The sequence below is a fragment of the Cervus canadensis genome, chromosome 10, assembly GCF_019320065.1.
Source record: "Cervus canadensis isolate Bull #8, Minnesota chromosome 10, ASM1932006v1, whole genome shotgun sequence".
Classification (NCBI taxonomy): Eukaryota; Metazoa; Chordata; class Mammalia; order Artiodactyla; family Cervidae; genus Cervus; species Cervus canadensis.
In genome coordinates this window covers 62,415,641-62,628,295 of record NC_057395.1, presented here as the reverse complement: position 1 = coordinate 62,628,295, position 212,655 = coordinate 62,415,641, and the positions used below count along the sequence as shown (strand labels likewise).

At 42.7% G+C, this 212,655-nt stretch overlaps 3 protein-coding genes and 1 non-coding gene across 12 annotated transcripts; 1 reads left to right on the top strand and 3 right to left on the bottom strand.

The window, feature by feature from the left end:
• Nucleotides 1–55,881: 55,881 nt before the first annotated feature.
• Nucleotides 55,882–77,764, top strand: AHCY (adenosylhomocysteinase). Of its 2 annotated transcripts, none has more exons than XM_043479931.1 (10): nucleotides 55,882–55,898; nucleotides 67,416–67,606; nucleotides 68,724–68,799; nucleotides 70,462–70,611; nucleotides 71,421–71,533; nucleotides 71,987–72,194; nucleotides 72,284–72,371; nucleotides 72,478–72,595; nucleotides 73,643–73,837; nucleotides 76,885–77,764. In XM_043479931.1, exons 2-10 carry the CDS (start codon nucleotides 67,472–67,474, stop codon nucleotides 77,014–77,016), a joined length of 1,215 nt encoding a protein of 404 aa, XP_043335866.1. In that variant the 5' UTR covers nucleotides 55,882–55,898; nucleotides 67,416–67,471; the 3' UTR covers nucleotides 77,017–77,764. The 2 variants fall into 2 exon arrangements, with proteins under 2 accessions (XP_043335866.1, XP_043335865.1); XM_043479930.1 differs by lacking the exon at nucleotides 55,882–55,898 and adding an exon at nucleotides 61,922–62,075.
• Nucleotides 77,765–90,485: 12,721 nt separating this feature from the next.
• On the bottom strand, nucleotides 90,486–198,952 carry LOC122448486 (agouti signaling protein). Of its 8 annotated transcripts, XM_043479817.1 has the most exons (7): nucleotides 198,919–198,952; nucleotides 183,420–183,493; nucleotides 181,769–181,848; nucleotides 180,394–180,481; nucleotides 94,785–94,954; nucleotides 93,387–93,451; nucleotides 90,486–90,864 (listed from the first exon to the last, which is right to left on the bottom strand). In XM_043479817.1, the coding sequence occupies exons 5-7, from the start codon at nucleotides 94,942–94,944 to the stop codon at nucleotides 90,688–90,690; spliced, it is 402 nt and encodes a 133-aa protein (XP_043335752.1). In that variant the 5' UTR covers nucleotides 94,945–94,954; nucleotides 180,394–180,481; nucleotides 181,769–181,848; nucleotides 183,420–183,493; nucleotides 198,919–198,952; the 3' UTR covers nucleotides 90,486–90,687. The 8 variants fall into 8 exon arrangements, with proteins under 8 accessions (XP_043335752.1, XP_043335753.1, XP_043335749.1 ...); XM_043479818.1 differs by lacking the exons at nucleotides 183,420–183,493; nucleotides 198,919–198,952 and adding an exon at nucleotides 145,577–145,660 and having other exon boundaries at nucleotides 181,769–181,917; XM_043479814.1 differs by lacking the exons at nucleotides 183,420–183,493; nucleotides 198,919–198,952 and adding an exon at nucleotides 109,524–109,579 and having other exon boundaries at nucleotides 181,769–181,917.
• LOC122449030 lies at nucleotides 102,279–102,478 on the bottom strand. The gene has a single exon (XR_006271848.1). It is a non-coding gene; the product is annotated as a small nucleolar RNA SNORA73 family (small nucleolar RNA).
• LOC122448487 (ubiquitin) lies at nucleotides 113,683–114,159 on the bottom strand. The gene has a single exon (XM_043479823.1). It carries the CDS (start codon nucleotides 114,067–114,069, stop codon nucleotides 113,836–113,838), a length of 234 nt encoding a protein of 77 aa, XP_043335758.1. The 5' UTR covers nucleotides 114,070–114,159; the 3' UTR covers nucleotides 113,683–113,835.
• Nucleotides 198,953–212,655: the final 13,703 nt, after the last annotated feature.

Below are 212,655 nucleotides of genomic sequence, written 5' to 3'. Positions count from 1 at the left end.
GGCAAATTTATTGAGATAGAGGGTTTTAATGAGGGATTTCCTGGGACAGAAGACAGAAATGAGAATTCGCCCATGTAAATGACCATGAGGGGTCTCAGTAAAGTGATGAAATTCCCTAAAAATTGTTTCTGATAAGGACTGAAAAACTCAATAAATTTACTGCAAATCATTGAACTGCATCTTTAAGATGGGTAGATTTTATGGTATGCCAATTACACCTTTTATGAAGTTGTTTTAAAAAACACATACGCCAGTTGTTCCAGCAGTTCCATTCCTAAGAGTTATCCTTTCAATAGATAGGCAGTAAGCAAAATAGCAGGTGAACATGTGATTGATTCATCATAACATTGTTTGTAATAGGAAAAGATTGGAAATAAGAACAAAGTCCATCAGTAGGGGATAAGATAAATTATGGTACTAGAAAACTATGCCAGTCTTAACAAAAAAAGCATATGTACTGATATGAAACCTTCTCAAATTTATTTTATTTAGGGAATAAGGTCTAAATATTCAGTAGAAAATAACAGCAGATTACATATTCATTTGCTTGTATATGCATAGAACATCTTTGGACTATAGAAAGGAAGAGAGTGAGATTGGATGTCTTTTAAAGGAATTGAGTGGCTGGGGGACAAAGGTAGAAGGAAAACATTTTCATATTTTTTTGAATAATGTATCAGATACCTATATTAGCTATTTGAAATTTAAAAAAAATTTTAAAGAAGTTAACTAAAATTGTTACTAAGAAGTAGGTTGATTTATTTAGAGAAAAATATGAGTAAGTCTCATCATAAAGCATACATAGACAAGGACAAACCACTAAGGTAGGATGTGGACAAGTGTGGCTTGGAGCCAGCCCAGGGCCATCTATCACAGGGGCCAGCCAGGGCCTGTCTACGTCATGGCTCCACATCTCCCTCAATCTCACCTGGGACCGGAGAGGGACAGAGGCTGAGCCCTGATCCCTGAGCCATCCAGACACTGTGCAGCACAATAGTCACAAAAGTTGTCTAGCATTTGTGACTGCTTCCTGAGAGGGTCAGAGTGGGCTCCTGTCACAAGCACAGATTCCCAGACAGCAGGCTGCATCACAGTCCTGCTGCCATTGGGGATGGTGAGGCCACCTGGGTCTCTTGGACACCCAAGGCCATCCTTTAGTCCCAGAGACAGAAACAGGAAGAGCGTTTCTCCCATTCCTTTGCAGTTGAGGTGTACAGCTCAATGGAGCTGTATGTGGAGTCAATCTCGGTTTTCCCGTTTATTTGCTTTGTGACCTCAGGCACGCCACTTACCTTCTCTGAGCCTCTGTTTCCTCAGTTGTAAACATGGAAATGATACTTTAAGGAAAACATATTGATGAAATAAAGCAATACATAGATAAGGGAACAACTCCAATGTTATCAGTAGGAGAATGAATAAAATAAATCATGCCATGTTTATACAATGGCATACATATAGCAATAAAAAGAACAAATCATTACTACAGGCAAAAGCATAGATGAATTGTACAAACATAATGAGTGAGGGCTTCCCTGGTGGCTCAGAGGTAAAGAATCTGCCTGCCAATGCAGGAGACTGAGGTTCAATCCCTGGGTCGGGAAGATCCCCTAGAGAAGGAATTGGCAATCCACTCCAGTATTCTTGCCTGGAGAATCCCATGGACAGAGGAGCCAGGTGGGCTACAGTCCATGGGTCTCAAAAGAGTCAGACACAGCTTAGTGACTAAACGACAATGAGCGAAAGAAGTCAGACAAAAAGAATACATATCATAAAAAATGTATTTCTTAATGTTTAATAACTGGTAAAACAAACATAAGGTGACAGAGGTAAGAATACTGGCTACTCTGGAGCAGCAAGAATCAGCTGGGAGGGGAGCCTCCCTCATGCCCCATGTGGGGCAACTAAGAGCTCACACGCAACTTGAGATGTCATGTGCCAGAACAAAGACAGAAGATCCCACGTCCTGCAGCAAAGACCCAGTGCAGCCAAATAAAGAAAGAAAAATATTTGTAAAAATATAGACAGAGGGAATGAAGAACACAGTATTCAAGAGGATGGTTACCCTGGTCAGGAAAAGAGTTGGGTGGGGGGGGAGGGTATAGGGTTAGATGCAGATTATTGTCTAGGCTCTGCAGTTTGTTATGGGATGGTAGATTCACAAGTGCCTAAATCATTACTTTAAAAAATAAATTAGGGCTTCCGTGGTGGCTCAGTAGTAAAGAATCTGCCTGCCATTGCAGGAGACGAGGGCTTGATCCCTGATCTGGGAAGATCCTATATGCCTTGGGGCACCTAAGCCCCTGCACCACAACTATTGAGCCTGTGCTCTAGAGCCGGGGAGCCACAACTACCGAGCCCACGTGCTGCAGCTACTGAAGCCTGTGCACCCTAGTGCCCGTGCTGCGCAATAAACGAAGCCACTGCAATGAGAAACCCGTGGACCACAGCTAGAGAAAAGCCCTCAAAGCAACGAAGACCCAGCATAGCCAATAAATAAATAAATAAAAGAAATAAAATTTCAAAAAATTAAAAACTAGTTAAACAACGCAAAGATAATTTTAAAATAATACAAGGGGCACAGACATCTGATAGGGTTGCTGAAGGGTGTATCAGTCAAGATCCTTAGTCGCAAAAAAAAACAAAGATACAGTGTATTAACGCATACATACGGAATTTAGAAAGATGGTAAGGACGACCCTATATGCAAGACAGCGAAAAGAAAACACAGATGTAAAGAACAGACTTTTGGACTCTGTGGGAGAAGGCGAGGGTGGGATAATTTGAGAGAATAGCATTGAAGCATGTATATTACCATATGTAAAATATATCTATTTTACATATCCAAGTTCGATGCATGAAGCAGGGCACTCAAAGCCAGTGCTCTGGGACAACCCAGAGGGATGGAGCAGGGAGGGAGGGGGGAGGGGGGTTCAGGACAGTGGGGGGGGGACACATGTGCACCCCTGGCTGATTCATGTCGATGTATGGCAAAAACCACCACAATATTGTAAAGTAATTAGCCTCCAATTAAAATTAAAATTAATTAAAAAAAAAAAAACTCAAAACTCTCCTCCGTTTGAGCAGAAAAGAAATTTATTAAAGGATGTCGGGTGGCTCAGAGACTCTCCATGAGAGCCTGAGCACCAGGCACTGGGGACCGTGTACTGTTCGGAACAACTCTAATTCCCCCAAGGAGAGATGCCAGGGTTGGAGCTGCAGGACACTACAGCTTTCTCCACCAACCCTGAGCTCTGGATGCTACCAACAGCTACTACCCAGCACCTCTCTGTGTGAAGTAGCAGCAATATTTTTACGTGTCAGGTGGTGCTAGCGGTCAAGAATCCACCTGCCAATGCAGGAGGCCCAAGAGACGCGGGTTCGACCCCTGGGTCAGGAAGATCCCCTGGAGAAGAGGATGGCATGGCAATCCACTCCAGTATTCTTGCCTGGAGAATCCCATGGACAGAGGAGACTGGCAGGCTACAGTCTATAGGGTTGCAAAGAGTCAGACACGATTGAGCAACTGATCACAGCACACACACACACACACACACGTGCTTAAATATATATACGCTTGTTCATTTGTTTGTTTAGGGGTGTGTGGACATGTGTATGAAATCGTGCGTGTTAAGGGCTAGTCCAGGTGCTAGGAACACTGTAAGTGCCTACTCAATTAGGGTTAGCAATGGTAAGGTTACATTGCAACTGGCAGGACTAGTTCTGGAATGCAGATAAGACACCCCTAGAGATTCTGAGGACTTCTTAGAGGAGACTTGACAGGGAATACTAACTTGCCTTGGCAGATGGAGGCCAGGAAACATGGAATTATTTTGGAAAAGTTATTTTAATAAGACTGTGTCATATTGGTACAAAGTCTGTCATGTCCATTATCTTAATTTAATTTTCATGATTTGCAAAGGGCAAGGACTGTAAGACACAGAAATACTCAGTATTGACTCCAGCTCTGCAACATCCCAGCTGTGTGGTCTGGACAAGTGATGTAATCCCTCTGAGTGTCAGTGCTCTCATCTGTAAAATGGGGGCAATAATGGGATGTCATGAGGACCACGTGAGAGGATATATGCCAAACTTGGCATAGAGTGGACACTTGATCAGGTAATAGGGACAGGTGCTGTTATTTTTCATCATCACTAGCATTTCTCCTACAGTTCATGTCAGAAGAAGGCGTAGCTATGGGACAGACTATTATACCGTGAACAACAGGATTCAGGCCCACAGACTCAGCTACCAGGGGAGAAAAAGTTCTGGAGACAGCCAGCTAAAGGTGAGGAGAAGTCCACGACAGTGGGCAGAATGCAGGATTCAGAGATGATGGGAGCAGCTGGCTAGGGTAATCCATTTGGTTGTTGGCATGAGGTGGCCTGTTAGAGGCCAGGCCTATAAGAAAAGAGACAAAAGCAACTCAGGGACCCAGCCCAGAAGCTGAACTCCCTGATTCAACAACTGAATAATGTTTGTTTGCTTGTTTGTTTTGGCTGGGCTAGGTCTTCATTGCTGCACGCAGGGCTTTTCTCTAGTGGTGGCAAGCAGAGGCTACTTTCTAGCTGTGATGGTGGGCTTCTCCTTGTAGTAGCTCCTCTTGTTTCAGAGCTCGGGCTCCAAGGCACGCGGGCTTCAGTAGTTGTGGCATAGGAGGTTAGCTGCCCCCAGGCATGTGGGATCTTCCCCAACCAGAGATCGAACCATGTCCCCTACTTTGGCAGGTGGATTCTTAAGCATTGAACCACCAGGGAAGTCCTAGAATAATGGTTTGATCCAGGCTCTGAGGTTGGGTAGATCTGGTTTCATATCCAAGCCTTAATGCCAAGACCACTGTATGACCCTAAGAATGTTCCTCATCATCTCTGACTTCTGTTTACTTCCCTGTGGAAAGACTGTCTTCTCACTTCTCCTGTTGTCCTTCTAGAGTCATTAGTCCAACAACAGAGTCTTCCTCGATCACCTCACTTTCAGAGGCCTTGGTCTCCCAGGGTCATATCTCTATACTGAAGCTAAGCCTCAGTTTTCCTTTACCACCTCCTCCCTTCCATCCTTGACCTCTCTGAGACCACAAATCCATTGGCCCTGACACACCGTCTACCCATCCCTTCTGCATCCATGTGTCTCCTGGACCCCCTGGATTCCCTGCTCAAACATCGTGATAACCTCCTTGCCCCACCCCACCCAGGGTAATTCCCAACTCATCCCCATCATCTATTGCAGTCTCTGGCAGCCATGTTGAATACAACTGGAGAAAAACAGTCATCTTAGCTTTGTTTTATTTTATGATTATTATTTTGGCCTTGAGGCTTCTGGGCTCTTAATTCCCTAACCAGGGATTGAACCTGGGCTCACAGCAGTGAAAGCGCCAATTCTTAACCACTGGACCACTAGGAAATTTCCAAGGTTTGTTTTACTTGAGATTCAAGTTTATAAAACCCCAGTGAGGTTTCAACCTTACTGACTCACTGTCAGACAACTCTTTCGTACATTCTTTCCTTTAAACTTCTCTCACACTCTTCTCTCATCTTTCAGTTGGCAATGTTGTCTCAACCTTTTTTTTTTTTTTTAAATATTTATTCTTGTTTATTTATTTGGCTATGCTGGGTCTCAGTTGTGGCATGTGGGATCTAGTTCCCAGACCAAAGGTTGAACCTGGGCCCCTTGAATTGGGAGCATGGAGTCTTAGCCACTCAACCATCAGGAAAGTCCCTGTCTCAAGATTTTTGAGGAAATGGAAGTCAAGAGAACTCCATACTTTCCCCATACTGAGGGATACCTGTACTGTACAAATATCTCTTACCGTATCTAAAACCTTTCCCTCAATAGGAACTCTGGGTCTCAGGGTCCCATCCCTTTCACCTACTTAATTCTTTCCTCTCTCCTGTATCACTAGTTTCTCCTTCCCTATTGAATTTTTCTATCAGCAAATGAACATGTTTTGGAACTTACCATGTTGAAATAAGCAAGCAGCTCTCCTTTGACCCTACATCTTTCCCATCTGTGTTTCCATCCTCTGTTCCCCTCTGTGCAGCCAATCTTCTTCAAGGAACTGACTCAGTTTGATGTCTCTACTTTCTCACCCCAAATTCACATTTTGGGGAGGGAGCGCTGCATCTCTCAGCTTTTGGGATCTTCCCCAACCAGGAATTGAACCTGGGCCACTGCAGTGAAAGCTCAGAATCCTAACCATTAGGCCACCAGAAAAGTCCCCCAAGTTCACTCTTTATCATACTTCAATCTAGCGTCTGTGTCCACCTTTCCACTAAAACTGCTCTTTTCGAGACCACCAACACAACTGAAGCAACCAAGCATGCACTCATGCACACATGGAGGCTTCAACACATAAGGTTGCTGCTGCTGCTGCTAAGTCGCTGCAGTCGTGTCTGACTCTGTGCGACCCTATAGACGGCAACCCACCAGGCTCCGCCGTCCCCGGGATTCTCCAGGCAAGAACACTGGAGTGGGTTGCCACTTCCCTCTCCAATGCATGAAAGTGAAAAGTGAAAGTGAAGTTGTTCAGTCGTGTCCAACTCTTTGAGACCCCATGTACTGCAGCCTACCAGGCTCCTCTATCCATGGGATTTTCCAGGCAAGAGTACTGGAGGGGGTTGCCATTGCCTTCTCCGAGTTAAGGGTGATCAATCATTAACTGTACCTCCAACTCCTCCTCCGTTCCTGAGGATACACAGTGGGGCTGAAAGTTCCAAGCTTCTAATCCTGGTTTGATCTTTCTGGTGACCACCCCTCCTCCTGAAGCTATCCAGGAATCCACCAAAAGTGGACTCATTAGGACAAAAATGCTCTGACCACTTGGTGAATTCCAAGGAATTTAGGAACTCTAGGTCAGGAACCATGGTCAAAGACCAAATATTAGATAAAAAAAAGATGTTCCTAGTGCTCTAATCAGTTAGGAAATTGTGTTTTAGGACCTCTGTGCCAGGAACTGGGGACTGAAACCAATATACATATTTTCTATTATTTTATGTTGGCATACAGAAAAATATCTGATACATTTCTTGTGTGTTGTCATTAGTATTACCTGTCTGTATCATGTCTGAGCTCTCAAGGGATGTCAATACAGTGTGGATCCTCCACTGATAATGAAAAACTTTCGTCTCTGAGTCCCTGTGATATCTCAAAGTTTCCTGCCAACTGTTCTGTGCTGTGCTAAGTCACTTCGGTCATGTCTGACTCTTTGCGACCCCATGGACTGTAGCCCACCAGGTTCCTCTGTCCATGGGATTCTCCAGGCAAGAATACTGGAGTGAGTTGCCATGCCCTCCTCAATGGGATCTTCCCAACCCAGGGGTTGAACCTGTGTCTCTTACATCTCCTGCACTGGTAGGCAGGTTCTTTATCATTAGCTCCTCCTGGGAAGCCCTGCCAACTGTTCTATCGACATCTAAATGCTTCTGTCCTCAGGCACCTGTTCTCTTCTCCTTTTAAGTGATATAATTCATTCCTATACTTTAAAATGTGAAAGGAGCAATAATGCATGCTTGCTCAGTTGTGTCCTACTCTTTGCGACCTCATGGACTGTGGCCCACCAGGCTCCTCTGTCCATGGGATTCTCCAGGCAAGAATACTGGAATGGGTTGCCATTTCCTTCTCCAGGGGATCTTCCCCACCCAGGAATCGAACCCAGGTCTCCTGCATTGCAGGCAGATTGTTTACCACTTGAAACCTTGGGGTAGCCCAAGAACAATAGAGTCACCTTTGAATACTGGAAGTCTACATTCTTAAGACCCTGATGCTGGGAAAGATTGAAAGCAAAGGGAGAAGGGGGCCGTAGAGGATGAGATGGTTAGATAGCATCATATACTCAATGGACATGACTTTGAGCAACTCTGAGAGATACTGAAGGACAGAGGAGCCTGGTGTGCTGCAGTCCATGCGGCCGCAAAGAGTCAGACATGACTTAGAAACTGAACAACAGCATACTTAAGGAAATATATTCTTTTTTATTTTTTACTTAGATTTAAATTCTTAAAAATGTATTTGGCTGTGCCAGGTCTTAGTTACAGCATGGGGGATCCTTATTGCAGCATGCAGGATCTAGTTCCCTAACCAAGGATCGAATCTGGACCTCCAGCACTGGGAGTTTAGTTCAGTGAGTGCAGAGTCTTAACTACTGAACCACCAGAAAAGTCCAAAAGGGATATATTTTGAGGACCAAAATGTCATCTAGTATTTTTATCCTTACTGTTCTTTGTTCACATCTATAGGATCTGAAGGGTGCCTTCTTTTTCATTCTTTTTTTTAATTGAAGTATAGTTGATTTACAATGTTAATTTCTGCTGTACAGAAAAGTGATTCAGTGATTCAATTATATATATATATATATATATTCTTTTTCATATTATTTTCCATTATGGTTTTTCACAGGATATTGAATATAAATGGTTCCCTGTGCTATACAGTGTGACCTTGTTGTTTATTTATATTATTAATATTTATATTCTTACAGTAATTGTGGAACTATTGCTTATATCATGTAGGATAAAGAAAATAAGTAAATATGTTACTATTAAGAATCAAGATCTTTCATGAAAAAAAAAAAAGATCTTTCATGTAAGAAAAAAGTGATCTGAACGTAAAGTCAAAGAAGTTCACAAAAAACACTTATGAGTTGGAAATAAAAATGTATCCTCTTGATTACATATATATTCATTCCTAGATTTACTCAGTGAAAGGGAGGGCCTGGAAGTATTAAATAATAAGTCAGTAATGATGAGCATAACCTGAGCCCAAATCTTATTCTTAAAAATTGACCATGTCTCTTTGAAGAAACGACTAATTCTTGAGCTTGCACAGGGAAAATATAAGCAGTGCCTGAAACACCTTGTTATGCCAAAAAATATGAATGCACTCAAGATTAATAGGAAACAAAAAACAACTCCAAGAGTCTCCCACTAACTAAATTTTGGACAATTTGAGTATTAACAAAAAATGAATGTAATTTATTATAAACATTGAAAAAATAAAAATCTATGGGTTTATAAAATAACAGAAAGGGAGATAGAGAACTCATTTGCCACTGTAGAGGATGGCTATTATATTGACTATTTAATTATTAGTTACTAAAAGGAAAGAGTTAAGCATTTAGCCTGTCTTTTTAGTAGAAACAGTAATTCATTCTCAGGAGAAAAGAAAATTCTTCCTTATAGAAGAGTGATGCTAATAAATGCAGAAAGAATGATAGGATAAAAAATTAATTACTATTTTACAACCCTCGTTGAAATGACTGATAAAAGATAATCAATGGCTGCTTAAACTGAAACTGAGTCCCCTTCAACTGAGTTCCCTTAACTGAGTTTGTGATCAACCTCTCTATCCTTTATTACATTTCCTGTTCCTATTCCCCTCAGGATTGAGGAGTATCAAAGAAAAGTGGGGATTAAAACCAAGCAGGGGACTTCCCTGGGAGTCCAGTGGTTAGGACTCCACACTCTCAAAGCGAGGGGTGTGGACTTGATCCCTGGTTGGGGAACTAGCTGGTGATGGACAGGAAAGCCTGGCGTGCCGCAGTCCACAGGGTGGCAAAGAGTCAGACACGACTGAGCAACTAAACTGAACTGAACCGGGGAACTAGGATCCCACGTGCTGCACAGTGTGAACCAAATAAACAAATAAAAAACAAAAACAAACCCAAGCAGGACCCTGAGGGGTCTTCCTGGGTACAAAATTCCCTTTGTGTCCCCCATTTCTTACTTATAGAGAAAAGGCTTTTGTCTCCTTGGCCTCCCCAAGTTCTAGAGTAGACCCAAGCAGTTACTAATTAAATAAGTGAGGGAATGCAGAAATAAAGTAAAAGCAGTTAAGCAGGAAAAGTAATGACAAGAATGCAGCAATAAAACAGAGTTCTAGACACCCCCTCAAGGAATATTGTAACAATCTGACACATATCTTTGAGCTGTTCTGCAGAAACTAAGACCCCACCCCCCCACCCAGGTGGAGGATGGTGACTATGTGCTGACCACAAGCACTAGACGCCAGACTGGTTGAAATAAAAAAAGCTGATGATTAAGATTCCTGAAACACCATCCTGTTGCCTCACCACCAACCAATCAGAGTCCACAAGCTACAACCCTTACTCTAAGTGTTGTCTTTAAAAACCCTTCTCTGGAAGCCATCAGGGAGTTCAGGTCATCTGAGCTTGAGCTGCTGGTTCTTCTTGCGTGGTGCCCACAGTAAACACTGTACTTTCCTTCACTGCAACCCACTGTCAGTAGATTGGCTTTGGTGCCTGGCAGGTGAGTGGACACAGTTTGGTTCTGTAACAAGACCATCAGGTAAAAGGCTCTTGTACAACAGGATGTTTCCACCATCCCAAGGTATGACCCCACGGATTATTTGCCAACTGCAAAGGGGAAATAGATCTTTTTTCCAATAGAGAGATCGAGCAATCCGTCACCACTTTAACCAATTGGTCAACATTAGCATCACTTCAGGGTTTCCCAGGTGGTGTGGTAGTAAAATAATCTGCCTGCCAATGCAGATGACTTGGGTTTGATTCCTGGGTCTGGAAGATCCCCTGGAGGAGGAAATGGCACCCTACTCCTGTATTTTTGCCTGGGAAATCCCACGGACAGAGGAGCCTGGAGGGCTATAGTCCATGGGTCGCGAACAGTAGGACATAACTTGGTGACTGAACAACTACAAAGATCAGCTCTGGGTCAGTTTCAATTCTTTTTTTTTTTTTTTTCCTTGCTTAATATGAAATAACGTGCATTCTTCTATTGATTGCCAGATTTTGTGAATGTTAACTATTGACTGCTGGATATTTTTATAATTAAGTATTCTTGAACTTTGTTCTGGGATACAGTTAAATTATTTAAAGTTTGATCCTTTGGGGTCTTGCTTTTAAGATTAAGTGACTAGATCCCACATGCTGCAACCAAGACCTGGAACAGCCAAATAAATTAATTAAATAAATAAAAAGAAAAAAAAAGATTAAGCAGGACCAAATTAGTCTAGAGCTAATTTCTCTCCCATACTGTGTACTCCACCCAATGCTAGATGAATCATGAGGCTTTCCAGTCTGGCTCATGGGAAGAGGCACTGTTTATTCCTGCTGTTCATGAGCACCGAATGCTGGTCCTTCTAATCCTTTCGGGTGGTTTTGTCCCTGTCCTTAGGCTTCCCAGGTGGCTCAGTGGTAAAGAATCTGCCTGCCAGTGTAGGACACACAAGAGACACGGGTTCAATCCTTGGATCAGAAAGATCCCTTGGAGGAGGAAATGGCAACCCATTCCAGTATTCTTGCCTGGGAAATCCCATGGATAGAGGGGTCACAAAGAGTCAGACACGAGTGAGCAACTGAACTCACAGCTGTAGGGAGAAGCTTATGGGACAGAGCCTGGAGCTGGGCAGCACCTGACAGACAGGGGCGGGGGGTGGGGGGTTGTTACAGTTTATTTTCCGTTTAACAAAGCATCATACCTCAGAGTTGCCTGGCTTCATTTCTCCCCACAACCAACCCTAAGGCGAAATTCACTGTCTCTGGAAGATAAGGAAATGGGGCTCAAGAGGTTGAGTGGCTGGACAAAAGGCAAATCAGTAGCAGAGTTAAAATTTAAACTCAGTTCCCAAAGATTAACTAAGAAGCAAAACAGTCCTTAGCTGGGGAGCTGTGGGGTGGGGGTAAGGGGTAGGGGAGTGGTAAGGGACCATCCCTGGAAAGTGCTGAGATGACACAAAGTCTGTTGATAGAACTTCCTGGCAGATAAACAAGAAATGAGCACCAATGGACTTGCCTGGTAGTCCGATGGTTAAGAATCCACCTGCCAATGCAGAGGACACAGGTTCCATCCCTGGTCAGGGAAGATTCGACATGCTGAGGGGCTGCTAAGCTTATGAGCTACAACTACTGAGCCCTCACGCTGCAACTACTGAAGCCTCCACATGTTAGAGCCGGTGCTCTGCAACAAGAGAAGCCCCCACAATGAGAACCAGCATACCACAACTAGAAAATAGCCCCCACTCACTGTAACTAGTGAAAGCCCACACACAGCAATGAAGACCCAGTGCGGCCAAAAATAAATAAAATTTTTAAAAGTGTTTAAAAAGAAGGAAATAAGCTCCAGAGGTTGTGGCAGGGTGGGGAGTGGGGGGTGGGGGGGTGGTGGCATTTCAGGGTGGCAAGGGAGTAGGTAGAGACTGAGATCTTCAAGGGAAATGCTCCAGGAGCAATAAATAGTCCCCGAACTGACTACTAAGGAGAGAGGATCGAGATTTCCCTGAGGGACTTCTGTCTTGGGAGAGGGTATATAAGTGTAGAATCAGAGCTGAATTGCCTGGAAAATAAGGAAGAAACTGGCTGCTTCTATGTCTCTCTCCTATCTCTGCTGGCCCTTCCTCACGTGGTACTTAGCCTCTGCTTTCAAATAATGAAGACCATAAAATAGCACAGCAATATTGGCTCCCATCTGCTAGTGTTTGCTATGAGTCAGATCCTTCTCACACATCATTCCATTGAATCCTCCCTATGAGTCTATGAAGCAGGTATGATCCCCATCTCCATTTTAAAGATGAGAAAAAGGAGGTGAAAAAAAAAGTCTCTATTCATTACCTCTTGTTGTATAACAAATTACCCCCAAACTTAACCATTTACAACTACAATAAACATGTATTATCTCACACTTTTCTGTGGGTCAGGAATGTTAGAGCAGGAATTTTAAAGCTGGGTGATTCCAGCCTGGAACACCTCTTGAGGTTCCCGCCAAGATCAACCAGGCTGTGATCATCTTAAAGCTTGACTTGAGCTGGAGGATCTAGCTCCAAGGTGGCCCATGCACATGGCTGGCCAGTTAATCCATAGTTGCCAAGGTATTTCAGTTACTTGGATCTCTCCATCGGGTTGCTTGAGTGTCCTTACAATATGGCAGCTGACTCCCTCAGAGCAACTGACTCAAGAGAGCAAAGTGGAAGCTGGAACATTTCTTCTGACTTAACCTTGGAAGTCACAGTCATTTCTGCAATATCAGAGCAGTTACACAGGTCAGCCCTAATCACTGTGGGAAGAAACTGGCTATACAGGGGTATGAATACCTGGAGGTAAAAATCATGGAAAGTCATGTTGGAGACTGGTTACCACAGTGAGAAAGTAATTCACCCAAGATCATGCACATGGGAAGTGATAGAGGTGGGCTTTGAACTAAGGCAGTTACTAAGTCACAGTAAATATTGGTTTGAAGGAGTGGAGCCAGGCAGGTACTCAACAGATCTCCCCTGTCCTGAAGGTATTCATACCTCAAATCCTATTCATCTCAGTGATGGGGTAGGTCAGATGCTTAATCTGATGTGTCAGACAGATATACTTTGTCAAAGCAACATGACCTGGGCATGTTTATAGAAGATTGCATAAATCATCACTTGATAGTGGAACTGATGAATCAAAGGGAGCCTGGATTCTGGCACTGACTTACTGTGTGATCTCAGGGCAATTTCTAGCCCCTCTGAGGCCTTTTCCCCCTTATCTATATAATGGGGGCGATTCAGCATAGGCCCTGAGGTCCTCTGGCTGAGACTTTCTGGGGTTTCATGCAGAGAGCTGTTGCCAGGAATGCTGCGGGAATTCCCTCTCCACTCTCTCTTGATCTCTCAGAACTTTGCCCAAGCGGAATGGACCTCTCAGGTGCAAGGGTCACTTTTCTGGACCCAGGCCAAGTCAGGCCAGCCTGCTCAGCCCAGCTTCACCCGCAGCTGGCTGGCACCATTGTTCCCCCATAAAGCCGGGCCCCTTTCCAGCTGCTGCTGCCCCCAGGGCAGCGGAGAGGCTCAAAGGACTCAGTTGTGTGACTTTTCCCCCTCCCCCAGGAGAGGCCGGGGTCACCCAACAGGCTGACTCAGTCCATGCAGGGGAACAAAGGAGATGAGATACGGTCTAGGGAAAGAATTTGACATTTACTATTTCCCCCTAAAACACTTCAAAGTAATCGTTACTGGGAAAACCCTCTGACACTTACTTTGTAGTTTAGTGGGACATTTTAAAAATTGGGTGATGGCATTATAATCATTCAGTGCTTTAGGGACCCCTATTTTAATGATTTTACATTGCATACTTGTTTGCCTTTTAATATCCTTAAATATCTAGAACAGTTGATAAGTCATATACTAATTGCAGCATTTAAAAAATTAGGTAGTGATACATAAAATAATGGCACATACTATAATGATGGATCTTAAATTTGGCGAAATATAATTAGGCCCTGTTCTTAGAGTCTGGGTCCTACTGCTACCCCTCCCCTTCCCCCATCCTCACTCCTACCCCTGCCTCCACTTTTGAGGCTTACTCCTTTCCACCACCCACAAGTTTGTCCTTACCCTGGACTCTTTGCCTTAACCCATTTCCAATCAATCCTTCAAACTTTTTAAAGCTTTTTCTCTGCTTGAGACCCTGAGGGAATTGTGAGTGGGAGGCTGTCCCCAACTTCTGACCAAGACAGAGAGGTTATTTAGCGCAATGAAAGGGCGCAGAAGAGTGAAAAGAAATTTAATTCCATGAGTAATGGCTAACATATCTTACACCGTGTAAGAGCCACTATTCTTAGCGTTTCTCTGCTTCTAACTCTGCATGTCTGTAACTAAGTTTGCTTTTCTACCCCCTAACTCTGCAGGAGCTACACTTTGCACTTATTTTTCTTTGAAAGAAAGTAAAAGTGTTAGTTGCTCGGGTTGTGTCCACTCTTTGGGACCCCATGGACTGTAGCCCACCAGGTTCCTCTGTCCAAGGAATTCTCCAGGCAAGACTACTGGAGTGGGTTGCCATGCCCTTCTCCAGGGGATCTTCCTGGGTTGGGGATTGAACCCAGGTCTCCTGCATTAAAGGCAGATTCTTCACCATGTGAGCCACTGGGGAAGATCATTTTCCTTTGACTCTATGCTAAATACAAACAGTATCTGGTGTTTTCTCCTACAACATTCTTCCCATTATAACTTCTTGTTTTTTTTCTTTTTTTTTTTTTAATATATCAGAGGGAAGGCCACAGAACTACTGAACTGCCAGACTCAATTACTGGCTTACTGACTCCTGCCTAGGGTTTCCCAAGTGGTGCTAGTGGTAAGGAACTCACCTGCCAATGCAGGAGACATAAGAGACACGGGTTCCATCCCTGGGTCAGGAAGATCCCCTGGAGGAGGGCATGGCAACCCACTCCAGTATTCTTGCCTGGAGAAACCCATAGACAGAGGAGCCTAGCAGGCTACAGTCCATAGGGTTGCACAAAGTTGGACACAACTGAAGCGACTTAGCGTGACGCAAGCCTATGACTGTCTTTGAAACAATGCAAGAGAAAGAAATCAAGATCCTAACACTGTTCTTCATTACCGACTCCTGACTGCAAGCCCTCTTCTTCTATAAGCGCCTACACTCCTCATGGACGGGGGCACAGCTCTCAAGGCATGAGTCTACTGTGTTCCCCTCTCTGCTGACTGAGAATTAAAGCCACCTTTCTATTTCCTTCAAACTCTGTCTGTATTTTTTTATTTGGCTTCAGTGGACAGAGGAAGCCAAGATTTTGGCTGGCAACAAACCCATGGATAAAAAAGCAAAAATTTTCCTTTGTCCCAGAAGTAACACTGTCAGAAATACAGTGCATATCCTGCCAGATCTTGTTTCTATGTATACTTGTGGCATAAACATACAGAAATGTATCATTTTGTGTGCCTGGGAGGTTATGTTGTTCTGTAATTAACTTTTCCTGCTTCACATTATGATTTAGAGATTTCCTTTGTATACAAATATATATAGATTTATTAGTTCTTTTTAACTGCTGCCCAGTATTTCAGGGAGTAAAATAGTGAAAAAACACTCAAATACCTACAAGATACCAGGCCCGATTCTCCATGCTTCACAAGTGTATCTCATTTCAGCCCTACAGACTGTAATCACTCACATTCTTTCCGTTTTAAAGATGAAGAAACAACCAGGTCCTACTATACAGCACATGTGTGCGGGCTAAGTCGCTTTAGTCATGTCCGACTCTTTGCAACCCTGGACTGTAGCCCACCAGGCTCTTCTGTCCATGGGACTCTCCAGACAAGAATACTGGAGTGGGTTGCCCTGCCCTGCTCCAGGGGATCTTCCGACACAGGGATCAAACCCACGTCTCTTAAGTATCCTGAACTGGCAGGTTCTTTACTGCTAGTGCCACCTGGGAAGCCCTACTATATAGCACAGGGAACTATATTCAATATACCATTATAAACCATAATGGAAAAGAATATTTTTTAAAATGTATATATAGGAATAGCTAAATCAGTTTGCTCTAAAGCAGAAATTAATACAACATTGTAAATCAACTATACTTCAGTTAAAAAATATTGAGAAAAAGATGAAGAAAGTGGTGCCTGGAGAGGATAAATATTTTTTTTTTTGGATAAATATCTTAAGTGAGAGAAGGAAGAAGACTGATTTGGACTGAGTCCACATTTTAAACATTTAAACACCTGATTTCTCAGCGCCATCCAAAACAGAACAGTTTAATTCATTGCACTATTGGTGGATATTTGGGATGCTTCCAATTTTTCCCTATTCCATACAATATAATGTGAAATGAACACCCTTGCTCATGCCTGTTTATGTCCACATGGATATGTTTCCTAGGGTGGGTTGTCACGGTGACCATCTGAGTGAAAGACCATCATATTTTTAATAGTAACACTGCCTAATCCCCTTCAAAAAGAACTTTCCAGGACTTCCCTGGTAGTCCAGTGACTAAGACTCTGAGCTCCCAATGCAGTGGGCCCAGGTTCTATCCCTGATCAGGGAACTAGATCCCACACGTCATAACTAAAGATCTCACATGCTACAATGAAGATTGAAGGGTCCATGTACCACCACTAAGACCCAGTGCAGCCAAATAAATAAATATTTCCAAGTAACACTCCCAACAATTGGACAGAGCTTCCCTGGTGGCTCAGATGCTAAAGAGTCTGCCTGCAATGTGGGAGGCCCGGCTTCAATCCCTGGGTTGGGAAGATCCCCTGGAGAAGGACATGGCAACCCATTCCAGTAATCTTGCCTGGAGAATTCCAAGGACAGAGGAGCCTGGTGGGCTATGGTCCATGGGATCACAAAGAGTTGGACATGACTGAGTGACTCTCACACACACACACACAAACACACACACACACACAAACACACACACACACACACACACACACACACACACACACACGACATCCTATTTCCTCCATGAAGCACAGGATTTGGAGTCACTGAACCTGGCTTTGGAATCTTGCCTTTGCAACACAACTTTGGGCCAAGTCTTGTGTGTATTTGTAGTTTCTTTCTCTCTTCTTTCTCCTTCTCTCTTTTTATGTAATGTTCCATTGTATGAATATTTCACAGTTCATCTCTTCTGCTGCTGATGGTTATTTGGCACGTTTTCAGTGGAGGAGGCTGCTATGAACATGCATGAACATGTCTTTTGGTAGACATCTGTATTCATTCTTCTTGGGTATAAAAATCTAGGAGTGCTGCTGAATCATAAAGGAGGTATATGCTTAACTTTAGCATGTATTGTTAAATAGTTTTCCAAAGGGATTGTAACCATTTATTCTATCAACAGTGTATGAGAGTTCTAGTTGCTCGACATCACTGTCAACACTTGATACTGTTAGTCTTTTAAATTTTAGCTATTCTGGTAGCACTATGCTCTTTGAATCTTTATATCACCTCTGAGGGGGGTTCCCTGGAGGCTCAGCTGGTAAAGAACCTGCCTGCCAATGCAAGAGACACAAGAGATGCAGGTTCAATCCCTGGGTGGGGAAGATCCCCTGGAGAAGGAAATGGCAACCCACTCCAGTATTTTTGCCTGGAAAATTCCATGGACAGAGGAACCTGGCAGGCTACAGTCCATGAGCTGGACACAGCTGAGTGAGCACACACACACACGTCACCCCTGAGGGTAGATGTGTGTGTAGACACTGTTGCTTAGTGACTAAATTCATCAACATCTTCCTCTCTAGGAACCTTTCACCTAAGGGGTGGGAGGCCTCTAAACAACACAGGAATGAGGCGTTCACACTCTGTGCAGTCAAAAATCCCCATATAACTTTATAGTTGACCCTCTTTAGAACTATGGTCCTACATCCACGGATTCAATCAACAAACAGATCACATAGTACTGTAGCACATATGTTTTGAAAAAAATCTGCATGTAAGTGGGCCTGTACAATTAAAACTCATGTTTTTCAAGAATTAACTGTCATTCTGGCCAATGAGACAGAAGAGAATGTTTTCTGGGTAAGACTTTCTTGAGAAAAGAAAGTCTGGCTTTCTTGAGAAAAGAATCAAGTTCATCCTTCATTCCTTTATTTTCTTTCTTCTTCTGCCAGGACAATGGACATGATGTCATCCATGGAACAGCATCTTCCATGAGGTCACAACATGAGAAACAGACCAAGAGATTCACAGAAACACTGGCAATGACATTATCAAACCAGTGAAACAACACAAGCAGATCCCTGTTTGGAGACTTCCAATAAGACAAATCCCCTAACCTACTATTGGTCAGGTTTTCTACTACTTGTAACTAAGAGCATGCTCTGGCAATACTTTGACTATCTTTACTTTACAATTGAGGAAACAGGCTCAGATAGTTCAATAGACTTGGCCAGAGGTATGGTACAAGTCCAGATCTTTCCGATTCCAAATCATACGTTTTTTTCCCCGGCTTTCCAGAACCAAAGGAAAGGAAATTTGGCTTAGAAAGGTGTGGCAGTAAATTTTTAGCCAGGCATCTCATTTTGTGAAATAAAATGCTATTTTTTCAGAATTCTTTACAACTGGCTCTGGCCATTTGACTAAGTCTAGCCAGTGAGATGTAAGCTGAGAGATGTGGTGATTTCTGGGATACTGTGGGGTGGAGCATCATACCTTTCTTCTACCTTTTTTTCCCTTCTGCCTAGAAAGAGAGAAAATCCATTTTCTGGCTGGAATTCAGGTAGTCCTCTTGACTATGAGATGACCTTAATAATAAATGATGAAAGCCATACTGAGAATGGTGGAGTAGGAAGATAAGTTTCTGGGTTTCTTTCTTTTTCTTTTCTTTTTTTTTGGTTTACCACATGGCTTGTAGGATCTCAGTTCCCTGACCAAGAATTGAACCTGCGCCACAGCGGTGAAAGCCTGAAATCCTAACCACCAGGCCACCAGGGAACTCCCCTAAGTTTTTGCGTTTCTGATGACACTGAGAATCATCAACCCTGGACAGTCTAACAATCCTGGACAGTTTACCACCAAGTCTTATTTAGCTACCTTTATTTTTTCCTTTCTGTTCCATGCAGCTAAATCTAATTCTTGCTGACAAACCAGCATTTAGTTTAGGCATGAGTAGGTGATGCAATTCAGGTCCCTGGGGACATTCATTGCCAAGTATGGGGATGGGAGGGAGAGAGCATACCTAGGAAAGTTTTCCTTTGATCTTCAAAAGCAACAGGAAGAAGAGAAGATCCCTTTCTTCTGCCTCTGAACATTATCTTAGATGTGATATATAGGTCTACAGGCAGGCATAGTCTCTGGTGAGGGTGTGAGGAGCTGGTTTGATGAGAGAGCCAAGACCAGAGGACAGCAGAATGGAGGGAGAGGAAGAACCTGGGTCCCTGATGGAAGCACAGGGCTGCCAACTTTGTTAATGTACCCTGGAGCCACCTTGTCTCCAGATTTTTGTTCCATAAATAATAGCAATCCTTTTTGTTGCATGCGTGCGTGCTCAATCACTCAGCCGTGTCCAACACTTTATGACCCATATGGACTGTAGCCTGCCAGCCTCCTCTGTCCATGGGATTTTCCTGGCAAGTATACTGGAGTGGGTTGCCATTTCCTTCTCCAGGGGATCTTCCCCACCCAGGGATCCAACTCACATCTCCTGCATTGCAGGCAGATTCTTTAACCACTGAGACACGTGGGAAGCCCACCCCCTTTTTGTTAACCCATTTTATTTGGGCTTTGGGTTATTTGCAGCCAAAATTCTGGCTAATAGGTGTAGGATAATGTCCAGGGTGTGGCCATTAGAATAGGTGGTTGCTACGAAATGGAGGTGGATACTAAAGAGATGACAGGGCGTGGGGAAAAGAGGAAGGATATGGGGCAGGGGCCAAAGTCCTTGGTGAGTGGAAAGGAGGTTGGTAGATAGCAGTAAAGTTGTAGAGATAGAGGGTAGAGGGGAATGTAACTGAATTAGCATGAATTCCCTAAGATCTGGAGCTTTGACATGAAGAGGAAGAGTATCAGTCTGGATAATTCAGACTGTAAGAAACAAAAATGAATTCTAGCTAATTTGGCAGAAAACTTGTTTATGAAAAGATCATGGAAAACTTGAGGCAGGACATAGAGGGGCTTCAGGCCAGACATTGACAACAGCCTTCTGTTCATATTTCTTGAGGCAATGGATAAATGGGCTCCAGGTTAGACATTTACGGCCAGCCTCCTGTTTATACTTCAAGATATAAATAACAACAGGAACAGGGAAAATAACTGGGCTTTGTCTCCTATGGACACTTTAAGATAACAGTAATGGCAGTCAGAGAAGGGCTAAGCACTGTTTGAGTAAAAGATCAAGAGGTCACATATTTCTCACCCTTGTGATCAGGGAGGTCTTGATTGAACATGTGCAGAAGGGCTCTTTGGGGAGTCAAAAGGGGGAGGGGACATCAGACCGTAATAAGTTGTGTTAACTCCCCCAAAGTCTATTGCACTGAAATCCATCTTCACTAAAGGATGCGCACACACATTTGGAAGGGCCCTGAAACAAATCAGCAATGGGGTAAAAGCAAATCAAGACAATCGGCCAGAGGAAAGCAAAGATCTGGAAGACTGCCCCTTATAAATGATTTAAACTTCCCAAAGGTGTGACTTTTTCCTCTGAGCTCACTCATGTGTCTCTAGGCATGGACTCTGCTTTTCTAATAAACATGTTTCTTTCCTCTCTACCTTCTGTCTCCTTGTCAAATTTTTTTTCAAAGCAGACAAGAACTGTGGCCCAGACTTTCGCTGCTGGCCCTCATAGTGTAGTTGTTAAGATTTGGCACTCTAACTGCCACGGTCAGGGTTTGATCCCGATCTCACTTCCAGTTGCTGCTCACTGCTATCTCTCTGAAATCAAACCTACAGAATCTTCTGCAGGTAGAGAGAACCAGGCTTGGAGACTACATTTCTAAGGTCAGTGCCCAATGACAGGGGGCAGAATTGGCCCCATGAAGACAATACTGTTGCCAACAGTAAGCAACCCAGACATGGCTGCCCCCATAAAGGGTCTCTGTGGACCTGTGAGTATCTGATGGGTGGGGCCTAGGTCACATGACTACGCTCTGGCATTTCTAGTTCCTAGTGTAGCAGCAGAGCTCTGTTTCAGAGGCAGGGGATTTTCCCCAAACAGAGGAAAGGAGTTCAGATGATGGGTAGCTAAAAAGCATGATCAGTACCCATCATTAGAAGCAACAATGGGGAGGGAGCCCTGGGGAATGAAGAAGGTTCTGAGATGCATGTGGTTGTCAGGATATTAGGGGTCTGTGCTTGAGAGAGCCTGAGGGAAGCAGTATCCTCTCTGCAGAGGGGAGACTGTAAAGCTCTTTGTGAAGATTAGAATATCTCCCCTATATATGCTTCCACCAAGTGTAGTCAACTTTGAGTCAGGGCCCCCTACGTACCCTTGTACAAAGTCCCTGAAGAGAGGGGACATTCTGGAAAAATCAAGAGGTGTGTTTTGTATGAAAAATAGAGGTTCAGAGGCTATAGAGGACAGATTTAGATGGAGGCTGATGTGAGAGGTGACAGGGGTAGGGAGGCCTGGAGCAGCAAGTGGTGATGGTGTGGTTGAAGGTGGGAGTGCTGGAGGTGGGACAGGAGTATGCCATGGTGGGAACTGAATTCAGCTCCTGATAGGATGAGAATCTTAGTGCAAGGGCCTGGAGCTGGTGTCTTCACTCTACCCTAGCCCCCTCCGGTGGCAGAGCCTACAGAGGGCTCCTGAGCAATCCTGGCATGCTTTCAGAGAGGTGGTGAAGGTGTCATGAAATTTGTGATGGGGCAACCCAGCCGTGAGCTTGTCATTGGATGTCCCTGTGGGCAGAGCGTCACTATATCCAAGGCATGGTTGCGCTTACCTCCCCGTGTTTGTGTTTATTGCCCCCAAGGAAGTTCCCCAAGCAGGGATTTTAACTAATTTCCTTTTCTATCCCTAGGGATGAGTATGAAGTTGGGAGCTGGAAAATCTAAGGCCTAATCTGACTTGTCTGTTAATTTGCTATGTGACTTTAGACAAATCAATCAACCTCTCTGAGCCTCAATTTCATCATGTCTAAAATATAACTTGGACTTAACTTCTGAGGTCCTCCTAGACTTATTGTCTATGATTCTCTTACTTCTTCTTTCTAACCCCCCTGGTATATATAATTACATTCCATGAGTATATTATATTTTATTATCCCATTGATGGACATCAGGTTGCTTCTACTGCTTTGCATTTACAAACAATGCAATTTATGGCACTATACACATCTTCTTCTGCACAAGTGTGAATTTCTGCCAGTAATAGTTTTGGGAATGGAACTGGTGAGTGAAAGGCATGCACACATTTAATTTTGCAATTTATTGCCAAATGGCTGTCCAAACTGGTTACACCAATTTACTCTTCCCCTATCAGCAAAGCCTGAGAAGTCTCAGTGCTCCTCATCCTTGTCAACACCTGGTACTGACAGACTTGCTAGTGTTGTGATTAAGACAGACCATGTAGTTAAGTGGGCTTCTCAGGTGGTACTAGTGTATGAAGAACCCACCTTACTTGACTGAGTAAAGTATCCACTTACTTTACTTGGTCAAGTAAGGTATCCACTTACTTTGTGCATACTTGACCAAAACATCTCTAATAAAGTCTATGTATAATGCTGACTGTGGAGCCTTACACCAAAGTCACAGATATGGAGCCCTGAGCCAAGGTCACAGGACAATCACTGGAATTGACCAAGCCTCATAGCAACTCTTCCCGTGAGCCTTCGGATCTAAACCAACCAGTTCCCTGACCCCATATTAGGTAAAAATACTCACCCTATAGCATCTTACCCAATCACCTAATGCCAGCATTCTGTCTTGAGGCCATAAGAATTAGCTATTAGCCTGAGAAAAGTTCGCCTCTCCCTTAAACCAGCCCACTGTTCTAACAGCATCTCCCACTGTAATATAACTTTATTCTTCTCTCATCTGCCTCATGTCTGGAAATTCTTTTCCAGACCATGCACAGACCGTGACATTAACCTGTCAACATGATAGATAATTGTTTGTTTCAGAAATGTATAAAACTATATCTCTAGCTCCTAGCAGATTGAACAGATTCTGAGAGTTTGTCTCCTGGATTATAATCCTCAATTTGGCTTGAATATTCTCATTTATTCTTCTTAGCTTGATTGTTAATTGATTTTTCATTAACACAACTTTAAATGAGCACCTGTTCATTTTTTGACAACCTTATAGGTGTAAAGTTATTTCTTCTTGTAATTTTCCTTTGTGCTTCCCAGATTAAGTGTGTCTTCATCAGTTTGGGCTTCCAGATCTAAGTACCATAGACAAGGTGGTTTGTAAAAAGCAGAAATTTATTTCTCACAATTCTGATACTGAGCAGGGCCCTGTGGAGCTCCTGGGCACAAAAGCTTTTCTGTATCTCCCATTTCTTTCTTTCTTTAAAAAAGATATGTTTATTTATTTATTTGGTCTTAGTTGTGACATGCAGGATCTTTCAGTTACGCGGCATGAGAATGCTTAGCTGAGGCATGTGGGATCCAGTTCCCTGACCAGGGATCCAACCTGGGTCCCCTGGCATTGAGAGCAGTGAGTCTTAGCCACTGGACTACCAGGGAAGTTCTGTCCCCCGTTTCTTTGATCACAGAAAATAGCCTTCACTCAGCCTCCATGACCTTCCCTGAGTTCCAATGGGCAGATTCAAGCAATTTTTAATTAGGGAAGAGAGGGGATATGAGACTCGGGAGAAACATCAAGAGAAATAATAGTGCACCCTTGGGGCAAGGCCCTGGTTCCCCATCAATGGATGCACACAACAATATCTTTGAGCTGTTTTGCAGATAGGAAACCCTCTCCTAGTGGGAGAAGTTAGTGATTAACCATGATATGCTGCCCACAAGCATGCAGACCCCAGACCAGTTGAAACCTGAAGACTGATGATGCTGACTCCTGATGATGCTTATCTCACCACCAACCCATCAGAAGAATGTCCATGGGCTGATCACGCCCTCTTTGAACTGTGGAACCCTATACCAAGGTCACAGGACAAAAATCTCCGGAATTAACCAAGCCCCATAGCAACAGTTGCCATGAGCCTCCTGATCTAAACTGGCCAGTCCCCTCACCCCATATTAAGTAAAGTACCCACCCTCTAGCATCCTAACCAATCACCTAATGCCACCCTTCCAGCAGGAATTTTCTCTGTCTTGAGGCTATAAAAACTGGCTACTAGCCCTCGAATTGGGTTTGCTCCACTTTGAGCCAGTCCGCTGTTGTAACAGTCTCCTGCTCTGTCCTGTGCTTAGTCGCTCAGTCCTGTCCAACTCTTTGCGACCCCATGGACTGTATAGCCCACCAGGCCCTCTGTCCATGGGGATTCTCCAGGTAAGAATACTGGAGTGGGTTGCCATGCCCTCCTCCAGGGTATCTTCCCAACCCAGGGATGGAACCCACGTCACCTGCATTGCAGGCGGATTCTTTATTGTCTGAGCCACCAGGGAACCACAAGACTACTGGAGTGAGTAGCCTATCCCTTCTTCAGGGGAACTTGCCAATTCAGAAATTGAACCAGGGTCTCTTGCATTGCAGGCGGATTCATTACTAGCTGAACTACCCAGGAAGCCCCCTCTCCTGCTCTAATAAACTCTAGTCTCCTCTCATTCTGCCCCTTGTCTGAAAATTATTTTCCAACTTAGCTCTTTGGCCTCTTGTTGTAAGGGTACTAATTCCATTCATGAGGACTCCATCCTCATGACCTAATTACCTCCCAAAGACCCCCACCTCTAAGTATAATCACACTGGGAGTTAGAGTTCAACATATGAATTTGGAGGAGACACAAACGTTCAGTCCATGGCATTCTGCCCCTGCCCCCCACCCAGCACAATTCATATCCTTCTCATGTGCAAAATATTCATTCATCTCAACAGCCTGTCCACTGGGAAAAAAAAGGCACAACCTACAAGTTGAGAATTACGCTTTTTTCAGAGGACTTGCACCCAGGATACAACCTCTCAGATAGCTCTGAGGGACTCTTCCAAAGAGGTGGGGAGCCAGGATATATAGGCATTTTTGCTGAGAAAAAGAAGACATATAGCAGAACATTAAAAGATTATTGCTAATCACAATGGCCTCCCAGCTCAGACATCTCAGGTTAATCATTTTAGTGCTTTTTTATGTATGGGAAGATGCAAGAGTCTGGGCTTATTGAAATTATTCCTTTGATCTACATCTTAACTATATAGGGCCAGTGTCTTATTTTTCTCCATCTTGAATTTCCCTTAGGATACACTTTTGGGGGTGGCTGAGTGACTTGTGGCATTGGGCAACCTGTTTTTCTTCATCCTGAATTCCCCTCAGGGTACACCATTGGGGTCTGTTGGAGTGGTTACTGGCTTTCTGGCTGCAACCTACTTTGCTTACAGAAATGGTGAGGCAGCATTCTTTGTCCATAGCCCCAAGAGTCTAGTCCCAACATCCACTCCAAAGTCTAAAATCCAAAGTCTCATCTAAATACCATCTAAAATCAGATATGGGTGAGACCCTGTTTCAGTGAAAGGAAAAAAAAAAAAGAGGAATGAGTTTTTTTCTTTCTCTTTCTTGAGAACAAAGAAGATAAAGAGAACCATGAGCAGGCCTGAACATTCCTAGTTTTTTCACTTTAACTGCTCCTAACTTTACGTATCTCTGACTAAATTTGCTTTTCTGCACCCTAACTCTGCAGGAGATACACTTCGCACCTATTTTCCTTAGACTCTATGCTAAGTACATCTATATGTGGTGTTTACCTTTACAACACACTTACCCTTGTAGTTACATGTCAGAAAGAAGGCCGCAGAGCCACTGAACTGCAAGACTCAATTACTGGGTACTGACACCAGCCCATGACTGTCTTGGAAACAACACAAGAGGAAGAAATCAAGATCCTATCACCTTTGTTCCTCATTGTGACTCCTGACTGTGAGTCCTCATCTTATGTAAGCCCCTAGACTCTTCATGGAGTGGGGCATAGCTCTTTAGGCATGATCCTACTATGTTCTCCTCTGTGCCGGTTGAGAATTAAAGCCACCTTTCTATTTCCTCCAAACTCTGTCTCCGTATTTTTTATTCAGCTTTTGTGGGCAGAGAAAGCCAAGATTTTGGTAAGCAACAACTCCAGGTATGACTCAACCTGAAGAGGCAAATTGCTCTAAAGATGTGAATCTGTAAAACCAAAAAGGTATGTGCTTGTAAAATACATTGGTGGGGACTTCCCTGGTGGTCCAGTGACTAAGACTCTGAGTTCCCAACACAGGGTGTCTGGATTCGATCCCTGACCAGCCAACTAGATCACCACACGCCACAACTTAAGAATTCGCATCCGCAACTAAGACCTGAAGCGACCAAATAAATATTTAAAAACATGTATCATTAAAAATAATAATAATAAAATACACTGGTGGGACAGGCACAGGATAGACATTCCTCCCTTCCAAACGGGAGGAATAGGGAATAAGGAAGAGCTGAACAGTGTCAACTGATTCCAAAATCTAGCAAGATAGTCTCCTTGAGACCCTAAATTTCAAAAATTATCCTCTTTGGCTCTGTACTCTGCCCTCCAGCCCACTGGGGTAACTAGCCATTCTACCTATCAGTTCTGCTGGGCCAGTGGGATCCTGCCCCCAAGGTTTGAACAAAGGTTGAGCCCCCACAGTTTTAGACAGAGGTCATCTGGTCTATGGAAAATGAGGCAGTGCCCCCTCTTCCTCCTTTGGAAATTGAAGAGGCAGCTCCGGTGGACTCTGAATCACCTGTAGGATCATGGATTCTTTAAAGAGTAGAGCATATTGGCAGCTGAATAGCTTTATGGTCTCTTCCGGTAAAATCGAGAAGTCCAACCACCTTCCTTCATTCCTTTCCATCTCCTTCTTTGGCTCACACTGGCAGTTTTCCAACTGGGGTAGCTGATTAAGTCCATGGTTCACACATTGTACTTCACCTTCAGAGGCTTGCTGGAACTTGAGTCTAGTTATAGGTCTAGAAGCAAAGAAGGATGGTGGGATGGGTTCTGAAGAGAATCAGCATAGTCTTGCATGGCAACTGCCTCAGGGGAGGCCATTAGAAAGCAATCTGTGCAGTTAATCCCCTCAGATGGATTTGCAAAGACAGATACCACTGGGGTGAAGTCATCTCTTCTATTGGGAAGGAAGACCCATTAGAATTCAGCAGTTCAGGGTTTCCCTGGTGGCTCAGTGGTAAAGAATTTGCCTGCCAGGGCAGGAGACAAGGACACAGGTTTGGTCCCTGATTCGGGAAGATCCCATATGCTGTAGAACAACTAAGCCCTTGTGCCACAGCTATTAAGCTTGTGCTCTAGAGCCTGGAAGCCACAACTCCTAAGCCCATGTGCCACAGCTATTGAAGCCTGTGCATCTAGAGCCTGTGCCCCACAGCAAGAAGCCACCTCAATGAGAAGCCCTCACCCTGCAAATAGAGTAGCACCCACTTCCCCAAACTAGAGAAAGCTCGTGCACGGTAACGAAGTCCCAGAGCAGCCTAAATAAATAAATAAATAAATAAAATTATATATAAAAAAAGAATTTAGCAGTTCAATGTCTCCAGCTTCATCAGGGTCTTTCACACATATCCATACTAACTTACAGGATCCAGTTTTTTTTTTTCCTCATTCAATGCCCTAATTTTAACAGTAGACCCTCTTTGAGTCTGGGAGTTCAATTTACATTGTAATTCAGCCAGTTTCAGGAGGAGGTTCTGCCTGTTGATTTTTCAACAATTTCAGCCTCTTGGCAACAGAAGGCAAGGGATTCATTCCATCAGGCCACACAGAGAAACTTTTAGGTCATTTATGCAATCTAAGGACTGGAAGCTGGGAATCTGAACCCCTGAACTCTTTCTTTTCTGGCCCCAGTGAGTCCAGTGACATCCAGAGTAACCAGGAATGGTCATTGTAATAATAAACTTTTCCAAAACTGTTCCCAACCTTCATACACATAATCACTCAGCTCCTTGCTTCTCAGTGGTTGATTAGGAGTATCAAGTGCAGGTAATTTTTCTGTATTGCCAAATTACACCAGACACGATCTGCTCTCTTTACTACTGAAAATACAGTAGTAAGAGATTAGAGAGCCAATTCCAGGAATCCTAGAACCAGTTCAGAAAATTCATCCTTAATGGTCTGTTCCTCTACAACCACTGTCAGTATCAAAATCTGTATTGGGGTTCTCCATAGATATAGAAGCAACAGGCTATGAGAGACTGAGCAGGGCCTTCCTGGGTCAAAAGTCCCTCTATGTCCCCATTTCTTTTCTTTTTAAAGTTAATTAATTTATTTTTGGCTGTGCTGGGTCTTCATTGCTTCGAGCAGGCTCTCTCTAGTTGTGGTGAGTGGGGGTTACTCTTTGCTGTGGTACACAGATTTCTTATTGTGGTGGCTTCTCTTGTTGCAGAGTATGGGCTTTAGAGCATGGGCTCAGTAGTTGTGGCACATAGGCTTAATTGCCCTGTGGTATGTTGGATCTTCCTGGACCAGGGATTGAACCTGTGTCATCTGCACTAACAGGCAAATTCTTAACCACTGGACTACCAGGGAAGCCCTTTAAAAAAAAATTATTTGGCTGTACCAGGTCTTAAGTTGCAGCATGAAGGATCTTCAGATGTGGCAGGCAAAGTCTTAGTTGCAGCACCTAGTTCCCTGACCAGGGACTGAACCTGCAGGACTCCCCCTGCATTGGGAGTGCAGTCTTACACTGGACCACCAGGAAAGTTCCCGTATTTCTTGTTTGTAAAAAAAGGCTTTTGTCTCCTAGGGCTTCCCTGAATTCCAAAGGCACAGGCAGCTACTAATTATGGAAGGGGGTTAATGCAGAAACAAAGGAAAAAGAGAAAAACAATAAAAGTAACGACAGTTGTTCGGAGATAAAAGAGAGTTCTAGTTCCTCCTCAGTAATAGTCGGAAGGCTATCTTTGAGTTGTTCTTTAGGAGGATTGTGACTATGTACTGTGGAACACAAGCGCTAGATCCCAAACTAGCTGGAACCAGAAGGCTGATGATTGAGATCCTGAAACACCACCCTGTTACCTCACCACAAACCAATCACAGGAAAGTCATGAATCCTGTAGCCCTCACCCATATGTTTTTTTGTTCAGTTGCTAAGTTGTGTCCAACTCTGAGACCCCATGGACTGCAGCACGCCAGGCTTCCCTGTCCTTCACTATCTCCTGGACTTTGCTCAAACTCATGCCCATTGAGTCGGTGACGCCATCCAACCATCTCATCCTCTGTCGTCCACTTCTCCTCCTGCCTTCAATCTTTCCCAGTATCAGGGTGTTTTCCAGTGAGTTGGCGCTTCACATCAGGTGGCCAAAGTATTGGAGCTTCAGCTTCAGCATCAGTCCTTCCAGTGAATATTCAGGGTTGATTTCCTTTAGGATTGACTGGTTTGATTTCTTTGTAGTCCAGTGGATTCTCAAGTGTCTTCTCCAGCACCACAATTTGAAAGCATCAATTTTTTGTCACTCAGCCTTTTTTTGCTCCAACTATCACATCCATGTCCATCCTAAAGGAGATCAGTCCTGGGTGTTCATTGGAAGGACTGATGCTGAAGCTGAAACTCCAATACTTTGGCCACCTCATGCGAACAGTTGACTTATTGGAAAAGACCCTGATGCTGGGAAGGATTGGGGGCAGGAGGAGAAGGGTACGACAGATGATGAGATGGCTGGATGGCATCGCCGACTCGATGGACATGAATTTGAGTAAACTCCAGGAGTTGGTGATGGACAGGGAGGCCTGGCGTGCTGCGATTCTTGGGGTTGCAAAGAGTCGGACACGATTGAGTGACTGAACTGAACTGAACTGATCATATCCATACATGACTACTGGAAAAACCATAGCTTTGACTATATGGACTTTTGTCAGCAAAGTCTCTGTTTTTAATATGCTTTCTAGGTTTATCACAGCTTTCCTACCAAGGAGCAAGTGTCTTTTAATTTCATGGCTGCAGCCACCATCTGCAGTGATTTTGGAGCCCAGGAAAATAAAATCTGTCACTGGTTCTACTTTTTCCCCTTCTATTTGCCATGAAGTGATGAGACTGGATCCCATGATCTTAGTTTTTTGAATTTTGAGTTTTAAGCCAGCTTTTCACTGTCCTCTTTTACCTTCATCAAGAAGTTCTTTAGTTTCTCTTCACTTTCTGCCATTAGAGTGGTATCATCTGCATATCTGCATATCACCTGTATATAATCTGCATATCACCTGCATATCATCCTGATATATTGCCTTTCAAAACACTTCCCTGGGGGACTTTCCTGGTGGTTCAGTGGCTAAGACTGTGAGCTCCCAAAGCAGGAGACCCAGGATGATCCCTGGTCAGGGAACTAGATCCCACAAGTCTCAACTAAAGATCACATGTGCCACAACTAAGACCTGGAACAGACAAATAAATAAATAAATGTGTTTTTAAAATAAAAAAATAAAAACAATTCCCTGGAAGCCATTAGAGAGTCTTCTGAGCTGGAGCCCCCTATACTCCTTGCTGGATCCGGCAACAAATGATAGTTTCCTTCGCTACAACCCAGTGTCAGTAAATTGAGAGATAAGGAATTGGCTGCTGCCCTTATGGAGGCTAAGAAGTCCTGTGATCTCTTCTCGGCAAGCTGAAGACCCAAGAAATCTGGTGGTGTAATATAATCCAATGGCAGGAGAACATCAATGTCCAGCTCAAGCAGGCAGTCAGGAAGGGAATGAATCTTCTTTTCCTCCACTTTCCATTCTGTTCACGTCCTCAGTGGATTGGGTGATGCTCACCTACTTTGGGAGGGAAATCTATTTTACTGAATCCACTGATTCAAATGTAACCTCATCTAGAAACACTTATAGACACATCCAGAAATAATGTTTAAGTTGGGTACCCATCACCCAAAGTGACACATAAAACTAGCCATCACAAAGGGTGAAGATGATGGTGGGTACACTTTGCCAACCAGAGAAGTCTCAGAGGGAGTATCCAATGCTGGGCCTATCCCTTCCTTTTTGGTTGCCATCATGTTTAGCATGGCTTCCCTGATAGTTCAGTTGGTAAAGAATCTGCCTGCAATGCAGGAGACCCCGGTTCGATTCTTGAATTGGAAAGATCTGTTGAAAAAGGAAAAGGCTACCCACTCCAGTATTCTTGGGCTTCCCTTGTGGCTCAGCTGGTAAAAGAATCTGCCTACACTGCGGGAGACCTGGGTTTGATCTCTGGGTTGGGAATATCCCCTGGAGAAGGGAAAGGCTACCCACTCCAGTATTCTGGCCTGGAGAATTCCATGGACTATATAGTCCATGGAGTTGCAAAGAGTAGGACATGACTGAGACTTTCGCTTTCTTTCTGTTGTTATAGCCACGCTTTCCGGGAAACAAACTCACTCAGAAGGACAATGCAGATAGTGTAGTGCAGTTTATTACACCTGCGGGCCCAAGGCAGAGTCTCCTCTTAGCCAAGGACCCCGACCAGCATCTTTTATACCCCATGTGTTCAAACCCACTACCCCAATTCCCTTGAGACTTACATAAACAAAGGAAGGGTAAATACAACTACAATAACCCCATCATTCACGTGTTATGTGTTCAAACAGTCAATAATCAATAAGCCCACAGTTACATTCCAAATAGTTAATAACTGATAAGCCTGTGCTTACATTCTGATAGATAGTGTCCGGAGGCAGGGGTGATTAGTGTCTGTTTTCTCTTCTTCAAGATTCCCCTGCCCAGAGGGGGGTCTTATCCTTCCATTGTCATTCCCACAGGCACTAAGCACAGAGTTCAGAGTCCACTGGAGACGTGGCCGCGCACGATCAGCACAGACAGGCCTGAGATGGAGTCCAGGCCCTATGAATTCCTTCTTCACTGTACTCAAAAGGATCAAGAAATTTGATTAATTTCATGGAAATATGTCCCAAATAACAATTCAAAATTGAGCACCTACCATATGCAAGAACTGGAGAAAGCACTTGACATTCATGATTTCCTCTCTCCCTCTTGACAACCCTAGAAATCTATGCTCTTGTCCTCTTTTACAAAGGCAGAAATTGAAGGAAGTTCCCCAGCAGTCCAGTGGTTAGGACTCCATGCTTTCATTGCCGAGGGCCTGAGTTCAATCCGTTTGGGGAACTAAAATCCTGCAAGTGGTGAGCCATGGCCAAGCAGAAACTGAAACGAGGAGGAGCCCTTGTGACCCTGAATTTAGAGCTCAAGAAAATGAAGTATTGTGGGTTGACCGGAGGTCCCCAGAAGATGTATCCACATCTTAATCCTAGAACCAGTAATTGTGACCTTATTTGGAAAAAGGTCTTTGTAGATACAATTAAGTTAAGGAGGTGAGTTTATCTGGGTGGGTCCTAAATCCTAAATCCAGTATCAAGTACTGAAGAGACAAAAAGAGGAAAGAGACGGAGGGAGAAGAGAGTACAATGTGAAGACAGAGGCAGAGACTAATTCTATATAGCCACAAACCCTTGAACTCTGGAAGAGGCAAGAAAGAATTCCTCCTAAGTCTTCAGAGAGAGTAGCCCTGCTGACACCTTGATTTTGGACTTCTGTGATTTGGATTTCATAACTGTGAGAGAATAAATTTCTGTTGTTTACACCCCAAGTCCATGGTAATGTGTCATAGCAGCCCCAGGAAGCTACCACATGAGGACAGTGGAGAAGGAGAGTTGTCTGCTCTTGCAAAAGCTCATGGTCCTCCCTCTCCCAGCAGCTTTATGACCCAATTTCCTTCCTTCTGCCCCCAGTTCACTGCACTGCAGCCTCAGTAGCTGCCTTGTCACTCCCGGAGCATGCCCGCGCATCCTCACCTAAAGGTGTTTGTGCTTGCTGTTCCCTCTGCCGTCTCCCAGACACTCTCAGCTCTCTGCCCCTCAGAGAGGCTCTGACACTCTCTAGAGTATCTCCCACCTCCTGAGTCATCGCTTTATTTTTCTTCATGGCAGTCACCCCCACTTGATGTTATACTTGTGCATGATATATGTGTTTACATGTAAAACGTCCTCCCAGTAGTACATAGCCCCTCTTGAACAGGGGCTTTTTTCACTGCTCTATCCCCAGCATCGAGTACAAGTGCCTGGCCCACAGAAGATACTCAATAAATATCTGTTGTGGGACTTGCCCAGTGGTCCAGTGGTTAAGACTCCGCCTCCTTCCCTTGTGGCGGGTGCGGGTTCAACCCACGGTTAGGGAACTAAGATCTCACGTGCCATGGGGTGTGGCAAAAAAAAAAGAGAAAAAAGTTCCTTTGGGACTTTCCTGGTAGTCCAGTGGCTAGGACTCTGTGCTCTCAAAGCAGAAGGCCCGGGTCTGCATCCCATGGTCGGGGAACTGGATCCCACATGCCACAACTAAAGAATTCTCATGCTACAACTGAAAGAAACTGCATGTTGCAACTAAGGCCCGGTGTAGCCAATAAGTAAGTAAACAAACAAGTAAACAAATGTCTGTTGACTGAGTGAACAAATTATCTACTAGTAGCAATGGCGATAAGGAAGAGGCAGGCCCAGATAGTTAACTGTCCACCAAGCTGAAGAGCCAACTGTATGCAGGAAGCAGCCTTAACAGCATCTCTGGCTCCCAGCCCAGCTGTGGTTAGGAACCTCAGAAAAGCCTTTCTCCACCCGCCTCCACCCAGCTCAACTCATCTTTCCAGCTGGTATAGTCCCCAGGGGTTCATTTGATTCAAACATCCCTGGAAAATTCTGAAAGCTTTCTTTATTTATACATTTTCTCATTTTTTGCAGGTATCAATGGACAGACATCTTCTGGAATGCACTCTCATGCACACATATCCACAAGATCTAACACATATGCTTGGCCAGATCTCACAGGGCCCTATCTTACACACCTTCATGACTCAATGAACCCACCCCCAGGACTAATTACACACACCTGCAAATACACACAAATACACACACACAAGACCAATGGCCTTGGTCGTTCTCATTTCCCTGTCCCACGCACTCCTGCAGTCATGGTCCTGCACAGGCAGACCTCCGCCCAGGTTCCATCTATAAATGTACTTAAACTGACACACACACTCATTAATTCAGTGCCTGTGGGCTTTGCACATGAACCCACTCCCACAAACATCTTTTTCTTGTTATTAATTTATTTTTAACACCACAAACATTTTGTATGGGGTATAGACTGCAAAGAGGTCAAACCAGTCAATCCTACAGGAAATCAATCCTGAATATTTATTGAAAGGACTGTTGCTGAAGATGAAGCTCCAATACTTTGGCCACCTGATGTGAAGAGCTGACTCATTGGAAAAACACCATGATGCTGGGAAGGATTGAGGGCAGGAGAAGGGGGAGACAGATGATAAGATGGTTGGATGGCATCACTGACTCAATGGACATGAGTCTGAGCAAACTCCAGGAGATGATGAAGAACAGGGAAGCCTGGCGTGTTGCAGTCCACGGGGTCGAAAAGAGTTGGACGCAGCTAAACAACAAATAGCCAGTTAACAATGCCACACATCTTTGAACACAGTTTCAGGCTTCTTCACATACATGCAAACAATGGCCTAGGGGTATAAACTACCTTGGTCAGAGTTTAGACAGAGGAGCTGTCCCGGCAGCAGTGATATTCACTGAGCCTTGGCCACACACCAGGTACCCTACTCTTTGGGTGCTTATCTCATTCAGTCCTCACAACAGTCTCTTGAAATAGGTGCTATTATTAGCTCATTTATAGATCAGAAAACCGAGACTCAAAACCATAAATAATAGGATTTCTAATCCAGGCATCTGACTCCAGGTATCTGATGGTATTTCCCATCCCTCCTGCTGTTTTAGAATGTTGTCATTCTCCAGTCGAGAAGGAGAGTCTGTGGCCCCTACCCTTGATCTTGGGTGGGTCTTTGTGACTACCGCAACTAACAGTGTGGTGGAAATAATGTCATGTGAATTCCAAAGTTAGATCATAAAAGGTGCTACGTACAACATCCAAAGCAAGGAAACAACCTAAGGGTCCATTGATGAATGAATGAATAAAAAATGTAATTTAAATATATAAATGTATTATATATGTTATATATTATACCTGTGTGCGTGTATGCTAAGGCGATTCAATCATGTCCAACTCTTTGCGACCCCATGGACTGTAGCCCACCAGGGTCCTCTGTCCATGGGATTCTCCAGGCAAGAATACTGGAGTGGGTTGCCATTCCCTTCTCCAGGATATCTTCCCAACCCAGGGATCAAACATGTGTCTCCTCCATTGGCAGGCAGGTTCTTTACCACTAGCACCACCTGGGAAGCCCATATATTATATATGAGTATACATGTATATATTTAGCCATAAAAAAGAAGGCAATACTGCCATTAGGGACAACATGGATGAATCTTAAGGGCATTACGCTAAGTGAAATAAGTTAGAAAGAGAAAGACAAACACTATATGGTCTCACTTATATGTGAATCTAAAAATGTCAAATTCATAGAAATAGGGTAGAATGGTGGTTGCCTTTCTGGACAGCTGGGGGTGGGGAGAATGGGGAGATGTTGGTCAAAAGTATAAACTTCCTGTTATAAGATGAAAATAAGTTCTGGGGTTCTAGTCTTGTATACTTGAAAGTTGCTAACAGAATAGATCTTAAATGTTCCCACCACCACCATCACCACAACCTCCCAAACTATCACTAATTATGTGAGGTGAATGATGCATTAACAAACCTTATTGTGGTAATTATTCCCCAACATATCCTGTATCAAATCATCATATTTTATGCCCTAAACTTAGACAATGTTATATGTCAATTATATCTCAGTAAAGCTGGATAAAAAAATTTTTTTAAGAATGGTTTTTTGGGAGTCCTTCCCTGGTGGTCCAGTGGTTAAGCATCCAGTTCTTGATGCAGGGGATTTGGGTTCGATCCCTGGTAGGGAAATGAAGATCCCACGTGCCATGGGACAACTAAGATCATGCACCACAGCTAGAGAGCCCATGTGCTGCAACTAGAGAAGACTGCTGCCACAACAAAGACCCAGCAGAGCCAAAAGGAGAAGGAAAAAAGAACAGCTTTAAGGGGTGAGAGATAAATTGGGAGATTGGGATTGACATATACACACTACTATATATAAAATTAATAAGGACCTATTGTTCAGCACAGGGAACTCTACTCAATACTCCGTAATGACCTATATGGAAAAAGAATCTAAGAGAGTGGATATATGTTTATGTGTAATAGATTCACATTGCTGTACACTGAAAATTACACAATATTGTAAATCAACTATAGTCCGATAAAATTAATTAACAAAATTAAAACTCAAAATAAAAAATAAAAATACAAAAGAGTGCAATAAAAATAAGAATAGGTTTTTTTTTTGTTTTTTTTTTTTTAAGTGATACAACTTTTGCCTGACTCTCTCTTGGAATGCTCAATCTTGTAACCCAGCTCCCAGACTATAAGGAAACCCAAGCCACGTGGAGAGACCACATACAAGTTTCCTGCTGGCAGCCCACCCAGATCCCAGTTGACAGTCTGCATCAACCGGCAATCATGTGAATGAGGAGGACTTCAAGAGACACCAACCAAACCATGGTCCGACTGCAACCACATAAGAGACCCTGAAAAAGAACTACCAGTAAAGCAATTATCCTCCAATTATATATATATATATTTCTACTTCCCCCACCAAAAAAAAGAGAGAAAATGAACTGCCTAGCTGAGCCAAATCAAATCCCTAATCTAAAAAATAATGTAAAAAATGATTGTTGTTATTTTATGCCACTGAACATGATTGGTGTGTTATACAACATTAGACAGCCAGACGCCAGGGCAGAAAATTACCCACAATTAGCCTCAGACCACCATGGGTGAGATGCCAAGCTATTTGTCCTCCTTCTGGATCCTCCTCTTCCACCCCCAAGATCAAGGATCTCAGAGTACAGCCCTCATCATCTGATCCTCACATCACAAGACCACTAGCTCATCAGCCTCTTTATCTGGGTGTGAGTCCTTCAGTTCCAGGCTTGTCTCATCCACTGCAGTTTCTGTGATGGTTTAGGCAAGTGCAATCCCTGAGTTTCCTCTTCTGTAATATGTGTAGGATCTCAGCTCTACTGACCTGACAGGGAGGCTCTGAGGATCCATCCCAGAAGCTTGAGTTTAGGGGGTTACTACTAATGCTTGAATTTTAGGATCCAGGTTGGCAGCCAGAAGACAGGTAAATTATAACCAATACATGAATTCAGCAAGTCGTGTGGGGGGACACCTGGCATAGGGACAAACCACTCAGTGGATGCTCTGAAAATAAGAATGATATCCAATGATCATTAGGCTGATCCTGGACCATTGAGAAAACTTCAAGTCAGAGATCAGACTGGCAGGACAACTGAAGTGGGCCAGAGGTGGAGATATATATATATATATATTGGCCTGGAGAGCTTATATACCATCTAAAGAGAACAACAAACATATAGCTCACCCACGAACTGCTAATATATGACAATGTAGTCTCAGTTGCCAGATCTGATAATTTTTATATATTTACTTATTTTAAAAATATTTATTTAGCTGTGCTGGGTCTTAGTTATGGCACGAAGGATCTTCAGTTGTGGCACTCAATCTCTTCGCTTCACTGTGTAAGATCTAGTCCCCTGACCAGGTTTCAAACCCAGACTGCCTGCTTTGGGAGCTTGGAGTCTTAGCCACTGGATAACTAGGGAAGTCCCAGATCTGATCATTTTTAAAAGAGAAGGTAGAAACATAGATTGACATGTGTGTTAGTCACTCAGTTGTGTCCAGCTCTTTGCAACCAGAGCTGGACTGCAGTCCACCAGGCTCCTCTGTCTATGGAATTCTCCAGGCAAGAATACTGGAGTGGGTAGCCTTTCCTTTCTCCAGGGGATCTTCCTGACCCAGGGATCGAAACCATATTTCCCAAATTATAGGCAGCTTCTTTATTGTCTGAGCCACCAAGGATGTCATGTGAATTCCCTCAATTGAAAAAAAAAAAAAAAAACTTGGTAAATAACTAATTCAAGACATTAGAAAACAACAGTTTAGGAGGCAAACTTCCTGAAGACTACCACGTTCTAACCTCCGCTCACATTTTTGTATCATCCATTCCAGTCCACAAACTTTAACCAGGTAGCTGCCCTGGGCTAGATCTGGAGCTGGACTCTGGGATACACAGATGCCCAAGATTGGGTGGCTGCCTTGGAGGCGTTCACAGCCTTCTGAGCTTTCCATTGTTTGTGGGAAACTGGGAACTACATATAATACATTTTGGACTTCCCTGGTGGCTCAGTGGTAAAGAATCCACCTGCCAAGCAGGTTTGACTCCTGGGTCAGAAAGATCCCCTGGCGTAGGAAATGGCAACCCACTCCAGTATTTCTTGCCTAGGAAATTCCATGGACAGAGAAGTACGGCTGGCCACAGTCCATGGGGTTGCAAAAGAGTTGGACATGACTTAGCAGCTAAACACACACACACACACCACAGTTTACAAAGCTGTGGGCCCAAAGCAAAACTGTGCAGTCCCTAAGGGGACACTGGAAGTTCTTCTTGGGCAGAGCAGCTCACTGGGGAGAAAAAACACCAAGGTACTGAGTTGAGTGTTGAAGGGAGTAGGGAGGGTGACACTATGCTATGCACCTGTGAGTGTCCCCTGCAGGACCAGAGGGACGTTGTACATGTGTGGAAAGTGGAAGTGATCACAGCCAGGTCATCAGAGCTGTGGGGCCAAGAATCCACACCCGGAGCAAGGCCAAGCTGCTTCAGACCCTTACTTTGAAGCTCACACCAACTGTGTTTTCCCACCCTCAGTTTCCTTATCTATAAAATACAGTTAAGGAAATCCCCTGACTGTACGGTGGTTAGGACTCTGCCTTTTCACTGCTGAGGGTGTAGGTTCAGTCCCTGATTGGGGCACTGGAATCCCCGCAAGCTGTGTGTTATGGCCAAAAAAAACCCCCATACAGCTGACAATGATTTTTACCTCATAGGGTTGTTGAGGGGGTCAAACAAGGTTATCTGCAATGAGGGTTTGAAACAGTTCATGATGTAATCCGCTATCCACCCCCCGCACCCCGCCCCCTTTTCACTCTGCCACAACTATACAAACGTTCCCACACCTGGACAGGTTTCTTCCTGCTTTCCCTATCTGGCTTTTTCTGAAGACCTTGGTAGCCACCTCTTCCTCTGAGAAACGCCCACACCCCAAGGCTAATGAGTTATCTTCTCAGTCCACTCCGGACGCTCTGCTCAGACCTGCCTTGGCGTGGATGATGTGTGTGGAAGTGGCTGGTGAGTCTTACTGCCCAACAGGAAGGAAGTTCCTTGAAGGCAGAGGCCAGGTCTGAGTCACCTGTGTTCCCCAGCAGCCTGCCCTTGAGACTATGGAATGAATGCAAGAGAAGAGGAAGGGAGGAACTTCATAAACAGCTCACAGATCACTGGCTCAACCCACAGGTCAAGGGCTCATCCTTGTTTAACACCCAATAGAATGTAGGCAAGTGTCTGGATATGTGAGTGAGTATGTGAGAGTGTGAATGTGTATGAGTGAATGCATGTGTGTGTATTTGTGCGTGATGGGGGGAAAGAATACAGGTGAGAATGGACATGTGTGTGAGGGTTTGTACTGTGTTCATGCATAAACACATACATGTTCACTAAGATGGCACTTCCAGGGGAGCAGGGTCTTCCCTTGTTCCTTCTATTGTCCTAGCACTCTCAAAGGGTGGTAGGGTGTAGGAGTGAGCACGCTGGGACAGCAGAGTAGCTCAGGGCTTATCAGCAGAGGTTCTTGATCACACATCATTGGTGTTCCTAACTCTGGGGAGGTCAACCACCATAAGCCTCAGTTAAAAAAATGTGTATCCGCCAGTCAGGATGGCTGCTATCCAAAAGTCTACAAGCAGTAAATGCTGGAGAGGGTGTGGAGAAAAGGGAACCCTCTTACACTGTTGGTGGGAATGCAAACTAGTACAGCCACTATGGAAAACAGTGTAGAGATTTCTTAAAAAACTGGAAATAGAACTGCCATATGACCCAGCAATCCCACTTCTGGGCATACACACTGAGGAAACCAGATCTGAAAGAGACACGTGCACCCCAATGTTCATCGCAGCACTGTTTATAATAGCCAGGACATGGAAGCAACCTAGATGCCCAGCAGCAGATGAATGGATAAGGAAGCTGTGGTACATATACACCATGGAATATTACTCAGCCATTAAAAAGAATTCATTTGAATCAGTTCTAATGAGATGGATGAAACTGGAGCCCATTATACAGAGTGAAGTAAGCCAGAAAGATAAAGAACATTACAGCATACTAACACATATATATGGAATTTAGAAAGATGGTAACGATAACCCTATATGCAAAACAGAAAAAGAGACACAGAAATACAGAACAGACTTTTGAACTCTGTGGGAGAAGGTGAGGGTGGGATGTTTCGAAAGAACAGCATGTATATTATCTATGGTGAAACAGATCACCAGCCCAGGTGGGATGCATGAGACAAGTGCTCTGGCCCTGGTGCACTGGGAAGACCCAGAGGAATCGGGTGGAGAGGGAGGTGGGAGGGGGGATCGGGATGGGGAATATGTGTAACTCTATGGCTGATTCATATCAATGTATGACAAAACCCACTGAAATGTTGTGAAGTGATTAGCCTCCAACTAATAAAAAAAAAAAAGTATACATAAAAAAAAAAATGTGTATCACTGCTGCATCTATGTATAGGGTGGAGCATAGGAAATACTCAAATGTTGACTAATATCATTATGCAGGGTGTCACTATCAACATCCAGAGCAGATGCTTCCACGGTTAGCTAAAGGCACTCAAAAAATATCAAAAGGCTGCTCACTAACCATGTCCATCAAACTGTGAGTCTTAGTTCCTTCTGTGAGAGGAACTAAGGGTATAAAGTGCATTTTGTCTGTCTCCCAGGGTGACTGGGATTAGGGTCAGGTACGTGAGATCACAGGACTGCGGCAGGCTAAGCCAAAGCTAGGAGCAGGGTGCCCTCTCCTGGCACGATGGGGTAAAGGTTGGCTCTGGCTGGATAGGGGCGGACCTCAGAGTGGGGGTGCTGTCAGGACTCCCAGCCGAAGGAGTACAAGGGAGGACAGCAGGCTGGGGGCCGCCTCCTCCCTCTTTGCTGACCTCTGCCTGCCTCAGATCTCCCTTCAGGACTTCCTCCCTGACCTTAGACCAGACTAAGCCTGGCTGCTCTCAGAGCATCCTGCGTTCAGCTGGAGTCAGTATTCCTCTATAGGACACCTTAGGCAATGTCTATCTCTCCTTGAGGGAACGGATCAGTCTGAGAAAGAAAAAAGAGTGGCAGCATCCCAGACTGTTGGATTCCTAGGATCCCTGGACTATGCTCCCAATGAATGTTAGAATAAAAGCATGGAAGCCGAACTGGAGTGGGAATTGACCCAAGAGGACACCCAGCCCCCTTGGTGAAGGCTTCAGCCTCTATCAGGGACATGAGAGACCCGTCGGGGCGCTCCTGTCCCCCACCCCAAGGACAGCCAGGTCTATGGGCTGAAGAGACTCCACAAGGTGGCTCCTGGGCAGACATCTGGGAGCATTAATTCTTTTCACAAATACTGGGTGCCTTCCGTGCGACAGGCACGGAGCGGGGCTTTGGGAACACAGCAGTGAGCAAAGCCACACGTGTTCACGTTGCTTCTGCAGGTGGTGGGACAGTCAGACACACAATCAGACAATTTCAGCTTCATGATGTATAAGTTGTACCTTCGTCTCTTCCCAATTTTATAAACGGGAAGATTGAGACTCAGGGCACTCTGATAGTGAGGAACATTTTCTTGTATTCTTTGAGTCTGGAGGGCTCTTCCAAGGGGGAGAACTGAGTTGGTGGGTGGGCACAGCCGGCTCCTGGGACTCTCGTTGGCCCCCTCACCATCCAGAACAGTCTGGGATGAGAAGGACTGAGGAGCAGGGTGGCAGAGGGGCTGTTTCAATCTCTCTAAGAAATCCCCCCATTTCTGTACTCTGCAGCTCAGCAGTGACATCCAGACCCCAGGAACATTTACAAACCTGAGGGGGCCTGGAGTTGGGGGCATGGAAGGAGCTGGGGAGCAGGGGAAACACCACAGGGGCTAAGCAGTAGGGGGGTCTTATTCTATCTCATTCTCATCAGTGGGGGGTCCTCAGCGTTCAGAATCCAACCCCCTGCCCCCTGTCTCACAGCCTCTCAATTAGTCCAGAGTCTGAGCAAGACAGACTAGAGGACCCTTTGGCCAATGGGCAGGCTTCCTTCCACCTCCGCCCCTCTCCACCCTCCAAGCTGGGGACCTAATTGTCTGCAAAAGCAAACACCCAAAGGACAGGTTCAAAGTTCGGGCAGTGAGGCCACAGGGCCAGGCCCATCTCTACCTACTCTTTCTGGTGCCCCTCGACTTCCTCAGAGCCCAAGGACAGTGCCTGACGTGGGAGAAGGGTGTCTGACAATTATTTGTCCACTGTAGCTTTCAGCAGAATGGGTGGGGACAAGCCCCCTCACTCCAAAAACCACTGCCAACAGTTGTTTATAAAGGCAAAAACCTATTTGTGTGTCTTTTTTTCCCCCATTTACACAATAACACACTAGACACACTGCTCTGCTTTTTTTCTTCATTTAACATTTTATCTTGACAATTGATCATTCCATATATATAGATAAACATCTTTTCTTAAAAGTGGTTGCCAAAGTACTCTACCACAGGGACTGTACCGTCCTTTATTTCACAAGTAACCTACTGAAGGATGTTTAGAGTATTTCCCATCTTTTATTTTCCCCAGTCTTTTGCTCTTAACGTCATTTCGCTCACAAGTGCTTACATCTTCGGGAAAAATTTCTGGAAGTGGAACTATTTGGTCAAAGGGTATGTGAATTTGTAATCTTGTTAGCTATTATCAGACTGTTGCCCATGAAAGCTGGACCAATGTACAACACAAAAAGTAATGTGTAAGGCAGGCTGCTTCCCCACAGCCTCACCAAGAGATAACTAATAATTATCACACTTTTAAATTTTTATCGGTTTGATAAGTAAACTTAGAAAATGAATCACCCCCTGCTCAAACCACCTGGGGAACCTGGATTCCAATCCCTTTTGGCCCTGATAAGGAATCTTTTCCCCTCCCTGATTTTATTTGTTTGTTTTTCATTACATAATAATAAAAGGGTCAGTCCACCAAGAAGACAAAGCAATCCTAAAAGCATATGCAGGAAACAGAAGAGTTGCAAAATATGTGAAGCAAAACTGATAGAACTGAAAAGAGAAATAGACAAATCTAAAATTAGTTGGAAACTTCAACACACTTCTCAACAACTGATAGAGTAACTAGACAGATAAACAGGGAGGATAGAGAAGACCTAAATAGCATCATCCGCCAAAGTAGCTAAATGGTACATTAGAATAATCCACCCAACAACATCAGAATACACATTTGTGTCAGGTGCCGGAAGAACATATACTGTGACTGACCACATCCAGGGTCATGGGTCATAAGACAAGTCTTAACAAATTTAAAAGAACTGAAATCATACAGAGTGCATCCTCTGAACACAATGGAATCAAACTTAGGAGTCAATTATAGAAGGATAGCAGGAAAATAATCAAACACTAGAAAACTAAACAACACATTTCTTAAACATAGGTTTCCCCTACAGTCTGAAAGTAGAGCCTTCCTATGAAACCTTTTCTAAGCCAAAATAGTGTAAAGCAAAAAAGCAATTACCTTAGGACACATTTTGCTAGTTCAGTTCAGTTCAGTCGCTCCGTCATGTCTGACTCCCTGTGATATTTTGCTAGTAGACGCACAAAATAAGTAGAGATAAAGCGCAGATGCTCATAGACACAGGCCAGAGCTCGATGCTGAGATGGTAAGTTCACTTCCTGGGGAAGGAGCTTGGCAGTGTCATCTTCACTGCTTAGTGTGCATGCTGCATCTATAGTAGTTGTCTGCAAAACAAAGGCTGAATGCTATCTTTGCTCTTTTCCTTTTGTTTGTAAAAGTGAAAATACTTTTCGGGATTTCTTTAATTAGCAAAAATAGGTACTAGTAGGTCTTTCATAAAAGTGAAGCGGTGGTGGTGGTTTAGTCACTAAATCATATCCAACTCTTGCGACCCCATGGACTGTAGCCTGCCAGACTCCTCTGTCGATGGGATTCTCAGGCAAGAATACTGGAGTGGGTTGCCATTTCCTTCTCCAGGGGATCTTCCCAACCCAGAGATCGAACCCAGGTCTCCTGCATTGCAGGCAGAGCTTCCCTTGTAGTTCAGTTGGTAAAAGTGAAGTAGCATATAATAAATTTTCATAAAAGGGAGAATATCTGTAGTCCCTAGGGCAAAGAGGAAGTCTCAAGGGAAATTTTAAAAATACACTAAGTTGAATGAAAATAAAAGTATAACATATTAACATTTGCATGGAAGCATTGCCATGAAGGAAATTTACAACACTGCATACATTAGAAATGTCTCAAATCAATAATCTAAGCCCCCATCTCAAGAACATAGAAATAGTAGAGCAAAATAAACCTAAAACAAGCAGAAGGAAGGAAATAATAAAGATAAGAGCAGAGACCTCCTAATGGTCCAGTGGCTAAGACTCTGCACTCCCAATGCAGGGGTCCCAGGTTTGATCCCTGGTCAGGAAAATAGATCCCACATGCTCCAACTACGATTTCAAATATTGCCACTAAAGATTCCACATGGTGCAACTAAGAGATCCTGCATGCTACAATAAAGATTGAAGATCCTTCATGCCACAGCTAAGACCCCACACAGTTGAATAAATAAACATTAAAAGTAATCACAAATGGAGAAACAGACTATGTTCATGGATTGGAAGAATCAATATCCTTTGACACCTATTGACACCAGTTGAATATAATTCCTACCAAAATCCCTGCAAGATGTTTTAGGTAGATATAGACAAGATCATTCTACATTTAAATGGAAAGGCAAAGGAACTGTGTGTCAGTCGCTCAGCCATGTCTGCCTCTTTGCGACTCCATGGACTGTAGCCCACCAGGCTCCTCTGTTCATGGGATTCTCCAGGCAAGAATACTGGAGTGGGTTGCCATACCCTTCTCCGGGGGATCTTCCCCACCCCAGGGATTGAACCCAGGTCTCCTGCATTGAAGGCAGATTCTTTACCATCTGAGCCACCAGGGAAGACCTTTGTCTTGAATAGCTAAAACAATTTTGAAAAAGAAGAATAACGTGGGAAAAATCAGTTTACCAGCTTTCAAGACATTACCTGGCTATAGTAATCAAGACCAGAGGGACAGACATACAGATCAATGGAAAAGAATAGAGAACTTCAGAAATAGATGGAAATAAATGTGCCCAATTGATTTTTTCACAAAAGTGCCAAAACAATTCAGTGGAGGAAAGATAGCCAACAAATGGTTCTGGAACAATTGAATATTCATGGACAAAACAAGCGAACGAACAAACAAAAGACAGCCATGACCAAAACCCCTCAAACTAAACCCCATTATACCAAAATTAACCCCAAACGAATCATGGACTTAAAACGCAAAACTATAAAACTTGTAGAAAACATCATAGGAAAAAATCTTTGCGGTCTAGAGCTAGAAAAATAATTCTTAGACTTAAGAACAAAAGCATGGATCTTCTCCAAGGATTCTTGGCCACCCACCCCACTCCTCAGTGAAGAGAAGATGGTGGACCAGAACAGTGCCAATGCCGCTGGTGTGTGGAGGGGTCCTTTCCAATGGTATATGTGGGATCCTTTCCACCCAGTGGGACTCCACTTCAAGAATAGGCTGCAAGAATGAAGAGACAAAAGTTTGCCAGAGAGAGAGCTGGACTTTCCAAGTTACTTGACCTCAAAGATGCTGAAACTGTTCAGAAATTCTTTCTTGAAGAAATACAGCTTGGTTAAGAGTTACTAGCTCAAGTTGGATATGAGAAGGGTTTGGACCATCTGACAAATGCATTGCTATGGCTGGACAGCCACAGCAGTTACTGCAAGTGCTGCAGCAAACTCTGCCACCACCAGTGTTCCAGATGCTTCTAAGCTGCTAACAATCAGAGAATTGTAAGTACTCAGAGCATGGCTGAAGATGATGTGGAATAAGAAAAAAATGTCAACATAATAATCTCAATTTAAAAAAATTTTTGAAAAATCTTAACTGATTAAGCTGATTGATCAGCTTTGGGGAAGTAAGGGCGAATACGCTTGTTATGGACTACCTTCTACTCTGAAATCTAACAAAGTTAATTTTTACTTTGTTTAGATCCATTTATCTGTTTTATTTATTTTTCCCAGTGAAAAGTGTATTTCGATAGAGAACTTTTCATGTTGTAAATACACTATGAATTACCAGGGAAAAAAGCACAATCCATAAAATGAAAAATTGATAATTAGATTGTATCAAAATTGAAAGCTTTTGCTTTGCAAAGTTCCTGATAAGAGAATAAAAGGGGAACTTCCCCAGTCGTCCAGTGGCTAAGAATCCACCTTCCAATGCATGGGATGCAGGTTCAATTCCTGGTCAGGGAATTGAGATCCTACATGTCTCCAGGCAACTGAGCCCTGGGGCCTCAGCCAGAGAGCCAGCATGTTCTGGAGCGCATGCACCACAACTAGAGAGAAGTCCGTGAGCTGAAACTAAGACCTGATGCAGCCATAAAAAATTTTTTTTAAAAGAGAGAATAAAAGGGAATTCCTTGGCAGTCAGTGGTTAGGATTTGGTGATTTCACTGCCATGGGCCTGGGTTCAATCCCTGGTTGGGGAATTAAGATCCTGAAATCTGTGTGTGCAGCAAAAAAATAAATAAAAGTGGAGGGGGAGAGAGAGAATAAAAAGAGAGCCTACAAAATAGAAGAAAATATTTGCAAACTATACATACAGCAAGGGGCTAATATCTAGAATACATTTTTAAAAACTCTGAAAATTCAACAGTAAAACAAACAAGCAAACTCCAAACAATCCAATTAGAAGACGGGCAAAAGATATGAAAGAGGTATTTCAACACAGAGGATATAAAAATGGCAAATATACATATAAAAAAATATTCGACATCATTAGCCAATATTTGTTGCTCTTTAGTCTCTTGTGTCCAACTCTTTGCAACACTATGGACGGTAGCCCCCAGGCTCCTCTGTCCATAGGATTCTCCAGTCAAGAATACTGCAGTGGGTTGCCCTTTCCTTCTCCAGGGGATCTTCCTGACCCAGGGATCAAACATCTGTCTCCTGTATTGCAGGTGGATTCTTTATCGCTGAACCAGCAGGGAACCAGTCATTAGTCAGTAGGGGAATGCAAATTAAAACCACATGAAGTATCACTATACATCTATCAGAATGGATGGCTAAAATAAAAAATAGGCACACCACCAAACGGCGGCAAGGATGTGGAGAAACTGAACCACTCCTTCATTGCTGGTGGGCAAATAAAGTGGTACTGCCTCTCTGGAAAACAGTTTGGCAATTTATTCTCATGAAATTAAAAGTTACCAAACAACCTAATAATTGCACTTCTGAGCATAAAAAAAAAAAGAAAACTTCTATTTTCATGAAAACCTATACACAAATATTCATGACAGCTTTATTTGTAACAGTCAAAAACTGGAAATAACCCAGATGTCTTTCAGTAGGTGACTGATTAAACAAAGTTGTGCATCCATGTCAAGGAATACTACTCAGGGGTAAAAAGCAATGAATTATGGGCAGACGCAATAACTCAGGTGAATCTCCAGAGAACCATGCTGAGTGGGAAAGCCAGTTCCAACAGGCTATGTAGTATGATTCCATTTATATAACATTCTTGAAATGACAAAATTATAGACATGGAGCTATAGACATGGATTAGTGGTTGCCAGGGGCTCAGAAGCAGGTAGGAATAGGATAGAGTGGGTGTGGCATGAAGGATTCTTATGGTGATGGAAATATTCTGTATCTTGACTGTATCACTGTCAATATCCTGGTTGTGATTTCGTAGATTGTTTTGCAAGATGTTACCACTGTGAGAAACCAAGCAAAGGGACTGTGGAATTTTTTTGTATTACTTCTTAAAACTACATGTGAACCTGTATTTATCTCAAAATGAGAAGTTTAATTTAAAAATGATATTGCTGCTTCTTGGCAGCAAAGTTTTTCACCCAATAAATTAGAATACATTTGAAATATATAATTATACTCAATTTTGGAGAGTATAGAGAACAGGAACCAAATTTCTGGAAGGTAATTAATTTGGCAAATTGTATTAAGGCTTTGACAAATATTGGTATTTCTTAAACAAGTAATTCTATTTCTATACATTTATCTGAACCCATAGTGTATCAGAGGAGGACACATTAATATGTTGTTTATTTATTTAAACTTATTTTATATATTTGGCCGTGTCAGGTGTTAGTCACGTGGGATCATTTTCTTCGTGGCACACAGACTCTCTAGTTACGGCTCATGAGCTCAGCAGTTGTGGCTCACAGGCTTAACTGCTCCGTCTGGCATGTGGAATCTTAGTTCCCTGACCCAGGATGGCACTTGCATCCACTGCATTAGAAGGCAAATTTCCATCACTGGACCACCAGGGAAGTCCCAATGTGTTGTTTATAATGGTGAAACTGAGGGGTTGGGTTATATAAATTGGAATATTCTGTAGCAAGAGTACTCTTGCCTGGAAAATCCCATGGACGGAGGGGCCTGGTGGGCTGCCGTCTATGGGGTCGCACAGAGTCAGACACGACTGAAGCGACTTAGCAGCAGCAGCAGCAGCAGTAGCAAGAGAAACTGCATAAGATAAGAATTAAGAGCAGATTGTGGAGTTCAACTGCTGCTGCTGAGACGGCAGCCCACCAGGCTCCCCCGTCCCTGGGATTCTTCAGGCAGAACACTGGAGTGGGTTGCCATTTCCTTCTCCAATGCATGCATGCATGCTAAGTCTCTTCAGTCGTGTCCGACTCTGTGCGACCCCATAGACAGCAGCCCACCAGGCTCCTCTGTCCACGAGATTCTCTAGGCAAGAATACTGGAGTGGGTTGCCATTTCCTTCTCCAGAGTTCAACTACTTGGGTTCGAATTCTAGCTCCTTTACTTATTAGCCGTGTAACTATGGCCTAATTACGTAACTTCCTGGTGCCAGTTTCCTCATTTGCGGAAAACCTACTTAATATTGTTATGAGGATTAAATGAGTTACTGTTTACAAAGGACTTCGAATACAACCTGGCACAAGCTGAGAGCTTTATGCAGCCAACTCATGTGATGTTAAGTGGAAAAAAAGAAGTATAAAAAAGTCTTTATACAGTATGATCTCAAATATCTAAAACATGTGTATTTCATTATGGGCTTTCTGGGTGGCTCACCGGTAAAGAACCCACGTACAATGCAGGAGCCACAGGAGACATGGGTTCGACCCCTGGGTTGAGAAGATCCCCTGAAGGAAGGCATGGCAACCCACTCCAGTATTCTTGCCTGGAGAATCTCATGGACAGAGGAGCTTGGCATGGGGTCACACAGAGTTGGACACGACTGAAGCGACTTAGCATGCATGCTACATCTAATTGAAGAGACCAGAAGGAAATTTAACCAAAATGGGAATAGTAATGATCTCTAAATTATAGTTTTTTAAAAATATTTTTCTGCTTTCTACATTTCAAAGAGTGCATCTGTTTAATAGAAAAAGTTATTAAAAAGTTATTAAATTTTCATTGTGAGAAAGTGGACTAGACAGTGCTTTGTAATGATAGCATTGTACTTATGTGGGTAAAGTATTTTAGAATTAGCACTAACTCTCTAAATTGATTTATATTATGATTTTATGATTATTATGATTCCCGTTTTACAGTCAAGAAAACTGAGGCTCAGAGACGTGATATGCCTCCCCAAGGTTCACAGCAGGAGTGTTAAAGATCAGGTAAGAGGCATGAGAGACAAAGGAGCAGGTGGCAGTCAACTCTACCAGAGAGATGTGACAGTCAGGGGGTGTGGAAATCACCTCTGAAGAAACACATATAAAGTCACATATTATATAAAGTATCTCACATTGTACTGCACAGAATCAAATGTGCTATCATAAACTTTCAGTGGGAGGTTCCCACTAGGTTTATTCTGGAGCAGGAAACTTTTGTTCCAATGATAAAGAAATGGACATGTAAATTATTCATCATTTTCACTTACTAAATTAGCAAAAAAGAAAACAAAGAATATAAAAAATGATAAACATACAGTGACAAACTCAGAAACTGCAGATAACTTTTAGAAAACAACATGGCAGTAAAATCAGGAGAATCTTTAAAAATGCTTCTGTCCTTTGGTCCAGTTATTCCAAATGCTAGGATTTTTTTCCCAAGGAAATTATCCAAAATATATGGGAAGTTCTGCATGAATGAACAACCTGTTGTACTTCTTTTTTTTTTTTTTCTTGTTGTACTTCTAATAGTAAAAAATGGAAAAGGCGTACTACTCTGTGAGAGTGCTGTGATTTATTCACTCTATGTGCACTTTTATTTTATTTTTTTTTTTAAATTTTGACTGTGTTGGGTCTTTGCTGAGGTGCGAGGGCTCAGCAGTTGTGGTGTGCAGGCTTCTTTAGTTGCAGAAGGCATATGGGATCTCAGTTCCCCAACAAGGAATCAAACCTGCACCCACCCCCCTGCATTGGAAGGCAGATTCTTAACCACTGGACCACCAGGGAAGTCCCATCTATGCGTACTTTTAAAAAATTATCCTCAAACATACTCTCTTTTCTTGCATGGGTGAATGCGTATGTCAAAATTCATCTAGATAATACTTCAGTTCTGTGCATATCACGGTATACACAATATCCCTCAACTAAAAATGAAAAAAAGGTCACATATTATATGATTGCATCTATATGACATGTCCAGAACAGGTAAACTTATTGAAATCAAAAATATATTGGTTAGTGGTTGCCAGGGTCTGGTGGGAGGGAAAAATAGGAACTTTGACTGCTAGAGGGTAGATAAAGGGTTTCTTTACAAGGTGATGAAATGTTCTGGAATTAGATCATGGTGATGGTTGCACAATGTTGGTGGCTATACCAAAACGACTGAATTGTACATTTTAAAAGGATGAATTTTTTAAAAAAATAAAATAAAATGATGAATTTTATGACATGTGAATTAAATCTCAATAAAATGAGGAGGAAAATTATCCTCATATAGCAACATAAAATTATATATTATGTATGTGCTTAGTCGCTCAGTCATGTTTGACTCTTTGCGACCCAATGGCCTGCAGCCCACCAGGCTCCTCTGTCTGTGGGAATTCTCCAGGCAAGAATATGGAGTGGGTTGCCATCTATGGGAATTCTCCAGACAAGAATACTGGAGTGGTTTGCCATTTCCTTCTCCAGGGGATCTTCCCAACCCAGGGATCGAACCCCGGTCTCCTGCACTGCAGGCAGATGCTAATGGGTAAATAATTCCCCCCTATCCCCTCAAATGAATGGTATAATACAGTATATTTCTGCATGAACGTCATGCTCTCAAAGTCCCATGAACACACAATTCCAGTGGAGCATGATGTGTGGATTTCAGCAAGACTTAAAGAGACTATGAACCAGTACAAACCAGAACTTGATTTGAACACAGAAAAACAACTAAGGGACCCTACCACATCTTTCTCGTGTTACTTACTCTGTATTAGCCAAACATACTGACAATGTAGAAGGAAAGTTGGGGAAATCCATACTTCCTTTTCCTTTCAGTCCTTCCTTACTTACCAGTAAGCTGAGGGCAGAGTGTTGATAGAATGTGCACATATCAAAAGGTAAAATGAAGTGGCTTTTTTTCTTTAGCAGCATTGTACGGCTTGCAGGATCTTAGTTCCCCCACCAGCATTGAATACAGCTGGTGTCAGTGAAAGTGTCAAGTCCTAACCTTTGGATCACCAGGGAAGTCCCAAATGAAGTTGTTTTTGTGCAGTGTTTCCTCTTTCTGGTTAGAACAAAACACATATGCATATTTGGTGGCACTTCAGGGGCTCTGAAGAGCTCCAGTACTATAGCCCTTTATGTCTCAGCGCAGAAAGAACTCAGTGAGAGGCAAAGTGATTAGAATAGGAGCTTGTGAGGTTTATAAGTGGGTGGGTGAAAGGGTGGGCTACAGTTTTATAATCAAAGGAAAAGTGGGGATGGGGAGAAGATCTTCTTTGTCTTTCTTGAGTAGTAGATGTCATGCTTCCATCTTCAGCTTCTCCTCCAGGTTGGGTAGGAGAGTTTTCTTGTCCCTACATGGTCCAGCTAGATCCACAACTTGCTCTTCATGTGTGCAGACAGCGTGGCCTAATTGAGCTCATTGAGCAGGAGGTGGGGCTTGGGCCACCATTGTCTTCTTGTTTTGGGAGATGATTCTGTTGCATGGTTTTCTTGCTAAACAAACCTGCTTTACTGAGTAATCGTTAACTTATGAGGGTCTCCCACAAATTTTCTACTTACACTCCCTTAGTGGTATTAACTCTTTAATCACCTACTTTGTCCCTTTACTCTGTCTTTATCACATATACAAGCTATGTAACACAAATTGTGATTCTACATATGAACTAAGTGCTCTTATATTTGCCTTTAAAACTGGCATTGGACAATATAAAGAATGGTAAAATTTAAAAATATTTCTTTCACTTAGGGTGACATTAATTAGCAAATAAAAACACAATAAGTCAGAGACTTATGGAAGACAGAGACTGTGGAAGAGAAGGGAAGCTCTGTATCTATATTTTCGTATCTTTGTTGGGCTTCCTTGGTAGCTCAGCTCATAAAGAATCCAGCTGCAATGCAGGAGACCTGGGTTCGGAAGATCCCCTGGAGAAAGGCATGGCAACCCGCTCCAGTATTCTTACCTGGAGAATCCCCATGGACAGAAGAGCCTGGCAGGCTACAGTCCATGGAGTCTCAAAGAGTCAGACATGACTGAGCGACTAGGCACAGCACAGCACATCTTGGATGGCACTACCCCCTCCCCCCAGTGCTTAAAACAGTTTTTTTTTTTTTTATTGCTCCACAAGCCTTGTGGGATCTTAGTTCCTCAACCAGGTCCTCAGCTGTGAGACCATGGAGTCCTAACCACTAGACCACAATTTCACCTCCCCAACCGAGTGCTTTTCGAACAAGGGCCTTGCATTTTCATTTTGCACTGGGCATCAAAAATTATGTAGACAGCTATGGGTAACAGAAACACATTTCATTCAACCTCTCAGGGGGTTTCACGGTGCGATCATGTAGCAGCCCAGAGCGGTGGCCAGCCCAGGGATACAGCTGCTCACTTGTTTCCATTCTCTGCTCTGCCTGCTCATCCTCACTCAGCCTGCACCTCGGGATCACACACCCTAAAGGTTTCACACATGAACCTTTGCGTGAGTTCTGAGACTCAGGCAAAGATAAATGCTTTTTTCCCACTTTCTCTATATTTCAAATTGTGGAGTTAAGAAACATTTACAACCTAAAACTTGAGAGTTGTATTTTGTTTGGCGGGAATTTCTAGGACTTCAAGCCCTAGAGACAGCATCTCAAGTGACTTTGAGATAACTGCTCAGAAGAGGCAAGGGGAGGAGCCAGGTTATATGGAAGTTTTGGAACAAAGGGCAGGTAGTCTCTTTGAACATCAGAAGATTATTCTCAATTAAAGAAAACCAGATGAGGCTTCCCAGGTGGTGCTGGCGGTAAAGAAACCCTTTCTTACCAATGCAGGGGACATAAGAAATACAGGTTCTACCCTTGGGTCAGGAAGATCCCCTGGAGAAGGGAATGGCAACCCTCTCCAGTATTCTTGCCTGGAGAATCCCATGGACAGAGAAGCCTGCCGGGCTACAGTCCATAGGGTCACAAAGAGTCGACTAAAGTGACTTAGCTCCCAAAGAAAACCAGATAACCCAAGTTAAGGAATTTAGCACTTTTTTTCCGAATGGGAAGATCCAAGTGTCTAGGCTCACTGAAACCATTCCTTTGATATGCATCTCAGCTATCTGGGGCCAGTATCCTGTTTTCATATCCTGAGCTTTCTCAGGGCTCACTGTAGGGAATGGCTACAGTCTGATGGCTGCTAGATGGCAGGTATTCTTTTCTTCCTGAGTTCCCTCAAGGCTCACCAGCTCACCATCTGTGGTAGCTGCAATCACTGGTGATGGTGACATCCTCATTTACTGATACGGCAGGAAATACTCCATTTCTCAAATTTTTCTATATCAGAATTTAAAATAACTTTGATTTAATGTTAAAAAGCTAAAATGTAACTACATTTATTCATTAAACCAATCAACCATATAACAAACTAAGCATCTACTATGTGCCAGGATGACTTTTTGTTTTTTTGCCACACCACATGGTACTTGGGATCTTAGTTCTCTGACTTGGAATCAAACCTGTGGCCCCTGCAGTGAAAGCATAGAGTCCTAACCACCGGACTGCCAGGGAATTCCTGAGGATGATTTCCATGGGAGCCCAAGGGACCAAAGTAGGGCTGACAACACTGTTGTAATGGGAAACACAGTGTCTCAGGCTGGAAGGGACTTCAGAAGCCACTTCAGAAGCCATGGGTCACAGAAAGAGAATAATAAAGAAAGCTACACTTTGGCACACCTGATTTACAGGAAGAGCAATTGTTTGTCATGCAAAGGGTCAGGAAGAACTTTCTAAGCACAACGAATAGCATGTGCAGAAGTCTTCGGGCAGGACAAACAAATCCTGATCTGAAATTGTTTGCTCATTTCTTTGTTATTGTCCAACCCTTGCCCCCTAGAATGCAAACGCTGTGAGGGCAGGGGCTGGGTCTGGCTTCATCATATAGCTGCATTCTCAGAAGCTAACTAACTGGATCAATACTTAGTGAATGACTAAATAAAGGATCTCAACTTCTGGTTTTATCTTATTTTTAAAAAATATTTTTTTAGTTTATATAGCAGCCAGGTCTTAGTTGCAATACGTGGGATCTAGCTCTTTGACCAGGTTGCCATGCCTTTCTCCAGGAACCTGGGTCTCCTGCACTGGGAGCATGGAATACCAGCAACTGAACCACCAGAGAAGCCCCAAATTCTGGTTTTATTAATATTTAATTATTATTTTTAAGATTTTTTATTAATATTTAATTATTATTTTTTAAGATTAACCAGGGCTGGGACTTCCCTGGTAGTCCAGTGGGTAAGACTCTGTGCTTCAAATGCAGGCAGCACAGATTCTATGCCTGGGTGGGGAACTAAGATCCCACATACCTGAGCCTGAGCACTCCGGAGCCTGTGCACCACAACTAGAGAGGAGCCCATATGCTGCGACAAAGGATTTTGCATGACACAGTTAAGATTCATGCCACAGCTAAGGACTCAGTTCGATCCCTGGTCAAGGAACTAAATCCCATGTGCTGCATCTAAGACCTGGCTGCTATATAAAATAAATACATATTTTTAAAAATAAAACCAGAAGTTGAGGTCCTTCATTTAGTCATTCACTAAGTATTGATCAAGTTAGCTAGCTTCTGAGAATGCAGTTATATAATAAAGCCAGATCCAGTCCCTGCCCTCATCCAACGCAGCCAAGTAAATATATATAAAAATTAACCAGGGCCTGTGCTGGATCTTGGGGCTAAAAGAGAAAGAGGTCTGCCCTTCTTCCCCTCAAAGATGGCATGAAACGATGTGGAAAGGACAGAGGTAGAGCTGCATGAGGAGGTTTGTGGGAGCACAGAGGAGGCGTCTATTCTGGCCTGGGGAGGGGGTCAAGGAATGGCTGGGCTTTAAAGACCAAGTGGGACTTTGACAGGAAGTCTGGGATCAGGGAGCATCCAGAGACAGAGGGGAGAATATTGGGGCAGAAAAGAACATAGTGGGTGTGGGAGAACCATCTGTAAGTTTTGAGTGGCTGTGGTGTGAGCTGTGATGCTGTTGGGGCCAAAGAGACAAGGTGGGGTGCACAAGCAGTGGTCACATAAGGGAGGGCCTCGAAGGCCAGGCAAAGGTGCTGGGACCTTCTCCTGAGGCCGGCAATCTCCAAAAGTTTTGTTCAAATGAACTTAGTATACTACATGAGCAAAAGCGTCCTTAACTGACATCTCCCAAAGCAGGACAGACACTTAGGATGGATTTTTGTCATTATTGACACCGTTTCCCTCACCTAGTCTGTCTGTCTGACCTTTGTCACGTGAGGTAGCAGAGATTTCCTGAGGGAAGGGGATTCACATGTTGGGGGGTGGGCAGCGGGGCTCTTAGCCCCCGTTTCAGCATTCTGCAGTATAGTCTTGGGTGTAGTATGTGTTTCTGTCAGGCTGTGCTATGTTTAGTAGCTCAGTTGTGTTGGACTCTTTGTGACCGCATGGACTGTAGCCCCCTAGGCCTCCTATGTCCGTGGGGATTCTCCAGGGAAGAATACCGGAGTGAGTTGCCATGTCCTCCTCCAGGGGACCTTCCCAACGCAGGGATCAAACTTAGGTCTCCTGCATTACAGGTGGATTCTTTATCATCGAGCCACCAGGGAAACCCCCTCTGTCAGGCTAAGCAAACATAAACATCATGTACTAGGTTTCCTATATTAACCTAACTAATTGGACAACTGGCTTCAAAATGGGAGGCTTCAAAATATTCCTGCAAAGAAATGGCAGTTCCAGATAATACTGAAGTTACAACAGTGAACAAACAGAAAAGGCTGAAGCTGACAGCCCCTCTCGTGAACCCCTGTCCGGGTCAGTCATGTTGTAAAAAATGTAATAGAATCTGAGGAAAAAAATATTGATCAAAAAGACACTTTAGAGGACGTCCCTGGTAGTGCAGTGGATAAGAATCTGCCTGCCAATGCAGGAGACAGGGGTTCTGTCTGTGGTCCAGGAAGATTCCACATGCCGCAGAGCAACTAAGCCTGTAGGCCACAATTACTGAGCCCAAGCTCTAGAGCCTCTGCTCTGCGACAAGAGAAGCCACTACAATGAGAAGCTTGTGACCACAACGAAGAGTAGTCTCCACTCGCTGCAACTAGAGAAAGCCCATGCAGCAACGAAGATCCAGCACAACCAAAAATTCATTCATTCATTCATTAAAAAGACACTTTAGAGACCACTCCTTTAGGCAACTGGAAGCCAATTAATAGTTTTAAGCAAAAAGAAGATACAGACTTATTTGTAGATTCAAGAGATCACTCTGGGAAATTCCCTAGTGGTACAGTGGTTAGGACTTGGTGCTTTCACTGCCGTGGACCTGGGTTTGATCCCTGGTCAGGGAACTAAGATCCACAAGCCACGTGGCATGGCCAAATATATATATATATAATATATATATAAAATATAATATATATGATTATATATGTTATATAATGTATATAAATTATATAAATATACAAAATAAATAAGGATATGAGGTAAAATGTTATACATGGATACATATAAAATCACTCTGGCTATAGGGTAAAAGATGAATGGGACACAGCTAGGCTGGATGCTTAAAGACCAGTGATGAGGTTGGTGCACTGATCAGGTGGGAGTTGATGAGGATTGGAATCAGGTTGTTGGTCATGAGATAGAGAGGGAGAAATGAATTTTACAGCCCTGTATGTGTGTGTGTGTGTGTATATATATATGTATTTTTTTTTTCTTTTTCCCCCCCTTTTGGCTGCACTATGTGGCTAATGGGATTTTAGTTCTCCAAGCAGGGACTGAACCTGAGCCTCGGCAGTGGCAGTGTGGAGTCTTAATCACTGGACTGCCAGGACATTCCCTGTAGCTTTACTGGTGATGATAAAATGGGCATTACTGGGTGGAAAGTGAAAGTGTTAGTTGCTCATTCGTGTCCAACTCTTTGTGACCTCATGGACTGTAGCCTGCTAGGCTCCTCTGTCCATGGGCTTTCCCAGGCAAGAATACTGACTGGAGTGGGTAGGCATTCTCTTCTCCAGAGGATCTTCCTGACCCGGAGACTGAACCTGGGTCTCCTGTATTGCAGGTGGATTGTTTACCATCTGAGTCACCAGGGAAGCCCAAATAATTTATAGATTAATACAACTGCAGTAAAAATTCAAAAAAGTATTTTTCCCCTAAGACTTGACATAGTAACTCTAAAATGATATAGATGTGCAAACATCCAAGACAGTGCAAGATATTCTTTCCTTTTTTGGCTGTGCTTCAAAGCTTGTGAGACCTCAGTTCCCTAACCATGGATTGAACTCAGGCCATGGCAGTGAAACCCCAAAATCCTAATCACTAAGTCACCAGGGAACTTGCACAAGATACTCTTGAAAAAGAATGAGATTTATTAAAAATCTTTAGTAATTTTAACAGTGCATACACAGATCAATGCATCAAAATAGAGAGAGAGGAATAACCCTATCTCTCTAGGGTTACTATAAAAAAAAGTGTATTTATGGACACAATGTATGACAGAGATGGCTCTATAGGTCACTGGGAGAAGGATGCACTGTTTCATAAGTCGTGCTGGGACAACTGCTTATCCATTAGGGGAAAAAAAATGAAATAGAATTACTACCTCACACCACACACATATTTGAACCATAAAACTTTGGGCTAACAATACAGAAGAAATTCTTTATGACTTTGAGGGTATATAGGTTTCCTAAAACAAGACAAAAACTGCCATTAACACTACAGAAAAGACTGACAAATTTGAATACATTAAAACTAAGAATTTCTGGAACTTCCCTGACAGTCCAGTGGTTAAGACTCTGTACTTCCAGCGCAGGAGTTCAATCCCTGGCCAGGGAACTAAGATCCCACATTCGGAGCAGCATGGCAAAACAAACACAAAACTCTTAAGATTTTCTAGTTATCAAAAAAACAAGAGAGAGAGGGTGAGAACACAAACCACAAATCTGGAGAAGATATCTGCAGCACATATAATTAGCAAAGGACTAATACCCAGAATATGTAAAGAATTTCTACTAGTTGAAAAGAAAAACAAACCACCTAGTTTTAAACAGGCAAAGACATGAATGGAACTTTTACAAAGAAAGACTCTCAGATGGGTTATAACATATGAATAGATGCTCATCCTCATTAGTCATGGTAGTCAAAGAAACGCAGATTAAAACCACAATGAGGATTCATGTCAATGTATGGCAAAAACCACTACAATATTGTAAAGTAATTAGCCTCCAACTAATAAAAATAATTGGGGAAAAAAAAAACACAGTGAGGTATCACTTCATACCTGCCAAATAGGCAAAAAAAAAAAAAAAATTGGTAGGCTGATAAGGGCTGGTGGGAGTACAGACTGATGCAACCACTTTGGGAAACAGTTTAACATTACCCAGTTAAGTTGGACCTAAGCATATTTGTTTAAGGAATGTGATCCCAAATTATATCTATATCTATCTACACACACAAGCAGTATTCTTTGCAATAGCAAAAAACTGAAACAACCCAATGTCCATCAACAATAGAATGAATAAATAAGTGGATTAAACAGAAATGAAAAAAAGTGAACCAGAGCTATAATATCTACATGAATGAGCCTCAAAAGCAATGTTGAAAGAGAAAGTAAGTTGTAAAAGAATCCACACATTGTATAATTTCATTTATACAAAGACAAAATAGTCAAAACTAAACAATGTATTGTTTAGGATAGTCATATAAGTTGTAAAATCCATTTTAAAAAAGCAAGAGAATGATAAAGACATTAATCATTGCAGTGGTAACTCCAGGGATGGGGAGAAAGGGCATGTAATAATTGAGAAAGGTAACAGGCCACTTTTGGGGTAAGGCAGTATCACTTCACGGGAAATAGATGGGGAAACGGTGAAAACAGCATCAGACTTTATTTTTGGGGGCTCCAAAATCACTGCAGATGGTGACTGCAGCCATGAAATTAAAAGACGCTTACTCCTTGGAAGGAAAGTTATGACCAACTTAGATAGCATATTTAAAAGCAGAGACATTACTTTGCCAACAAAGATCCGTCTAGTCAAGGCTATGGTTTTTCCAGTAGTCATGTATGGATGTGAGAGTTGGATGGTGAAGAAAGCTGAGCGCCGAAGAATTGATGCTTTTGAACTGTGGTGCTGGAGAAGACTCTTGAGAGTCCCTTGGACTGTAAGATCCAACCAGTCCATCCTAAAGGAGATCAGTCCTGGGTGTTCATTGGAAGGACTGATGTTGAAGCTGAAAGTCCAATACTTTGGCCACCTCATGCGAAGAGTTGACTCATTGGAAAAGAACCTAATGCTGGGAAGGATTGGGGGCAGGAGAAGAAGGGGACAACAGAGGATGAGATGGCTGGATGGCATCACTGACTCGATGGACAGGGGTTTGGGTAGACTCTGGGAGTTGGTGATGGACAAGGAGGCCTGGCATGTTGCGGTTCATGGGGTCGCAAAGAGTTGGACACGGCTGAGCGACTGAACTGAACTGAACTAAGTGTTTTATTCCATGTACACTTGGATTACCTGGATATAAGTGGTCACAACAGCTTAAGTGTGGGTGAGATGGGGCTGGAAGATGGAGTCAAATTGGAGAAAAGAAGAGGAAGTTGCTTAGACTAGAGAAGGCACCCTGCGGAGAGTGGGTGAAGAGTCAGGAAAGTGAAAGCCAAGGGCACATTGTGTGCAGCAAGGTGGGTTGGGATGCAGGCTGAGGCACGTTGGTCTGGCTTCCCTGACCTTGGCTGGGGCAGTTTCAGCAGAGACCTGGGGGTGGAGACCAGACGACTGAGGACTGAGTGGGACAGCACGGACTCAGAATGGGTCAACTCTGAAAAAAGTATGAGAGAACAGCTGGGTGGAGGTTGGGGAAGGGGGTTCCTATAAAGATGATAAAGGGTCTTCACGTGGCCATTAAAACCACAAGGAGAGTTTCACAGCCATCAATTTGGTAAAAATTTTTGTCAGTCTGACAAGTGGTGACAGGGATGTGACAAGCCCCGTCAGACACTGTGGTGAGGGGATAAACTACTTTGGAAAACAGTTTGGCAAGACCTAGGAAAGTTAAAACCATGCTTTTAACTCAGAAACTTCACCCCTAAGTATACTTATGACTCAGACACCTACTCAGGTGCACTAAAAGACGATGTTTATTTTTCCATTTATGCAATAATGACAGAATGATACACAAACTGAATGTCAGCAAATAGGAGAACAGATAAGTTAATCATGGGATGTAGACAATGAAATGCAACAGCAAAAATGATTACATTCTAAGTCTATGCATTACTCTTACAAATATAACATCAACAGAAAAAAGCAAATTGCTGAAGGATAAGTACAGTACGTTACCATTCACATGAATGTTTTAAACACAGAAACCGTTCTAAGAAGCATTTAATGATTTCTACATATGTAGTAAAAGTATAAAAACGTATACAAATTTAACTAAAATCAGGATAGTGGCAGGAGGGTGGAAGGCCTACGATGTGCTAGAACCTTGACATGTTGCAGCTTTACTTATAATCTGTATGGTAGCTATCATTCTGCCCAGTTTACAGAAGAAGAAACTGAGGTTCAGGAAGGAGAGCTGGTTGGGATTTCAGTTTTACCCGGTTTTGACATGGGTTTCACTGGTTGAACGAAGGAAAGAATGGAATTTGTTCTTAGGCCTCTCTCCGAGATCCCTTTGCTACCCAGTGCGGGAGGTGGAAGGACCGCTTGGGATAAAAACTGCTCTCAGCAGAGAGCAGAGTCCATTCCGGTCCCGCCCCTGTGCGTTGGACCCCGCCCCGACGGCTCAGCTCGCTTGGGACTCATGAATATGCAAGACGGGGGAGATATTTAAAGGCGTCGGCGCCACGCGCAGGTCCCTACCCGGCGCCGCCCAGCCCGCGCCTCTTCCCAGCCCTAGGCCCGGCCCCTTTCGCCTGCGTGCATCACTCCGTGCGGAAACGCTGCCAGCATGTCGGACAAGCTGCCTTACAAAGTCGGTGAGTTCCAGGACGTGCAGCCAGCCGCATCTGCTCCGCACCCGCTGGGGACCTCTTGGGGCGGCGGCCGCGGGGCCGACCTGGGGCGCTCAGGAGGACCCTCTTGAATCACTGGCACAGCGCGGTCTTGGCCGCGCGTTGCCGCATGGGGGTTGGAGTTCCCCCGCCGCAGCTAGCGTGTCTTGGCGTGCGGCCGCGAACTACAAGTTCCGGCGTGCCCCGCGAGGCAGGGTGCAGCGGCGCGGGCTGCGGAGTGGCGAAGCGGCGGCGTGTTCCGCGCAGAGTCGCCTGGGGCAGGGGGCAGCGCGCACCTGGCCCTGGCTTGGGACCAATGGCACCTGCCGGGACCAACCCTAGGGAGCCTGGGTCCTGCCTCCTGGGCCTGGACCGGCTCCTTAACCAACTGGGTGGTCCCGGGCAAGTGCCCACCCCTCGTTGAGCCCCCCACGGGGAAGGCGAGGGTACTGGGGCCCCGAAGGGCGCGTGGGGGAGAGGCCTGGAGACTGAGCCCGAGGCCGGCAAGTCCACTCACCGGGGACTTCCGGCTTGTTACTCAACCTCTGGGGTCACTCACTTGGCCAACAAGAACAATCCTACAGAGAATCTCGAACTTTTGGAGTGGTTAGAAAAATCCTGCTGTCTTAAGTATTGAAGCTGATACACTGATCGTTAACGTTTACTGGCGTTTACTGTGGCGTGGGCACCACTATCTACCTTTCTTATGGATTAATTCATTTTATTCTAATGACTTTTTAGGGTAGGGACTGTTACTTTCTCATTTTATGGATTTACTGAGACACAGGAAAAATGGTAACTTGCCCACACTCTTAAAACTGGGAGGTGGTGGAGTAGGTGCACCCAGGCCGTGCTCATCTTTTCATCACTGTGTATAAGTGAACACATTTGGAATAACCCTAATGACCTTTCAGCAGAAACCGGTTCAGGCTGGCTAGAATTTTTAAAGTAAATCCAGCACACCATTCAACCTGGAGAAAAGCATTAACATTTATGGAGCACTTCCTATGTATCTGGGGATTTGCATTTGTTTACAGAATGATCTTTAGGGGTGGACTTTTATCCCATTATACAGAGGAAGAAACTGAAGCCCTAAAAGGAAATAACTTCCAAAAACTCTCTGGAAAATAGTAACTTACCAATAGTAGTTTATCAAGTAGCAGGCCAGAGTAGGTTATTGTCCCTGTTGTGTGGATGAAACTGAAGCCCAGAAAGATTAAGCAAGGTCCAGTGGCTGAGCTGGAAAAGGGACTTGTTATTACTATGGAGAGAAGGGGGGGAGGTTATGGGTTGAGGGCTTTGGGTTGTGTGGGAGGAGATAAGGCTGCATTTGGAAGTGGAGGAACTTGGCTAAGTAGGGTTGAAAGGAAGCCTCCATCAGGCATATGGCATCTTTAATCCTTGGGCTCAAGGAAGGTTAGGATTATTCCCACTTCACAGATGAAGAAACAGACTCAGAGAGGGTTTTGCTACTATTCTTGGCTTGTCCTAGGACAGGTGTTAACTGCAGCCTCTGCAAGTCCTCAGCTCCCCTGGGCACCAAAAACCCCAGAGCTTAGACTGCCAGACTCCTGTGCTCTTGGAGTTGAGGGACTCATGAAAACACTAGGGCTGGCACAGCTGTATCCCGAGGGCAGTGAAAGAGTTCTTTTCGCTAGAGGGACAGGGGGTGGCAGAGCGGGTGGAGCTTAGGATGGGACAGGAACCATTGTCTGCTACTGAGCCCCTCCCAGGAGCCTCTGGCTCTACCAGCTCGGCCTGGCCACCAGTCCCACCCCTACTCTTGACTGGCTGTCAAACCTGGGGCAAAATAACTTCTGTGAGCCTTTCCTCATTGGTAAATACAGGACTTGACTAGGTTCAGATTTGGTTTTGTTTTTTTTTTTTTTTTGGTTACCCGTCCACTGCCAGCCCCTTTCATGGACCTTCTCTCATTCAGTCTTAACAACAAGGATGGTCAGTAAACATGGCTGACCCCTACTCTGTGCCCAACCCATCTGAGTACTAGAGATACAATCTGTTTTGTAAGTGAGGAGATCTGCCCACTTCTCTGTCTCCACAGCTACCACCCCAGTCCTGGGCTCCCTCCTCACAGGTCTCCGTGAGTCTCTTGCTTCGTAGATGCTTGCAGCAACCAAAGAAGCCTTCTCAAAAGACAAGTCTGGTCATGAGACTCCCCTTAAAACTACAGGAATAAAATCCTGACTCATCACCTTACTCCCTCTATTAGAGTCACCGTGGCATGCTCTCAGTTCCTCCAGCAGCAGTATACCAAGTTCTTCCTTCTTTCCTAAGCACCTACTGTGTGCCAGGTACTGTATCAGGTGCTGGGGAGGAGCCTTCCAGGCTAAGATTGCTGCTTGGGTTAAAGCCCTGAGACGGGAATATGAAGACAGTAAGGAGGTTTGTATGGTTGAGCAACTAGTGAGGGGGAGAAAAGGGTAGAGAGGTGGGCAAGAAGGGTGAGCAGACACCTGGGTATGGCACTATGGCCATGTGAAGAGTTGGTTAGGGGAAGCCATTGGAGGTTGGCTTGCTTTTTTACTTCAGCAGAAGAATGGAGGTGATACATTTTAAAATTTAAAAGTTTGTTTCTCTGACTTTTGTGGGGTATTGTTTGGTTTTTTAAAGATCTAACTTTTATTAGGTGATTCTTGAATCAGGCAGCATCCCAACTAGCCACTTGAAGAGCTCTTCCTGTGGGGTGTTCTACTTTCATTTTAGATTCAAAGGATTCATTAACAAAAAATCTGCTTATTATACACAAACAATTAGACAGTTGTTAAAAGCAAAGAAATAGAAACAATAGAGAGGGATAATAGCATATACATCACCAAATTGGGTTGACAACCTACATCCAAACTTGAACAGTGCTGGGAGATCCCAGTACCAGCAATCTGGAGTGTCAGTTGGGAAAAGGGTCCCAGGCAGTGGTCCACCCCATGGGTGAGACTTCAGACTGCAGTTTTGGGGGCTCCTGCCTGTAATCCCAGGCTGCAAGCTGATATCGTCAGTTTGCACGCAAAAATGCAGCTCTTAACTTTTACAAGGCTGTTTGTTTCCTCTGGTGAAACAAGGGCCCCAGGGTGGGGGTGGGGGTTTGGCCAGGCCTCCAGGGGCTCAGGAAATTCCAAGACCCACTCCCTCTCTTAACCTAAGGTGTGGCTTGACTTGCTGGTAACCAAAACGGGCACATAGTCCATGCAGGGTCAGAAGTCAGTCAGAGGGCTGCTCTCCTGCTTCTGAAGCCTGAACAAGACGACCTGCATCTTCATTTCCCTAGCATGGGGAGAATAGCAGGGAGACCAGTGAGGAGGCTGCTTCAGTGATTCAAGGTGGTGAGATGCTGTTGGATTGCTCATGTTTGGGATGTTGAGACAACAGTGCTGATGGGTTGGAAGAGGGTGAAAGGGGAAAAGAAGAATCAAGAAATCATAAGTTTTTGGCTAGAGCAGCTGGTTGGATGGTGGTTTCATTTCCTAAAATGAGGAGACTGGGGGAGTAACAAGTTTGGGGATGAGAAAAAGGAGTCATGAGGCCTCAAACTCAACACGTTATCTAGATGGACAACCAAGATGCTGAGTAGGCAGTTGAATTATGAGTCTCAGGTTCAGGGGAGAAGTTTGGGCTGGAGACGAACAGGTGGGAGACACTGCTGTAGAAAAGGTATTTCAAGCCATAAAGTGGGATGAGCTCATCTGGTAGGAGAGAAGAGGGAGATGATGGAGCCGTGAGGGCCTCCAAACTTTGAGAGTCTGTTATAGGAAGAGGAACTAGGAAGGTGGAAGGGAAGCTACAGAAAGACAGGCTAAGCAAAGCGATTCCGAAGAAGAGAGCACTTAGTCCTGTTGGTGCTGCAGGGAGAAATGTAAACATGGATAATTCACCAGTGGCTATGGGGCCTTACGGAGACCTTAGGAGAGCAGTTTTCATTGGAGTAGTGAAGTCATCAAAGAGGTAAGAGGATATGGGATATTGAGTGATCTAATGGAGCATATAGGATTCCCTGGTGGCTCAGCAGTAAAGAATCCGCCTGCCAATGCAGGAGATGTGGGTTCGACCCCTGGGATGGGAAGATCCCCTGGAGAAGGCAGTGGCAACCTACTCTAGTATTCTTGCCTGGGAAATCCCATGGACAGAGAAGCCTACTGGGCTACAGTCCATGGGGTCGCAAGAGCTGGACACGACTTAGTGACTGAACCACCACCACTGTGCCATTTTATATAAGGCAGTTGAGCATCTGAGAATTTGGGTATCCATAGAGGTTCCCAGAACCAATCCCCTATAGGTATCAAGGGATAACTAATAGCATCCATTGAAGCCTGAAGATGTAGACTAGGGTCAAAGTCCAATGATAATGCTAACCAAACCCCCAAATTCAGCAGTTAACCCACCAGTTACAGGCAAGGTGGGTTTGGGTAGATCTCTCTGTGGAAGAATGTGCTCCCTGCAGGCAGGTTGGTGGTTGCTTGCTTGAAAAAGAGGGGAGACCTGAACTGTGCATGCCCAGTTTTTTCCTTCTAAGTTTACTAATTAAACTAAGTAAACCTCCCCTGGGGTAGAGAGAGGCCAAGAGCTGTTAGTTACACAGATGAGTTCCCTACAGGTGGGAAGAAGTGACAGGGGTGGAGAAACATTTCTCTGTCTTCAGGGAGATCAAAGAATGGTGCTGAGTCCAAGGTGTTAGGTTATATCACTTAGGAGCGTTGAAGTCACCAAGAGTGGTGATTAGGAAGATGGAGAACCAGGAGCTAAAATCTTGAGGGAATGAGGAGGTTGGTAGGTGGCAAGCAGTAAGAGGCATGTATAGGCTGACAGCTATTTATTTTTCAAGGGAGCACTTACATGCGTTGTAATCATGTTCTTCTGTGTGTTTGTCTTAGTCACTCAGTTGTGTCCGACTCTTTGCCATGCCATGGACTGTAGCCAGCCAGACTTCTCTATCCATGGGATTCTCCAGGCAAGAATACTGGAGTGGATTGCCATTCCCTTCTCCAGGGGATCTTCTCAACCCAGAGACTGAAGCTGGGTCTCCTGCATTGCAGTCAGATTCTTTATCATCTGAGTCACCAGAGAAGTCCTTATGTTCCTGTGGGATTCTTTAATTAAATGTGTTCTCCCACAAGGCTATAAGTAGGCTGCGGCTAGGCAGGGACCATGTCTTTCTTTTTTGACTGCCCTGGCTCCAGGAAATCCTTGTTGAATCAGTGAGACTGCAGCCAGCCTAGTGTTTCGAGTCCACAGGGGATGAGTGCAGAGTGGCGGGTGCTTCATGGTTGATGGGATGAAGTAGCTCATGAACTTCCGTCTATCCTGCCCCTGCAGCTGACATCACCCTGGCCGCTTGGGGACGCAAGGCCCTGGACCTGGCAGAGAACGAGATGCCGGGCCTGATGCACATGCGGGAAATGTACTCGGCCTCCAAGCCTCTGAAGGGCGCCCGCATTGCCGGCTGCCTGCACATGACCGTGGAGACTGCCGTTCTCATTGAGACCCTCGTTGCCCTGGGTGCTGAGGTGAGGCCTGAAGCAGCAGTTACAGTCTTGTGTCCCCTCAGGCCCAGCAGGGGCTCCAACTCCAGCCTTGTCACGGGGCGCCCCTCACTGTCATTTGTGGTGACTGTTCTGCTGATTTACTCTCACTGGGAAGATGGCGTCTGGTCCCCCTCAATTCACATTCTCCAGACTGGTGAAGCTCTAGCAGGAAAGACTCAAGCCCAGAGCCCTACTGAGTCATCTAAGGGTCTGGTTCCCATAGGCCTTCCCGGGGTCACGTGCCTGCCCTTGGCCAATCATGGCTGCTGGAAAGATGGTGCTCTCTGATTGGTTCAGCCTGGGTCATGTGTACCAATGATTGCCCCTCTTCCAAGTTCTCTGAAGATGTTTCACGGGGGGCGGGGTTTGTGGTGGTGCAGGGAAGCCAGAACCAATTAGTGAGTCCAACAGGGCTCAGTCCTTGGCCTACTTCTTTCTTTTCTACACTCACTCTCTTCAGTGGTCTGATTTTATGGTTTTAAATATTGTTTATGTGGTTATGTCATAACATAAACAATATTTATATGATATGGTACATCATATCCAGCAACTAATGTACCATCTCCACTTGGAGTTCTGATTGATTGACATCTCAACCTCAACATGTCTAAACAAACTCATGATTTCCTACACTTCTTGGTGTCTTCCCCGTGTAAGCAATTGCAGGCTTCAGCCTTACAGGTTCTCTCCGTTCAAGAACCTGGGGTCATCCCTGACTCCTCTTTTTCTCTCTTACTCCAACAAACTAATCCTCCCAACAAATCCTGTCAGCTCAGCCTTCAGAATAATATTTATCCCCTCCACTGCTATAGTTGCATATCTTGTCTTAACACTAACAACAGCTTCTTCATTTGTCTCCTTTCTTCCTTGTGAAGCCCTTCCCCCTCCACATGGCAGAGCCTTGTTTTCACATAAGTTAGGTCTTGTCACTGCTCTGGCTCCCATCTACTCTCCAGGGTCCCCAGCCTATGGTTGCAGAACCGTTGGATGTAGATCCCAGGCGTCTCATCCCTAGATTCAGGGCCTTTTCTTACCCCTGTCTAGTGACCCTGTTCTTCTGACCTGGCTGTGACCAGCCCTGTCTTGCTGGCTGTTTCAGGTGCGGTGGTCCAGCTGCAATATCTTCTCCACCCAGGACCATGCAGCAGCTGCCATTGCCAAGGCTGGCATTCCAGGTGAGTCCTTGCTGATACAGGAGGGGGCTCTGCTTTTCTCTGTTTGCTTCACTTCACTTTTACTGCTGCAGACCTCCCTACAGCAGGGGAGAGGAGTCAGGGCCACAGAATCCTAGCCTAGAGACCCATTGGAAAAAGCCGTTTTGTCCAGCTGTCATCTCAGATCCTATTGAAAGCACTTACTTGCCCTAGTCAAGTCAGTGATTGGGAATCACATGGTGTTGAAGAAGGGGAAGTTCCTTAAAAGGAGGATGTGGGTCTGTTTCCCAAAGAATCAGGGAGGGGTATGGGGCAGAAAAAGAGTCCCAGAGATCCACTGCATAGTATCTGATGGTCTAGGGTACTGGGGAAGGCCACAACCAAAGAGGAAGGACTTTCTCACAAGCTGCTGGAGAAACAGAAACAAGTCGGTTTGGGCTTGGGGAGGGGCTTGGGTTAGGTCTGACAATGATAAAATAGGACATTCATTCACAGTTCCTTCTAACCAGCTGCAAGTGGAAAGTATAGAGTTGGGGAAGACCTCTCCAGCGACTGACCAAGGATCGGCATGTCCCCAACTCCTCAACCTAGTTTGGACTCCATGACCCCTTTCTGGAAAGGCCTTGTTTTCAAGACTATTATCTGCCCCAGTTTGAGGGAGGGGAAGCTGGCCTCGCTTGGCAGGTGTCTTTGCTCACGGGAGGTTCCTGGGAGCCTCACACCTGTGTTGCAGTTGTTCCAAATGATGGGGGTAGCCTGGGCCGGCAGTCGGGAACACTGGGCTCTGTTGCTTGCTCAGTAGCGCCATGCTGGGACTTCTCCGGTGGCCCAGTGGTTAGGACTCGGGGCTGCTGGTGCAGGGGGCCTGGATGTGATCCCTGGTTGAGGAACTAGGATCCCACATGCTGTGTGGCCAAAAACAGCAACAGCAGAGTGTCATGATGAGTGACCTGGGCACATCTCAGCCCCTCTCTGGGAACATCTCAGCCGCTTCTCTGGGCATCTGTAGGTGATGATGATGGTAATGCCAACCTCACAGGGTTTCTGTGAGGACAAATGAGATGGGGGCAAGAAGCAGTTAGAGTAATGCCTGACACAGAGAAAGTGCTCCATACACAGTAGCTGCTGTTAGTAGACTTTGGCCAGACGTTGCCTAGGATAACCTACTACGGAGACTGCGGGCCCATCAGGTCCTTTCAGTGCAGAATGAAGTCTGGATCTTGTCTCTTGAGTCCACCTAATGTGGCTCCCTCCTCCTGTCACACCTCCCTCCCAGCAGTAGGCACTGTGGGTAGGAACCCTGGTCACTGTGAGCTGGGGGCCCAGACAGATGAGGGTAGGAAAAGAAAGAAAAGAAAAAAAGAGTAAGAGAGGAAAGAATTCTTTCCAGATACTTATAAATAGGGGGTCTGTGTTTGGCTTCTGTCTCACTTAATCTATGCTATTATCGACAGTGAAACAGTGATTTGCCGAAAGTCACACAGCTGGGCAGTGCAGAACCAGGATTCACACTCTGATTCCTCTGGCTCCACGTTGTGTCCTTAGCACTGCTGAATCCTCAGAGAGGCTGGAGGTGGCTGGGGATGGAAATTAGGAAGGAGGTAGTCTTGAGTCTACCTAGGTGGGTCCCTAGAGCAGGTGCCATTGTGAAGGGCCAGCCCTGACGTGCTGCTCACTGTCCAGTGTACGCCTGGAAGGGCGAAACGGACGAGGAGTACCTGTGGTGCATTGAGCAGACGCTGCACTTCAAGGACGGGCCCCTCAACATGATTCTGGACGACGGTGGTGATCTCACCAACCTCATCCACACCAAGTACCCGCAGCTCCTGTCAGGTGAGTAGGGCGGGCCGGTGGGCTGGGTGCTGGTGGTCTAGATGGGTCTTGCTTGTCCACATGAGAGCAGCAGGCCTGGCAGGACTCCCGGTGCCTCAAGCAGCAGATTGTGTGGAAGATGGGATGTCCGCAGGCTCCTGTAAGCCTGCTGGGGCCCATCTTCTGGGCTGGGGCAGCTGGGGGAAGGCTGGCTGAGATGATGGCCTGAGGGCAAGCATAAGGGCAGGGCTGAGAACAGCTGGGAAGCTTCCTTAATAGCAGGGTGGGGAGGGAAGTAGGGAATGTTATAGTGAGTGCAAAGGCCCTGAGGTAGGACAGGATCGACCTTTCAGGAAACAGAAAGTTAGCCAGCTTGGCAACTTCCTTCACTGGAGCCTCAGTGAAGACCAGATGTATAAAGACTTTATAATATATTCAGCAAGAGAGTTGGGCTTGATGCTGAGGGCAACGGGAAGTAACTGGATGGTATTGAAAAGACGTCTCTGAAAATACACGTTAAGTGTGGCTGCTTTGTAGAGGATGCGTTGTGGCAGGGACGAGGGCAGCGGGGATGGAGAGTCTGCAAGTTGTTGGGAGATAGAATCATGAGGCTTAGTGAAGGTGCCGACTCCTCCCTCATGCTGGCCCAGGTGATTAGGTGGACTGTGGTATAGGTTCCAGAGATGGGAACCCAGAAAGAGGAGCATCTTTGGAAGGCAAAGGTGAGGAATTCCGGTGAGTTCAGTTGTGGGCTCTCTTAGGCTCTTAGAGTCCCATCCCAGAGGCCACTCCTTCCTGGCCTAAAATCTGTCCCCTCCCCTCTTGTTCAGGCATCCGAGGCATCTCTGAAGAGACCACAACGGGGGTCCACAACCTGTACAAGATGATGGCCAACGGGATCCTGAAGGTGCCGGCCATCAATGTCAACGACTCTGTCACCAAGGTGAGCCTGGGGAGCAGGAATGGCTCCTGCTGTTGGTCTCCAGAGTAGCTCAGGAGTAGGCCCTGAAGGGGGCCCCCGGGGAGGCTGCCGATGAGGAATTTAGCCCTCACTTGGTGGGGAAAGGCGTTGTAGATAGAGTGATGAGTGCATTAAAGAGACAAAGGATTACGCAGTGATCCTCAGAGCTGGGCATCGGGAGGTTTAAAGTGAAGCAGATTCTTTGGGCAGTCTCTCATAGTTGATCCTCAGGAAGCCTTCTGGACTGGCTGAGAAAGACTGGGGAGAAAGTGGTGGAGCTGAGCAGGGGCAAGGGGCACATGAACACTCTAGCTGGTGGGGAGAAGTCCCAGGAGGTGATCAGCCCAAGGCCCAGCAGGCTGAGATGTTGAGAGTGGGTCTGAGGCCCCAGGGCTTTGCCTGCCCCCATCCCTGCCTCGCCCCCTCTCCTCTCAGAGCAAGTTTGACAACCTCTATGGCTGCCGGGAGTCCCTCATAGATGGCATCAAGCGGGCCACAGACGTCATGATTGCGGGCAAGGTGGCAGTGGTCGCGGGCTATGGCGACGTGGGCAAGGGCTGTGCCCAGGCCCTGAGGGGATTCGGGGCCCGCGTCATCATCACGGAGATTGACCCCATCAACGCACTTCAAGCTGCCATGGAGGGTATGATAGAGCGGGGGTTGGCCGTCAGCTGTGGGCCAGAGGAGGGGCGTGGCCATGCTGGCTGACCCACGGGGGCTGTCTCTACACAGGCTATGAGGTGACCACCATGGATGAGGCCTGTCAGGAGGGCAACATCTTTGTCACCACCACGGGCTGTATCGACATCATCGTTGGCCAGTAGGTGCTGGTGTGGTGGTGGGGGTCCTAGGGAGTGAAAGAGGGGGCAGGCGTGGGGCTGCCCTTGGTTGCTGACCCTGTCTCACGGACTGAGGCTCCCCCACAGGCACTTTGAACAGATGAAAGATGATGCCATTGTGTGTAACATTGGGCACTTTGACGTGGAGATCGATGTCAAGTGGCTGAACGAGAACGCTGTGGAGAAGGTGAACATCAAGCCCCAGGTGAGGAACCCCAGCCCTGCCAGCAGGCTCGGCAGATGGAGCGCCGAGTGGGGGCGTGCCTGTGGGCTGGCCGTCGAGGAGGACAGATGATGAGTCTGGCGACCTGGGCAGTGGGGTGGGAGGAAGAGGTTTCAGGCTGCTTAAATTGGAATCTTGGAGGGAGGCCAAGGGTCCTCGTTTTTAAAGCTCCTTGGAGGATTCTGATATGCAGCTAAGGTTGAGCACCACCGCATCTGTCTTACTGATTGATTTCATTTTTGGCTACTCTGGGTCTTCGTTGCTGCATGCAGCAGCTTGCGGCGGTGCACAGGCTTCTTGTTGTGGTGGCTTCTCTTGTGAAACATGGCCTCTCAAGCACAGGCTCAGTAGTTATGGCACATGGGCTTAGTTGCTCCGAGGCATGTGGGATCTTCCTGGACCAGGGATCAAACCCATGTCCCCTGCATTGGTAGGCAGATTCCCATCTACTGGACCACCAGGGAAATCCTACATTCAGCTTTTTACTAAGCATAATGATTGAGAACCTAGGATCTGTCCTCAGACTGTCCAGGCTCAAATTACAGCCACTTTGTAATGTCTGGCTCTGGAAAAGGAACTTAACCCTTTAAACTTCAGTTTCTTTATCTGTGAAATGGGGATAATACCAGTACTTAATTTATAGGATTGTTAGTAGAATTAAATGTAATTTTTATATATTGTATACACACACATACAGAGAGTTACGTGTGTAACTGTGCCAGTAATAATATTAACAATACCATTAGCTAATATGTAGTACTTAAACTAAGTGCCTTGCACATGTGAGCTCTTTAAATTTTCATAGTAGATGTATGAGGTCTGCAGCTCAGAGTTGTTTAATAAATACTGGCTTTTATTATTAATTGTGTATGCCAGTCCCTATGCTGGAGGTTGTTCTAGGGCAGTCTAGGCCCTTTGTGGGCACTGCTGGAGGCAGGGAGGGCTGCTGGGCAGAAGGATGGGATGAGGATGGGGTGGACACTGGGAGCAGCGCCTCCCAGTCCTTATCGCTCCTCTGCCCGCTTGCAGGTGGACCGCTACTTGTTGAAGAACGGGCGCCGCATCATCCTGCTGGCCGAGGGCCGGCTGGTCAACCTGGGCTGTGCCATGGGCCACCCTAGCTTTGTGATGAGCAACTCCTTCACCAACCAGGTGCTGGCGCAGATCGAGCTCTGGACCCACCCAGACAAGTACCCTGTTGGGGTCCACTTCCTGCCCAAGAAGGTGGGTTCCTACCTGCACCCCTGGCCAAGGGTCATGTGACCTGGGCTCCCCAAGCAGGGCTTGCCTGAGTTCATATAGTGCTTGCCTCCACTCTTGAAGATTTTAACAGGGTCCCCCTCAGGGCAGAAGTCATTCTCTCTATTTAACAGAGGAGAAAGTGAGGCTCAAAGCAGGGAATAACTCTTGAGTAGCTGGGCTGGGTGGTGAGAAGAGCATGGGCTTTGGAGAGAGACACATCCAGGTTTGAATCTCAGCCTGTGTAACCAGGTTCCTTAACTTCTGAACCTCATTTCCTTCTCTGTAACATGAAGGTAATAGTACCTCCGTAAGGATTGTGAGAACTTCCTTAGGTCACGGGTCACAAACACACATGCCCACTAAGGATGAATGGGTTGGAGGGGAACTGACCAAAAAACATGTGCCCCAGTGGAAGGGGCTGGCTGCCTATTATCAACCTGGGCCCTTTGGGTCAGGGCTCCTGACATTTCAGAGGAAGCCAGATATAAATATTTTTGTGTGAAATACTCAATTTTAAATATAACTGGGTGGGTAAACTTGGACTTGTTTGTAAGCCAGATGCAGCCTACAGGCTGCACGATTGTGGCCTTGGAATGGGGTGATGCTGCTAACACACTGAGTATGGCCTCTGACATTCTGTGAGGGTGTGGTCAGGGTAACCATGACAACATGGTCAACATGAGGTCATCTGACGTCAAAGGCAGTGCTCGTCCTAACACCCCATGCACTGCCCTCCCTCGGGTCAGAATGCTGTGTTTTCATGCTGACTCTTTAGCATCGTGGGCAAACTTGGTTTTGGTACTTAGCTTGATTGGGCCTCAGTGTCCCTCTCAGCTAAGTGGTAAGAGTAATTCTTACTTCCAACCTTTGACTACTGGTGAGGCTGTGATGGAGTCTTCATATCTCTCCTCCCACCCTTTAAGAAGCTGGTTCTGCCAACTAATAAGTAGGAAGAGGCCGGGGTGTCTGTCCTCCGAGCCAGCCAACTCCTCTCCCCCCTAGTCTTCCTCAGGTACTGCCTTGTCTGACCAGATGTTTCACCTGTGAGGGCCTCAAGGGGCTGTCCTGTCCTGTGCTGCCTGCCAGGTCCCCATACTTGTTGTAGGGTTAAAAAGCCTCATTTGACTCCTCATCTGATCTCAATTGGAGGAAATAGGGCTGTAGTGGGAAAAGGGGCAGGCCTCTGAGATGAGACCAGGGTTGGAAGTGAAAAGGTAAAGAGCTCACCTCCTACCCCAGCACCTGGCCCCATCCTTCTCTCCTTTCTCCATCACTGCCATGGCATGGGTTGGGGACATGCTTCACACTCACGTGCAATGTGTGGGGCAAGGGATTATGTATCTTGGTTAACCATAATGACAGCATGAGCAGGCCCCCCCCCCCCCCCCATTTATTAAGGTGCCTGCACCATGCCCTCTTGAATATCAGTGATCTTTGTAAGAACTGTGAGAGATCCAGCCTACAGATGAGGGAACTTAAGGTTCAGAGAGTGACTTGCCCCCACAGCTGTCAAGTATTGGACCAGAGTAGAACAGCCGGGTTGTTAACCATTACAACACACTGTGCTCCAGGTGCGGGGTGCCATCCAATGTGGGGTGCAGGCCAGGCCAGGCGAAGGGAGGATTCACTGTGTCCTCAGGTCATTGGAGACCTTTATTCTGCCTCCAGAACTGCCATGGCCTTAGGGCTAGACTCTGTTCCTGCCTTTGCCTGCCTCTCCCCAGTTTCTTCATTTGTTAAATAGAAAAATAAACCATGGCCTCCTCGTTAGGGATGTTTGCCTCTAATGAAACAGTGAATGTGAAACCACTTGGGAACGTAAAGCTCTCTGGGCTGTGAAGTGAAAGTCGCTCAGTCGTGTCCGACTCTTTGCGACACCATGGACTCTATAGTCCACGGAATTCTCCAGGCCAGAGTACTGGACGGTAGCCGTTCCCTTCTTCAGGGAAACTTCCCGACCCAGGGATCAAACCTGGGTCTCCCACATTGCAGGCGGATTCTTTATTAGCTGAGCTACCAGGGAAGCCACCAGGGATCTGGGTTGTGGTTAAAGGCGATTGTGCCATTATGGGATGGTGGGATGGGACTTGAGTCAAGAAGTCAGCCAGGCAGGGCTGCAGTCATCTGAAGGCTTGACTGGAGCTGGAAGAGCCGCTTCACATCATTGTGGGCAGGAGGTCCTTGCCACATGAGTGTCTCCTCCAGAGAGCTGCTTAAGTTTCCTCGTGAGATGGCAGCCGGCTTCCCCCAGATCCGGGGGGAGAGCAAAGGAGGAAGCTGAAGTACCTTTTAGCTCCCAGTTTTCAAGCCCCACATCATCATTTCTGCTTCATTCTGTTCATTAGAAATGAGCCACTTGAGGGGTGAGAACTTAGGCTCCACCTCTTGAAGGAGAAAGGTGTTTTATGAATTTATAGACAGATTTTTAAGGATATATTTGGAAGGCGGCTGTGGTCACCACTGCTCAGGAAGTACTTTAAAACAACCACAACCAGTGTAATCCAAAAAAGAATGCTATTGGTTCTGTAATGGCAGAGTGTCAGATTCAGACACTGGATCTGGGGATTCATTGGCATTGGAGCTCTGTCTTTCTCTGTTTCTTGGCTCTTTTGTTCTCTCTGCATTCACTTCACTTGTCAAATAGACTTGCTATTGGTGAGCTGAGACCGATGGCCTCCCTGTTTAGGAATCCCGAGAGCCCCTGTCATGAAAGTATGTCCTGTTCATTGATAAATTCCAGGAAGCATTTTGGTTGGCTGCTTAGGTTGATGGAGGGTGAAGGAGGAGACCTAATTGATGGTCCCACCAGGGCTGCCTGGAGGGGAAGATCTAATTTGATTCCCCCTTGAAGAAGAGCTGAGCAGCCCAAACCCACACACATCCACTGTGAGGACAGGATGATGTAATATGCTTAACACTCAGCAGATGTCACAATAGAACCATTCTTGCCTCTTTGGGCAGCGAGAAGATGGAGGTTAGGGGTCCCAGAGCATGGCACTGATTCCAGCTTTTCCTGTGTTTCTCCCCAGCTGGATGAAGCCGTGGCTGAAGCCCATCTGGGCAAGCTGAATGTGAAGCTGACCAAGCTGACTGAGAAGCAGGCCCAGTACCTGGGCATGCCCCGCGAAGGCCCGTTCAAGCCTGATCACTACCGCTACTGAGAACCGGGCCTGCCCTTTGCCTTCCAGCTGCTGTCCTTGCCTGGGTCCCACCTCTCCTCCCCAAGAGCAAATGGCACCACCTTTGAGATTGGTTTGATAATGTTCCCCATCGATTCCTTGGGGCTTGTCACTCAGTCTTTGGCCTCTGCTGCATCCCTCATGCTGTTCCAAGTGTGGCAGGGGGAATTGAGAAGTCCCTCCTCTAGCCCTGGTCATAATGGAGGTACATGGGGGTTACCCACAGGGAACCATGAGCTCAGGGGTTCAGGAACTGCTCACTCAGTCCTTCCTTAAGCTGGAAGTTGGCAGTGGTGGTCAGAAAGCCCATGCACTTTACCATCCAGGCCTTTACTTGGCCTGTGGACTTTAGACTCATGTTCTTGGTTTACAGGTTCATTGGTTCCTCAGCCCAGGACAGATGAGAAGGAGCTGTGTCAAAGGGTGTGGAGGAACTGTGGGAGTTTGAATGCTCCGGAGAGCCTGGCTTAGTGCTTAGCATTCTCTTAAACCTCAGAACAATGAGGTTGGTACTTTTAGTCCCTATTTTACAGGGGTTGGAATATATTGTTAAGTGAGAAAAGACAAGAGGAATGACAGCCAGCGGTTAAGAGGGGCCAGAGAAACGTAAAAGCACATTGTAACTTGATGGTTCCCATCATAGCTCTGGGTCAAAAAGAGGTTAATTTGGTTTATAATGTTAAAAGAGAGCAAGAAGGTGGGTTAATAAAAATTTTGGTGCCTAAAAGAATTTTGAGCCTTTATTTTATAGAAAATCCATTGCCAACAATGTGTGGTGTGAGCCAAGGGGTCTGATGTGCTGTAATAGTCTGCTGTGTTGCAGTGTGGGGTGATAAGAGCTGGGCAAACCCTTGGGCTTGAAAATGGGTAAAGTGAGAGAACTCTTACATCTTCAGGTGTGTCTTTTGCAAACAGCCTGCTTTTTTTTTTTACCCCACCTAGACTCATTTAATAGGTGAGTTTTGCCTATTTTTATTTATTGTAATCTTGGTATTTATTTCTTCTACCTTATTTTTTTCTGTTCCAATTTATATTTTCTTTTTCTCCTCATTTCTACTTAGGATTGATCCAGTACTCCTTCGGGGACTGTTATTTATTGAGCACCTACTGAGTGTTAGGTGTTTTGTAGTTTATTTTTACTGTCCTCACAACCAGCTTAGTAATATTATTCTAATTTTATAGATGAGAATGAAGACTTAGAGAGATTAAGTGTCTTTCCTAAAGTCCACAATTACAAGTGACCTCATCAGGACTCAAATCATAGGAAGGGGAGTGGGAAATTGGTCTGTCCTGTTCGCCTAAATGGTCATTTACTGAACCCCGATTCTGGTCCCGGAAGTCAGAGAGAAACAAGAACCCACCTGGGAAGGGTAACTAGAGCTTATTAAAGGGTCATGGAAGGCCTTTGGGATATTTGAGACCTAACCCACACATGCGGGAATCTCCAGCTAGAAGGAAAAAGTGGGCATGCAAACAACTTTGCCTCCTCTTGGGCACTTGCCTTCTACCCAGCTTTAGAGTTCAGTGCCTGGCAGCACTGACGGGCAGGAGAGAAAAGATGATGCTTGAAATGGATTTTGAAAGAACTAAAGATTTGTAATAGGAATTGAAAGCAAGAGCATTTTGGGCAGCAGGACAACTTAAGAACGAATTAAGGGGCAGTGGGTGTGGCTGCAAAATAGGGGCAGCTAGGAGATAGACTGCAAGGAGATTGAACCAGTCCATCCTAAAGGAGATCAGTCCTGGGTGTTCATTGGAAGGACTGATGCTGAAGCTGAAACTCCCAGTATTTTGGCACCTCATGTGAAGAGTTGACTCATTGGAAAAGACCCTGATGCTGGGAGGGATTGGGGGCAGGAGGAGAAGGGAATGATAGAGGATGAGATGGCTGGATGGCATCGCCGACTCAATGGACATGAGTTTGGGAAAACTCCGGGAGTTGGTCATGGACAGGGAGGCCTGGCGTGCTGTGATTCATGGGGTCGCAGAGAGTCAGACATGACTGAGCGACTGAACTGAACTGAGGAGATAAAGGGCTAGACAGGTGGCCTGGGAGACAGGGAAAACCTTGAACACTAGGATGAAACTTTGGTTTTAATTGTTGAGCTGCACAGATCCCTGGAAATGACCCCACTTGACTGAACATTCATACTTGTGACTTGTTTTTTTTACTCTCAGCCTCTGGCTATGAAGTGGTATTAATTCTAGTAGAGAAATTCAAGAGGCCAAATGGCCTGACCCAAGATCACAGAGTAAGTGGTGCTGCCTGGACTCCACCTTGGGGTGGTCTGAGTCCTGGGCCAGGTACTTGGGTGAGACAATTGAGGAGTGTTTAAGTGAAGGTTGTTCCTCCCAAGGCATGACATTTTGACGGAAGGTAGTGGTTGGGGTTGGAGCTGTCTCTAGTATTTCTTCCTTCAGAGGTGGAGCTGAATACACAGGAAAACATGAGGAGATGGAGATTGAGGCCAATCTTGCCTCACAGATCAGCTTTCCCAACCCTATGTACATAGCATTATGCTTGGCATGCCCTTGGCTGTATCTGGCATTGTAATTCCACCTCTTCTACTATTTGGGTGCAAATGCATCTGAGTGATAGAAAGAAAGCTTAGTTTGCTCTAATTTTTTTAAAGTATGTGGTGTCAAGCAAAACCCTTGAGTCATACTCAGTGGCCTGTGGTTTGACAGACTTCACACTGAAAACTAGAGGATCAACAGACCTTGCTCATGCTTACTTGAGTTTAGATGCTCATCGAGGTGTCCCGCCCAGTTAATTCTCACTTTTTTTTTTTTAACTCTATATATGTAGTTGACGTTGCCTTGTTCAGTTGATAAGTCGTGTCTGACTCTGCGACCCCATGGACTGCAGCATGCCAAGCTTCCCTGTCCTTCACTATCTCCAGGAGTTTGCTCAAATTCATTTGAGTCCATTCATTCATGTCCATTGAGTCAGTGATACTATCTAAGCATCTCATCTTCTGCTGCCCTCCCTCTTCTGCCTTCAGTCTTTCCCAGCGTCAGGGTCTTTTCCAGTGAGTTGGCTCTTTGCATCAGGTGGCCTAAGTATTGGAGCTTCAGCATCAGTCCTTCCAATGAATATTCGGGGTCAATTTCCTTTAGAATTGACTGGTTTGATCTCCTTGCAGTCCAAGGGACTCTTAAGAGTCTTCCAGCACCACAATTCAAAAGCATCAATTTTGCACTCAGATTTCTTTATGGTCCAACTCTCACATGCATACATGATTAGTGGAAAAATCATGGCTTTGACTACACAGACCTTTGTTGGCAAAGTGCTATGTCTGCTTTTTAATATGCTGTCTAGGTCTGTGATAGCTTTCTTTCCAAGGAGCAAGTGTCTTTTAATTTCATGACTGCAGTCACTGTCCACAGTGATTTTGGAGCCCAAGAAAATAGCCTGTCACTGTTTCCACTTTTTTCCCTTCTATTTGCCATGAAGTGATGGGGCCGGATGCCATGATCTTAGTTTTTTTAAACTAAGTTTTTAAAAGCGTTTTAAGTTTTTTTAAACGTTGTATTAGGTTACACGAATATATGCTATGACTCTGCTGTAAATAATTTTAAAATTTTGGTACTTCAACTATTATTAGCAGCAAATGACACAGGAGCCACCTCTCAACTGATCATGACATCAGTGGTCAAAACTGACCTAGATCCACTACTGCTCTCTGCCATTCCTTTCACACCTAGTTGTGTACCAGCCATTGCTCTAAATAAGCACTTGTTTATTCCTCATGATAACCTTGTAGAGACTTGAATTCCCATTTTACAGTTCAGGAAACAGGCTTTGAGAGGGTGAGCTGGCTCTTGTACTCAGTAGGACCAGAATCCAAGCTCTTGGTAGAAAAGAGAGAGGCTGATGTTATCTGAGCTAGAGAGGTTCAGCACCTTAAATCCTCCACGGAGCTCCTGCCTGTGTGCAGACATGCTCCCTTCCCTAGAGCCTGTCTGCATCCAGGGAAGAGCTATTGATACCTTTCAAGATGTTCCTTCCCGTGGGATCCCATGCAGTCCCCCACATCCGGTCCCCTAGGGGTTCTGGTTTCTGTTATTCTGGCCTTTTCCTTATTCTTTGGAGGTGTCCTGCCAGCTCTCAGAACCCCCTTTTTTAAAAAAAACAAAACAACACCCTCTTCTTTCACATCTGGTTTCAACCTTAACCTCTGATCTCAGGTCTGCTAATCTGTCACATGTGTTGACACTGACCAGATACTCACAGTGAAAGTTGATGGGTGTCTTACTGCTCCCCGCTTCATCTCCACTCCTGAGGCTTCTTGGGGAGATAAGGAATTGGTTAAGGGTCCTATGGTATCTGGTCCGACCCCTGCCCTGCCACAGGAAAGTGTGAAGGGAGATTAAGACCTAGGGGATTTTGTGCAAGTTTACTGGGCTTTGAAGGGAGGAAACCTGGGTCTGCTGTTAACCTATCATGTGACTTTGGGCAGGAACAGAAATAACTATGTCAGATAGTGGTTTTGAAGGTCAAGGATAACATGTATATACAGTTTCTTTCTTTCTTATTTTTTTTGGCCAGGGCCAGGCAGCATGTGGGATCTTGGTTCCCTGACCAGGGATCAAACACTTCATGGGGAGTGTGGAATTTTAAGCACTGGACCATCAAGAAGTCCCCTAAAGAGTTTGTCAAGTTTTCAGGGCTGTGTCATGTACCAGTGAGTGAGGAAGGAGCTGTTTTGAAGGCAGGAAATTTAGACTGGAGAATTAGATACTTTAGGAAAATCATGGGATCTTAAAACAGCAGGACTTTAGGACATCTACGGAGCCATAGCCAGCATCTGTAAATGGAGAAATGCAGGCCCCGAGGGCGTAAGTGACGTCCAGCCTTCCCCTGCAGGCCTCGGTGTCCTGTTTGCCTCTATGTCAGAGCTCTTTCCTGCATACCAAGCCCCTTACCCACATCTATGTGGCAGGTTGTGATGGGAGGGCCTTGCTGGGCTAGAACGGCTGGGATCCCTTTTCAAGTCCTGCTGGGGACAAGTAACGAGCTTGGAGGGCTTGAGGTAGCATGGACTAATGGACTAAAACAACCGGAGGGGTTGTGCAGGTTGGCTTGTGCCAAGTGTAGGGAGAGCAAGTTAGCCAAGATGGCGGTAGTCAGGCTGTCTCGTCCCAGGGCCTTTTGGTCTCCACGTTTTGTAAAGACATAGTTATGTCACAGCTGAGACCACTTACAGCACTGCTCACACATGTTTTGATGTGTCCGCTTGGCCATGGGCCACTTTTGTTCTGCAAACATAGATACAAGCTCCACCTAAACAGCCCGTGTGGCTACATTATGGCTGCGTTGTGGCTGTGGCTACCACGAGAGGAGAGAATAAACGTGTCTGTAATTCTTAGGACTCAAGTTTTCTTCAGCTTTCCTGCTTGTGCCTTGCCTACCTTGGGTTCAGCCAATAGTGAGAAACAGCTAGACAACTGGTGTAGTTGGCAGAATCAGCAATACACCAGGAAAACTATAAGAGGTAGCAGGCAGGGGTCAGCTCCACTTTGGGGCCCCAAGTTTTCAGGAAACGTCAGGAATCCAGATTCTCATCCCCGAGACCTGCTCAGGACTACCCCAGAAGCCAAACTAGGAGATCTGCTTGAAGTGATGGGGCAGCCAGGTGTACTTATATAATCAGGCCTCATCAGTCAGCTTCAGTTAAGTACCTCATCAATACACTCTCCAAATGGGCTCGGGGGTAGGCACATAGCCCAAGTTGGTCCAGACTCAACCGCAGGATTTCAGGATTTTTACTGGAAATCTGGTGTGGTGCAATACAGAGAATTGTCCAACAGTGAGTAACTCAAGGAGGTTACCCTGGGCTGCTTGGAGCCAGATTCCTTGTGGTCTGCAGGCTTTCTCCCTGGTTGGAGGAGTTACACCCTCCCAGGGGGTCCCAAAAGTCCCCAGGTGCTGGGCAGTGGGCTTTTCCTGACAAGTCCCATAAATAGTTGGTACCTAAATTCACACTGCTTAGAACCCTGGTAGTGTGATTGCCCCCACCCACAGTTCTCATACTTACCCTATTACAAGGCAGAAAAACAGAGAAGTAGGTGGGAACATACACCCACAGTGTGTCCAATAGAATGTCCTGCTTCAGCATGTCTGTCTCTGGGGAACATACTGGCTCTTCTACTAACTGCTGGCTCATACGGATCCTCACTAATCCAGCGGTTCAGTGCCTCAGAACCACCGGGAGGGCTGAATAAAACACAGATTGCTGGGCCCACCCCGAGAGCTTCTGATTCAAGGAGATGGGGACCTATCATTTGCATTTCTAACCAGTTCCCAGGTGATGCCTACAGGCTAGTCTGCAGTAGGAGGTGCTGTAGGATTTTCAGCCCCTCCTGCCCAGTGCCTGAGCAGAGCGGAGGCTACTGGAAAAGAGACCCACCTGTCCTGAAAATGGAGCAGAGGCACTGTCTTCAGCAGCGCTGCCAGGCTTGGCAGGAATGCCAGTCTGGAGCTGCTACTTTGCCCCCGTGAGGGGAAGCCTGCCTGAGGGCGACACCACCACAGAGTTGAGACCCAGAGCGACACTTTCCAGAGGACATGAGTCTAGCCATGCTTGACACTGACTAGATCCACCCTCTGGACGTGTCAGTGCTGTGACAACAACAGTTTCCTTTTTTGCCTTTAGCCCATTTGAACAGGGGTGCTATCTGGCAATTCCAAGAGTCTTGCTGAGGTGGAGAAGACAGAGATGCACCAGGGGAGAAAATGGGAAAACACTTGGGGCTGAGGCTCCTGCAAGGGGCTGTCTCTAGGCAGACAGAATCTCCTGCCTGGCTTTCAATGGCCTGGTGGTTAAGGTCATAGGCCTTGGAATGAGGTGGGCTGAGATGTTAGGTCTAGGCAGAGTACCTAGCCTCTTGGAGCCCCAAGAGGGGGGCTCCAAATTGTAATTATTTATTACAATTACTTACCTCAAGGAGCAAATTAGGGACCTTGGCGATCATCCTGGCATGAAGTAGCTGCTCAGTTGATAGACATTATTAGGATACTATTATAATAGTATGACATGTGTGTGTACTCAGTTGTGTCCAGCTCTTTGCAACTCCACGGACTGTAACCCATCAGGCTCCTCTGCCCATGGGATTTCCCAGGCAAGAATACTGCAGAGGGTTGCCATTTCCTTCTCCACGCGATCTTCCTGACCCAAGGATTTTATGTCTCTTACATAACAATCTGGTGGGAAGATTCTTCTGGTGGGAAGGGCTACCTGGGAAGCCCCTATAATAGTTACAGATCACAATAGGAGGCCTCAGGCTATAAGCAGCAACCCTGGGTCCCTGGCAAAGGGCAGGAAACAACCTCAGTGGCCTCCTGGAGAGGGGGAGTATCTCAGAATCCTCCAGAGGCTCTGCGTGCATCTCAGGGCCAGTGCAGGGGCTCCAGGATTCTGGTTTGGGTGAAATTACTGAGGACTACTTGAGAAGTTCCACTACAGTTGGGCCTTCCTGGGGTGGGGGTAGGGGGGCTCTGTTAGACAAGGATCAATTAATTTCAAGATCATGTAAGACAGGGAAATCAAGACTGCTTTGGGATTTTAAAGGGAGTAACCTTTGGCTGATCACTGAATTTAGGGTCGCCTTCCCCTTATTCTGTTCCCTCCAGGCCCCTTCTCTACTTTTCTTTTGCAACATCTGACAAGTCACACTTTATGCAGAATTCTAGATGTTGATAGACGTTGGGATAATGAGAGAGAAAGAAAGAAACCAAAAGAACTAAACTTTTTCCCAGTCATAATGCTCTACTTTTTGACTTGGGGAGGAATCAGTTCTGGCTCAGACAGTAAAGAATCTGCCTGCCAATGCAGGAGATTTGGATTTGATCCCTGGATCAGGAAGATCCCCTGGAGAAGGAAAAGGCAACCCACTCCAGTATTGCCTGCAAAATTCCATGGACAGAGGAGCCTGGAGGGCTACAGTCTATGGGGTTTCATAACTTAGTGACTAAACCACCACCGCCACCACCACCACAGCTGACTCGGTGGCTTGTAAATGTGATCTCATCAAATTAGGTAATTTAAGGAAGGTTATTTTTTAATCATCACCATTATCATTAAATTTTCTTTAGTAGTTGTGTTTTTATTATTGCTCTGGTAGTCTGTGCAGCTGTTGGACCCAGGAATTCTAAAGAGGAACTCTAAAGAAAAGAAAAAGGAGCTCTGAAAGATGTGAAAACCTCCATGAGCCAAGGGAACGAAGCTATTTGCTGGGCTCCCCAGATAACAAGAAGGCACAACCATCATCGTTGTCATCACCATTTGGTGGTGCCACCTCCCAGACTTTACAACTCCTATAGCCAAATGGGAGAGCTGACAATAGCTACTACTATCTCTCTGCAAGCCATCAGTATAAAACTCCTTTCTGGAGTGAACAGAAACATAAATTTGATGATTTTACTGAGAAAATAAAAGATATTCCTGCTCCATCCCTAGCCCCCGAACACATACCTGCTATGCCTATGTGCATATAGATATACTTTGTGCATGGAAGAAAAAAGGGAAGAACAAGTGTATTCTAGACTAATCTGAAATTCACTACAGATGGTTTGGCTAATTCAGTTAAAATCAAATTCTTTCCTTTACCTAGCCTGTCACCTTCGCACATGGGAATTGGTTTTTGGAGTTAAATTCCTTTATAAAGTTTCTATTGTATGATGGGGTAATTTCCTGACAGTGGGTGATAATGCTGGATCTGTGGTTTTTCAAACAAGTGGAGGAACTTAGAGTAAGGATCCAAAGATTGCTGATTAGGTTGGCCTGTGGTCTACAATCCCAGAAGGGATTGAGGTCCTGAGGATTGGCTACCCCTCAGGGTAGTGGTTTTTGAAGTGTATTGCTTCTGTAGAACCATAAACTTCAATTTCTATTTTTAAAAACTTTGAAGCCATTTAAAAGATGTAATAAAAACACACATGTTTAAACATGCTAGGCACCAAATTTAACAAGTTGGGGACCACCTGGATTAGAGTTTGAAGTGTTAGGTAGTTAGAATAGGGAAAAGGAGTCCAAAATGGCAGTGGCTAAAAGACCTGGAAGGGAAAGCCCGCGAAAATAGAACAAAGGAAAGTCCGAGGACCGGAGTGAGAACCTCAGGTAAAACAAACAACGCTCCTGGCTGGCCCAACTTACATAAGACAGGCCCAGGGACAGAGAAACATATAAAAAGAGGAGCCAAAGCTCTCTCTCCCCGCCGCCCCCCCCCCCCACGATGGGGCGCTCTTCTCTTCGTGTCTTTGGATCGATGTGCCCTCATGCCTTAAAGATGGATTTTCCTGCTATTATCTAAATAAAATAGAGCTGTAACACTGATTTATTTAAGAGCTATAACACGGTCTGTCCTCCGAGAGCTGTGACCCGCCAAGGGGCTTTAATGTCCGTCACTCCAAATTTGTTGTAACGAGACAAAGAACTGAGGAGCATACACTCGTGTGACAGAAATAAACCTTTTGCTGTTTCTGTTTAACAGAAGACTGTTTCAAGGTCATAAGGTGAGATGTTCAAACCTTTTTACAACGACTTCTCTGTGTGAATTAGACCTTTTTTGGCCCTATGCAACCAAAACAAAAGATGGAAACAAACTGGTTGGGAAGGCTGATATTAGGAAGGAAACTGTTAGTCTCTAATGTCTGATTTCAAGTTTTTATAATATTAATTTATAACTTTTAATGTCTCACATAATGGGCTCCCCCTTAAGAATTCAACTGAGGAAATGGTACACTCCTAAACAAAACAAAACATGAAAACCATTGCTTCAGACTTTGTTGCCGCATTTCTGGTGCTGAAAGTGTTCTCAGAATAAATCCAGAGTCCAGCTCTCACAGTGGCCAGTTGTGGATTTTGCCCTTCAGTAATTTTTTTAGTTGGAGAATTACCCCTCCCATGTTAAGGACAGATTTTGTGCGACTGTCTATAGAGATGGGCCACCCTTCCCTGGGTACCACTTCAGGTCAGTCAGATCCCCACTCGTGGGAATTTGAATTATCTGTGGTCCCATGCAAGAACTGAAGTGGTTGGAGGTGACATCCCATAGCTTTGCCCTGAAAACACTGTCCATTGGTTTCTTTGACCTGGCTCCTTTTACATCCTCAGGGTGCTATCCTTTCTAAGGCTTGTTGTTTGGCTTTTTCTTTGATTCTTTGAAGAATCCAGACCTCTCCAGTAGAGTACTGCCCCACTTTGTGTCTTAGGCTAGCCAGAATCGGTTCTGTAGTTTGCAACCAAAACATTCTGACTGACTTCAAATTTTGCAAATGGGAAAATGGTAGTAGCATCAAGAGGTCAGTGACTTGTTCAAGCCCACGTTGTTAGAACTTTGGGCACAAGTGTAACGCCATGCTCTCCAGGAAGAAATAATCCTAAATCAATATTCACAACAGGAGAATAAACACATCTAGGACAGAACTAACCTTTGTATCGTGCATATGAGAGAGAGACAGGAAGAGAAATGTGAATAATGGCTGGGAAATAGGGGGCATGTATCCCAGACCTTCACAACTTTGAATTCTGGTCACTCAGGCAGGGTTTTGCAGAGACCCAGAACCATTCTCTCTGGACCCTAAGGCTTGAGGAGGAATTTCTGAAAAGGTGGAAGAATCTTAGGATCTCAACTGAAGGGGAACTTGGGCAGATAAATACCTAACCAGGGATCTAAGCCAACAGAAGCAAAACTGAGGGTCTGTGGGAACAGACCACATATGCTGACAATAGTAGTGGTAGTGTTAGTCGCTCAGTCGTGTCCGACTCTTTGCGACCCCATGGACTGTGGCTTGCCAGGCCCCTCTGTCCATGCGATTCTCCAGGCAAGAATACTGGAGTAGATTGCCATTCCCTTCTCCAGTGCTAACAGTGGTTCTGACTTTTAATAAGGGCTGGTGGTCATTGTCCACTAAACTGTAAGCTCTGTAAGAAGAGGACTGGACTTGTTCACCACAATATTCACAACACCTGGCACAAGGCCTCGTGCCTGGTAGGTGCTCAATACACATTTGCTGAAGGACAGAATGGGTTGGGCTTCCACGTGGTTGTCTGGATCCAGCAGCCTAGTGGTTTTGTCACTAATGGATTGGGTCTTTGGCTTTGCATCTCTGGCCTCATCTGGGGGGAGAATGGTGCCTGGCTGGTGAGCAATGTCTGGAAAACACCGGAGCAGTGGCTACAATATGTTCCCAATATTCTAATTACTGATGACATTTACTCAGCAGCAGTTCTGGTACAGGGAACAGAAGGTTCTGTGGGCTTGCAGCCTAAATGACAGAACACAAAAGAGCTTCTCTCTCTCCCTCTATGTTGCTTGCTTTAAGGTATAAGAAACAATACTATTTCAGATTTACAATAAGAACAGCAAGAGTGATGATCTCCCATTTTATAGACAAGTGAATAGAAGCCCAGAAAAATGCAGACTTTTCCCAATGTGCAGAATCGTGTCCCCAGCCTAGCCTGGAGCACCCATCATTTTTCTGCATGTGTGTTCTCTGCCCGGGTAGTTCCAGCTCTGTCCAGTCTCGGATCTGATGTTTGCGTCCTTCATTCCACGCTGGTTGTGTCACTGCAGGCACAATGTGGATCTCCAGTGGAGAAAGTTCCTTGGAAAGGAGTTTTGAGACATTTGAAAGATGAAAGATTGTAAGTAGACAAGTGGGTCGGGGTGGGGGGCGGCCCCACCTGTGCTGGCCCTTGAGTCCCACTGTCCTCACCTCCAAGGACAGAGATAAATGGTGGTTATCAGGGCTGAGGAAACTGCTTCACATTGTTCAGTCACTCTCTCTAGACTCTCTTTCTTGTGTACAACAGGCCTTGTTATTATTGTTTTTTAAATTATCTTCTTGTATCACCACTGTTTGCAGTTTCTTCTTTCTTGTTTATGGTAATTCCTTTGGGAAAAGCTCTAGTTCTGGGGAACATTGACAGCTGAAATCTCAGCTTGTCTACCTTTTCTACTGGCAGGGATACCCTCAGCCAAGCAGGGCAAGTAGGTGCTATCACTGAGAGCCCTTGCCTCTCAAAGTGCTAGGAGTTTTTGTGTGACTGCCCCCACCCTGGCTGGTCCTTTTTCACAGACCCTGTTAACCTTTACTGCCTCTCTCCCCAAAACAGCACCTCCCAGGGACCTTCCAAAGATAAGATGCTTCATCTCAGTTTTCCACAGACTCAGAATCTCTAAGGATGGGGCTATAGGTGACAGTTTGGGACACTTGAAGAAGACAGGCCCCTAATAACCCAGAAAAAAATTGCTGCCTAGTCACCATGCCAGGCTCACTGCCTCCTTCCTAGTTGACAGAGCTGGGGTAAGTAGTGAGGAAAAGTTCAGGCTTTCAAAATTAAAAATGGCTGGGGACCACTGGTTAGAGTTCTTTTAGCCTGGGAGTGGGAGAAACACACCTTCTTTTTCTTGGGAACTTGAATTATGAATGGTCCCATGCAAGAACTGAAGTGTCTGAAGGTAACTTAGCCCTGAAAACACTGTCCATTGGTTTCTTTGACCTGGCTCCTTTCATGTCCTTCAGGGTCCTATCCTTTCTGAGGCTTTTCACATGACTTATCCTTTGATTCTTTGAGGTCCCCAGAACTCTCTAGTAGACCGCCCCCCTATCTAACCCCCTCCTTTATTTTGTTTCTGAGGCTAACCTTTTTGGTGGAGCCTCCTAAGGCTGTAGGATCCTCAGGCCAGAGCTTTCTGGCCGTTGGAGCCACAGCAATGTCCAGTTACAATCAGCCACCCCAGCTTGTATTCACAGACCCAGACCCCTCAGGGCAGACAGCACAGTAAGACTGGGTATGGAGTTGTAGTCATTTTGTTTTTGTGGGGGTGAGGGGAGCTCCTTAGAAGGGGGGTAGGGTGAAAGACTGAATGTGTGCTCAGTCGTGTCTGACTCTTTGTGACCCCCATGGACTGCCTGCCCCTTTGTATACCAGACAAGAATACTGGAGCGGGTTGCCATTTCCTACTCCTACTCCAGGGAATCATCTTCCCTACCAGGGACCATCAAATCGATGTCTCTTGTGTCTCCTGCATTGGCAGGCGAGTTCTTTACCACAGCCACGCCTGGGAGGCCCAGCAGTTCCTTAACGGTTGCATTCTGCCTCCCTGGTTTTGGAGGCAGCTTCGGGTGTCTGGAAGTCCTTGGCGGGCTACAGTCCATGGGACTGCAGAGACGGACACGACTGAGCGTCTTCACTTTCTTTCTGCCTCCCTGATTTTGGAGGCAGCTTCGGGTGTCCCCAGGGTTAAAGGTAGGGGGCAGCACTGTCTCTGGCGGCCAGATCCAGAAAAACGCTTACCAGGAGCGCAGCCTCAGGGCTAGGTAACTGCGTTTCCCCAGGCCCGGGAGAGAGCAGGTGCGCAGCTCGCGGAACTTCTGCGGTGCAGGGGACTCAGCGAAGGGAAAAGGATAGTTCGGGTTCCTTAAAGAAACAGCCACACACTTTCGAGAAGACTACATGTATTTGGATTTTAGCCCAGCCCTAGCCTAGACTTCCTGAAGCCCCGCCTCCTTAGAGCCCCGCCCCAACGTCAATATCCACGCCCACTCCGTTCTCTGAAGCCCCTCCTACCAGAGCTCTCCCGCCCCAGAAAGGCCCCAGGGTCCCTGGAGCCCCGCCTTTGGAAGCCCGCCCTGAGGCGCGCTCAGCAGGTGGGGTTGAGCACGCGGCAGGAGCAGACGCTGCGGAAGAAGCGGCACTGGCAGAAGGCGCACGGGTCGCAGCAGGCGGGCGCTGGAGGCTTGCAGCTGTCGCGGGTGGCCACGCAGGGGGTAGGCGGCGGGGGCCGGGGCCGTGCCACGTTCTTCATCGGAGCTTTTCTCTGCGGGGAAATGCCGGGGCTGCCCGAGCCATCCACGTCCGCCCCAGTTGTCCTCACCCCTGCCAGGGAACTCCTCGGACTAGACGTCCCCACCTGCTGTCCACCGCCCGCTCGACTCATGCCCACAGAGCACCCTAGCGGGTACCCGCCTGCTTCGCCAACAACACCTAACTGGCTCGGGCCTGGCCTCTTCTCTCCCCAGGGGATCCCATTCAGCTGCACGGTTTTTAACTACCGTCTTTGTTGTCTTCCCCTTCCAGTGTATCCGCAATCCCTATTGGTTCTGCCTTCACGGTAGGTCCGGAGTCTAGCCACTTCTTCACTACGGCTGAAACCCTGGGCTTGGCCACTGTTTGCTGCCCTTGCCCCCTTACTGTGCAATCTCCAGTGCACAAGGAACTAAGCGCATCCTCCTTCCCCTCACTTGGATCCCTGAGGCCCTCTGTGGTTTGGCCCGCCTACCACTCCCACTGGTCTTAAACACACTGCCCGACCTGCCCGCCCTCTGTGCACCGAACACAGCAAATGAGTTCCTGTTGCAGGCGCTTTGTTTTGGGGCTTCCTTTCCTGGGGACATTCTTAGCTATGCTGTCCAGTGCAGGCAGCCACCCACCATATGTGGCTGCTGAGTACTTTAAATGTGTCTAGTGCAACTGAGGAACCGGGTTTTCAATTTTTATTTAATTTTAATTAAAATTTAAAGCTGAAGTAAAATGTTTCTCATTAAAGACAACTATATTGTTTTGTTAGGACTGTATTTCACTAGTGTTAAAAACTGGGCATCGGAATTGAGAGTGTAAAAGTCAAAGACTTAGCACAAAAAAAGTAAAATATCAATAACTTTTTATGTTGGTTACGTATTAAAATGATAATATTTGGGGTCTACTGGGGTAAATAAAATATTGCACCTGCTTTTTTTTTCCTTTTAAAAATCTGGCTACTAAAAAAAAATCTGGCTACTAGAATTTTAATTTATATGAGTCTCACATTGCATTTCCATTGAACACTGCAGCTCAAGATTACGAAGTTTCTCAGTCTTTTAAGTGCTGCCTCCTTCTGGAGTACTTCCCCTGACCACTTTTCCCTTCCCTCTGTCTCACTCCATGCTTTCATTCCTTTGCAGTGTTTATCATTATCTGAACAGCACTGGTTAACGTGCTGTTCTCCTGTTTCTCCCAGAAGAGTGTAAACTCCATGAGAGCAGTTATGTATCTCTCTTGTTCACTACTATATTTCCAGAATCTAGCATGTAAATAGATTTTACAGTTCTGTCAATCATCTGATCTGCTTGTTCACTTTACAGAAGGCTCAAAGAGAACAGGGAACTTTATTGTGATCACAGTGCCATGTCATACCTTCCAATGCCTAGTACAGTATTCCCGGCTCTGTTTACAATGATCTGATCAAATGAGGCACACTAAAATAGGAACACTGTGCATTTCAACAGTGCCTTAATCTAGTATTTCTCAAAGTGTGGGAACCTGTATCATGGTGGTACAATTTTACGCAGTACATGAATATTAAATGACACTGAATCACACAGAGAGGATTCTTTTTTCAATCTCTTTCAAATGGAAAGGCTCACAACACTTTCTAATGCTTCTTTGTTAATATAGAGAGCAAGTCTCAGATTTAGAACTTTTGGCAAGCAACACCAACCAGCTAGAATTTGCTAACAAGGTTTTGTTTTTACTTTACTTATTTTCATGGTTACTTATGATTTATGCCAAGTGATACTGGTTTTCTATCATGATTATATAGTTTTTTTTTTTTAATTTATTTTTGTTTTTGGCTGTCCTGAATCTTTGTTGCTTCAAGGGCTATTCTCTGGTTGTGGTTAGTGGGGACTACTCTCTGGTTGCAGTGTTTGGGCCTCTCATTGCAGTGGCTTTTCTTGCTGCCTTGTATGGGCTCTAGGGCGCACAGGCTTCAGTAGTTGTAGCTCCCCGGCTCTAGAGTATAGGCTCAATAGTAGCGGCACATGGGCCAGGTTGCTCTGAGGTATGTGGGGGTCTTTCTGACCCAAGGATCCAACCCATGTCTTCTGCATTGGCAGGCGGATTCTTTACCACAGAGCCACCAGGGAAGTCCTGTTACATAGTATTTTTGTTTTTAAGTTTTAAACAAATATTAAATAAGTGGAACTCAGATATGGTAAAAGTTGTAGAAATGGTTCTGAAATGACTGAGGTTTGGGAAACATCGCGGTCATCAAAAGAATGAATGACAGTGAAATTTCAGGCAGGGTTCAAGCTAGTTTAGGAAGTCTGAGCTAGTTATTTTAGGCAGGGTTCAAGCTAGTTTAGTTTAGGTAAGCAATTTTACTCAGCGTCCTGGACCTCAGCTCTTGGTGGTCTGTTTCAGGGCTGGAGGTCAGGAAGGTTTTGGTAGCTTTCAGTTTCTCTGGGGCATGCAACCCTGGAAAATCTTTCATTTAGTTCCTAGCGAGAGTTTGGGTGTCCCCCCCCCGCCCCCCGCCTTTAAGTCCAGTCCCATCCTGACAATGTGAACTCCCAGGCCTACCTTGGAAGGTCTTTTCTTCTTTTCCGCTTCATTTCTGCTGATCTTTTTGGATTTCTTGTTCAGTGCTTCAGAGAGAGACAGAAGGAACAAAGCCATTTTCTCAGGGTCCTTAACTGCAGTGAAGTGGGAGGAGCAGAGAGGGCTCTAGGAAGCCCCAGGGTTGGGGAGAGGATGAAGGTTTGGTTGGATAGATCACATCTTGGGACTTAGGCCAGCAGCTTCTGCAGCCTGGCTGCAGACCTGGAGCCAGAGACTGAGAGCAAAGAGTCCTCTGAAGGAAAGCTAAAGGGAAAATCCAAGAAGGCCCTGGAAAATGGACTCAGTGTCTCATACAAGGATGGTCTTGTGTTTCCGGTATCCCTATTTCCTATTTCTCAGAGCTTTGGAGCCAGGCAGACCTGATTTGAATCCTGACTCTGCTACATAACAGCTTTGTGGTCTTGGACAAACTACTTAATCTCCTTAAGACTCAGTTTTCTCATATGCAAGTAGGTACTGTAATACCTACCTTGAAGAGTTGTGAGGATAAATGAGGTATGTTTATATAGTGGAAAATCTGACACAGATCAATGTTAATGTGCTCCAGTCCCTTCCCATATATCTAGAATATCCTCTTTTTGAAGTGACAGGCAAGTCAGTAAGGAATATTAGTTTTGAGCTTAGATTCTGGAATTAAACAGAACCTAACCCAGAACCTGGGTATGTACTCAGTTCAGTCAGTTCAGTTCAGTCGCTCAGTCATGTCTTAATCTTTGCGACCTATGGACTGTCTCTGCCAATTACAAACTGTATGTTAGTTACTTAACTTTTCTAACTTCTAATTTACTTAGCTGTGAAATAAAATAGAAATAAAAATAGTATTCACTTCAGAGTGCCTATCAGAAAATAAGTATATATGTTATTATAATTATTGTCAGAGGAATTCGAACCAGAAATTCTCTAATGCTAGGCTCTAATACCTCTGATATTTTCCTCTGAGCAGTCATTTTCAATTCTCAACCCTGGCATGAAAGAACTAGTTCATCCCAGACTTGGTTATATTCTGCAGAATTTTCTAAAAATTTTACCATTGATAGGAGTTATATGATTCAGTAAGTTTCAGAAACGCCAAGTTAAACCAAATTCACCAAGTGTCTTGACTTTAGGGTTTCTCAGAGCCTCTAACATGCTAAGCTGCATATTAGATTGGTGAGAGGCAGAGCTTTCTTAACCAAATGAGTTAAGGGGCACTTGATTCCTCCAGAATTGTTCTGAGGAATGAGCACAAAGGAGCTCTGGCCTACGGCAATGGATCCTGATAGCGGCTTGTTGGGGAGTGTTTGACCCCCTTTAGCACCTTCTCATGGGCCAGAGCCCAGAGGCTGGGCCCCAGGCCAGCCAGTGGGTAAGACTACTTACCCACAATAGAGACAGAAGGGAAATCCAACAGGTTCATGGAAGAGTTGTTCTTCAGGTTCCTTTCATCTCTGGGCTTTTCCTCAGGTGCCAGGTGGCTGTAGGCAGTGAGGAAGCACAGGCAGGCCAGCAAGGTAGCCAGGAGGAGGCGGCTGACGTCCATCCCAGGAGGCCTGAGAGGGACAGAGAAGGCAGTCAGGTGGGCCGGGGGTTCTGGCAAATGCGTGTGCCCTCCTGCTTTCTTTATGTTTCTTTGGGCTGGTGCTCTGACCGCCAGCCCACAGCCCAGTGTCCCAGTGGAGCTGGAGGACCAGCAAGGCTTAGGACAGGAAAGGAGAACTCATGAAGGAAAAAGAGAGGAAAGGAGAGAGGGGAGAGGAAGAAAGACAGGAAGGGAGGGAGATTGCAAAGAGAAAAAGAATGCATTGCAATTGGTCTCTGCCTTCCAGAGGGTGGGGTGCTCTTTTTGTTTCATTTTATAAGTCGGTGGCTCCAGGAGACCCAAGGCCTAAGCAGAATTGTTGATAGGTCCCCAGTAATGCCTCACAGTGGCAGAAGTCTTACTAAAGTACAGAGAACAAGGCTCATGAGTTAAGACTCAAGAGAAGGTGCATGGATAAATGGCTCCTTTGGACAAATGTGTATGTCATTGCATATGCTATATTCTGACATCCAGAGGAAATGAATGCAGGTATGTTTTGTGTCAGAAGGATAGGACGGACCCGTTCACATAGGCTAGCTAGATTTATTGATTTATTGCTAGCTTGGGTTTTGATGAAAAAGACAGATCCCAGAGTGGATTTCTTCCCACAAATGTCTGTTTGGCTCAGTCAAGGCTCACAGCTTCAGCATCATCTTATCGTCTCTGAGTGTGGGATCCCCACTCCTCACCTACTCTGTGCAAGTTCTTGCTATCGTATCTGGACTTATTAGTTAGGTGGCGCTAGAGGTGAAGAACCCGCCTGCCAATGTAGGAGATGTAAGAGACTTGGGTTGGGAAGATCCCCTGGAGGAGGGCATGGCAACCCACTCCAGTATTCTTGCCTGGAGAATCCCATGGAAAGAGGAGCCTGGAGAGCTCTAGTCCATAGGGTTTCAAACAGTCAGACATGACTGAAGTGACTTAGCATGCATTCGAGCCAATATATTCCCTTTATTTTCTTAAGATTTTTTTTTTTGTGAACCATTTTTAAACCCTTTATTTGTAATAATATTGCTTCTGTTTTATGTTTTGGTTTTGGGCTGGGGAGCATGTAAGATCTTAGCTCAAACTCACACCCCTGCATTGGAAGGGGGGGGTCTTAACCACTGGACCACCAGGGAAGCCCCCCCTTTATTGTTTTAAACTAGTATGAGTGGAGTTTTCTGTTACTCTCAACTCAGGGCATTCTAAAGGATAGTTTCCCTTGCAAATAGTCTTGTTGTTACATTTTCAGGTGTAAAGTTAGATTCTAAAGCAAAAATCGCAGAGTACAAAGTTTCTCCAGCTAGCAAATGATGGAATTTTTTTTTTTTTAAATTTCACACTGGAGTAAGTAATTGGCTTGCCTTTAGGGATCATATTGTATGAAAAAAATCTTTTTCTTTGAACACCAGGATCACCATCAGCATAATGAAAGGTTCATACTATGAGAGGTGTACAGGAACTGAGACCAGCTGAGGGAAAAGCATATCCGCAGCTCCCAATTCTGGAGTGGCTGTCTCCTTATCGCAGAGCAGGGGCTCTCTGGATAGGAGGTTGATCAGAATCACATGCATATTTATTTATTTTTAAAATGTAGTTATTTTGGCTGTGCTGGGTTCTCGTAGCTGCACACAGGCTTTCTCTAGTTGTGTGAGCAGGGGCTTCTCTTCGATGTGGTGCACAGGCTTCTCATTGCAGTGGCTTCTCTTGTTGCAGAGCCCAGGCTCTAGGCATGTGGGCTCAGTAGTGGTGCACGGGCTTAGTGGCTCCATGGCATATGGAATCTTCCTGGACCAGGGATCAAACCCCTGTCCCCTGCATTGGCAGGTGGATTCTTATCCACTGTGCCAGCAGGGAAGGCCTCGCATCGCCTCGCCTGCATATTTAAATTGCTTCTCTGCCCTCTCTCACTCACTCACTAAGTATATATGGTTGAGTTTGCATAAGTTAACTGCGAGCATGATCTGGCTTCACTATGCTTTCTATCTTTGTCCAATCACCACCCTCCACAGTCAAGAATGCTGGTTTTAATTTTTGACTCTTTCTTTCCTGATCTTTACATCTGATCTCTTACCAAATTTTACTTTATGCTCTCTTTAAGTTATCTCATATTTTCCACTTCCTCTTCACTCCAGCCCATACCTTCTTCTCAGTGGAACCAGTTACACTACTCCTCCATCAGGAGGCCTTTGCTCTGGCTTCAACATCATTATCCACTCTGAGCTCCCCCAATCACATTTTCTCCTTCCTCCAGGGCCCAGCTCAATGTCAGCTTTGGCACATTTCTCTCTCAGTTTCAGGTCAGCCCCAATGGTTCTCTCCCTTTTCTGGACTCTTCCAGGTCTTAAACTTAATACCATATCGCTTAGTACTTCATTGTTCTTCAAGTGTTCATGTGGGTCATCTCATCAGTTAGACTTGGTTCTTTGTTTCAAGAGCCTCACGGTCACCTCCCAGCTGCTGTAGTTCTGCTGTCATACCCACCTATTCCAGTTTGCCTCTCTGCCTGTTTTAGATGCCACTTGAATTCTAAATTCTTGGCCAACCAAAAGGTTCTTCTAGCCCAGTTCAGTCTAACTAGAGCCATCAGGGTTGCCTGGGATGGCTAGTTGGTTAGGACTGAGGAAAACTATATTTGAACGATTTCTTCCATTCCTCCTTCCTTCTCAAATCCTGAGCCATCTCTTCCTCGTAGGACACCCTTCTCTCTCTGATGCTGCTGCTGGGCTCTTAGCTTGGAGAGTAATTTCCTTCTCTCTTGTTCCCCACCTCCAATCAATCAGTCATTTGAGTTCTAGTGATTTTTATTCCTCCCATTTCTCACAACCATTTCTCCCTCCCTTTCCATTTCTTCTGTCCCGAGTGGTCTAGTTCCTCCCACTTGGTCTTCCATAAGAGCCTCCTCATTAGCCTTGACTCTAGAACATATAACCAGATTAAGCTTCCTTTTAAATAAAGTCCCCTTTCCTTTCATTCATCCATTCATACATACATATTCATTCATCTTGTTGATAGGGACAGAGTAAAAGGACAAAAAGCTTCCCTGGTAGCTCAGCTGATAAAGAATCTGCCTACAATGCAGGAGACCCCAGTTTGATTCCTGGGTTGGGAAGATCCACTAGAGAAGGGATAGACCACCTACTCCAGTATTCTTGGGGTTCCCTGGTGGCTCAGCTGGTAAAGAATCCACCTGCAATGCAGGAGACCTGGGTTTGATCCCTGGATTGGGAAGATCCCCTGGAGAAAGAAATGTCTACCTACTCCGGTATTCTGACCTGGAGAATTCCAAGCACTGTATGGTCCATGGGGTCGCAAAGAGTCAGACACGACTGAGCAACTTTCACAAAGGGACAAAACAGGTCATTAAATAGTTAATTCCACTAGGGTATTGTAAGTAGAAAAAATAGGGGAGACCGCTGTATTACTCAGATTAAAAAAATCAGGTTTGCTTAACCACAAAACCAAGCAGGTTTTGCTTGGCAACAAAACCATGCAACAGAAGTATGAGACATGCCCACAAACAATTAAACAATGGTGGCATGAGACATCTTGTCCAGTGAGCTCAATAAGTTAATGATTCCCTAGGACATGCTCTCTGCACACATAAAAAACAATAATTTGTGGACCTAGCTTGGTCATGTAGGAAGAAGAAAATTCTCTTGTTCAACCTAGAGGAGGAGCTGATGATGGAAGGATGACGTCTATTCAAGAAAAAGAAATTTCTTCTCCCTCTCCCTTTTACTTTGATTATAAAACTGCAGCCCGCTAAATTCTTGGGGTATGGCACCCTGTCACCCCCTGACTTATAAGACTCATAAGCATCCTATTCAAATAAATCATTTCTTAATCTGTCACTTTGCCTCTTCCTGAATTCTTTCTGCACCAAAACATAAAGGACTGTGGTACCAGAGCTCTTCGGAACCCCCCAGAATGATACCAAATGCTTTCATAGTGAAATTATTAGTTAAGTACCTACTATAAACCAGTGTTATGCTAGATTTTTGGGTTACAATAGTGATTAAGATACAAAATGATGCCTGTCCTTGCAGAGCTTAGATTCTATCAGGGATGGCTGACAAGTTAAATAAGTTATTCTAATAAAGCTTTTGCCACAGGAAACCTCAACTAGTGCATAGACTTAGGGAAGATCTCAGAGCAAGTTGCACTGAAGCTGAGAACAGAGGGCTGATTTGGATTTATCCATGCTGGAGAAGAGAGTGAAAGTGGTGATGGCAGTGTTGCAGACACTGAGAATCATGTACAAGCATGAAGGTCTAAAGGCAAGAGAGGATGGTGCATTTGAGGAACTAGAAAAGATCAGTAAATAAATAAATATAACAGGAGATGGAGGCAGGGGCCAGATCATGACAGGACTTCTAAACCATGATAAGGAGTTTGGACAATATCTTCAAGACAATGGAAAATGAATGAAGAGTTTTGAATAGGAGGAGAGACTTAATCAGATTTGCATTGTAGAAAGATTCCTCCGGGAGCTGGTGATGGACAGGGAGGCCTGGCTTGCTGCGGTTCATGGGGTCACAAAGAGTCAGACACGACTGAGCAACTGAACTGAACTGAACTGAAGATTCCTCTGACTGGTATGTGGAGATGGAGGGGACAGGACTGAGAAGAGGAAAACCAATTAAGAGGATGCTGCTGGATTCCAGGCAATGTCATTCCTCTAGAGGGGTTACCCTCATTACCAAATGAAATACATACTACATAGCCTCAGAGAAGGACCAGAGCCCTCCCCAAGCTACCTTCCACATTCCTTTCCAGTTTCATCTTTTCTTATAGGAAGTATATACCCTAGCCAGGCTTAGCTACCTCCTGGTCCCCATACAAAGCTCCACCTTTACCATTTGTTACGCCTGACCACTTCTGACCTAAGCACAGTACTTAGCTTGTTACACAAGCATTTATTTACTTATCACTGAAGCTGAATCTGTGGCCTTTAGTGACTGCAGTATTCATTTGCTCTTTCCATATTTTGTGTAGCATTTGTATGATCTTCAAGCTAAGAATGGTTTTGACATTTGTAAAGTGTTCTATTAAAAAATAAAAAAACAACAGGGAATTCCCTGATAGTCCAGTGGTTAGGATCTGTGATTTCTCTGCTGAAGGCCAGGGTTCAGTCCATGGTTGGGGAACTAAGGTCCTGCAAGCCTTGAGAAGTGGCCAAACAACAACAAGAGACCCTATGTGGTCCATAAAGCATAGAACATTTAGTATCTAGCCTTTCACAGAAAAAGTTTGCTGACCCTATCTAGAAAGTGAGACTCACAGGAGGCTGTTAAGCAAGCATGAAAGATCTCACATGACACAAAGAAGATCCCATGTGCTGCAACGAAGACCTGACACAGATAAATAAATAAATATTAAAAAAATAATACTGAGAATTCCTGCATTGAAGTGAAAGGATAGTTGGGAAATGTGACTTAGAAAAGAAGTGACTGGAGTTTGGGGGAGATTAACTGAGACCCAATATGTATCACTTCCTCTGAACACCAGATAATGCAAGAATTATCACCATCACAGCAACCAGCAGTTCTAATATACTAACCACTGCACAACAGGCAGGAAGGAGAAGTCACCAGGTACCATCTCTAGACTAATTCAGTTATAGTGAATTCCAAGGTTTAATTTTTTAAAGTTTCCTTTGTTGTACAAGCAACTCTTAAGGAATAAGCTGAAAATACAGTTTCTTAGAATCTATAAAACCAGACTGAGCCTGGGAAGGGTGAAGTCTCAGTGGAATTAATCTTATTTGTGTATTTGTGGGAGAGGGTAAGAACCAATATTCCTGTACCAATCCTGTAAGAGATTGTATATTCTAAATATAATATACCTCCATAATACCAAGGTGTATTATGATCCTTGGGGTCAGATTTTCTTTTTTTTTTTTTTAAATTCAGGATTTTGTGGGTTTTAGAAAAACAATATCTTCTATATACCATATTAAACCACATATATGGGGTCTAGAAGCACCCATTATAAATATATTGATGCTTCTGAAGCAAAATGGTGTGAATATACAAAGGATAAACAAAGTTTGAGAATTGATTTGCATCAGTTCAGGACAGATTTTGTTGCCAAATGAGTTAGCAAAGGAAAAAAAAACTTAACAGTTTTCAGAGTTGGGGGACTTTGCCATTTCAGGCAATGGGTTAGGAACCTATACAAAGCCTTGGTGCTATGAATCCTCAACAGGGAACACACACTCCATCTGTTAATACAGGATCGTAATGCTGACGGCAGTGACCTGTGCAATTGCTTTTCTTAAGAGTAATCTGTCCTTCCACTCTGTAGTAGTGAAGAATGTTCTTTGATCAGTGGTATCACTGATGGCAATTCTTCCTCTTAAACTCATCATCTGCTTTAAGTTACTGGTTAGGACTTAAGATGAGTTTCTCTTCAGTATGTGGATATAAAGAATCCAGAAAGGGGAGTGAGGTTTCTTGGATATACCTGCCATTTAAGAGACTGTGTGCACCCTCAACTCATCTGGGCCTCTGCTTTCTCATCTGTGAAACGAGAGGAGAGAACTATATGACCAAGTACACATTACGAGGCACAGAGTACAACTTGAATACAGATTTGTTTAATGGATGAAAGAATGGAAAGACCTTTCTATTTTAACATTCTATGAATCCATAATTTCTAATTCCTGCTTCCTGAACTTTGGGGAGGTTAAGTAGTCACACAGAGAAGGATTTTGTAAATGCCACTTGTGTACCCTTAAGAGCTGAGGGATTTATAAATGTGTTAGTGTGACTGAATCTGATTAAAGTCTAGAAAAGAGGGCATGAAAAGTCATGGCTAAATGTGAGTGGTGTATACACCTCAGGAGTGTTGATCTGTGTTGGTGCATGTGTGTGTGCACACACTTGAGTACTAACGTGTAAGGGTTGATTGAGAGGCTATGGGAGACAGCAGTGTCCAGAGCATCTCTGTAAGGTAGGGAGATGGTGTATCAGTATTCAGTGGGCACTGAGTGTACGCCAAAGACATCCCTTAGCTATGACACTGGGGATAAGTTGACACCTTCCTCCTTTAGGTCAAGGCCTTGGTCCCCAGAGGAAAGGAAAGAATTGTAATGTCCCAGTGCTGGGGGATGGCTAACCGCCTATTGGGACAGAGGTATAGTGAAAGATGAGAGCTGAAGAACAGGTGAAGGCAGCAGAATCTTCTTGAAGACTGCAAGCAATATTAGCTGCTGTTCTAACTAGGTGTTCATGAGGTGCAGTCCTGACAGCCTGCTCTGGGCTGTGCTGGTGGCACCTGGGAGGGGAGCCAGGATTTTTTTTTTTTTAAGATGTTTCCTGAATGGTTTGTCTTCTCAGTCATTGCCCATAGGACTCAGAGAAGCTGTAGGAATATGCAGGTGCAGATACAATGCCCGGCTTCACCTCCAACACTGTGGGAAGGGACTGCACATCACAGGGCAGGGCCCTGTGCTCCTGTACTCCACTTAGAGCCTGGGGAGAGTGACCTCCTGGGGTATCCATGCTGGATGTATTTGAATTTTTTTACAAGCGTGTTACCACTTTGTAATAAGAAACACTTTGATGCTTTCACACTGTGGTGTTGGAGAAGGCTGTTGAGAGTCCCGTGGACAGCAAGGAGATCAAACCAGTCAATTCTAAAGGAAATCAATCCTAAATATTCATTGGAAGGACTGATGCTGAAGCTCCAATAATCTGGCCACCTGATGCAAACAACCGATTCACTGGAACAGACCCTGATGCTGCGAAAGACTGAAGGCCAAAGGGGAAGGGGGTGACAGAGGATGAGATGGTTGGATGGCATCATCAACTCAATGGACGTGAATCTGAGCAAACTTCGGGAGATGGTGAAGGACAGGGAAGTCTGGCGTGCCACAGGCCATGGTGGCAAAGAACTGAACACAACTGAGTGACTGAACAACAACAAGAAACAATAAAGGAGGATAGAAATAAAATACTAGAAGCTGTTTGACACAACATCAAAGGAATTTAAGAAACTGGACAGAGAGTTATATTTGTTGTGTGATAGTGAGCCTGGGGAATTTGCAAGGCCCTCCTCCCCTTTTGTACCTTAAATTCAGCATGCAATTTGCTCTCAGTACCTACTGCTGTTGTCAGTAAAATGTAGGGCTTTCTCATGGCATATCTTCCTATTACCTGGGGCTCTTGCTCTGCCCTGGAACACGCTCAAAGCCTGTTACTTTTCTCGCTCATAGCTACAGTTTCTGACATGCCAAAAGCTGGGAGAAGCAACACTTAATTTTTGTTGTGGTTTAGTTTCTCAGTCAAACTAGCTATACCAAATACTGAGGGTCTGGACCAGAGGAGTAATATCTCTCATTCATAGTTACCTAGATTCCTCACACCAGATGTTCAGCAGCTGCAGAAGGATCCCGCTGCCTTACACATGTTTCATCCACCTGGGTGGTTGGTGATGTGCCTGGCTGGGCTGAGCGTGGGAGGCTCCACTGGGGCTACTGACCCATTCCTTAATGTTCACCCAGGCTTATTAGTGATGGAAATTTCTGGGGTAGCAGGAGAGTGACAATATGCTCTACCTACTTAGTTAACAAGAAGAACAGCCAATCAGGCAACAAATCCTTTTTGAATGCCATGGGACTTGACATGAATCCCTGTCACTTCTCTCCAGGGGAGTTAAGCAGTGTCTCCTCCCTAGACACACTGTATTATAATAATTTGTTCATTTGTCTGTCTCTTCTAGGCTGAACACTCATTAATGGCAGAGCCTTTCCCTTACTCATCTCCATGCCCATCGCCTCCCTACTACCCCTAGCTCTAATGCCTAAGCTCAGCACAAAATAAGCCCTCAATAAATGTTTCTCTCAATTGAGTCAATTTACTATATGCTCAATATAAATGAATATGGGAATTCCCTGTCAGTTCAGTGGTTAGGACTCAGTGCTTTCACTGCCATAGGCCTGGGTTCGATCCCTGGTCAGGGAAACTAGGATCTTGAAAGCTTACATGGTGCAGCCAAAAAGAAAAAAAAAGAGGAATAAAGGGTCCCTAGAAAAACAAGTCCCTGACTTTGGATGGCAAACAAACACATAACTAACAAAAAAAGGAGGAGAGAAGAAGTACTAGAGTTGAGGTACAAGTGAAAGAAATGCCTCAGGTAGGCAGAAAAAAGAGTGTGGTTAAACTGCTCAGGGTCTTGGGTGACTTCATGGATTATTGTTGACCTCTGATTTCCTCAGCCTCCTTCCAATATTGGGCTGTAGCTCCTGGAGTGCTCAGACATTCTGTGCTGCTCTTGCCAGTTCTTCCCTCTTTCGCATGGTTCTATTTAGCACACAGCCTCTGCTGTCCTTCCCCTTTGGCAGTCTCCTTGAATTTCCTGCCCTAGAGAGAGGCTTCCTTTTATAGCCATCAGGCCACTGGTAGCCAAATGTGCACTGCCAAAGCCAATTACTGAGATTTCCATCCTATTTTAATCAATTATTTGGCTAGAGCTTTTTTTTAAAAAAAAAAAAATCCTTATTAGAGTATAATTGCTTTACAATGTTGTGTTATTTAGGTTGGTGCAAAGTAACTGCAGTTTTGCATTGTCTAACTGTGCTGTTTGATATTGGAATACATTCTTAAATAAATGTGATTATGTTACACATCATTTTAATGCACATTTCTTGTATTTTTTTTGGCTAATGACTTATTACTTGCTGTTTATTTTATATTTATTTTAGACTAGGGAAATGATGTCTAGACAAGAAGTAAGTTCAAGCAATGTTCTTATTTGAGTTCAAAACGGTACGTAAAGCAGCAGAGACAACTTGCAACATCAACAATGCTTTTGGCACAGGAACAGTTAATGAACGTACAGTGCAGTGGTGGTTCAAGAAGTTTTGCAAAGAAGACAAGTGCCTTGAAGATGAGGAGTGCAGTGGCTGGCCATCAGAAGTTGACAACAACTGAGAGCCATCATTGAAGCTGATCCTCTTACTACAGAAGTTGCCAAAAAACTCAACATCAACTGTTTTATGGTCGTTCAGAATTTGAAGCAAACTGGAAAGGTGAAAAAGCACGATAAATGTGTGCCTCGTGAACTGACCGAAAATTTTAAAAATCGTCGTCTTCTCTTATTTTATGCAACAATAATGAGCCACTTATTGATTGGGCTGTGATGTGTGACAAAAAGTGGATTTTACATGACAAATGGCAATGACCAGTTCAGTGGTTGGACTGAGGAGAAGCTCCAAAGCACTTCCCAAAGCCAAGCTTGCACCAAAAAAAGGTCATGGCCACTGTATGGAGATCTGCTGCCTGTCCAATCCACTACAGCTTTCTGAATCCCAGCAAAGTCATTACATCTGAGAAATATGCTCAGCAAATGATGAGATGTATGGAAAACTGCAATGCCTGCAGCCAGCATCATATAGAAAGGGCCCGATTCTTCTTCACCACGACGCCCCACCACCCATTGCACAACCAATGCTTCAAAAGTTGAATGAATTTTGGTTTCTTCCAGGTATAGGCCTAGTAGTGGGATTGCAGGGTCATATGGTGGTTTTATCCCTGGATTTTTTAAGGAAACTCAACCCGGGTCTCTATAACAACCTAGAGGGGTGGGATAGGGAGGAAGGTGGGAGGAAGGTTCAAAAAGGAGGGAACATATGTATAGCTATGGCTGATTCATGTTAACATTTGGCAGAAACCAACACAATTCCGTAAAGCAATTATCCTTCAATTAAAAAATAAATAAATATTTAAAAAATAAAAAAAAAGTTGAATACCTTGGGCTACAAGTTTTGCCTCATCCGCCATATTCACCTGACCTCTTGTCAACTGACTATCACTTCTTCAAGTATCTGGGCAACTTTTTGTAGGGGAAAGGCTTCTACAACCAGCAGGAAGCAGAAAATGCTTTCTAAGAGTTTGTCGAACCCCGACACATGGATTTTTTATGCTACAAGAATAAACTTTCTCACTGACAAAAATGTGTTACTTGTAATCATCCCAATTTTGTTTAATAAAGATGTGTTTCAGCCTAGTTATAATGATTTAAAATTCATGGTCCAAAACTGAAATTACTTTCTCACCAACACAAATGGTTTCTACTGTACAGCAAATGGAAGCAGCCCTACATATACATACATCCCCTCTTTTTTCGATTTCCTTCCTACTCAGGTCATCACAGAACACTGAGTAGGGTTCTCTGAGTTATACAATAGATTCTCATTAGTTATCTATTTTATACATAGTATCAACAATGTATGCATATCAATCCTAATCTCCCAATTCATCTCACTCCCCCTTCCTGCCCTTGTACATGTGTTTGTTATCCACGTCTATGCCTCTATTTCTGTTTTGCAAATAAGATCATCTATGCCATTTCCCTAGATTCCACATATATGCATTAATATGTGATGTTTGGTTTTCTCTTTCTGACTTACTTCATTCTGTATGGCAGTCTCTAGGTTTATCCATGTCTATACAAATGACCCAATTTTGTTCCTTTCTAAGGGCTGAGTAATATTCCATTGTATATATGTCCTGCATCTACTTTATCCATTCCTCTGTTGATGGACATTTAGGTTGCTTAGAGTTTTTCTCAAGAAGCCAAATCACACAGTGGAAAGATCATTAGGTCCTGCACATCCAAACTAGGTTGGTGGCCTGGGGTTGTGGGAAGTAGTCAGTGACCTGAGTCAGGGGTACAGGTGCCAAGTTTCTGATCCTCTTCCAAGGGATAGTTCTAGGCGTTTCATTACAATCTCCTAACACAATGGGGAGACCATTTTCTTTCTCATTTCTATCTCATGGGATGAAAGTTACCAGTATGCTGCCTAATATGTGGGGTTCTGTGCAAAATAAAAATGTGGAGCCAGTTGCTAAAAAGTTAAGAATTTCAAGGAACACCTTAAACTAAGCAAGCATGAGGCCCTCTAAGCATGAGGCCCTATGCAACTGCTCACATGAACACTCACGAAACCATTTTTGGTTATAAGAAAGAGAAAGCTGATACTAATAGTGTGACATGGTGGCTATAAAGAAGTTTCTGAGAAAAAACCAAAGTTTGTGGATTAGGGGAAACATTAAATTACACTCAGTAGTTTCAGCAGTAAGTTATATAATGATAAGATTGCTTCTAGACATTCCCTGCAGCTGTCTATGCTCCAGGCATGAGACATCTTAATGGAGCAGAGGCCAAAATGGAACATGAGATATCTTAATGGAGCAGAGGCCAAAAATGGACATAGGTTCTAGGTCCAGCCCTGCCAAGAATTCACTGTAGGACTTCTGGAAAGTTACTTTCTCTCTGTGGGCACTTTTTCTTCACCTGTACTGTCAGGGAATGTTTGACGGGAGGATTCCTACATGCTGTCTCTCATGAGTCCTTTGTCCCTCTTCAAGCGGAACAGCACACTGCTCCCAGGGACTGAGGTCATTGTGTGAGGCAGGCTTGGGTCTCCTTTAGTAAACATTTTCTTTATGACAAAACTGTTTAGTCTTGCTCCCCTTTCTTGAGATATGGATTGTCTCCTGACCTTGTGACTAACATTACCCCTTGTTCCCTTGGTAACGGTTGCTATATGTTTGGTTTTCTGATCGCTATCATTCCCGAAAGAAGTTTCTTGTACCACAGCCTATATATACTCATAGAAAAATCATTAAGGCACCTTTGCTCCATCAGAGCTTAGGTCCCCGTGTCTTTTTTGTCTCTCTCTCTCTCTTTCTGGCTGACTCTCTGGAGCGTGGAGACCCGTCGTGCTCACTTTCCTGCCCGGGCTTTTAAGACCCTCTCGAGAAGGCACTTTGTGCCTTTACCCCCTTGAGAGGGTGCCTGGTGCCTTCATAAGCGATTTAAGTCCTGTGTCAAGGGCTTTGTTGGTCCTCTGCGTAAACCAGGGAATATCAGCCTCTTTCTCTCTTTTACTTTCTTATCGTTGACTCCGTACCACCAGGTTCCAGTCCATTAAAGGACCACAACACTGTACAAAAACAATTTGAATTAGATGGTTAAGTTCTCTTCTAACTCTGACTGTAAGCATCTATGGAGGAGGCCCCTTTTGTCTTGTCACTTTAGCAAAGCTATACTGTAACTAACCTTAAGCCAGGCATCACCACCACCATGATCTACTCATCTCCTGCCCAAGCACACTTTTTACATCTTTTGATCACATAATACCTTGCCTAATCTGTTGATTCTTTCTGTAGATCAAAATACTAGAAATGAAGAATAAGTAATTAACAGATGAGCAGATCTCTTCCCTAGTCTTCCCTTCAGTAATCTCATAAATTATATGAACAAGATATTATCTAAAGAAAGATCACAAGTAGTCAACAAGCCTGCACACCGGGGATATGGCAATAAATGTGTTCCCCTATCTCAATGATTAATAGATTACTTCCCCTTTTCCCTTAAAAAACTTCCATGGCCTAGCAGAATCTTCAGAGTTGGCTTTTGGGGACGTGAGTCCACCTTCTCCCCAGAAAGCTGGCTTTCTGATTAAAAGCAACATTTTTTATTTCTACCAACAATTGCCTCTCAAATATTAATTTTTGAGCAACAAGGAGCCAGACCTCAGTTCAGTAACATAACCTGCTGTGAATCCATATGAGCAGCATCCCCTTCAGAGAGGCTGCAACACACTCTGTTGAATATTCCTTTTGATGGTAAGAATTAGCCCTCTGAAAATAAATCTGATTTCAGGAAGCAGATAATGATTTATAGCTAAGTCTAGTAAGGATAGTAATATATGGCCTAAATCAGGAGAATTTATAATTAAAAAACAATTTTCATTTTAAGCTGACACATTGGAAGGACTGATGCTGAAGCTGAAACTCCAATACTTTGGCCACCTGATGCGAAGAACTGACTCATTGGAAAAGACCCTGATGCTGGGAAAGATTGAAGGCGGGAGAAGGGGACAACAGAGGATGAGATGGTTGGATGGCATCACCAACTCAATGGACATGAGTTTGAGGCCAGGCGTGCGGCAGTCCATAGGGTCACAAAGAGTCAGACATAATTGAGCAACTGAACTGAAGCTGACACAACCAGAATTAAGATAGCCTGTTGAGTGTTTTTACTCAAAATTATAATTCTGAGAGGCCGTAAATTCATTCGAATGTTGCAAGTTGCTTAAAATGTCTTTAGAATTCTAGACATTCTAAAGGCAATTTAAAAGTTACACAAGAAAAAGCACCATATAATTTAATAATCACAACTTTTATTTTGGAATGGAAACCTGTTTCAGTTAAGGACCAGATACGCACCCAAAAAGTAATCAAGATCCTTAAAGAAGCCTCCTTTTAAATTGGTCTTCTATTTTGAAAAACATATTTAGAAGAGTGTATAAAATATTAAACTCACTAGGTTTTAGAATTAATGAGAAGAGGGAAATTCCCTGGTGGTCCAGGGGCTAGGACTCTGTGCTATCACTGATGAAAACAAGGGTTCAAACCCTGGTTGGGGAACTAAAATCCCACAAGCTGCATGGCATGGTGAAAAAAAGAAAAAAAATAATAATTAATGAGAAGAGAATTAAACAGGTGGGGCTTTCCAGGTGGCGCTAGTGGTAAAGAACCTACCTGCCAATGCAGGAGACTCAGCAGACTTGGTTTGATCCCTGGGTTGGGAAGATCCCCTGGAAGAAGACATGGCAACCCACTTCAGTATTCTTGCCTGGAGAATCCCATGGACAGACAAACCTGGCAGGCTGCAGTCCATAGGGTTGAAAAGAGTCAGACACGACTGAAGCGACTTAGCATGCAGCACACACAAAATAGTCAGAAAAGGAAAGTACAGAGGAGAAAGTTAAGTAGGGAGGAAAAGTTGAAGAAATATAAGAATTATGGGGATTGGAGAAAGGGGGTAAGTGAAACTCTAACTCTATAATTTTTTTTGGAAGAACGGAGTCTTAACCACTAGACCTCCATGGAGTTCCCTCCGTAATTTGTTTTAAATAAAAAAGACTTGAAGCAAATATAGTAATAAATATGGATGACTCTGGGTGGAGGTTACATGAAATTCTCCATGTTTAAAAATATTCTCACAATAATGAAAAAAAAAAAGGAATTGTAAATTGTACTGTGGTCTGGTCTCTCTCTGTATCTGGTAGATCACAGCCCTTTGAGATGCTGATTAGATTCAGAGTTCTTAGAACTTAGACTTTCTAAAGAGTGGGGCAATTATTTATAGCCAAGCCGAGATTTGATTTTCTCTCTGAATGGGCTGTTTCTCTTTAAAAAGAATAAAGCATCCAACTCACAAGACCAGGGTTGTGACTTAGTGTTGCTTATCCCTAAGGGGACTCCAACTTGCCCAGGTCAGGAGAGAAGAGAAGGAAGGAAAAGTTAGCACCATAAGCATCAATGAGAATCAGTCATTGTCAGATATGGGTTTATGCTTGACCTCCAGCTTTTCTCTCTACAACCTTGGGTGAAAAATAGGTAACAAGCTATGGGCAGAGTTGTGGACTTGTACCTTCTAATCTGAAAAAAAGGGCTTCATTCCCCTTGTTTATTTTATGCTATTTTTTTCATTTTTGGCTACGCCACATGGCTTGTGGGATTTTTAGTTTCCCGACCAGGGATTGAACCCAAGCCCTTGGGAGTGACAGCACAGATTCTTAACCACTGAATCACCAGGGAATTCTTCCACTCATCTTGTTTAGAATGTCACGGCCATTCATCATCTCCTTCTCCAAATCCTATACTTCCCTTCAGAAGCCTGTTTAAGTCTTGCGTCCTCCAGGCCCGTAGCACTGGCCTATTTCTGGGTTCTTGCCTTCAGCCAAGCAAGATGGGGCCCTCTACTTGGGGACTGCCTATATTGTCCTCTCTTAAGATTTCTATGGAAAGCCAGTCCCACCCTTATGTTACTCTGAATCCCTCTATCTGCTGATTCAGGCCTCAGAGTCCACAATCAATGATGTCTCCAGGTAATGTTTTCCTTCAGACAACCTCTGTCAGCTAGTCTGAATTCCATGTGAAAATAGAGAGGGATAATTCACAAAACAGAATTTAAGCCACATTCTGCCTCAAAATATCTTCCCTTAACTAGTCAGATTCCATAGCATGTCTTATGGGCTATAAGGATCAAGTGCAAATGCTCTCGGTCATGGTTAAGTTGGTAGCAATTAGCACTCCCGGATTAGTTTTCTACTTTCCTATCTAAGGGCAGACCTCTGAAGAAAGGAAAGAAGAAGCAAAGAAAGAAGGGTTCGAGAGAGTTTTCAGGCACTGTGTTAGGAGGGTAGATTCTGCTGAGGGTGAGTGCGAGACCCTAAAAGAGAGAAAGAAACTTATGAAAATACCTGGAGAGCCCTGGTCACAAATTTGGCTCTCTTCTCAAGATTTCATCTTGTGAATGAGTTTGAAGAAAGATACTTTAGGGACTGAGCCCAACCTTCTGAGGGATCCTTTAATCACCCTCATCTAGACATCCAGGCAAAACATTAGAAAGACAAGGCCAACTGAGCATGAGGAACTCACTTAACTTCTGAAGTTGTTTGCTCTTGTTCTCTGTCTTTGGTTAACCTAGTTACCAAAGCTAGGATAGCTTTGATTAGCAATTCAGCAGATTCTGAACCTCTGGGACTGTTGCCTGGACAACTGTAAATGTCTCTTAATTAACATCCTGTCTTCATTCTTGTCTTGTTTCATCCATTTCCAAAATAGCAGAGAGATTTTTTTTTTGAGGGGTAGGGAGAGGGGGAATTAAAATCACATCCCCTGCTTAAAGACTTTAATAGTTTCCCATTGCTCTTCAAATAAAATCACAAATTCTTATAAGGCCTTGTTGTTACTGTCTCTGCCCTCATCTGATAGACTCTCCCACTCAATTACTAGGTTTTAGACATATTTTACTCCTTCTACCTCGGCCCTAATGTTCATTCTCTGGTCTTGAACTTGATTCTTTTAGTTCTTCACCTGGCTGGATCATTGGCAATCTTTGGATCGCTGTACAAATATTGTATGTACAAATGGTGGTCCTCCTTTGACCACTTTATCTAAAAAGTGTCCTTCCTTGGTATTTATCTATCTCATCATCCTATTTCTTTCATAGCTTTTATCCACAATGTAACAATTAATAATTGTTAATAATAAATATTTATTTTGTATGGACTTTCCTTTTCTTGTAGAATTTAAACTCCCTGAGGGCAGGGGCCTTGCTATCATATTCGTTTTGTTGCTCCCACTACCCAGCAGTACTTGGCACAAAGCAAGGCACTCAATAAATATTTGGTAAATGAATGAAGAGAAAAGAAAGCCAGCAACAGAAAATCCTCAGGTTTGTTGGTCTCTTTGGGCCAACAAGACTGGAGAGCTGTCAGATTTCATATCATATCAGATTTCAGTCAGACGGTAATTTCATACTTTTTTCCTTGGCCTTTGTTTTGTCATACTGGGGCTTAGACAACCCTTAAATTGCATTAGCATCCCTTACCTGGCTGCTAAGATATACTCAGGACTATGGCTTTTCTCAGGGCTCCCCCGGTGGCACAGACAGTAAAGAATCCGCCAGCAATGCAGGAGACCTGGATTCAGTCCGTGGGTCGGGAAGATCCCCTGGAGAAGGGAATGGCTACCCACTCCAGTATTCTTGCCTGGAGAATTCCATAGACAGAGGAGCCTGCGGGCTACCGAATATGGGGTCACAAAGAGCTGGACGCGACTAAGAGACTAACGCTAACTCACTGTGGCTTTTCTTCATATCTTTGATCTTGCATTTGATCAAGAAAAGGGAAAAGAGGGGTTTCCTGGCTGTCCGGTAGTAAAGAATCCACCTGCCAAAGCAGGGGACACTGGTTTGATCCCCGTTCTGGGAAAATCCCATGTGCCGCGGAACAACTAAACCTGTGTGCCACAACAAAAGAAGCCGCCACAATGAGAAGCTGTGTACCACAACTAGAGAAAGCCCATGCACAGCAACCAAGACCCAGCACTGCCAAAAATAAAAGAAATAAATAAAAAATTTTAAAATAAAGGTAAAAGAAATAATCTAATTTATGGATAAAAATGACTAAGGGGAACTGAGATGAGGATATAAGAACCACAGGGCTTTAGCACTGAAAGAGATCTTAGGAATCATCTTGTCCAGGGAACTTTAACCGGGCTGTGCATTCAGGTTGTCAGGAGAACATTTTGCTCCTTTGCTAACAGTACTTTGTTAAGATATTATTTCTATACAGTAAAATGCACCAATTTTAAGTATCGAGGTTGATGAATTCTAACTTTATACACTTGTGTAACCACCACTCAGGTCAAGACATAGAACATTTCTTCCATTCCTGAAAGTTTCATTGTGCCTCTTTCCAGGCAATATCCATTTTTACTCATCAGAGGTAACGTCTATTCTGACTCCTACCACCATAGATTGATTTTGCTGGTTTTTGTACTCACATAAATGGAATCACAGGGCGTCCCAGGTGGCTCAGTGGTAAAAAACACCTGCTAAGCAGAAGACGCAGGTTTGATCCCCGGGTCCAGAAGATCACCTGGAGTAGGAAATGGCAACCCACACCGGTATTCTTGCCTAGAGAATTCCATGGACTGAGGAGCCTAGTGGGCTACAGTCCACAGGGTCACAAGAGTAGGACATGATTGAAAAAAAAAAAAAGAGTAGGACATGATTGAACGACTGAGCATGTAAATGGAATCATACTGAATGATGATTCAGCTTTTGTATCTGACTTCTTTTGCTCAATATCATGTTTTTGAGGCTTCATTCATTTTTTTGTTTTTGTTTTTTTTTTTTACCATGCAAGAAAACTTTTATTAACATTTTGAACAGGTTCAGCTATTACTGAAACCGGTAATCTCTAAACTTAAATTGGGGTAAATGGCTAGAGTGCAGAACGATGCCATCATTGGGCATTATGAACAGAAGACTGAAGAATTAACAGCCACCCCTCAGACGAAGGACCAGGTGCAGGGTCGACTCTTTCTGGATGTTGTAATCAGAAAGAGTGCAGCCATCTTCCAGCTGTTTGCCGGCAAAGATGAGCCTCTGCTGGTCAGGGGGAATGCCTTCCTTATCCTGGATCTTGGCCTTCACGTTCTCGATGGTGTCACTGGGCTCCACCTCCAGAGTGATGGTCTTGCCGGTCAGGGTCTTCACGAAGATTTGCATTTTGACCTGTGAGTGAATGCGAAGACGCCTCAAATTCAATCACGCCGCGTCGCCTCCAAGACGATACAGGAAGCCAACAATGCCAGTCGCCTCTCCATTTTTTTGTATGCATAAGTAGTTTGTTCTTTTTTTAATAGCTGATTAGTATTCCACTATAAATATACCACATTTGTTCATCCATTTTCTCATGGAACTTTTACAAAATGTAAACGCCAAAGCCTGTCCTCATCTCACTGAATCTAGACTTCCAGGGATGGAGTTTGAGAGACATACTTTCAATAAGTTTCTAGGCAATTGTGATGTACAGCCATGTGCAAAAACACTGATTTTGTCCATTCAATCTGGTTCTACAGATAAGAAAACTGACAGCAGGAAAGAAATTTCCCAAGCAGACACTTGAATCAGTTGAGTCAAGCTTAGAACATTTTCCACTGTGCCACTCTTTTCCTTGGAAGACAAGTCAAGTTGCTAATTACTGACAAGGGCAGAGACGTGAGTCATAAGAGCTTCCATTTATTGAGTACCTGTTATACACTAGGCTCTGCTCTAGGCACATGAGTCTAGCTCTTTGTGACCCTATGGACTATAGCCAGCCAGGCTCCTCTGTCCATGGGATCCTCCAGGCAAGAATACTGGAGTGGGTTGCCATTTCCTTCTCCAGGGGAATCTTCCTGAACCAAGGACAGAACTTGAGTCTCTTATCGCTCCTGCATTGGCAGGCAGGTTCTTTACCACTAGTGCCACCTGGAAAGCTCCTATAGGCACATTATGTACATTTAATCCTCTTAACAATTTGTGTATCACAGCTGAGGACACTGAAACCCAGAGCAGCCCAAGGGACAGAGGTAACATGTGACAGAGAGAGGAGTTGATCCCAAGCCTTCCCAACTCCAGAGTCACACAAGAAGGTTGGTACTTTAGCCTGAAGTGAAAAGAAGGAAAATTACAAACTGCTTGGTTTGGTGGTCTTCCATTCTGGCCCAGTCCAGCTTGCTAGAGTAGTTCAATTCAGCTCAGTTCAGTTCAGTTGCTCGGTCGTGTCTGACTCTTTGCGACCCCATGAATCGCAGCACACCAGGCCTCCCTGTCCATCACCAACTCCCGGAGTCCATTCAAACTCATGTCCACTGACTTGGTGATGCCATCCAACCATCTCATCCTCTGTCATCCCCTTCTCCTCCTGTCCTCAATCCTCCCCAGCATCAGGGTATTTTCAAATGAGTCAGCTCTTCACATCAGGTGGCCAAAGTATTGGAGTTTCTGCTTCAACATCAGTCCTTCCAATGAACACCCAGGACTGATCTCCTTTAGGAGGGACTGGTTGGATCACCTTGCAGTCCAAGGGACTCTCAAGAGTCTTCTCCAACACCACAGTTCAAAAGCATCAATTCTTCGGCACTCAGCTTTCTTCATGGTCCAACTCTTACATCCATACATGACTACTGGAAAAACCATAGCCTTGACTAGATGGACCTTTGTTGACAAAGTAATGTCTCTGCCTTTTAATATGCTGTCTAGTTTGGTCATAACTTTTCTTCCAAGGAGTAAACGTCTTTTAATTTCATGGCTGCAATCACCATCTGCAGTGATTTTGGAGCCCCCAAAAATAAAGTCTGTCACTGTTTCCCCATCTATTTGCCATGAAGTGATGGGACCGGATACCATGATCTTAGTTTTCTGAATATTGAGCTTTAAGCCAACTTTCTCACTCTCCTCTTTCACTTTCGTCAAGAGGCTCTTTAGTTCTTCTTCACTTTCTGCCATAAGGGTCGTGTCATCTGCATATCTGAGGTTATTGATATTTCTCCTGGCAATCTTGATTCCGACTTGTGCTTCTTCCAGGCCAGCATTTCTCATGATGTACTCTGCATATAAGTTAAATAAGCAGGGTGACAACATACAGCCTTGACATACTCCTTTTCCTATTTGAAACCAGTCTGTTGGTCCATATCCAGTTCTAACTGTTGCTTCCTGACCTGCATACAGATTTCTGAAGAGGCAGGTCAGGTGGTCTGGTATTCCCATCTCTTTCAGAATTTTCCACAGTTTATTGTGATCCACACAGTCAAAGGCTTTGGCATAGTCAATAAAGCAGAAATAGATGTTTTTCTGGAACTCTCTTGCTTTTTCTATGATCCAGCGGATGTTGGCAATTTGATCTCTGGTTCCTCTGCCTTTTCTAAAACCAGCTTGAACATCTGGAAGTTCACGATTCACGTATTGCTGAAGCCTGGCTTGGAGAATTTTAAGCATTGCTTTACTAGCATGTGAGATGAGTGCAATTGTGCAGCAGTTTGAGCATTCTTTGGCACTTCCTTTCTCTGGGAAATATTTGTTACAGTAGAAATGAAAACAAAACAGTGTTCACCCCATTTCTCAAACTGGTTTTAGAATTCCTTTAGTTCTGTACACTCAGTGCTCTATCAGTGAAAGTGGTTGACTGGCCGATTGATTGACTAAAAATGCAGCAGCTAAAGTTCACTTAATCACTAGCTCTTCCTCCTCTATTGTCCCTGGTTGGGGGTGGGGACTTTGAATGCTGCCAGCAGGTCTGTCAGAGATGTTCTCCACAAATGGAAAGCTAATTTCCCAAAGTGGGGAGGGCCTTGACTCTTTCATCAGGGAGTAAATTGACCCTAGCAATCAGAGAGACAAGAATGAGTCAGAAATACATTTGCTAGTTGAGATGCTGAACCTTGAGTCCTGAGGGACTCCAGGACTTCAGAACCTGGAGTTTTTCAACAACACACTGTGTTTTTCAATAATGAGGGAGTCTGGAAAGTATAAGGGATGACTGGCTGAGGAAAGTGGAGACCTGGCTTTTGTAGCTGGTATGGTTGGGGGAAGCAGGATGGGAATAGATAGAAGGAAGAGAAAAAAGCTTGTGGATACTTACAAAGACTCTCTCCCTGACCAAAGTTTAGTTAAGTTTCTCTGAGCCCTCTTTTTAATTAGGCCTTGACTTTGGCCCTCCATTCTTTGACCTGCATAGCTCAGATTTTGCAAGAATCCTGTTAATTTAGTGAGAACCCCCCCCACCCTTGATATATGATCACTCAATATCTAATAAAGTTTTTCATCTCCCACCTTTGATGTATAAGCCTGCCTTTAGCAAGACTCCTGTTAGGTTAGGTTAGCAAGAATCCCCTTATCTTTGATGTCTCCTCTTAGTAATTTTCCATCCTTTGATCATCTCCCTGTCCTCACTGGCTAAAAATTCCCAACTTTCCTTGTTTGTATTCTGAGTTGAGCCTGATCTTCCTCTCCTATTGCAACATCCCTATGGCCACAGTTTTGAGTACAGTCTTCTTTACCATTTTAACCAATATTGGAATAAACAATACCAAGATGACTTGATCTCTTGGGCTATATCTATACACATAGACTGATTTGACTATTGTGACTGAATTGACTAGTTTAATTCTTATGACTTACAGATGACAAACAATAATATTCTAATAATATTCTATTATTAGAATAATAATATTCTCATTCTATTATTAGAATACTAGTATTCTATTAATATCATTGGGGCTTCCCTGGTGGCTCAGAGGTTAAAGCATCTGCCTGCAATGTGGGAGACCTGGGTTTGATCCCTGGGTTGGGAAGATCCCCTGGAGAAGGAAATGGCAACACACTCCAGTATTCTTGCCTGGAGAATCCCATGGACGGAGGAGCCTGGTGGGCTATAGTCCACGGGGTCACAAAGTTATTATATTTTTATTATATATTATTATATTATTATTATTATTCTAGAATATTCTAATATTCTAATAATATTCTGGTCTGGGTTTTACGTGGACAGCCTGCTTCAGGACTCTTCTGAGACCAGGAACCATGTGGCAGGCTCGGGCTCTGCCCAAGAGGCTCTGCATTAGAATTCTAGAGAAGGCTTCATGCTGTGCTCCTCTTCAAGAAACAAAAGGACACAAAACATCTTGGCAGCTGCATGTCAATGTGAAGTCTGTCTGCTGTTCTACTGAAACAGGATTCAAGAGTTCCAGTTGCCAGATACGCATTCCCACAGTATATAAGGAATGCAATGCTGGTAGGAGCTGCTAAAATGATTAATCTCCTGACATCATTCCCTTTGGCTTGATTTAACTTTTATCACTCAACAAAGATCACTGTGGGGACTTTACTGATTATGGTTTTACTCTCCAGAAACTACTTCTGTCTCTTCTCTCTGGCCCAGTAATTACGCTCTCTTCTAGTGTTCTGAATTCCTTTCACTTGGGCACTCTTTCCTTGTTGAGCGTGGCCTGAAGCTGGGTGGATGGTCTTCTACAGCTCTCAACAACTTTCCAGCAGAAGGAAGAGAAGAGGCTTTGATGTCAGAAAAATTTCCTGCAGAAAAGGATCAAGGCAGACCAAAGGGAATATACCGGAGCAAACCTTAAGACCATGTGTGAATTAGAGAAACTTTGTGTTTAAACAAAGTAGAAAAGGTTTAGAGACAGACAACTGTGGAACTGTGTTTTAGAATGGGTCAAGATCTCTCAGTCTCACAAAGGCCCCTAAAATAGCCAAAGAAAATCCAAAGTGACTCCAATGTTCCACCTCTTAAGCCTCCTACAGCCTCTCTGATGAAAATGGCAGAACAGAGGTCCAGTGTTGCTGAAACAGAACAAATGCATCCACAGTTGAAAATATTAACCTGAGCTTTCCTCTGGAATGTGCTGAAAAGGGCATCCACCCTGAAAAACCAAACACTTAGAAAGGAAAAGGAAGATTTCAAACAAATGAAGTTTGATTGTCTGATTTTGCTCTAATAAACATGAAATGAACCAATTCTTCACATGAAGACTGATTTGAAATCCCAAATTCTACTCTCTGAAAGTCTTTAGAAATCTGATACTACTGGTGACTTCCTGAAGACATTAAAGAAGCGCTAAAATGTGATTCTGGCGTCAGGGCTGAGATTTTAAAGTATGTCTTTCTGAGGAACTTTTTTCTTTTGCTGCTAGAAAGTGGAAAAAGCAGGGTAGAGAGAAATAAGAAGCTACTAGCACACAAAAGTTAGACTGCTTTGTGCTAAACTACTCTGATACACAAAAATGAAACAAATAAATCTGTTTAGCTTTCCTGAAAATGAAGAAATGAGGGATGACCCACAAAATTCTTTAAACTTTCCAAAGTAACAGTAGCTTTACCCACCCTGAAAGCATATTTAAACTGATAATGCTTCCCCTCAAAAAGTGGAGGCCAAAGGAATTTTGTTCTCATCTTGTAACAGAGCAGGCTGGGGGCTAGCTCAATCCTAATTTCAAGGACAAGAACAAGAAAACAAACAACCCTACTGCAAAAATTATTTTAAACTTCACTCCATCGCACAGGCAGGAAGAGTCTCACTGATCCACAATGCAAAGAAAAAATGTTTCATCATCAGAAAAGCAGCAGTAAATGGAACAGCAGAGCAGGTTTTTGTTTTTGTTTTTACAAAAGTAGAAAAAGTAAAGGGCAGCGCTTATTTTACAGAGGGGCTGTCTAGCCATTTGAAACTTAAACACAGAGCAGGAGATAGGATCTCTGTAGGCAGCAGAAGAAAAGAAAAAATTTTTTTCCTACTTACAGCGTCTTTTATCTCTAAGGGAAGCCAGAGCTGAGCGTCTTCCCTGTCCTTATGCAGCAGAGGCAAGATGTGTTACTGTGAGATTTTTAAAAGACCCCAGAAACTCCCAGTAGCTGGCTTCCCCATTGCATCTCTGCCTTCAGCCAAGCAAAGACTGCCTTCATACTCATTCTGATGGCCACAAGCCTTGTGGTCTGGTCTCCCTATGTTTCTCCCCAGTCTTTGTAATTAGAATTGGTGTTGACACTGAGGTTGGAAAGGGTTGGAAAGGAAGTGGCTGCACTGAGGATACGCATGGGCAGTATTTAATGAGACTTTAATTCAGAATAGATCCCAGGAGAGAGAATGAAGCTTTGCTCTAATGAGTTAACCTGGAAAAACACACCCTGCCAAAGAAGGGTTTAATTCAGCTTCTTTCAGAAATTCTGGGTGGGCTAAGGAGCACTCAGTGGAGAAGTTAAACTCTAGGTAGGCAGATTGCTGAGGCCTAGCCTGCCTTATTAGTAAAGTCTCTTTGGGAACTTTCAATGTTGGTCTCATAATTTAAAAAATAAATTTGGTAAGAGTTTGATTTGAAGTAGGTGAGTAACATAAATGAGTAAATAAATAAAAGCACTTAAGTAAACTTTTCCCTTAAAAAAAAAAAAAATAAATTTTCAACAGTTGAAGGGTTGCCCTTCTGCTAACATGATAAGTGATTAGTCTGTGGTTCTCCTCTTCTTGCTCACTTGAGCTTTACTTGAACAAACTGGAATTTACAAGGTCACAACTTATGACCCCTGGGTGATGTGAAGTTTTGAGGTTCTGTAGATAAGAGCAGCTTAATATAAGGCCATGCAGCAAGTATTATCTGTTTTGCTAGGGATGGTGGTGAAAGAATGTGATAGGTAGTGATGATCCCTAGTCCTTCATTGATTTATCCTTATTTGTAGGGACCAACTCTTTTGGTGGTTTATGGAGACAGGGACAATTGGAAAGAGAAGTGAATACAAAGTCAGAAGATGTGGATTCTGTTCAGGTTTTGTTACTTTCTTTCTGCGATCTTGGATAAGTCATATAAACTGTCTGAACCCGCTATCTCATCTGCCTCTCACCCTGGGCTGAAAAGATCAGATGAAACCATGTAGACACCTTGAAAACTGTGGAGCACTCCACAAATGTGATGGTTTTCTAAATTTTAATTCATTGTATGACCCACCAAGTAAGCTCTTCAGATAAATCAAGAGTTCAAATATGGAATTGGGAGGAGACAACATCTTGAGTCTGATGGATACTAGATGATGGGAATCGAGGGCTGTGGAAGATAGAAGTAAGGGAAAAAAATAAGAAGGGGCAAAAAAGGAGAAAAGACATAAAATTCCTAGAGAAAGGCTTGGCTCTAGTGCTGATTGGACCTTATGACTCTAAAGTAAAAGTGAAAGTCACTCAGTCATGTCCAACTCTTTGCAACCCCATAGACTATACAGTCCATGAAATTCTCCAGGCCAGAACACTGGAGTGGGTAGCTGTTCCCTTCTCCAGGGGATTTTCCCAACCCAGGAATCGAACCTACGTCTCCTGCATGGCAGACAGATTCTTTACCAGCTGAGCCACAAAGGAAGTCCTATGACTGTAAAATATAATCCTATTTGAATATGGAGCAATGGAATATAAGTGAGCAATCAAAAATTATTTCCTTAAAAGTAATTAACCAACAGGACAAATACAAGTTGTCCAGCAGGAAAAAGCCATGAATCTTTGAGGGTAAATCAGGAGGTAAAACTGAATGTATAAGAATGGCAGGATGTAGGAAAGGGTGGTGGTGAGAGTGAAAAGTGCTCTGAAGTCTAGGGACTTGTTTTCTGCCACTGACTTGCAGTAGGCCCTTAAACAAATTACTATCCGGTTGGTTTCCTAATCTATACAGACTGTTCTCAAATCCTAAATGGGAGAATGAGACTCAGTGATCTATTAAAAAAATTCCACCTTGGGACTTACTGTGTGGGCCATTGGTCAAGAATCCGCCTTCCAGTGCAGGGAATACAGGTTAGATGCCTGGTTGGGGAACTAAGATCCCACAGCAGGGCAATGAAGCCTGCGTGCCACAACTGGAGAGCCTGCATGCTCTAGAGCCCATGCTCCGCAACAACAGCAAGCTTGGCACTGCAACAAGAAGCCCGTGTGCCACAGATAGAGAAGCCCGAGTGTGCTACAGCTAGAGAAAGCCCATGGGCCGCAACAAAGACCTAGTGAAGCCAAAAACAAAACATCTTTGTGACCTTGGACAAGTCACATAAACTGTTAAATTCACCCATGAGCACGCCGAGTTGCTAAGTTGTAGCCGACTCTTTGTGACCCCATGGACTGTAGCCTGCCATGTTCTTGTGTCCATGGGATTTCCCAGGCAAGAATACTGGAGTGGGTTGCCATGCCCTCCCCCCGGGAAGCTTCCCAACCCAGGGATCAAACCCGGACTCTTTACCACTGAGCCACCTGGGAAACCCATATTCAACCATGTGTTAACCCCCTATTTGTTTCAGAGTTTTAAACAAAGAAATAGAATGTTATAAATATGGCTCCCTGTTCATTTCTCCTTCTTCTCCCAGAGGTAAAACAATCCAGCCTGTGTTGGTGAGTACCACTCCCATGAATATTTTTATACTTCTAGAGACATGATTTTGTAAAAAAGATAACAACAACAAAAAATCCAAAGAAATGTTTTGAGGGTTTTAAACATTTACATAAATGTTCTACTATATGTATCCTACATCTTGATTTTCAGCAATATCATACTATTGAGAAGTAGTATAGCCTGATGGTCAAACACTAAGATTCCAGGGCAGATACCCTGGGCTCATATCCTATCTCTACCATGGCTATCTGTGTGATCTTGGGTAGGTTGCATAATCTCTCTGAACCTCAGTTTTCCCATATGTAAAACAGGGATACTAACTGTACAAACCTCATAGGGCTTCTGTGAGAATTAAATAAGTTGAAATATGTAAAGCTCTTACTATATACACAGTACATATAGTAAGCGTTATGTGTTCGCTATTATTATTTGAGATTTATCTATGTAGATAATTAAATCTCTAGAAGTATAGATAATTACTACTATACTAGAGTTTTAATTCTTAAATAGCATTTCCTATAGAGTGGGCAGGTAGGTCAGGGGCCATCCTGGATTATAATCTCTTTGTGCATGCGTGTGAGAGATTCTCACAGGGACTTAGAAGATCTCATTTAGGTCTGATCCAGTACTAAAATGTTATGATCAAATGAGACCCCCATTATGATTTAATAAGATCAGACTCATTTTCATCTTTTTAAACCTCCTGGATATGTTCATTTATCAACTAAATATCCATCATTTACTTATTTTAGCTGAAAACCAAGAGAAGAATAAAGAGCTAATTTCCTTAGCACGGTTCTGTTAATGTTTGAATTTCAAGGTTAATTATTTGCTTGTTTTCATGATAACTTGTCTTCATTAAATTCAAGAATGCTCACAGGTAAGTAAAAGTCTGCTCATATTCCCATGGAGCATTTGATTTGCTTATCAGAGACTTAGAGTTAATATTTCCTTGAACTAATCCTTATAATTAAGGCATAATGATGACTCCTTGCAATAAACACCATAAATAGAATCTGTCATTTTTCTAGTTATTCATTCTGAGAACACTAATATTTATAATGTACATTACCATATGTGTACTAATAAGCTTTTCACCATCAAATGAATAAATATTTAAGATCATTTGGAAATACTATGATTCTTGATTCTGACTTCAAGGTATAAACATTCTTTTCAAGAGGAAACATTCTATTTTCTCTCTGTACCATTCCAACTCTTCAAAAGCAGTAGGGTATGTTGAAAGATGGGCACAATAAAGGACAGAAATGGTATGGAACTAACGGAAGCACAAGATATTAAGAAGAGGTGGCAAGAATACACAGAACTATACAAAAAAGATCTTCGTGACCCAGATAACCACGATGGTGTGATCACTCACCTAGAGCCAGACATCCTGGAATGTGAAGTCAAATGGTCCTTAGGAAGCACCACTACGAACAAAGCTAGTGGAGGTGATGGAATTCCAGTTGAGCTATTTCAAATCCTCAAAGATGATGCTGTGAAAGTGCAGCATTCAATATGCCAGCAAATTTGTAAAACTCAGCAGTGGCCACCAGACTGGAAAAGGTCAGTTTTCATCTCAGTCTCAAAGAAAGGCAATGCCAAAGAATGCTCAAACTACCGCACAATTGCACTCATCTCACACACTAGTAAAGTAATGCTCACAATCCTCCAAGCCAGGCTTCAACAATACGTGAACTTCCAGATGTTCAAGCTGGTTTTAGAAAAGGCAGAGGAACCAGAGATCAAATTGCCAACATCCGCTGGATCATCGAAAAAGCAAGAGAGTCCAGAAAAACATCTATTTCTGCTTCATTGACCATGCCAAAGCCTTTGACTGTGTGGATCACAATAAACTGTGGAAAATTCTGAAAGAGATGGGAATACCAGATCACCTGACCCGCCGCTTGAGAAATCTGTATGCAGGTCAGGAAGCAACAGAACTGGACATGGAACAACAGACTGGTTCCAAATAGGAAAAGGAGTACATCAAGGCTGTATATTGTCACCCTACTTATTTAACTTATATGCAGAGTACATCATGAGAAATGCTGGGCTGGAGGAAGCACAAGCTGGAATCAAGATTGCCAGGAGAAATATCAATAACCTCAGGTATGCAGATGACACCGCCCTTATGGTGAAGAAGAACTAAAGAGCCTCTTGATGAAAGTGAAAGAGGAGAGTGAGAAAGTTGGCTTAAAGCTCACTATTCAGAAAACTAGGATCATGGTATCCCGTCCCATCACTTCATGGGAAATAGATGGGGAAACAGTGGAAACAGTGACAGACTTTATTTTTTTGGGCTCCAAAATCACTGCAGATGGTGATTGCAGCCATGAAATTAAAAGACGTTTACTCCTTGGAAGAAAAGTTATGACCAATCTAGACAGCATATTAAAAAGCAGAGACATTACTTTGTCAACAAAGGTCCATCTAGTCAAGGCTATGGTTCTTCCAGCAGTCATGTATGGATGTGAGAGTTGGACTATAAAGAAGGCTGAACGCCAAAGAATTGATGCTTTTGAACTGTGGTGTTGGAGACGACTCTTGAGAGTCCCTTGGACTGCAAGGAGATCCAACCAATCCATCTTAAAGGAAATCAGTCCTGAATATCCATTGGAAGGACTAATGCTGAAGCTGAAACTCCAATACATTAGCCACCTGATGCAAAGAACTGACTCATTGGAAAAGACCCTGATGCTGGGAAAGATTGAAGGTGGGAGGAGAAGGGGACAACAGAGGATGAGGTGGTTGGATGGCATCACTGACTCAATGGACAAGTTTGAGAAAACTCTGGGAGTTGGTGATGGACAGGGAGGCCTAGCATGCTGCAGTCCATGGAGTCGCAAAGAGTTGGACATGACTGAGCAACTGAACTGAACTGAACTGATGTTGAAAGAAAAGAGCATATGCCAGAAAACCTGGGTTTGATATCGAGCTCTGCCATTTATAAGCTAGCTGTGTAATTTTGAACCTAAACCTCTCTGAATCCCTCATCTGAAAGGGGGATATCTCACGGTGTTATTGTAAGAAATTCATTCATTTAACAAACACATTAAGTACCCATAAACAGGACTTCCATGGTGGCTCAGGGTAAAGAATCCACCTGCCAAATCAGCAGACATGGGTTCGATTCTTAGGACAGGAAGATCCCCTGGAAGAGGAAAGGGCAGCCCACTCCAGTATTCTTGCCTGGGAAATCTCATGGACAGAGGACCCTGGCAGGTTACAGTTCATGGGGTTGCAAGAGTCGGACAGAACTTAGTGACTAACCAACAACAACCCATAAACAGCTCCAAACACAGTGCCAGGTACATAATAGCTGCTTAATATTAATTTCCTTTTTCTCAAAGTTGGCTAGGTCTTATGAATAGCCTCTAAATCATTCCAAGTACAGATAATTAAGAGCTCTCTCCAAGAATATTGACATTTCTGTTAGTTTTGCAGAGCCACATGGTTTTCCCACATTGGGTAGAGTTGAATAACTCACCTCTCAAGAGCCCTTTGACTGGTTTTCACAAAAGGGCTATAATATAGGTGAGCAGGGCTATAATATGGGCTTCCCTGGTAGCTCAGCTGGTAAAGAATCTGCCTGCAATGTGGGAGACCTGGGTTCGATCCCTGGGTTGGGAACATCCCCTGGAGAAGGGAACGGCTACCCACTCCAGTATTCTGGCCTGGAGAATACAGTCCATGGAGTTGCAAAGAGTCGAACATGAGTGAGTGACTTTCACTTCACTTCACTTCAGTGCTATAATATTAAGTACTTTGAAGTGTGGGATTTGGGAATTTTTCCAAGGTCAAAGGGCATGTCACAGGGTTGTGATGATCTGATGAGAAGATGCTTGTGAACTATGTCTAAAAACTCTGTAATACTGACCTAGTACATGGTATTTCCAGGAACAAGTCTGAATAGGCCATTGGGCTCAGGTTTCAATTTCCTGTGTGGGGTGAGCTGGGCAGGGGGGGTCATGTGGTTTGCCTGGGGTGGTGATGGCATGCTTTCTGTACCACATCTGGAACTTATTAGAATAGTTTTTCTGGGGGCAGAACTGCCCCTGAGGGCTGTATGCATCTCTGTTGATTGGAAGAATGTGACTTTGAGGGACCTCCCTGGCAGTCCAGTGGTAAAAACTTCATCTTCCAGTGCAGGATGTACAGGTTCAATTCCTGGGGAGCTAAGATCCCACAAGCCTCTTGACCAAAAACCCCAAACATAAAACAGAAGCAATACTGTAACAAATTCAATAAAGACTTTAAAAATGTTCTATATAAACAAAAAGAAAAGGAAAGTGGCTTTGAGAGGTGAGGCCTGAACCACACTTCGAGAGACAAGAGCCTAACTCCCTCTGGTGTTATTTGAAAAAAATTAAAAGTGCTAGTTGCTCAGTCATGTCTGACTCTTTTCAACCCCATGGACTGATGGACCCAGAAATTGAACCCACCTTAGCCCTCCAGGCTCCCCTGTCCATGGAATTCTCTAGGCAAGCATACTGGAGTGGGTAGCCATTCCCTTCTCCAGGGAATCTTCCTGACCCAGGGATTGAACCCAGGTCTCCCTCATTATAGGCAGATTCTTTACTGTCTGAGCCACCAGGATGCTATCTAAGAGGCTTCAAATCCTTCTATCCAAAAATATCTTCCTTAATGAAATTTTACTTCTTCTGGAATCAGCACCACTCTTTAAGAGTCTTCCAGAGACTGCAAATTATTGCCTTGAATTTCAGCTGAATAATGCCCCTGGATTGCTTTCATGTTTTACCACATCATTTGTTGTTCAGTTGCTCAGTCGTGTCCGACTCTTTGAGACCCCATGGACTGTAGCACGCCAGGCTTCCCTGTCCATCACCAACTCCTGGAGCTTACTCAAACTCATGTCCATTGAGTCGGTGATGCCATCCAACAATCTCACCCTCTGTCGTCCCCTTCTCCTCCTGCCTTCAATCTTTCCCAGCATCAGAGTCTTTTAAAATGAGTCAGTTCTTTGCATCAGGTGGCCAAAGTATTGGAGCTTCTGCATCAGCATCAGTCCCTCCAGTGAATATTCAGATTGATTTCTTTTAGAAGTGACTGGTTTGATCTCCTTGCAGTCCAAGGGACTCCCAAGAGTCTTCTCCAACACCACAGTTCAAAAGCATTAATTCTTCAGTACTCAGCCTTTTTTATGGTCCAACTCTCACATTCACACATGACTACTAGAAAAACCATAGCTTTGACTAAACAGACCTTTGTTGGCAAAGTAATGTCTCTGCTTTTTAATACACTGTCTAGGTTTAATCTCTAAACAATAAATAGTCTAATTTAGCCTGATTTTGAACTTTATTTAAATGGAGTCCCATAACTTTAGCTTATGTGACTTGCTTCTTTTGTTTTACCTTTTAATGTGTGAAGTTGTGGTTTAGTTACTTTTCCTGCTATATGGTATTCAATTGTGTGATTATCCCACAATTTATTTATCCATATTTCACCGGAATGATCATGTGAGTTGCTCCCAGTGTGGACAATTAATAACAGTGTGGCTCTCAATATTTTTTTTTTCTCTGAATGTTATTGAGTAAGTCTCCTGGGCACACACAGCGGTTACTCTACAGATTCACTTAGAAGTGGAACTGATTGGTTTTAAAGATATATGCATGCTCAACTTAATTAGATAATGCCAAACTGTTTTCTACCATGATTTTACCAATTTAACACTCCAGTCAGGAGTGAATATGAACTGTTCTTGCCCCACTATGTTACCAATATTTGGTTATTTTTTGACTTAAAATTTGCCCATCCTGTATAAAACAGTACTTCATTACAATGTGAATTTACATTTTCTTGATTACCAAAGAGACTGAGCGTTCCCTTCATATTCTTATGGGCATTTGAATTTTCTTTTTTATTAAATTCCAGTTCATGTCTTCTCCCTACTGTTCCATTGATTGTCTTTTTCTTATTGACTCATAAGTATCTTGTATACTAATCCTTTGTTGGTTATATGTATTGCAAATATTTTCTTTCAATTTGTGGCCTATCCTTCTACTCTCTTTATGGTATTTTAGATGAATAAATTCTTAAGTCTAATGTGGTAAAGTTTATTTTTCTTTCTGTATGTTTAAGAAATCTTAATCTTTTCCTTCCTGTGGTCATAAAGATATTTTTCTATATTGTCTTCTAAAAGTTTTATAATTTTACCTTTCATATTAAAATCTCTTTAAGTTTTTATAGTGGATAATATTAAACATATGCAAAACTAGGACTTCTCTGGTAGCTCGGTGGATAGGAATCTGCCTGCCAGCGCAGGGGACACTGGTTCCACTTCTGCTCTGGGAAGATTCCACACACCTCAGAGCTGCTATGACCATGCACCACATCTACTAGCCTGCATACTGCAACTACTGAAGCCCAAAAGCCCTAACGCCCGTGCTCTGCAACAAGAGAAGCCATTGCAACGAGAAGCCCATGCCACAGCTGGAGAGTAGCCCTCACTCACTGCCACTGGAGAAAGCCCACACAAAAGCAAGGAAGATCCAGTAGAGCCAAGAAATAAAATAAATAAAATTTAAAATACATGCAAAAATAGAGAAAATAGTGTATTAAACCTTTTATTCCCTTTGCCTAGCATCAAAAATGTACACACTGGGAACAATCTTGTTTTATCCATACTCCCATCCTCTACATTCACTGGTTCTTGTTCAGTTGCTCAGTCATGTCCAACTTTTTGAGATACCATGGACTGCAGCCAGGCTTTCCAGTCCTTCACCATCTCCCAGAGTTTGCTCAAACTCATGTCCATTGAGTCGGTGATACCATCCAACCATCTCATCCTCTGTTGTTCCCTTGTCCTACTGCCCTCAATCTTTCCCAGTATCAGGGTCTAATTATTTATTTTTTTAATCATTTATAAAAAATGTTATATTGTTTATTTTTATATTTTCTTTTGTTTACTTAATTTTATCAATGGCATTTCCAAAACATCAAATTTTGGCTTTGTTCATCTTCTTCTGTGTGTATTTGCTTTCTTTTTCATTAATTTCTGCTTTTTTCCCCTTTGCTTTCTTAGAATTTATTCTGCTTTTTTTTTTTTTTCCTTAACTTCATATGCTGGATGCTTAACTCTTTACTTTTAAGACTTTCTTCCTTTTTTTTTCCCTTTGTGTGTGTCCTCAGTTGCTCTAACTCTTTATAACACTTTGGACAGGCTCCTCTGTGCAGGGGATTTTTCAGGCAAGCAGACTGGAGTAGGTTGCCATTTCCTTCTCCATGGAATCTTCCCAAAACATTGCAGGTGGATTCTTTACTGCTGAACCATCAGGTAAGCCCCCTTTTTTCCCTTTAAGGATATGAATTGCCCTCTAAACAGTGGTTGATTGCATCTCACCATTTGGATGCATAGTAGTTTTACTATCGTTCAATTATAAGTATTTTCTAGTTTCCTTTATAATTGCCTATGAGTTAAGTTTTAAATTTCATAAATATGTGAAGTTCTAAAATTTTTTGTTATTGGTTTCTAAACTAATTGCTTTGTAGTTCCAGAATGTGGTCTGTTAGATACTAACCACTTAAAATAAGTTTAGCCTCACCTTATGGCCTAGCATTTGTTCAGTTTTCATAAGTAAATATTCCAAGGGTACTTTAAGAATGTTTTCTGCAGTCATTAGGTGCAATGCTCTTTTTTCCCCTGTCCTAGAGAGTGTCCCCTTGATCTCCAGCAGCTTAGAGATCATTTAAGCCACAATAATGGAAGAGGCTGTTTTTTCTGATGCCAGGGACTTTTTGGCACTTAATTCTAGAAAGAATATTTCTCAAAGATGCACCAAGCACCATTTTGCCAGACACGTTTCAGTGTCAATAAAGTCTCCTTCTGACCTCACTTCTGCCTTAGCACGTATTTACACTGTCTCCTTCTCTGTGTTTGCAGATTTCAGACTTTACCTTGCCTCACTCATGATCTAGTTCTTTCATCACTCCTCAATGGCTTTGGAGGAAGCAGATTTTCACAAAAACTTTTGTGGTTATTGATTCCCAAGGAAATAATATGGGACAGCTAGCCCTATGCCAGCTAACTAGTAGGTGTGCAATAAAAATTTTTGAATGGAAAAACTAAAAAGATAATACAATGTCAAAACTGAAGTTCATTTACTAAAAATTATAACCAAGGCAGAAGATCTCATTTAAATGCTTAAGAATTAGAATATAAGCTAATATAAATTTAGAACATAATTCACAAGTTGCTTAATTATTCTTTTCCACTGAGAATATAAACTAGTTATCATTCCATCTTTAGTCATAGAATCCACACATGTGTGACACACACACACAGAAGTGACAGCAGATTAAAATGAATATAGTGAAAGCATATCTAACCCGGGGTTAGATTTTAAAGTCAGTTTATGTAGCAAAAATTGCACACAGTCAAAATTGCCCTTGAAATCCCATAAGAAGATGCTGTGTTCTTTTCATATAGTTTACACAGGCAGTTTTTCTCCAATGTCAGAATAGACTGCTGTTACTTCAGCAAATTTGGAAAATTCTGCAATGGCCACAGGCCTGGAAAAGGTCAGTTTTTATTCCAATCCCAAAGAAGGGCAAAGCCAAAGAATGCTCAAACCACCAGACAACTGCACATAGATCACACGCTAGCAAGGCAATGCGCAAAATCCTTCAAACTAGGCTTCAGCAATACATGAACCAAGAACTTCCAGATGTACAAACTGGGTTTAGAAAAGGCAGAGGAGCCAGAGATCAAATTGCCAACATCTGTTGGATCATAGAAAAAGCAAGGGAATTTCAGAAAAATCTCTGCTTCACTGGCTATGTTAAGTCTTTGACTGTGTAAATCACAACAAACTGGAAAATTCTTAAAGAAACTGCAATACCAGACCACCCTACCTGCTTCTTGAGAAACCTGTATGCAGGCAAAGAAGCAGCAGTTAGAACTGGACATGGAACAACAGGTTGGTTCAAAATTGGGAAAGGAGAACTGCAAGGCTATATATTGTCGCCCTGCTTATTTAACTTAAATGCAGAGTATGTCATGAGAAATGCCAGGCTGGATGAATCACAAACTGGAATCAAGATTGTTGGAAGAAATATCAATAACCTCAGATATGCAGATGATACCACCCTATTGGCAGAAAGTGAAGAGGAACTAAAGAGCCTCTTGATAAGGGTGAAAGAGGAAACTGAAAAAGCTGGCTTAAAACCCAACATTCAAAAAACTAAGATCATGACATCCAGTCCCATCAAATTATGGTAAATAGATGGGAAAGCAATGGAAACAGTGACAGACTATTTTTTGGGCTCCAAAATCACTGCAGATGGTGACTGCAGCCATGAAATTAAAAGACGCTTGCTCTTTGGAAGAAAAGCCATGACCAACCTAGACAGCATATTAAAAAACAGAGTCATCACTTCGCCAACAAAGGTCCATCTAGTCAGAGCTATGTTTTTTCCAGTAGTCATGTTCAGATGTGAGTGCTGGGCCATAAAGAAGGCTGAGCACTGAAGAATGAATGCTTTCAAACAGTGGTGCTGGAGAAGACTCTTGAGAGTCCCTTGGACAGCAAGCAGATCAAACAAGTCAATCCTAAAGGAAATCAACCCTGAATATTCATTGGAAGGTCTGATGCTGAAGCTGAAACTACAATATTTTGGCCACCTGATGTGAAGAGCTGTCTCATTGGAAAAGACCCTGATGCTGAGAAAGAATGAGGGCAGTAAGAGGTGGGGGCAACAGAGGATGAGATGGTTGGATGGCATCACTGACTCAATGGACATGAGTTTGAGCAAACACTGGGAAATGGTGAGGGACAGGAAAGCCTGGAGTGCTGTAGTCCATGGGATCATAAAGAGTTGAACACGACTTAGCGATTGAACAACTTCAGTTAAGCACCAGATTAAAGAGTTGGTTTGCATTTAGGGGTCATGGTTCTTTAATCATCAGACTCAGTTAGCTTAGGTAAGAAGCTCATCAAAAAAAAAAAAAAAGAGAGAACCTGAGGAAATAGCAGATTCTTCCCTCTCATTTAACACTCATAATAACAGTATTAAGTGGAACAATGGAGAAATCCCCAGCACTATTTAAGTCCCTCCCTCTCTTCCTTCTTTCCTTTCCTTTTTGCTTAAGTATGAAGGAGTTCTGAAAGGTTCTCTGGAAAGAGGCATCTTCAGGCACCTTTAATAGTCTTTTTATGATATAAAGTCTTAAGAGAACAGATCTTAAGTGAGAATGTTTCTGACACAAGGGCAAGTAATGAACTAGCAGTTTTTGGACAGGGTTGACTTTCCTGAAGGTAAAATCACACAAAGTAAACATCTAGGTTCTTGATGAGCTTCCATATTTTAATTCACTCAATTTCAATAATTTCTCCAAATTAAAATATTTGTTGAGCATCTACTTTATGTCAAGTATCATGGGCACTGGAGAGACAATCCAGATAACTGATCACTGAGATGATCATTCAATCCTTTTGGCAACTTTTGCTTAATCCTTTGTACTCAGTCACTCAGTCATGTCCAACTCTTTGCAGCCCCATCAACTGTAGCCTGCCAGGCTCCTCTGTCCATGGAGTTTTCCAGGTAAGCATACTGGAGTGAACTGCCATTTCCTACTCCAGCTTAATCCTTTAGTATTCTGTAAACCCCCTCCTTTCTTACATTGCTCAAAGTGAAAGGGAAATTAGTTAATGGCAGCCTAAGTGATATAAATAGCAACCCAAGACTCAACTTATAATCCTTATTAGCTTTTTTACTTTCTAGAAAGATCTGGATATGGCCTAGCCCAGCAGTAATAATAATAACAGCTACCAAATAGTGATTTCTTACCATATACCAGCCGTGATGCTAAGAACTGTATTTATCTTATCTCAGTTAACTCTCACAATGACTATGTGTGTCTCAGTTGCTCAGTCGTATCTGACTGTTTTTGAGCCCATGGACTGTAGCCCACCAGGCTCCTCTGTCCATGGGATTCTCCAGGTAAGAATACTAGAGTGGGTTGTCATTTCTTTCTCCAGGCAATCTTCTGAACCCAGGGATCAAACCAAGGTCTCCTGCATTGCAGGCAGATTCTTTACCATCTGAGCCACCAGGGAAGCCCTCACAATGACTATAAACTAGGAATTATTCTCATTTAACAGTTGAGAAGACAGAGGCACAGAGCAGTTTAATGGTTTGTTTTGAACTATTTCAATATACTGCCTCTCAAATTTCCCTTATACCACACAGAGGGAAACGTAGTTGTTAAAAGCTGTATAGATCTGCAGCCTAGTGGTGATCCTACAGGCAAAACAAGTTATAGAAGATAAAATAAGAATATAGATCATTATAGATTTTAGAAGATTTTGTTCCTGATTTCAAGGAGTTCATCTCTTATTCTCCTAAGATAAGTCAAGAAAATATTTCAATGAAGAAATAGGTTCAGTGTGATCCTGGGGTCAGACTGCAGGTCAGGGCCAGAGTTCCCAGTGCTAAAGTGGTGTTGCTCTTCTCTCCCTCTCAGAGACCCCAGTTCTGTCCCAACTATGTATCTTCATTTTTATCCACTGCTCCCAAGAACTTCAGAAGCACCACAGAGACCCCAGTCCGATTTTCTCCAGGAAAAAATGGGATAGAGTTTGGGGAACTTCCCTTGTTGTCTCTGTAATCTAGGAGAGTTTGGACTGAAACTGGGAGAAAGAGAAAAAATTTCATTTCCAGTTGTGAAGGAAAATCTTCAGGGAAAGGTTTTATGACATCTCAGTCACAACTGGAATGAAGAGCCATCTATTTGAGGCACAGACCATTTGACAGACTTCCACCACACACATTTCCTTGTTTTTACAGAACTAACTGGCTCATGAATTGTTGAAAGATTCAAAGTTATATAACCACAAATAATAGGAGCAAATTCTACCACTGGGTTTCATGGGTATTATGAACTTTTGAACTTATTGGAGATGCCAGAAGGCACTGTGGTTTAAAGCTATTCTTTACTGCTTCAATTCCTATAGTAGTTACACAGCGAGATGGTATTCAGTTCAGTTCAGTCACTCAGTCATGTCTGATTCTTTGTGATCCCATGGACTGCAGCACAACAGGCTTCCCTGTCCATCACCAACTCCCGGAGCTTGCTCAAACTCATGTGCATTGAGTTGGTGATGCCATCCAACTATCTCGTCATCTGTCATCCCCTTCTCTTCCTGCCCTCAATCTTTCCCAGCATCAGGGTCTTTTTCAATGAGTCAGTTCTTTGCATCAGGTGGCCAAAGTATTGGAGTTTCAGCTTCAGCATCAGTCTTTCCAATGAATATTCAGGACTGATTTCCTTTAAGGTTTGACTGGTTTGATCTCCTTGCAAGTCCAAGGGACTCACAAGAGCCTTCTCCAACACGACAGTTCAAAAGCATCAATTTTCCAGTGCTCAGCTTTCTTTATGGCCAAACTGTCACATCCATACATGACTACTGGAAAAACCATAGCTTTGACTAGATGGACCTTTGTCGGCAAAGTAATGTCTCTGCTTTTTAATATGCTGTCTAGGTTGGTCATAGCTTTTCTTCCAAGGAGCAAGTGTCTTAATTTCATGGCTGCAGTCACCATCTGCAGTGATTTTGGAGCCCAGGAAAATAAAGTCTGACACTGTTTCCAATGTTTCCCCATCTATTTGCCATGAAGTGATGGGACCAGATGCCATGATCTTAGTTTCTGAATGTTAGTTTTAAGCCAGCCTTTTTCACTCTCCTCTTTTACCCCCATCAAGAAGCTCTTTAGTTCCTCTTCACTTTCTGTCATCTGCGTATCTGAGGTTATTGATATTTCTCCTGACAATCTTGATTCCAGCTTGTGCTTCATCCAACCTGGCATTTCGCATAATGTACTCTGCATATAAGTTAAATAAGCAGGGTGACAATATACAGCCTTGACATACTCCTTTCCCAATTTGGAACCAGTCTGTTGTTTCATGTCTGGTTCTAATTGTTGCTTCTTCACCTGCATACAGATTTCTCAGGAGGCACGTAAGGTGGTCTGGTATTCCCATCTCTTTCAGAATTTTCCACAGTTTGTTGTGATCCACACAGTCAAAGGCTTTGATGTAGTCAGTAAAGCAGAAGTAAATGTTTTTCTGGAACTCTCTTGCTTTTTTGATGATCCAGCAGATGTTGGCAATTTGATCTCTGGTTCCTCTGCCTTTTCTAAATCTAGATGGTATTAGCCTCAAATAATTTTGCCTGACTGTTGCTTTTTTTGTTACCTACTTAACACATCTTCTGACCCCCTAAACTGGATTGTGTGTGTGTGCGTGCATGCGTTAGTCACTCAGTTGTGTCCAACTGTTATTGATCCCGTGGACTGTAGCCTACCAGGCTCCTCTGTCCATGGAATCCTCCAGGCAAGAATACTGAAATGGGTTTCCATTCCCTTCTCCAAGGGATCTTCCTGACCAAGGGATCAAAACTGGGTCTCCTGCATTGCAGGCAGATTCTTTATCATCTGAGCCACTAGAGAAGACCCAAACTGGGTTAGGGCTTCCCTGTTATACATTCTTGGAGAAGGCAATGGCACCCCGCTCCAGTACTCCTGCCTGAAAAATCCCATGGACGGAGGAGCCTGGTGGGCTGCAGTCCATGGAGTTGCTAAGAGTCGGACACGACTGAGCGACTTCACTTTCACTTTTTACTTTCATGCATTGGAGAAGGAAATGGCAACCCACTCCAGTGTTCTTGCCTGGAGAATCCCAGGGATGGGGCAAGCTGCTGGGCTGCCGTCTATGGGGTCGCACAGAGTCAGACACGACTGAAGCAACTTAGCAGCATCAGCAGCAGTATACATTCTCACAGCAACCTGTACTTTTCTTTCTTAGAGTGAATAAAATTACAGTTATTTGTGTGATGTGTGTAGTGCCTGTATTTCTCTTGTAGAATGTAAGCTCCATAAGGAAAGGCATCTAAATACATTGTTTGCCACAATACCCCCAGGTCCTAGTGCAGGGCCTGATCCCAGAGATGCTCAATTAATGTCCAGTGAGACGTGAAAGAGTTCATAATTTAAGAATCACAGAATTTAAGAACTGAGAGGGATGTTATGAGTCTGTTTAGTCCAACCCTCTCAGTTTATATAATAGAAAACTGAGTTCCAGAGAAATAAAGAGATTTACCCATTGTTACATACTGTTGTGTGGCACGGTCACAACTAAAACTGGGCCTCTTTAATTACCCTTCCTCTACCTTATTGCATTTATGGTTAGTTAAAAGTTTTAGACTGAGGGCATCAACTAGAAATTATGGATGTAGTGTGATGAGTAGTGCCCTTCTCAAAATTCCACCTGAAACCTCAGAATATAACCTATTGTTTCCTCAACTATTTCCTGAAAAACTGTACATTTTTCCTTTTGATTCACCAAAAGACCTTATGTAAATATAGTGTTTTCTCTAAGATGTAAGCAGATACTGTGTTTAATATAGTGCTTTGAGATTTACAAAAAAGTCAGGCAAGTTGCTTGTTGAACTCATGATAGAAACAACATGTTAACTAAAAATAAACTGACAGCTTACTCTGTGCCATGTGGTGCTAAGCACTATACATGCTTTATCTCATTTAATCTTCACAACAATTCTAGGTTCTATTATTTTATAATGGGTAAACTGGAGTTTAGCAAGATGAAGAAGATCATTCACAGTTATACAACCATAAAATTGATGGAGTAGTTAATCTTACTCCAGAGACTTTCTCCTTAAACAGTATGCCACAAGAAGAGAAGCTCCATGCTATCATTTCTATTACCTCAAATGAAATTTGCTTTTTTTTCTGCTTAGGCATCCACCTGGGCCCCCCTTGCGACCACCATAATACTTATGAGAACCAATGTAAACATGCTTCAAGTTGTTTGCTATACAGTGAGCAATAAAGTACTCTGTTTATGACTCAGGAGTCTTGAGTCTCTTGCCAGCAACATGCTAACATTAGTTTGTGTGACATAAAAGAAAATATCTATATTGGTCTCTGTATGCTCCCCTCCCCAACTTCCTGGTGCAGAGTTCTTAAAACCCTTATAATTTTCTAAGTGATAAGAACACTAGTTGGACCATAAAAAAAGGCTTAGAGCTGAAGAATTGATACTTTTGAATTGTGGTGCTGGAGAAGACTGTTGAGAGCCCCTTGGACAGCAAGGAGATCAAATCAGTCAATCCTAAAGGAAATCAACCCTGAATATTCATTGAAAGGATTGCTGCTGAAGCTGAAGCTTCAATACTTAGGCTACCTGATACAAAGAGCTGACTCATTGGAAAGGACCCTGATGCTGGGAAAGATTGAAAGCAGGAGGAGAAGAGGGTGGCAGAGGATGAGATGGTTAGATAGCATCACCGATTCAATGGCCATGAATGTGAGCAAACTCTGGGAGATAGTGGAGGACAGGGAAGCCTGGTGTGCTCCAGTCCATGAGGTGGCAGAGAGTTAGACATGACTTAGCAACTGAACAACAACAAAGACCACTAGTAGCATCTCTTGTTCTAATATATGGTCTCTGACACAGGGCTCTGAAAACCCTTGTAAATTCCTAAGTGATAAAAGTGTTAGGAACATCTTTTTTTTTTTTTTTAAATGAGGTGACTATGGGCATGCTCCTGGATGAGGGCTAGTCACTAGAAAGATTAAATCATTATTAGAAGCTTGAAATGTTCAGTCTGCCCTAATCCCCACTTCTCCAGAGAGAGGAGAGGGGCTGGAAAGGGAGTTAATAATTTATTACACTTACACAAGGAAGCCTCCATAAAAATCCCCATAGCTTGGGTTTGGGGAAGTTTCTGGTGGTGAACACATCCACATACCAGGAGGGTGGAGCACCCCAACTGCACAGCGACTGGAGCTCCTGTGCTTGGATCCAGCCTTGGTCTACATAGCTCTTTATTTGGCTGTTCATCTGTATCCTTTATCATATCCTTTAATAAACTGGAAGACTTCAGTAAGTTTTCACTGAGTTCTGTGAGCCACTCTAGCAAATCAATCACACCCAAGCAGGAAGTTGTCAGAACCAACCAACCTTGTTGGTCAGAAAAGCAGGTGAAAATCTGAGCTCGTGACGGTGTCTGAAGTGGTGTACTGAGGTGTACTTTGTGGCCTTGACCTCTTTACTTGTGGAATATGCTGCTCTCTTTGGGTAGGTAGTGTCAAAATTGAGTTGACTTGTAGAACAATAAGCTGGTGTTGCAGAAAATTGCTTGGTGTGGGGAAATAGCCCCACATAAATGCTGTCAGCAGTGCTGTGAGTGTGGCAGAAGTGTGAGATGAGAGTAAAGAAGGCACATAGGAGAGAAAGGCAAGAGGGAAGAACTCAGTTCTTCTCTACTCAGGAGGACTAGTAGGTTTTTCTTACATAGCTGGTAAGTAGGATAAAAATCACATCTCAGCCTTGAGAATTCTGACAATGGGATGCTAACAGAGACATGACTCTTTGGAAGACAAAGGATATGGACCCCATGGGCAAAGGCTGGGGTTATGAGGACACTGCTTGGGATCTGGTAGTGAATACTCTTACACAAGGGGTGGGTGAGAGGTGGGGGGAAATGGTCTCCCAGTGCCCTACCTATTAATGTAGCTGAGCAGTCTGAGGAAGGACTGAAACAAACCATCAAAAAATGGGGCCTGAATGGTTGTTGCTCATTCTCCTCAGGATGGGAGAAGGAAGGGATGACAATGGACAGCAAGCCGCAGGGCCCCTGTTAAAAGACAATGTGGCAACAGCTAATGAGTCAGGAGTCCCCAAAGCTGAATTAAATATCAGGACTTGAGTTTTGGGGGAAGTAAGGATATTACAAGTTTGGTTGAACAGAGAACAAGAGGTCCAGCAGAAACAATATAGATTCCTAGAAAGAAAAGGAAATCAGAGCATGAGTTAAAGGTTAGAGGCCATTTTCTAGTATACAGCACCACCTGCCTGATGCAGCTACCAAGTACAACCCTTAAATTTAAATTAAAAAAAAAAGGCAACTGTTAGCCTGCTGCTAAATCCTTGTTGTGGAGAAGGCAATGGCAACCCAGCCAGTACTCTTGCCTGGAAAATCCCATAGCAGGAGAAACCTGGGGGGCTGCAGTCCATGGGGTCGCTAGGAGTCGGACACGACTGACTTCACTTTCACTTTTCACTCTCATGCGTTGGAGAAGGAAATGGCAACCCACTCCAGCGTTCTTGCCTGGAGAATCTTAGGGACAGGGGAGCCTAGTGGGCTGCCGACTATGGGGTCGCACAGAGTCGGACACGACTGAAGTGACTTAGCAGCAGCAGCAGCAGCAAACCCCTGTTGAAGCTGAATGCCTGGCCCATGAGGCTGTGTAACTCTTCAGCCTGACAGTCCCATTTTGGATCGGTAAACAAGAACTCTACAGTCAACCAGGGAAGATTTCAAAAGGCCTTGCTAGTCAAGTGGAAATGGTGTATTGAAGTGCATAGCTGGGCTGGTTTTAGTGACAAGCCAAATTTATGTGAAAACTTTCTCCCCTCACTAGCTCACTTGGGCCCTTGATTTGCAGAGGTTCTCCTAAATGCCTAAGCCAGGTTCACTGATTGTTTTATTAAAGTGAAAATTGATGGTGTTCAGGGGCTGGCTGGCTCCAACAATTCTGGAAGACCAACTGCAGTAGAACCAATTAGCACAATGAGATGAAATGAAAGTAATCACCTTTACCTTAAGACTAGTCATGCTATATATTTTAACTGACTCTTTGGCTGTTCCCAATCTTAGCTGTCTGACTTGCTGCTTGGAAGATGACAGACTGACAAATTAAAGGAACCCCTCTTTGGATCATGAACAAATGGGAACAAATTGCAGATGCCAGTCAGTCTGGATCACTCACGTGATAGACAAAATAAGGGTTCTTTTTTTTTTTTTTTTTAAGGGTTCATTTTTTGATAATACCAACTGGAATCAAGCTACTGATCAAGCTGCTTGCACCATTCAGACTACCACAACTGCTACCTAGATCCAACATCACATTGGACATGGTAGCACATCATAAAAAGACTGGGCACACATTTCTATGTGGATTCTATGTTTCTGATGTAGAAGCTACCACTGCATGCCAGACTTGTGACTTCTGTCAGAAGTTGGCTTATTTGTCTCATGGTGAAAACAGGCCATATTGCAATGGGTATTGACCCTACTGGTTCCTGGGAATTGATGAATCAGAACCTTTGAACCCATCTGAGGGCTTCTCATTGCTGTCGATTTATTCTTAAATTATGATTTTGCTGTTTTAGTCTGATCAGCCAATTCTGGCCAAATCATTGTGGCCCTTAAAACTAACATGATTTTGGCTTTCTGGATGATGATAATTATGCACCTTTTATTACAAAAGCTCATTTAACAAAGGAATAATAGTCAAAGTATTTGATAGACATTTCATTCCCCTTATCCTCAGACTGCTGGCATCATGGAGGGATGGAATAAAACATTTTAAAAGATAATGGCTTTATAGAGACATAACTCACATATATAAAATTCACCCTTTTGAAATGTACAATTTCAGTGGTTTTAGCATTTTCACAGAATCGTGCAACCATCATACAATACATAGATTTTCGTGACTGGCTTCTTTCATTTAGCATAATGTTTTCAAATTTCATCCGTGTTGTAGCACGCATCAGTACATTCTTTTTCAAAGCTAAATAACATTCTATTTTATGGATATGCTACATTTTTACTTATATATTCATTTGTTGACAGGAATTTGGGTTGCTTCCATTTTTTGGCTAGTTTGAATAATACTGCTATGAAATTTGTGTAAAAATTTTTGTGTGGATATATGTTCATTTATTTTCGGTATATACCTAGGAGTGGAATTATTGGGTCATGTGATGACTCTGTTTAACATTTTGAGGCACTGTCAAAACTATTTTCCAAAGTGGCTGTACAATTTTGCAATCATGTCCAGCAATGCACAAGTGTTCAAACTTTTCCACATCCTTGCCAAATTTCCTACTTTCTTTTTGATTACAGCCATCCTAATGGGTGTGAAATGCTACCTTTTGGTTATTTCCATAATGAGTAGTGACAATGAACATCTTTTCATGTGCATATTGTCCATTAGTACATCTCCTTTGGAGAAATATCTATTCAAATCCTTTGCTCATTTTAAAATAGGATCATTTGGTTTTTTGTTATTGAGTTGTAAGAGCTATTAATATTTGTATATTCTGGATACAACATCCTAACCAGATAAATGATTTGCAAATATTTTCTCTCCTTCTGTGGGTAATCTTTTCACTTCCTTGATGGTGTCCTTTTTTAAAATTTTGATGAAGCCTAATTTATCTATTTTTCTCTTCATTTGTTGTTTTAGTGTCATATTTAAGAAACATTGCCTAAACTAACATCACAAAGATTTATTATGTTTTATAATTTTAAATCTTATATTTAGGTCTATGATCTACTATGAATTAACTCTTGTATGTGGTATGAAGTAGGGGTCTGATTTCAATCTTTTACCTATGGCTGTTCAGTTTTCCCAGCACTATTTGTTGAAAAGACTGCTCTTTCCCCCACTGAATGATCTTGTCATGCATGTCAACAATCAACTGACCATAGATGGATAGGCTTATTTACAAACACTTCATTCCATTCCAGGGCCTCCCTCATAACTCAGCTAGTAAAGAATCCGCCTGCAATGCAAGAGACCCAGGTTCAATTCCTGGGTCTAGAAGATGCCCTGGAGAAGGAAATGGCAATCCACTCCAGTATTCTTGCCTGGAAAATCCCATGGACAGAGGAGCCTGGTGGGCTACAGTCCATGAGGTCGTAAGAGTTGGACACAACTTAGTGACTAAACCACCACCACCAATTCTATTCCATTGACCTATATATCTATCCTTATGCCAGTGCTATAATTGTTCATTTTATGCATCAACTTGACTAGACCACAGATGCCCGGAAATTTAACTAAACTTCATTTCCAGGTATGTCTGTGACAGTGTTTTAGCAACATGGACTTCCACTCCCTCAGGGCAATCTGGCTACAGCCACCACTGGGTTCCTGATCTGCCAGCAGCAGAGACCAGTATTGAGTTCCCAATATGGTACCATTCCCTAGGGTGATCAACCAGGTACCTGGTAGCAGCTTGACTACTTTGAACTACCTCCATCATGGAAGTGAAGCATTTTGTTTTTACTGGAATAGGCACTTAATCTGGATACAGATTTGCCTTCACTGCACACATTGCTTCTGTCATAACTACCATCCATGGGTTTACAGAATGCCATTTCCAATGTAGTATTCCACACAGCATTACTTCTGATCAAGGAACTTGTTTCACCAGGGGAAAAAAGCACAGAAATGAGCCCACCCTCATCAAATTCACTGGTTTTATCATGTTCCCCAATATACTGAAGAAACAGGATTGACAGAATGGTGGAATGGGCTTTTGAAGACTCAATTACAGAGCCAGCTAGGTGGCAATATCTTGCAGAGTACGGTAAGGTTCACCAGAAGGCTTTAGCCAGCCTCTTGTATCCACAGGTTCTACATCTGTGGATTCAACCACTAGGGGTCAAAATATTTTTTTAACATTCCAGGAAGTTCCAAAAAGCAAAACTTGAATTTGGCATGCACTAGCAAGAATACACAGAAGAACTGTACAAAAAAGATCTTCACGACCCAGATAATCACCATGGTGTGATCACTCACCCAGAGCCAGACATCCTGGAATGTGAAGTCAAGTGGGCCTTAGAAAGCATCCCTACAAACAAAGCTGGTGGAAGTGATGGAATTCCAGTTGAGCTATTTCAAATCCTGAAAGGTGATGTTGTGAAAGTGCTGCACTCAATATGCCAGGAAATTTGTAAAACTCAGCAGTGGCCACAGGACTGGAAAAGGTCAGTTTTCATTCCAATCCCAAAGAAAGGCAATCCCAAAGAATGCTCAAACTACTGCACAATTGCACTCATCTCACACGCTAGTAAAGTAATGCTCAAAATTCTCCAAGCCAGGCTTCAGCAATACGTGAATCGTGAACTTCCAGATGTTCAAGCTGGTTTTAGAAAAGGCAGAGGAACCAGAGATCAAATTGCCAACATCCGCTGGATCATTGAAAAAGCAACAGAGTTCCAAAAAAACATCTACTTCTGCTTTACTGACTATGCCAAAGCCTTTGACTGTGTGGATCACAATAAACTGTGGAAAATTCTGAAAGAGATGGGAATACCAGACCACCTGACCTGCCTCTTGAGAAACCTATATGCAGGTCAGGAAGCAACAGTTAGAACTGGACATGGAACAACAGACTGGTTCCAAATAGGAAAAGGAGTGTGTTAAGGCTGTATATTGTCACCTTGCTTATTTAACTTATATGCAGAGTACATCATGAGAAATGCTGGCCTGGAAGAAGCACAGGTTGGAATAAAGATTGCCAGGAGAAATATCAATAACCTCAGATATGCAGATGACACCACCTTTATGGCAGAAAGTGAAGAGGAACTAAAGAGCCTCTTGACAAAAGTGAAAGAGGAGACTGAAAAGGTTGGCTTAAAGCTCAACATTCAGAAAACTAAGACCATGGCATCTGGTCCCATCACTTCATGGGAAATAGATGGGGAAACAGTGGAAACAGTGTCAGACTTTATTTTTTGGGCTCCAAAATCACTGCAGATGGTGATTGCAGCCATGAATTTAAAAGACACTAACTCCTTGGAAGGAAAGTTATGACCAACTAGATAGCATACTAAAAAGCAGAGACATTACTTTGCCAACAAAGATCTGTCTAGTCAAGGCTATGGTTTTTCCAGTGGTCATGTATGGACTGTGAAGAAAGCTGAGTGCCGAAAAATTGATGCTTTTGAACTGTGGTGTTGGAAAAGACTCTTGAGAGTCCATTGGACTGCAAGGAGATCCAACCAGTCCATCCCAAAGGAGATCAGTCCTGGGTGTTCATTGGAAGGACTGATGCTGAAGCTGAAACTCCAGTACTATGGCCATCTCATGTGAAGAGTTGACTCATTTGAAAAGACCCTGATGCTGGGAGAGATTGGGGGCAGGAGGAGAAGGGGATGACAGAAGATGAGATGGCTGGATGGCATCACTGACTCGATGGACATGAGTTTGAGTAAACTCTGGGAGTTGGTGATGGACAGGGAGGCCTGGCGTGCTGTGATTCATGGGGTCGCAAAGAGTCAGATACAACTGAGCAACTGAACTGAACTGAACTGAGCAACTATTTACATAGCATGGCTCTAGTGGTAAAGAACCTGCCTGCCAATGCAGGAGCCACAAGAGACCTGGGTTTGATCCCTGGGTTGGCAAAATCCCCTGGGGGAGGAAATGGCAACCCACTCCAGTATTATGGCCTGGAGAATCCCATGGACAGAGGAGCCAGGTGGGCTACAGTCCATGGGGTTGCAGAGAGTTGGACTCAACTGAAGGACAGCATGCATGCACATAGCATTTACATTGTATTCAGTTCAGTTCAGAGGCTCAGTCATGTCTGACTCTTTGTGACCCCATGGACTGCAGCACACCAGGCTTCTCTGTCCTTCACCAACTCCCGGAGCTTGCACAAACTCATGTGAATCAAGTCGGTGACATGATCCAACCATCTCATCCTCTGTGGTCCCCTTCCCCTTCACCTCCTGCCTTCAATCTTTCCCAGCATCATGGTCTTTTCCAATGAATCAGTTCTTCTTATCAGAACACCAAGGTATTGGAGCTTCAGCTTCAGCATCAGTCCTTCCAATGAATATTCAGGGTTGATTTCCTTTAGGATAGATTGGTTGGATCTCCTTGCTGTCCAAGGGACTCTCAGGAGTCTTCTGCAATACCACAGTTCAAAAGCATCAATTGTTTGGCACTCAGCTTTCTTTATGGTCCAACTCTCACATCCATACATGACTACTGGAAAAACCATAGCTTTGACTATAAGGACCTGTGTCAGCAAAGTAAATAATCTAAGAGATGATTTCAAGTATATGGGAGGATGGGAGTATGTAATATGCAAACACAACATTTTATGTAAGGGATTTGAGAAGCTGCAGATTTTGGTATCCATGAGGGAGGGGATGTCCTGGAAGCAATCCTCTGCTAATACCCAAGGACGACTGTACAGCTGACCCTTGAACAACTTGGGAGTTGGGGTGCCTACCCTCTAAGCTTCCCTCATAGCGTAGTTGGTAAAGAACCTACCTGCAGTGCAGGAATTTGCCTGTGATGCAGGAGATCTGGGTTTGATTCCTGGGTTTGGAAGATCCCCTGAAGAAGGAAATTGCAACCTACTCCAGTATTCTTGCCTGGAAAAATCCCATGGACAGAGGAGCCTGGCGAGTTACAGTCCATGGGGTCGCAAGAGTTGGACATGACTTAGTGACTAAACCACCAACCTCTGAGCAGTTGAAAATCTTCATATAACTTTACAGTTGGCCCTCCAAATCCACAATTCCATGGCTGGTGTAGTACTGTAGTACCTATTTATTGAAAAAAAGCTGTGTATAAGTGGACCTGCATAGTTCAAATCCATGTTGTTCAAGAGTCAACTGTAGAGGTTCTGAATCAGTGTCCTCATTTTTTTGTGCTTCATTTTATTGCTGCTTAAAGATATTGCATTTTTTACAAATGGAATGTTTGTGGCAACATTACATGGAACAAGTTTGTTGGTACCATTTTCCCAACAGCATCATTTTTTAGTTAAAGTATGCACATTGTTTTTTAGGCATAAAGCTATCACACACTTCAGTAGACTACAGTGTAGTGTAAACTAACTTAAAAAAAAAAAAATTATTTGGCTGTGCCAGGTCTTAGTTGCAGCACGCAGGATCTATTTTTTCCCTAGCTGCGGCATGAGGGAACTTTAGTTGCAGCATGTGAACGCTTGGTTGTGGCATGTGGGATCTAGTTCTCTGACCTGAGATTGAACCTAGGCCCCCTACATTGGGAATGCAGAGTCTTAGTGACTGGACCACCAGGTTAAGTCCCTAAATGTAACTTTTATATGCACTGGGAAACCAAAAAATCTGTGTGACTTGCTTTATTGCAATACTTGCTTGTTGTAGTGGTCTGAAACAATCTGCAATATCTCCAAAGTATGCCTATGTGTGGGCTTCCCTCATGGCTCAGACAGTAAAGAATCTGTATGCAATGCAGGAGACCCAGGTTCCATCCCTGGGTCGGGAAGATCCCCTGGAGAATGGAATGGCAACCCACTTCAGTACTCTTGCCTGGAGAATCCCAAGGACAGAGGAGCCTGGCGGGCTATAGTCCATGGGGTTGCAAAGAGTCAAACATGATTGAAGCAACTTAGCACATATATAAAAATTACATTTACTCTATATTGTAGTCTATAAAGTGTTCAATAGTATTATGTCTAAAAAATGTACCCTAATTTAAAAGTAATGCCATTGGAAAAATGGCACCAGTGGATTTGCCCAATGCAGGATTGCCACAACCTTCAATGTGTAAAAAAAGAGCAAGTAGGGTAAAATGAGGTATGCCTGTATTATATATTTTTAGTCATTTTTCTCTGCTTTTCAGTTTTTATTTCTGTGTATTCACATTCACTAATCTCTTCTGCAACAACTAATATGCCATTAATCTCATCCAATATATTTTTCATCTCTATAAATTTGACTTGGGTCTTTTTATATCTTCTATGTCTCCACTTTACATTCTTTAGCCTCTTGTACATAAGGCATACAAACAACAATGATTTTAACGTCCTTGCTACGAATTCTGATGTATGTATCATTTGTGGGTTGATTTCTATTAATCGACTTTTGTCCAGATTTTAAGTCCTACTTTCCTGCTTCTTTGAATGTGTGGTAAGTTTTGTTTGGATAGCCAGATATTGCAAATTTCACCTTGTTGTGTGCTGTATATTTTTTGTATTCCTGTAAATATTCTTGAGCTTTGTTTTGGGTACTCAGAAACATTTTTATTCTTTCTGGTCTTGATATTAAACTTTGTTAGGCTGGACCAGAGCAACCTTTAGTCTGAACCTAATTTCTTCACAGTATTAAGGCAAAACTCTTCTGAGTACTCATCCTGATGCCATGTGAATTATGAGTTTTTTCCACTTTGAATGGTAGGAATAAGCAATAGTTCCAGCCCTGTGTGATCTTGGTGTCTCCTCCTGACTAATCCTTTTCAGTAGTTCTCTCCTCAGCCTTGGGTAGTTTTTTCACATTCTGCTCTATACTCTAGGAGGGATCTTCTGAAGATTTCTGGCATTCTTTCTCTATGCAGCAATCTCTTCTCTAAAACTCTGCCCCAAAAGCTATATGTGCTTTGATCTCTAAATACTCCCCACATTTTCTCTATTCAACTCAAAGTGATTGCCAGTTTGCCTGGTTTCCCCCGTGTTGCACAATGGCTTGGAAACTTTCCAGTCATTAAGCTAAGAAAACTGTAACGATCATTTGTTTCCCATCTTTCAGGAATCACTGCCTTTCATAACATGATATCCAATGAAATATTTTTTTCAAATTTTTTGTTACTTTTTAAAGTTGTTTTAGGTGTAAATTCAGTCCAGTTATTCCAGTTTGGTGGGTTGTGTTCATTCTATTTGAGGTTAATAAAATTAAGGCACTGGGTTCTTAAACATCTGTGAGAGTCAAGTGTGTACTATATTAAACTTACAGTATTTACTATAGTAAATTTATGGTATTATACCTCTTAGGGTAAGTAATCAAGTGTTAAAAGCATGCCTTTGGAGTTAAAGTCAGACAACATGAATTTAAATTCTATCTTTATCATTTACTAGCTATGTGACCATAGAAAGGCAATTTTAGCTCTTTGAGCTTCAGTTTTCTCATCTGTAAAATGAGAATATTAATACCTATTTATTGGAGTTGTTGTGAGCATTAACTGAAATAATCAATACAAAATATCTACCCTAATGGCTAGTACATAGTATAATCTCAATAAATGGGAGCTGTACCTCAATAAAAGGTACTTACTAGTACCACTAGTTTCTGCATGTGTATTCAAATTTAGTAAACTATAAGCTAAGTGAGGACATTGCTCCTTTATTGCAAAGCTGTTACTTGCTTTAAAATTAAATTTTGTGCTACAGTATAGCACAGGGAACACTACTCAATACTTTGTAATGACCTAATGGCAAAAGAATCTAAAAAAAGAGTATATATATGTATATGTACAACTGATTCACTTTACTATATAGCAGAAACTAACACAACATTGTAAATTAACTGTATTATAATAAATTTTTAAAAAAATTCAGCTTTGTGGCTTTCTTGGATGGCACTATCTTGCAGACAATGTATGATTAAGTTTTTAATAGCACTTCTGATTAAACCTAATATACATTCATAATGGCTCAAGAAAATACACTACGTAATTAATGTAAATTATGTACATAATACACAGGTAAAGTGTTTTTGCCAACATGATCCACAGACATATGAGACACATGATCTAAAATAGTTGTAGATCTAGTTACTAAATAAAGATTTAAAAATCAATGGTGTTTGTATATACCAACAATAAAGACTTAAAAACTATTATAATGGCAAAATAAAAAGATATAATTCACAGCAGAATTACAAAATAATTAGGAATACATTTAAGCAATTATGAGGATTTACATGAAAAGAGCTATAAACTCTACTGAGTGACATAAAAAAAAAGTGGAAAGACAAGCTATTTTCCCTGAGGCAAGAATTATTATGGTTAAAAAAATTTCCCCTAGATTAATGTGTAGATTTAACATGATCTCCATATGAATTCCAATGTAATTTTATTTTATATTTTGGTAAATTGCCTCTGAGCTTCATTTGAGAAAAACTGTGAGAACACTAAGAAAATAGTGGGCCAGTGGTTAGGACTTGAAGCTCTCACTGCCAGGCGCCTGGGTCTGATCCCTGGTCAGGGAATTAAAATTCCACAAGTTGCAGCCAAAAAAAAAGGAAAATGTTGAAAAATAAGAATAATAAGGGAAATACATCCTATGAGATATTAAAATGTATTATAAAGCTATATTAATTTTAATTATGTGGTACTAAAACCAGAAAGGTCAGTAGAACCAAACAAAGTCTGAAAAAATAAACTCATAATATATAAGAATTTTCAATATAGCAAAGACGACAGTATTTCATGAAGCCTAGTGGAAGTGTTGTGGGGGGTGTGAAGATGAAAAAGGTGCAGCATCCAATCTAAAAGGAAGGTTGAGATAAGAGCACAACTTTTAATACAAAAAAAGGTGGGGGGTTAAGTAGCGTAAGAGACATATAATTAAGGAACTATATAAATCCAAAGGCAGGAGAAAAGAGTCTTGGTCAGGTCTGCCAAGCTGTGAATGTTGGATCTTGCTCTGTGTCCCAAAGATTGTCAGCTCACCCTGGTTGTGCAATGTCAACCAGAATTAGGCCAATGTGGGCGCCTTAGAGGCTATTCTACACTCAACACTTGTAAGTCATTTCATTAGACTTGCCTCAGAAGTTCTGGTGGGGTAATCCCAAGAGTCCTCTTCAGTTGACTTGCTGGGTTTTCTCAAGCAAGTCCATTCTGCTAGACCCCTGAATGTGAGCAGCCCCTTCCTTCTTTTAACTCCAGTCCCTCCAGGGTCATTTAAGCATATGTCTGCCTGTTTTTGATTCATTACTATGTTATGATGATTATACTTAAAAACCCTTTTGACGTCTGCAAGTCTTTAGAGTCACTCAATAGGCCTATGTGAGCCAATGTCCTGGAACATGTCTATCTCCTTCTCCTTCACAGCCAGTGGAGCAGAATAACTTTGATGGGATAAAATGCTCATGCTGTCCTGAGGCCAGCTGTGGTGAAGTCACGTGGATCTGGAGAAGGCATACGTGCAGATATCAGTCCAGTCTTCCCTGAGCAGGTAGTTTCTTTCTCTAAATGTTTCTCCGAGGGTTTCCTGAGCATCATTTTTATTAGCATCACCTTAAGAAACTTGATAAAGATTCCCCCGGTCCCACTTCAGTTCTGCAAGTTAGGACTTCAGAATCTAGGTCCTTAAAGCTTCTTTTTCACAAGTTTCTCTGTACACTGTGTGAGTTTGGTTGCTAAGTCATGTCCAACTCTTTGTGATCCATGGTCTACAACACAGCGGGCTTCCCTGTCCTTCACTATCTCCCAGAGTTTGCTCAAACTCATGTCCATTGAAACGGTGATGCCATCCAATCATCTCATCCTCTGTTATCCCCTTCTCCTCCTGCCTTCAATCTTTCCCAGCATTAGGGTCTTTTCCAATGTGTAGGCTGTTTGCATCAGGTGGCCAAAGTATTGAAGTTTCAGCTTCAGCATCAGCCCTTCCAATGAATATTCGGGACTGATTTCCTTTAGAATTGACTGGTTTGATCTCCTCGCAGTCCAAGGGACTCTCAAGAGTCTTCTCCAGGACCACAGTTGGAAAGCATCAATTCTTTGGTGCTCAGCCTTCCTTATGGTCCAATTCTCATATCCATACATGACTACTGGAAAAACCATAGCTTTAAGTATATGGACCTTTGTTGGCAAAGTGAAGTCTTTGCTTTTTTAATAGGCTGTCTAGGTTTGCCATAGTTTTCCTTCCAAGGATCGAGTGTCTTTTAATTTCATGGCTGCAGTCACCATCTGCAGTGATTTTGGAGCCCAAGGGGGAAAAAAAAATCTGTCACTGCTTCCACCTTTTTCCCCCATTTGCCATGAAGTGATGGGACTAGATGCCATGACCTTAGTTCTTTGAATGTTTTGAGTTAAGCCAGCCTTTTCACTCTCCTCTTTCACTTTCATCAAGAGGCTCTTTAGTTCCTCTTCACTTTCTGCCATTAGAGTGCTATCATCTTCATATCTGAGGTTGTTGATATTTCTCCCAGCAATCTTGATTCCAGCTTGTGATTCATCCAGCCTAGTATTTTGCATGATGTACTCTGTTATATTATTGTTATTAGTCACTCAGTCGTGTCCGACTTTTTGTGTCTACCAGGCTCCTCTATCCATGGGGGTTCTCCAGGCAAAAATACTGGAATGGGTTGCCATTCCCTTCTCCAGGATGTACTTTGCATACATGTAAATAAACAGAGTGACAATATACAGCCTTGTCATACTCCTTTTCCAATTCTGAACCAGTCAGTTGCTCCATGTAAGGTTCTAACTGTTGTTTCTTGACCCACATACAGGTTTCTCAAGAGACAGGTAAGGTGGTCTGGTATTCCCATCCCTTTAAGAATTTTTCACAGTTTGTTTGTGACCCACACAGTCGAAGGCTTTAGCATAGTCAATGACTAACAGAAGCAGAAGAGATTAAGAAATGGTGGCAAGATTACACAGAAGAACTGTACAAAAAAGTTCTTAATGACCCAGTTAACCATGATGATGTGGTCACTCACTGAGAGTCAGACATCCTGGAGTGTGAAGTCAAGTGGGCTTTAGGAAACATTACTAAGTAGTCAAAGAAGCAGAAGTAGATGTTTTTCTTCAATTCCCTTGCTTTCTCTATGACCCAATGAATGTTGGCAATTGATCTCTGGTTACTCTGCCTTTTCTAAATCCAGCTTGTTCATCTGGAAGTTCTCAGTTCACATACTGCTGAAGCCTAGCTTGAAGGATTTTGAGCATAACCTTACTAGCATGTGGAATGAGCACAACTGTCCAATAGTTTGAACATTCTTTGGCCCTGCCCTTCTTTGGGACTGGAATGAAAACTGATTTTTTCCAGTCCTGTGGCCACTGCTGAGTTTTCCAAATTTGCTGGCATATTGAGTGCAGCACTTTAACAGCATCATCCTTTAGAATTTGAAATAGGACAGCTGCAATTCCATCACCTCCACTAGCTTTGTGAGTAGTGATGCTTCCTAAGGCCCATTTGACTTCACACTTCAGGATGTCTGGCTCTCGGTCAGTGACCACACCATCATGGTTATCCTGGTCATTAAGACCTTTTTGGTATAGTTCTTCTTTGTATTCTTGCTACCTCTTCTTAATCTCTGCTGCCCCTGTTAGGTCCTTACAATTTCTACCCTTTATCATGCTCATCCATGCATGAATTGTTCCCTTGATATCTCCAACCTTCTTGAAGAGACCTCTAGTCTTTCTCATTCTATTTTTCCTTCTACTTCTTCGCATTTTGTACTTCAAGGCCAAACTTCAGGTATCTCTTGACTTCTTACTTTTGCATTTTAATCCCCTATGATGAAAAGGACATCATTTTTGATGTTAGTTCTAGAAGGTCTTATAGGTCTTCATAGAAGCATTTAACTTCAGTTTCTTCAGCATCAGTGGTTGCAGCATAGACCTGCATTACTATGATGTTGAATGGTTTGCCTTGAAAATTAGCAGAGATCATTCTGTTGTTTTTGAGATTGCATCAAAGTACTGCATTTCAAAATCTTTTGTTGACTATGGAGGGCTACTCCATTTCTTCTAAAGGATTCTTGCCCACAGTAGTAGATATAATTGGTTATCTGAATTAAACCTGCCCATTCCCATCCATTTTAGTTCACTGATTCCTAAGATGTCGATGTTCACTCTTGCCATCTCCTGCTTGACCACTTCCAATTTATTTAATTCATGGGCCAAACATTCCAGGTTCCTATGCAATATTGTTCTTTACAGCATTGGACTTTACTTTCACCATGAGACACATCCACAACTGAGCATCATTTCTGCTTTGACCCAGCCACTTCATTCTTTCTGGAGCTATTAGTAATTGCCTTCCTTTCTTCTCCATCAGCACACTGGACACCTTCTGAGCTGGGGTGCTCATGTTCCTGTGTCCTATCTTTTTGCTTTTTCATACTGTTCATGTTAATATGGTTCTCGCAGCAAGAATGCTGGAATGGTTTGCCTTTCCCTCCTCCAGTGGACCATGTTTTATCAGAACTCTTCACTATGACTTGTCCATCTTGGGTGGCCCTGCATAGCATGGCTTATAGCTTCATTGAGTTACACAAACCACCTTCGCCATGACAAGGCTGTGATGCAAGAACGGGCTCTGCACACTAAGCCTTCTAAAATGACCCCTTCTCTGTCTCTAGTTTTGGAGTTGCTCAATCTCATAAATAGTGTCCTCGAAACAATGGTTCTTAGAGACTTTACCTGTTTTTAAAAAGGTACTTCAGGGAATTCCCCGGAAGTTCAGTGGTCTTTCGCTGCCAAGGGCACGGGTTCAGGTTCTCCTAGTCGGGGAACTAAGATCCCACAAACCAAGACACATGACAGGACCCTCCCTAAAAAGGCACTTCATAAACTCTGAACCCTAAATCTCACTGGAAGACACCTAAGGCCTGGGCTATTTACTAGTAACAGATCATAGCAGCTATAACTTCATTCTCAGTCAGCAGACTTTTTTTCAATTCCTTTCCTCTTTGTAGCCTATCATTCCCAACCCAACTTCTTTAAGGATTCATAGCCTGTAATTAGACATTTCCTAAGATTAAAAACTGAAATCCTGGAGGTACAGATTCTCTATATCCTCAAGCCCTGTCCATTCTTTCTTTCAGTTTTTTTTTTTAAACTTTTTATTTTGTTTCAAGATATAGCCAATTCACAATGTTGTGACAGGTTCAGATGAAGGGTGAAGGGACCTAACCATACATACACATGTATGCATTCTCCCCCCAAATCCCCTTCCATCCAGGCTGCCACATCCATTCTTTCTTTAAAATGTGCCCTGCTTCTTTCTTCCCGTTCCTTCTGCCACATCCTAGAGACCCTTACTACCAGAATTAGGCTCACACACAGCCTCTTGTTAGCCTATATACCAGTCTTCTCTCTCAAATCTTTCCCACACACTTACCCCGCCCCCCCACCCTCCCCCACTGCCGCTCAAAAGCCTAAAAGCACTCTTGATATCAAACTGTATCAGGTCTAAACTCCTCTGTTTATTTTCTAGGCCCTTTTCAATCTATCCCAATTTGCTTATTAGACTTAATGTCCCACTAGTCTATACATGCTTTCCATTTACAGCCCATAAACATGTACTGCTTATTTCAGCTCATGGGGCAGATTCATCTCAGTGTTCCCAGAACAAGCTATAAGAAGGCAGGGAAGGGGTTCACTAAATGTGAGTTGATGGACTCAATAGTTGGCATTTGGATACCTGTCAGTGTCCTCCCTTTTTGTATTTTATATTTAAATCCCACAAATCCTTCAAGTTTCACACTCTGTTGAAGACTTCCCCAGTTTCTTCAGTTCTTATAATCTCTCTATTTTTGGAGGAAAAAAATCAAAAGACAGGAAGGAAGGAAGGGAAAAAGGAAAGGATAGAGGAAGAAAAATCCCCCAAAAACAAGAATAGGCTTTAGGAGTTGCAAAAGCAAAAGGAAGAGGAGAAAAAGTTTACAGTCTGATAGTTCCCACTCTGAAGTTTTTTAAGGAACAGCTCACTCATGCAATATTTATTGAGTTTCTGTAGCGCCATATCACCTGTATCACTCTGTTCAGAACACACATACTGGTGATATTGCTTGCTAAGTGTTTCAGATGCATTCTTTCTGCCTCCTGCATGTTAGTTCAAGAGCCATTTCTTCCTGCTTCCCTGATCCCCCATATTGAACTAAATGCTTCCTCTCCATGCTTCTGTGACAATCTGTGTTTATCTCTAACTCAGTATCTTACATTGAAAGTGCCTGTTTGTGAGTCTGACTCACCTTTAGACTGTGAGTTTCATGAGAGAAGGTCCAGGCTTATTTGTCTTTGTATTCTCTGTGTCTTTTATAGGTATGTGTAGCTCCCGTACAAGATGCAACACAAATGACATCTGAAGTAGCTAAGCTGAAAGTGTTGGAGAGTGAGGACCATGTATTATACTTCTTGTCTTTATATTTTGAATAACCAGTTCAGCGCTTATGTGTTCAGAAAAAGCTTGTTAACACTAACTGTTCTGCTCTCTGTTCCCCTCATTGTTCTCACATAACACTACCCTTGCTCATCAAATCCTAATAATTGAGCATTTAGTAAGTACTCAATAGATTCTCATTCACTGAAATTGATGCTGATTGTTACTGTGAGAGAGAAATAGTAAACAAAGTCATTAATTATACTTCTATTAGAAACTCTACTGCAGACTCTAATTATTTAAATAAATTCTGCCTCTTTTTCATACTTTCAGGGGATAGGCCAAATAAAATTAGATTTGAATCTTGGCTCTGCAAATGCACTGGCCATTTGATCTTTGTTGGGGACTTTGAGGGCCTTAAATTAAAAATGAGGATAACTTACCTATTCTGTAGAATCACATGAGGATTGAATGTGATAATATATACAAGATGTCCTAGAACCATACTTGGCACATAACAAGCATCAGCTAAAGTCAGCTCTTGCTTCTTGATCCTGTCCTTCCTCAAGAGGGCAAGAGGTATAGCACAAAGAACTGTATTCAATATCTTATAATAAATCATAGTGGAAAAGAAAAAACACAAATAACAAATGTTAATGAGTACATGAAGTAAGGGAACCCTTGTAAACTGTTGGTGGGAATGTAAATTGTTTCAGCCACTGTGGAAAACAGTATGGAGATTTCTCAAAACATTAAAAACAGAACTACTACAGAACTACTATATGACTTAGCAATCCCACCTCTGGGTGTATATGTGAAAAAAAAAACAACCAAAAACCTAGTTTGAAAAGATACGTGCACCCCAGTGCAGCATTATGTAAAACTGCCAAGATAAGGAAGCGACCTAAGCATACATCAGCAACAGATGAATGGATAAGGAAGATATGGTGTATATACATACACAAATGGAATACTACTCACCCACAAAAAAGAATTAAATTTTGTCATTTGCAACAACATGGATGGATTTGGAGGGTTTTTTGTTAAGTGAAATAAGTCAGATAAAGACAGACAAATACTGTATGATATCACTTATATGTGGAATCCAAAAAAAAATTAACTAGTGAACATAACAAAAAAGAAACTGACACGCAGATAGAGAACAAATTAGTGGTTTTCATAGGAAGGGGGAGGGGTACTGCAGGGGGAGGGAGTACTATAGAGATAAGAGGTATAAACGGGATGAATCTAGAGCCTATTGTGCAGAATGAAGTCAAGTCAGAAAGAGAAAAACAAATAGTATATATTAACGCATATATATGGAATCTAGAAAGATGGTACTGAGGAACCTATCTGAAGGGCAGCAATGGAGACATCGACATACAGAACAGACTGTGGACACAGTGAGAGGAGAGGGTGGGATGCATTGACACAGGAACATTAAGACATATACAATGCCATATGTAAAACAGATAGCAAGTGGGAATTTGCTGTAGGATGCTGTAGGAATCAAACTGGGTGATCTGTGACAACCTAGAGGGGTGGGGGGGTGGGAGGGAAATTCAAGAGGGAGGGGACGTGTGTACACCTATGACTGATGCATGCTGATGTATGGCAGAAACCAACACAATACTGTAAAGCAATTATCCTCCAGTTAAAAGTAAATGAATAAAAATAATAATGCATTCAAGTAAGTGGGAAAAATAAGTAAGCTGTAAGGATATATTGTACAACATATGGAATATAGCTAATATTTTCTAATAACTATAAAAAAAAAGAAGGCAAGAGGGTCATTTGAGTCACCTCTTTCCACCTCTTTCCAGTGGATTATATGGTATTATCTAGTTTAGTCTGGCGTTAAACTTCCTGTCCTCACAGTACCTGCTATTAGTCTATGTCTATGTATATTTGAGTGTGTAATATGTATGTACTTGGGAGTGTGTGTATGGAGTTCTAAATAGCTGCTGATATGTGTACAAGCTCACATTTGATTTGAGAAACTTCAGAGGCTTAAATTAAAATTGTTGAATTGGGCACGTTCTCCTTTCCTCATGCTGCTTTCACCTCCACCAACGTGATTTCCTGTTAAATGACAGCATGGTGAGAAGTACCAGGGATTAAGTTAGAGTGAGCAGATTCCACTACAAACATCTAAAAGCAATTGGAGGACTGCTCACCCATATTATCCAGCTATAAAATTCACATATTGCTATAGCAATGAACTTTGTGTGCATGCTAAGTCACTTCAGCTGTGTCTGACTCTTTGCGACCCCATGGACTGTAGCCTGCCAGGTTCCTCTGTTCATGGGATTCTCCAGGCAAGAATACCAGGTGGATTGTCATGCCTTCCTCCAGGGGATCTTCCCGACCCAGGGATCAAACCCAAACCTGTATCTCTTATGTTTCCTGCATTGGCAGGTGGGTTCTTTACCTCTAGCACCACCTGGGAAACCCTGCTACAGCTCAGTAATGGGAAATTGTTGAAGGGGTAATACCACTCTGCTTCAGTGAGACTGGATGAAGGTAGGAAGCAAAGGGATATTATCTCTAACCTCTCAATTTTGGGTGGAAATTGGGAAGTGGAAAATTTATAAGGTGTACCAAGTAACCTTGGTGAGCAGTTCCAAACATCACATTCTGTGTGCAGCCTCTCTTATTCTGGTATGAAGTCTTTAGTATTCCCCCCCCCCGCCCCAACCAAAATGCTGAAGCAAACTTCTATGCTAACAATTTCCACCCCTCTAGATAATTGTCAATTATCTCCATAATCATTAGGAAAGTCTGAAAATATTTTCCAAAACAAAGTTAATTTTAATTAATTTATATTTTTAAAAAATATGTCAGAGAGTTCCAGTTGTGGTAATGACTGACTAACTAGGCTATTACAGACAAACCTCTTGCTGAGAACAATTAGAAAAGCTGGGCAAATTATTACTTTCAAAACACCAATTTGAAGGCATTGAAAAGATACCAAAGCAGTGAGAATTTTCTGATCCAAGATCTGAAAGAAAACAAAAGCCCAAAAAAGTGAGCCTGATGTTTGGGGAAACTTTACCCTGAAGGTAATTATTGTTTCTGAAAACAAAAGCAGCACTGAGAAGCTAAAAAGAGGTTACAGCAATTTCCCAGTCATGAATGACAAGAAAAAAATTACAGTATAGAACCGGAAAAGGAGGAAAGGCCCTGAAAACACCCAGGCTTCTAACTGGGACCAAGAAGCACTTCACACTTAGAACAGGATGAACTGGAAATAGACCAGTCCTCAGGACTGAAGCCCAGCTTTGAATTTCTTAGACATTTATTAGATAAAGGTAATCATCCCAGAGGCCATCTGCTTGACAAAAAAAGTAAGTCTTCTCTGGAGGTAGAAAATATATGGAACCTCAAATTATCTCTAGACTTCAGCAGACTTTTGAAGAAAGTAACAAAGTGGGTCTAAGATTTATAAGGAAATTCAAAGGATCTAGGACCTAGAACAACCAAAACAATTTTGAAAAGAGAATAACAATTTTAGAGTACTTATGTAAATCCCTGAGTTCTAGATTTACCATAAAGTTACATCAGACTTACTTTTATTGTATTCTAGATCGATTCATAACCAGAATCGAGTCCATAAATAGACCCAGACTTATACAGTCAATGGATTATTAACCAAGTAAGATCACTGAGGAAAGGAAAATCAAATTATACTGAAACTGGACTGATCTGTGGAATGATAATTCTGATCCCTACTGCACTTCATACACAAAAATCAATTAAAGATGGATCACAAACTTAAATGTAAAAGCTAGAACTATAAAGCTTATAGAAGAAAATCTTTGCAACCATGGAATAGGCAAAGTTTTTTTTAGGCATAACATAAAATATACTAACCATTAAAGTAAAAATTGGAATATTGGACTTCAAGAAAATTAAAATATTTTCTGATCAAAAGGAAGCATTTTGAAAATTAGTAATTAAGCAACAGACTAAGAAAAAATATTCCAATACACATATGTGGCAAAGACTTATATTTACAAAATATGAAGAACTCCTACAGAAGAATTCTGGGAAAAAGGTGATGAAGCATAAGGAATCTACCTTCCCACATAGACAACAACTGTGCTCACAGAATCTGTCTAATGCAACTATTTAGGAACTCCAGAGTTTATTGAGCTTCCCAGTTGGTTCAGTGGGTCAAAATCTACATGCAATGCAGGAGATACAGGTGACGCAGGGTTGAGCCCTGGGTCGAGAAGATCCCCTGGAGGAGGGCGTGGCAACCCACCCCAGTACTCTTGCTTGGAGAATCCTGCAGACAGAGGAGCCTGGTGGGCTACTATCCATAGGTCGCAAAAAGTCAGACACAACTGAAACAACTGAGTACGCACGCACTTTTTAGCTTAGACAGTAAATTGTGGTTAATTTTGGCTTTTAGCATAGTAGCTGCTACCTGTGGCAGGCAGTTATGTATGTGTTTGTGGAGAGAGCTTACATATAGCTTTCAGGAACCAGGCTAGGCAAAAAGTATCCCATCCTCCAATATTGGGATCTATGCTCTGATTGCTGATGGTTGTTTCTAGTCAGAGGTGTAGACAAAGAAGCAGGTGGCCAGTGTTGTGTTGCACCTCCTCACATTGTTGCAAGCCCCTCTCTCTCTCCATTTAAAGTAATTTCCATGTGATTTAAGAAATTAGTATCTTTTTCTCCCTTAATTTTTCTGAATGTCCTATCCATAGGTTGCAAAAAGTCAGACATTCAGAAACAACTACATAAAGAAAAACTAGAAAGTGACCATGCATGCCCACAGAAAGGCTTAGAAAAGATCTGAGAAGACCTTAAATTTACATCTCGAGCTAATCCTGGACAAAGAGACAGCTTATGTGGCTCAGACAGTAAAGCGTCTGTCTGCAATGCTGGGGACCCAGGTTCAATCCCTGGGTCAGGAAGATCCCCTGGAGAAGGAAATGGCAACCCACTCCAGTATTCTTGCCTGGAAAATCCCATGGACAGAGGAGCCTGGTAGGCTACAGTCCATGGGGTCGCAAAGAGTTGGACACGACTGAGCAACTTTACTTACTTATGACAACTAAAGACAAAACAATATAGCAATGATAACAAAACCCAGCAGGAATCTGATCTCCAGAGATACCACATCATTAAATGCAAATGTCTGGTTTAAAAAAAATCACAAGGCACAAAAATAAATAAGAAAATATGACTATTCAAGAGAAAGATAAATCAATAGAAATTGTTCCTGAAAGAGACCCGAGGGCAGACATACTAGGCAAAGACTTTAAAACGACCATCTTAAAGATGCTTGAAGAACTAAGGGAAAATGTGGGTAAAGTGAAAAAAGTAACATATGAGCAAAATGGAAATGTCCATACAGAGACAGAAAACCTAAAAGATGAAATCAAAAAGAAATTCTGGAGCTGAAAAATATAATAATGGAAGTTCAGTTCAGTTCAGTTGCTCAGTTGTGTCTGACTCTTTGTGGCAATAACAGAAAACAGCTTGTAATTCTAATTTTTGTTTTCTAGATTATTTGAAACATTTAAAAAATAACTGTTACTCTAAAAGATAGTATGATTGTAACTGTGTAAAGTTCAGAAAACTTTTTGTTTTCTGAATAATTTCAGATACTGACTAATTTAAAAGAATTACCAGTTTATGTTTTTGGTTACACAATGTATAAAGACATAATTTTGTGGTAAAAACCAAGAAGAGTGGGGACAGAGGTGTGAAGGAACAGTTTTTGTATGTTATTGAAATTAAGCTGGTATAAATTTAAATTAGAGAGCTATAACTTTAGGATGTTAAATGTAATTTCCATGAGAGTTACCAAAACATAGCTATAGAATATTCCCAAAAATAATGAGAAGGGAATATAAATTTTTCTCTACAAAAATATTAGCTAAATACAAACTGAAGTGAAGTGAAATTGTTAGTCACTCAGTTGTGTCCACCTCTTATTGACCCATGGACTGTAGCCCATCAGGCTCCTCTATCCATGGAATTCTCCATAGAATATACCCAAAAAGAATGAGAAAAGAATATAAACTTTTCAGTACAAAATATCAACTAAATACAAAAGGAGACAGTAATGGAGACAGGAAATGAGGGACAAAAAAAAAAAGCCATACAGAAAAAAATAGCAAAATGATAGCATTGACCTTCCTTATTAGTACTTGAAATGTAAATGAATTAAATTCTCCAATTAAAAATAGAATAGATAAAATCATATGATTCAACTATGACTTTTCAGCAGAAACTTTATAGAACAGAGGGAGGGGCAAATATATTCAAAGTGCTGAAAGGAAAAAACTTACAACCATGAATACTCTACCTACAAGGTTATCATTTACAACTGATGGAGAGATAAAGAGTTTCACAGACAAGCAAAAGCTAAAGGAGTTCATACCACTAGTCTGAACTTACAAAAAAATATTCAAGGGACTTCTTTAAACAGAAAAGAAAGGTCATAACTAAAAATAAGAAAATTATGAAAGAAAAAAAATCTCATCAATAAAGGCAAACATATAGTAAATATAGGACTTCCCTGATAGCTCAGCTGGTAAAGAATCTGCCTGCAATGCAGGAGACTCCAGTTTGATTCCTGGGTCAGGAAGATCCACTGCAGAAGAGAGAGGCTACCCACTCCAGTATTCTTGGGCTTCCCTTGTGGCTCAGCTAGTAAAGAATCTGCCTGCAATGCGGGAGACCTGAGTTCGATCCCTGGGTTGGGAAGATCCCTGGAGCAGGGAAAGGCTACCCACTCTAGTATTCTGGCCCGGAGAATTCCATGGGGTCCCAAAGTCCCAAAGAGTTTGGCATGACTGAGTGACTTTCATTTCACATAGTAAACGTATGTGCATAGCTAACATGAAGGTTAAAGGATAAAACTATTAAAGTCATATAAAACTACAATAATTAGTCAAGTTATACACACAAAAGGTGTAAAATATGAAGAAAAAAACATAAAATGTCAGGAGGAGGTGTTAAAATGTAGTGTTCTCAGAATGCACTCAAACTTAAGTGACCACCAACCTAAAACAGAGTGCTAAATACATAGCTTGTTATATAAGAACCTCATGGTAAGCATGAGCCAAAAACCAATAAAAGACACGCAAAATATAAAGAGAAAGAAATATAAATGTAACACTAAAGAAAGGAATCAAATCACAAGATGATGATGAGATGTCTTATCACAAGATGAGATAGCAAGAAAAAAAGAATAGAGAACAATAAAAATTACCAGAAAACATTTAACAAAATGGCAATAAGTATATACCTATCAATAATTACTGTAAATGTAAATGACCTATATGTTCCTAGGCTGAATGGAAATACATACAGTGGCTGAATGGATTTAAAAAAACCCACATATATGCTGCCTAGAAGAAAGGCACTTCAGATTTAAGGACACATACAGGTTAAAAGTGAGGTGACAGAAAAAGATATTCTATGCAAATGTAAGCAAAAAAGAAAGTATGGGTTACAACATTTATGTCAGACAAAATAGGCTTTAAAACAAAGACTATAATAAGAGATAAAGAAGGGTATTACATAAAATAAAGGGATCACTCCAACCATTATTTCTGACCACAGTGGTATGTGACTAGAAATCAACTACAAGAAAAAAATAGAAGAAACACAAACACATGGAATCTAAACAATATGGTATTAAACAACCAATGGATCACTGAAGAAATCAAAAGAGAAAAAAATCTGGAGACAAATAATAATGGAAATGCAACATTGCAAAATCTATGGATCACAGCAAAGGCAGTTCCATGAGGGAAGTTTATAGCCTACATCAGGAGACAAGAAAAATCTCAAATAAACAATCTAACCTTACACCTAAAGAAACAATAAAAAGAAGAACAAAAAAAAAAAAACCACCAAAGTTAGTAGAAAAAAGGAAAAAATAAAAATCATAGTGGAAATAAATGAAATAGAAAAATTAGAAAAGATTAATGAAACTAAGAGCTAGTTCTTTGAAAAGTTAAAAAGAAATGACAAATCTTTAGTCAGAATCATCAAGAAAAAAAAGAGAAAGGGTTCAAATAAATAAATCAGAAGTGAAAGAAGATAATTTACAGCTGACATCACAGAAATACAAAGGATCATCATAAAAGATTACTATGAACAATTGTATGTCAGCAAATTGAACAATCCAGAAGTAATGGATAAATGCCTAGAAACATATAACTTTCCAAAAATCAGGAAGAAACCAAAAATCTGAACAGACATTATTAGCAATGAAATTGATTCAGTAATCAAAAGACTTCCAATGAACAAAAGAAAATACAACTTCACAGATGAATTCTACCAATATTTAAAAGAAGAGCTAATATTTTTCAAACTGTTACCAAAAATGATGAGGAAAGAATGCTGCCAAATTCATCCTATGAGGCCAGCATTACCCTGATACCCATAAAAGACAAAACACCACAAAAAAGGTAATTAATTACAGGCCAATATCCCTGATGAATATAGGTGCAAAAAAAAAAAAAAAACTAAATAAAATACAAGAAAACTGAATTCAACAATACATTAAAAGGACCATACACCATTATCTGGAATTTATCCCATAAAAGCAAGGATGATTCAGTATCTGCAAATTATCAATATGATACATCACACTAACAAAATGAAGAATAAAATGCATATGATCCTCTCAAAAATTGAGAAAGTTTCTGACAAAATTCAACATCCATATATTATAAAACTTCTCAACAAAGAGGATATAGAGGCAACAATATAACAAAGGCCATATGTGACAAAACCATATCTAACATCATACTCAAGGGTGAAAAGGTGAAATAATTTCCTCTAAGATCAGGAACAAGACAAAGATGCCCACTCTTATCACTTTTATTCAGCTATAGTATTGGAAGTTCTAGCCACAGCAAACAGACAAAAATAAGGAATAAAGGGCATCCAAACTGGAAAAGAAGTAAAACAGTCACTGTTTTGCCAATGACATGATACTATATATAGGAACCCTAAAGACTCCACCAAAAACTATTAGAACTAATAAATAAATTCAGTAAAGTTGCAGAATACAAAATTAACACACAGAAATCTGTTGAGTTTCTATACACTAATGACTATCTACCAGAAAGAGAAACTAAGAAAATAATCCCATTTACAGTTTCATAAAAAAGAATAAAATACTGAGGAATTAATTTAAGCAAGCAAGTGAAAGACCTATACTCTGAAATTTAGAAGATATTGAGGAAGGAAATGGAAGAAATTGAAATTCTTGCCAATAAATGGAAAGATATACCATACTCATGAATTGGAAGAATTAATTGTAAAAATATCCATACTATCCAAAGCAATCTACAGATTCAATGCAATCCTTATCAAAATACCAATGGCATTTTTCATAGAACTAGAACAAATAATTCTAAAATTTGTATGAACCACAAAAGACCCTAGTGACAGAGTCATTTCCTAGGCAGGTCGATAAGGAGTCTAGGGATCCCCAAGGAGAGAGGGGTCTGGAATTCTCATGGAGGAAGAAAGGACAAACTTTTTTCCCCTCTACATTCCTTAGGATTATATAACAATAATGTATCCTGCTTGAGGACAGTCTCTGGAAAAAACCTTCTGGCTAATCCTGTTATCTTAAAATGTAAATTATGGGAGTAGGTCTAGTGAGATCTTTACAACCTCCAGACATTCTTTTGATTCACTGTAACAACTAATTGGAGAGTATATAACTCCATTGCTAACACTAGCAAGGGGGTACTCTTTCTGCCCCCTTCTGATGCCTATGTCAGAAGCTTTCTCTATCTCCTTTATACTTTGTTTCTAGTTCTTTGTTCTCCTAGCAAACACGTTTCCTGCTGTACTTTACTAACTCTACAGTTTGCTTGTGTGAATGAATGACACACCTGCGCGAAGCAAGCGAGGAGCCCTGCTCTGCGGTTCCACGGTGACCTCATACAGCTTATGGCAGAAATCTGTGGAGGATTTATACCGACCTGCCAATGCCAAGAGGCACCCAATGTCTCCTTCGGGGACTGACCAGAAATGGGCAAAGCATGTCGACCGAACTCTCCTTTCTCGGTCGAACTTTTCGGTCTCTTTGACCATCTCATAACTCCTGGGAAATTAGAAGTACTAACCTAATCTATTGGATCATAGACTTTCAAGGGATTTGTGATCTATGCTATTACTGTGTACTGTTATTTAGATCCCAAACTTGGATTGGTAGTCAGGAAGTTCCTAGCCTCACTAGGAATCCAAAGTTTAGAAGCTAGATGGAGCTCTAGCTACAAGTGCATCTCTGAGGTTAAAGGTTTCTCAGATTGGAACGACAATGGGTTTTTTCCCTTTGGTAACACTGGCTCTTAGTGGACCAGAGGAGGTTCTTATACTGGTGTGGTGACATTTGGAAGGAACATCTCTGTTTTATGTCGTATAGGTCTTATTGTGGTCAGGAATATACTCAGGGTCGTGCACTGGCACTCAGGTGATGAATGTTTCCCCCAGCGGTCTTAGCCTGGGAGGCATTCCAGAAGGTTACTCTTGATTGCACCCTGGGTGGCATCAAAGGCAAGCAAGGTTTTAATGGTGAGGAGCTGAATGTCAGTCAGGGATGCCATCACGTCTACCCCTGGTGCATCCCCACCCTGTCTCGGCGGTAGAACCGGGAGGGACGAGTATGTCGCCTGCGTTGGTAAGGGACAGACTAAGCCCGACCAGGAAAGAAAAACTTTGGTGTAAAGTCTCTCTACACCCCCATCTAGAGCAGGGAGGGATGCTTCTGGTAGAAAGATGGCGCTGGTCACTTTTTTCTCTCTTACAGATGGGAACTAACAATTCCAGCCTCACTCCTTTGAATTGTAGCATGAAAAACTGGGATAGATTTGATCCCCAGGGCTTAAAGAAGACACACCTGGTCTTCCTATGTGTCGATACTGCATGGCCGCAGTACCCACTGGAGGATGGCGAATGGTGGCCAGTTGGAGGGTCTCTTAAGTATAATACTGTTTTACAATTAGACCGGTTCTGTAGAACCGGTAGAAGTAGTAGAAGTAGCATATATGTTGCCCTTTTTCTTTCTGTGAAATATGCCAGACTTATGTCCTAAGGGTATAGATTTGGATGTGAAACCTTCAGCTCCCTCCTGTCCCCCTACTTTGCTAGATGAGATGGAGGACAGGAGACAAAGAGATAAAGAAAAGCAGGTTTCTCCAATCTGTCCCTGGGATCATATGCGCAGAGCAGCCAGAGAGACTGAGGAACAGCCACACAAACTGTTGCCTCTTCATGAAGCACCCACCAGGAGAAATAATCAGTCTATGAGTGTTGATAAGCCCTCTTCCTATCAAGAAATACAAAGAATCAAGGAGGATCTCTGAGACTATCTAGAAGACCTGGAAAAATATATTAGAGCTTTTAAAGGTGTTACTCTGCTTTACGACCTTACTTGGAAGAATGTGATGTATATCTTGGGACAAACGCTGACTCCCTACTCAAAGTTGAGTTTTGGGAAAAGTGGTTGCTTATGGAGATGAATGGCTTGGTAATGAATCAGTAGGGAAGAGGGAGGATGAGATAACCGCCCTCCCTACTGGGAATCAGGCGGTCCCAATTACAGAACCAGACTGGGACTACAACACAGCTAAAGGAAGATGGGATCAGAGTCATTTTGTCAGATGTATTCTTGAAGGACTCAGGCAGGCACGTGCTAAGCCTTTAAAATATGGCAAATTGGCAAACATAGAACAGAGGAGAAAGAAGCTCCCGGTAAATTCCTAGATAGACTGAGAGAAGCCCTTCGCAGATTCACTGAGATTGATCCCGAAAGTGAAGAGGGAAAAGTGGTCTTTTTTTTTTTCCATTTAGGGAAAAGTGATCTTAAAGGATAGATTTCTCACTCAATCAGCTCCAGATATCCACCGTAAGCTATTAAAACGGGCGTATGGACCAAATCAGCCTTTAGATAATTTGTTACAACTGGCTCAGACAGTCTATTATGGTAGGGAATATGAGAGAAAGAAAGAAAAGCAGAAAAAGACAAAGGAACAGGTGGAAGCCCTTACAATGGCTATAAGATCCTGTCTGCAAGAGACCACACTGGAAGAGAGACTGCCCCCAGAGGCATAGGTTTCAGGGGTCAGACTCTCAAGACAATCAGGACTGAAGGTGCCCGGGGGTCCCCACACAAGCTCCCATCCTAATTACACCTGAAGAACCCCGGGTATTAATAACTGTGGGGGGCAATCCTTCGATTTCCTTTTAGATACTGGGGCAACTTACTCTGTGCTTACTGAAGCCCTTGGCCCACTTTCTTCCCGAGCTGCTTCCGTAATGAGACTGTCTGGACAAGCCAAAAGGTATTCAGTTTTTCTGTAAGTTGTGACTTACTCCGTGCTATTTTCACACGAGTTTCTGATCGTGTCATAGTCTCCCTCACCTCTTTTGGGGAGGGATTTACTGAGCAAGATCCATGCCTCTGTTTTCATAAATACGGAGCCCTCCCTTTCTCTCCCTTTAATTAAACAAAATGTAAATCCTAGAGTACGGGCTGATGGGAAATTTGTGGGTCGAGCACAAAATGCTATTCCTGTAGTTGTCAAGCTCAAAGACCCGCTCTTGTTTCCACATAAGAAGCAGTATCCACTGAAACCTGAGGTTAAGGAAGGGTTAAAACCCATCATCAAAAATTTAAAGGAGCAGGAACTATTAATTCCCTGTAACAGTCCATGCAACACTCCTATTTTGGGTATAAAGAAATCAAATGGTAAATGGAGACTAGTTCAAGATTTACGAATAATAAATGAGGCTGTGGTTCCTTTACACCCCGTGGTGCCTAATCCTTATACTCTATTGTCTGAAATTCCTGAACGAGCCAAATATTTCTCAGTAATTGATTTGAAAGATGCCTTCCACTCAGTGCCTTTAGTGGAGGAAAGTCAATTTCTATTTGCCTTTGAAGACCCTATGCAGCCAGCTTCTCAGTTAACCTGGACAGCTTTGCCCCAGGGATTTAGTGACAGTCCTCACTTATTTGGGCAAAGTTTGTCATGGGATCTACAAAACTTTAATAGCTCTGAAGCAGTGGTGTTACAATGTGTAGATGATATTTTGCTCAGTGCTGAGACAGAGGAAGCTTGTTCGTGAGCCTCAGAAGATTTCTTAAACTTTCTGGCAGGCTGCGGTTACAAGGCATCAAGAGAAAAGGCTCAGCTAGCAATCTGTTAAGATATCTGGGCCTAATCATATCAGAAGGGACTAGGGCCATAGGCCCTGAGAGAACGAAACCTATACTAAACCATCCCCTACCTATGATTTTAAGGCAATTGAGAGAATTTGGGGGAATGACGGGCTACTGTCACATTTGGATTCTGGGTTATGGGGAACTTGCCCAGCCTTTATATAAACTTACAGCTGAGACTCAGCAGGCTCAAACCAACAAACTGGTTTGGTCTCCAGATACTCAAAAGGCTTTTAAGGTTCTTCAGACTGCTTTCTGGCAAGCTCCCGCTCTGAGCTTGCCCACAGGGTCAGAATTTAATTTGTTTGTCACTGAAAGAAAAAGTATAGCCTTGGCAGTTTTGACACAACCCTGAGGGCCTCACCAGCAACGTATTGCTTATCTAAGCCGATAATTAGATGTAATTTCATGTGGGTGGCCCCACTGCCTAAGAGTAATTGGGGCAGCGGCTTTATTAGCACCCGAAGCTTTAAAAATAATTAATGGACGAAACCTTACTGTACTGACTTCTCATGATGTGAGTGAATCTTAAATTCTAAGGTTAATATTTGGATGACAGACAGTTGGCTCCTTAAATATCAGTTATTGTTGCTAGAAGGACCAGTAACTAAGCTTAAAGTTTGTGGAAATTTAAATCCTGCCACTTTCCTTCCTGGGAAGGAAAATGAAACACCTGATCACGATTGTTCCCAATTCCTAACTTTAAACTATGCTGCTCGGGAAGATCTAATGGATACCCCATTAGACAATCCTGATGTGGAAATATTTACAGATGGCAGTTCTTTTGTTCGGGATGGAAAGCGTAAAGCAGGTTATGCTGTGGTGACTGCTGAACAGGTTTTAGCAAAATCTCTCCCCCAGGGAACCAGTGCCCAGTTAGCAGAGCTTGTGGCTCTGACTCGGGCTCTAGAGTTAAGCAAAAGGCAGCGGGTAAATCTACACTGATTCTAAGTATGCTTATTTGACTTTACATGCTCATGCTGCAATATGGAAAGAAAGACAGTTTAAAACAGCAACAGGAGAACCTATTAAGCATTTCAGAGAGATCGAGAGACTTTTAACTGCTATATATTATCCTAAAGAAGTAGCTGTTATGCATTGCAAAGGGCACAGCAGGGATGGGAGTAAAGTAGCCGAAGGTAATCAGTTGGCTGACTGTCAAGCCAGAAAAGTGGCACTTTATGAAACCCCTTCACTGCAGACGCCTTTGATCTGGACAGGTCCTGTGGAACAGGAAAAACCATAATATACTGAGGAAGAATTAGAAAGATATGAGAAAAGAGAAGCAAAGATTACTGATAAAGGATGGTTACAGTCCAAGGATGGATGATTAATAATTCCTGAAAATGCTCAATGGAAAATTCTTAAGGGTTTACACCAGAGTTTTCATTTGGGTGCAGAGAGTACTTACCAAATGGCTTCTCATTTGTTTGAAGGTAAAAATGTAATGAAAACTTTAAAAAATATTATCAAAAGGTGTGAGGTTTGTCAGAAAAATAACCCAAAGACTGGAAAGCTAGCAAACTCTGGATTACAACGAAGTGGAAAATACCCTGGAGAGGACTGGGAAATTGATCTTACTCATATGCCAAAAGCTAATGGGTATTCTTGCTTACAAATTTGGGTGGATACTTTTACTGGATGGATTGAGGCTTTTCCCTGTCATAATGAACAGGCGAAGGAGGTTATAAAGATTTTAAGCCATGAAATTATCCCCAGGTTTGGACTGCCACAGAGCCTTCAGAGTGACAATGGCTCCGCCTTTAAAGCTGCTGTAACTCAGGGGGTATCTAAAGCTCTAGGAATAGAGTATCACTTACACTGTTCCTGGAGACCCCAATCCTCAGGAAAGGTTGAAAAAGCTAATGACATTATCAAAAGACATCTGTGCAAATTAACTCGAGACGCAGGACAATTGGATTAAAGTCCTACCCGTAGCTTTAGTGAGGGCTCGAACTGCCCCAAAAAAGGAGGGACTGTCCCCCTTTGAATGTATTTATGGAAGGCCTTTCTTACACACAGACATTGTTATAGACCCTGAAGCCTTGGAATTAACTAGTTATGTAACTCAGCTCTCAGCTTTTCAACAGGCATTAACAGAACTCCAGGAGAGGACTCCTGACCCAGCCTCTGAGTCAAACAAGCCTCTGTTTGAGCCAGGAACTGAGGTCCTCATAAAAACATTGGGGTCTGGGGATCCATCCCTCAAGCCCCTCTGAGAAGGCCCTTACTAGGTTAGTCTTTCTTCTCCCACAGCTGTCAGAGTGCCAGGAATTGATCCGTGGGTACATCACACTCAAGTTAAGAGGTGGCACCCTGACCAGAACTAAGTGACTTCATTTTATGTCTTTACTTTCTATGCTCTGACTTTGTACTTTTCAGATGGGCCTGAAAACCTATGTGAGCCTACTTCTGCTGACTCCAAAACTCCTGAGTCTGTTGTTTGATCCTCAAGACAATGCCTTCCTGTCCTGGGCTCACTCCTATGCTACATTTCATAATTGGTCTAACTGCTGGGTCTGTGGAGCACTTCCCTCTTCATCAGCGGAAGGCTTCCCATGGTGGACATCTCCACTTTGAGGAAAAGACTTTCTCCAAGTCTGCAAATATCTTCAACAACAATCACATGTGATGCCTCTTCTTAACCTGATGACATCTAACAACCTTAAGATGGACTGATGTAACTATGGACATAATGTAACTTTTCATTTTGATTTTAACTTGGTTTAATGACTAGTTTGCCTTACATCTGTAACTGTATAATGGGGTTTTCTAACCATCTAAAAGCTTTTAATTTACAAATGGTTGTCCAAGCTCTTACAAGTGCCACAGCCTCCTCCAACTATTACCTGGGGCTCCTGGATCAGAGACCCTCAATATGAGAGTTAGGAGAATATGTTGCCTCAACAATTTAGGGACTATGCCCCTAAACAGCAGGAAGTAGTTAGGGAATGAAAACGACGCCCCTTTCCCTTGGCAACATAATTCTCCTAAAAGAAAAGGGGGGGATGAGAGAGTCATTTCCTAGGCAGGTCGATAAGAAGTCTAGGGATTCCCAAGGAGAGAGGGGTCTGGAATTCTCATGGAGGAAGAAAGGACAAACTTTTTTCCCCTCTACATTCCTTAGGATTATATAACAATAATGTATCCTGCTTGAGGACAGTCTCTGGAAAAACCTTCTGGCTAATCCTGTTATCTTAAAATGTAAATTATGGGAGTAGGTCTAGTGAGGTCTTTACAACTTCCAGACATTCTTTTGATTCACTGTAATAACTAATTGGAGAGTATATAACTCCAGCAAGGGGGTACTCTTTCTGCCCCCTTCTGATGCCTATGTCAGAAGCTTCCTCTATCTCCTTTATACTTTAATAAAACTTTATTACACAGAAGCTCTGAGCGATCAAGCCTCGTCTCTGGGCCCAGATTGAATTCTTCTCCTCCAGAGGCCAAGAATCCCAGCATCTTTTCGTGGTTCAGCAACAACCTTTCAATAGTCAAAGTAATCCCGAGGAAATAGAACAAAGCTGGAGGTATCATGTTCCCTGGTTTCAGATTATACTACAAAGCTATAGAAATCAAAACACTATAGTACTGGACAAAAAACAGACACATATATCAATGGTACAGAACAGAGAGCCCAGAAATAAATCCACACTTATATAGTCAATTAATCTATGACAAAGGCTCAGATCATGAACTCCTTATTGCCAAATTCAGACTTAAATTGAAGAAAGTAGGGAAGGAATGGGATGGGGAGGGAGGTGGGAGGGGGGTTCAGGATGGGGAACACATGTAAATCCATGGCTGATTCATGTCAATGTATGGCAAAAACCACTACAATATTGTAAAGTAATTAGCCTCCAACTAATAAAAAAAAAAAAAAAAAAAAAAAGGAAGTAGGGAAAACCACTAGACCATTCAGGTATGACCTAAATCAAATCCCTTATGATTATACAGTGGAAGTGAGAAATAAATTTAAGGGACTAGATCTGATAGATTGCCTGATGAACTATGGATGGAGGTTCATGACATTGTACAGGAGACAGGGATAAAGACCATCCCCAAGAAAAAGAAATGCAAAAAGGCAAAATGGCTGTCTGAGGGGGAGTACAAATAGCTGTGAAAAGAAGAGAAGCGAAAAGGAAAGATACATCCATTTGAATGCAGAATTCCAAAGAATAGCAAGAAGAGATAAGAAAGCCTTCCTCAGTGATCAGTGCAAAGAAATAGAGGAAAACAACAGAATGGGAAAGACTAGAGATCTCTTCAAGAAAATTAGAGATACCAAGGGAACATTTCATGCAAAGATGGCTCAAATAAGGACAGAAATTGTATGGACCTAACAGAAAGCAAGAAGATATTAAGAAGTAGTGGCAAGAATACACAGAAGAAACTGTCATAAAAGATTTCACGACCCCAGATAATCACAATGGTGTGATCATCACCTCAGAGCCAGACATCCTGGAATGTTTGAAGTCAAGTGCCTTAGGAAGCATCACTATGAACAAAGCTAGTGGAGGTGATGGAATTCCAGTTGAGCTATTTCAAATCCTGAAAGAAGTGCTGCACTCATATCAGGAAATTGTTAAAAACTCAGCAGTGGCCACAGGACTGGAAAAGGTCAGTTTCATCCAATCCAAAAGAAAGGCAACCAAGAATGCTCAAACTACCGCACAATTGCACTCATCTCACACGCTAGTAAAGTAATGCTCAAAATTCTCCAAGCCAGGCTTCAGCAATATGTGAACTGTGAACTTCCAGATGTTCAAGCTGGATTTAGAAAAGGCAGAGGGACTAGAGATCAAATTGCCAACATCTTCTGGATCATTGAAAAAGCAAAAAACATCTACTTCTGCTTTACTGACTATGCCAAAGCCTTTGACTGTGTTGATCACAGTTGACTGTGTTGATCACAGTAAACTGTGGAAAAATCTGAAAGAGATGGGAATACCAGACCACCTGACCTGCCTCTTCAGAAATCTGTATGCAGGTCAGGAAGCAACAGTTAGAACTGGACATGGAACAACAGACTGGTTCCAAATAGGAAAAAGAGTACGTCAAGGCTGTATATTGTCACCATGCTTATTTAACTTATATGCAGAGTACATCATGAGAAATGCTGGCCTGGAAGAAGCACAAGCTGGAATCAAGATTGCCAGGAGAAATATCAATAACCTCAGATATACAGATGACATGACCCTTATGGCAGAAAGTGAAGAAGAACTAAAGAGCCTCTTGATGAAAGTGAAAGAGGAGAGTGAAAAAGTTGGCTTAAAGCTCAACATTCAGAAAACTAAGATCATGGCATTCGGTCCCATCACTTCATGGCAGATAGATGGGGAAACAGTGGAAACAGTAGCTGACTTTATTTTTCTGGGCTCCAAAATCACTGCAGATGGTGATTGCAGCTATGAAATTAAAAGACGCTTACTCCTTGGGAGGCAAGTTATGACCAACCTAGACAGCATATTAAAATGCAGAGACATCATAGCGACGTTGCTTTTTGATCCTTCGATGTCGGCTCTTCCTATCATTGTGAAGCAGAATTCACCAAGCGTTGGATTGTTCACCCACTAATAGGGAACGTGAGCTGGGATTAGACTGTCGTGAGACAGGTTAGTTTTACCCTACTGATGATGTGTTGTTGCCATGGTAATCCTGCTCAGTACGAGAGGAACCGCAGGTTCAGACATTTGGTGTATGTGCTTGGCTGAGGAGCCAATGAGGCAAAGCTACCATCTGTGGGATTATGACTGAACGCCTCTAAGTCAGAATCCCGCCCAGGCCGAATGATGATAAAAAAAAAAAAAAAAAAGCAGAGACATTCTTTGCCAACAAAGGTCATCTAGTCAAGGCTATGGTTTTTCCAGTGGTCATGTATGGATGTGAGAGTTGGACTGTGAAGAAAGCTGAGCCCAAAGAATTGATGCTTTTGAACTGTGGTGTTGGAGAAGACTCTTGAGAGTCCGTTGGACTGCAAGGAGATCCAACCAGTCCATCCTAAAGGAGATCAGTCCTGGGTGTTCATTGGAAGGACTGATGTTGAAGCTGAAACTCCAATACTTTGGCCACCTGATGTGAAGAGCTAACTCATTTGAAAAGACCCTGATGCTGGGAAAGATTGAGGGCAGGAGGAGAAGGGGACGACAGAGGATGAGATGGTTGGATGGCATCATCGACTCGATGGACATGGGTTTGGGTGGACTCCGGGAGTTGGTGATGGATAGGGAGGCCTGGCATGCTGTGGTTCATGGGGTCGCAAAGAGTCGGACATGACAGAGCGACTGAACTGAAAGAACATATGGTATATTTATATACAATGGAATATCACTCAGCTATAAACAAGAATGAAATCTTGCCATTTGCCACAACAGCAAGGGTATTATGCTAAGTGAAATAAGTCAGACAAAAAAAGACAAATACCATATGTTTTCACTTACAAGTGGAATCGAAAAAACAAAACAAGAGCTTCGCTGGTGACTTAGTGGTAAAGAATCTGCCTGCTAATGCAGGAGACAAGGGTTCAATCCCTGGTCTAGGAAGATCCCACATGCCATGGAGCAACTCAGCCTATGTGCCACAACTATTGAGCCTGTGCTCTCGAGTTCGGGCTCCACAATGAGAGGAGCCACCGTGGGAGGGAGGTTTAAGAGGGAGAGAACAAATATATACTTATGGCTGATTAATGTTGATGTATGGCAGAAAGCAAAACAGCATTGCAAAGCAATTATCCTCTAATTGAAACAACAACAACAACAAAAGAGAATACAATCCAGTGAGAAGCCTGTGCACCAAAACTAGAGAGTAGCTCCTGCTCGCTGCAACTAGAGGCAAGCCCACGCAGCAACAAAGACCCAGCACAGCCAAAAGTAAATAAAATTATATAAAAAATAAGAAAACAGAAACAGACGTAGATACAGAGAACAAACTGGTTATTACTATAGGGGAGAATGTTAGGGGGTTTGGTGAAACAGATGAAAGCGATTAAGAGGCACTAACTTCCAGTTATAAAATAAATAAAGCACAAGATGTAATATGGGCTTCCCAGTAATATGACGCTAGTGGTAAGGAACCTGCCTGCCAGTGCAGGAGACATAAGAGACTTGGGTTCAATCCCTGGGTCAAGCAGATTCCCTGGAGGAGGGCATGGCAACACACTCCAGTATTCTTGCCTTGAGAATCCCATGGACAGAGGAGCCTGGCAGGCTACAGTCCACAGGGTTGCAAAGATTTGGACACAGCTGAAGCAACCTAGCATGCATGCATGAGAGATGTAATATACAACATAAGAAATAAAATCAATAATACTATAATAACTTTGTATGGTGACAGATGGTTATTAGACCTATCATAGTGATCATTTTGTAATGTATTTGCATGTCAGACCACTGTGCTGTCAAATCATTATGTCAGCTACACTTCAATAAATAAAATCTATGTGGAAATGCAGAGCAGAAGTTCAAGAATAGTCAAGATAATCTTGCGGAAGACCAGAAATATGAAAAACTTATTCTATTATGTATTAAGTTCATTATAGTAGCTATAGTATTTGAAACAGCATGGAATTGGCACAGAGACAAACTAATAGATAAATTTTAAAAGTGGACATTCCAGAACCAGATTAACCAGACTCATAGAAAACTGTCTAACTATAAAAGGAATTAATAGTCTTTTCAGTACACGATACTGGGTCAATTGGCTATCCATATGGAAGAAAAAAAGGAAATATGACGTTACAGCATAGCCTAAAATCAATTCTAGATGGATGATGTTTTCAGGTTACATTGCAACTATCCATATTTAATAAAATAATTAAAAGTAAATAAAATTTAAAATTCAATACATCAGAAATACTGGCCACATTTCAAGTGCTCAATACCTGCATCATGTTGGCTGTCATATTGTACAGCATAGCTGGAGAATAGTTCTATCACTGCAGAAAGTTCTATTGAACAGCACTATTCAAAAAAATATTATAGGAGAATATTTTTATGACTTTAGGTAGAAAAAAAAATTTTAACAGAATTTTTTAAAAAGATGCTAACCATGAAAGAAAATCTTGAATAATTTAATCAATTTAAATTTAAATTAGGAACTCCTTTTCATCAAATAACACTATAAAGACAGTGACAATGCAAGCCGCAGAATGGAATAAGAGCCAGGCCTAGGGTGAGGCAAGTTGAAGCCTCGGGTGAAAGTCTAGTAAAGTGTTAAGCCTGGACACAAATTTTTAAGGGGGCATAAAACAACAACAACAACAACAAAAAAAAACCCTCAGTAATCAAAATAAGATATTTGCAGTATTTTTAAAAATCAAAATTAGTTTTTTAAAATCCATGATGAATAAAATGTCATAATTTTAAATCAAGATAGGTATCCACTGATTTTCCCTTTGCCTCAGGGTCCAATATGCTTAGACATCATTTGGGAAATGATATTTGTAACTTGTACACAACCAATGTCTACAATTTAAAGAACATAGACCAATAAAAATGTCAGACAACCCAACAGAATAGGTTCAAGATATGAAGGGTATTTCACAAAACAGGATATCCAAATGGCCAATGAATGACAAAAGGTGCTCAACTTCATTAGTGTCAAGGAAATATAAATTAAAATAGAAAGGCATTCCACTATTCTCTCACCAAAATAGTTAAATATAAAAGACAGACAATACCATGTATTGATGAAAACTGAAAGTGAAAGTGTTAGTCACTCAGTAGTGTCTGACTCTTTGCAACACCATGGACTGTAGCCCGCCAGGCTCCTCTGTCCATGGAACTCTCCAGGCAAGAATACTGGAGTGGGTTGTCATTTCTTACTCCAGGGAATCTTCCTGACCCAAGGATCAAACCTGGGTCTCCCACATTAGCAGGCACATTCTTTACCGTCTGAGCCATGAGGATGTTAAAAAAAAACCCAGAAACCTCAGACAAGGCTGTTAGAAGTATAAAATGATACAACTAATTTGGAAAACTGGCAGTATCTATTAAAGCAGAACTCACATGTCTTACAATTCAGCACTTCCATTTTTAGATATACCCAATAGAATTGCATTCATATGTTCAGCAAAAAACTGTTCACAAATGTTCCTAATAGAACTGTTCATAATAGTCCCCAACTGGAAACAACCCAAATGCCCATCAATAAATAAACTGTGATATATTAATTCATGAAATAAAATTTAGCAATTCAAATAAAATACTACTACATGCAGAAATTCCCTGGAGGTGCAGTGGTTAGGACTCTACCCTTTCAATGCAGGGGCCACAGGGTTGGATCCCTGATTGGGGAACTAAGATCCCACAAGCTGCGTGGTGCAGTCAAAAAACAAAATCCCAAATATTACTACATGCAATAGCATAACTAAATCTTACAAAGCAAAAGAAGTCACACATCAAAGTACATACCGCCCCACCACCACCACCCCCGCCCACCACCACCAACAGGCAAAACTTAATTATGGTGTTAGAAGTCAGGTTAGTGGTTACCCTTGGGAAGAAAGAGACTTAAAGAAGGCATGAGGGGGTTCTGCGTACTGGTAATGTTCTGTTTCTAGATCTAGGTTCAGTTTTCCTGGGTGTGTTCATGTGGTAAAAATTCATCAAGCTGTACACATTTTTGTTTAATAGAAACAGACAAACATCAAATAAAAATTTAAAGTATTGTGGTCTGTGTCCAGACCATTCAGGATCCCAGGAAAGAAGGAGATCAAGATTTTAAACATTAAGCAATCAAGTGAAAAAGGCAGCTGTCACAACCTTCTCTCTTTGACCTGGCTCCCTGTCACCCAGCAAAGACAGGTTACTTTCAGCTGTCGTCTTATTCACAAGTAGGAGAGGCGAGGCTTTGTCTTCTCCTTTGATGCACAGGAAGATGGCAGCCCTGAGCAAGTCTATGAGGAGGTTAAAGCCCCACAGACTGTTAGAAGTAGACGCAGGCTTAGAGACTGGCCTCCTAATTCCCGCTCCTGAGCTTTGTGCACCAGGGCCTGCTGCTACCGAGAATCAGGCCACCCGACCATCCTGAAGCTCCGATCAGTGTAACTTCACTGGGGTCTAGTGGTTTTTTCTCTGTGTCCCTGACTTACAGTGGTGCTGTGGATGGGGATGACATCACTTTTCTGGAAGGGAATGTCAAAGGGTGCAACTATAGGACATAAGGAGGCAATTTTAAATAACCAGTTTTATCCTTTCTGAAAGTCCAATCACTGACTGTATTGAATGAGGGCTGATGGCACTTAAGAGCGGAACAAACCAAGGAAAGAGTGAAACATATACTGGATGGGAACCAGTCAGAAAGGACTATTTCTAAACTAATGAAAAGAGTCACACTTTTCATCCTTTCATCTTTTAAATAAGATTTAAATTGTGGTTTAGAATGTTTTGAATTTAGTACTTTTGTTCCAAGCTGATTCTTCTTAAAAACACTTGAATATAAAGAATCTGTAAGCACAGGTTTGCGGAACAGATGGAGACAGAACTGGTGGTTGTCTAGTAGGCAATTTATGGCTGTGTCCTAATTTTGTGGGGGTTATCAGAAGGATTTATAGAACTCTCCCCCACTGCAACACCCCCCATTCTTCTTCTTTTTCCTCAAGAGAGCTGCCCTATGAGCAAAATGCAGACCTCTTGGGGCTATAGGGACTACTTTGGCCCCCAGACCCATCTGCACAGGTATTTTAATTGGATACAGACTTTAGCTTTACAATTCTTTACAATTTCCTCACCAAAACCTGAATAAATCTTCCCTACCCAACTGAACTCAGTTTTCTCTCAAGCCACAGTCTATTTCTTTGTGTACATTTTCCCTGAGCCATATTCTTTCTTATCTCAATCAAAGATGACACTCTGCTACCATCCGCCTTCCTCCCAAACCCAACACACGCATTGACATGTGATCTTTTTTATTTCTATTTTCTGTTTTGTTTCTATAAGAACTCTTCTCTCTTTTTGACTAGCGTCCTGGCTCTTTCATCGAACTCTGAACACTAGGTTCATTTGCTTTCCCGTACTGAACTGTAACTGCATCTTTGCTGGAATGCTCACCCATATGCAGAAGCACTTGGAAAAGAAAAACATTTGCAGTGTAACAGAAAGATGGCAAGTTTCATGTTATTTTAACTTTTGAGATGCCTTCAGACTGTCCTGAAGAACCAGAAACAGCCCTTTTCCCAGACTGTATTTCAATCCCGAGCCACTTACACAAAATGGGTTTACCGTACTCGACAGTAAAACTGTCAATTAAAAACAATTGTCTCAAATTGAGTTATACATTTCTTTATATCCTTGATTATGCACAGGACTCCAAAGCAATTGAATCCTGTAAGTGGTTTCCTAGACCCACAGATCTGTTTTTCAAAGCCTCAACCTGACAGAGACTGAAACCAAACACTTCAACCTACAATTTACTTCTTTTGAGGTAAAGATCGGTCTCCTTTCTACATCTGTCTGACAGGATATTTGAGTGACCAAATCAAAAGGCTATAATGGGCACCCCCAATTCCTGGTAATTATCTTTGTATGGGGCTTTCCTGCTCAGAGTTGTGCCCAAAATGAAGCGATCAGTGTTAGTGTCCCGATCCTTAATGAGATCCCTGTGGCTTAAGCAGAGGAAACGCAAGCACATGCCCTACCTTCAACATGAGAATCTCTTCCTTTATTTTCAGAGCAGGTTGACCAAATGAACCACTGTAACTTCAAGCTTCCAAGGTATGGTTCCATTTCTTCCTGGATTTGTTCTTTATATTATCGGTGTTGTCGGTTCTCTGCAACATGGCTGCTCCCTCCCGGAATGTTCTTCTCCTACATGTATCTCAATAGAGCCCCACACTTTGATACAGGAAAGGGCACAAACCTGTAGCCTTCTCTTCTCTGGTACTATCTCAGCTACCTGTACACAAAGTATGGGCAGTGGCCAACTGCTTTTACAAAAATTTAGGTGCTCAAATATAGGAAGATTCTGCACCCAAGTAAGAAACTGTAATTTGGAAACTTAAATCAGTGGAATGTACCAGGAAAAAAATCATCTTGGCACCGAGGGCTTGGTGAGTTTTTTTACTACAGAAGAAACAAAAAAGTAGAAGAAAATGAGGAGGAGGGAGGAAGGAAAAGGAAAGAAAAAGAAGAGGAAGAAAAGGAGAAGAAATTGAGCTCATAGATATCCTGTTAAGCACAGATATGGCTCTGTACTGAAACACTCGTTGACAAAGAGAAAGAAATTTCTTCTTCCCACACTGGACTCACCTCTCACTCTACAGGGCCCTGTCCCGGGAATTGTCAGTAGCAGCTGTCTGTGGTCAGTAACAGATAACTCCAGATCAAAAGAAGGGTTCTGAAATCAAGATGTCTTTTTTTAGATTAATGGTTCTCCAAGTGGAATCCGGGGATCTATAGTGGGTCTGCAGAGATTCTTCCAACCGTTCTGCGGACTGGGTCAAAACGCAAGGCACAGAAGTGTGTTGATTTTTTTTTCCCCCTTTTAAAACATATTTTCTGCTGTGGATTTCAATCAAAACTTAAAAGCATCAAAACAAATATGTTTAAAGGGACCTACAAATAATCACAGGGATTCAGCAAACACACCTGTAAAGTGGTTGGTTGGTTTGTTTGCTGGCTTATTCAATCTAGTAAATGGATAATACTTTTGTCTAGCTCAAGTTGTCTAAAGACTAAAAATTTTGAAACTCACCAGTCCAAATGAAAAGACAAACCTTGCAAATCACATCTTTGTGAGGGGAAGAAAGTCAAGTCCTTTCTCCCCTGAGTTTCCCATTTCCCGGCATCACTTACTTCCTGGCCCTCTCTCTCTGTACTGCTTTCTAGCTCAACACCCACAGCTCTGAAGTCGGAATCAGCCACTGCCAAGAAGAACCCTTCTCTGCAGCTACAGCTGTCATTACTCGGGTTTCTCTCCCAGGGAGCAGGAGCTCAGGTATGGGGTGAAGGAGATGTCGACTGCAGCTGCAGCTTGAGAAGACCTGCTTTTCCTCATCCCAGCCCCACAGCAACAGTTAACCCCAGGAAAGCCTGGACTGCTGGAGAGTTTTGTGAATTATCTCATGACCCAGTTGTTACCCATATAGCACAACAAAGCCGTCAGGCCATCGAGGCTGCTCAGATGCCATGAGATAAAATTTAGTCCTTACACCTACATTTGCCTTTCCCTCTCTGATGGAGCTACATGTACATTCAGCTGTCAGTTGAACAAATTTGCACCATCATAGTTTCTTAGAAGCATTTCAAAGCAGAGGGGCTGCCTATACAGTAAACAGTGTAAACAGTGTGGGAGTTTACAGGGTGAACTGTGGGAGCAGTAAATTATAATGGACTTAGAGGCCTGTAATTGGATTTTGCTGAAGTATTTGAAGCACCATTTACCTATCAGTAAATGTCACATGTACAAAGTGCTCTCAGATAACTCCGATGCTACCCTTAATTACTCAGATGCCGTTAGCTCTCCTCTGGCACAGACTCACTCAAGAATAAAGGAAGCAATGTTCTTCTCATCTTGCTTGATAAGGTGAAAACTTGTTAGCTCTTTGAATGTGATTGGGGTGGGGGGAAAGAAAGAAAGAGGAAAGAAATCAATCTCAATATCTGAATGGAATTTGTCACATACCTCTCAGGGAACCCCTGGTTCTTAAATGTTTCCGCTAAAGATTGCCTCTTCCAACTTCTGCAGAAGCTCAATGACTCAGCCTGTGAGAGAACGGATACTTTGTTGCCAGTTCGTGCAAGTTGGTTTAAATAGGTTGTGAAGATGCTTTAGCTGTGACCAAACCTCTGGCAGGAGGAGGCGGGGCAGCACATGCCACGTAAGCACACTTGCGTGTTTCGCCTGTTTCTGTGAGGATACCCAGTGGGAAGGATGTTTGCCACATAGGAGGAACTGGAGGCTGTCTATTGTATTACATGGTATCCCAGACTTAGAATCTGCCTCCTGCAGGAACAGTCCACAAATTTGCTCATGTCTTGAGATCTACGTTTGATTCCTACATGGCTCCTGTCTCTGGATTCCTTGGGTATCACAGAAAGGGATCAGGGTATCAGAAGACCTGGTTTCAGCTCCTGACTAACACTTATAAGCTCTATGATTTTAAACTAATGTATCTGCCTTTTCTGAGCTTCAGTGTATTGGTCCCATGGATAAATAATATCCTCAATGGGGATACTGGGGAATGAACTGAGACAATGGTATGCAAAGTGCCTGGTAGTGTTGCAAGCATATGAACTGTGTGTGAATCTGGGGGAGCATAAGGTGGCAAAGGATGACTCAGCCTTGAAAGAGGAAGACCCCATAATTATAAGAGGGGCCCAGGGAAAGGGTTCAATGATTGTGAATACCCTGTCTTACTGAAACATGTGGAAGATGTTTGTTCTTAAGGTGAAATGATGAAAAAGGCACTGAACTGGAAGTTGGGAAATTAGTGTTCTAGTCTTGACTCTGGTGACAAGAGAGCTAGTTTGCACAGGTCAATTAATCTCTTCGTGTTTGTTTCCTATATAATAGTGATATTCATACTCTCTCTTTCCTAAGTGTAGTATTATTGTGATGCTTGAATAAGACAGGGTCTAGATATATATATATATATTGTATGTATATGTATATATATATGTCTGCCTACAATGTGGGAGACCTGGGTTCAATCCCTGGGTCGGGAAGATCTGGAGAAGGAAATGGCAACCCACTCCAGTATTCTTGCCTGGAAAATCCCATGGAGGGAGGAACCTGGTAGGCTACAGTCCATGGGGTCGCAAAGAGTCGGACACGATTGAGCAACTTCACTTTATATATATGTATGTATATATATATATATATATACATGTAAAACATACTAAAATATAGGAGCTCCTCAGTGGCTCAGTAGTAGAGAATACGCCTGTGAATGCAGGAGATGCAGGAGACTCTGGTTCGATCCCTGAGTCGGGGAGATCCCCTGCAGGAAGAAACGGTAACCACTCCAGTATTCTTGCCTGGAGAATCCCATGGACAGAAGGACCAGGCAGGCTACGGTCTAGGGGGGTGCAAAAGAGTTGGACATGATTTAGTGACTAAACAACAAAAACATTAAAATATAATTTATTTTGGTCAAAAACTTCCTGCCTTCAATCATTCCCAACATCAGGGTCTTTTCCAATGACTTAAGCATATAGCGGAACAAGTCAGGCAGTCTGGGAGGCAGGAACAGGATCATCCTTGCAGCTTTGGGAAGCTTAAGACAGAAATCCTACCCTCAAATCTCTGATCATATAACGTTGTCAACACTTACCTTCAATAGTAGCCAAGAAGGAGAACCATCCTCTCTATCAAACTTTTCATTTGCCTTCCTGTCCAAGAAAACACCTGCAGAAAAAAATTAGGAAAACTCAGTTTATTTGTTCTGTCTTCTTGTTTGCTTTTTCTTCCATGACCCAGCATACTGCAGACCTGCCCTGGGTGAACAGATTATGGGAGAGGCTTGTGGCACAGGCACTCAACGCTGAAACACTGAGGATCAACCTCTTTCTTATAGTAAAGGGCTGCCTGGAATGTTCCTCCCATTTATGGGTCAGCCTGGGCCCTAAAACAAAGGCAGCTGCCCCAGACTCTTCTGCATGGACAGAGAGACTTATAGACACTGACATCTCCCCATAATTGTTTCCGTTTATAGGGAGCCACTGAAGTGGTGGGTTGGGGGAGCCGGAAGGCAGCAGATGGATAGAATTAGGATTCACTCTTTCCTGGGGTACCCTGGCCTTGGTCTGCAGAGAAAAAGACACTGCAGGCCATCCCAGTTTCAGGCATACAGCATCTCCTCCCCAACTTGTCCTTAAACAATCCTGGCTCACGTAGCAGTAAGGACAGGAACCTGTTAGAACTAGCAGAGCTCTGACATTTCAAGCCCTAAAACAGATCTAAAGCCAGGCTCCCACATTATGACCATATGGCTTATCCTTTTAAAAGGAGTCATTGAGTATAAATTTCTTTTTAATGCTTATGGATCTACCTCAGGAGAACTTAGGAAAAATCTAAGATAAACTTAAAAATTTAAGAAAAATCTTAGAGACCCTGTATCTATTTAGATTCACAGGAGACAAGCAGTTAAAAGACTGCTAGTTTAATATGTAAAGGTGTGAGGTATGTCAGTTCCTTAGAGATAAGAGTAAATGGGGACAGTTTTCATTTGAGGGGCATCTGGTCAGGAGGACTTTAAGAGACCAAGATGTTCCAGGGAGAGGATATAATCTCAATCTTCTGAACTTTATTGTTAGAACTTCTATCATCTGGGCCTGAAGAAAGTCCAAATAGGCCAGGAGTCCAAGGACAGAAGGACCCTTAGGTGGCGGGATAGGGGACTATACTAGTGAGTACAGGGTTGCTAGGAATGGGATAGGCGCACCCACCTTACTCCCAAAACTTGTCCCCTAGCTGGCCCTCCTTCCTCTAACTTTTTAGGTTCTGTGATCTTTTCTGCAAAGCAAACCATATGGTTTTGATTCTGGCTCCTGGCTTACTGAGAGTGTTTCATGTCTCTAGCAGCAGGAAGCCCTTCCGCTTTTTTAAGCAGTTGCTCTGGCATCTAAGAGAGGAGGCCAGCTCTTTTGGACTCCCTCACCAGCTGGACTTGGCAGCCCAGTGGAAGGCAACACACAGTTTAGAGAAAAGGTAACAAGAATGGCTGTAGGGGGTGAAGAGACACTCCTGGGATTCACACAAGTGGACTCCAGGCTCTCCCACTTGTGGATGTCTGTCCAGAGAACTGACTTTTCCTCCTCAATGCTGCCCCTGATCCCCACCCCCGGATTTCCATTTGAGTGTTCCTGTGAGGTAAACCTTTCCTGGAGATGGGACAGCAGCTCTTAGTGCTTCTGGAGGTGATGGAGGAGGGAAGTGCCTCTAAAGGGACCACACAAAGCATCTAATACCATGGACTGGTACTTCAGTCAGATGAATTTCAATGGGATTCAGTGGAAGAAAATTCTGTGATATGAGTGGTAGAAAAGGAGGAGGTTAGGAGAAGTCAACCACTTCTCAGAAGGAACTGAAGCTACTCGGTTGTGAAAGGAATGAAGGGATACTGACAGGCTAAGGAAAGCCTTAATCATTTTGTTCTTTATATAATGCTTTATAATTTTCAGTCATTTGATTTTGTCTCTAGGCCTGTGCACTTACTGACATTTCTACTTAAAATTTTTTTCTGTAGGTACCCATATTGCCTTCTTCTTTCCTCCAGATTTTAGAGTCTCCTTGTCAGAGAGGGCTTACCTGACTAACTTCTCTTCACACCCTGTCACATCACTTTACTTCCTTTCTAAACCTCATTGTTATCTGAAATTATCTTGTTACTCGTTTTGGTTGTTTTTCAATGATAACGTAAGCTCCATGGAAGTACCCCATCTATCTTGGTCACTGCCGTATCCTCAATGCCTAGAATAGTGCCTGCAGAACAGCAGGTTTTCAATAAGTATGTGCTGATTTGCAGAATAAATGAGCAGAATGGGTTGGGAGAGCTAGCCCCAGAAAGCTAGCTAAAATTGGGATGGGATGCATATGGTCAGAAAGAACAGAAATGATCAAGGGAGGAAATTGGGAGCAGTAACCAAAATCTCCTGAGAAGTGGAAATAGAAAGTGAAAATAAAGGAACCACATTTTGCCTTGCAGCTTTCATCATACGCAACAAATGTTTGTTAAGTGCTTCCTGTGTGTCAAGCATTATGCTAAGTGCTGCGGATACAAAGATGAATGAAGTTATAGGATAGGGAGAATGAATGAAGATGAGGGGGAGAGGAGGCAACCTCAGGAGTCACTGTTTCAAATCATTCACTGAGTTCATCATCTTATAAAGAGACATAAAAAACAGATGGAAAAAAAAAAAAAAACCGGATACATGACGTTGGGACGGGGGCTATCAGGAGTGTGCTGCTGCTGCTAAGTCGCTTCCGTCGTGTCCGACTCTTAGCGACCCCATGGACTGCTGCCCACCAGGTTCCTCTGTCCATGGGATTTTCCAGGCAAGAGTACTGGAGTGGGGTGACACTGCCTTCTCCATCAGGAGTGTGAGTGAACTTCAATAAGGGGAACATATTAGTGGAAACTACAGAGGAGATAACATTTGATTTGGGCCTTGAAGATAAGTAAAGAATTTATCAAGCAGAGAGAAAGGAAAAAAAGGTATTCCATTCAAGGAAACAGCATGAGCAAAGGCATGGAGGCGTGAAAGTACGTATGCTTGGAAAACAACAAGCAGACCAAACAGTTCCCTGTGACAAGAATATAGTGTACGTGGGGGAATGGCTATATATGAGGCAGATGAAATGCATTGGTGAAGGGCTGGCCTTCTTATGGGCCACATTAAAGAATGTGGACTTAAATCAAAACAACCTAGATTTTCTGAAATTCTTAGATCCTCATATGACCCCTGATGAATAGTGGTATGTTAGCAAATTCTCTCCATCTATGACAAAAAAAGAATCAAAGGACTCTTGGCTCAATGCCCAGAGGTCTCATTGCACCTTACAGGTGTCACTTCAATACAGTCCAGCTGAGGGTCTGGGAGAAATACTAGCCAAGGATGCTAGGCCCCTCACTCTCACCCAAGGTCAGAGTGAAATGCCAGGGTCCTACCATTGGTCTCACACATAGCTAGGCTCAGGTTACATCCTGTGAATGAACTACAAGGGCTCAAGGTGGCTCAGGCAGGGGCAGCTGCTAGTAGACAGGCCAGGGTGAAACAAGCAGGGCATGCATCTAAGGTGTAAAATTTAAGGGGGTTCCAAAAATCTCAATAACAAAAAATAAGGATATTTTAATTAGATATCAAAAAATAAAAATTTACATGAAATCAGTAATGAAGATTGCTCTGTTATTCCATTATGCAGTTTGTTATTCAAGGGTTAGATGTGGCCTTAGGGTAATTCCCTCATAGGTTCTTCAAACTTCTTCCAGAGATCAGGAAATGGGAAAGTCTGAATGAGGCCAGTCCAGGGAACTAGAACCTGGGAGTGCCAGCTCCATCCTCCCTAGTTAATCTGGGGCCTATGCAGAAGATGAGGGAGCCCAGATTTGCTGCTTACTTTCAGCCTAACGCACCTCCCAGTCTCAGGTCTGTCGTGGTCTGTGCACAGGTTTGAAAAGAATTTCCAGACATGAGACAGAATGAGAGAGAAATAAAGTTTATTAGAGTGGGAGACGCTGTTAGAACAGCAGGCCAGCTCAAGGAAGAACTTTTGAGCCTCTTTTTTTGGCGGAGGGGTGGGGGGGGGGTGGGAGTCAAGGAAGAACTTTTATCTGCTCTTGCATTCCAAGACTCTCCTTGGTTTCATCTGCTCTTTTGTCCTTGGGACACCACAAGGCCGGTATATGATCAGTGTGGATCTCTACCTGCCAAACAGCCTACTGCCTCTTCTGGGAGAGGCTCCATTCTCCAGGAACAAAGAATGAAGTAAGCAGTGCTTTAGTGTTTGACAGGCTAACCTGCTTGAGGATTGACTCTTATTTTCTGTGGTGTCAGCCACTTTCTTTGTAGAAGAATGAACCATTCCTATCTTCTCCTACTCTTGCCACCCCCAAAGAATAACTCAGGGCCTTTTGTGCTGGAGGTTCGTTTGCCTTAGAAAAAATAAAATCAACAGGCTTTTGTTTTTGAAATCAGCCCAGGTCTCAGAGGGGATAAAGTTGTGTTTTTTTCTGACACAAAGAAGGGATCTTAGGATTAGAGGAGAGCTGAAGAGAGAGAATTTCCTGAGCTTGGCTCTAAAGCTAGGTCTCCTTGTGCAGCCAGGTTCTACTCCCGCTCTCCCACAGACCCCTGGCACAGCAGGACCTTGAATGGGAATGACTGTGTTGCTTATGTTAGGGGAAGCACACGGATTAAAACCGCCCACCCTGCCCAGGCACCATAGTAACCATTTGCATGAGTTGTTTTATGACAGGAGATCCTGATAAGGAATACGGAACTAATAAGACACCACCAACCGGAAGAGTTTGGGGGAAAGGTCAAAAGGAGACACCGCGTGTCCGTCCACTTCCCAGAATCCCTCTCGCTAACATCCATCTTGGCTGACTGATGCGTGAGCCACCAGGAAAGACTCTGAATTAGAATGATTGGCCAAAGACCACCCGGAAACTAATCCCATCACCATAAAACCCGAGACTGCAGCAGAGCAGTTCTCCTGGGTTCCCTGACCCTACTGCTCTCCACCTGAGTGCCCTTCCCAATAAAATCTCTTGCTTTGTCAGCATGTGTCTCCTCGGACAATTCATTTCCGAGTGTTAGACAAGAGCCCAGTTTCAGGCCCTGGAAGGGGTACCCCTTCCTGCAACACTTAGTGGTGACCAGAGGCACTGCTATTTGGGAGTCTCATGCCCCACTTAGGCCTACAAAAAGGGTCCTAGAATAGACAGTTGACATGGGCAAAGAGCTCCAACGGTGGATGGCGCTGACTGAGAGATGTCTCTGAAATACTGTGAGCTCCTGAAAAGAAGGCCAAGACTGGATTTTCTGCACACTGGCAGATGGGAGCCAAGAATATTTTAGAGAATAAAGAACTGTGACATTTTCATGACCTGCACATCATGGAACAAAGTTATACCTGTTAAACTGTGTTTAACACCAGCCTTCACACTTTCCTGGTTTCCCAGTTCAAAGAAACCTCCAGCTTGATTTGTTTAACCCTGCCTCTCAGGAGTTGGAGAGGCTCTGTGAGTGTGTCTCACACCTGATCACCTATTCCATTCCCCCGTCACGTCAGTTCAGTGGGAGCCTGAGTCAAAGTGGGAGTGTTAGGTAGTTAGAATAGGGAAAAGGAGTCCAAAATGGTGGTGGCTAAAAGACAGGAAAGGAAAAGCCCGCGAAAATAGAACAGAGGAAGGTCAAAGGAAGGTCCGAGGACCGGAGTGAGGACTTCAGGTAGAACAGTGCTCTGGCCTAAGCCCAATTTGCATAGGACAGGCCCAGGGGGGAGAAAGAAACATAAAAAGAGGAGCCAAAGGGCTCTCTCTCTGTGTCTCTCCCACGCATGCGTATGCTCTTTCTCTCTCCCACGCAATGGGGCACTCTTCTCCTTGCGTCTTTGGATCGACGTGCCCACACGCCCCGAAGATGGATTTTCCTGCTATTATCTAAATAAAATAGAGCTGTAACACTGAACTGTAACACTGATTTATTTAAGAGGTATAACACGGTCCATTCGAGACCTGAGAGCTATCACACGGTCTGTCCAAGACCCGAGAGCTGGGACCCGCCGAGGGGGCTTTAATGTCCGTCACTCCAAATTTTTGTTGTGACGAGACAAAGAACCGAGGAGCATACACTCGCCTGACAGGAGGAAAAGGAACTGGGCAGAGTGGCACGCAGGGACTGCTCAGCACTGGGACTCCTCATGCCGCTCTGTGGAGTCCTTCCACAAGTCTGCACTGCCCCCAGGTGGCCACATCAGAGCTCTGGTTTGGGGAGAAGAAGATCTGAGGTGCGTGTGTCTCAGCTGGAACTCTTTGGGAACCCAATAGTGGGGAGACAAGGAGAGAACCCAAGACATCAGTCATCAAATTGGGCACTGGAATGTTTAAGGAATACCTTTTTTCAATATCACTATGAAATTTTTGGTTGGCATAAACTTAAAATATATTCAGAGAAATCAATTCAGTTCACTACCTAAAATGCAGGGACTTGGTGCAAGTGAATGCTAAGTACCTGAGGTTAGCTAAAATACTTTTTCAGTTCTTACCACTGAAGACTTTAAAAAAAAAAAAAAAAAAGCTCAGGGACTTCCGTGGTGTTCTAGTGGTTAAAAATCAGACTGCCAATGCAGGGAAAACAGATTTGATCCCTGGTCTGAAAAATCCCACATGCTGCAGAGTGATTAAGCCACGCTGGAACTCTGAGCCCACGCACTGCAACTACTGAAGCCCACATGCCCTAGAGCCCTGCTCCGCAACAAGAGAAGCCACTGCAACTAGAGAGTAGAGACCCCACTGGCCACAACTAGAAAAAGCCCATGCTCAGCAGCAGAGACCCCCAAATAAATACACATACATACATATTTTTTTTAAAAGCTGAGACTACTTTTCTGATATTCAGTCATTCAAACAATTATTGGAGGCTTAGTTTATGCCATGACCTATACTAGAAATGGTAGATACAAAGGCATTGTCTCTGCCTACAAAGAGCTTACAGTCCAGAAGAAGAGAAATATAAAATAGTTATAGAAATAATAAATAACAATAATAAATGAGGTTTATGTATTGACAGAGGTATACATAAGGTATGCCAGCACCTACTGGACCAAGGGTTGGGGCTAGTCAGGGAAGGCTTCTCAAAAGAAGTGACATCTGAGTTGAACCTTACATGATGACTAGGATTTAGCTATGTGGGGTTGGGGTACTAACAATAGAAGGAGAGCACAGTGCAGACAGAAAGGCCAGTGATAGCAAATATGTGGAGGGAAACGTGCAGGCAGGAAGGGCCGAAAGGGTCAGGAGAAACAGAGAGCCTTATAAATATCAGATTAAGGAACCTGGACCATATCCTGCAGTGTTGCTGAAAGGTTTCAGGCAGGAAAGGCATGGTCAGATTTAGTTTCCAAATATTGTGCTAGCAAAGGGGTGGAGGGTAGATTGATGTGACACATCTGGAAACAAAGACCAGAGAAAACAATCTAGGTTAAAGCAGAATAATACAGGGGAAAGACGAATGAGCACTTGGAGTAGTAAGTTTGGGGAAGAAGCAACAGATCCAAGGGCCTTGGATGCACTGGGATGAGTAAGGGCAAAAGAGAAATCAAGGAAGGCTCTCCAGTGTCTAGTTCAGGTGACTGTGTGGCTGATGGTATCACCAATTATTAATAGATGCTAAATTCCAGAGGAAGAGCAAGGAAGGGGGGTGAGTTCTGTTTACCATATCTGTGGAATACACTGAAATAGAGATATCTAGGAATCTATTAGAAATAAAACTAAAATTCTGGCTGTACTTAGTTGCTTAGTCGTGTCCAACTCTTTGAGACCCCATGGACTGTAGCCCATAGCCCACCAGGCTCCTTTGTCCGTGGGGATTCTTCAGGCAAGAATACTGGAGTGGGTTGCCATTCCCTCCTCCAGGGATCGAACCCAGGTCTCCCACACTGCAGGCAGATTCTTTACCATCTGAGCCACCAGTGAAGCCCAAAGTTCTAGGGAGAGCCTTAAGCTAGACACAGATTTGGGTGTCACTGGTGTATAGCTTATAAATAAAACCAGGGAAACAGATGAGATCACTCAGGGAGAATGGAGTAGAGAAAAGAACAGAAATCCAAGGACCGAACTCTGGAATGGGTTAGGAAAGCTTTGGTAATATTGTCTCATACATTTACCTGCGACTTTTGGAGTTTACCAACAGTTTTTATATCTATTATCTTCCTAAATTCTCATCTGAGAGGTTCTGTAAACTGACTGATAAAGTCAGGTGTGATTGTGCTGATACCAAGACTGCAATAGATCCAACCATCAGATGGGCAGTTGGTGGGAGCCATCAGCTCCCCCCGTATATCCTTCACAGAGGCTAGTCCCAGCTTTTGACTCAAAGCCCTATGTTAACGTGACCCAGTATGACCCTTCAGAGGACCTCCCTCATGTCAGTGGTTAAGAATCCACCTGCCAATGCAAGGGACATGGGTTCAATCTCTGGTCGTGCACCGGAGCTTCTGGAGCCTGTGTACCCCAGAGCCCGTACTCTGTGACAAGAGAAGCTTCCTCAATGAGAAGCCTGAGCACCATAACAAAGAGTAGTCCCTGCTCCCTGGAATTAGAGAAAGCCCAAGCAAAAGCAATGAAGACCCAGTGCAGCCAAAAATAAATAAAACTTAAAAAATATAATAAAGGAGAAATTTCGAAAAGAAAGAAAGAAACACTTGCCTAGACTTCTAGTTAAGAGCACTGTGACCTGAGTTAAAAGGGCTGTGGAGGAGCAATGGCAGAGCTGACAGGAGCCTGCCTGCCTCTGTATGTCCTGAAGGCAGGAGTCCCACCTGAGGAAGAGCTGCAGGCGAGGAGGAAAGGCATCCTTTCCAGAGACGGAAACAAGGCAACAACAGCATTTTCTTCTCCCTGAATGCCTGGGTCAGCAGGAAGCACTAAGGCTGGCCTGGCCCCAGAAGCAGGTCTGTAGAGCAAAGGCAGATGGATAGCGGAAATGCCATGCACCGATATAGTAGAATCACTTCTAAGGTGATTTTTTTCTTCTCTTAAACTTAGGATCTGGCTTTTGATTATTGATTTTTATTTACTTTTGCAATGGTCTTATCTCATTTTCAAGTGGTAAAACTGCTCCAAGTAGCTTCCCCTTGCAAAGGTCATTTACAGTAAGTGATGTGCTCCAGTTAGGTCTCACACTGAAAACAAACCATCAAGGGACTTCCATTACCTTTCATATCTAAGAGACTGGTATGCTAAGCTTGTACCCACGAGAGTATATCTTCTTGATTTTGCACAGATGATACGAGTGATGGATACATAAAGTCTGTAACTACTATTTATAAAATCAAATAAAGTATCTGAATCTCTCAAAAGCAGTTTGGGAAATTTGGGGCCTCCTAAGAGATAAGAAAACACTATCAGTAGAGACGCAACCCTGAGGAAGTCCATCTTAAAGTTACTGGGCCTGTGGACAGGGATAAAACTGACAAGTTGTAGACACTTTGCCCTAGTCCAGAGCAGAGAATTGACTTTTTCTCTGAGAAGGGACTTTAGAGCCCAAAGGAAAACAAAGATTGAAAATAAACTCCTCCGAAAAGGGTATAAACCTTCTGTGGAAATGATTTCAGAAGTCTTCTGGTTAACGACTCTTTCTCCCCAGGCTAGTTTCATTTTGTGGCTCCATGTTCAAATCCTCAAGCAGGATACATTGTTATATAATCCTTGCTGCTGCTGCTGCTGCTGCTGCTAAGTTGCTTCAGTCATGTCCAACTCTGTGCAACCCCATAGATGGAAGCCCACCAGGCTCCCCCGTCCCTGGGATTCTCCAGGCAAGAACACTGGAGTGGGTTGCCAGTTCCCTCTCCAATGCACGAAAGTGAAAAGCGAAAGGGAAGTCACTCAGTTGTGCCCGACTCTTAGCGACCCCATAATCCTTAGTACAGAGTTTAAACTGAGTTGTTACATAATCATCAGTTCCAGGCTTAAAAATAAAAATGTTTTATGTGACTAAGACTAACGAATGTAGATGGGAAAATAAGTTTGTCCTTTTTGATATTGAGAGGGCCAATTCCTAGGCAGGTTGATAACAAGTTCGGGGGTCTCCAAGGAGAGAGGGGTCTAGGGTTCTCAAGGAGGAGATAGGGGTCTGGAATTCTCAAGGAGGAGGAAAAGGACAAACTTTTTCTCCCCCTCCACATTCCTTAGTCTTAGTCACATAAAACATTTTTATCTTTAAGCCTGTGTAACTGATGATTACACAAGAAACAACTCAGTTTAAACTCTGTACTAAGGATTATACAACAATGTATCCTGCTTGAGGACAGTTTCTCCTTCCTGAAAACCTTCTGGCTAATACTGTTATCTTAAAAATGTAAATTATGGGAGTGGGTCTAGTAAGATCTTTACAACCTCCAGACATTCTTTTGATTCATTGTAATAACTAATTAAAAATTTGTTGCTAACACTAGCAAGCGGGCACTCTCTCTGCCCCCTTCTGATGGCTATGTCAGGAGCTTTCTCTATCTCTTTTATACTTTAATAAAACTTTATTACTAAAAGCTCTGAGCAATCAAGCCTCATCTCTGGCCCTGGATTGAATTCTCCTCTGGAGGCCAAGAATCCCGGCTACTTTCACGGTTCAGCAACAACCTTTCCATATCCTTATATCAGCAAAGCAGAATTAAATTACTGGATTCCTAAAGCAGTTCCCCTTTGGACTTACCTGTGGAAATTGCTGAATGGGAAGGGTCAGGGAACTGAGGGTCCAGGATTTGGTTCAGTAACTTTGGCAGGCTAACCGAAACCATCCCCTGCCTTCCCGCTGCTTTTTATGAAACCCTGAGCTGTTAATGACCACCAGCTGTCGGGCCACTCTGACCACTTTGCCTGGCCTCCTGGGTCTTCAGTGCTTTCAGGGCTAATGGGCCTCTATAGTCTCCTGCTCCCTGGCTTCCCCCTCCTTCAAGGATCTCCACCTCCCAGAGCATTGCCAACTCAGCAGGAGCTTCTCTAGGGTGAGTTCTTTCGCTTTATGGCAACTGAGATATCACATATCTAATCTGGAAGTACCCTAAAATTAAGGTGCAAAAAAACTGGATTTTGGAGACCAAAAGGATTTGGTGAAACTGACTTTCAGATGTTGTCTGGAGTAGAGTGTGCTATGTGGTGGCCTCCTATCTATGGCTTTGGAACAGTTTGATAATTTGAAATATCACTTAGCCATGACAGATTCCTGGCAGAGCCAGGACTCAGCAGATTTCTGAATTATGTCTCCATCCAGTGCCATTCTCCAAGTTGAATCAACACTACTTATTAGCTTTGTGACCTTGGGCAAGTTATTTAACCTCTTGAGGCCCCAGTTTCCTCAGATATAAAATGGGGGCAATGATATTCTCGAGTGATAACATAAACCTTAAATGAGATATATGTGTAACATCAATACATGGTAGATGCTCAATGAATTTCAGTTCCCTTAGTTAAAAGGGAATTTCAGTTCCCTTTGCATTTTAGAGAGAATCTATTCACCTGCATCACCTCCTCCTTAGCTGGCAGGATGAGGTTTGGGTTGGTACCTCAGGGGTACCTCTGGGAAAGAGGTTGGGTAATATGAAATCACAGGGATTTGTCTCTTTTCTTAGATCCTAGGTCACAATGCTAAGACCAATAGATTCTGTGTCTGAATTCAGTCCCACTTCAGAGAACACTTGCAGGTTCATTTCTGGGAAAACCCTATTAGTAAACATGTATCTGGCACATGGTCTAGTACATTCTACCCCTTAAGATTAACATCACTGCTATGTCCAAGGTTCTGGGCTGGGCTATACTAATGAGGAGTCCTGGTCAAGCAAGAGAGTTCCAGAAAAACATCTATTTCTGCTTCATTGACCATGCCAAAGCCTTTGACTGTGTGGATCACAATAAACTGTGGAAAATTCTGAAAGAGATGGGAATACCAGATCACCTGACCTGCCTCTTGACAGTTAGAACTGGACATGGAACAACAGACTGGTTCCAAATAGGAAAAGGAGTACGTCAAGGCTGTATATTGTCACCCTGCTTATTTAACTTATATGCAGAGTACATCATGAGAAATGCTGGGCTGGAGGAAGCACAAGCTGGAATCAAGATTGCCAGGAGAAATATCAATAACCTCAGATATGCAGATGACACCACCCTTATGGCAGAAAGTGAAGATGAACTAAAAAGTCTCTTGATGAAAGTGAAAGAGGAGAGTGAAAAAGTTGGCTTAAAGCTCGACATTCAGAAAACTAAGATCATGGCACATCTGGTCCCATTACTTCATGGCAAATAGATGGGGAAACAATGGAAACAGTGTCAGACTTCATCTTTTTGGGCTCCAAAATCACTGCAGATGGTGATTGCAGCCATGAAATTAAAAGACGCTTACTCCTTGGAAGGAAAGTTATGACCAATCTAGACAGCATATTAAAAAGCAGAGACATTACTTTGCCAACAAAGGTCCATCTAGTCAAGGCTATGGTTTTTCCAGTGGTCATGTATGGATGTGAGAGTTGGACTGTGAAGAAAGCTGAGTGCCAAAGAATTGATGCTTTTGAACTGTGGTATTGGAGAAGACTCTTGAGAGTCCCTTGGACTGCAAGGAGATCCAACCAGTCCATCCTAAAGGAGATCAGTCCTGGGTGTTCATTGGAAGGACTGATGCTGAAGCTGAAACTCCAATACTTTGGCCACCTCATGCGAAGAGTTGACTCATTGGAAAAGACCCTGATGCTGGGAGGGATTGGGGGCAGGTGGAGAAGGGGACGACAGAGGATGAGATGGCTGGATGGCATCACTGACTCGATGGACATGAATTTGAGTAAACTCTGGGAGTTGGTGATGGACAGGGAGGCCTGGCGTGCTGTTATTCATGGAATCACTGAGTCAGACACGACTGAGCGACTGAACAGACTGATAGCCTAGATAATTATTTACATGACTCTCAACTCTTTGAAGGAATCCTTTCTTATTCGTGTTTATTTCCTTTAAGTAACAACCATATTGCTTTGCATATTGAAAGTGCTCATTAAATTAAATTGGAATAAATTAACTCAGTATCCCAGAGTATGACACTGAAGAAAAAAAATATAACTTAACATTTCTAGAGAGAAAGATCCAGACTGACTACAAGAACCAGGAAGAAACCAAAGCAGAGGAGAATCTTTTCTATGTACCAGACTTTGCTCACATAATTTTTATCTGTGGACTTGCCCCATTTGTCAGAAAACTGTCATTGCACTCAAGAAGACTACCTTAGAAATACATTGTCAGTGGTGTAACTAGCTATAACATTGGCTGGAATAGATAGGCTTGTTCCTAAAGCCATGCCTAGTTATCAACAATAGATAAGATGTGTTAAGAAGACAGCAGTGTGCTACCAGTCATTCTGGACTGCCACAGAGCTGGGAGCTTGGCTCACATCCATACCCTCTGGCTGGGAAAAGTGCTACTGCTTCGAATTTAAGTTTCTCAGTCAATTATTACCACCTCTTTGTTTTGCCCTCAATGCTTATGGAATATTTGCTATTGTAATTCAGTAATTAAAAATTCCCCTTTCCCTTAACATGTAGTCTTGTGGCTTTCAGACTCATCAGTGGTATGTCTGTTTGTTTTGTAGAGAAAGTGGTTTACTCTTAAAATAGGTCAGGGTGTTAATAGATTGCTGATTGTCTCCTTCACTAAATTTTAACTCTTGAGGGCAGGGACTGTGTCTTATTTATTTGTGGATCCCCACTGTCTAGCAGAGCTTTATGGTGGCTGTTCAATAAATGCTTACAGATTAATAAGTGAATCAAATATATCCAACCCTGCATAAAGTTATAGGTATGAAATTGGAAGTATGGGTGATAGGTACCAGAGAAACTCTGAAAAAGAGGAAATCACCCTGGACCAGGGTGGTCAAGGAAACATCTGTGGAAGGAATAAGAAAAATCCATAGAAGAATTTAACTCCCTAGACAAAGATGAGATGGGATGTGAAAGGAATATGGGCTTCCAAATCACGTAGACTCTGTGAGCCTCAATTTCTCCTCTACATAAATATTTAAATTTTAAAAATGGGAATAGTAAATTTACATCATAAATGAGATAGCTTTGTAAAGTAATTAGTACAGAGTGTGATGCACACAAAAGAATTTTCTTTCCTTTGTAAGTTATCTTTCTTTTCTGACCTGCACAGTCATCCCACTGAATTTGAAATCACCAATTCAATGGACATGAGTTTGAGCAAACTCTGGGAGATGGTGAAGGACAGGAAAGTCTGGCGTGTTGCAGTCCATGGGGTTGCAAAGACTTGGACATGACTTAGCAACTGAATAACAACTACCTCATGGAACTGTATTATTGGAAGAGCTCGAGGAGATAATTTAGTGTATATCTTTCATTTTACATATTAAAAAACCCCTCAACCCAGAGCAACTAAGTGATTTACTTAGCAGTAGTGGCAGAATTGTGAACTATTCTTGGGAGCTTTTGATTTCTTTCCCAGTGCTCTTTACAGCATATCTGGCTAGTTTACATTTTCATGAACACTGGCAATCCAGGTTGTTTTTTTTTTTTGGTAGGGACAGAATTCAATTAAATCATTTTACATTCCCATCAGCAATTTATGAAAGTTCTGTTTGCTGCACATCCTCACCAGCACTTGGAAATGACAGTTTTTCTTTCTTGTTTTTTGTTGCTGTTATTCTAGTGGGTGTAAAATGGTATCTCATTGTGGTTTGTTTTCTTGATGCATAATGATGTTGAGAATTTTTTCATATGTTAATTGTCCACCTGTACATTTTCCTTTATGAAGCACTTGTCTCATTTTTTCCCCCGTTTTCAATTGGGCTTGTTTGTCTTTTTATTATTGAGTAGGAATTATTTATATACAAATATATACGCTGAATATTTTCTAGGCTCGGACTGTAGAGTCTGCCTGTAATCGAACCTGGAGACCCAGGTTCAATCCCTGGGTTGGGAAGAGCCTCTGGATAAGGGAATGGCAACCCATTCCAATATTCTTGCCTGGAGAACTCCATGGACAGAGGAGCCTAGCACGCTACAGTCTGTAGGGTCGCAAAAGAGTCAGACACAACTGAAGTGACTTAGCATGCATACGCGTAAGGCACACAATAGCCATCTAACCCTTATTGGTGATGTTGTAATCACCAGGTCAAATTGTTTGATTTCTCCACTGAGAAATTACTAATTTTAACCTGGTAACCATCTATGGGACACACTGTAAGATCATGCAAATATCCTGTACCTCAAAAAGATTTACTCCTAGATTTAATATTCACTGACAGTCTTGCCTGAGTCCATCTTTGTTATGACGACTGCAAAATAAGACTTCACAACCTCAGCATTCCCTCTATATTTAGCCAAAAGCATTAGACATTCTATTATAAGCAACAGTATGTACGTATGCATGTAGAAATATATGTATTTATTTGCTATAAGTTGAGATTCATAAATTTCTATTTTTAATGGTTTATAATTATTACCATCTTTAATTATTTTGGTGCTAAAATTTCAAGATATGGTTAGTAGGAACTCCTTCAAGTTAGCTCATTTGCCCTCAGGACAGGTACCCATTTTTATTTTGAGTAATTCCTTACTTTATAGTACAAGAAGATGTTCCAGGCTCATCTTGTACCTCCTGTGCCCCAGTTCTGGAATCAGCCATTTGCTCAAGGAGTCCTAATTATATGGGGGAAAAAAAATTGTTTTAAGCAAACATACAGTTAAATTGACTTTTTTGTGTATACAGTTCATTTTAACACATGTATAGATTCATAAATGGAATACAGAACAGTTCCATAACCCCAGAAATTTCCCTCATGCTATTGCTTTGTAGTCATATTCCCCACCCTACCCTCATCCCTCACTAACCCCTGGCAACCACTCATTTTTTATCACTATAGTTTTTTGTCTTTTTGAAAATGTGATACAAATGGAATAGTACAGTATGTAAGCTAAAACATTTGGGAGAGGAGACTCCTTTCAGTCAATGTCCTTAATAGTTATGGAAATACTGAGGTTATCTATTTCATCTTGAGTGAGTTTTGTGGCTTTCAAGGAATGAGTCCATTTCATCTGAGTCATCAAATGTATGTGCATAGAGTTGTTCATAGTTTTCCCTTACTATCTTTTAAATGTCTGCAATTTTTATTCTCTTTTAAAAATGTATAATCCCAGGCTTTCCTGGGGGGTCAGTGATAAAGAATCCTCCTGCCAATGTCAGAGACACAGGTTCAATCCTGGATCCAGGAGGATCCCACGTGCCACAGAGAAACTAAGCCCACAAGTATTGAATCTGTGCTCTAGAGCCCGGGGGCCACAACTACTGAGCCCATGTGCTGCAACTACTGAAGCCCATGTGCCATAGAGCCCTTGCTCTGCAACGAGAGAAACCACCACAGTAAGCCCGAGCCCCACAACTAGAGAGCAGCCCTCACTCACCGCAACTATTAATAGAGAAAAGCCCGCACAGCAAGAAAGACTCAGCACAGCCAAAAATAAATAAATAAATAATACTATTTTTAAAAAACATATAATCCCTTTCATTACTGATTGTGGTAATTTGTATCTTCTTTTTTCTTTTTGTTGGTCTTGCTAGATCAATTTTATTGCTGTTTTCAAAGAACTAGCTTTTTATCTTGCTTTTTTCTGTTTTCAATTCCATTGATTCCTGCTCTTATCTTTACTGTTTCCTTCCTTCTACTTGCCTTGGGTTTAGTTTGTTCATCTCTGGTTTCTTAAAGTGAAAGCTTAGTTTATTTATTTGAGACTTTTCTTCTTTTCTAATATAAGCATTTAATGCTATAAATTTCCCTCTAAGCACTGCATTGTAAAATCTTTGATTTGCTGTATTATTTTTGTTCAGTAAAAATATTTTATAATTTCACCTGACACTCTTTGACTTTCTGATTATTTAGAAGCATGTTGTTTACTATCTAAATATTTGAAGATTTTCCTGTTATCTTTTTGGTTTTGGTTTCTAATCTAATTCCATTATGGTCAGAAAATATACTTTGCATGATTTAAATTCTTTTAAGTTTCAGTTCAGTTCAGTCACTCAATCGTGTCCAACTCTCTGTGACCCCATGGATTGCCGCACGACAGGCTTCCATGTCCATCACCAACTCATGTCCATCCAGTTGGTGTTGCCATCCATCATGACTGACGCCAACTTTAAAGTTTGTTAACGGTTAATTTTATAACCCAGCATATGGCCTATCTTGATTATCCTTTCTATGTACATCTGAGTAGTTTTTTTTTAAGAAAACATTTTAATCTTACAGTACAGTACCTCAAAAAGTGCAGTAGTCAGTATGACAGTTGGCGTATAGGGGCTGCCATCGAGTGAACAGGCAAGAAGAGTTACTAACTGGAGGAGGGAGAGGAGGCAGGAGGCGGTAGAGCTGAAGGATCATCAGCAATAGGAGACAGAGGGCAAGCTGCAATTTCACTCATACTTGGCGTGGAGAACACAGGAACCAAATGCATGTTCACATCTTTGAAAGTTCATAACATGAAGGTTTGCATGTAGGGGACTTACTGTGTTCCCAAAGAACACAGCCAGGTCCTCTCAACAGCTTTGTCAGGATAAAGATAATACGTTTCTCACTCCTGTTCTCTCAACTGATTATAAAGTGACCTCTTAAAAATGCAAAAAATATGAACACATTCTCTCTTAGAATGTTATAAAGCAATCAGTGAAGAAAACGGCACAATCTCTCCCTGATATCCATTTCCAGGCAGGTACTCAAAACCAGAATCTGAACCACAGCCATAGGTAGAACATGGCCCAAGCACTCCTATCGTATCTTCTTTCTTCTGGTTTTGGAGGCTGTACACCACCCTGCACATGTTCCAGTGTTCAGCCAACGGTCATGCCAGGAGGACACTGCACCTCCAATTTCTAGAGGCTCAAAATGCTGAAGAACATGTATGCAGCCCAATTGGCGAAGGGTACCAGCCAGGATGGGTGCCACCAGTTGGCAGGTATGAAAGAAGGGTCCTGAGTTGCTATGGGCTGTAGTATCCCACAGGCAAGTCTCCTGGGGTGTATGCACTTGGAGGGACAGCTGGTCCAGGGGGCCCAGGTACAAAATGGGAATTGTATTCTGGAGGGGCATCAGAATTTGGATCTGATGAATTCAAATGGCAGTTTTCGGCAGGAGGAGCACCAGGCATTAGATCCAGGAACTCTTTTATCTTCCATTTCATCCACAGGTTGATCAAGGCTTGTGGTAATAGGCCTTAGAGAGAGGTGAATTGTGATTTACACACCGAGTTCTCTGGCTGGTGGTTCATATGACCTAATACTGCTCTTATTCATACATCCAAATTCCTTACAAGATAATCAAAATTCTTTGTCCTCTAATGCAGTATGAAGACCTTGGCATACATGACATGAATCTGATTTTTTCCCCCATATTCTTTTTGGAAAGTGGCTGCGAGTCGACCTGACCCGGGTCCCCAGCGCTGTGCAGAGGGAGCGCCTGCCCAAGACCCCAGCGGAACCCCGGTCCGGCCTGATCCGGCCTGCGGGACGGCGGCCCCTAGGGGCGGGCCCAGGCAGAAAAGTCTCGCCAACAGAGCCTCTGTCCCCGAGCCACCGCCGCCGACTTCAGAGCCAGTTCCAGGAACCATCTGAGGATGCGGCGCGGGGCGTTGCTGGCCTCGAACCTCTGTTCGCAGGGGCCCGGCCCCACTCACCGCCAGGCCAGCCGTCCCCTCGGCACACGGGACGCCGGGCCTGGCGTCTGATTTCATCCGCCAAGGATCGAGAAAGCTGATTAGTTTTTCCATGCACACTTAAAAAAATATTTATTTTGCTGTTGTTGGATGAAGTAGTCTATAAACAGCAATTAAGTCCATTTGGTTGAGTTCTTTATGCTTATTAATTTTTTGTCTAGTATTTATATCAATTACTGAGAAAAGAGTGTTGATACTCCAATTATAATTGTGGAACTACCTGTTTTTCTTTTCAGTTCTATCAGTTTTGCTTCACGTGTTTTGAAACTCTTCTATTAGGTATATACACATTGAGGATTATTATATATTCTTGGTGAATTTACCTTTTTATCATTATGTAATGCCCCTCTTAATCCCGGGTAATTTCTTTACTCTGAGGTGACACAGTTCTTAGCTATTATTTCATTGAATGATAGTTTGTCTGATATGAATATGGCCACTGGGATTTCTTTGGGGTAGTGTTTGCCTGTTATCTATTTTTCATTCTTTTACTTTTAAACTAGCTATATCATTATATTTAAAATGAGCTTTTTTTGTAGACAGCATATGTTGTTGTTTAGTCGCTCAGTTGTGTCTGACTATTTTGTGACTCCATGGACTGTAGCCTGCCAGGCTACTCTGTCCATGGGATTTCCCAGGAAAGAATACTGGAGCGGGTTGCCATTTCCTTCTCCAGGTGGTCTTCCTGACCCAAGGATTGAACCCGTGTCTTCTGCTTGGCAGGTGGATTCTTGACTGCTGAGCCACCAGGGAAGCCCAATTATTTCTTCAGATAACAACTTGTCTGATATGAAAATGGCCACTGGGATTTCTTTTGAGTAGTGTTCTCCTGTTATATTTTTTTCCATCCTTTTTCTTTTAACCTAGCTATATCATTATATTTGAAATGAGCTTTATTTGTAGACAGCATACAGTGTTGTGTTAGTTGCTCAGGTGCTCAGGCATGTACAACTCTTTGCAACCCCACGGACTATAGCCCACCAGGCTCCTCTGTCCATGGAGTTCTCCAGGCAAGAATACTGGGGTAGGTTGCCATTTCCTTCTCCAAGATAGCATATAGTTGAGCCATTTAAAAACATCCATTCCAAGAAACTCTGTTTTAATTGGTACATTTGAACTTTCTACATTTAAGGTAATAATGAATATATTTGAACTTAGATTTACCATTTTGTTATTTGTTTTCTACTTGTTTCCTCATTTTTCTGTCCCTCTCTTTCTCCTTCCCTGCCTTCTTTTGGGTTATTTGAATTTTTTTCCAGTATCCATTTTATCTATTGTGGGCTTTTTTGAACCCACAATAGTTTTTATGTACATGTATGGTTGCTATAGGGGTTACAGGATAAGTATTTAACTTTCACAGTGCATTTATAATTGGAGTTTTACCAATTCAGTGTAGAAACCTCACTATATCAGTCCCTTTAATCTGCCTGCTTTATGATGTGATTGTCTTCTATATTATTGATATATATACATAGAAAATCCTATGAGACAATATCATAATTGTTGCTTTCAAACATCAAACATTTTAAACAACTCAGAATAGAAGAATGGTCTATTATATTTACCCAAATATTTACCATTTCTGTTGCTCTTCTTTCACTCCTGATGTTCCCAATTTCCTTTTGGTATCATTTCCCTTCACTCTGAAGAATTTTCTTTAGTAATTCTTTTAGAACAGGTCTACTGGCAATGTATTCTTTTAGTTTGTCTTCATCTGAGAATGTATTTTACCTTCATTGCTCAAGGATGTTTCTTCTGGATATAGAATTCTATGGTGACATTTCATTTAGCACATTCATTTAGCACATTAAAATTTTTGTTTCACTTCCTTTTGTCCTCCATAATTTCTGATGAGAAAACCACTGCTATTCAAATCATAGTTCTTCTATAAGAAATATTTCATTTTTACTCTGCTTTCAGCATTTTTTTCTTTAATTTTCAGCAGTATGATTATGAAGTGTCATGTCATGGGTTTCTTTTGGTATATTTTGTTTGGGATTTGCTGAACTTTGTGAGTTTGTAGATGATTATCTTTCATCAAACTTAAGTTCTTAGCTATTTTTCCTCAAGTATTTTTTCTGTACTGCACTTTTTCCCCTCTTCTTCTGGAACTCCAGTAATATGAATACTAGACCTTTTGATATGGCCCCCTGAGGCTCTGCTAATTTTTTAATATAGTTTTCCTCTCTTGCTCAGATTGGATAAGTTCTACTGATCTAGTTTCAAATTCACAGGCTCTTTCCTCTGTAATTTTTATTCTATTGATACTATTAAGCCCCAAAATGAGTTTTTTATTTTGGTTATTATATTTTTAGGTGGGATCCAAGTATCTTCTCTTTCATTCCTAATAGTAGCAATTTGAGTTTTTTCTTAATCAGTTTTGCTAGACATTATCAATTTTGTTAATCTTTTCAAAGAACCAACTTTTTATTTCACAAATTTTCTAATTTTTGTCTATTTTCTGTTGCACTGTTTTCCATTCTTACATTTATAGTGTTCTTCCTTTTGCTTACTCTGGGTTTAATTTGCTCTCTTTTTTTCTTAGCTTAATGTGGAAGTTTAGATCATTTGATTTTACACCTTTCTTCCTTTCGAATATAGCATTTAGAGATAAATTTCTCTCTAAAAACTGCACAGCTGCATCTCAAACTTTTGATACATGGTTTTAACTATCATTCTCTTCAAAATATTTTCTGATTTCTTTAGATTTTCTCTTTGCCCCATGGATTAGGAAGAGTTATGTTTGCCTAATATAAAGGTATTTGGAGATTTCCTAGATAACTTTTCATTATTGATTAAAAATAATCTATTCACTTACATTTGACTGTTCTGGGTCTTTGCTGCTGCACGCAGGGTTTCTCTAGTTGGGGGAAGCAGGAGCTACTCTCCAGTTTTGGTGCATGGGCTCCTCAGTGTGTTGGCTTCTCTTGTTGTGGACCATGGGCTTTAGACAGTGTGGGCTCAGCAGTTGTGGTGCACAGGCTTAGTTGTCCTGCGGTATGTGGAATCTTCTTGGACCTAGGACCAAACTCACGTCCCCTTCATTGGCAGGCAGATTCTTAACCACTGGATCACCAGGGAAATCCTCATTTTTAATTTTTAATGTAATTCTGTTGTGGCTGTATAATAGGTAATATGTCATATTCTCTATTATTTCTAACTATGAAAATGTATTAATACTTGTTTATGGTTTATTATGGGGACTTCCAGTTGGCACAGTGGTAAAGAATCCACATGCCAGTACAGGGGACGCAAGAGACACGAGTTGGATCCTTGGGTTGGGAAGATCTCCTGAAGTAGGAAATAGTAACCCACTCCAATATTCTTGCTGTGGATAATTTCATGGACAGACCAGTCTGGCAGTCTACAGTCTATGGGACTGCAAAGAGTCAGACACAACTAAGCGACCAAACACACTCTGATATGGTTTACTGTATAGCCTATATTAATGAATATTCCAGATGAACTATTCCAGATGAACAAAAGAATATGTATTCTTCAGTTCTGGGAGGAGAGTTCAATACATGGCAATTGGGTCCAGTTGGTTTACATTGTGTTACTCACGTTCTCCTCACTTTTTTTATGACTGAATGTTTATCAGTTAAGAGGAGGTTATTGAGAACTCCAGCTATAATTGTATGTCTACTTTCTCCTTCCATTCACCAGTTTTCACTTCATATATTTAGAAACTTTCTTATCATGTGAATACACATTTAGAACTGTGTATCTTTTTGATGAGTAGACCATTTAATCCTTAAGAAATGTTCTTTTTTTTACCTTGGTAATGCTTCTCTATCCTGAAGTCTACTTTATCAGATGTTAATACAGCTATTTCAACTTTGTTAATGGTTACTATTAGTATTGTGCCTCTTTTTTACTCTGTGTTCTTATACATGTATATCCTTTATAAACACACAGTTTGGTCTTACTTTTTCATCCTGACATTGGTATGTTTAGTCCATCTGTATTAGCTTTCTACTGCTATATAATAAATTACCACAAATTTAGCAGCTCGTGGTTCTTCCATTGGCAGGATGGCACAGTAAATAGCTGGATTCACTGCTAAGGGTTTCACAGGGTTGAAATCAAGGTTTTGGCTGCTTGCCTTCTCATCTGGAGGCTTGATCAGGGAAGTTGGCTTCCAGGTTCATTCAGGTCATTAGCAGAATTCAGCTCCTTAACAAATATAGGAGTGAGTTTCCTACTTCCTTGCTGGTTCTTAACTGGTGGCTCCTCTCACCTCCTGGAGGCTGCAAGTATTACTTCTCTTGTGGACCTCACACTGTGGTAGGCAAGACTCCATGGCCAGCTGCAGAATCCCCCTCACATTTCAAATCTCTCTGATTCCTTCTGCCACCAGAGGAAGAAAATTCTCTGCTTTTAAAGAGTTCCCATGATTAGGTTAGGCTCCTGATGGCTCAGAAATAAAGCATCACCTGCCAGTGCAGGAGTGAAAGTAGCTCAGTCATGTCTGACTTTTTGTGACCCCATAGATTATACAGTCCATGGAATTCTCCAGGCCAGAATACTGGAGTGGGTAGCCTTTTCCTTCTCCAGGGGATCTTCCCAACCCAGGGATCAAACCCAGGTCTCTCACATTGCAGGTGGATTCTTTACCAGCTGAGCCACCAGGGAAACCCACCAATGCAGGAGACGTGGGTTCAATCCCTGGGTTGGGAAGATCCTCTGGAGATAGAAATGGCAACTCACTCCAGTATTCTTGCCTGGGAAATCCCATGGACAGAGGACCCTCATGGGCTACAGTCCTTGGGGGTGGTGGTGTAACAAAAATGTTGGATAAAACTTATTCCCTAAACAACACGACCTGAAAAACATCAACATTTAAGGTCACTGATTAGTAATCTTAATTGCATCAGCAAAATCCCTAAGGGAAAAAGGTCATAGGGGCCATGTTGAATCTTGCCTACCACACCATTCATATATTTAAAATCTTTTTAATTTTGAAATAATTTAGACCTGCTAGCATATTTTTCGTATGTTTGAGGGTCATTTTAAAAAATATTTATTTATTTATTTTTGGCTGCACTGGGTCTTTGTTGCTATACACAGGTTTTCTCTAGCTGTGGAGATGGCGGCTACTCTCTAGTTGCAATGCACAGGCTTCACATTCCTGTGGCTTCTCTTGTTGTGGAGCTTGGGCTCTAGGGCACACAGGGTTCAGTAGTAGATGTGCATGGGCTCAGTAGCTGCAGAGCACCGGCCTAGTTGCCCCACAGGATGTGGAATCTTCCCAGACCAGGGAGAAAAACCATGTTCCCTGCACCGGCAGGCAGACTCTTAACTGCTAGATCACCAGGGAAACCTATGGGCCATTTTTGTATCTTTTGTGTGTGTGTGTGTTGTGTGTGCAAAGTCTGTTTAGGCTGTTTCTCTTTTTTCTTTATCTTATTCTCAGGTCTTTGTTCCTTTGTCACTCAGTTTTTACCAATTCTTTATATACCAGGAATATCAGCCCTTTGTCTGTGGAATATGTTGCAAATATTTTCACTCTGTATACAAGTTGCATTATTACTGTATGGAATTTTTTTCTGGCCATGCAAAACTTCAAAAATTTTATATACTAAAAATTATCAATCTTTTTGTCACCTGCATTGCAAGGTAGATTCTTAACCACTGGACCACCAGAGCAGCCCCAACTGTAACCATTCTTGTGGGCGTGAGTTTGTATCTCATTGTAACTTTGATTTGTATTTCCCTAATGATGAATGAGGAATTCCCTGGTGGCTCAGACGGTAAAGTGTCTGCCTACAATGCGGGAGACCCGGGTTCAATCCCTGGGTCGGGAAGATCCCCTGGAGAAGGAAATGGCAACCCACTCCAGTATTCAAAATCCCATGGACAGAGGAGCCTGGTAGGCTACAGTCAGTCTGTGGGGTTGCAAAGAGTAGGACATGACTGAGAGACTTCACTTTCACTTTAATGATGAATGATGTTGAGTATCTTTTCATGTGCGTATTGTTCATTTACATATCTTCTTTGGTGAGAAGTCTATTCAAATCCTCTGCCCATTTTAAAATTGATATATTTGCCTTTTTGTTGTTGAGCTGTTCTTTATATATTCTGAATACTAGATCCTTACCAGATACATAATTTACAAAATGCTTCTCCCATTCTGTTGTCATTTTACTTTATGTGTCCTCTAAAGTATGACAAATTTTGATTTTTGATGAAGTTTAATTTATCTATTTTTTCTTTGATTGCTGTACTTTTGGTGTCATATCTAAGAAACCAGTATCTAATGCAATATCATACAAATTTTCATCCATATCATTCCAAGAGTTTTATAGTTTTAGCTCTTACCTTTGGGCCTTTGAGTTAATTTTTATATATGGTATGAAGTATGGGCCCAACCTCATTCTTTTGCTTGTGAATGTCCAGTTGTCCCAGTACCATTTGTTGAATGGTCTTGGCACTCTCATCAAAAATCAACTGATTTTGACTATAGATGTATGGGTTTATTTCTAGACTTTCAATGTTTTCCTTTTTTTTTTTAACATTTTATGTATAGCTGAAGAACCTAACAATAGAACATCTCCACTTCCTTCCTCCTGTCTTTTGGCACTTTTGTCACAGTTTTGCTTCTAAATATGTTATAAATCCCATAATACACTGTTATTATTTTTTATTTAAGTAGTCAATTTTTTTTAAAAAGAAATTAAGATATGGAAAACCATTACCCACATGGTTATCATTTAAGATGCTCTTCATTCCTATTTTAGAACCAAGTTCGGCCTGAAGTTCCTTTACAATTTTTGTATGAATCTATTGGCAACAAATTCTCTCAGCATTTGTTTTTAAATGTCTTTATTTCATCTTAATTTTTAATGAATATTTTTATTGGATATGGAATTCTGAGTTAACACTTTTTTCTTTCTGCACTTTAAAAATGTCATTCCATTGTTTTATGGCTTGTATTTTTTCTTATGAGAAGTCAGTAATTCTTACAGTATTTTCCTGTATATAATGTATCTTCAGATATTCTTGTTATTTTTAGTTTTCCAGTATTTGATGATCACAGTCTTGACTGCTTGGGCTTCCCCAGTGGCTCAGCAGTAATCTGCCTCCAATGCAGGAGACACAGGAGACACAGGTTCAATCCCTGGGTCAGGAAGATGCTCTGTTTTTATCTGTCATATTATGTCCTACCTCCTTTCGAAGACAATGGGCTGCTTTTCTGGGCGCCTGATGTCCTCTGCTAGCGATCAGAAGTTGTTTTGTGGAGTTTGCTTAGCGATCAAATGCTCTTTCGATGAATTTGTAGGGGAGAAAGTGGTCTCCCTGTCCTATTCCGCCGCCATCTTAGCTCCTCCTCCCCGGAAGATGCTCTGGAGGAGGAAATGGCAACCTTTTCCAGTATTCTTGCCAGAAGAACCCCATGGACAGAGGAGGCAGGGGGGCTATAGCCCACAGGATAGCAAAGAGTTGAATGTAACTGAGCCACTGAACACATACAGGACAAGTGTAGAAATTAAGTAGGCTCATTTTCTCACTTTATTCCTTTTTCAAAATTGTTTTAGCTATTCTAGTTTCTTTTACTATATAAATTTTAGAATGGTCTTGTCATCAATATCAAAACTTGTGATATTTTGACAGGAATTGAATTAAACTGTATACTAATTTGGGCCTCCCAGGTGGTGCTAGTGGTAAGGAACCCTCCTCCAAGGGATTCCCTGATAGCTCAGTTGGTAAAGAATCTGCCTGCAATGCGGGAGGCCTAGGTTGGGAAAATCCGCCAGAGAAGGGAAAGGCTACCCACTCCAGTATCTGGCCTGGAGAATTCCATGGACTTAGAATCAAGTTCTAAATCTAAGTCCATGGGGTCGCAAGGAGTTGGACACAACTGAACGACTTTCACTTTTCCAAGAATCCCATGGACAAAGGAATCTGGCAGGCTACAGTCCATAGGGTCACAGAGTCAGACTGACTGAAGCGACTTAGCATGCATGCACGTACATATATTAATTTGAGGAGAACTGATCTCTTTACTATGCTGTCTCCTAATCCTTGAATATATGTCTCTCCATAGAGTTAGATCTTTGACTTCTTTTAACAGTTTTGTAGTTTTCAGCACATGACTCTTACACATGGGTTTGTTAAAGATTTACGTCTAACTAGTTTTATTTTATTGTTGTTGTTTTTCACATTTATAAATGGCATCGTAGTTTTGATTTTGTTGTCCATATGTCCAAAGTCAGTATATAGAAATACAATTGATTTACGTCTTTTGTCTTGTAATCTTGCTGAATTCACTTAATAGTTTTATGAAGTTTTTTGAGGATTCCTTGCAACTTTATACATAGACACTTATATCATATGCAAATAGGGACAGTTTTTATTTCTTTTCTGTTCTGTATGTCTTTTATTTCCTTTTCTCGCCTTATTGCACTGACTAGAACTTTCAGCACTATGTCAAATACGAGTGGTGAGAGAGGACATCCTTGCCTTGTTCCTGGTCTTAGAGGGAAAGCTTGTGTGGTCATTCTAGGTATTTGATTCTGTATACATAACATCACAGTCTGCTGGTGTCTTCATTTTACCAGTTCTGATGAAGTGTAATAACCTTACCTCCCTTTACATCCATTCCCTTCCCCCTGTTCAGAGTCACTGTTTGGGATGTGAGACACAATGGAAACCAAGGGAATTCATCACTGTGCCTTTCCTCAGGTCCCCAGATCTCAAGGTTCCTAGTCAGTCTGATTTATTCTCTCCTTCTTTCAGAGTCCTCTAGTTTGTTTTACATATACTACCCAGTGTTTTTAGTTGTATTTAGTGAGAGGAAAAGAGAAAAGTACATCTTCTCCAGCTTCTAGAAAGTGGAAATCCTCAGATATTTTTTTCTGTTCTTGAATTTCTCTTTTATTATAGTCACACTTTCCTGTATGTCCTTGAACATATTTATAAAAATTTGTTTAAAATTTTTGCCTACTGTTTGCATCATCTTGTTTTTTTGGGGGTCTATTTCTATTGATTTTTTTTCTCCTAGTTAAGGGTTACTCTTTACTGCTTCTTTGCAATTTTTATTGTATGTTGGAAGGCTATGAGGCTGTGTTGTTGAATGGATATTTTTTTCTTCTTGTGTTGAGTTTTATTCAAGCAAGTAGCTTCTTTTTTTCTGTTGTTAATTTACTTAGGATTATCTTGATCCTTTTGAGGCATGTTTTCAAGTTTTGTTTAAAAGGCTCTAGAATAACCTCTTTTGCTATTGTTGTTGTTCAGTTGCTAAGTCATGTCCGACTCTGTGACTCCATGGACTGCAGCACACCGGGCCTCCCTGTTCTTCACTATATCCTGAAGTTTGCCCAGGTTCATGTCCATTGAGTCAGCGATGCTATCCAATCATCTTATCCTCTGCCTCCCGCTTCTCGTTTTGCTTTTACTAGGTATTTGCTGTTATTAGGTTAATGCAGTTCCTAAGGCAGGCTCTTTCTGGGGTCTCTACTGAATGTCCAGAATGTTCAGCAATGTCTCTTCACTCTGGCTTGTGGAAGCTTGAACAACTTGCAACCCAATGTGATCTCTGGTAAGTGTTATTTCCTTAGTAATTACTCTTTTGTTCAATCTCATGGAATCTCATCCAATGCATGTGCAGCTAAGTAGTTTAGTACTAGTAGTAAAGGTAGCAAAGATTCAAAGGGATCCCTGTGTAGACTTCTGTTGTTCCTTCTAAGAACAACATAGGAACTGTTGTTCCTTCTTTTCTATGGTACACTGTCCCACAAACCCCAGTTGTCTTATAACTTTGAATTCCAGTCTCTGTTTCCTCAGCTTGTTGAAACCATCTACCTGGTCCCCCTCCCTGTGCTGCTAGCTGAAAATTACTTCCAAGCAAAAGTCAAGAACAATCATGGGGTTCTCCTTGGTTATTTCCCTTGTCTTGAGGATCATAGTCCTGTGCAGTATATGTCCAACATCTGAAGACATTTCATACATTTTGTCCAGCTTCAGATTTTTTTTTAATTGTAGAAGGCCTAATTGAATACTATTAGTCTGTTATCATCATTGTGGAAATGCTGTTTTGTGTTTTGAAGACAAGTTTGGCTGCTGGAGAATGGATTGGGTGGGGTATAGGAATATAAGCAGATAGACCTGATAGGAGTCTTTTCCAGAATCCCAGGAAAAGATGATGCTGGCTTGGACTATTTTGGAAATATAGATAGGTGAATGAATGAGCTAATGTTTATTAGAAGTGCAAAACAAATGTTTTAAATAATTTATTTGAAATGAAAATAACCTCTTTTTTTTTGTTTGTCATTATAGATTTTTAGTGTGGGAAAGAGAGAAAATTATGTCATTATTCACATGAATAAACTAATGTCTGAATGATGGACTCACTTGCCCAATGTTTCAAGGAAAGAATACTAGATCCCAGGTTCCCAGGCTACTAAGAGCTCCATAAATACTGCTTTCAAACTGGCTGGAACTATCATGCCAGATGACATAAGAGTCTTTAAAGTCTTTAGAAACTTCTACTTATGAAGAAAATAAAATCTCCTTTTGGGAAGTCTTTGTGTTGAAACTAAATGCACCCTTTATACCTAATTTGTGGCTCATTATTAGAAAGAAATAAACTT

Bases quoted from the DNA above. Each gene is read 5' to 3' on its own strand.
- AHCY (XM_043479930.1), top strand. From the start codon at position 62,048: ATGTCGGACAAGCTGCCTTACAAAGTCG. The intron at 70,612-71,420 runs GTGAGTAGGGCG...CCTCTTGTTCAG, and splicing joins GTACCCGCAGCTCCTGTCAG to GCATCCGAGGCATCTCTGAA. The intron at 72,195-72,283 runs GTATGATAGAGC...GTCTCTACACAG, and splicing joins ACTTCAAGCTGCCATGGAGG to GCTATGAGGTGACCACCATG.
- LOC122448487 (XM_043479823.1), bottom strand. From the start codon at position 114,069: ATGCAAATCTTCGTGAAGACCCTGACCGGCAAGACCATCACTCTGGAG.
- LOC122448486 (XM_043479817.1), bottom strand. From the start codon at position 94,944: ATGGACGTCAGCCGCCTCCTCCTGGCTACCTTGCTGGCCTGCCTGTGC. The intron at 93,452-94,784 runs GTAAGTAGTCTT...CTCTCTCTGAAG, and splicing joins CCCTTCTGTCTCTATTGTGG to CACTGAACAAGAAATCCAAA. The intron at 90,865-93,386 runs GTAGGCCTGGGA...ATTTCCCCGCAG, and splicing joins AGAAGAAAAGACCTTCCAAG to AGAAAAGCTCCGATGAAGAA.